At 39.2% G+C, this 263230-nt stretch overlaps 2 protein-coding genes across 3 annotated transcripts; both read right to left on the reverse strand.

Annotated features, from left to right (window-relative positions):
* Positions 1-6984: 6984 nt before the first annotated feature.
* Positions 6985-207351, reverse strand: LOC132143665 (radixin). 2 transcript variants are annotated; one of them, XM_059554090.1, is made up of 15 exons: positions 207230-207351; positions 183844-183931; positions 130549-130632; positions 108150-108245; positions 105971-106093; positions 79590-79741; positions 51779-51862; positions 51473-51619; positions 50013-50109; positions 47870-48033; positions 47050-47180; positions 39567-39727; positions 23545-23637; positions 7784-8005; positions 6985-7564 (listed from the first exon to the last, which is right to left on the reverse strand). In XM_059554090.1, the coding sequence occupies exons 2-15, from the start codon at positions 183853-183855 to the stop codon at positions 7400-7402; spliced, it is 1731 nt and encodes a 576-aa protein (XP_059410073.1). In that variant the 5' UTR covers positions 183856-183931; positions 207230-207351; the 3' UTR covers positions 6985-7399. The 2 variants fall into 2 exon arrangements, with proteins under 2 accessions (XP_059410073.1, XP_059410072.1); XM_059554089.1 differs by having other exon boundaries at positions 207076-207268.
* A 2734-nt stretch (positions 207352-210085) lies between these two features.
* hpxb (hemopexin b) lies at positions 210086-236942 on the reverse strand. Its single transcript, XM_059554088.1, has 10 exons — positions 236857-236942; positions 235885-235907; positions 234980-235105; positions 234695-234852; positions 234328-234481; positions 233942-234154; positions 233738-233830; positions 233513-233643; positions 233247-233394; positions 210086-210676 (listed from the first exon to the last, which is right to left on the reverse strand). The coding sequence occupies exons 1-10, from the start codon at positions 236925-236927 to the stop codon at positions 210450-210452; spliced, it is 1344 nt and encodes a 447-aa protein (XP_059410071.1). The 5' UTR covers positions 236928-236942; the 3' UTR covers positions 210086-210449.
* Between the last annotated feature and the right edge of the window lie 26288 nt (positions 236943-263230).

The following is a 263230-nucleotide window of genomic DNA, read 5'->3' on the forward strand; positions in this document are numbered from 1 at the left end:
ACGCATCTATCTCTGGCTCAGTGCCAGCAAGCGATCACAGATCTGAATTTAGCAGCTGATGATATGACTCGCTGAACGTACTCACGCCGGTGTGATTGTATTAAAATTAATCTTAATCGGCTATTTTTTCTCTTTTAGAAGCTGCATTCAACTTGACTCCCTTCTGTTATAAGTCACACGTACAACAAACTAATGTCACAGTGGTATCGTGTATTGTAATCGAATGTAGCCCAAGTTATTACCTGTTAAACAGTAGACAGCACACGCGGTGTTCATCTAATAAGGATCTCCATCGCAAGCAAATAATAGCCTTTGCAGATTTTCTTTCAATTCAGTGCAGTTGCATTGCCACGTTTTCAACGCTGCTGATATTCTTAAACGTTACAACTCTGAGTGAACCGCTTCAGAGACACTCAGCGCGTGCGGCAGGCAACTGAACGAATCATTCAAACTGATTCATGAACCAATTCACTCGTTTGCCAATTGGTTTGATCAAGCCTTTAAATAGAATTGACTCAAAAGAATGAATCATTCGCGAATGGGCATCGCTCATTGTCCAGAGAAAAGTAGACGGCGCGTTTGGAATAAACTGAAGCATTTATAACATATTGCATTAAGATAAAGTAACGAGAGGAGCGTCGCCCACAGTAACGAAGTAAAAGTACAGATTTTTCCCAAACAATTTACTCAAGTAAGAGTAAAAGTACCCATCTTTAAATATACTCCAAAAAGTATTAGTTACCCCAACAAATTACTCAAGTAAATGTAACGAAGTAAATGTAACCGGTTACTACCCATCTCTGCAAATAAAGTGACAAACCTCACATTTCAGTCTTTAAAATATTTTTAAGAAATAAAGAAAAGGGTGAATCCGAAGTATAAAGATTTTTTTTTTCTAAGTGGCTTTGATGACAGAGGATGAATTTGCATTTCCAATTAGCTCATCTGCTGTTTTTGTTCAAAGCAAAACTATAATGTGCCATCAAACTAAAAAAAATTTAACAGTAAGAGTTTTGTTTGCTTTAAATTAAAACAATTATTTGGACTGCATGAATGTAGCTGTTTCCCCAGTAACCAGAGTTGCCAAGTCCGGCATATTATATGTGACTTTGGGCTTCATTTTCTGGAAATGTTGTGTGAAAAAATCCCGGGTTGTGTTTTTTTTAGCTTATTTTAACAAATATGGTTGCTTGTTGGGTTAGACATGAGCAAATACTATGTCCCATATACAGTAGGCTGCCTACACTGGCCCAGGGTAGTACCCACACAGGCAACCTCTATATGGGCTCAAAATGGGGAAACACATATGGGGCCCTCTAGGGTCAAACCATATTGGTAAAACATGGGCAAACACAATCATTCCCATATAGGCTGCCAACACTGGCCCAAAGCAGTACCCACGCAGGCAGCCTCTATAAGAGTTCTGAATGGGGAAACTCAAATGAGGGCCTGTTAGCCAAACACAATCAAAGTCAAAGTCAAAGTCACCTTTATTTATATAGCGCTTTAAACAAAATACATTGCGTCAAAGCAACTGAACAACATTCATTAGGAAAACAGTGTGTCAATAACGCAAAATGATAGTTAAAGGCAGTTCATCATTGAATTCAGTGATGTCATCTCTGTTCAGTTAAATAGTGTCTGTGCATTTATTTGCAATCAAGTCAATGATATAGCTGTAGATGAAGTGACCCCAACTAAGCAAGCCAGAGGCGACAGCGGCAAGGAACCGAAACTCCATCGGTGACAGAATGGAGAAAAAAACCTTGGGAGAAACCAGGCTCAGTTGGGGGGCCAGTTCTCCTCTGACCAGACGAAACCAGTAGTTCAATTCCAGGCTGCAGCAAAGTCAGATTGTGCAGAAGAATCATCTGTTTCCTGTGGTCTTGTCCTGGTGCTCCTCTGAGACAGGTCTTTACAGGGGATCTGTATCTGGGGCTCTAGTTGTCCTGGTCTCCGCTTTCTTTCAGGGATGTAGAGGTCCTTTCTAGGTGCTGATCCACCATCTGGTCTGGATACGTACTGGATCCGGGTGACTGCAGTGACCCTCTGATCTGGACACAGACTGGATCTGGTGGCCACGGTGACCTCGGAACAAGAGAGAAACAGACAAATATTAGCGTAGATGCCATTCTTCTAATGATGTAGCAAGTACATAGGGTGTTATGGGAAGTGTTTCCGGTTCCGGTTTACCTAATTAATGCAGCCTAAAAATCCTTTAACGGATTTGGATATTAAAAGCATATTAGTATGTTATGTGTATGCCAGGTTAAAGAGATGGGTCTTTAATCTAGATTTAAACTGCAAGAGTGTGTCTGCCTCCCGAACAATGTTAGGTAGGTTATTCCAGAGTTTAGGCGCCAAATAGGAAAAGGATCTGCCGCCCGCAGTTGATTTTGATTTTCTAGGTATTATCAAATTGCCTGAGTTTTGAGAACGTAGCGGACGTAGAGGATTATAATGTAAAAGGAGCTCATTCAAATACTGAGGTGCTAAACCATTCAGGGCTTTATAAGTATTAAGCAATATTTTAAAATCTATACGATGCTTGATAGGGAGCCAGTGCAGTGTTGACAGGACCGGGCTAATATGGTCATACTTCCTGGTTCTAGTAAGAACTCTTGCTGCTGCATTTTGGACTAGCTGTAGCTTGTTTACTAAGCGTGCAGAACAACCACCCAATAAAGCATTACAATAATCTAACCTTGAGGTCATAAATGCATGGATTAACATTTCTGCATTTGACATTGAGAGCATAGGCTGTAATTTAGATATATTTTTGAGATGGAAAAATGCAGTTTTACAAATGCTAGAAACGTGGCTTTCTAAGGAAAGATTGCGATCAAATAGCACACCTAGGTTCCTAACTGATGACGAAGAATTGACAGAGCAACCATCAAGTCTTAGACAGTGTTCTAGGTTATTACAAGCGGAGTTTTTAGGTCCTATAATTAACACCTCTGTTTTTTCGGAATTTAGCAGTAAGAAATTACTCATCATCCAGTTTTTTATATCGACTATGCAATCCATTAGTTTTTCAAATTGGTGTGTTTCACCGGGCTGCGAAGAAATATAGAGCTGAGTATCAGCAGCATAACAGTGAAAGCTAACACCATGTTTCCTGATGATATCTCCCAAGGGTAACATATAAAGCGTGAAGAGTAGCGGCCCTAGTACTGAGCCCTGAGGTACTCCATACTGCACTTGTGATCGATAGGATACATCTTCATTCACTGCTACAAACTGATGGCGGTCATATAAGTACGATTTAAACCATGCTAATGCATTTCCACTGATGCCAACAAAGTGTTCAAGTCTATATAAAAGAATGTTGTGGTCAATTGTGTCAAACGCAGCACTAAGATCCAATAAAACTAATAGAGAGATACACCCACGATCAGATGATAAGAGCAGATCATTTGTAACTCTGAGTAGAGCAGTCTCAGTACTATGATACGGTCTAAATCCTGACTGGAAATCCTCACATATACCATTTTTCTCTAAGAAGGAATATAATTGTGAGGATACCACCTTTTCTAGTATCTTGGACAGAAAAGGGAGATTCGAGATTGGTCTATAATTAACTAGTTCTTTGGGGTCAAGTTGTGGTTTTTTGATGAGAGGCTTAATAATAGCCAGTTTGAAGGTTTTGGGGACATATCCTAATGACAATGAGGAATTAATAATAGTCAGAAGAGGATCTATGACTTCTGGAAGCACCTCTTTTAGGAGCTTAGATGGTATAAGGTCTAACATACATGTTGTTGGTTTAGATGATTTAACAAGTTTATACAATTCTTCCTCTCCTATGGTAGAGAATGAGTGGAACTGTTCCTCAGGGGGTCTATAGTGCACTGTCTGATGTGATACTGTAGCTGACGGCTTAATGGTTGCAATTTTATCTCTAATAGTATCGATTTTAGAAGTAAAGTAGTTCATAAAGTCATTACTGCTGTGGTGTTGGGAAATGTCAACACTTGTTGAGGCCTTATTTTTCGTTAATTTAGCCACTGTATTGAATAAATACCTGGGGTTATGTTTGTTTTCTTCTAAAAGAGAAGAAAAGTAATCGGATCTAGCAGTTTTTAATGCTTTTCTGTAGGATATGTTACTTTCCCGCCAAGCAATACGAAGTACCTCTAGTTTTGTTTTCCTCCAGCTGCGCTCCATTTTTCGGGCTGCTCTCTTTAGGGTGCGAGTATGCTCATTATACCATGGTGTCAAACTGTTTTCCTTAACCTTCCTTAAGCGTAAAGGAGCAACTTTATTTAAAGTGCTAGAAAAGAGAGAGTCCATAGTTTCCGTTACATCATCAAGTTGTTCTGAGGTTTTGGATCAGTCTTTATACGTTGGTGAGATGAAACGAAAATGCCATTGAAACTTCTCTGTCGGCTCACTTCAGAGATGCATTAATATAAAAACACCCAAGCTGGATTTTGACTTTGAAATTTTTATTTTTTTATTTCACTTTAATCGCTTACCTTTTACATGACTTGAAAGTACAGACTCTCCCATGAAAATAGCTGACTTTACAGGAGACTTTATTCCATTCATTATTTTAACCATACTTTTTGTATTGGTCATTTTCATGCCAACGCTGACTGAAGCGGCAACCTCACAATATGTTTTTATGTCCCGATCTGTTCATCATAGGGCGCACATCAATAAAGACCAGCGGATCACACTAGTCACAAGCACAGACTCGAGTGGTGCATTTTAGTTTTATGCCAAAGGCATTTTGTCTAAAAAGTGAACTAACGTCATTAAGTACTAAAACAAATTACTACACAAGCAATGCAACTGCAATTTCAAGCACTTTATCCAAAATGTAAGCACTTTTCAAACCTCGAAAACACTACATTAAAATTTAAGCATGTTCAAGGTTTTCCAGCACCCGTACGAACCCTGACTATTTGTACTAAGGGAAAGAAAAAAAAATGGCATGAAAATAAGCAGAAAATAAATATTCAATCTTTATTTTCAACCAAATATTTGTCACAGGCAACATTGTTATTTCTATGAAACAGAAAGCTATATGAACAAAAAGGGGGGAAAAACAACATACAACAAAAACAAACATTAAAATTGAAAAGCAAACAAATACACATTGTGACCTTGAGTGTTTTTCTCTCCCTTTTAGTAGATGCAAATGCTGGTGGTTTTGTTTCAGAAATCTTTAGAAGAAAGAAATGGAAAATGGAAGCACAACACTTATCTTGCTATGGCAAATACATCCGCTCATGGACAAAAAAAGCAGGAAAAAGCAGGACAAAACAAGTGCTTTTGAACTTTCCTGAACATTATGTTATAAATGTAGGGTTCAGACATTTCCCCAGGTGTCTTGTTAGCATAGAAAACACTAAATAAACAGTGACATCTTTGCACATTAGTGCAAAATAAAACTTCAGGTATTTAAAAAAAAACAAAAAAAAAAACACTATTTTATTGGCCTACATATCTGTAAATGCTAAAGATATTTTACCATGCAAACTCTGAAATAAAACATACAGCCCATGAATACTGAGGATTCCACACAAACCAGCAGAGAAAATATTGCATGATGAAAAGGCCTGGAGAAGTCCATAGGTCCAAGACCTGTTAACAATTTTGAAGAGGTTCTGGGTAGGTAAAATCTTGGGAGGCTCATCAAGAACAAGAATGGGGAAAAACGCAGGACATTCTTAAAAGGCTTCATTATGGAACAATCAACACACTGTAGTAGACAAGATACCACACAATTTGTCATAACTGTTGTCATAACTCATGCTGAATAAGAATAAAATACTGACAAGATAGTTTTGATATTAAATTGCAGTATTTCTTGAGGATAAATTATAAGCCACTTACCTATCTTAGTGCTGCTAAATAAAACAATTATGACCCTAACTAGCCAAAGCATCATTGAAAAAGTACATCTACCTACAGTAAACCTCTCAAGAGATGCTCAAAAACAAGAAGCACACTCGGCTATATTATGATCTGGGTGACACAAACTTAAAAAGAAGAAAATGACAACATTTGCCTCTCTCTGCCGTACACCAAGTGTTTGACTAACCAGTCACCATGTTTGACAGTAATGAGGTAGCAATTCGTCCTGAGAACAGGACTGATGTTTTCATATGCTCCCCAGCCAGAAAGGCCACAGGTACTTCAAAACAACCACATGTGCATGACAGGTATACTAATATTCTCACACAAAAATTAAGGGGAAAAAAACAGAGATGAACAGAGAGAGACAAAGCGCACACATGCACATAACTTACCATCGATTCAGCAAATTCATTTCCTCAAGTAGTTTCCCCAAAATACTGCAATTAAATAAAAACTAATTAAATTAAAAACAAGCAGTTTGTTTGTCTCTCCATCTGTCAGCCATGGCCTTTGTGAGCCGGCAGGCAGGGAAAACCATCGATAATGGAGACTGGACAAGAAACACTGGGTGTTTGGGAGAATTCTACTGTCAAGATCAACAGACCCAACACAAGCGCTCCATTACAGGGCCTCACATTCTGTCAGTTCAGAGCTACATCTTTTGAACCTGAATCAAACAAAGTCTTGCACTGAAGAAATAAAACTAGTAACGAGTCCAGTCTAAATCCATATTAATTACAGATGTATGCAGGGTTTGCAAGTGACTACCAAGAGTGAAAGACTCCCTTTGGTTAGCTATAGTTTTGGTTATGGTTCACATTCATTCAAAAGATAGGTGCTTCTGTTTCTACATTCTTCACTTGACTTTGGTGGCTCTGAATTTGATTTGATGTCAGGGTTTTGGTGTGGAGAGGTGCTATTTGTGCTCTTCAGGGTATGTGAATGTGCCACTGTGACTCTTTAAGTTGCACACAACTTTCACATGACCCTGAAAAAGACTCTTCTTCCAAAACTTGACTTGTTAACCCACTTAACTACAACAGAGTAAATAAAATGGATGAAAAAAGAAAAATGCTGTTTTCCACATTGTAAGCATATAGCTGTAGCCAAAAAAAAAAAAAAAAAAAAAAATCCAAACAAATGGCCGTTTCATAAAAACAAATTTTGCTTAAACTCATCTTAGCCTCTTCTAAAATACACATTTCCAAGCATTTAGTAAATCAAAATCATCATTCAAGAGTTCAGTGCGATGTACCACTTGCTCCTAACAGGGCGATGCTGGAGTAGGGCTATAAGGAGCTTAATATGTGGAAACAGCCTGATGGGCTGTTCACAGGTGGAGAGAGCTTTGGCAAAGCTCGAGGGAAGGGCAGCCATGTCCCCCAAGCTCTCTGAAGGGGGTCAAAGGTCAAGGATCATTGGTCTAGAGGAGAAGTATGGGCAGGTAAAAGCTGTGCTTGTAAGTCAGCCATGAAGGCATCAGGGCTACAGGGTGGAAAGTGGGGCTATCAAAGAAGATGTACAGCCATCACATGGATTCAAATTCATCAATACGCTGCTTGGTGTTGCCCTGGCGGATCTGGCGTAGGGTCTTGTATTTATCCCTGCCGGCCTTCACATTCTCTGCATGCAAAACATCATTTTGGGTCTTCTTGGAATCGTCACGGGCCTGGGCCAGTTCTGAGCTCAAGGCCTGTAATGAAGACAATGTGTAAGCTATGCAGGTATATACTATTTTTACTGATATTTATTCACATAACATGTCTGTTAGCACAGGGTTCTCCAACCTTTTTACACCACAGACCGTTTATGGTTATGTTCTCTCTTTTTATATATATATATATATATATATATATATATATATATATATATATATATATATATATATATATATATAAATGGATGGTCTAACCTGTAGCTGTTTTTTGACACGTTCATTTTTCTGGGTCTCTGTGAGCCGTTCTTCCTCACTTCGCTGGTGAGCAACTCCATCATTAGAGAGCTCAGCACTGGCTTCTGCACTGCTCTCGTCATGCTCGTCATGTTCGTTCTCTGATGCACCACCTGCTGTAGCTGACATCACAGACTTCAGCTCCTCTTTAGTTTTTTCCAAATCTTCCTGAGCAGACAATGCCTACAACAAGGATAAGTGATGAAAAATGCATCAATAAGCAAACATATAGATTCAACTTGCCAGACATGATGGTAAGCAAGTGGTAAACTTTACAGAGAATCAGAGAATGAGAAAAGGAGGCAGCCTACATTACAGCTTTTTGACATGTTAGGAATACCGGCTCTTTACCCAAGAGGCAGACAGAGACTTGATGACAGTTTTTAACAGACAAAATACAACACTAAAAGAAAAGTTTAAGATTAGTTTTTTTTTTTTTTGTCATTGGAAAAGATTTGGAGAAGCATTACATAGCATCAGCATTACATAATTTTCTAACTAATGGATCTTCTGCAGTGAATGGGTGCCATTAGAATTTCTGTCTTACAGACACTTATCTTTTCACTTAACAAGACATTAACTGACAGACTAGAGGCATGTGGATTACTTGTAGATTTTTGTTATGTTTTTATCAGCTGTTTGGACCCATTCACTGCAGAGAATCCTTTGGTGAGAAAGTGAAGTAGGGCTTAATAAAGTTGTCAGGCAGCAGTTACTTCTTGGTTAATTACATTGTTTTTTTTTTAAAAATATTTTTAAGCTATTAAACTGGCAGGATGTTTTAATTGTACAAAGACCTCTCACATGTTTAGATTAAAGAAAAGATTAAAAAGAAATCTTAGTAAGACTTTATTTTTTAAGTTGTCCTTTTTACATGTTACATTTATTAATAAAATAAAAATAAATGATGCATAATTACATGCAAGTAACGTTAAGCCAAGTTCAAATCCTAATTCTAACCCTAACCATACAGATAGAAAGTAGGGTTGCCACCCGTCCCTTAAAATATGGAATCGTCCCGTATTTAAAGGTAAAATAATGCGTCCCATATCAAATCAATATGGGACGCGATTTGTCCCATAATTTACAAAGGCCAACACAAATTTAAATAAACAAATAAGTATTTTGCACTGTTTATAATACTAATAGCAATTATAATTAAATCAATTTCATAAGGAGTATTAGAGAAGCTAATTTGCGCGTGATAGCATTTTGGCATCTTTGTTTCCATAGTAACGGAGTCTCCAGAGGCCAGTAGCATAAACATAACCACTATGTTAACGGTGCAGTGTGTAAATTTTAGCAGCATCTAGCGGTAAGGTTTCAAACTGCAACCACAGTGCCCCGCTCACCCCCCCCTTTAGAGAAGCTAAAGTGGCCGACGCAGGTAAAGATGTTATCGGTAAAGACGCAGTAAAGATAGTTTGCGATTTGATATTCAGATTTCTTTTGGCTATGAATACGCATTGCGCGGTCATAGACATGCAAATAATACCAAATATCATTCTCCATGATTTGTGAATTCCGATAACGATTTCCCTGAGTCAGTAACATCAATATTCTCATCTGTGAAAACTTTCACAGTTCAGTATGGGTCAGCCGACCCTTCCCAGGGTAACTTACATTGCTATTCTGATCTGTGAAAAATTTCACGGTTAAGTATGGGTCAGTTGAACCTTCCCTGGGTCACTAACATCACTATTCTGATCTGTGAATAGTTTCAAAATTAAGTACGGGTCAGCTGACCCTTCCCTGGGTCACTAAAATCACTAACAGTGTGGTTATGGTCCGATAACGATTTCCCTGAGTCAGTAACATCAATATTCTCATCTGTGAAAACTTTCACAGTTCAGTATGGGTCAGCCGACCCTTCCCAGGGAAACTTACATTGCTATTCTGATCTGTGAAAAATTTCACGGTTAAGTATGGGTCAGTTGAACCTTCCCTGGGTCACTAACATCACTTTTCTGATCTGTTAAAACTTTCACAGTTTAGTACGGGTCAGCTGACCATTTGCTAGGTTAATAACATCAATATTCTGATCTGTGAAAACTTTCAAAATTAAGTACGGGTCAGCTGACCCTTCCCTGGGTCACTAACATCACTTTTCTGATCTGTGAAAACTTTCAGTTAAGTACGAGTCAGCTGACTATTTGCTAGGTTAATAACATCACTATTCTGATCTGTGAAAACTTTCACAGTTCAGTACATGTCAGCTGACCCTTCCCTGTTAACTTTCACAGTTAAGTATGGGTCAGCTGACCCTTCCCTGAGTCACTAACATCACAAACTGCTTGAGAAAGCTGTAAACAAATTCCACGTTGCACAAGGTGCAAACAACCTTACGCCTGTTTCACACATAATCCGTCTGCAGTGCGTATGCGTTGCATATTTTTTTTAAGCACCCATGTTACCGGATTTCACAAATCATGGAGAATGATATTCAGTATTATTTGCATGTCAATGACAGCGCACTGCGTATTTATAGCCAAAAGAAATCTGAATATCAAACCACAAACTATCTTTACTGTGGTGCAATACCAGCCCTTACACGCGAGCGCAGCATGCGCTCAACCTACGCAGTTTAAAACACAAGAACCTCACATCTGCCTTTTGAACACAAGGCTCTCCAGATGTGGGCAGGCACGTGCACACATAGACATCAAAGGGGGCTTGAGCACCTGCCTTTTTTCTTCCTCAAGAGAAAGTGCCCTTTTAAATGAATATGTATATATGTGTGTGTATGTTTCGGTTTGCGCACAGCTTTCCCAGTAAAACAAATAAAAAACCTAAATATGAGGTCGGGTTTATTAACTCGGGTTTATTGACAAGTTCCGATGACTTTCTCCGCATCTCTGCAGCACAGCAGAATAGCACACATTGACAGGCACATCAGAGGCTGCATTTACACTTGGCATTAACATGCGACCTGTATCCAGATGTTGTCCAGATACGCATTGTGCTCAGTTCTCAGTGTAATGTAAATGCAATCCAGCTATCGTGTCTGCATTCGCAGGTCGTCATCACGCAAAACCCCTCTCTCTAGTAAACTGCCAGAAAAAAAAAAAAATAGAACAGCCGTGTGAAGCGCTAATGAGACTCCAACACTTATCTTTGATTTATAAAATTCCGGCGACTGAAAATGCTTTTCAAAAGAAAACCCACCACTTCAGGATGATTTTGCACCAGGCCATTCTCAGTATACTTATTTAAATATTGCGCGGGAAAGACAGATCTGATCAGTTGTCCAAATAGAAAAGTCAGTTGATGTTGCCAAGTGTAAACGCACCGTGTTCTGATTGACTGATGATCTGATCTGCTAGGTTAATGCCAAGTGTAAATGCAGCCAGACAGATGCAGAAGTGAAGCCCTCTTTCCCTCCCTAATATAAGACAATGTGGTTGTCTTATATTCATGGTCTATACTTTGTCATATCAGTAATACAACCACAACAATAGGTGGCACCAAATACACGTAAAACGAGTGTGCCATGAAATATGTAATTTAATGTGTCTTTTAAAGATCGCTAGTGAAAACAAAAGAAAAACAAAAGCTCACAGCAGCATGGGTTGTGACTGTCATGTTATCGTGATTGGAACAAACTTAGTCGAAAAAAAGTGATTTTAAAACGAAAGACAATACCCAGATTTGAAGACAACAATAAGAATTCACTTCTACTGTTAAATTGTTTTAGGTAGGCTACCAAGAGATGGATAGACTAAATGTTATAGGCCTATAATTCAGATGGGCTACCTGTTGTTTTTATAGTACATCTAAAAGTGTAAAAACTTTTTGAATGTGATTGTTGGTACATTTTACCAGTATTTACCATACTTTCGAAACAATAATGTAATTATGAAAAATATGCAATATGAAAATAATTTCAGAAGAAAAAAAAATTCTAAGTAAAACACAAGATTTGGTTTTCAAAAAGGCATTTTCCAAAAGGTACATCTAGAAAAAGGGGGGTCATCTAATAACAAGGGTCATCTTATATTTAGGTCAATATGGTACATTGTTGACACAATATTCACTGTTCTTGCTATGTTTCGCCAAACAAATAAAATTCCAATTTGTGTTTGCAACATGATGCTGGCTGTTTTGTTCCTGAATGAATCAACCATTTAAATGATTTGGTTTAATCCCAATGACTTACTTATTAACAGTGACTTGCTGTCACCTATTGGAGGTTTTAATTTCACATTTAAACTAATTACTGGTTTCCATTAGGGCTGTAAATCTTTGGGAAGGCAGCGATTCGATTCGATTCACGATTCATAGGTTTTCGATTCGATTCAAGAACGATTTTTGCAAATTTAGAACGATTCAATTCGATTCAATTCGATTATAACGATTCGATTCTGCATTCTTTAAGTGCTTTCATAGGAATATGTAAATGTTTCTCCTAAATTCTTTAAATGCTTAGTCAGGGGCAAATTACAGTAGCCTTTATGGTTAGAGAACCATAGGTTAGAAAAAAATAATGCTATAGCATGACATGGCATACATAAAAATGTATGTAAGCCAAGATTTAAAAAAAGAGCTTTAAGAGTATTATGTATAAGCTAACATTTTGTCACACCAGGGGTGTAGCCATCATTTCAGGAGTGACAGAAATGTCAAATACAATCATTTTATGTATGTAGCCTATGTATTATCATAATTATTATTATTATTATTTTTTACAAGGAATTCTCTTCTTCTTTTATTACTTTTAATTAGCTGTAAGAAATCAAATACACTACTGGACAATAATCAATCATTTGTAATCTATATTTTTTTCCTAATGGTAATTTTATGATTGTTTTATATACTAGGTTACATTTAATTAGCAATTATTTTAATTTTCTGCACATATATATAAGGTAGAAAATATACTTTATAGTTTCTGTACTGTAATAATTTATGTCAATTAGCACTGCATCATTCATAAATGTTATTTATTGTTTTGTTTTTTTTACTTTTCATCAGTTCATTCTGCTTTTATTCAGTTTATTCACGTCTATGAGAGCGAGATCACTTCTCTTTCAGTGTGAAATAAAATGCTATAGTAGGCTAGCTATTTAACTTTTCCTCTCCATCAGCGAATTATGTTTCTGAGAGAAAACATACCTATTGTCTGTTTCTATAACAACAAATGCTACTTTCATGCATCTGATTATCAGGTAAACTTTGTGCTCTTAATTCAAGGTCGTCATTATTGCTGTGGTTATTTTAACAATTTCCTTCATACATTCGGTTTATCCGCATTGTTTAAACACATTTATCATTCAATGGAATTGTGCATATGATTTAGTCACTTACATTTCTGCTCCGTCCATGCAATAAATATGCAGCTTTTGACTGCTCAGATAACACTGTCGGTAAGATGCAGAGAGCCATTGACAAGCTACTTCACTTAAGTATTATTGGGCACGAGTTCTATAGATAGAATGAAGCGCGAGCGCAGCCCTGTGTCAGTCTCAGGTGGTAATATACTGGAGCACATGAAGGACAGATTAGAGGCACGATTCACAAACACTCAGAGAGAGAGAGAGAGAGAGAGAGATCAGGATTCAGTTAGACTTGTATGGCTTATTCAGTACTCAAATGCTATACCCATCTATGCAGTACAGTGGAATAAAAATGTTGCAAAATGCAATAAAATGAAATAAGTTTAGTTTATCACCTTACCCTATTAGTCAATATTTTTTATATTTGATGCAGCAGAGGGATATAAGGTGGAGGACTATCCTCCCCTCTTGTCGCACTCTGCAGGAACTCAGTGTTACTGTATGACTGTCTGACCTTCTTTGCAAAGAATAAAAGCTTTCTTTTTAATTATAACCTGAGAGTGAGTCTGTCCCTTATGCTGATGAGAGTTGATTTAATTTTGCCACAACACCTTAAAGGGGTCGTCAAACTTTATGACCCAACTCGGAGAACAGGAAAGCCAGCTCACTGGAATTCTTGTAAGAAAGAGAAAAGTACCTTTTCTCAATGTATTCTAAATGTATTGAGTATTGCCTTTTTGTGCATTAGATGTTTTGCCATAACAAATTGGAGTATCTGCAATTTTATCGTGTGTTAATCAAACTTTAAATGTGTGTAATTCTGCATATGAATGAAACTTTGTTTCCTCTACCTTTACATGTAATTTTTGGTATCTGTGTAATCGTCAAGTTGTGACTGAACTATCCACCTCTAGGAAAGGTTTGTAAAATGTATTAATCTGGAATTACCAACTTGCTAGAGTATAACTGCTGAATTCTGATAAGCTATAACTCACACGAGTGGGTGTTTCCTCAGAGACAAAGGAACATTTTCCCGCTTCAGATCGTGGACGTTCATTGGTTGTTTGCGCAAACAGAGGCGTGTTCCAGTCAATCCATAAAGAGGACTGACCCAGGAAGTTCCTGGTCTCCTCCTCTCCAACAGCCTGTTCTCATGGCTCCTTAAGGGAGCGTTCATCTCCGTTTTTCTTTTGTTTTCTGTACTAAGTTTATTCTAATATTCGCCTCTCCCCACGAGGGAGATGAACTCTGAATCATTACGTTCGCTGGACCTTTCAAACATCGCGCGAGTCGGCTCGCCCCGGAAGACACGAGAGAACATGCTCCGCTCCAACAGAACGACACACGCACACTCGTCTTGCGAGTCACAAAGAGACCACATGCAAGTATTATTTTCTAGAGAGATTTAAATGCTGCTTAAAAGTTGTCGATCTGATTCCTTGTTGTCTTTCAAAAGGTTACGGTCTGTGATTTTGCCTTACTGTGAGATTATTCTGTGATCTCGCCTATTTCTCTCTCATTCTCTCTCACTCATTCTCTCTCACTCATTCTCTCTCTCTCTCTCTCTCCCTCATTTGGATTCCGTTACGTCTTGTATTTGTTTACTGTCTGTATTGTCATATGCATATTTACTCTGTGTGATTTGTAGTTTGATGTATTATTAGTTCAATTATTAAAATTCAATATATATTCATGATTGCTTCTGTCTAAAATGCTCACAACACGATTCAATGAAATGTTTGATCTTAAGCTACAAAGCTCGTTACTTTTCAGTAACCGAAATTTCATAAGGATACCACTGTCATGCTGTCCGACTGGACTAGGACGTGGCGCCCCTTCAGGATGGCCTGAAAGGATTGAAGGGCTCGTTCTACTGCCAGCATCTCGAAGCAGTTGATATAAAGATGGCTCTCCTCGTGCAACCATGAGCCAAAGGCTGGTCTGCCCTCGCATAGAGCGCCCCAACCCAGATTGGACGCATCTGTTGAGAGCAACGTTTTTCTGGAAACCACCTGTAGGAGTACCACACGGCTGAACCAAACAGGGTTCATCCAAGGCTCCAGGACTGTTAAACAGACCTGGTTGACCCTGATGCGAAAGCGGCCGTGCCGCCAAGCATGAGGTGGAACCCGGAGTTTCACCCAGTATTGCAGGGGCCGCATTCGTAGGAGGCCGAGCTGTAAAACTGGGGAGGCGGAGGCCATCAGCCCTACCATCCTCTGGAAGAATTTCAGAGGGAAACAGGATTTGTTCCTGACAGAGGCCGTGAGCTGCTGAAGTACCAGAACACGCTCTGGTGATATGACCGCCCTCATATGGACTGAGTCGAAAACCGCTCCCAGGAACATAATACATTGGCTGGGGAGCAGTGAGCTCTTGGCAAAATTGACCCTGCGTCCTAGGCACACTAAGTGGCTCAGGTGCACGGATCTGTGGTGGTAAAGCTCGGTTCGCGACTGGGCTAGAATGAGCCAGTCGTTGAGATCTGAGTTCAGAACACGGATTCCCGTCTGTCTCAGAGGGGAAAGCGCCTCGTTCATGCACTTCGTGAAAGTGCGGAGAGCTAGGGACAGCCCAAAGGGAAGGACTGTATATTGGTAAGCCACACCCTCGAATACAAATCTCAAGAATCGTCTGTGATGGGGGGCTATCTAGATGTGAAAGTAAGCGTTTTTTAGGTCCAGCGAGAAGAACCAGTCCTCAGGGCAAATCTGCGTGAGGATCTGCTTCAATGTCAACATCCTGAACTTCTGTTTCACGAGGAAGAGGTTCAGGAGTCTGAGGTCTAAGATGGGTTTGAGACTGCCATCTTTCTTGGGGACAAGGAAATAACGGCTGTAGAACCCCAATCCGCTTTCTGAGGGAGGAACTATGTCTATGGCTTCCTTCCTTAGCAGCGTCATCACTTTGGTGCGGAGGACCTGAGTGTCGTCCGGCTCTACCAAAGTGGGAATCACCCCGCGGAAGCGCGGGGTTCTTCAGGCGAACTATAGTGAGTAGCCGTGTTTTATTATCCCCAACACCCACTTGGACACTCCTGGGATGGCCTGCGTGACAAGAGGTTGGATAAAGTTGGATGGCAGGCTGCTGACTAGGGGCCTGAACACTGATGAGTGTGGAAGAGGAAAACTGCGCTCTCTTTGAAAATGTTTAATATATTTATTGCGTTCGGCGGTTTGCGTGGATGCAACAATGGTGGGCCCAGGTCGCATAGCAGGCAGTCGAGAGAGCTTCTGGGGTGGTCCGGCCGTGGTGGGAGTTTGCCCCTTCCTCATTCTCCCCCAACGTTCAGGAGGATTTAGAGGGCGTCGGGTCCAGCACAATCCTTTGCCGGGGGCCATGATGTCTAGGTGGTTTAGCACGCTTAGCGGGGCGAGCTGGGTGCTGTTCCTTAGGGGCTCTGCATGTGCCACAGCTGTGGTGCAGCATGGCCGCCGCCGTTAACACGGCGTTAGAAATCTTTTAGAGCGGTGAAACCCGCTGGAAATTGCTCTTCTGTGATCGCCGGATGGCGGCAGGAGATCACTGAGAAGCGGCTGGAAGCGAGAAGCGGGCGGCCCGAGATTGGCGCTGAAGAGCGGCTGTCTTCGAGAGCGCCGGTGCTTGCAGGCGGTCGGCGATCTCAGCTGATCCGCTGCGGTGCCTCTTCAACGGCGAGATCTCGTTCCTGTGAAGGCGTTCAGGCGGGATCTAGCGATGTGAAGTAGTTGCTGAAGGAGTGAGATCTGATTTCCTATGGCGATTTGCCTGCTTATATAGCCTTTCGCCCCGCCCATTTTGGCGGGCTTTGGCACGCTGCATCACCACAGGCTCGCGCAGCTACGCAGCGCTGTCATTTGTTTAAAAAAGTTTACAGATTAAACCAATGGCAGTGCAGTTGCACTGCATTATTGAAAAAAGGCTTAAGTATCACGGAAAAAAAGGAGCTTTTCCCCATATGCAGTATGAGTGAACTATCGAAAGGGAAGCAACTTTTTTTCCTCTCACAAAAAAAAAAAAAAAAAAAAAAAACATGCAGCAAATGAAAATAGGTGATTAATCAGTTAAAATGTGTTACTGTGGGTTAAAAAAATTACATTATATACTTAGGAACAGAGTATGGGCCTAATCTAGGCTATGTTGTTAACTATTTACAAGTTTTGTGTATTTTTTTTTTCCCATTGCACCTGAAAATGACTTTGCATCACATTCACTCCGCACACTCTGGAGCAGAAGATACAAGTTCATTTAGGCTAACGTGCACGGTGCCATTTTACTGTTTCAACTTATAAATTCCTTGAGATTTTAAAGTCAGTTTAATAGTATTAAAAGTTCAATCTAGTATAAAAAAGGTTTTAAATGCTTAAATTATTTCTATGAATTAAGAATATGTTAGCATGACTTTTTCATCATCATTTTTTACGAGCTGTATTCATTTTCCGAAACCAAGCACCCACTTTTTTTCTTTTTTTAAATATATTAATCGCTCGCATATCTCTTACAACTGGGATTTTTTGTTGTTTTTTGTTTTTTTTTAAGCAAGGTGCCGCTAACAGGGAGTCAAAAGATAATTACATCATCATCATTAGAGTTGCCAGTTAACGTCAGAAATGGAAAATAAGGGCTAATTGAGATTCTTTCTTTTATTCTTTATTTATAATGTTTATTCTTGTATAAAATATGTTTATTCTTTAAGAAAATAAGGTACAGAATAAGGGACGATCCAAATACTTCTAATGATAATATATTTTTAATAATATAGGCCTATATCTACCTGCAGTTATGAGTAAATTTTACCATTATAGAACTGGGGTAGTAATTTAGGAGGTAAAAATACTGTGAAATTACAAATGACATGGGATTTTAAAGCATAACAACTGAAGGTTAGGATTTGCACTTCAATATAATGAGGTCCAAGTTTAAGAATAGCCTACACTAGTTTTTTTTTTTTACTCTCTATTTAACAGCATTAACTTACAATGAAATACCTCCTTCTTCAGATAAGACTGAAAGTTTTCCTGCCTTGCTAAATGTTGGGCTCATGATCAATGAGTTGTATTCACTCAAACTGATTTTGTAAAATCAAAACTTGCTGATGGTGAAGCGGGAGCAGCTGACGGAGGATTCCGCTTGGTCTTAAAGCCTTCCTCAAACACGTACATTCACAAATAACAATGATCTTTGCAAAAATTATTAATTATCAATTGATAATTTGTTATTATTATGGTCTTGTGAAAATAATAATATGGGCAGCGAGAAAATAATGAATAAAAAGAGTAAGGCTGCTGTGAGTACAGGCATATTTCAACCCAGTAACATAAAACACCGCACCTCACAGCCAAAAAAACAGACCGAATTCAGTTCAGATGGAGGGGGTTGTTTTTTTTTTGGGGTAGTTCTGTATAGTTTGTGGGGGTCGAGATAAAGGTGTGAATTTCTTGCTCTTTCATATGGACAGTGTCTTATGAGGGTTTCAAACTTTAGATAGGACAAATGCCTGTCGCTTTGGTTTTAGAATAACGTTAAAGAAAGGTTTGATCCACTTCAAATGTTGACAACTGCATAGCGCAATTTAGTTTATTAGTTATTATAACTTAATTTCAGAGGAAGTTGCCTTAACTCAAAAAAAAGAAAAAAAAAGAAAATGCAAACTGTTGCATTAATTTTATTTGTTGCGTCCATACCATATTTTTTAGACTGTGAAATATAAATTCTCTCAGAATGTAGCCTATTCATTACCAATATATTGAATTATCTCTTTATGTCTCTCTCTCTCTCTCTCTCTCTCTCTATATATATATATATATATATATATATATGTTTTTTTTGTATTTACAATGCACAACCAGAAGCAACAATATCTGCAGAGAAAGGTTGGCCATTCTCAAAACATAAAATATAAATTTTATAAAAATTTTCGTTTTTGTGTTTCAGATAAAAAAATCAGTGTTAAGGCATCTCTCCATTATGGACCGTTTTGAAAGCAGAATTTATGCAAACGCATATAACATGCTTTAAAAATGTTAACAGAGATGTCTAGAGGTTATTTAATAAGTCTGCCCCCATGTAAGACTTTTCTAGTTACTAGCCGTTTATTTGTCATTATTCAACTAATCGCAGGTTTATATTAAATTTACATCTATAATCCATAATGAGCCTTAAAATATTACGCGCTCAAGCACATGCATTAAGTTTGCCACAAAGCACAGGCAGAAGTAGCCTAATAATTTTGAAAAAGGAGACATTTTAATTATTTATTAATAAACAAATGTTTCGTACAAAATTTGTAATGAAGGTAAAATATGTAGTCAAATAAGAATAAATGCTGCGCAAATCATGCACTCTGATATTTTACACACCTGCATTTAAATGCGGCTGTCAATAAATGCAAGTTGTCAATTAATGAAGCTTTTATTTACATTGTGTGTATTTTGTTGATTATAATGAGAGAACTTGAGTTTAACGTGAGGACGATTTATTAATCAGTCCATTCTTTAGAGTTTCAATGATAGCTAAATCGTGCAGGTTTAATTTATTTGTTTCTTGTTTTAATTAGGCCTACATAATGGGAGCGGAATATTAAATATTTTAACTAGTGTTTTTCTTTCATTTTCCCTGACTGCAGCTGTCAAATGTAACATTAGTGAGGCAAAGCTGACGTCTATTTGCGAAAATGTGCTTTGATGCGCTTGTTTGATAACCTGTGGTTAAAGCACCACTCAGTGGTCAAAAGCTGCAAATGCACTTTACAGACGTGGCAGCAGCGACATGAGTAGCAGTAGAACCATCATTTTGGTTGGCCACCTACTGTATGGTCTGTCTGTGACTGACATTGACATCTGTGACACCCCACTTCTGATCACAGACCAGTGCTCTTTTCCACACTTTTGCCTGCTCCACCAATAACCTTACCAAGTCAAGCACGGTGGTCTCACTCATTGACTTCTCACTCCAATCACGTCTTCTCCGAACTGTTATTTATTGATCTTGCTTCATCATATCCAGATGTTGATGAGCAGATTAAGTGTTTTAATAGCAAATGTTCAGAAGTTTTGGATCTTACTGCACCTTGAAAGCTTGTTCATTGTCGAAACAAGTCACAGCCCTGGGTCAGTGATGATATCCGATCACTAAGACAGCATTGTCGACAGCTTGAACGTAGATGGAAGACAGACAGGCTTCACATATCATTTGAAAAGTTGAATGTTTCCTTACAGAATTTTCAAAGGGCTGTCAGGACAGCTAAGCATAAATTCTTATCTTAATTCATTGTAAAAAACTCCCATAACTCTAGAATGTTAATCTTATCCGTTGACTCTGTTCTTAATCTCGCCTTTGCTTGCTCTTCTTCTGAGTGTGAAAGATTTCTCAATTTCTTTTCCAACAAAATCAATACTACTCGAGTGCAAATGTTTACTTCGATACAACCTGTATACAACCTGTATAGATTTCTCTTTTTCCCGCTCACAGTTTAGTGAATTTATGCAGATTTCTCTTCAGACATGTAAAGAAATCGCATTAAAATTTAAACCCAATTTTTCTCCCCATGACATCCTTCCACCAGTCGGTCCAGACATTATGTATTATTAATAATTCTCTGTCAACAGGGACAGTCCCAGTTTGCCACTGTGACCCCAATTCTAAAAAACAAACAAACAAAAAAACTCACTTGATGCAGCCAATTATGCAAACTATAGACCCATCTCTAATTTGCCGTTCCTATCCAAAATTCTTGAAAAAGCTGTTTTCATTCAGTTGCAAAGCAATTTTATCTCTGACATTTTTCAATCTGGTTTTAAAACACTGCACAGCACTGAGTCTGCACTCTTGGAAATTTTTAATGATGTTTTATTGACCACCGATGCTGGCGATACCATGGCTTTAGTGTGTTTAGACTTGAGTTCAGCCTTTGACTTTGTGGACCACAGGATTCTTTTATCACGACTTGAATGTTCAATCGGCTTATCTGGCACAGTTTTGAAATGGTTTCAATCCTTCCTGTCAAATAGAAGTTTTCTGTTACCCAAGGTGCTTTTTCATCCTTGATGGCTCAACTTACTTGTGTACACAACAAAGCCACCGTTGAAATAAGTAGAATGCAGCAGCAGTTTACTGTCGTGGAATTTGTCACGACGTGCCACATTCAGTGTAGACAGCAAATAGGTTCTACTGTATTTGATGAACCATACCTTTAAAGTGACAACATCACATCCGTGATTCTAAAGGTATAGGCCTATTGTTTTATTAAAATTTTGATAGTTTGTTAATATAATATTCCATACATTATCAGAGCTTGGTAGACATAATTAGTTTTAGATTAAACAGATAATTTAATAGACTATAATTAATGCTAGACACTATTTATTAATTTATTATTAATCAAAAATATACATAAATAATCATATGTCATATATAATTTGGCATTTTAAAAAATTATTTTGACCTCAAAATAAGCTGTTACTCTTAACTGTGCAAAAACCTGGTGACGCCTGTGTCCACGCGCAGTATTCAAAACAAGCAACAGAAAAAGGCAAGCGTTTCTAAACCTGTTGTCAATATAAAGCAAGATTTTACTCCACATCATCAAACAAATAATAAAGTTTAAAATAAATTCCTTCCTGATCTTATGTGGCAGCTTATCACGGAATGATGCAGAAATATATTCTATATTTGAATAAAGAATATGTCGATTAGCAGTCGATTATAAATATACTTATTAAAATACTTGAGATGTTTTTAAGAGCGTCAATAAACATTGTCGCAATAGAGTTTTTATTGTCTTAATGTTTCTTTTGAATGTCACCATTCAAAGTGTTTCTGTCTTTCATTCAGTTGCACTATCCTGGAGTGTGTGACTATTTCTTCTGTAATACATATGTGAATTTTCAGTGCAAGGGCGCCCTCAGGCATCCAGTATGAATGAAACAGGCATTAGATGTGTTTAAAAGCACAAAATAATGGCCAATCCTTAAAAATAATACTCCTCTGATAATAAATTTGAAGTAGACATATGATAAACCATGTTTTTCTACAGTGTTTTTTTTTTTAAATAGCATTTAAAAATGGCAAAAAAGAACTAAACTGAAAACTGTTTAAAACTGTTTAAAAAAAACTAAGGTATTTATTTAACCGTGAGGTTATTGTATTGTTGCATCACTACTGTTTACACTAAAATACTGTATTACAGGAATATCACAAACTGAGTGCAGACCCTGAGTAGTACACTTCGAAGAATATTTAATATTAAAGGGGTCATATGATGCTGCTAAAAAGAACCTTATTTTGTGTATTTGGTGTAATGTCAAAGATTATTTGTTTTTAACTTTGGTTGAATGTATTTGCAATCAACTGTAGGCAGCTGTACTTTGTTCACAATAGTGTGAAACAACCGGCCCATATAATCAGCCTTTTAGGTCAACATCAGGTCAATGAATGGGTTCTACATGGGAGAGATCCTTTCAAGTCATCAAAAGGATACACTATCATTTGTTCTCCATGGGGTCTTATTGCACTGTTTGTAGCAGATTTGTAAACAGGTATAAAGGTCTATTCTCACAGACAGTACTTTGGGTTAAGATTCTTTGAAGGATGACATGCTAACATCACTGCTGAAAAACTGCTACACTGCTACCTTCAATAAATTCTTCTCCCCACAAGAACTTTGGTCAAGCTTACTTATTTTATGTATTAGAGAAATCTAGTACATTGGTGAGCCACCTAAACTACTGCTCAGCCAAATACGGCAAAATCACTCTGAAAAGTGAGGTGTGCTGTAATTGGCCAGCTATCCAGTGCGTTGTGATTGGCCGAATGCCTCAAGTATGAGACGGAAATGTTACGCCTCTTAACATAACGTGATGCCTTGTCCGGCCGAAGCAATGAGACAAAAACATAAAACACATTATAAATGTATATAAACAATTTATTTTCGTGTGTTCTTTTGGAAGGCAAAAACAAAGTCGTTTCGCTTTCTCAATGAAACAACGTCACACACCAGAGTTTTTTACCCTGAACTCTATTTAGTTCCTGGTTCCTGCGGTGGAAACACACCGAGTACCAGGCCAAAGTCTCTAGTTCCTGGGTAAAGTTCCAGCGGTGGAAACGGGGCAGTAGATATATGGGGGCGTATTAGAACAAGCCGTTTTAGGGGGGTGTGGACGAGTGTAAACTTTTATAAAAAATATGTCTTTGAATTTGAGACTTTAGTCTTTGCAACTTCACAGATCTTTTTTATTCACCAAGAACTTGTAACACTCCAAAGAGAAAGGAAAATCTGAAATTGCATCATATGACCCCTTTAAACCGTACACCCCCAAGAATCAATTTGGTTGTCAGATCTGGATTGTAAATCCCCTTAATTGGTGACCTTCGCAATAGTTTGCAGGAGCACTCCATGATAAATTATTTCACCACGTGGACAATTTGCATCAACTATATGAAGTATGTATAAAAAGAGTACATGTATCTTACTTTATGTTGCCATTCTGTTGCCTCCTCTTCCTTTTTCCTCTTGGCATCCTCCAGCAGGGCAATTTTGGCAGTAAATTCTCCCAACTCAGCAGCCTGCAAAAACCAAGCAGAGCACCGTTACAGCACCCCCAACTGCTGACCATTTCAGTACAAGTCCAATGTACGGTAGGTGGAAAACCAGAATGGGTAATACAGCCGCGTGTACCACCACCGCAGGGACGCGGCCTTAACTGCAAGTCAGTCGTGTGTGGACAATATATATATATATATTTTTTAATACATAAATTAAATTCTTGGTTAAAAAAATTAATAAAAAATCTCCAGGTTCTATATGCAGAGCGAAATGAGAATGGTCCAGCATTTAGAAATAATTCTTATTAACTCGGTTATTATTCTTGATTTTTCAAACTGCTAACAGTTTGACTTTTAGAATTATGCCTTTACTGTGTGACCAAAAATTTAGTATTTTCTGTTTCAGCTGTTTGATCATGTTGTGCCTCACACGAACATATTCAATGGAAACAGCACAGCCGTTCACCGTGACATCTGGCACAAGCAGCGGGCCACTTTTGCATATTTTTACTAATTATGATTTTATTCCGTCAATACTGAAACACGCGTGAACTACAAAGAATTTTACATCATCAATAATAGTTAAGCTTCAAATGGGCAACATCACGAATATGGAAACGTTTGGATTTCTCCCGAATGAGAGAGCCCATCTTACATTATGTTTCGCTTTAAATTATTATTAATTTATTTTTGTTTGTTTATAGCTAAGCCTATATTATTATATACTGCAATTATATTTATCCATTAGATTAATATATTTTTAATTCTTGTTCTGTTCTGATAAATTTGTTAAATTTAAAGCAATAATATTATTTTTGAATTTAATGAAATGCAACTTATACATATTTTTTTCCCTTTCACAAACTTAATTTATTTTTTAGCATAAAAAAAACATGCAGCAAATGAAAATAGGCGATTAATAGGTAAAATGTGTTACTGTGGGTAAAAAAAAACTTACAATATATACTTAGGAACATAGTCTGGGTCTAATCTAGGCTACATTGTTAACTATTTACAAGTTTTGTGTATGTTTTTATCCAGGTTTTTTTTTCTTCAATATATATTTTTTTTAATTGCATCTGAAAATGACTTGGTTAATCACATTCACTTTGTGCGCTCTGTGCAGAACCTGCCTCCATGTTTTTTTTGGTTTGTTTTGAGGAAGGTGTCACTGTCAGGGGAGTCAAAAGATAATTACATCATCATTAGAGTTGCCAATTAACTTCAGAAATAGAAAATAAGGGCTAATTGAGATTCTTTCTTTTATTCTTTTATAATGTTTATTCTTGTAGAAAATAGGTGTTTATTCTTTAAGAAAAATAAGGTACAGAATAAGGAACGATCCAAATATTTGTAATGATAATATATTTGTAATAATATAGGCCTATATCTGCCTGCAGTTAAAAAGTTATCATATTTGTTTTGCTTCACCCATTTATGTAGGCTACTATTCTTCAAAAAAATAAAATAAATAAATAAATACAAATAAAAAACATTTATGTAGGCTACAATTATTCTAAAAAAATAAATAAAATAAAAATACATAATGGTAAATTTTACCATTATAGAATATTGCGGTAGTAATTTGAGGTGAAAATACTGTGAAATTACAAATGGCATGGAATTTTAAAGCATAACAACTGAAGGTCTATGAAACGTTAGTCAAAGTATTTTGTAAAACAATGGCACTTATAGTTTTGAACGAAAATATTATTTCAACCATATAGCCTGTGAATAAATAAAATGCATACTTTTCAATGAAAGAACACTTACAGAGTGTAGGTTTTTTTCTTCTTTATTTAACAGCATTAATTTACAATGAAATACATCTTACTTCAGGTAGTCTAAATGTTTTCCTGCCTTGCTAAATGTTGGGCTCATGATCAATAAGTTGGATTCACCTCAAACTGATTTTGTAAAATCAAACCACTGACAGTGAAGCTGGGTTAGTTAGCGCGAGTCGCTCGCTGTGAAGCGGGAGCAGCTGACGGAGGAATCCAATTGGTCTTAAAGCCTTCCTCAAACGCCTACGTTCACATTTAACAATGATTAATTATCAACTGATAATTTTTTATTATTATGGTCTGGTGAAAATAATAATATGGGCTGCGAGAAAATAATGATTAAAAATAGTAGGGCTGCTGTGAGTGCAGGAATGTTTCAACCCAGTAACTTGACAAAACACTGTTCCTCACTGCCATAAAACAGACTGAATTCAGTTCAGCTGGTTATAGTTCTGTATAAATTATGGGGGTTGAAATAAATGTGTGAATCTCTTGGTCTTTCATATGGACAGTGTCTTATGAGGGTTTCAAACTTCCAGAGCAGGTTTTATGCAAAGTAGGGCAACTGCATAGTCATATTGGTTTTAGGACAACTTTGAAGAAAAGTTTTGATCCACTTCAAATGTCAACTACTGTATAGCGCAATATAGTTTATTAGTTATTATAACTTAATTTCAGAGTAAGTTGCCTTATTTAAAGATGCAAACTGTTGCGTAAATTTTTTGTTGTTGTGTCCATTCAATATTTTTCTCTCAGAATGTAGCCTATTCATTACCAATATATTGAACCATCTCTTTATGTTTTTCTAAATCCCAAACAGAGTCCAGACATCAGTAAAGTATCCGTCTATGAACATATTTTATAGGCTATTTTAGATTTGGGAAATACACATGCGTTACAAACGTGACAAAAAACACCAGTTTATGGAGACATTATATTTTGATTGTTTTTTTTTTTGTATTTACAATGCAAAAACCAAAAGCAACAATATCTGCAGAGAAGGGTTGGCCATTCTCAAAACATAAAATATCAATTTTATTAAAATTTTATTTATATGTTTTTGTGTTTCAGAGGAAAAATCATTAAGGCATCTCTCCATTACACAAAGCACAGGCAGAAATAGCCTAATAATTGTGAAAAAGGAGACATTTTAATTATTTATTAAGGGGGGGGGTACAATGGTGTTTCGTGTATTCAGAGTTGTTCACAGTGTTAAAGAGATTGATTCTGATGCTAAACATGGCCAAAGTTTTAAAAAATAATTTATAAGAATGACTGAGAATTTCTGTGCCAAAAATCTTACTTCCGGCTTGGTAAAAGTTTTAGCTGGTTTTTTTCAATCATGGATCTAATGACGTAGACGAGAACGGAAGTCCTTATATGAGCATTTCTCCCAGAAAAGTCGAAATCGTCGGCAGCGCTGCATAGGATTTGTTCGAGAATGCCTTCAAATAAGTGCATTTTAAGATGTGAGGGAAAGTTTACCATGTTCAGCTTCCCCAAGAACCCAGCGTTACATGAACAGTGGATGCAGTTTGTTTTTCCGGGGCAGCAACGGAGTGTATCAAGTGCATTTGTGTGTTCTGTTCATTTGAGTGACGAATGTTTTATAAACAAGGCACAAGTCGACGCTGGATTTGCACATCGTTTGCTATTAAAACATGGAGCCGTCCCTGTGATAAAAGACCCCATTCATGTAAGTACAATTGCATCAGATTTCTGTATTTTGTTGGAAATCAGCACATAAGTGAATATATTTTAATGTAAACAACACGAAACATCAGTATAATAGCTCCGCTCACGGCACGCCTCCAGGAGCTTGGCTTTTTCCGGAAAGAATCGGAAAGCTTTATTTTTCTTTTATAAATATGATAAAACTAAAGACTTTTTGGATAAATAAAGGATGCAGTACTACTCTAATCGGAAAGCTTTATTTTTCTTTTATAAATAGGATAAAACTAAAGACTTTTTGGATAAATAAAGGATGCAGTACTACTCTATAGGTACTCAAGATTAACATGAGATTAGGTGAAACTGTGTATGTTATGTACCCTTTAATAAACAATGTTTACTTGTCGGCTGCAAGATGAAATTCACAGTGCTGACTCTTTCCACATTGACGCGCCTTTAAAGAGAAATGCAACCTTCACAGATTACATTATGCTTTTGTTTTGAATTGATTTGTTTAAAATACATTTCAAGCTTTCTGTAGATATATTTCTCATGTATGTGACACACTCCAATTTTAAGTTATTTCATTATCAGGAAAAAATTCAAGTGATCGAGAGTGTGTCTCCCTGTCATGCATGCACATTAATAATTTTCGCACAAACACTTGAATATGAATAATAATTCACATTTTGCATCTGCATTACAAAGTAAATCATTTTTTTTACATGCAATTATCCAAAATAAAACCAAACAAGATTTGTAATGAAGATAAAATATGTAGACAAATTATAAGAATAAATGCTGCGCATGCACTCAGCATCACGCACACTGAAGTTGTCGATTAATGAAGCTCTTTTTTTACATCGTGTGCATTTTGTTGATTTTGAACTTGAGTTTAAACATGAGATCGTTTTATTAATCAGTCCATTCTTTAGAGTTTCAGTGATTTACCTAAATCGTGCAGGTTTATTTAGTTTTAATTAAGCCTATCGGGAGCGAAATTATACAGTGCCTCACGTTTTACTAAAATAAAGGAAATAATTTATAAAACGCGCAACAATTTCTTAATCAGTGTACGGACATATCTTTTTCCCAAGAAGTTATCTGTCAAAATAGAGGACAGGTAATGAATAACAAAGTAGTGTGTGACAAAAATGAATTCTGTTTTATTAAAGGAATATTAAAATATAAATTAAAATATAGGCCTTATATGTGAGAATATTGATATTTTGCATATTAATCCATGTAGCCTAGCTCACTAAAACAGGCTACCACTTTTAATGCTCCGATGCAAAGTAAACCACAATTTCTTTAGTATAATATAACACAATTCATATTATATAAATAATACTGCACACCTGTTAAATGTGTTAAATCTAAAATATGGTGTAATACTGTGTAGCTTAGAGCAAATATAAGCACAAACTCTAAATGTATACTGAAACTGAAGTGAGATAGCAGCTTGGTGGCTCTGTAAAGCTTAAAAATACCACAACAAAGGCTAATAAAGGTGGAATAAAAGCAAAAGGATAATGATAAAAGAATAATGCGGATAATGTGTCATACCTGGCGGAGGTGTGAAAGACTCGTTTGGTGAGAACAATAGAACCATGAATCGGGGAGTTTTCAGAAACAAAAACACAGACAAAGCACACAGGAGTGTTTACATGTGAGATAAATCAATCAGATTAGCCTTCTCTAAAAACACACATGACATGGCCTTAGAAAATATTTCATGAAATTCACAGTTTTAAAGATTAGATTATGAAATTTTCATATGAATCTTAAGTAGACTTGTGGCTTTAGCTACACTGTGTTTTAAACTCATATCCTACATCAACAATTTTTTAAATACATTTAATAAATATGTTTTTAATATTTTTATTTTTGTTTTTATGTTTGAGCTTATATATCTCTATTATCATAACAGTCTGGGTGATTCTGATTCCTGAACAGCACACTTTGAAGTGTCAGCTTTGTGAACAAATATTGATTATGTATCTAGTCAGAAAGAATCATGAGCAGAAACATTTTTATTTTGGGTATGTCATTTCTGTCTCCATGCCAAAAAATGGGAGGTGAGTGGTAAGGGGTTAACCCTTTAGAACCTAAAGCTAAAATTGGCCGTTTTCACTCATTTTGTTTTTTTGAGTATACAATTATAACATAATATGGTATCTTCAAGTGCAAGGTGTCATTTTTTTCAGAAAATTATAGGCTTTCAGGGAATTACAGTTATTGTACATTGTTTTGTGTAATGAGTTAGTAAATAGAATTTAAATAGACAAAAAAAAAAATTTAAAAACGGGGAAAAAATGTACTGGTTTTTATTTAGAAAAAATCTGAAGACTCATGATCGTAAGAATCTAATGCCTCAATCTTGAAAAAGGAACTATAATACATATACACAAGTCTTTTTGAGACACTGGATTGCAAAGTTTTCACTCAGGAGCCATTTGTTGTACTACAGTTCTCCAGGCGTTTTTGGATCCTTCAATCCAGTCATTTAAATATGGTGCTCTCTGAAGCAGTTCCTGTCTAACTGCAAGCATAGTCCCACATCACATTCCTGGCACTTCCATGGGGTGCTCCTTTTGCATCGTATGCAACTCTGTGAAAGGTCTTGAGTATCACTCAGAGGAACAGGCAGATGATCGCATCTCTCTCTCGGCCTGCCATCCAGGGGAACACCTGTGAGCGGAGCAGCTAGCAGCTCCTGAAAGTTTTGCAGTGTCATGAGCTTATCATGGTGGATGGCACACAGCCCTTTGTGTAAAATGAAGCTGTTGGTCACTGCAATGTCCAGGAAGTGCTGGAAAATGGTCACATACGACTTGTTTTATGGGGCACCGACTTTGTTCTGAGCATCTTGTTGGAGGTGTCAAGTCCACCCATGTACTTATTGTACAGCTACAGCTGTGACCAAGGCCCCGGCCCCTCTGAGATGGTGTTGTGTTCGATGTAGATAGCCCATTTGCTTCTTCGTAGATAACTAGAGAAGCCACACTAAAAAAAAAAAAGCAGCATGTGTTACAAACTCACTATAGATGTACATAAAAATACTTTTCATTATGAAGCAATTTATTAGTAAGAGAAAATTTGTAAAAAAAATATATATATAAATATATAATAATAAAAAAATAACTATAATAATAATACAATAAAATAATAAAAATAAAGCCTGCAGTTACTTACACACATTTGCATACACACAATCACACACACATACATGCACCTACACACACACAAATATACAGATATAGACATAAATGCATGCATGCATGCACAAAGTCACGCATGCACATACACACACACATTTGCATACACATCATAGACTGTATAAGATACACACATGCAAACATACACAAACAGATACACATGCACACAGACACACACAAACAGATATACACATGCACACATTAGCAGTAGCACACACATAAATGTATGCACACATGCATGCACTTACACAAACATACATATACACATACACGCACGCACACATTCGCATACACACACACGCACCTTTACTTTTAAACACACACACAGAGAGAGAGAGAGAGAGAGAGAGAGAGAGAGAGATGTCCATGCACTTACATAGACACAGAAAATTATGTATGCATGCACACGCACCCATACAGATAACGCTAACATTACATGAGCAAATATGAACGCATGCATGCACATACGCGCTTGCACATATAAGTGTGTGAAACAGTGTTTTTTTTTCGAAAAGAAACACTGAGTCTGACTATTTTACTAATTTCTCATCGATTCATCAGAAAGAAACAAATAAGTTTCACTTACCAATCCACGACTGGATCAAAACCAGCAGCATACACCTCCTCAACGTCTGAATACTGACTCTGGGTCCGATGAATCATGTTCAGCCTCTTCCCAGGTGTCATCAGAGATCAAAACAATCGCCTCGTCTCGTGTAAAACCTTTTTTCACCATGTTTTTATTCGTTTTTTGTTTATATTTCACACTCTCAAACTTTCAAACCTGCTGCGCTCCGTATCTCCTGCTTCAAATCCGCCCTTCCCCATCTCCCCGAAAGCTGCTGTGATTTGCTGCTGGAAAGCATGCAGTTACCGTATTAAGCTGTATATTGTCTTAAAGCACAAGCTGTCTTCTATCAGACGCAATTTGATTGTTTTTCATAGTGCAAACGGTTGCTGAGTTATGAAAACATTAATACCGCATGGTAAATTGTGTCGGCGCCGACACGTTCGGTTTTAAAGGGTTAAACACAATCTACTACATATAACTTCATATAACTACTACATAATACTACATAAACTTAATTTTAATGCAAAATAAATGTAAAATATGTAATCATAATCTATAACAAAAATACTAGGTAAACTAGGTTAGTGGATAATCCAGCAGCAAAAGACACACTAGATTCTAGAAAAATCACGGGTGCACAACCTGCACAACACACATGCTGCTCTGCTCGTGCTCATCTCCAGTTCTCTCTTCACAGCAGTTCAGTCAGTGTACTGTTTCAGTAAATTAATTACTCCGGGATATTGGTTAATTTAGACTCAGAGAGAGTGTCAGCCACATTATAAAAAGTGAATAATTCAAGTAATCTGTGGATTAATGATTACTGGAGATTACTGGAGACACAAACCGGTTCAAAGGATTCAGTCCAATTTGGTGAACTGGTTCAACCGCTTCACTAAGAAGAACCGGTTAAATAGAAAGATTATTAGTAGTGTATTAAATTTGTGTGTTAGTTTATTAAGCCTTTTCTTTGAACAGTTTTAATCCTTATTTACTGTGCTCTCCTGAAGAGAGTTTGATCATTTTGACTGTAGTAACTGAATGCAACAAACGGTTTGATTGCTGAATGGAGGATGACAGACAGCCGCAGTGGAAAGAAGAGTTTGTGTGAACTGAATTTAATGAATTCAATATTAATCTATACCTTACATTGAACTATGGAAACATTTGGTGCTTTATAATGTTTTTTTGCCTTTTGTGGGGCTCAACAATGACACAATAGTTTTATATCAGTTTGGATCGGTCTCGTCTGACAATACCCGATCCACAGAAAATACCAGTATCGGAGCCAATACCGATCCTGAGTATCGGATCGATGCATCCCTACTTACTAACACCTCTTTTAGCAGCAACCTAGTTTTCCTAGGAGGTCTCCCATTCAGGTACTGACCAGGCTTAGTCCTGCTTAGCTTTAGTGATCAACCAGTCTAGGGCTGCAGGGTGATATGACTGCTGGTTGATGGGAGAAGCAACTAGTATGGTTTGGGGGAAGAAAAAACATGCCTGTGTGTCTCAATGTTCATACTATCTAGTGCTGGGCGGTATACTGGTTCATACCGAAAACTGGTGTATATTTTCGTTTATGATATAAATTTTTAGTATACCGTCATTTTTAATTACTCAACGTTCGGAACAAACGATATGCTGCGCCGTGGCCGTGCGACACTGTTTCAGAGTTGTTTATATTTATGTTTATATTTATTGAGTTTAAACTAATGTCTATAACTATGAAATATTGTTACTGTTCTGTGATAAAAGACTCACAATGCTGAAAAAAAAAAAAAATTATATATATATAATTTTTTTTTTATTATTTACATGACATGAAATCAAAACAATGAACAAATTATGTGTTTGTGGACTAAACCGCCGCGAATCAGTATTGGACTGCAAACGTGTCCTGTGTGAAAGCACAATGAGTCCGTGCTGCGGACTGAATATGCACTGCAGACGGAGTATGTGTGAAACAGGCGTTACAGCCAAAAGAGGAACCGGGTCTGTTGTTTGGAGGTTTTTTGGTTTCCAAAAATCCAACAACAAGCAAACATCCATTTTATCCAAGTGCTGTCGGGCAAAAATTGTCTCCAAAGGCGGCAACAAGAGCAATTTATTCCAGCACCTTAGGCGCAAGCACGTCTTGGAATATCAACCAGCAGAAAATGCATTGTACACCTGATTATGCACAGAGACAGTTTATAAGAGACATGTCACTTCCTCAATCCTCAATACATATACATATACATATATATATATATATATATATATATATATATAAGGAAAACCCGTAACGGCAAAGATGGCGGTTGTGTGCACATGTCCCGACCCTCCCGCTGGCGGGATCATCTGCTTTTAACAGTCAAGCCGGGAAACATTTAAGCGTATCGTCTGGTTCCACTGACGTATGCGCACAGTTGAGGAACCCTTGCGCATGCGTAGTAAAGGTATAACCTGTGGGGAAAAAGGCGTTTTAAACCTTATTTTGGGGCAAAGTCATCAAATTTTTTCAGCGATTTTTATCATATTTCACTGCTGTTTCTATACATGCTGTTTTTATGTCCCGGTGACCTGTGAAAGTGCAGTTCTGACTCTCTGCCCATTCATTTAGATAGGAGCTGGTCTTGTTATTCTGAAATAGCTGCCCGGAGGCGCTGCCAAGATGGTGGCCGAGTGGCACGACTTGCCTGAAAGGACTTTGTTATGCATGAAAAAAAAAAGTCATAAACCAGAAAATCGGCATAATTTTGAAAAAAACTGTGATATAAATCTTTTGGCCAAACCGCCCAGCACTAATACAATCCATCCTAAATAGTATGTGAGATTAGTGTAAGTGTGTCCCAAAGCATAGTATGTTGAAAAGAGTATGCCAAAAGTCCCCGGATGGTCTACTATTTCAGGTCGATTTTTGAACTGTTGATCCATGCACACTCTGCTGTCTAAAACTGGCCGCAATCCATTGCACTTTGGTGAAGGATTCCATCCAGAACTACGAAAACAAATTTAAAAAGCATAAGAAAAACTACAAACGTGATGTGCATGATAGATGGTTAGGTAGAGAGGTTTACAAAAAGGGGTTTGAGTTATTAATAATCAACATTTAACCTGGTAAAATTTATTTATTTATTGTTATCCGTGTTATATTTTATCTGCTACAGCTATGTGAACTTTTATAAACATACATTTGGTCGTTAACTTTTAAATGCATCATTATGCAGAAAATATGAGCAGAGCTCTCCGCATGAAAGTCCCGCGACTAGCAGATCAACAAGCTACTTCTTTTCTCTCTAGTACAGTAGGAAGTAGGGATGTTTGAAAATATCGATACACGTGAGTATTGCGATATTTTGTTTGGGGATACTGTATCGATTCTCAAAAATGGGAGGCCTATCCCAAAAATCTCTGTTAACAAAGCAGATTTCATTTCTTCTATTGCTACTCATTCCGGTCTCAACCTCATGGCACTAACTGAGACTTGGATCAAACCTGAAGACACTGCCACTCCCGCAGCCCTCTCCACTAATTTCACTTGTTCCCACAGCCCTTGTACGACCGGCAGGACTCTGGTACTGCTTGGTGACTTCAACATCTCCCTAGATAAACCCCAGGCTGCTGACTTCAACACTCTGCTCTCCTCATTTGATCTCAAGCGAGCGTCTACTACAGTGACTTGCAAATCAGGCAACCTCATTTACACACACTGTTCTTCCATGGACAACACTTTGGTTGCTCCACTGCACACCTCAGACCACTTCCTCATAACTGCTAACCTCTCACTTACTCCTGGAGCGGCACACACTCCACCACAGGTCACCTTTTGACAGAACCTACGCTCACTCTCTTCATCTAGCCTATACTCTATGGTTTCATCCTCACTTCCTTCACTCTCTCAGTTTTCAGCTCAGGACATGAACAGTGCTACTGACACTCTTTGCTCCACTTTAACCTCTTGCCCACTGTCTTCCAGCACGCACCAACCCCATCTGCCCCCTGCCTGTCCGATGTTCTCCGTGAACATTGCTCTAAACTCAGGGCTGCAAAGAGGAAATGAAATAAATCAAGAAACTCTACAGAACTCAAGTGTATCAGTCTCTCCTCTATTCATTCTCTGCAAATGTCTTCACTGCTAAAACATCATACTACCACATCAAAATTAACAACTGTTCTAACTCTCGCACACTTTTCAAAACTGTCTCTTCTCTTCTTAGTCCACCTCCTCATTCATTGACCCTTACAGCCGACGACTTTGCAGTTTTCTTCACAAATAAGACAAGAACCATCAGTGACCAATTATCCACACCGCAGACTGATGATAACTTCATAACGACTAATACACACTCTCTCTCCTTCTTCTCTCCACTCTCAGAGACAGACGTTTCCAAACTTATCCTGTCCAATCATCCTACTACTTGTCCACTTGATCCTATCCCCAGTCACCTCCTTCAAGAGATTTCTTCTTCAGTCATACCTTTACTTACTCACATTACCAACACCTCTATTCACTCTGGTACATTTCCCTCAGTGTTTAAGCAGGCTCGGGTAAGCCCACTGCTTAAGAAACCATCTCTAAATCCAGCACTTCTAGAAAACTACATATCCCTTCTTCCATTCATTGCAAAGACACTTGAGCGCGTTGTGTTCAACCAACTCAATATGTTTCTTTTACAGAACAACCTCCTGGACAGCAACCAATCTGGCTTCAAAAGCACTAACTCAACTGAGACTGCCCTGCTCTCAGTTACTGAAGCCCTGCGACTGGCAAGAGCAGCTTCCAAATCCTCAGTACTCCTCTTGCTGGATCTGTCTGCTGCTTTTGACATAGTTAATCACCAGATTCTACTGTCCACCCTCAGAAAGATGGGCATCTCTGGAACCACACTCCTGTGTATAAGTCGTACCTCTCAGAAAGATCCTACAGGGTGTCTTCGAGGGGTGAAGTTTCTAAGTCACAACTTCTTGCTACTGGGGTTCCTTAAGGCTCAGTACTTGGACCACTTCTCTCCTCCATCTACATGACATCATTAGGATCTGTCATTCAGAAGCATGGATTTTCCTATCACTGCTATGCAGATGACACTTAACTCTACTTCTCATTTCAACCAGATGATCCGACGGTATCTGCTCGCATTGCAGCCTGTCTGAGTGACATGGATGAATGACCATTCCCTTCAGTTCAACCTTACTAAGACAGAACTGCTGGTGGTTCCAGCTAACCCATCGTTTCATCACAACTACTCTATACGGCTGGATTCGTCAACCATAACTCCTTCCAGGACAGCCAGAAACCTAGTAGTTGTGATGGATCATCAGTTAAGCTTCACAGACCATATCGCTACAACGGCCCGGTCCTGCAGATTTGCCTTATACAACATTAGGAAGATTAGACCCTTCCTGTCAGAGCAAGCCACCAAATTTCTTGTCCAAGCTCTTATTCTCTCCAGACTGGACTATTGTAATGCTCTCCTGGCAGGCCTTCCTGCGAGTACTATCAAGCCTCTACAAATGATCCAGAATGCAGCATCGAGTGTTGTCTTCAATGAGCCAAAAAAAGCTCACGTTACTCCTCTCCTCATCAGGTTACACTGGCTACCAGTAGCCGCTTGCATCAAATTCAAGGTACTGATACTTGCCTACAAGTAGACCACTGGCACGGCACCAATATACCTAAACTCACTAGTTCAAACTTATGCGCCCTCCAGAAGCTTGCGTTCTGCAAGGGAACGACGCCTTGTGGTGCCATCCCAAAGAGGTTCAAAATCACTCTCACGGACCTTTTCCTGGACTGTGGCCAGCTGGTGGAATGACCTCCCAATCTCAATTCGAATTCAATGAGTCTTTATTCATTTTCAAAAAACATCTAAAGACTCATCTTTTTCGCCAGCACTTGACCAACTAATACAAGCACCTACCTTTCCTGTTCTATCTTATAATAAAAAAAAAAAAAAAAAACCTTGCTACGGGTTCTAACTGACTAACTGAGACTTGTCATGGCACATGTATACTGTTGTTGTTCTCTTGTTGGTCTGATTGCTTCTATTGTCATCATTTGTAAGTCGCTTTGGAAAATTCATACAAGATTCATGTCAGTTGTTTCATTTTGAGTTTACATCCCGACTGCTAGATGGCAGACTTCATTTCTGAATGACAGTGAGAGTGAAAGGAAATACTAGCATTAGGGCATGCCACAAATGTTAGCATTAATATCGCTGCTAGTAATGGAGGATGAAAGGATTGTCCCTGTTCCTGGATCAGTGTACAAAGTTGAAGTGTGCCGTGCCGGATTCACACAAAGATTATTCTTGAAAGATGGAGCAGTTCCCTCTTTGTCTGGAGAAGGCGTTGTTTATGGACCACAACCGGTAAGTGTATTTTATTATTTAAGTTGGTGCGTTTAACAGTTTCTGTAACTTATTACACAAAGGGCAACGCTGTTTAGCTTTGTTAACTAGATGTTAGGGCTGTGCAAAAAAATCAAATGCGATTTTCATGCGCATCTTGTCAGTAAAAACGTTCCTGTAATTATAAGTATAAATATAAATAAATATAAATTTTGACACTGTTAACCACCAGATCCTCCTATCAACCCTACTGGCAAAAGGCATCTCAGGAACCACACTTCAATGGTTTGAGTCTTACCTATCAGATAGGTCCTTCAAAGTATCTTCTAGAGGTGAGGTGTCCAAGTCACAACATCTAACTACTGGGGTGCCTCAGGGCTCAGTTCTTGGACCACTTCTCTTCTCTGTCTACATGGCATCATTAGGTTCTGTCATTCAGAAACATGGCTTTTCATACCACTGCTATGCTGATAACACTCAACTCTACCTCTCATTCCATCCTGGTGATCCGACGGTTGCTATTCGCATCTCAGCTTGTCTAACAGACATTTCTTCCTGGATGATGGACCACCACCTTCAACTCAACCTTGCCAAGACAGAACTGCTTGTGATTCCAGCAAACCCATCGTTTCATCACAATTTCACCATCAAGTTAGGCACATCAACCATAACTCCTTCAAAAACAGCTAGAAGCCTTGGAGTTATGATTGATGATCAGCTGACTTTTTTCAGACCACATTGCTAAAACTGTCCGATCCTGCAGATTTGTTTTATTCAACATCAAGAAGATCAAGCCCTTTCTTTCGGAACATGCTGCACAACTCCTTGTTCAAGCTCTTGTTCTGTCCAGGCTGGACTATTGCAATGCCCTCTTGGCAGGTCTTCCAGCCAATTCTATCAAACCTTTACAATTAATTCAGAACGCGGCAGCAATATTAATTTTTAATGAGCCAAAAAGAATACACGTCACACCTCTGTTTATCAATTTGCACTGGCTTCCAATAGCTGCTCGCATAAAATTCAAGGCATTAATGTTTGCCTACATAACTACCACTGGCTCTGCACCCATTTACCTAAATTTGTTACTTCAGACTTATGTGCCCTCTAGAAGCTTGCGTTCTGCAAGTGAATGTCGCTTGATTGTGCCATCCCAAAGAAGCACAGTCACTTTTACGGACTTTTAAATTAAATGTTCCCTCCTGGTGGAATGACCTCCCCAACTCAATCCGAGCAGCTGAGTCCTTAGCCATCTTCAAGAATCGGCTTAAAACACATCTCTTCCATCTTTATTTGACCCTCTAACTTTAACACTCACTATTCTAATTCTATTCTTTAAAAAAATCTAACTACCTTTCTAATCTTTTTGTATTCTATTTTCTTTTCATTTATTATGCAATTGTATGTGTGTGTGTGTGTGTGTGTGTGTAAAGATCTCTAACACTAGCTTGCTCTATTCTTTTTTTATTCTATCTGTTTTCTGTGAATTGTGTGAAAAATACAGTTTTTTTACACGCGAAACATGAACATGTTATATTGCAGACTGTAAACACAATCAAAGCTTAAAAAAAGCGTGAGAATGGGACCTTTAATCCACAAATGACTAAAGCTGTTAACTTTTTTAATGTGGCTGACACTCCCTCTGAGTTAAAACAAACCAATATCCCAGAGTAATTCATGTACTCAAACAGTACACTGACTGAACTGCTGTGAAGAGAGAACTGAAGATGAACACCGAGCCGAGCCAGATAATGAACAAAAGACTGACTCGTTCTCTAGTCGAGAAAATATCTTAAACTGTGTTCCGAAGATAAACGGAGGTCTCACGTGTTTGGAACGACATTAGGGTAAGTTATTAATGACACAATTTTGATTATTGGGTGAACTAACCCTTTAAATGTTTGCCACAATAAATGCTTTTCATTCATTTTCACTTTTCACTTTAATCCTTTAACTGAGCAGGGCAATTTTTGTTTACCTTTTATATGACTCAAAAGCGCAGACCCTTCCATGGAAAAAAAAATACAGACTTAGACTTTAGTTCTCGCTTTATCCATAATTTGTCATTTTCAAGCCATCGATTACTGAAGCAGCAACTTCATGTCAAGTTTTTATCTCCCGCTCTGCTCCATCAGAGGGTGCGCGTTACTAAAGATCACACTACAGCCACATGTGCAGACTTGAGCGTAGCTGCTTATTTTATGTAAAAGAAATTCATAAAAATTAACTATTCAGTAGGAAAGCAAATTATTATGAAAGGAACTGCATTTTCAAGCACTTTATCCAAAATACAAGTATTTTTCAAACCTTGAAAACACTGCATTAAAATTCAAACATTTTCAAGGATTTCAAGCACCGGTAAGAATTCTGCACTTACCAATTGCTCCTGGTTCTTCATCTGGTCAGCTGCTTGTTTGGCCAGTGCCGCCTTAGCCTCCTCGGCTGCCTGTTTCTCTTTTTCCAGTCTCTCTGCCTCCTCCTTTGCTCTTTTTCGCTCTTGTTCAAGCTCTAGAGCTTTGCGTGTTTGGTCCTCCAGCTCTACACAAACACAGACACAAATGGAGTATAACACATATTGGTTATATTAATTGGAATGTATTGGAAAGTAGGGGTGGGCGATATGAGCTAATATTCATATCACAATATTTTACACTGTCCATAGGGCTGTGCGATATGGGGAAAATATCTAATTGCGATTTTATTGATCTAATTGCGAGTCTAAGTTACTGAATTTCACTGAAAAAAAATATTTTTAATATAAATAAAGAATTGTATTTCTTAAGTCAATTATTAAAGTATTACATGTTATACTGTATTTGGGATTTTAAGAACAAGTGGAAAATGTGCTGAATGTTTCATTTCATCCAAGTGCTAAAATTAAGCAGTTAGACTGAATTTACATTTGTTTTAAACACGGAGCCAGGCGCGAGTCGATGCAGGTTGCGCATGTGCGTCAAGCCTCATCCATACTGGCAGATGCGCTCGTGGAGAGATGCAGGGCTGCGCGAGAATAAAACCGAGCTTTACGAAACAGGCTGCGTGAGTGCGTCAAGTGTGAACAGCTCGTCTGTGATGCGGGATTCGCTCTGCGTGGGGAAGAGGAGCGAGTATGAGAAGCATTCAGACACAGGCTGTGTGTGTGGTCTTCTGAATTGGGAATAGTGAACATGCAATAAGAGATGCTCTTGATATGCATTGTGACGCAGCTCTTGTAAATTATCTTTTTTGTTCGTTGCCTGTCTTTTCAAAGCTTAAGTTACATAACGGTTGTCTTCAGTTTTAATTTCCCTAACTATTAATCTGACCCCGTAGACGCCATAATCCCACTCTGTGTCTCTCCTTTTTTTTTTTTAATGGTGGCCGTTTACACAGTTGGCTAGAACAGAGCTGAATGGGGAGAAAGGAGGTGCCCTCACTCTATTGGTTAGTAAGACTGTCATGCATATGCTCTGGAATGGAGTAATATCGCATCCACATCGCAGGCTTTTGCGATTAGCAAAATCGCAACTTCTCAAATCGCGATTTCTTATCAGGCGATATCGAAATTATATTGCCATATAGAAAAAAACAATTACAGGCAAAATATTTTAACTTTATATAACTAGAAAGAGTGAAGGATTGAATATAGACCTAAAAAGTATTATTTTTATTTATTGAGCCATTGTTTTTCTCAATGCATTGGGATCAGCATTTATAGACATTCTGAACTCTATTGGGGTTAGACAACACGTTTCAGGACCTACTCATTGTCGAAATCATACTCTAGATTTAATACTGTCACATGGAATTGATGTTGATGGTGTTGAAATTATTCAGCCAAGTGATGATATCTCAGATCATTATTTAGTTCTTTGCAAAATTCATATAGCCAAAATTCTAAATTCTACTTCTTGTTACAAGTATGGAAGAACCATCACTTCTAACACAAAAGACTGCTTTTTAAGTTATCTTCCTGATGTATCCAAATTCCTTAGCATATCCAAAACCTCAAAACAACTTGATGATGTAACAGAAACTATGGACTCTCTCTTTTCTAGCACTTTAAATAAAGTTGCTCCTTTACGCTTAAGGAAGGTTAAGGAAAACAGTTTGACACCATGGTATAATGAGCATACTCGCACCCTAAAGAGAGCAGCCTCAAGGTTAGATTATTGTAATGCTTTATTAGGTGGTTGTTCTGCATGCTTAGTAAACAAACTACAGCTAGTGCAAAATGCAGCAGCAAGAGTTCTTACTAGAACCAGGAAGTATGACCATATTAGCCCGGTCCTGTCAACACTGCACTGGCTCCCTATCAAGCATCGCATAGATTTTAAAATATTGCTTATTACTTATAAAGCCCTGAATGGTTTAGCACCTCAGTATTTGAATGAGCTCCTTTTACATTATAATCCTCTACGTCAGCTACGTTCTCAAAACTCAGGCAATTTGATAATACCTAGAATATCAAAATCAACTGCAGGCGGCAGATCCTTTTCCTATTTGGCGCCCAAACTCTGGAATAACCTACCTAACATTGTTCGGGAGGCAGACACACTCTTGCAGTTTAAATCTAGATTAAAGACCCATCTCTTTAACCTGGCATACACATAACATACTAATATGCTTTTATTATCCGAATCCGTTAAAGGATTTTTAGGCTGCATTAATTAGGTAAACCGGAACCGGAAACACTTCCCATAACAACCTATGTACTTGCTACATCATTAGAAGAATGGCATCTACGCTAATATTTGTCTGTTTCTCTCTTGTTCCGAGGTCACCGTGGCCACCAGATCCAGTCTGTGTCCAGATCAGAGGGTCACTGCAGTCACCCGGATCCAGTACGTATCCAGACCAGATGGTGGATCAGCACCTAGAAAGGACCTCTACATCCCTGAAAGACAGCGGAGACCAGGACAACTAGAGCCCCAGATACAGATCCCCTGTAAAGACCTTGTCTCAGAGGAGCACCAGGACAAGACCACAGGAAACAGATGATTCTTCTGCACAATCTGACTTTGCTGCAGCCTGGAATTGAAATACTGGTTTCGTCTGGTCAGAGGAGAACTGGCCCCCCAACTGAGCCTGGTTTCTCCCAAGGTTTTTTTCTCCATTCTGTCACCGATGGAGTTTCGGTTCCTTGCCGCTGTCGCCTCTGGCTTGCTTAGTTGGGGACACTTCATCTACAGCGATATCGTTGACTTGATTGCAAATAAATGCACAGACACTATTTAACTGAACAGAGATGACATAACTGAATCCAATGATGAACTGCCTTTAACTATCATTTTTGCATTATTGACACTGTTTTCCTAATGAATGTTGTTCAGTTGCTTTGACGCAATGTATTTGTTTAAAGCGCTATATAAATAAAGGTGACATTGACATTGACCATGGTATAATGAGCATACTCGCACCCTAAAGAGAGCAGCCAAAAAATGGAGCGCAGCTGGAGGAAAACAAAACTAGAGGTATTTCGTATTGCTTGGCGGGAAAGTAACCTATCCTACAGAAAAGCATTAAAAACTGCTATATCCGATTACTTTTCTTCTCTTTTAGAAGAAAAAAAACATAACCCCAGGTATTTATTAAATACAGTGATACGATACTATTACTATATATACTATAATCGATACTATTAGAGATAAAATTGCAACCATTCAGCCGTCAGCTACAGTATCGCATCAGACAGTGCACTATAGACCCCCTGAAGAACAGTTCCACTCATTCTCTACTATAGGAGAGGAAGAATTGTATAAACTTGTTAAATCATCTAAACCAACAACATGTATGTTAGACCCTATACCATCTAAGCTCCTAAAAGAGGTGCTTTCAGAAGTCATAGATCCTCTTCTGACTATTATTAATTCCTCATTGTCATTAGGATATGTCCCCAAAACCTTCAAACTGGCTGTTATTAAGCCTCTCATCAAAAAACCACAACTTGACCCCAAAGAACTAGTTAATTATAGACCAAACTCAAATCTCCCTTTTCTGTCCAAGATACTAGAAAAGGTGGTATCCTCACAATTATATTCCTTCTTAGAGGAAAATGGTATATGTGAGGATTTCCAGTCAGGATTTAGACCGTATCATAGTAATGAGACTGCTCTCCTTAGAGTTACAAATGATCTGCTCTTATCATCTGATCGTGGGTGTATCTCTCTATTAGTTTTATTTGATCTTAGTGCTGCGTTTGACACAATTGACCACAACATTCTTTTGCATAGACTTGAACACTTTGTTGGCATTAATGGAAGTGCATTAGCATGGTTTAAATCGTACTTATATGACCGCAATCAGTTCGTAGCAGTGAATGAAGATGTATCATATCGATCACAAGTGCAGTATGGAGTACCTCAAGGCTCAGTACTAGGGCGGCTACTCCTCACGCTTTATATGTTACCCTTGGGAGATATCATCAGGAAACATGGTGTTAGCTTTCACTGTTATGCTGATGATACTCAGCTCTATATTTCTTCGCGGCCCGGTGAAACACACCAATTTGAAAAACTAATGGAATGCATAGTCGATATAAAAAACTGGATGACGAGTAATTTCTTACTGCTAAATTCTGAAAAAACAGAGGTGTTAATTATAGGACGTAAAAACTCTGCTTGTAATAACCTAGAACACTGTCTAAGACTTGATGGTTGCTCTGTCAATTCTTCGTCATCAGTTAGGAACCTAGGTGTGCTATTTGATCGCAATCTTTCCTTAGAAAGCCACGTTTCTAGCTTTTGTAAAACTGCATTTTTCCATCTCAAAAATATATCGAAATTACGGCCTATGCTCTCAATGTCAAATGCAGAAATGTTAATCCATGCATTTATGACCTCAAGGTTAGATTATTGTAATGCTTTATTGGGTGGTTGTTCTGCACGCTTAGTAAACAAACTACAGCTAGTCCAAAATGCAGCAGCAAGAGATCTTACTAAAACCAGGAAGTATGACCATATTAGCTCGGTCCTGTCAACACTGCACTGGCTCCCTATCAAACATCGTATAGATTTTAAAATATTGCTTATTACTTATAAAGCCCTGAATGGTTTAGCACCTCAGTATTTGAATGAGCTCCTTTTACATTTTAATCCTCTAAAGCCCCTACGTCCTCAAAACTCAGGCAATTTGATAATACCTAGAATATCAAAATCAACTGCGAGCGGCAGATCCTTTTCCTATTTGGCGCCTAAACTCTGGAATAACCTACCTAACACTGTTCGGGAGGCAGACACACTCTTGCAGTTTAAATCTAGATTAAAGACCCATCTCTTTAACGTGGCTTACACATAACATACTAATATGCTTTTAATATCCAAATCCGTTAAAGGATTTTTAGGCTGCATTAATTAGGTAAACCGGAACCGGGAACACTTCCCATAACACCCTATGTACTTGCTACATCATTAGAAGAATGGCATCTACGCTAATATTTGTCTGTTTCTCTCTTATTCCGAGGTCACCGTAGCCACCAGATCCAGTCTGTATCCAGATCAGAGGGTCACTGCAGTCACCCGGATCCAGTACGTATCCAGACCAGATGGTGGATCAGCACCTAGAAAGGACCTCTACTGCCCTGAAAGACAGCGGAGACCAGGACAACTAGAGCCCCAGATACAGATCCCCTGTAAAGACCTTGTCTCAGAGTACCACCAGGACAAGACCACAGGAAACAGATGATTCTTCTGCACAATCTGACTTTGCTGCAGCCTGGAATTGAACTACTGGTTTCGTCTGGTCAGGGGAGAACTGGCCCCCAAACTGAGCCTGGTTTCTCCCAAGGTTTTTTTCTCCATTCTGTCACCGATGGAGTTTCGGTTCCTTGCCGCTGTCGCCTCTGGCCTGCTTAGTTGGGGTCACTTCATCTACAGCGATATCGTTGACTTGATTGCAAATAAATGCACAGACACTATTTAACTGAACAGAGATGACATCACTGAATTCAATGATGAACTGCCTTTAACTATCATTTTGCATTATTGACACACTGTTTTCCTAATGAATGTTGTTCAGTTGCTTTGACGCAATGTATTTTGTTTAAAGCGCTATATAAATAAATGTGACTTGACTTGACTGAAAAAGTACAAATGTGCAACATTATATATTTGAATATTTGAAATTGTTCTTTGTGTCAGAGCGCCAGAGATTGTCAGAAATAGAATGGGAAATCAGTTTATGGTCAAGGATTTGTTGCGTCGTGCAGCATCCAGAGCAGAGAACATCACTGGGTTCTATTTGCTTTTGTCAAATCGCACCGCTCGTGTCTCGTGCAGATGCTTTTAGAGCAGAACCATACATCGTTCATCTATATTTCTACATGACTCCTGCAATACAACTCTTATTCTTCAATCGCACCATCTAGTTGTCTGTTACTGATACAACCACAACTGATAACAAAGCGTTTAGGTTTAGTTAGTATGACAACTCCACTAATGAGGAGAAAGCAATTTAGCCTCTGACATCACTTAAGACACAAATAATAACTAACAACCAACAATACAACAAAATAATGGGAAAATATATTGGAAAATAAATAGGATAAAAAAAAATTAAAATAAAAATTACATCAAGGTTGTCAAAAATGTCATATTTTGGGAAAAACATAATTAGATTTTTTATTACCCCTGTCCAGAAATCTCACTAAAACATAGGAACAGGATGCTGGAGACTGTGTGGCGCCAACGATGCTAATCATTATCATATATTCTGGGCCTGCCCAAAATCTGTAACCCTTTAACATGCTTAGAGAATATTTTCCAAACTAATATCCCTTTTAATTTCTTACACATGTACCTAGGTCTGGGAACCCCAAATCTGACTTCAACTACAGATAAGTACCTGTTTAGGATTCTGTTACTGTCAGCCAGAAAGGCACTGACAAGGAAATGGCTTCAACCAGATCTACCAGGTACTGATGAATGGTACAACACTATAAACCAAATATATATATATATATATATATATATATATATATAAAATGGAGAGACTCACTATGACCTTAAGATTAGAAAAAGAGAAATTTTGTGAACTATGGTCGAAGTGGATTGCGTATATAAGAGCAATAAGAATGGATCTTGTCTGAGGTATGAGCAGCGAGTCCAGGCGACATAGGGTTGGGAAGGGGGTGGACAACAGGAGAGAGAGGATTGAAATAAACTGTAGCTTGTTTGGCAGTTTGTTTGTAGCTTTGTGTAAATGAAGCACAATATAAGACTTTTTCCACTTGTACCTTGTGTATATAGTTTTTTATTTATTTATTTTTTTTTTACCTTGTTTACATGCAATCACAAAAAGGTCAATATGTATGTGAGGCAATTATAATCTTCTTTTGTTTTTAGACCAAATGTCGCATTTGGAAAGGTGCATAATTAATAAGCATAATTCACCCTTTTTTGCATCATTATGTGAGTGTGTCTTTCGAAGAGAATGTCAGAGAATTTTGCCTCTAATGTAAACTGTGAAATGTGCAAGATCTTTATAATAAGAAAAAGAGTAAAAAAAATAAAATAAATAATAATAATACTTTGGTACAAATTCAACTTGGCAATATGGCTAGTATAACATGTTTGTTCCTTTTGGCTAGTATAACATGTTTGCACTTTTTAGGCTTGCAAATTAATTTTTTTTCAAATCACCTTGTAAAATGCTCAATATGCATTTATAAAAGTTTCCTGTAATTTTTTTTTATTTTCTCATTTAGTCAAGTCCATGCAGTGTAAAAAAAAAAACATGTGGCTCATTATTGTGCAATAACATTTTTGGTATTGTGTAAAAGTCCTGAAGTAAAACCATTTGAGAACTATTGATGTAAAGTGTTCTACTTCCTGGCATTAGAGGGAGGGATCAACTTGCACAGTGAAGTCCAGATATGTTTGTACCTTTCTGTGCTTTTATCGTCTGTTCCTCAATCTGTCTAAGTCTCTCCATTAACTCATCCTTTTCTCGCTCTATTCTCTCCTTCTCCTTTTCTGCATGTTCTCGTTTCTTCTTCTCATTCTCAAGCTGAGCTCTGGAGACAGGAGAATACAGCAAATATGATTTGTGCAGCAAAACTTAAATTACTTTGTCTGATGACTAGAGTCATCACTTTCAAGAAGAAAAAAAGACTGCAGATCACTAAGGCTGCAGTAATAGTAATATTAGGAAATATTTTTACAATATATAATTAATGTTTTCTATGTGAATATCTGTTATACCATAGTCTTTTAGGTGAATTATCCCTTTAATAACAAAACACATAGGCATAGGAACCAGTGCAACTTTCAGAAATGTAAGTTCATCCAACTTTTTGTGCAATAATTAATTTAAGGACATCTTCATCTGTCATCAAGTTAAACATCTGAAACATTTTAATCAGCAAGCTCCAGTAGGTACAAATTAATAGTCCATAACTTGTATAAACCGTGATTAATCATAATTAAAAAATTACGGTAATCATATTTACTAATAGTAACAATTTAGTAATAATTGTATTTTTTAAAACAGTAAAAATACAATACTGATATTCATGACCGTCTCAAAACCATTTTTTGGGCAGAAAATCACAGGGAGACCTTAAAGTTTCCATTTGGTAACAACTATCATACACATTTTTAATAATTACTTATACGAAGTAAACAATTTATAAATTAAAACAAAAGATAAAAATGCAAAGAAAAAGTTGATGTAAATTATGTCATGTAAAGTGTTCATTGTCACCTCTCTATCTGTTTCTGGTGTTTTTCTTCTCTGGCCTGAGCCTTCATCTGCTGCACCTCAATGGTGTCAGGCTTCCTCCTCCTCATGTACAGCTCATGGTTGCCCATACATAGAGCCAGAATGCGCTTGTTGATTCGCAGTCGTGGTGCATAGAACACAAAGTCCTGCCATCAAAATGAAAAAGATTCAGTGAATATGACCTCTGCATGCTATTATTGATATGACTGATCACACTGATTGACTTATAATTGTTCTCCAAATGTATAAAAGTTTTGAAAAGTTCATGCCCACAAATTACATGTTAGTCATAATGGGCAACTCCAACACATTTTTCATATTGTATGTTAAATTAATGGATTAAAAAAAAAAAATTCATATATATATATATATATATATATATATATATATATATATATATATATAGTTAAAGTTATATTGGTACAACCTGGAAGGCTGTAATAAAAAAATAAAAATAAAATTGGAACAGGATTGATGTCATAGTCACAGGACTGACCAGAGAAACAGGAATTACAGGGCACACACATTCCTCAGCACACTCCACATATTTGTTTACATAATACTGCAAAGTTGCATTATCTTGTTTTGCACTTACTTGGCATAGATGCATGACAATAGAAAACAGTCACTTTTCCAGTTAAAGTCAGTTCTTTTTATTGATTTAGCACATTACATTTCTAGGAGATGTAATGTTTTAAGGGTATTGTAATTATATAATGCAGTCCGCCTGTTTGTCTGTGTCCCCTAACAGAACAGTCACTGTCACTTCACAGAAATTAAAATATACCAATCTGGTTCAATTACTAAGCACGGCTGATCAGATCTTGGTCTTTCTTGGTCTTTCTGTGATCAACCGAAACCAGAACAAGATGCTGAAACCAAGACCTTGATGCTAAAAAATTTGGTTTCACTTTCTTGAACACTGCAAGACTGGGGTGAGGGTTTGCAGTCACCTTGCTGCTCTTGTTTGTAACTGAATTTACATGGATGCATTATTGACGGGGAAAAAAAGGTTTACTGAGGTTTACAGGTTTTTAATGATCCTGATCATTAACAACAACAGTAATAGTAACAATACCAACAATTCTAACTAAAAATGTAACTGATGCTCATATGCCACTGAATGATATAGGCATCATCTCAATAATATACCGAAGGTGGCCTTTAAAATGTTTGAATTGTTGACATTATTGACACTGCATGATGTCCCCTCCTCAGTCAAGCTTCATAAATCATCAAAAATAGAACATTATAGAGGAGTGAGTGAAACATGCTTGTGTTTTAAGTGTTGGAATCCTGGTTGAGAGATGATGTTACCTCCTAGAAGCAATGTCACTTGAATGTACATTATTTTACAAGGTTTTTTTATGAGAGTAACAGGACTGACATGAAATCAGAGGACACCAATATAATTATTTATATTTTATAGAATAAGTTCATGCTTATGCCAAAAACATTGCTTAACAATAAGACTATATTTAGAACAATATGCAAATGCTATTTTTATATAATTTTGCCTTTATTTTGCTATTTAAAAGTCCTGCTGAAAAAGAAAAATCATGATGAGGGACAGGCCGAAAACCATACCCTTATCAGCATACATGCCATTTAAATTATTTTAATTAATTGACTATGTTGATGAAGAAATACATAGTATTATTAAGTTTTTAAATTGCCAATCTATTTGCTGTTATATTAAATCTGTATTTGATTATTTCTTAAGGACACATAGGGCAACGATTTCGAGGACTGACCCCTACACAAAATTCTTTACTCGTTTTCACACAATTTACGAATGTGTCAATAATCATAATAGTTTGCCATTTAGATTTGACATTCTTAGTGACTGAGTTTTGATTGGCTGCTCAGTCATATTAGAAGATTTGTCAGGACATCCAGCAAAGATGACTCATACCAATTTCCAACTTTTTGGTGAAAGTTGTCATTATTGACAATATAGAAGGCATTATTGTAGCTTTTTGTTTACAAACATTACATAAATAAGGCTTAACCAGAATATGGACCTTACTACAAAATGATGTGCATGTAAACACTGTCCAAATTGTGCTTAACTTCTGTAGTTCAAACTGACAGAATAATCATAAATAATAATCAAAATATTTACGGGTGCTTTTTTATCAATGGGCTTGATGACAAACTTCTTATCGTTGAAAGAAATGTTTCGGATCTCACTCCATGGGAACCCAATCTTTGGTGTGAGCCTTAAAGAAAAACAAGAAGAGATATGAACAAGTTTTAAAATGTATGAACATTTCTTTAATATTATTTCAAAAATCATGTCAAAAACAGCCAGCAGTGGGCAGCAGAGGAAAACACTTAGTCCATTTGCATTAAAGACAATCAAATTAGCTGACCTAAGTAATTTTTGTGGAGTTAACTGACATGCACTGACCTGGGCAGGGGCACTATGACCCCACAACTACATAATCCAATTATGAAATGTCCCACACTGTAAACAGGAATCAAGGCTATATTTCTCTTTACCCAGGGGCAAAAGGCCAAAAAAAACACGTTGTGACTCACTCTGTTCTAATGTTTGCCCTATAAGGCAGGGAATGGATCGGTGCTGAAGCAGGAGGGAAAGGTTAACTCTAATAATACAAATAATACTCACAAGCTAATGTATTTACCATATGTCAAGCAATGTGTGTCAATTATTGCTTGGATGTAAATAAAAGCCTAAATTTATAACCCTTTTAGATCTTTCAAGCTTTTGTTTGTCTGAACTTTCAGTGAAGGGAGAAACCTATCAGGATTCATTAATCTATTATTTCGTATCTTATAGGTTTGTAACAAAATGAGGGTGAGTAAATAATGACAATGTCACATTTTAAATGAATTACCCCTTTAATAAATACTTCCAAACAATGTACTGGAATTAGCAATCAAACGTTTCTGAAACTCCATTTACTATGCTAACATCCTAAACCATAACATGGCCATAGAAATGATGATTTAAACTATAGTTCAAACAAACAAGCAAGCAAACAAACAAACAATAAATGAAGCTCAGGTTTCATTTATTAAACCATTAAAAAAAGTAATAATAATAATAAAAAAAAATGTAGAAATAAAACTTATCAAAAGTGACAGTATATACTTCTTATATTGTAACATAAAAGTATACTACTATTAAATGCTATTCTTTTAAATCATTAAAGAAACCCTGAATAAAATGAATCATTAATCATGATTTCCATAGAGATATGAAGCAGCATCTGTTTTTAACATTGATAACTATAAGAAATGTTTAATGAGCAGGAAATCAGCTGAAAATTCAGTTTTGCCTCACAATAATAAATCACACATTTTAAACTATATTCATAAAAAAAAATATATATATATATAAAAAAAAAAAAAAAAAAACTTATTTTGGAATTGGAAAAATACTTGACAGTATTACCGTTTTTATCTTGTTCTTCGCTTTGATGATAAGAAAAAAAACATTATTTCAAGAACATTTAAAAAAAAAAAATCTTACAGACCCCAAACCTTAGTACAGTTAAAGTAGTTTATATATAATGTTTATACATGAAATGTGAGACATTTCAGTATAAGACTTACTTGTCTTCATGTTCATAAATGTTGAGACCAAGAGCATCCACTCCCAGCCAGAGCTCCGTTCCCTTCTTATTTTTGATCTCAAAGTAATTCACTCCATACATCTCCAGATCCTGAGCAATCTTCAGATACTCCATCATAGAATCCTCTCTGTAAACATACAATCATGCTAGGAATAGAAATACTTGTTTTAAGTATTGTGAAGTTCACAGTGTAGTTGGAGACTGAAGACACCATTGCCCCAAGTCTGCTCTTGAATTATAATCTATGTGTGTGTGCATGTGCATGTGTTTGTGTGTCAAGGCTTACCTTAGCATACCCCTGTGTTCCTCATGCCATGACTGTATTCTGTCCTCCCACTGTTCTTTAGTCAGTTTATGTTGCTCTAAAACTCTACATAATAATATTCACAACACACAACACATGATGAATCAGTCTGGTGTCACTGTAGGGGGTCAGAACATGTTCTAAATAATCATAATTTTTGTGCAAAATTAAATTACACAAACTCCGGAGACCTAAAGATTTTGACCTGAAATTCCTGAAGGAAGGAGAAGTCTTAAAAAAGTGCTGTTTGCATTGGTTTCATTGTATGGGGTTAGATTTGTGTCATACTTCCAGATAAGTGGATTCCGATCCACGAATTAATATAAAAGAGCTTTACAAAAATTAAACATTGCGAGTGGATTGTGCACATTGAAACCTTGCAATACTGAACAATGTGTATTTGCATCTAAACTGGATGTATTTATTTATGTTAAGCACCTTGCCTCATCGTTTCCAACTCTGTACTACACTCACACTTACAGTGGATATAAAAAATTTCTAGAAGTAGTATTGGAGCCAAAACTGAGATACAGTAGGTGGACAACCAAAATGCTGCTGCGTTAACTGCAAGTCAGTCCGTGTTAAAAGTTTTTTTTTTATTCGCGAAACTACCGCCACGTGGCGTAAAGGAACGGGTTTCACACCGACTGTTACTGTAACATTTTGGTGTGAACCAACCAGGACACAACGCTTGAATGCGGATGACAAAAATGACATAATGTGGACGGTACGCGGACAGCCGAAGTATGTATACTTGACTTTTATCAGTGTCGCACAAGATGTGATGACGATGTAAGTGTCATAGCATTATAAGGTTTATGTTAGCCTATTCCAGGCCCGGTTTCAGAATCAAATCACTGAGGATGCTTCTGAAAATTGTGAGGGTGCTCACAAATAATATTAATCCTAATTTTAAACTGTATGAAAATAGTATCACCAAATAGGGATTAATTTCAACGATGTGCAATCTAAAGATATTCCCCTCCCCTGTATGATTTTTTTTATTTTTATATACCATATAGTTTAGCAATATCACACGAAGAGTGCTGGTTTTCCCCCAAATATCAGCATGACTGCAAATGTACCGTATTTTCAGCACTATAAGGCGCACCTTCAATGAATGACCTTTTTTAGAACTGTTTTCATATATAGGGCACACCGGATTATAAGGCGCATAGAATAGAAGATACTGCAGTCAAACGTTTGACTGGGTTTGCGTTATGCATCCACTAGATGGAGCTGTGCTAAAGGGAATGTCAACATTTTGACAGAGCGCCTTGATGCATATATAGGGCACTCCGGATTATAAGGCGCACTGTGGTTTTTTGAGAAAATTAAAGGCTATTAAGTGCGCCTTATAGTGTGGAAAATACAGTAATGATGATTTTATACCGCATTTAAATAAGCAAGAAGTTATAAGTAACTTACAGACACAATAGGCTACTGCCTTTTTTTGTTCTATTTCCCAACGTAAATAGTTCCAAACAAAGTCACAGCAGAACTGCTTTGCCTCTCTAAGCAAAATTGGCACTAAATTGGACAAAATGTTCCTGCATAAATTAAATCTATTACATCTGTTGCTAACAAAGTGTAAATGAATAGAAAGTGTTAATTTTAGGCTCTTGTGTCCATTGCAAGATTGAGCTGGCATACCACAACTAGGGGCCCTATGATTTCCGCGATGTAGAAAAGGCGGAGGGAATCGCGGAATCAAGTCATAAAAACAGAATTTACAGTTTAACGCGGAATGGCACGGAATTTGCCGAATTTTGAATGAATTAATCAACATAGGTAATTGCACTTACATCAAATCACGATATTAATTAATATCTGAAAATATTAAGCCGGAACAGTCTGTTTAAATATGAATCCTGCATGTTCTGCGTGTCTCTGTTAATGAATGGTGCAGAAGCGCTTCTTCATTCATAAACATGCGGAAGCGCGCGTGACACTCGCGGTGATTTCACCGTCTTTCCTCTCACTAAATAAAGACGTGTACACATGAACAACATCTCAAGAACTGCTCTGACAGCCACTTCATGAGCATTTGACCGTTTGATTTGAGTAAAACTAGGGTCACATCACATACACAGAACTTTAAAGGTACGTCAACCCGTCAAAATAAAAGTCCGGTTAAAGACTATTGTTCAGCAGAATGTACATAGCCTGGGCTACTACTACAAAAAAAAAAAAAAAAACATTATTTTTCTTTAAGGTTTAATCACACATTTCTTCCATGTTTTATTTTTAATAGTAAATCCCCTTCGTTTACCAAAAAGTTAGGTTTGCTTAATTTTCAATAATTAAAAGATAAATTAAATTAATGTTTTATGTGTTTAATGTTTATTGTGCATCTCAGAAAATGCTTTATTTAATACCCCAACTGAATGGCACTAAAATGCACTTAATTCATCTGTCAACTTTATTGTCATTGTTCACAGTACAAGTACAGACAGAGAAACAATGGGTAGTGATAATTAAATGTTTATTTTTGATGTATGCATTGCATTCTATGCATTTAAAAAGTAAAAATATTTTTTCTAAAAAAAGAAACTTAGTTGTTCGTTTTAAGAGACCCAGGAGTCTTATTTTCTCTTGCATAATTAATATTGCACTTTAATTAAGCAAAAACACATTTTATCGATTAATCGATGGAAGTTTTGGTAGAATACTCAATTACTAAAATATTCGATAGCTACAGCCCTACAGTGGTTCTCAACCCGCGGCCCGTCACGAATTCAAATGCGGCCCGCACCACATGCTGAAAAAAAAAAAAAAAAAAAACACTTTATCAGTTTGTAAAATTTTGTTTTTTTACATCAATTAAAAAGAATTATGCTACTAATGAAATATAAGCTATATCCTAATGTTTTTATGTGAATTTTTTTTCTTCATATACTATTTTCAGATGAGCAGACCTACTGGCATAAGTATTTAACGAACACATACAAGCGCGCACTTTTGCAGAATTCAATTCAAATAGTCATCAACAGCCATTAGGTAAATTTCCTTTAAGGTAATATTGCGCATCAGAATGGACAAATTAGTTTTTTAAGGGAGAAAAAAAAGAAATTCAAAAAATGCCAGCGAATGAACATGTACAAACTGTGAATAGTCGCAGTATCAGTATTGAAGGAGAAGTGCTGGATTTTCGTTTTTTTTGCCCCGCAACTCACTTGAAGAAGTTCAGGCAAATAGAAACACCATACACTATGTAGCAATCCTTAATTGAAGAAATGTGGCAAAACAAAAACATCTCTGGAGAGAACCTCATATTATTAAATTCAAAAGTGCTTTCCATATTTGGATCAAATTAGGCTACATTTGTGAACGCACATTTTCTAAAATGTTTTGCGTCAGGTCATGCAAGCCTGCATCTTAAAGCCTCTTTCAAACTTTCTGCGTCCGCGAGTCCGCTATGGACCGCTAGGTAGGCGTGACGTAAAAATCGTCATTGGAGAGTGTGTGCCGAGGCTCTGAGCAGACGACCGTGCGGACAGGTGAGCATGGTCTGTAGGCTTCAAAAGCAAAATTGCACATGTGCAGGGAGAGTGAAGAAGCTCATTGCTACTCGAACCTGTGCAATCCGTCAATAAAAGAATATAAAGACAGTCAGATGTGCAATAATTCTGGGCAATTGCAGAGCGGACCATCAGCCTGCGCATTCAGAAGTATAAATTGAAGAAGTCTGCGTCCGCGCTGGCCGTGTCTGCGTCCGGATTGCTCATGCGGAAAGTATAACACAGGCGTTACAATCGCGACTTCTTTGTGTTACTCCTTTCAAGCTGAATCTCACAAAATTGGTCAGCTCCCGACAGCATCAGGTGTTTTATTTATGGGGAGTAGAAATGTTTGGTGAGATAAAATGTGCAGGATAACATTAAACAAATCTCTTCGCCATCGTCACTCTTTATTATTAAGCAGGAGTTTACGTACAGTTAATGCGTGTGCGTGCTCCGCGCTCGTTGTGGTGTGTGTGTGTGTGTGACTGACAGACAGCCTCCGCGGTGCGCATGAGAGATCTCGCAGATCTCACAGACAAACGTCTTAATATAATCGCACATTAGATATGTTTGGTGAGATAAGATGTGCATGATAACATTATTAAGCAAAACTACATAGTACATTATTTTTTTTCTCTTGTTCCAGTACCGAAAGCAGAACCGATAGCGTCAGATCTTACTGATACGGTCTTTCATAATTTAGCCCCGGGGCCAGTTTAATACCGGGTTTCGGTACACATCCCTACTTATACCTGACTTATATTTTTCCTCTCACAAACTCCGATTTATTTTTTAGTGTGTTAAAAAAAAAAAAAAAAAAAAACATGCAGCAAACAGAGAATAGGTGATGAATCCGTTAAAATGCAACTATAGACGACTTATATATTTTTTCCTCTGACAATTTATTTTTTAGCGTGTTTAAAAAATAAAACAGACATGCAGCAAATGAAAATAGGCGATTAATCCGTTAAAATTTTATACTTCAGAGCAGAGCCTGGGCCTAATATAGGCTATCCAGGGTTTTTTTTTTTTTTCATTGCATCTGAAAATGACTTGATCAGCCTCCTGCGATGCTCAGCTGTGGACGATTTAAAAATGTTTGATATAAAGGTTGCTGTCCCATTTTATACAGGAATTGTTCATTTAAAAAAATCTAATTATATTGTTAGTTCTAATTATATTGTTAACACAAGTTCATTTAGGGCTCACCACCTACAGGAGGGACCGTAAGGGGCCGGTGCTTAGACAATCGGGTGGCAGTCGAAGGCGGGGGCCTCGACAGCCCGATCCCTGGACACGGAAACTAGCTCTAGGGACGTGGAACGTCACCTCACTGGCGGGGGTTTCCCGAGATTGTGCGTGAGGTAGAGAGGTTCCGACTAGCGATAGTCGGACTCACCTCTATGCACAGCTTGGGCTCTGGAACCACACTCCTCGAGAGAGGATGGACTCTTCACCACTCTGGAGTTGCCCATGGTGAGAGGCGGCGGGCTGGTGTAGGTTTGCTTATAGCCCCCCAGCTCAGCTGCCATGTGTTGGAGTTTACCCCGGTGAACGAGAGGGTCGCTTCCCTGCGCCTTCGGGTCGGGGATAGGTCTCTCACTGTCGTTTGTGCCTACGGGCCGAACGGCAGTGCAGAGTACCCAGCCTTCTTGGAGTCTCTGGGAGGGGTGCTGGAAAGTGCTCCGACTGGGGACTCCGTCGTTTTACTGGGGGACTTCAACGCCCACGTGGGCAACGACAGTGACACCTGGAGGGGCGTGATTGGGAGGAACAGCCCCCCTGATCTGAACCCGAGCGGTGTTCAGTTATTGGACTTCTGTGCTAGTTACAGCTTGTCCATAACGAACACCATGTTCAAACATAAGGGTGTCCATCAGTACACGTGGCACCAGGACACCCTAGGCCGTAGGTCGATGATCGACTTTGTGGTCGTTTCATCCGACCTCCGGCCGTATGTCTTGGACACTCGGGTGAAGAGAGGGGCGGAGCTGTCAACCGATCACTACCTGGTGGTGAGTTGGATCCGATGGCGGGGGAGGAAGCTGGACAGACTCGGCAGACCCAAACGTACTGTGAGGGTCTGCTGGGAACGTTTGGCCGAGTCTCCTATCAGAGAGATCTTCAACTCCCACCTCCGGCAGAGCTTCGACCGGATCCCGAGGGAGGCTGGAGATATTAAGTCCGAGTGGACCATGTTCTCCACCTCCATTGTCGAAGCGGCCGCTCGGAGCTGTGGCCTTAAGGTTTCCGGTGCCTGTCGAGGCGGCAATCCCCGAACCCGGTGGTGGACACCGGAATTAAGGGATGCCGTCAAGCTGAAGAAGGAGTCCTATCGGGCCTGGTTGGCTTGTGGGACTCCAGAGGCACCTGACAGGTACCGGCAGGCCAAGCGGACTACAGCCCGGGTGGTTGTGGAGGCAAAAACTCGGGCCTGGGAGGAGTTCGGTGAGGCCATGGAGAAGGACTATCGGTCAGCCTCGAAGAGATTCTGGCAAATCGTCCGGCGCCTCAGGAGAGGGAAGCAGTGCCCTACCAACGCTGTTTACAGTAGAGGTGGGGAGCTGTTGACCTCAACTGGGGATGTCGTTGGACGGTGGAAGGAATACTTCGAGGATCTACTCAATCCCGCTGTCACGTCTTCCATTGAGGAAGCAGAGGCTGAGGGCTCAGATGTGGACTCGTGCATCACCCAAGCTGAAGTCACCGAGGTAGTCAAGAAACTCCTCGGTGGCAAGGCACCGGGGGTGGATGAGATCCGCCCTGAGTACCTCAAGTCTCTGGATGTTGTGGGGCTGTCTTGGCTGACACGCCTCTGCAGCATCGCGTGGCAGTCGGGGACGGTGCCTCTGGGATGGCAGACCGGGGTGGTGGTCCCTCTTTTTAAGAAGGGGGACCGGAGGGTGTGTTCCAACTACAGGGGGATCACACTTCTCAGCGTCCCTGGGAAAGTCTATGCCAGGGTACTGGAGAGGAGAATCCGGCCGATAGTAGAACCTCGGATTCATGAGGAACAGTGTGGTTTTCGTCCAGGCCGTGGAACACTGGAGCAGCTCTATACCCTCTACAGGGTGCTGGAGGGTTCATGGGAGTTTGCCCAACCAGTCCACATGTGCTTTGTGGATTTGGAGAAGGCATTCGACTGTGTCTCTCGCGGCGGCCTGTGGAGGGTGCTCCGGGAGTATGGGGTACGGGGCCCTTTGCTAAGGGCTATCCGGTCCCTGTACGACCGGAGCAGGAGCTTGGTTCGTATTGCCAGCCGTAAGTCAGACTTGTTCCCGGTGCGTGTTGGACTCCGGCAGGGCTGCCCTTTGTTGCCGGTTCTGTTCATGATTTTTATGGACAGAATTTCTAGGCGCAGCCAGGGGCCGGAGGGGGTCAGGTTTGGTGACAACACGATTTCTTCTCTGCTCTTTGCGGATGATGTTGTCGTGTTGGCCTCATCAAGCCAGGACCTTCAGCATGCACTGGGACGGTTTGCAGCCGAGTGTGAAGCGGCTGGGATGAGAATCAGCACCTCCAAATCCGAGGCCATGGTCCTCAGTCGGAAAAGGCTGGCTTGCCCACTTCAGGTTGGTGGAGAGTTCCTGCCTCAAGTGGAGGAGTTTAAGTATCTTGGGGTCTTGTTCACGAGTGAGGGAAGGATGGAACGGGAGATTGACAGACGGATCGGTGCAGCTTCTGCAGTAATGCGGTCGATGTACCGGTCTGTCGTGGTGAAGAAAGAGCTGAGCCGCAAGGCAAAGCTCTCGATTTACCGGTCAATCTACGTTCCTACTCTCACCTATGGTCATGAGCTTTGGGTCATGACCGAAAGGACAAGATCCCGGATACAGGTGGCCGAAATGTGCTTTCTCCGCAGGGTGGCTGGGCGATCCCTTAGAGATAGGGTGAGAAGCTCAGTCACCCGGGAGGAGCTCAGAGTAGAGCCGCTGCTCCTCCACATCGAGAGGGGTCAGCTGAGGTGGCTCGGGCATCTGTTCCGGATGCCTCCTGGACGCCTTCCCGGGAAGGTGTTCCGGGCGCGTCCCACTGGGAGGAGACCCCGGGGGAGACCTAGGACACGCTGGAGAGACTATGTCTCCCGGCTGGCCTGGGAACGCCTCGGTGTCCCCCCAGAAGAGCTGGAGGAAGTGTCTAGGGAGAGGGAAGTCTGGGGTTCTCTGCTTAGACTGCTCCCCCCGCGACCCGGCCCCGGATCGAAGATGGATGGATGGAAGTTCATTTAGACTATTTAACATGCACTGTGACATTTTATCCTTTTTTACTTATAAACTCCTTGAGAATTTAAAGTTAGTTTAATAGTATTTAAATTCAAGTTTAAAAATAGGTTTTAACTGCTAAATACCAACAACCATACTGCATGTGAATAAATAAAATGCATACTTTTCATAACATTTCATTATTCATAAAATGCATAACGTTTCTGGTGTTTATTTGTACTTCAATATAATGAGCTCTAAGTTTAATAGACTGGTTCTCTCTCTCTCTCTCTCTCTCTCTCTCTCTCTCTCTATTAAACAGCATTAGCTCAATGAAATACGTCTTCCTTCAGGTAGAATGAATGTTTTCCTGCTTGCTAAATGTTGGTCTCATGATCAATAAGTTGTATTCGCCTCAATCTGAATTAGTAAAATCAAACTGCAGACAGTGAAAATTGAGTATTTTCTGTTTCAGCTGTTTGTTCGCGCTGGTGTCTCGTGCACACAGGGCCGGCACGTGCCTATAGGCGAACTAGGCAGCCGCCTAGGGCGGCAGCTCAGCCAGAGCGGCAAGAAAGAGAGAATGCGAGAGAGAGAGAGAGAGAGAGAGAGAGAGAAAAAATAATTAATTTATTTGTTTGTTTTACATTAGGTTACAGTTATCGCATTTATATCAAAAGCATTTTTTTTACCCACTCCATTAGTATAAATTTAAATTCACTTTAAATTTAGAATAAAAATTCCCGCCCGGCCGCGCTCTATTAGTATATGCGTGCAAAATACTTTAATGTATATTCAAAAATGTCAAAATGAATAAAATTAGGCTATCTGGTCATGAGTAAAAAAGACGACCGCTTTTAAATGAGAAACAATGAGGCTCCTTTTTGAAATTCATCGCCTCCGTTCTGTGAAAGAGCGCTTTTCGCTGCTTCGAGACCATGGGCGCGTATTTGGATTTTAAAATGACATCGCATCTCTCAAAGAAAAGGAGAATACAATAGTTCTTCAGGATTTCTTAAGACTCTTCAGGATTGCTTAAGACTGGAAAAGGCCCTGACTCATGGAGACTCGCGGGACGTTGATGGGCATGAATTGTTCGAAGAGCTGACTGCTTTGGGTAGACGCCTGGTTGCTGGAGCCTGGTTGCTAAACCACTGGATGCGCTTAAATTCATCTGTGAAAAAGGGATGGAATAAATTTTTCCAAAAGTTTTTGTAGCATTGAGAGTGCTTCTCACGGTCACTGTGATCTCTGGAGAATGCAGTTTCTCAAAGCTTAAACTGATTAAAAATAATCTCAAACGTACAAGTTAAACTAGAGGACGCAATCAAAGCGTTTGTCGCTGTGAAAGCCCGACCTGGCTTGTTGTGTGAATGTGTGTTTGTGTGTATCAGTCAAGAAAAAATCGAAACCTCCAGTACTTATGAGCTAAAAAGTTGTGTGCATATGTTTAGTTTTATTCTATAATAATATGAGCTGCAAGAATATAATGAATACAAAGAGTAGTGCTGCTGAGTGCAGGCATGTTTCAGCCCAGTAACACACCGTTCCTCAGAGCCAAAACACAGACCGAATTCTGTTCAGCTGGAAGGGGTTGGGTTTTTGGGGTTAGTTATGTGTGGCTTGTGGGGGTCGATATAAAGGTGTGAATTGCTCTTTCATATGGACAGTGTCTTATGAGGCTTTCAAAGTTGCTGAACCGGTTTATATAGGACTGTTGTTTTGGTTAGACAAAAAAATGGTCTGTCCCTACGTAAGATTTTTCTAGTTCTAGTCGTTCATTTGTTATATTCAACTAATCAGAGGTTTATATAAAATTTACATAATCAAATCTTAATATATTCCGCGCTCAAGCACATCCATTAAGTTTGCCACAAAGTACATGAAGTAGCCTAATAATTGTGAAAAATGAGACATTTTAATTATTTGTTAATAAACAAATGTTTTCTTGTCTGCTGCAAGATGAAATTCACAGTGCTGGCTCTCTCCGACAGAGAAATGCAACATTCGAAGATTGTTAAATGTTGAATATTAATGCGCCCTGTCATTAATGCAAATAAATAATTTTTGCACAAATACTTGCATATGAATATTAATATGAATATGAATAATAATTAATTATTTTTACATGCAATTATCCAAAATGAAACCAAACAAGATTTGTAATGAAGATAAAATAAATAAGAATAAAAGCTGCACATCTACCATCACACCTGCAGTGCAAATCTTGCACATATTTTACACACCTGCATTTAAATGCAGCTGCATTTTTTTTTTCATTAAATAATATGAAAGCAAGTAGGGCTGGGTGATAAATCGATTTTATCAATTAACTCGAATTTGTATTTTACATCGGTTTGTTTGAATGAAAATCGGTTTTCTTTTTAACATCCACCGACGCACCACTCAGGCTCCTGTAGTTCAGAGTGGCTCAACCCTCCCCCGCGCGTCTGAGACAGAGACACGCCGCCGAGCAGAGGATGAGCTGAGCGGTGTGATTCTGACTGGAGCCCGTGATATAACTGCATATTCAGCAAGAATTCATGTTAAACATATTTAGCTATGGCTTGATCAGGTTTTAATGACTGCAATAGTCGAGCGGGATGTTAAAGGCTATATGAGTTTGTCTGTTTCTTTTACTGATTATTTTCGGGTTAAAGCATGATTTAAACAGATAAAGCACATTCACACACAATCGCTTTAGCAATAATGCATTCAAACAAATGTCATCTTACAGTGCTACTACATTATCAGTAGGCTATTTGATTTTGAAATCTTGAAGAAATTAATCGATCTGTTTAGATAAAATAACTGACAAAAATGTACTGTTATTTTCCTCACAAACAAAATTTGCACAGCTGATGGGCTAGTATTAACAAAAAATAAATAATAATAAAAAAATAATATATAATAAATAATAATAATAAATAAAATAAAGGTCTTTCCAGCATTAAGGTAATAACATCACAGTTGTTTTATCATCTTGTCTCAGTTATAAGTTTATAACTATATTAAAACTTGTTTTGAAAAATTTCTTTGTCATTTGAATATTGATTTTAAAATCGATTTAAATCATAAATCAGATTTTTTTTAGGCCATATGCTATTGCCCAGCACTAAAAGCAAGTAAAGAAGGCTCCCTTTAAAATCACTTATGTTGTCAGTTAATGAAGCTCTTTTTTACATCGTGTGTATTTTGTTGATTATAATGAGAGAACTTGAGTTTAATCGTGAGGACAGTTTATTAATCCTTCCATTTATTAGAGTTTCAAAGATTTAATCGTGCAGGTTTAATTTTATTCGTTTCTTGTTTTAGGCTAATTAGGCCTAAATAATGGGAACGAAATTATACAGTGCTTCATGTTTAAACATGCAACAATTTCTTAATCAGTTTACAGACAAATGTTTTTTCCCCAATAAGTTAAAGGACAGGTAACAAATAACAAAAATGCATGTTGTTTTATTAAAGGAAAAAATATATTTATATTGAAAATATAAATTAAAATATAGCCATAGGCTAAAATAGGCTACCACTTTTAATGCTCCGATGCAAAGTAAACCACAATTTCTTTTGAATAATATAACGCATAATTAATATAATATAAATAATACTGCACACCTTTTAAATGTGTCAAATCTAAAATATGGTTAAATACCATGTAGATTAGAGAAAATATAATCACAGGTTCAGGCACAGGCTTGACATTTATCCTGCTTGAATTCATTCTAAGAAATGCACATAACTTCATAATTATCAAACTTTCGTCTGTGGATATTAAATATTTTAACTACAGTGTTTTTCTTTCATTTTCCCTGACTGAAGCCATCAAATGTAACACATCAGTGAGGCAAAACTGACGTCTATTAGCGAAAATGTGCTTTGATGCGCTTTTGTTAGCGGTATGTGCGGCGGTAGAAAGGGCCTTTTGGATGTCTACTTAGTGTATATATATATAGGCAGGGACGTGCACAGACATTTTGAGGGGCAGGGGCTCAAGTGAAATAAAGGGCACTTCTCATAATTAGGTTTTTTTTTTTTTTTTTTAAACAAAAAAGTATATATATATATATATATATATATATATATATATATGTATATATATATATATATATATATATATATATATATATATATATATATATATATATATATATATATATATATATATATTCACGCAACTCTGACTTCCTTTTAAAAAAATAATTTAAAAAGTTAATTAATTTTATCTTCCTCAAACTCACGCAATTGTTTCATTTTCAAAAGATGTCTACAAAATAATCAGTTCACAGAAACCTTGGTCTCCTTAGTATTCACTAGGTTTATAGAGCAGCAAAGGAAACCATTCCACAATGTGCATGTTTTGAAAACATTTTCTATGCTACTAGTTTCAAGTCTATATGAAGAGTTCAGATCCTCTAAGTGCCATCTGAAATTTCCTTATGAGCTTTTTTTTTCAAGCTCGTATTTAAGTTCAGTAATTTAACTTAAATGACAATTATTAGGTAATTTTCATTGCCAGTAATGTGAAATAAGTGAACATAAACATACAAGCTTGATAAAAATGATCATTATTGAAGGAAATTTCAGATGGCACTTAGAGGATTTTTCATCTGAACTCTTCATATTTAGAATAACCTAAATAACTGCATCAAACAGAGGGGCGTGTTTTACTAATAATTTGTTTATTTTTGCACAAGGCACTACATCGTTTTAATTATTTTGGTGTTATCAGAATACATAACACTTTAAAATTAAATTTACCAAAATAATTGAGTAAAAATTCATTAAAAGCCAATGTCATGTATGTATTTGTGGTAGTATGGAATACTATTTTATAAAGGTTTCGAGGAAATAAAAAAGTTAAATTACTTAAATAGTTAATTTATAAATATTGTTATTTTTAAAGTTTAATGTTAACTTATTTCTACTCAGTTTTATTTATTAATGTACCAGATGCAGTTACTCAGATTTACTACATTTTTTAGAGTGTATCCTCCATCTGTTTGCATCTGTAGATTTATTCTAAATTCACCAATTTAGATTTCTAAATTTCAGGGGGAAAGACTCTTGATGTAAGTCAATAACTGGGGACGTTCTGTATGCAAATTAGGCATCAACTAGTTAAAATGCGCACATTTGCATCTAATTGACAGGGAAATGCAGGTAAATAGGATAAACAAAATAACTAAAGCATATCACCTGGTGGTGATATATGCTTATTTTATTAACTTATTTTATTACATGGCTTGGTTGAATTCCAATGTAGAATGCGGTCTGTTATAACCAACAGACCACTGTGCGGAGTATAACAGACCGTTGCCATGAAAAACAGAGCGTTGCTATGGACTCACAGGACTCTAACCGTAGAGACGGAGCGGACTATTTTCTTTAGCGGAAGCAATACAATCGGGTTTAACAATCGGGGGAGAGGGAGCGCTTCAGATCTCCTGACCTGATATTTAGATACTATATTTCAATAAATATATTTGTTTGACAGGGAAGCTGTGTGCAAACAGAAATATATATTATTTTTCAAAAATAAAAAAAAGCATCCCAGAAAAAAGGGCACTTTCTCTCCAGGAATATAAAGGGCAGGTGCTCAAGCCCCCTTTCATGTCTATGTGTGCACGTGCCTGTATATAGGAACACACACACGGCTTAGAACATTTAATATTTTTATTCTGGTTTGTTTATATACCTAGTAATGACTGTTTAATGACAATAGCATGCAGTAAGACTTTGTGTATCTTTGTGTAAGGTCTTTCTTTTAAATTTTTACTTTAGCCTAAGACTATCCCACGTTTTTAAATTAACTCTTACTTTAAATTTTATAATGGTTTTTAAGGATGTTAAAATGTTATAATATAATGCTATTGATGTTTTACTTGTCCTTTCATCTTCGTTTACAAACCATCATTTTATTATTACAGTCAGTTCAAAATTCGTCCCTTTGCGCCACCTGGCGGTAGTTAAGCATATTATTTTAACACGCGACTGAATTCAATTAATGCCGCGGCACCGCCACGTCCTCCTACTTAGCTTGTCCTCCTACTGTAGCATGTGAATTAATAAAAATGCATAATTTTCAATGAAAGAACACTTAGAGAGTGTAGGTTGCTTCTGGTGTTTGGCTTTGTACTTTTTGTACTAATATAATGAGGTCCAAGTTTAAGAATAGCTTTTTTTTTCTCTCAATGTATTCTCTCTCTCTCTCTCTGTCTCTCTATTTAATAGAATTAATTCAACGGAGGTCTTACGGGTTTGGAACGATATAAAGGTGAGTCATTAATGACATGAGTCATTAATTAATTTCATTTTTGGGTGAACTAACCCTTTAATATAAATGTGTGTATTCTGCAGTACGCTGGTTTGTTACACCATTTTTTTTTCTTTTAGATAGAGGGTGTCCATTTTACACTAAGCAACCAGTAGCGACTGAATTCAGTCCAGTTGGAGGAGGTTGGGGTTTTGGGGGTAGTTCTGTATAGCTTGAAAAATAAAGGTGTGAATCCCTTGCTTCATATGGACAGTGTCTGATGAGGGTTTCAAACAGAGCAGGTTTAGGTTTAAGTTTTGGCTTTTGCAATTTTTGCAACTGCATAGGCCTATAGAGTAGGGCTGCACGGTATTGGGAAAAAAGACATTGTGATATTTTTTTTTTCTGCAATATATATTGCGATATGAAATGTAATTAATTTTTTCTTACAAACAAAAATGGGGTGAGCACACTTACATTCTCATTTTAAATGAGAACATGAGAGTATTATTTAAATTAGAGTAAATTATTTGTTTGTAACCTTACGATATGGTTTGAATTGTTAATATATTAACTAACATGAAATTACCACGAGCAATACTTTTGTTACTATATTTATTGATCTTTGTTTATCTTAGTTTATAAAAACACAGCTGTTCACAGCTGCTCACAGTGCATTAACTATGTTAACAAATACTGTACAAATTTTGATCTCAACAATGAAGGCTATAGCCTAAATGTTGAAATTAACAATGTTGTAGAAGTGCATTTTAGTAATAGTACATTTTAAATAATGTAGTTAAATAGTTTAATAAATAGAAAATTATTGTAAAGTGTTACAGATTTTTTTTTATACACCAATTCAGACGTCTCGTGAGTTCAGTGTTGGACAGGTCAGTTGTTTAAACCATTCATTAAACTGAATCGGTTCAAAGAAATCATTAGATCGCGAATCAGAAGTGTAGCCTACAGCACGCGTTGTGTAATTATCTCTGCAGTTTAGGATATCGCAGAAGATTTGACAACACAGAAAACCTATTCATCACTGGAAAGTTTTTTTGTTTTTTTTCCGACACCATCATGTCAATTGATTTTGATTAATATGCGCGAGGGAGAGAGAGCAAGACAGCGCTCGTGTTGTTTGAAGACGATGAAGGTGAGCGCGCGCACGGCCGGGGCTCTCTCTCTCGCTCTCGCTCTCTCTCTCTCTATCGTTGCTCGTTCTTATATGCGCCCTGTTAAACTGACAGGACCTGAAAAACCCGTGCAAATGATAAACTTTCACTCTATGATGGTTAAGCTGTGCAATTAATCTGCGAATCACATTCGACAAGGGCCGGGGAGCAGCTGGCCCGTACAGTTAATGAATAACGGATCAACTACGACAGCCTACATTGCACACCCTGTGACGTGACTATCGTGAATTCGTACGTCGCGATATTGATGCTTAAACGGCAAATCATGCAGCCCTACTATAGAGTATTACATACAATATAATATGGTTTGTTTTTTCTCAGGAGAGATGAGGCAGTTCTGAGAGAGAGACAAAGAAACTGGTGAAAGAGATGTGCATCTGCCAAAGAGACAAAAACTTTTGTTCTTAATGTATAGCATATGCAGCTTTATACTATTTAGTACGCGGCAACGCTGCAATACAAATGTAAAAATATATTACAGTAATAAGAAAATGTCTAATTATTTTAACAGACCGGTCTGAAAGCATAATTTGCACGTATAAAATGCTTTTAAAACTTTAACAGAGTCGTCTAGAGGGTATTTAATTGGTCTGCCCCCCACATAAGATTTTTCTAGTTACTAGTAGTCATTCATTTGTCATTATTCAACTAATTGCACATTTATATTAAATTAACAGTCTAATCCACAATGAGCAATGAGAATAAATTACGTGCTCAAGCACATGCATTAAGTTTGTCACAAAGCACAGACAGAAGTAGCCTAATAATTGTGAAAAAGGAGACATTTTAATTATTTATTAATAAACTAATGTTTTCTTGACGGCTGCAAGATGAAATTCATGATACTGACTCTCATCTCCACAGGATGTGCATAATCAGGGAGTAGCCTGTCTTTCGTTTTGAATTGGTTAGTTTAAAACTAGACATTTCAAGCTTTCTTTCTAGATTCATTCTATATATTTTCTTTCTAGATATATTTTCTCATTTATGTAAGGCAACCCAATTTTAAGTGAAATCAGTTTAAAAAATTAAAATAAAAATGATCGCGAGGGCGCCTCCCTGACATGCATGCTCATTAATAATTTTCCACACAAACACTCGAATATGAATAGTAATAGAACACATTTATTTTAGGGTACAGTATGGGATACGGATTTATTATGGGATATTATGGGATTTTTTTATGGGATATGGGTATGGGATTTATTACAAATAAATCTACACAAGTCTACAACAGAGACCTATGCAGTTATAACCTGTAAATTAAAGGCTATTTGACATTTTAAAATGATCTAATGGCTGATGCTGCTCCAATTCGTTGATTTTGATTGTCTTAATAAATCTGTTTTAAATTAACTAATAAAGATAAAAAGCAGGTTAAAGGGATAGTTCACCCAAAAATGAAAATCATGTCATTAATAACTCACCCTCATGTCGTTCCAAACCAGTAAGACCTCCATTTATCTTCGGAACACAGTTTAAGATATTTTAGATTTAGTCTGAGAGCTCTCAGTCCCTCCATTGAAACTGTGTGTACGGTATACTGTCCATGTTCAGAAAGGTAAGAAAAACATCATCAAAGTAGTCCATGTGACATCAGAGGGTCAGTTAGAATTTTTTGAAGCATCGAAAATACATTTTGGTCCAAAAATAGCAAAAACTATGACTTTATTCAGCATTGTCTTCTCTTCCGTGTCTGTTGTAAGACATACAAAGCAGTTTGTTATATCCGGTTCGTGAATGAATCATTTGATGTAACCGGATGTTTTTGAAACAGTTCACCAAATCGAACTGAATCGTTTTAAACGGTTCGCGTCTCCAATACGCATTAATCCACAAATGACTTAACCTGTTAACTTGTTTAATGTGGCTGACACTCCCTCTGAGATAAAACAAACCAATATCCCAGAGTAATTCATGTACTCAAACAGTACACTGATTGAACTGCTGTGAAGAGAGAGATGAACACCGAGCCGAGCCAGATAATGACTCGTTCACGAGTCAAGATCCGTTTGCATTGGTTTTCGGATCACCAGTAGTTCTTTCTGACAGTGCGATTCAATAAACCAGTTGAAGAAAACGGTTCACCGGTTCTTTTGCGCTCGACATAATGGCGTCATTGGCGATGATTGCAAGCCTTCGGTTTACTTGGGCTCATAACATTAGCACAGAATCAGTTCAGAATCAATCACCAAAAGAATCAGTTCAGTTCAGACGTTCTGTGTGTCGGTTTGCCTCACGCTGAATCACACATGCGCAGTATCATCAGCTCCTCGGTTCTCGAATCGGACACGTCTGACAGAAACGGTTCTTGACTCGTGAACAACAATGTCACTAGACATTAAGAAATCATGTTCATTTCAAATACTTATATCACTGACAACAGTAGTCCGGCCAGGATATTGTCATTTAAAAAGTGGACTTGCAGCCCTCAACTGATGTTGATGTTGTCATTTTGTGTTTTGGCCTGACGCGCCTCCCTCCACCTATCTACCAATCACGAAGTCAGTAGTGTTTCGGGATCCGTGTTGCCAGCTTTGCTGTAACCTACCCTAACTCCAGTCGGATAAAAATGTCTAATGTTACTAAATCAAAAAGACCTCGTTATAATTCAGAAATTCATTGTGACAAAGTCTGAAATAAAACCAGAATTTGAATTGGAGATGCTTTTGAATGATGGAGACGGCTGAAAACGGAGAAGAATTTGAACACAGACGCCAACGTAGCTAATTTTCTCCTGGACAGGTAAGATTCTTCTATGCTTGGCTAACTTGTGCTTGATGTCAATGGACATTTCATATATTCATGACAGTCGAACAAAGTTATGAATGTTTGTGCAAAGTAACATAACGTTAGCTCACATGGACGTATGCTAACATTAGCAATGCATTATAGGAGCCCGTTTCTCTGTCATTATGCTGAGACTAGTGTTGCACGGTGCACCGATACTTCAAAAGTATCGCGATTCTCGGAAATTAAAAACGTCACGATTCCTAAATTTATTAGTATCGATACTTCAAAGAATGACTGCGTTCCAGATTTGTAAGAGACGTATTTCATGTTGGTGTGTGCAACGCACGCTTTTTCAGTGCCTCCCTATGGACGTCTGTTTTTTCTCCTCATGCAAGCAGCAAAAAAGCACTACAGCGATTTGTTTGGTCAGACAGTTCATATATAATATTCACATTAATCGGGGATTAAACGTGGAGTTATGTTCTGTATGCTAAATATGAGTGTATCTGTACAGCACCTATAACTGCGCTTTTATCTGCTGATTGCTGATCGAGATTTACATGCTTGGCTCACTGACCCTGTATACTCATTCATTTCATTCACGAAAGAGATGTATCAGTTCATTCAACTCATTCTCGAATGAGAAGATCTCTCGATCTAGTTCAGTGAAGGGCTTATGGGTTTATTACATTCAACAAATCACATGCTCCGTCACATCTTGAGTAACTCTTTGACAGGATGAAACAGTTCACAGAGCTGTTCACGAGCTGCGCATGCGCTGCTAATAGCGCCGAGCTCGCGCGCTGCTGTGGAGGGAGGAACTTCAGTGAACAAGAAATATGAGTCTAGTAGCAACGTATCTTCGGTGATGTCCCCGATGCGCGGGTCGGGGTGGGTAAAGAAATTTTACTTTATTTGCGGGCTGGGGCGGGCCAAATAATTTCATAAAAGTGGGACCTGTGGGTTGGAAAAAAAACCCGACCCGCGCATTACTAGGCTGCATGTGCGAGCACAAGTGATACTGTGGCCGCCGGTCCACAAAAAAAGATGACGCTCACTAAAGATGACGCTCAAAACCTGTTAACCTGCACCAGAACGCCCTCGTCCTCAAAGCCTCTCCACTCGCACGTGTCAGTGATTATGAATAGATTAAATGAAACAGGAAAAATTTAATCTTGACAAACTATGTATCATTATAAAGATCTAAGCCTCAAGCATCGACGACAGATCGCTGTTTTTCAATGGAAAGCTTATAAAGACTGTATTTGCTACATTTGTGTAACCAGTACACATAAAAAAAAATAAGCAATGAAAACGCTGTACATACCAGATCCGTCTTAATAACGAGTCATAAACACATCCACAGCTGTAAATCCCGGTTTAGTTAGGAAGGTAAGGGTCCACTGAACGACATCTCATGAAGCACGTTTAGTCCAACGAAGCAATAACGTTGTAATTTGGATCATAATTCCTTAGTTTATATTTCATTTCTTCAGCGACAGAATTGTTTGCGTCCGTTATGGAATAACTCACGGTCGGAAACTGCGTCTTGGTTGTAAAAACACGGCATGGTTTTGCAGCGTACAGTGTCACAAACAGAATGAGGCAATCCACTGGAAAAAAGAATGAATGAAAAATAGGCAGAAGATAGTTTATTTGAATTTGGCGCTCTCTCCTGAGAGCTGTTGACGCGCTCTGACGCACCTGTCAGCTGATGGAGGCGGAACTTACAGCGATCGCATTTTCCTTTCTTTCTTTTAATTTTAGACAGTTTTTATATATGTGAGAGTGTGTTTTATGTTGAATGTGAATGTATCTGCATGATTACCATCTGTTTGAGTGCAAATCAGCCCAAATCAGCTCGCTATTACTGAATGATCACGGCTATCAAAGTGAACGCGTCTATATGAATAGAGAGAGTGGATTATTTACTTTGGCACATTTGTGTTATTACCATCTGTATAAGTGGCCATCAGCACATCAGCACTTATTTGCATCGTAATTCATTGTAACATATGCATCTCTAGCAATCACAGGATGTTCTATATTGGCAAACAAAGTTAAATCTTTTTTTTATTTTTCTTATTATTCTTATTTTTTTACTCAAATTATTCTTATTGTATTTTTCTAGTGCTCAAATAAATCATTTATATGATGTCTAAGTTTCTGTCTAGTGTTTTATAATTGAAAAAAACTATGCAGTGGTATGTTTACTGACTAAATAGTTTGTAGAAGCCTTCAATACTATTGGGAAATATATTTTCTTATATTTGGGGGGTGGGGGGTGTAGACAGTCTCATAAAAATATTTGCAGGAGTCTCATTTTTCATGATATTTTATTCAGATTTGAAATAGAAACTCATGAGACATGTGGCTTTCAACCCATTACTTTTCTAGATTGCTCCAGGACTCATTTCATGTATTTTTATATCAAATAAAAAAATATTTAAGAGTGGTAAACAAAATTCAAGGCACTTCAGTGTCTATAACTTTTAAGATTTTTGAGCATTATCAAATCTGGTTAATAAAAAGTGAAGCCCAAAGGGTCTTCTTTCTAAAGACACCACACTTATGTTTGTAACACACTGAAGTAGGAAACTATTACAATTATAAGTTAGTTAGAGCACTTTCAGCTGTGAGTCCCATAATGGGGGGTGCTGGCTAACAGGTTAAAGCTCACTGGCTGAGTTTTCTCCTCTGAAAGAAAAGGTTGCACAACTGACAGAATAAGTTACAATATCTGAGATATTGCTGCTAATTTTTATTATTATTATTATTTGAATGCCATTGCTTAAATTGATATTATTTATCTTTTGACATTTAATCTTCTGACTTCATTGTTTAATATAATAGCTGTTCATATTTTTATTCAAAGTTCAGAATCAAGATAAATTACTCTTATGTTTCTTATGATATTTTTGATATGATATATGATAATTTTAGACAGTTTTTATATATGTGAGAGTGTGTTTTATGTTGAATGTGAATGTATCTGCATGATTACCATCTGTTTGAGTGCAAATCAGCCCAAATCAGCTCGCTATTACTGAATGATCACGGCTATCAAAGTGAACGCGTCTATATGAATAGAGAGAGTGGATTATTTACTTTGGCACATTTGTGTTATTACCATCTGTATAAGTGGCCATCAGCACATCAGCACTTATTTGCATCGTAATTCATTGTAACATATGCATCTCTAGCAATCACAGGATGTTCTATATTGGCAAACAAAGTTAAATCTTTTTTTTTATTTTTCTTATTATTCTTATTTTTTTACTCAAATTATTCTTATTGTATTTTTCTAGTGCTCAAATAAATCATTTATATGATGTCTAAGTTTCTGTCTAGTGTTTTATAATTGAAAAAAACTATGCAGTGGTATGTTTACTGACTAAATAGTTTGTAGAAGCCTTCAATACTATTGGGAAATATATTTTCTTATATTTGGGGGGTGGGGGGTGTAGACAGTCTCATAAAAATATTTGCAGGAGTCTCATTTTTCATGATATTTTATTCAGATTTGAAATAGAAACTCATGAGACATGTGGCTTTCAACCCATTACTTTTCTAGATTGCTCCAGGACTCATTTCATGTATTTTTATATCAAATAAAAAAATATTTAAGAGTGGTAAACAAAATTCAAGGCACTTCAGTGTCTATAACTTTTAAGATTTTTGAGCATTATCAAATCTGGTTAATAAAAAGTGAAGCCCAAAGGGTCTTCTTTCTAAAGACACCACACTTATGTTTGTAACACACTGAAGTAGGAAACTATTACAATTATAAGTTAGTTAGAGCACTTTCAGCTGTGAGTCCCATAATGGGGGGTGCTGGCTAACAGGTTAAAGCTCACTGGCTGAGTTTTCTCCTCTGAAAGAAAAGGTTGCACAACTGACAGAATAAGTTACAATATCTGAGATATTGCTGCTAATTTTTATTATTATTATTATTTGAATGCCATTGCTTAAATTGATATTATTTATCTTTTGACATTTAATCTTCTGACTTCATTGTTTAATATAATAGCTGTTCATATTTTTATTCAAAGTTCAGAATCAAGATAAATTTATTACTCTTATGTTTCTTATGATAACTGAGATAATGCTGCTAAATTTATTCTTTCTTTACCTTGAATGTCATTGCTCTATTTTATTTTTTATATTTTGATATTTCATATTTTGTTCAAATGTTTAATATATCTGCTGTTCATATGTTCATTTATTAGTGAGTTATATGATTAGAATGTTGTCCCGGTTTTCAAATAAAGCACAGCAATGATATTTGCGTGTATTTTCCCTTTTCAGGAAAAGTATCGAAAAAGTATCGAAATCGCAATTCTTGGCTAGGTATTAGTATCGAAACAATAATTTTGGTATTGTGACAACACTAGCTGAGACGCTGAGGAAAACAACATTAGCACGCCCATTATGGCAATTTGAAACGTAATTGAGACAGTGCTAGTGACAGCCTAATGTTACCTCAGTAAAAATGATTCGTCATTTGTTCTTCACGTATATCGTGGACTAAGTTACACATGCTGCAAGTTGACCAGTATGACCATTGCTAATGTAATTTAGTTACTCTAACAATATTTTCTGATGGAACTGATGACAGATACATAACGTTACAAGTTAGACTAACAGCTACTGTTCTGTCCGTCACGTACGAGCATACATCTTTACGATTATACTGTCACATACGAGCATAAATCTTTACGATTATACTGTCACATACGAGCATACATCTTTACGATTATACTGTCACATACGAGCATACATCTTTACGATTATACTTTTACATACGAGCATACATCTTTACGATTATACTGTCACATACGAGCATACATCTTTACGATTATACTGTCACATACGAGCATAAATCTTTACTATTATAGTTAACTAATGACAATTAGTACATTTTTTAAATACATATCAAAATATCTCTCATGAAGCATATACATAATTAACAGAAAAAAAAATTACTGTGTACGTCTGTTCGTCACTTGCCATTGGAAGCTCATTGAAGCAGCCTACGTTTCTGCTGAATCCTGCAGCTTATCTGGCAACCTCGAGTCAGGGGGTAGGGGGAGGGGATACACCGCTCTACAGTATTTTTATAGTGATTGCAGTACCAGTTTTGGCCACAATCCTACATACGGCTCCTTTAAGTTCAATATTATTGTACAAATAATTATAAAATGCTACAGACTACAAATAAGATTGTAGTTTCACATTTTGCATATGCATTACAGAGTTAATTATTTTTACATGCAATGATATAAAATAAAACCAAAAAAGATTTGTAATGAATAAAAAATATGTAGACAAATAAGAATAAATGTTGTGCGTCGCACTCATCATCATCAATCTTGCACTCTAATATTTTAAGGAATAGAATACACTCCTGCATTTAAATGCAGCTGCAATTTTTATTGTATGAAAGCAAGTAAAGAAGGCTCCCTTTAAAATCACAGAGGTTGTATATTAATGAAACTCTTTTTTTACATATTGTGCACTTTGTTGATTATAATGAGAGAACTTGAGTTTAAATGTGAGGATGTTTTGTTAAACGATTCTTTTCAGTTTCAACGATTTAGCTAAATCGTGTCCAGGTTTAATTTATTCATTGCTTGTTTTAGTTTGGCTTAAATAATGGGAGCAAAATTATTCAGTGCCTCACGTTTTACTAAAATAATGAAAATAATGGATAAAACATGCAACAATTTCAAAACGGTCAAAAGCTGCAAATGCACTTTGCTGCCGCGGCAGAGGCAATGGTAGAAAGCACACTCTGGTTGGCCACCTAATGTACTGAGTATACAATCAGTGTATCCCTTAATGCCTGATCCAATATTGTGCATGCTACTCTGTGTTATAGTTAAGCCCCACAAAAGGCACAAAACAATATAAAGCACCATACAGTTTTCGTGCAGATATTTAAGCAGTTAAATTAAAGTTCACACAAACTCTTCTTTTCGCTACAGCTGTCAGTAATTCTCCATTCAGCATTCAAATCTCGGTCACATTCAGTTACGACAGTCAGCATGGTAAAACATTCTCCAAGATCATTCAGTGTTCCTACTGTTATACTTGATTTGTAGATTAAGATCTATGGTTTTGCATAAAGGGACTTTATCTTGCTGAAGTTTATCGCTGTTTTTCAACCATGTTACTTGCTACTGGATGTCTGTTCACAACACAGGAGTACAAAAGTCTATGAATTGTTCTTCACACGCAGAGTAACTGAAATTTAAAACTGTTATCTAGTTATCTAGGCTCAATAAAATTGCATAGATTTAATACACTACGCATCAATATCGCTTCCATTTATGCTATGAACCTTTCACTGTGAAGAGCTAAACACTGTGACTCAATGTTGCTTTAAATCATTCACATTGCGTGCATCATTCTGTGCACGGGATGTGCATTAGCTATTTGCGTTGCTCTGTATTAGAGCCTTTAATATTATAATTAGGGCTGTCAATCGATTAAAATATTTAATCGCGATTAATCGCATGATTGTCATGAGTTAACTCGCGATTAATCGCACATTTGTATCAGTTCTAAATGTACCTTAAATTAATACTTTTCAAGTTTTGAATACATTAATCAACATGGGAGTGGACAAATAGACGCTTTATGCAAATGCATGTTTATTATTAGTGAAACCATACTTAACATAGGATGAAGACTGGACATCTATCAAAGGGACCATAGTATCAAAAGTCATATGTTTATCAAAGAACTTGTTCATGTCTATTATACACATGAAAAAACAACAACATAGAAATAAACGGTTCCCATTACTTCTCTTTCTTTACTCAATTTACTTACACAAACCTATTTACATTTTTGCACGATAGGGCAGCTCACTTCTTGTAAACATGCTAACCTAAATGTACATTTATTATTACTGAAATCACCCTAAACAGAGCATAAAGAACATTGACATGTTTTACAAAGAACGTGTTCATGTCTATCAAACAGGTGGGAAAAAGAATATAAAAAACCCACAGGTTCCTCACAGATTATTTCTCTTTCTTTGCACTGAGCCAGTTGCTCAAACAGACGAGCCTGTTTACATTTTCAGATGACAGGGCAGCTCGCTTTTTCTGAACAACATGTCCTGAGAGTGAAAACAATCTTTCACAAGGTACGGATGTGGCAGGTGTTGATAAGTATATGCGTGCAAGGTAGGCCATCTCACTGTGTGCCCCTTCATGATTGGACCACCACTGCAGGGGACAGTCCTCTATGCCAATAGAGGGCTCTGCCTTGTAGCGCTCCACACATTTCTCAATACAGTCCTCTTCATCATCATCAGATGAAGATTCTGGCACAGACATGAGACATGTTATCTTCTTAGGTGGTTCAGTTGTCACTGGTTTATCTGGCTGTGCAAGCCCCTCCCTCTGGAGCAAGGCACAGACTGAACTCCACACCTCAGCTCTGTCAGCCCTGCTCAGACATTTGAGGTCCTTAAACCTAGGGTCCAGTGCTGATGCAACCCTCAGCCATGTGGTGTTGGTTTTTTCCTTCCGTTTGTCCATGTCAGTTGTGAAAGTTTCCTTAAACTTAATCATGTAGGCTGGGTCATCTTCTGAGACCTCCATCACACGTGATAGATGACACAACGCGGGCAGCACAACTGAGCAAGAAACAAATTTCTCTCCTCCTAAAAGTTCACTCACATACCTGGAATAATAGAGAAAAGCACTTTAGTTAGACATAATGAATCTCTCACTCACTTTCAATCTCTCACTCTTAACACACGCGCACGCGCACGCGCACGCGCACACACACACACACACACACACACACACACACACACACACACACACACAAACCTAACCATCACAGAAAACTTTCTGCATTTTTACATTTTCAATACAACTCATTCTGTATGATTTATAAGCTGTTTAACTGGACCAACAAATGTCCCCACAAAAACAAGGATTTCAGACATTTCTATTATATTTTGTCCCCATACTGTATACACACACACACACACACACACATCAGAACATAAATCCACTCTATTATAAATGACACACACACACACACACACACACACACAGTCAAGACACATCAGAACAACATAAATCCACTCTATATATAACATAAATCCACTCTATCTACATTATAAAAATGTTACACACACACACACACACACAGACGTCCCCACTTTTGACACAACCTTACTTTGACTGAGAGACAAATATAATAATAATAAGAGTATCAATAAATTACCTGCAGTGTTCCAGCACAGTCTCCAACCTCTTCAGTTTATCAAATTCAGCTGCAGTTGGCATGTTGATGTTGCCTGCATGTAGGGCCAGTGCATCTCTCAATGGTTCTTGATTTCTCTGAACACGCTTTATCATTTCTAGGGTGCTGTTCCACCTAGTAGACACCTCCTGTACGAGTGACTCTTTCTTTTGAAGATGTTTGACTTGCTGCTGTTCAAGCTCGGCTGCGTTAGCAGGGCTATGCTTGAAATGACCCACTAACTTCCTGCATTTTGCCAAGGCGCCATCAAACGGGCTGTTTTGGAGAGAAACTGTGATGGCTCGGTGGAGGCTGTGTGCAATGCAAGGCATATGCTCGAACGGGAGCTGCCTGGCCGCTGCAATCATGTTGCGTGCACTATCAGTGGTCACTATTTTAATTTTGAGTTCAATGTTCCACTGTCTGGCTACTTGAAGAAAGTGCTCAGCGCAAACGTCAGCATAGTGTCTATCTTCTGTCTTCATAACGGTCAAAGCGTGAGACTGAAGTTTCCAGTGCGCGTCAAAATAATGTGCTGTGACGCCTAGGTAGCTATGGTTACTGAGGGAAGTCCAATAATCTCCGGTGAGCGCAACCGTGTTTGTCTGTCTCAATGCCTCCTGAACTTTAGCTTTCTCCTCTTCATATAAGTTGTGAATCTTGGTTGTAATGGTGGCTCTTGAAGGTAGTTCGTATGTAGAATCGTTAGATGCGATGCGAATAATTTCAAGTAGACCCTCGTCCTCGACCACATTAACTGGTCTACATGCTGTAGCCACCCATTTAGCTATAGTTGAGGTGAGTCTATTAGTTGTGGACTTATCCATCGATCTCCGCTGCAAACTTTGATCCATTGTGGTCTGCCTTTGACGAGGGGGAGGGGGGCTCTCCGTGTCAGTTGTATGCTTCGCCATCAAGTGATATTTTAAACTCGACGTGCTGCGGTGATAACTTAATTCACATCGACAATAAATGCAGATAACTTTTGTCTTGTCGACAGAACCATCAGACCTCGTTTTGTATATAAATTTTCCGTTCAGAAGACCCCTTTCTTTTTCCATTTCTGTTTGCTGCTGCATCTCTATCTCTCCAACTACGGGCTAGGCCACGGGTCAAACAGGTGATGCGCGCTGCGTTAATCGTGCGTTAAAAAAATTAGCGCCGTTAAAATGAATTTGAGTTAATGCGTTATTAACGCGCTAATTTTGACAGCACTAATTATAATACTTGATTGATATTGTCTGAATTTTCGCTGCTTGTTCAGCTGCTAAAAAAAGCTTTGGTTGACACATGGCCTAAGAGCATGCAAAGCATCTCTGAGAAGCCTCTTTATAAGCATTCTTGATTTTTTTCTGAATATTAGAAAAAGAATCTGCAGAAACTAGTCAACCTCAATAATGAATAAGTCAAGTATCTTGACCAACCCTTATCATATTCCACTGTTTCAACTGTCTGTAAAACACAGTGCATTGCAAGGTGATTCAACAAGAGGTTATTAAAGGCTTGCCAAGGCACAGGCACATTTAATTATAGCATGCAATGACGCACTGGTTCCCTGAGTACTGAAGCATGGGGGGTGGGGGATGGGTGGAACCCAACTTGTGTATTACTGTGTTAAGAAGACAGGCTTACCTCTGTGGTAGCAGCCTGTCATTGGTGAGGTAACCAGGCTTGTGGATGTCTCTGTTGTAGTCAGCGTACTTGGCCTGAACAGAGTAAGATGCCAGTAGGACGGCTGTCTCCGGAGGGCAGTAAATCTCATCATTCAAAATGGCTTCCTTCACCTAGACAGTACAAACAGTTTAATTATGCCATATTTAATCTGGGCCCGTTTCCTCTTTTGAGATTTAATCATCTAGAACTGACATATCAACACGATCCTGGATTGTTGCATTCCTCGAAACTCGTAATTGTTGTCATAGCATCAGTTCAATAACCTCAAACCTACTCTGGAGTAGGGCTGCACGATATTGGGAAAAAATTACATTGCAATATTTTATTTTTCTGCGATATATATTGCGATATGAAATCCAATCTAATTTTTTCTTACAAACAAAAATGGGGTGAGCACACTTACATTCTCATTTTAAATGATTTAAACATCGACACCATCGTGTCAATTGATTAATATGCGCGAGGGAGAGACAGCCAGACAGCGCTCATGTTGTTTGAAAACGGTGAGCGTGCGGCCAGGGCTCGCTCGCTCTCTCTCTCTCTCGCTCTCTCTCTCTTGCGCACGTGCTCTCTCTCTCTCTCCCTCCCTCCCTCCCTCCCTCTCTCTCTTTCTCGCACTCTCTCTCTCTCTCGTTGGAATATCTGAGGAGGAGGTACTTGTACTTGTGTGCTATAAATATAATAAAGCACCCGTTTCAAATGGACTTCGATCGTCATTTAAATTGATGATCAATTAATCGATTAATCATTTAAGATATTTTACTTTGTTGAGTGTTTTCTATCCCACACGGAGACTCTTTAATGGTTTCATGGTGCTTTCAATGTTTTCAAAGGACAGTATGGCATTTAAAATAAAATTATCCCAAAAAATAACTGTGGCGTGCATGTGGCTGTGCTGCGCAGACAGAGAACTGCTTCCATCAGTGAGGCTGCAAAACACACTGTTGCTCACTTGATATTAATGACCAGTACCTTAATTTGATCCTGCTGGATTCTATTCTGGAAAATGTCAGATTTAGAATTTACGAGGACGAGTGAGCGCGGCTTTGGCTACATTTATTTTGAGGTTATTGCTCATGTCTCATTCGGCACAAATCCAAATGTTTCCATATTCGCAATGTATTTTAATGTTAAACTATTATTTATAATGTATACTAGTCTTGTACTTCACACGCATTTGCATATAGACGGAAAATATCATCCTCTTCACAGTTCAAAAACGTCAGTACCGGTATAGTACGATCTATTTAAACTGACTAGTGTAACCTTTTAAATGTTACGTTGAATATTTTATTTTGATAATGAACAGACTGCGATGTAAGTTTTAATTGCTGGAATACGTGTACACCAGGCTCTGGCGTGATCGAAAAAAAAAAAAAACTTTTCTGCAAAAGTGTTTGGTTTCATTGGTGCACACTCACAATAAAAAAATGAAGATTTGTGCTTTTGTAAAATAAAGCAAACAAACAGAATGTGCGTTGTCATCCTTTGAAATCCATCCATTCTTTTCATGAAGTTATGGAGCTCTGTCACACTTCTGTTTTAAATCCATTATCTTAATTATTTAAGTCAGATATATTTTGCATATTTAAAAAAACAAAATTATAAAAAAAAAATGATGATGAAAAAGAACAGTTATTTTTATGTTAGGCCTATTACTTAAATAAGCTATGCATTTTCCCTAAACCATCACATTTTGTCCCAGGGCTTGAGAACCTGTGCCCTAGTTAGGTCCATGCAGAAACTTGTGAACGATGCGCGAGGTCACCGTTCAGTGACATCACTGAATGCTCCGGGAAAACGTATTGTCAGTGTCAGTCAAAGCACCTATTAATTGCTGTTTTGAATCCAGCAATTATTTATTTACAAATTATAAGCTCTGATTATGATAAGTGTGGTAAAACAGCTTTGTTTATTAGAGGAATAACAGGTTAACTGGACAATGTTAGATCGCAAACATGCCTCTGGAGTCTATAGCCTACATTTATGTGGCTTTGTTCTGGTTTGCCGGTTGGTCACAAATTCCCACAAATTAAGTAACATTTAGGCATTGTTTCTTTTCCTAAACCTTCAAAGTCTATTCCTCTAATTTCGCAGGTTTATTTTATTTTCTTTCACTTTTAATCACTTTTTGCATCTCTTACTGTGGTAAACATGGGAAGGGAAATTAAAGATTTCATGAATTAAGAATTTGTTCGATTGTTCCCTTATTTCAGTTAAATCATGGTTTATTTAGGGAACAAAATTAACTAGATATAAAAGTTTGTGGTCAAACTTTAAGTTGGCTTGAAAAAGCCTGGCCAGAAAGTTTGAAAAATTTAGAAAGTTTGAAAAGCTTAAAAATATTTAGAAGTTTTAAAAAGAAAGTGATTAACATATTGCTAGCATTAAAATCAAATGACTACCATGTCATCAGCATGATTAGCAAAGTTGCTAGCATGATTAGCAAGGTATTTAGCATGTCACTAGCATGACAAGCAAGTGACTAGCATGTCGCTAGCATTATTAGCAAGTTACTAGCATGTTTGTAGCATGACTAGCAAGTTACTATCATGTTACTAGCATGTTTGTAGCATGATTAGCATTCCTTTAACATGTTTCTAGCATGATTAGCATGTCGCTAGCATTTTTCTAGCATGATTAGCATGTTGCTAGCATGTCGCTAGCATGTTTCTAGCATGATTGGCAAGTGACTAGCATGTCTGTAACATGTTTGTAGCATGATTAGCAATTGACTAGCATGTCGCTAGCATGTTCTTAGCATGATTAGCATGTTGCTACCATGTTTCTAGCATGATAGGCATGTTGCTAGCATGTTGTTAACAATGATTAGCTTGTTGCTAGCATGTTTCTAGCATGATTAGCATGTTGCTAACATGTCGCTAGCATGTTTCTAGCATGATTAGCATGTTGCTAGCATGTCACTAGCATGTTTCTAGCATGCGGTTAGCATGATTAACATGTTGCTAGCATGTTTCTAACATGTCACTAGCATGTTTCTAACATGATTAGCACTCGGCTAGCATGTCTCTAGCATGATTAGCATGTTGCTAGCATGTCACTAGCATGTTGCTAGCATGATTAGCATGTTGCTTGCATGGTTCTAGCATGATTAGCATGTTGCTAGCATGTTTTTAGCATGATTAGCATGCGGCTAGCATGTCTCTAGTATGATTAACATGGTGCTAACATGTTTTTAGCATGATTAGCAAGTGACTAGCATGTCGCTAGCATGTTTCCAGCATGTTTCTAACATGTCACTAGCATGTTTCTAGCATGATTAGCATGTTCCTAGCATTTCACTAGCATGTTTCTAGCATGATTAGCATGTTGCTAGCATGTTTCTAGCATGATTAGCATTTTGCTATCATGTCGCAAGCATGTTGCTAGCATGATTAGCATGTTGCTAGCATGTTTCTAGCATTATTAGCATGTTGCTAGTATGTCGCTAACATGTTGCTAGCATGATTAGCATGCGGCTAGCATGTCTTTAACATGATTAACATGTTGCTAGCATGTTTTTAGCATGATCAGCAAGTGACTAGCATGTCGCTAGCATGTTTCTAGCATATCACTAGCATGTTGCTAGCATGATTAGCATGTTGATAGCATGATTAGCATGTTGCTAGCATGTTTCTAGCATGATTAGCATGTTTCTAGCATGATTAGCAAGTGACTAGCATGTCACTACCATGTTTGTAGCATGATTAACAAGTGACTAGCATGTCGTTAGCATGTTCTTAGCATGTTTCTAGCCTGATTAGCATTTTGCTAGCATGTCGCAATCATGTTGCTAGCATGTTTCTAGCATTATTAGCATGTTGCTAGTATGTCGCTAGCATGTTGTTAGCATGATTCGCATGTTGCTAGCATGTTCCTAGCATGTCGCTAGCATGTTGCTAGCATGATTACCATGTTACTAGCATGTTTCTAGCATGATTAACAAGTGACTAGCATGTCGTTAGCATGTTCTTAGCATGTTTCTAGCATGATTAGCATTTTGCTAGCATGTTGCTAGTATGATTAACATGTTGCTAGCATGTTTCTAGTATGATTAGCATGTCGTTGGCATGTTCCTAGCATGATTAGCATGTTGTTAGCATGTTTCTGGCATGATTAGCATTTTGCTACCATGTCGCAAGCATGTTGCTAGCATGATTATCATGTTGCTAGCATGTTTCTAGCATTATTAGCATGTTGCTAGTATGTCGCTAGCATGTTGCTAGCATGATTTTCATGTTGCTAGCATGTTTCTATTATGATTAGCATGTTGCTAGTATTTCGTTAACGTGTCTAGCATGATTAGCATGTTTCTAGCATGATTAGCATGTTGATAGTATATCGGTAGCATGTTTTTAGCATGATTAGTATGCAACTTACATGTTGCTAGCATGATAAGCATACAACTAGCATGTCGTTAACATGATAAGCAAAGTTACTAGCATGTTGCTAGCATGACTAGCATGTATCTAGCATTTTGCTAGCATCACTAACAAGTGACTAGCATGTTTCTATGCTAATCCAGGTAAAACCAGTTGATGCAATTAGAAACCAGCTAAGACCAGTGTGACAGTGGCCAAAACAACTTTAAAACCATGTTAAAAGCATGTTTCCATCTTGATTATCAAGTTACTAAATTGTTGTTAACATGTTTCTATGATAATCTAGCTAAAACCAGTTGATTCAGTAAAGAAAACCAGCTAAAACCAGCTAAGACCACATAAGACCAGCGTGACAGTGGCCAAAACCACTTTAAACCATGTTAAAAGCATGTTTCTAGTCTGATTAGTGAGCAACTAGCATTTTGTTTTCATTTTTCTATACTAAACCAGCTAAAACCAGTTGATTCAGTAAAGAAAACCAGCTAAAACCAGCTAAGACCACATAAGGCCAGCGTGACATTGACCAAAACCACTTTAAAGGCATGTTTCTAGCCTGATTAGTGAGTAACTAGCATGTTGTTAGCATGTTTCTTTGCTAATCCGGCCAAAACCAGCTAAAACCAGTGGATTCAGTAAAAACCAGCTAAAACCCAGCTAAGACCAGCGTGACAGTGGCCAAAACCACTTAAAAACCAGCTTGGGAGACTAGCCAAAACAACCGATCAGCTTAGGCTGGTTTTAGCTGTATTCTCAGTAGAGAGTTTTTAAGGTTTGCTATGGTAGTAGACAGCTTAAATACATTATAAGTCTTATTTTGTAAAAGTTTGTACCCCTTCAACTAGAATTAAAAGTTAGTGAACTAACTTTGATGTTGGCTTGGCCATCTTGGCCATGGGGTAAAAGAGCCACAGTACTTGTGTGCCCAACATTCTTGAGTTGCCCCCCTGCAAAAAAAAAATATAATAATAATACCATAAAAAAATACACCTGCAACAGTCGTTTTCCATGGTCCCTTGCTGTTTTTCTTTTTAATAAAAAGCCTAGGCTATGATAACAACTAGGACAGGGTTGTCTGGCTGAATGCGAAATAAGTCATGCAAAAACTATAATCTCCTAAATACCATTCAATTTGATCTTATTTTAATAGTACTGACAACATATTTTAAGTTATCACACAGTACTGAAAAATTAAAGAATGGACACTATATATAGTATACTTCGGCGAGTCAAGAGCTAAACAAAAAGTCCTGTTTCATTACAAAATACTGTACCTTTTATAAACTTTATACTATCACCACAAAATTTTAATTTATATTTATTAAAAAATAAATATTTCATAATACTGAAACTTAAATATATTATTTCTATAGGCTATACAAAAAAATAAAAGAAAAAAGACTAAATAATAAGGCTGAATAAGCTGATCTATAGCATGTTAAATGGTGGTTGCCTGTCTATGAATGGTACACCCCTCTACGCTCACATATGTGGTTTGACCCAAGTCCTCAGCAGCCAATGACATTGACCCGTTCAAACTGATTTTTAACCGTACTTCACGTGTATTTCACGTGTATTTAACATGTGAAATACACTTAAATACGCGCTGATTTTTCACGTGTAAACAACACGAGTTAAATACGTGTTGTCTACGCGTGAAATACACGTTTTTAACGTGTTGTTGACGCGTTAAAATTGACGTGTATTTGACCCTCTTGGCCTTCCATACACATTAGATATAATGAAGGGAGACGTGAAAAAAGGACATCGCGTTGTTTTGATATGGATTACTTTATCACAGAATATTTGTTCGGCAGCACTTGTTTAGTTTAAAAGTAGACATGTCAAGCTTTCTATAGATATATCTCTCATGTCTCTTCGTTGAGTATTCATGGAGTTACAGTTCATTTTAATGACGTGTTTGTAAATGAAGATCAGCGCAGACAAAGGCTGCAGACAGCACACCTTGTTTGTTATCTTTATTTTATAAGTGCACAAAGTTTTGTCATTATGTTTGTATCCAAAAAAAGTAGACCCTTTACAGATTCGATTGATGTATTGCTCTTATCTGTACGATTAAAACTGAAGGTGTAATTTAAGTAATTTTCGGGTATATCAGGAGAAAATGACTCAAAACGCGTGTATGCGTTAATCGACTCCAGAGGGTTTTAAAAGGCTGTCGTGACTTTTTATCCTTCCAGTATTCATAAGCTGTATCACGCTGTCAAATTATATTTCATTTGGCACACATAAACAGCTCAAAAACACCTGAAATCTGCTCTTGTTGTGTTCTAATGGGTGGATTAGTGCATTCGCTGTGATATTATTTTTGGAAGCTCTTAAAAAATATAAAAATGCTTTTATTCTGAGCTCGTAGTGATAACTGGGCTGGCTGATGAAGCGCTCATTTCTCTCTCGTCTTTCTCTCTGTTCTTTGGCCAGAGACATAATTTATTAGAGCACTTGTTGTGTTCTAATGGGTGGATTGTGTGCATTCGGAGTAATATTGTATTTTAAGAAGCTCTTAAAAAAATATATAAATGACTTTACCATGTTGTGCAGCGCCGATCAATCTATGTGACTTTCAGTCTGACAGAGAAAATGTCACAAGCACATATAAACACTCATTTTCATGTGTATAATATATTCTTCTAATTGTTTTGTGCCATTTCGCTGCAGTGTTTTAATGTGAAAGGCTGTAAATTCTCTATGTGGACTTCAAGTGTGGCCTACGTCGCGAGCTCACGGCCAGTTCTGAAGCTGGAAAGATGGATGTTATTTTCACCTAAGACAAAAAGATCACACAAGCACTCATTTTGATCTCTATAATATATTCTTCTAATTGTTTTGTGTTGATTCGCTGCACTGTTTTAATTTAAAAGGCTGTTGTGACTTTTTTCCTTCCAGTATTCATAAGCTGTATCGCTGTCAAATGGGCTGCTGATGAAGCGCTCATTACTCTCTCGTCTTTCTCTCAGTTCTTTGGCCAGAGACATAATTTATTAATTAGATCTGACCCGGTAATAATAACATATGTTGGTTTAGCTTGTCGGTGTGCATGAAATGTGTATTTATTTGTCCGATCTCACCCAGAAAAGCGGCTGTCATGTGACTTTTTTTCCTTTGCGATGTCAAATATTGCATTTTGCACACATACACGGCTCAAACACGCCTGGATTTTGCTTTTGTTGTGTTCTAATGGGTGGATTGTGTGCATTCGGAGTAATATTGTATTTTAAGAAGCTCTTAAAAAATATATATTAATGACTTAACCATGTTATGCAGCGCCGAGCAATCGATGACATTCAGCTCAGTCTGACAGAGAAAATCTCACAAGCACATATAAACACTCATTTTCATGTGTATAGTATATTCTTCTAATTGTTTTGTGCCATTTCGCTGCAGTGTTTTAATGTGAAAGGCTGTAAATTCTCTATGTGGACTTCAAGTGTTCAGAGAATACATCGCGAGCTCGCGGCCAGTTGGCTGCCGCGAATATCATGTTATTACTTTAAACAGTTCTGAAAACATCTGAATTTAGCTGTGTTCTAACGTGTGGATTGCGTGCAATCGCCGTTTTAAAAGGTCTTAAATAAGAATAAATTCGCTCGTTGTGAGCTCCGTGGAGACTGAGCTGACCAGCCGTGATTCTTCTCTCGTCTTTCTGACTGCTCTCTGCCCAGTTATCAATTATTAATGAGCACTGGCCCCTGTAATAATCAGATATGTTGGTTTAGCTTGTCAGTTTGAGGGAAATTGTATTATTTACTTGTATTTTTAACCGGTTTAAAAGTGAAACGAAACCCGACTCCTCCCCTTAATCTCTCTCGGCTATTGCAACTGTAGGGGCGCATTTTTTCTCAGACAATGTAAGTCTATGGGTAATGAATTAAACATTTAAAAATTAATAAAAAAAAAACTTTAAGTCTGATCACTCTGAAAAGATATAGCAACAAGCACCGCTCTATCCCACAGGTGTCTGCCGAGTTTGGGGCTTGTGGCTTTAAAGCCCTAGGAGGAGTAGCGTTTAGAATTTTTAGTCTCAGAAAAATAATAAGAAGGAGAAGTTTAAATAGCATAACAGTATGTTGGCTTTGCCAAGCCAACATAATGAAAGCCTATGGGATTTAAGGTGGTTTTGGTAGTCTGGTTTACGAAAACCATAAGCCGGATCAGTTAGAAAAGATATAGCAACCCGAGTCAGACCAGTCTGAAGGTCTGACCCGAGTTTGGTGGTTCTAGCTTGAAAGCTCTAGGAGGAGATAGTGTTTAAAATTTGTATTATTTGTGAAATTGTATTATTTACTTGTATTTTTAACCGGTTTAAAAGTGAAACGAACCCCGATTCCTCCCTTAATCTGGGGATCCGGGTATTGCAACTGTAGGGGCGCAATTTTTCTCAGACAATGTAAGTCTATGGGTAATGTATTTTTACATTAAAAAATTAATAAAAAAAAAAACTTTAAGTCTGATCAGTCTGAAAAGATATAGCAACAAGCACACTCCGCAGGTGTCTGCCGAGTTTGGGGCTTGTGGCTTTAAAGCCCTAGGAGGAGATACGTTTGGAATTTAGTCTCAGAAAAATAATAATAAGAAGAAGAAGGAGAAGTTTAAATAGCATAACAGTATGTTGGCTTGTTGCCAAGCCAACATAATAATAATAAGATTAAATAGTAGATCAGTAAGTTGGCTTTTTCAAGCCAACTTAATGAAACATGGACAGTTGCCACAAATTAATAAATCGTTGGAATTAATTAACAAGTTGTAGGAATTAATAGCCTATCTGTCCTGTGTCCCACAACCCTGCAAAGCGCACGATATAAAACAATTATCTGATGAAATTACTTAAGTTACTACATTTCTATTGCTTTCCATGCTGAAGAATTTGTGTTGTTTCTATTTTAATGTACTTTTAAAGTTTAAATCACATTAAAATCCTAATTTGTACATTGTGAATGAATGATGATGCGTTTATATACCGTCACCTTCACTCAGCCGCTCGCACATGTTGAGTGTGCATGAGCCGCACGCAGCCCAACTTTAAATTGGTTGACTGACCATCGACAGCTTTAATCGATTGCATCTCTTATCGACAAATAATCGATCATCGATTAATCGTTGACATCCCTACTTTAAAGTATTCTCTAAAAAGCTACTAAGAAGCCTTTAACCAACATTATCAGAAAGACACTAGACAGTCAAGCATTACTGTATTAACTGGAGGTTGCAGCAAATACACTGCTACTTAAACCAGGAAAACATCAACAAAAATGTGGCTCCTATAGGCCTTTCAGTTCACTGAATTCTGACTATAGGTTAGGCTATTTCATACAACCAATAAAAATTATTATGCTATGTCTAACATTCTTTTACGTTACTGAGCATAGCAAATAAATTGGTATCCACAATATCCACTCATGTTTCACTTTAAGTCTGCTTGTAATGACCAAAAAAAAAAAAACCTTAATAGTCACATTACTATATGCAATAGCCTATATGAGACAGCCCATGATCAATTGATTTTATACAGTTGTTACTATAACGATTTTGTAAATGGTGAACATCAACCAAATATTGATGATGTGGAAGTTACTGTTTTTTGCCTTGGTGTGACTTCTCACGTTTTGCAGACAATGCAAAGGCAGAGTACATTAACTTCAAAATAGAGGTAAAAAAATCTAATCTGATCTAATCTACCATATTTTCCGGACTATAAATCGCACTTTTTTCCTAGTTTGGCTGGTCCTGCAACTTATAGTTAGATGCGACTTATTTATCAAAATTAATTTTCACATGAACCAAGAGAAAACATTACCATTAACATTACCGCCAGAGGGCGCTCTATGCTTCTCAGTGCTCCTGTAGTCTAGCACTCAGCAGCATAGAGCGCCGTTTTACGGCTGTAGACGGGAATGTTTTTTCTTGGTTCTAAATAAATGCGACTTATAGTCCAGTGCGACTTATATATGTTTTTTTTTCCTCATCATGATGTATTTTTGGACCGATGCGACTTATACTCAGGTGCGACTTATAGTCTGAAAAATATGAAAATTATGGTAATCTAATCTGAAGTTTGAACTCACCATTTTTTTTATGTAGATAATTTTCATCTAATTGTTACATTTCCAGTGTCCTACCTATAATTAATTTGGCTGGACAAGTGAAGAACTTTAAAGTCGTTTTTCTCAGTTTCACACTCTAGCGAGTTAAGGTCTTTTGCCTTTGTACGGCAGTATAGAACCATTACAGACATTCACTCTGACCCATCAATTACTGGTATATACTGGTTGTGCAGTATCTGGTTATATAAGTTAAATTACTTTAAAAACTAGGCCTTTACAATTAGTAGACCAGATAATGATATTGGAAATATCTCTGGATCTCTAAAATGGCGTCCCAGTGGTTTTAAGTTTCCGGGTATCAATATTAGTGGCTCCTTTGATAAAGTGGATCATAAAAATTGTGTAGAATTTCTGAACCAAACTAAAACTGATCTTTAACAGTGGATGAATTTGCCCCTGTCATTAATTGGTAAAATCAATACAATAAAAATGAATATACTGCCCAATATTATTTACTTATTTCATTGTATACATTTTAACCCCTTAACTGTCACCCCGTCCCGTATACGAGACGCCTACGTTTACTTCACTATATCTTTATCTAATCATGACAAACTATATATCGTTGGAAAGGTCTAAGACTCCTAAATAGATATTTTACCAGTCTTTTTTGTTAAAAATTATGTAGGAAAAGTAATAGATTAATTTATGGCAAGAGTGCACCCCAAAAACCTACATCATAACAGGAGTTCTGACCTATGTCAAAAAAAGTCTTCTTTGTTGCCTTTTTCTCTATCACACTTTAGAAATCATCAGAAATTATATATCACTTGAAAACATAAAATCTCAAAATTCATCCTTTGAAACCCATTTTAACCCTTGTGCATTGTTCAAATTCACTACCCTTTCATTATGTTTGGGATGAAAACATCCACTCAATTAAACTGCTGTAAAAATGTATCGGATCGTTTTTTTCCCCAATTTTTTTTCTTGCATAAATCTATTAATCAACCTCAGTCCTGATCAAAACTTCCAAATGTTTTTAAAAAAAATCTAAGATTCTAACTCTTTAATTGCCAAGTTCATAAATGTCACTAATTTGGTGAAAAAAAAAAAAAGACTTATTTTCAATATAAAAGTAATTGTGGCTGGATTTTTTTTTCTAACTTTTAATAACAGTCTTGGGCATGTCAAAGATTAGTAGCAACATTGGCTTTGATGCATTTTTAGTTTTTGAGCAGCATTAAATTAAAAGATTTTCTCCCTCATTTATTGTTGGTGGCTGTTTTGCCCCATTGACTTCCATTATAATGACATTTTTTGATTGCAAAGCCATGACACCATATAATCATGCATTATTGATTATTTGTGGTTTTCCCTGTTAGGAAGAGGTAAAATTTGTTATTTTTACAGTTTACATCACTAGGTGGGACCATTAACCCTTTAGATAGGCCTGTGCAAAAAAAGGGTTCGTTTCTGGATTGTATATGAAGTTATATGGAGTATAACAGCAAATTATAGTGTTTGTGTGTGAGATTCTTGATTGTTGGTAGTTTTCCCTGTTGGGAAGAGGTAACATTTGTTATTTTTACAGTTGATCACTAGGTGGGACAATTAACCCTTTACATAGGCCTGTGCAAAAAAGCTTAGTTTTTTACTTGTATATGAAGCTATATGGAGTATAACAGCATATTATATTGTGTGTGTGTTGGTAGTTTTCCCTGTTGGGAAGAGGTAACATTTTTTATTTTTACAGTTGATCACTAGGTGGGACCATTAACCCTTTAGATAGGCCTGTGCAAAAAAAGCTTAGTTTCTGACTTGTATATGAAGCTATATGGAGTATAACAGCATATTATATTGTGTCTGTGTGTGTGTGTGTGTGTGTGTGTGAGAGAGAGAGAGAGAGAGAGAGAGAGAGAGAGTGTGAGAGAGACCTTTGCGCACTTACCTTGATATATTTGAGAAAATCAAAATGTACACCTCAGCTCTCAGAACTACATGGAGTAAACAAAAGTGCATTTATGCACCTGCTGCCTTTTAATGGTGGTGATAAGTATAGACTAAACAAAAGCAAAGTACGTGGATTTAAACACTTGCATGCCATCCTGCTGGTCATTTGATGGTGAGAAGAGCAGCAAGCAACACGAGAAAGGCCTTGACTTGTACCAAAGTTTTAGAAATGATTATGCAGCTTGACCCCTCCAGCGAGCTGCAGCTAATTTGAAGTTGGTATTACATTTTGGTTCATAATACATTATGTTCATAAATCTGATGCAAAGTAGATTTTTTTTATAGATATTTGCTGTTATACTCCATATAACTCCATATACAAGCCAGAAACTAAGCCTTTTTTTGCACAGGCCTATCTAAAGGGTTAATGGTCCCACCTATGCCGCGTTTCCACCGCAGGAACTTTACCCAGGAACTAGGGACTTTGGCCTGGTACTCGGTGTGTTTCCACCGCAGGAACCAGGAACTAAATAAAGTTCCGGGTAAAAAAATGCCCCTCAGAAAGTCCCTGCCGGCGAGGTAGTACTTTTTCAAAGTTCCGGAACTTTCGGGGAGCATTCTCACTTCGGCTAGATCTTCTGATACGTGCCGCTGGCTTTGATGTCTCTTTAGTAGTTAAACATAAAATATCATTTGTTTTGGGTAAATCTAACAGGTTATCTTTGGTCTGAATTCAATTTATCTATATGTTAAAATGAAAATAAAAAAGGCAAATTTATATAATATTTCGTTTCATTGTAATGGCTGTATATATACACATGTCCCTGAACTAAGTACATTTCTGCAGCTGTTTGTTTAATCTGTTAATCATCTGTTATGTTTAAATGAAAACGAAAGGAGGCAGTGGTATTAGATATACTATTTCATTTTATTGTAAATATACAGAGAGGAAAAATGCAGTAGCCATGGTCAGCTGACTGATGTTATCAAGTACGCTGCTGTTTGCAGATTTACCGGATTTGCGTTGTCGCGGACATCACACTCCCGAGGCGAATGCACAAAGTCTGAACTACAGAGGATGCAAGTCCAAAATCAGTGTACTTTGTATTGAGAAATGCGCGCAGACCGACGTCACCAGACTATTTGCCTAATCTTCCCGGTACTTTACAATGCGGTGGAAACGAAGAAAGCAACAGGTCTGGGGGGAAAAAAGTTCCTGGTACAAATGTTCCGGGTAATTTCGGTGGAAACGCGGCACTAGTGATCAACTGTATATAACAAATAACAAATGTTACCTCTTCCCAACAGGGAAAACCACCAACAATCAAGAATCAAACACACACACACACACAAACACTATTATTTGCTGTTATACCCCATATAATCCATATACAAGTCAGAAACTAAGCCTTTTTTTGCACAGGCCTATCTAAAGGGTTAATGGTCCCACCTAGTGATCAACTGTAAAAATAACAAATTTTAACTCTTCCCAAAAGGGAAAACCACAAACAATCAAGAATGCATGATTATTTGGTGTCATGGCTTTGCAATCAAAAAATGTCCAGGGGTCAGCGAACCCTAAACATCAGTCTCACATCACACCTGTCTCTCTCCCTAGGTCCCGTCCATCCCGTCCGGAGCAGTGGGCAGCCATTTATGCTGCGGCGCCCGGGGAGCAGTTGGGGGTTCGATGCCTTGCTCAAGGGCACCTAAGTCGTGGTATTGAAGGTGGAGAGAGAACTGTACATGCACTCCCCCCACCCACAATTCCTGCCGGCCTGGGACTCGAACTCACAACCTTTCGATTGGGAGTCCGACTCTCTAACCATTAGGCCACGACTTCCCACAAGGGCCCCGCTGGGGCGGTGGGGAGGTCTGGGCTGGCCTGTTGGCGTTGCGGGGACCCAGAGCATTTCGTGGACAGGTGTCCAGTGATGGAGGTGGGGATGATGATCCGGGTCCTGGATGTCCCATAGGCCACCCTCGGTCAGGCTAGGAACTAGATTATGCAAATTTGCACCGGGAGAGAAAGTACTTGTATTACTCCCAACGTCTAGCTCTAAGTTAATGGCTAAATGGCAGGGACCCTTTGAGGTCGCACGACAAGTTGGTGATCTCAATTATGAGGTAATACCGTCCGATAAGAATGGGGCACGTCAGATCTAGCACCTCAACCTCCTAAAAAAATGTAATGAGGCAGAATCAGTGATGTTGGCAACGGTGATTGGCGGAGAGGATGATCTCCGACCAGAGGCGAATGTCAAACCACAATCCCTCGCCCTGGCCCCAGGGGGAGATCACCTATCGCCGTCCCAACTCACTGATCTAATGAAATTACAGGCAGTATTTGCAGACGTCTTTTCGCCACTACAAACCTGATTCAGCACCATATCGAGACGGAGCCAGGAGTGGTAATTCACAGCCGGCCGTATCGCTTACCTGAGCACAAGAAAAAGGTAATTCAGGCTGAATTAGGCGCAATGCTCGACATGGAGGTAATAGAAGAATCCAATAGTAACTGGGCGAGACTGATAGTTTTAGTTCCGAAAATGGACGGCTCAGTCCGGTTCTGTGTGGATTACCGCAAGGTGAATGCTGTGACGAAATTCGACGCGTATCCAATGCCGCGGGTTGACGAGTTGCTTGATCGGCTAGGCTCGGCTCGTTTTTATTTGACACTGGACTTAACGAAGGGTTATTAGCAGATCCCCTTGTCTACATTACCCAAAGAAAAGACCGCTTCCACGACGCCGTTTGGATTACACCAGTTTGTTACCCTTCCATTTGGGTTGTTCGGAGCACCGGCTACCTTTCAGTGCCTCATGGATAAGATTCTGCAGCCCCATGCTGCATATGCGGCTGCCTACCTAGATGATATCATTATATTTAGTAATGATTGGCAGCGGCATATGCAGCATCTGAGGGCTGTCCTGAGATCGCTGAGGGGGGCAGGACTCACGGCCAACCCAAAGAAGTGTGCGATTGGGCATGTGGGGAGCTGCAGGCCGGATGGCTCCCCGGCCTGAGTCAGGCAGTGGGGGTATGTGGCATGGGGGGCGTGGTTTAGCGAAGTCTGCAGCGGGAGAGAGAATCAGGAGACGAATTGTAAGTGAGCGGTTTGGGCAGAAACGATCAACACCTGTTTCTTGTTTCAGTAATTGGGGTGGAGAGAGTATAAAACGCCAGGGAAGACAGAAGCAGTCGAGAGAGAGACGGACTGCTGACTGGAACTGGAAGGAGTTACCTGGAAGCGTTTGGCGATAGTGTGTGCTAGTGTGAGAATAAAAGTCACCATTGGTGTTTGTAAATATTACTTTTCATTTATTAAAACTTGTCAGCAGTCCATCCGACCCCTTGTCCTCTTCCTTTCCTACTACGAACTTACTACAACTACCAATGCATCAAAGCCAATCTTGTTTCTAATCTATGACATGCCCAAGACTTTGATAAAAGGTAAAGAAAATATCCAGTCCACAATCACTTTTTATATTGAAAATATCTCATTTTGTGTGTGTTTTCTTTTTTCCAAATCAGTGACATCATTTATGAGCTTGGTTATTAAATAGTTAAACTCTTGGATTTTTTTTAAACATTTGGTAGTTTTGATCAGGACTGAGGTTGATTAATAGATTTATACAAAAAAATTAGAAAAAAATATTTATCTGATACATTTTTACAGCAGTTTAATTTAGTGGATGTTTTCATCCACAAACATAACGAAAGGGTAGTGAATTTGCCCACAGTGTATTGTTAAGTTTTTTAAAACGTTTATGCTAAAAGGTAATAAGGATGTTTGTTTTGGTCAGAAGTACTTAAGGGAAAACTACAAGAAGATGGGCACACTCCTATAGCCCAAATGAGCCCGCAGTGTGGAATGTGTCGATACATTCCATACTATGTACTTTTCTGAGGTCAGGTATGAATCTTTTACTATTAGATCTATCTTTAACAGGGCTCCAGACTGCGACCATTTTTTTTCTGCCTGTGCGACAAAATTTTGTGTGCGGTCGCACTGCCGAGACAACTGCGTTGTTCAACTCACAAGTGCTGCCATTTCTGTTGCATGAGAGAATCATCAAGTAGCAAATAAAACTGAAAGCAAAACGAAACAGCGCTACTCGTATTAACTGTGCAGCACATGTAGAGCCTGGTTTAAACTAGCTGTGTCAGCACGAGCGTGAAGGTGCGCGCAGGAAACGATAGATGGTTTTCAAGCTAAAGTAAAGTAAAAGACCATTTCTTAAAGCAGAGAGGGTGAACATGTTGATATTCATGTGGGGAAAAACATGCAAACACCACCACCGACAGCAAGTTTATTTTTTATTTTTTAAAGCTTGTTATCTTTGCTGTTTACCTTACGTTAAGCTATGGAGGCTCTCTTTTTTATTTTATTCCTCATTGTTTCCTAAACATTTTGTAATTTATTAGTCGGTATATATTACAGCATTGAATGGCAAGCCGAATTTACTTTTTTCATTATCAGGATATGAACTCTTGATATCAACAATTCAATTTTCACTAGTTAAAATGTTTATTCTTGATATCAGGAATTAACATTTCAACTAGTGACAATGAATTCTTGATATCAAAAATTATATTTATACTAGTAAGAAATACAAAGCTGATATATGCATTTAGAATTGTAACTAGTGTGAAATGCATTTTGATATCTGTAATCGTTTTGGCACCCTTTTAACATTTAAACATATGACTTGTTGATATCAAGAATTAAATGGTTGATATCAACCATTTAATTTTTGATATCGACAATTTAATTCATGATATCAGGAATTACATTTCCACTAGTACCAACACAAATTCTTGCAGAAATAGGTTTATCATATCAAAAATGAAATTACAACTAGTTATACACATACTTCTTGATATAATTTAGTTTAAACTCAATATGTTATTTTTGTAGCCTATACTGTTTTAGAATGTAGCCTCTACAATAATGAGGTGCAGATATTGGCTACTATTTGCACTAAGTAGTACGAACAGCATCAAACTAATGTTACTGTAAGAAAATACTCATTAAATAAATAGTGTAAATAGAATCTATTGCTAATATGCTATTTTCACTCAGTGTAAATATAATTCATTGTATTCAAATAGCCCCTGCCAAAATCAAATTCTAAACGATCAGCCATTTCAACTGGAAGATATAGGCTGTGGTATAATTATATAACCACATTATAAGGATTCTTCTAAGCCTTTTTCAGTTTTATTCAAAATAAATGCAATAAATGTGCATAAATGTAATGTAGCGACAGTAGTTTAATATTATTAGTGTGCATAGAAATATGTGAAATGCTTGTAAATCATTTACCCCATAAAAACAAACTTGATTAAATATACAGTATCTCACAGAAGTGAATACACCCCTCACACTTTTGTAAATATTTTATTATATCTTTTCACGTGACAACACTGAAGAAATGACACATTGCTAATATGTAAAGTAGTGAGTGTACAGCTTGTATAACAGTGTAAATTTGCTGTCCCCTCAGAATAACTCAACACATAGCCATTAATGTCTAAAGCTCTGGCCACAAAAGTGAGCACATCCCTAAGTGAAAATGTCCAAATTGTGCCCAATTAGCCATTTTCTCTCCCCGGTGTCATGTGACTCATTAGTTATACAAGGTCTCAGGTTTGAATGGGGAGCAGGTGTGTTAAATTTGGTGTTATCACTTTCACTCTCTCATACTGGTCATTGGAAGTTCAACCCCATGGCAAAGAATTGTTGCTCTACATAAAGATGGCTTAGGCTATAAGAAGATTGTCAAGACCCCAAAACTGAGCTGCAGCACAGTGGCAAAGACCATACTGCAGTTTAACTGGACAGGGTCCACTCAGAACAGGCCTCGCCATGGTTGACCAAAGAAGTTGAGTGCACATGCTCAGCGTCATATTCAGAGGTTGTGTTTGGGAAATAGACGTATGAGTGCTTTGCTGCAGAGGTTGAAGGGTGGGGGGTGGGGGGTCAGGCCTGTCAGTGCTCAGACTGCATCAAATGCTGTCATCCCAGAAGGAAGCCTCTTCAAAAGATGATGCACAAGAAAGCCCGCAAACAGTTTGCTGAAGACAAGAAGACTAAGGAAATGGATTACGGGAATCATGTCCTATGGTCTGATGAGACCAAGATCAGGCGCGCAGATGGCACTAGGGACGGGGGGGGGACATGACCCCCCCAGATTCATAGTAACCAGATCCGTCCCCCTCAGTGTCTCAATGAAAGGCTCTATTGGTAAACAGAGGATTAATCTGAGTTTCTGGTATGTACATTAGTCTAAGTAGAAGCGACCCGGCCCGCCTCTCCTTAAATGTGTACTAAACGATTTTTGAAAACACACTTTTGACCCTAGTGTCTGACCGAGTCCCAAAACACACTTGTAGCCAATCAGCGGTAAGGGGGCGTGTCTTGTCCTGATAGCGAGAAGAGAGCACTCAATTTGAGTGCGCAGGAAGCATATTACATTACATTTACATTTAGCAGACGCTTTTATTCAAAATTAGCATATTAGCTGATCGACTACAGATTGCGGGAGATGGCAGATAAAAAAGAGGGTTTACAATCAGACAAGAGGCAGGACCCGAGTAAATATCGGGGCAGCTTGCCAGTGGTGGAGAGAAACTCAAGGATTGGGAAGGGCTCGAACTGGACGCTGAGGTTTCTTTGTTTTTCTTTTTGATAGGTGAGTAACGTTGATTTTGTGTTGTTTCACACAACTTATCCATGTTGGCTTTTGTTTGAATATGCTTGTGTGTCATCTTCGCTTGTTTCAGCTATCGTCGTTGCCATGGTTGCGCACGTACCTGTGGAGTGAAGATTTCAAAATAGGGGTGAAGCATGGTGGCCGAGAGAGCTCAACGCGTTGCAACTTCACAAAATGTGTTCAAATAGAAAAAGCACCAGCAAATTAAGAAAACATCTTCATCAGTTTGACAGCACACGTGCTGCAAATACTCACAACACAAACAAATAGAGAAACGCTCTGCAAATACTCAACACAAACAAAATTACACCAACAAAAAGAAAATTTTAACAAGGTTTTTTATTTTTGAGTATTGATTACCATTTGTATAACCATAGTTGTACAAATACCATGGCTAAACTATGGTTAGAGTAGTAAATCCATGGTTAATTTGTTAATGATTATAGTAAGTTTTTTTTTTTTTGCTTTATTTAATAAATGTACTTATTAATTAATTAATTTCAAAAGTAAAACCATAGGCTATGTTTAGTTTTTGTAAGGTAAGTTGTAAAAGTAAGTTAGCCAGCTTACATAACCTTTCACAGTTACAGTAATTGTGTATCAAGTCAGCTTATTTAGGCTAATAATATCCATTAAAAAAAAAAGGCTAAGGAATCTATGACCAGGATTGTTAAAATAAACAAAGATCTTTTCAGAGCAAACATTGATAAATAATGTCCCAGCCATGTTTGTCACTTTACAGTTTCCTTAAATATAAAATTTCTTTCTTTGTTTGTATTGTGAGTATTTGCAGCACGTGTTGTCAAACTAATGAAGATGTTTTCATAATTTCCAGGGATTTTTGTCATTTGCAGCAAGTTTATCTCTCTCGGCCACCATAGCAGGTCCTGTTGGGGTATGGGTGTGTTTGTTTTGGTGCTAAAGTATCGGGTCAGGGCTAGGGCTGTCGCGGTTAATAAATTTCCCCTGCGGTTATTATGGGTGGCTCAATAGCGCGATATGCGGTATTACGCCGTTTTTGTTTTTACATACCTAATTTATCCTGATTTTGCTGCATACAAAGCTCTATCGTTGAGTTATGTAGCATATATTGTTGCTATTTTAACTGACAGTGAGACACGTTTTAAAACATTTTTGTTAAATGCCAAACAGCAACAAGAACATGCGTTTTCCAATATTTTTTTTTTTTAAGAATTCAAAGAGTTCTAACATGTATTACACATGTATTTGCGCACGACTTTGGACAGCAGCGGAAATCTAGACTGATTATCGTGCCACCACTGCTCCACCAGGACAGTGGATTCGCGTTGAAGTCGATGCACTCCTCATGCAGAAAGCGTGTGAGCTCGTTACCTGCTCACGCTTTCTGGGCACTGACGCGGAGGTTGTCCTTGACTTCAGCAGGTGTTTTTTTATTCACTATATGTCCAGCTGTTGAGAAGACATGCTCCGACCACACTGATGTCCAAGGGACCACTGTACTCAGGTACAGCTGCGCAAGGTGGGGATATTACTGCCAATTTTCCACCACAAAAGCCGGTTGCTGTCAGCTTGCAATTGTCCTTTTCATAACTCAGAATCTCCTGTAACTAGATGCACGAATGAGGCGAATTCGCTTCTACCGCACCGCAAGACCTCCAGACACGAGTAAACGCGTCTTTACATTGATTTATAATTTAAATTAGTCGCGCCAGACGCTCTATTCGCGTTTGGTGTGAACGCAGCATAAGAGGATGCTTTCGACGTCACTGGGTCTTATAGGCATGTAAAATTGCTGTTATTTTCTGTCTAGCTTTCTCAACGCATACTGCACTTTCGGAATTCTTTATTTTCTTTTTCTACTTGGTTGTGAGTTTTTTACATCTATATTTTTTAATTGTTTAATTATTTTACAAATTGGGTTAAAATCGATTCCCTATTTTCATTTTCAAAACTTTTTTTGGTTGGTCCGATCGATTGTGCAATCGATTTTCGAACTAAAAGTGACAGCCCTACTAACAGCTCAACTGCATTAACTCTGGGGGGCTAGACAAAATACTACTGCAATACTAGTAAGCATGGTTCGGGCATACTTCATAGTATTAGCCATAACCTCTGATTACGGTATCAAATTGATTCAAGTTGTATGTAGTTATATAACTATCTGAGGCAAGACAAATAGTACTAGCATAACCTCTGATTATTGTTTGAACTTTAACCCTCTGGGGTCTGAGATTTTGGGGCTCTGGAGAAGTTTTGACATGCCCTGACATTTGTGATTTTTCAGTATCTTAAAAACATATTAATGGCTAAAGTCTGATTACACTGCGTTCAGCACAAACTGGGCTATAATAATATGTAATAAGCATGAATGTACATGTGTTTTTGAGAAAACAATGTTTATGCGTCTTTAGTAAAAAATAAATAAATAAATAAACTCAAATTGTTAAGTCTCTGAAACAAGGCCATAAGACACGTTACTGAAGATGTTTTCAAAAGACTTTTGAGAATTAGATGTGGTAGACTAGAATATTATTATATGCTGGACTATGAATATTTAGTGATTCACACCTAAGAGACAAATCCTCCCCTTATAGGCCATCAGTGTAAATGTGACTGAGGCAGGTAAGAAAGAAAGTGAGAAGATTACAATCATGGACGTTTTAATAATTTGTGTTATATTACACAGTATAATCAAAATCTTCATAATGAAGGTCAAAGAAACATTATTGATCATACTAATCTAAATACTGAGTCTAGAACAGTAACATACCTTTGTGACATTCTTAGACTCTAACATTCATAGTTTTACATTGTAAACACTCATTACATTTATATGGTAAGGATGCGACTATCGGTCAGAGAGGGCAGATCCAAATCCGAGATTTGTAAAAAAACATTTTTGATTGTGCGAATTATTCTGTGTTAATTCTAAAGCCATACAATAGCTTAATGCAGCGGTTCTCAATTCCAGTCCTCATGCTCCCCTGCTCTGCACATTTTGTACATTTCTCTTATCGCTTCAGACTTTTGTTCTATTCAAACGTAAGTGTCCTGTGTAGTGGACATCACAGGCTATTCCGCCATGATTCCGAAGTGAACGTATCTACACATATGTTCCAATCAAAGTTAATTGAAGTGTGCGAGACGTGAATTTAACCCTCTGAAGTCGATTAACGCGCATACGCGTTATGAAGCATTTTGTCCTGATAACCCGAAAAGAACTAAAATTACACTTTCAGTTTTGATCGTACAGATAAGAGCAATACATCAATCGAATCTGTAAAGGGTATACTTTTTTTGTATACAGACATAAAACTTTGTGCACTTATAAAATAAAGATAACAAACAAGGTGTGCTGTCTGCAGCCTTGGTCTGCGGTGATTTTCATTTACACACGTGTCATAAAAATGAACTGTAACTCAGTGAATACTCAACGCAGAGAAATGAGAGATATATCTATAGAAAGCTTGACATGTCTACTTTTAAACTAAACAAGTGCTGCCGAAAAACAAATATTCTGTGATAAAGTAATCCATATGAAAACGCGATGTCCATTTTTCACGTCTCCCTTCATTATCTTCTAATGCGACCACGCCCCCGCACTGAATGTGCTATTCAGATTATAATGTTTCACTGAAGAGTGTGGCTTGAATACGCCCAGACAACAGAAGACAACACAGAGAGACTGTTCTTCAAGTTTTTTTATTTTACTGTTTGATTCGCGATGAGAGGAATAAGACATAATTCACCTCAAAAAGATGTGATGTGATTGAGGATTTGGATTTCCTCAGAAAAAAAAAGAATTAAGCACTTTATTCAGCAGAGACCATAAACATGAATAAGTCTCTTTTTATTTATATACTTGTACTAGTTTTCACATAACGTGTAAACATTTTAGTAGTTAGACTTTTTCCAAAGACTTTTTCCAAACTATAATTCCTGTCTAAATATATAATCAAGTGAAACATTATGAAGTTTCAGTAACAATATACAATACTATACCATTTAAAAGCTTGATGTAAATAATATAAATGTAACAAATGTAACTGTAACAAATGTAACAAACAATGCTGTTCTTTCAATTTATCCCCCGTAAAAAACCTGAAAAAATATTCTCCGCTCTTTTCAACATTAATAATAATAATGATGATAATAACAATAAATGTTTTTTTGTAGAAAATAAGATTGTTAAAAGGATTTCTAAAGAATTGTGTGACTGGAGTAATGATGCCAAAAATTCAGTTTGAAAGTCAGCTTTGCTTGTTCCTGATAAACTGTTTAAACTGCACTCCCAAGTGGAGATTAAATTATGTTGTGGGATAATTAAATATATTCTAAATAAACTACAAACATAAAATTATATACATTTATTTTGTCCTCACATTCTTTCTTGTAACTCTTCCCTCTCAGACACACAGCTTACTGAAAGGCTCATTATTCAGCTCATTATGCGGGCCTTTGTCTTCTCAGGTGTAAATCACAATGATATTCATGATAGTTGACGCCTACTCGCATATGACTTTATACAAACAAAAAGTGTCTTAGAAAATTTAAATCAATATATTGTTTTCTTTAAGTGAGTAAGCAAGATGATTTTCACATAATTTAGAAAGAAAAATTCCAAGCTACAAGCTCCAGTTCTCAAAAGTCCCGGGAACCACTGTTCTGTATGTGTTTTATTGCCTTATTCAAGTGATTTAACATTTTTAGTTTTTCACTAACCATGCATAACTTTTTTTTCTCAAAAACACAATAATGTACATACATGCTGCTCACATATTATTATAGCCCAGTATGTGCTGATCACAGTGAGATTAGACTTTAGCCATTTAGATATTTATAATAAACTGAAAAAAGCACAAATGTCAGGGCATGACAAAACTTCTCCAGGCCCCAAAAATACCCTACTCCAGAGGGTTAAGTTGTATTTATTTACAGAGGTTAATGATGTCACACTTGTCCATGTTTGAAGACATTGTGCAGCACAAATGCGTGAATGAATGTTCCGAAGTGAGGTAAACTTCAACAGATTTCCCCCCAGGGAGTAGGGAGCAATGAACACTGTCTAGGGAGCATGTCAATGGAAACACAGTTCATGCACGGAGCTCACTTCTAACGAGCTGGTTATCTGAATTAGGTTTGTTAACAAAAGACCAAAATATGCAGAACTAAATGTTATGCTACTAATTTTTGCTGTGGTTTCGAAATAGTACTTAACATGTTCTTTAAAGGGGCCCTATTATGCTCTTTCACAAAGTCTTGATTTTGTTTTTGGGGTGTACTAGAACAGGCTCTCATACTAGGTTCTCCAAAAAACACATTATTTTTCACATATTTTATATTATTACAACACTTCTCTCCCAAGTCTGGCATGAACTTCTCGAATAGTTCCTGTATCAAATGAACGCCCGCCTTCGAAAATACGAAATGTGCTGTGATTGGTCAGCTGGGCCAGCGTGTGTTGTGATTGGCACCATTCAGCACCTGGTCGGAAAATGTTGGGCCCCTTACCATAGCCACCTACAAGCTTCAGTGTAAACATTGTGTCAAAATCAAATCAATTTGAGTGCAATTTAAACCCGGCTGATTGTAACCACTTTAAGTTCGTCTGCCTTGGGAAAGCTAGCGTGTCTCCGACAGTGATAATACTCATTGCCTTCTTTAGTGTAGCTCAACCAGGTCTCGTCCCATTTGTTGATATTTGTAATATCACAAGTCCCGGAAAATATGCGTTGTAGTCCAAATGAGTTGTTCGATGTAGTTTTATAAAATATATCCTTTTGAACTGGACTTTGAGCTTTGTAACTTTGCAGATCTTTTTTATGTTCAAACAGCAACATTACTGTACAGACTAACTAAAGTTGAAAAAGTGAAAAAGCATAATAGGACCCCTTTAATGGATCTTTTTTTTTTTGCTCATCCAAAAAAAAAACGACCCAATCTGTGACTCAAAATCTGTAATATGATCCGAACCATGAATTGTCTTAATTTGTTATTTGAAGGAAAAAATGCTAACAACTTTTGATCATCGGATTTTTCACAGTGTTCGGATTTTGAAATTCTGTGAGCCTTGAACAAATTTATAAAATTTAGCTCATGTCTTAGCTTCATCCTGGATCTACAACACAAGGACGAATACATGAATGAAAAATAATAAGAATAATCCTAATTCCTAGATTAATCCCTAGGGGCTAGTGCCCTATGTATTGTCTATGCAAATACTCGCTGAGTCCCAAATCGCATACTATCCGTCCTAAATAGTATGCGAAACTAGAATTAGTACGTCCCAAATCATAGTATGTTGAAAAGAGTATTCCAAAGATACCCGGATGGTCTACTATTTCCGGTTAGAATTCGAAGTGCAGATCAATGCACACTCTAATTGCTAATATTGCCCACAACCCATTGCGTGCGGGAGGGAGGAGCTTTGCGATGGCCTTGCGGTGATGTAAACATGGCAGTCGGATGCAGCAGCGGAGATGCGCCCTCAGCTTTTATATTTGAACTTTAAAATAAGTAGCTTTCGTTACACACATTGCACATGAACGTCAGAACCAGCCGCCTCACAAACGACCTGCGTTTGGTTCTACGACGACGCCGCCCTGCTTCTTCACTCCTCAACTTGGTAGAAGAACACATTGTAAAATGTATTGTGAAAAAAAAAGATGAGAAAAATAGATGGGAATAGTAAATAAAATTTTATTGGACATACAAGAATGAATGAAACGTTAACAGTTGTGGTGTGCGTAACTAGGCAACCACGTTGTCGTTCACGTTGCATGACGTCATCAAAGTATGTCCCAGAACGTGCATACTCTTTTGCTACACACTCAAAAGTATGTACTTTTTCCTCACAAAAAAAGTACATACTTTTAGGTCGTAGTATAAGTAGGCGAATTGGGACTCAGCCACTGTCAGTGAACTGCATTTTTAGCCTTTTTTTTTTTTTTACACATTATTTTACTTCCAAATATACGTGTCACTGAAATTTTGGTAATAATAATTATTTGGCTCGGTTCTGTAAGAAAAAAGATTTACTCTCAATGTACAGATGGCCCTTACTTAAAATCAAGTATGCTAAATGGTAGAATTCTGGTGTTTCAAGACTTAAAAATTGCAATTACATTGTTTTGGGTTCAGCATCACTGAAGGTGGTCCATTCTAACACAATATATTATAGTCATTTTCAAAATTAAATAAATACAATTTGATGGCAAGTGTTTGGAGACTAGGTTCCCCAATACCTGTAAGAAGAAGAGACGCTGTGTTATCTCTTGAATCAGCTCTTCAGAAACATCTTCTGGAAAAAACTTTGCCCGGAACTTGAACTGCAGAGGGTTTTCCTTTCTAACATCCTGCTGAGTCACCTGCCAAGTTTTCACAGAAACACATAAAATAATATTCGCCCTGTTGATTTAGGAAATTTGGCAAACACTTTTATCCAAAACGCTGACAATGCATGCAAGGTATACATCTCAGTCCATGCTTTTTCAGAGAAATGAGAGTTGAACCCATGTCCTTGGCATTGCTAGCACCACCATCTACTGTTTGAGCTAATGGAATGCCATATAAGAACTAAATCAAGTATCCAAGCTACTACTTCAACTACTTCCGTAATGCCTCTCTGGGTCTTGAACTTGGTAGTTGCACTGCTGTCTATGGAAGGTCAGAAAGCTTTTTTTAATTTGTGATTTCTGTTCCAATGATGAATGAAGGTCTAACAGGTTTAGGATGACACAAAGGTAATTAATACAATTTTCATTTTTTGGTGAACTAAACCTTTAAGACTGTTTTTGCAAGTTTCCATAGAACTGTTTCTAGAAAAGTTCAGGCTTTTACACACACTTTTACAGCAGAACATCTTTAACCATCTTTTCTTTTTCTTTTTTTGCTGCTGTTGAATAGGAAGCCAGTTAAAACTGCATATCTGAGTTGTAGTGGAATTGTGACTTAATAAGAACGGCAGTACTAGCAAGTAGGGGTGTGTGATATATATAGTCTATGATAATATCATAATAATTGTGTCATAAATATTATGTAAAAACCATTCAAACCACACCTACAGAGTGCATGCATTCATTACGTGAAATCTAGACTAGTGAGCGCGTTTAAAGTGAGTTCTTTCACTGTACATTCACTACATTTAGAATGGGCACAAAATTGAAGACATGGGGGCAGAAAATGTATATAGGCCATTTATACCACTTCAACGTTTTACGTCTCTGAGCAACATGACGGTGATTCGTTCCTAAATGAATCAGCTGTTAAAATGATTTGGTTCAATCGCAATGACTCACTTATTAACAGTGACTTGCTGCAACCTGGTGGTTTTAACTTCACATTTCAAGTATCTTTTATTATTTAAATAATTTCAAATATCGGTATTTAATGTTTTATGTTTAAAATATCAAAATATGATTTATGCATTTGTTATTGCAGGTTAAAGGCATTAGGGATGGGACGGTATGAAAATTTAATATCACGATTATAGTGACTAAAATTATCACGATTATCAATATTATCACGGTTTTGTTGAAACGAGATGAAAGTGTTCAAAAATAGTTGATGCTCACACTGAAAACATTTCAGCAAGTTTTATATTTAATAATCAACAAACAACTAATAAAACAAGCAACTCTATGCACTTAATTTAAAGAAAGATTAAATTCTGTGGCATTTCCTTCCTTACAATGAAAAGTGTAGAAGCATAGAAAAGCATAGAAAAGTCACTGACTTTCGCCATTCCTTCTCGAAAAAAAAACAAAAAAAACATTGTGCGCTGCGCTTGCGTCAGACTGTTGCTGGCTGGACATGATTTAATAGTGAGTTATTAAAACCGCGATAATCAAACACGGTTTTAATGATAATTCATTTTTAAACGATATTACTAACCTTCAGCACATTTTATCACGGTTATCAATAAAACCGGTTATCGTCCCATCCCTAAAAGGCATTCATGTCTTGCATTAAACAGTGTGTATATGCATCTAAATGCCACTTTAGATGTGGCTTCTGTTTTCTCTGCATTGCAAAGATGAATTTTGTTGATGCTGATTTTATTTGATTGGTAACGGCCCAAAAGTATTAATATTCTAATTCACTGATTAAATGTTAGAATTTGACTCAAAAGATAATGGACACTTTTAGAAAAAAATGGCTTTATAAAGGTAAAAATCCCCATAAAATGTAAAAAACAGTTTAAATTTATTGGAAAATACTAATTTCTGTGAACTGACCACCACACAGAATATGAAGAATATCATAAACTTTACGACAGTCCTTAAGGTTCCAGAACAATAACATGCTGCAAAATAAAGTCTAATTATTGTTATTGATAAAACCCCAGAAAACATTTAGATATTTTGTCAATATCGCAGACCCTTACTAGAAAGAGACATGGAAAAGTGGGAGGGAAAGCCTTACCTTTTTATTCAGCTTCAGCCATGTTGTGTAGCCTTTACTGTCCACGTACTGCAGACCGAAAAACCAGACCTCTCGCAGACCTACCGTCTTCACCACCTGCAGGATGACCATGAACCAATTAATCTTTCAAAAATGAACATAAATGTGGAAGAGCTGAAATATATGTATTTTTTAAAAACATCGAAGGTACCATTTCTGAATGAAACTATACAATATTAAAGACATGCTAAATTATATACGAGTTCTTCAAAATGAAGATAAATAAGAATAAAAGAATGAACACATGAGAACCATATGCTGTTCTAGTCAAGTCAAGTCACCTTTATTTATATAGCGCTTTAAACAAAATACATTGCGTCAAAGCAACTGAACAACATTCATTATGAAAATAGTGTGTCAATAATGCAAAATGACAGTTAAAGGCAGTTCATCATTGAATTCAGTGATGTCTTCTCTGTTCAGTCTAAATAGTGTCTGTGCATTTATTTGCAATCAAGTCAATGATATCGCTGTAGATGAAGTGACCCCCAACTAATCAAGCCAGAGGCGACGGCAGCAAAGAAACGAAACTCCATCGGTGACAGAATGGAGAAAAAACCTTGGGAGAAACCAGGCTCAGTTGGGGGGCAAGTTCTCCTCTGACCAGACCAGGCCCGGCGTCAAGGGGGGGCTTAGCCAGCCAGGTGCATGGATCGGCTGTGTTCTCAGGTCCTGTGATTTGGTGTCTTGCATGTGGTTACATCATGCTCATTGGAATCAGCTGCTAATCAGTCCCCGCACCAGGTGTCTCACATTACCGTCAGCTACATATACTCACCTCATTCTCTCCTTCCTTGTCTGATAGTTGTTCCGGATGTTGGACTGTCTTGTTGGGTTGTCTTGGTCTTGTTCGTGTTGGATGGTTTATTTCGCCGTTGATCGTCACTGGATTGTATTCATCACGGGAGATTCACGCCACGTCATCACCAGCCATCAAGCCACTGCGCCACCCAGCCGAGAGATAACATCATCACCCACGGAGTTCATCATTGTCTTCACGGAGTTTGTGTTCACCGTATTTGTCGTCAATAAATATATGTTCACACTGCTTTTGCTTCCTATCACATTCATTACCATCACAGTATGCTCATTATACCATGGTGTCATACTGGTTTCCTTGACCTTCCTTAAGCGTAAAGGAGCAACTTTATTTAAAATGCTAGAAAAGAGAGAGTCCATAGTTTCTGTTACATCATCAAGCTGTTCTGAGGATTTGGATATGCTAAGGAATTCGGATACATCAGGAAGATAACTTAAAAAGCAGTCTTTTGTGGTAGAAGTGATGGTTCTTCCATACTTGTAACAAGAAGTAGAATTTACAATTTTGGCTATATGAAGTTTGCACAAAACTAAATAATGATCTGAGATATCATCACTTGGCTGCATAATTTCAACACTATCAACATCAATTCCATGTGACAGTATTAAATCTAGAGTATGATTATGACAATGAGTAGGTCCTGAAACGTGTGGTCTAACCACAATAGAGTTCAGAATGTCTATAAATGCTGATCCCAATGCATCTTTTTCATTATCAACATGGATATTAAAATCATCAACTATTAAAACTTTATCTGCAGCCAGAACTAACTTGGATGTAAAATCACCAAACTCTTTAATAAAGTCTGTATGGTGCCCTGGTGGCCTGTATACAGTAGCCTATACAAACATAACAGGGGATTTATCATTAACATTTGTTTCTCTGGATAATGTTATATGAAGCACCATTACTTCAAACGAGTTATACTTGAAGCCTGCCCTCTGAGAAATCCTGAAAACGCTGTTATAAATTGAAGCAACACCTCCACCTTTGCCTTTTAGACGCGGCTCATGTTTCTAACAGTAATCTTGGGGGGTGGACTCATTTAAAATAATGTAATCATCAGGTTTTAGCCAGGTTTCTGTCAAACAGAGCACATCTAGATTATGATCAGTGATCATATTTACAAAAAGTGTTTTCGTAGAAAGGGATCTGATATTCAATAAGCCAAGCTTTAACATTTGTTTATCTGTATTGCATCTGTTTTTTATTTGTTGAACCTCAATTAAATTGTTAATCTTAGCCAACCTTATCCAGCCATTGAGTGATGACAATCTGCTATGCATCTCTTCACCACGGTAAGCAGGGAGGGGCCCAGAGCATATTACAGTGTCTGACATCATGCTTGCAAGTTCACACACCTCTTTAATGTTATTTTTAGTGATCTCAGATTGGCAAAGTCGAACATCATTAGCGCCGGCATGAATAACAAACTTACTGTATTTACGTTTAGCATTAGCCAGCACTTTTAAATTTGCCAAAATTTAATTTTAAATTTGCCCCCCCCCCCCCAAACCTGGCACATGAGAACATACAAATGTAATTAGGCCTAAATAAGTACAATGAGATATAAAATGTGATGTGTAATTTCAATTAAAAGTTTAAAAACAAAACATTACTTCTTTTAAATTGAATCAAGTCACGGGAGTGGTTGGAATACTCCGTGGAAGCAGATGCTGAATTTTGTTTTCCATGCAGTAAATACTTAATATCTCCATCAGACAACGCTTTCACTGTAAAGGGCTTCAGTGATTGGAAACATGCTGTAGAGGCGGGAAATTTTTATTTATTTAGCTATATTATAGAATGCATAATTTGTTTATTGTTAAAATAAGGTTACTTTCCCGCCAAGCAATACGAAATGCCTCTAGTTTTGTTTTCCTCCAGCTGCGCTCCATTTTTCGGGCTGCTCTCTTTAGGGTGAGTATGCTCATTATACCATGGTGTCATACTGGTTTCCTTGACCTTCCTTAAGCGTAAAGGAGCAACTTTATTTAAAATGCTAGAAAAGAGAGAGTCCATAGTTTCTGTTACATCATCAAGCTGTTCTGAGGATTTGGATATGCTAAGGAATTTGGATACATCAGGAAGATGACTTAAAAAGCAGTCTTTTGTGGTAGAAGTGATGGTTCTTCCATACTTGTAACAAGAAGTAGAATTTACAATTTTGGCTATATGAAGTTTGCACAAAACTAAATAATGATCTGAGATATCATCACTTGGCTGCATAATTTCAACACTATCAACATCAATTCCATGTGACAGTATTAAATCTAGAGTATGATTATGACAATGAGTAGGTCCTGAAACGTGTGGTCTAACCCCAATAGAGTTCAGAATGTCTATAAATGCTGATCCCAATGCATCTTTTTCATTATCAACATGGATATTAAAATCATCAACTATTAAAACTTTATCTGCAGCCAGAACTAACTTGGATGTAAAATCACCAAACTCTTTAATAAAGTCTGTATGGTGCCCTGGTGGCCTGTATACAGTAGCCTATACAAACATAACAGGGGATTTATCATTAACATTTGTTTCTCTGGATAATGTTATATGAAGCACCATTACTTCAAACGAGTTATACTTGAAGCCTGCCCTCTGAGAAATCCTGAAAACGCTGTTATAAATTGAAGCAACACCTCCACCTTTGCCTTTTAGACGCGGCTCATGTTTCTAACAGTAATCTTGGGGGGTGGACTCATTTAAAATAATGTAATCATCAGGTTTTAGCCAGGTTTCTGTCAAACAGAGCACATCTAGATTATGATCAGGGATCATATTTACAAAAAGTGTTTTCGTAGAAAGGGATCTGATATTCAATAAGCCAAGCTTTAACATTTGTTTATCTGTATTGCATCTGTTTTTTATTTGTTGAACCTCAATTAAATTGTTAATCTTAGCCAACCTTATCCAGCCATTGAGTGATGACAATCTGCTATGCATCTCATCACCACGGTAAGCAGGGAGGGGCCCAGAGCATATTACAGTGTCTGACATCATGCTTGCAAGTTCACACACCTCTTTAATGTTATTTTTAGTGATCTCAGATTGGCAAAGTCAAACATCATTAGCGCCGGCATGAATAACAAACTTACTGTATTTACGTTTAGCATTAGCCAGCACTTTTAAATTTGCCAAAATGTCAGGCGCTCTGGCTCCCGGTAAAAATTTGACTATGGTGGCTGGTGTCTCTATATTCATGTTCCGTACAATAGAATTGCCAATAACTAGAGCACTTGCATCAGGTTTCTCAGTGGGTGCATCACTGAGTGGGGAGAACCTGTTTAATGTTTTGATCGGAACAGAAGAGCGGTGTTTTGACCCACGACTACGCTGCCTCACTGTCACCCAGTTGCCCTGTTGCAGGGGCTCTGTTGCCGGAACCGAACAATGTACAGGAATCCCTGAGCTAGACACATCCAAATCCGTATCTAAAGCCATAACTTTCTTACGGTCCTCAATTAAAATTTGGATGCGTGTCTCTAATTCTGAAATCTTCTCTGTCAGACTAACTATTTCCCTGCATTTATCACATGTGAATCCCTCATCAGCGACAGAGATAGATAAACTGTACATGTGGCAAGAGGTGCAAATAACAATAGCAGGAGAAGCCATTACTCACCGTGCTTGATGAAATATTCTTACCACAGTTGTTTGATGAAAAACTGGAGCAAGAGAGAGGAGAGGAGAAAAGAAACCAGCGATAGGTTCGAATGAAAACGCTAATGACAAGCTAACGAGTGCTAATGCAATGCAGGTGTACTGCACTTACGGATATAAAAGTGAACATTCAAAATTAATCTGATAAGATTGATCGATATTATCAGAAATATGGTGTGAATTAAGTTATATTTTATCACTATCAAAAAAACAGAGAGTGAAAAAAAAAAAAAACGCTACACGGAGCTACGATCAACTACAGCAAGGCCAACAGGAAGCAAAGAAAACACTGTCCAACAGCGACACCCGCCTCTAAACAGGCAACAATCATTCAACACAATTATAGTGGGAAAGGTCTATTCAGAAAGCCCTGTTCACATCAGTCAATAAGGTCAGAAAGTTTTTGAGGTAAGGTCTCTTTTTCCCCCTCATTATTATAAATGATATATCTAAACAAAATAATTATTATTTTGGTGAAGCTGTGCGCTTGAATTTGTCATGGCATCATCCTATGCAATGTGGTGAATTATTAATTGCTCATAGGGTATTTTAGTAATTTAAATAGGTTATCTTAATATATTGATTAATGACATTGTATTATAATCGCATATTACACCACCACCCACATATATACTTCCTTTTAATTCTCGTTGTCAGTGCAGGCTTGTTTAGCTTAATACTGACCGTTATGAAAAGTGAATGGTGTAGCCTGCATAAAAAATCCTTGAACATAAAACAACAGGACAAAAATGTAGTTGATGACTAGACATAATAATTTCATGACTCTAGAAACTAGAAGGACAATCGTGTTATTCAGCTGCAGACAGTTCAGTGTTGGTTCAGTTCACCTCATTAACCTGTTAGCCAGCACCCCGACGCCCTCGTCCTGAAAGCCCATAAACTAGCACGTGTCTGTTTACGAATAGATTAAATGAAACGGGACAAATTTAATCTTGACAAACTATGTATCATTATAAAGATCTAAGCCTCAAGCATCGACGATAGATCGCTGTTTTTCAATGGAAAGCTTATAAAGACTTTATTTGCTACATTTGTGTAAGCAGTACACATAAAAACATGAGCAATGGAAACGCTGTACATACCAGATTCGTCGTAATGACGAGTCATAAACACATCCACAGCTGAGTCTGTTATGGAATAACTCACGGTCGGAAATTGCGTCTTGGTAGTAAAAAAAAACGGCATAGTTTTGCAGCATACAGTGTCACAAACAGAATGAGACAATCCACCGGAAAAAAAGAATAAATGAAAGATAGGCGAAAGATAGTATATTTGAGTTATTACCATCTGTGTAAGTGGCCATCAGCACATCAGCACTTATTTGCATTGTAATTCATAGTTAATGCTGCATTTCTAGCAATCTCAGGATTTTCTGTAACTGGCAAACAAAGTTAAATATTTTTTGTTTTGTTGTTGTTGTTCTTATTTTTCTTACTCAAATATTCTTATTGTATTTTTCTAGTGCTCAAATAAATCACTTATATGTCGTCTAAGTTACTTTCTAGTGTTTTATAATGGAAAAAAATCTATGCAGTGGTATGTTTAATGACTAAATAGTTTGTAGAAGCCTTCAATACTGTTGGTAAATATGTTTTTATATATATTTATTTTTTATATATATCTCATAAAAATATTTGCAGGAGTCTCATTTTTCATGATATCTTATTCAGATTTGAAATAGAAACTCATGAGACGTGACTTTGAACCCATTACTTTTCTAGATTGCTCCAGGTATCTTTTCATGTATTTTCATATCAAATAAAAAATATTTAAGTGTGGTAAAAAAAAATTCAAGGCACTTCATTGTCTATAACTTTTAATATTTTTGAGCATTATCAAATCTGGTTGATAAAAAGTGAAGCCCAAAGGGTTTTCTTTCCAAAGACACCAAAATTATGTTTGTAACACACAATAGGAAAGTAGGAAACTGTTACAATTATAAGTTTGATAGAGCACTTTCAGCTGTGAGTCCCATAATGGGGGGTGCTGGCTAACAGGTTAAGTGTTGTGAAGCTCTGAAATTTAAGGGGAATAAATATTTTTGTATTTCAAATAGTGCTGTTAAAATTAGTGCATTAACACAGGTGACTACTATTTACATTTTAACTCATTAAAAATATTTAATGCAATTAAGGCAGGGGAAGAGCTAGAGTTGCCCACCCCACTCACAACTGCTGTTTACAAGTGCATTTAATTGGACACAGAATGCATTACGACCACACCAAATGGGAGACATTTCAGACGTGCTCTCCACTTCACTTCAGCGCCAGACGTGAGTCAAACGAGTGTGGAAACCATATTGTGCTCTTCAATTGCACACACAAAGGTGCCGGCGCACATTGTAGCATGTATAAAATCAAATCAAATCGCGAATGAAACTACAAGCATGCAATGTCGTGGTCAGTTAAGTCATGAAGCTACCAAAAAGGCGATTAAAACTGCCAAATAAATGTGCATGCATGTAATAGATTTTTAATGAGTCACATTTAAGAACATGTCTCTGAAATGGTTTTCAAAACTGTCCTGGAGCAGCCCAGCACTGTCTCACTCATCTAACACAACCGATTTAACTCATAAGGTTGGGTGATATGAGCAAAATTTTTTATTTTTTGGCTGAATCACTATATACGGTATATACTGCATCTCAGTATCTTGTACATTTTGGTGTGTGTGTGTGTTTGTGTGTATATATATATATATATATATATATATACACAATCTACAATATCATACAAATACACTTGTTGGTTTAAAAATTTATACATTTCACATTTATTGTCCAACTGCAAATATTTCAGCAAAATTTTATTTATAATTATAGCACTCCTACTATTATTGTGCTCAGTCTGTTTGGCGCATATATGCGCCAAAATGCTCATTCTAAAATAAGCCTGTGAAGCTTAGCAAAAATTCAAAAAGTAGAGGGCTTATACATTTCTGACAGCAAAATTTTAATATTTTTATGACATTCTAACATTTTCAGATGGAGAGTATACCAGTGAAATGTAAATAATGCAATTAAACACATTAATAATCTCAAACACATTAAACAGGGCGAGCAGCGTCTCTGAGCGGCACACACAGCCTTTCGTTTAGAGCATCTGATGGGGTGCGCTGTTTTAACTATACATAACATAACTATGAACTATACTGTATCTTACAAGTTTTTAAAACCCTTAATATAAATCTAGTCACATGTTTAGAATAGGCCTGTTGCGATAGTCGATAAATCAATTAATCCCACGATAAAAAAAATGAGCTTGATAATTTTTTTGGCCGCGATAATTTATTTTTTCAATTTTTATTGAAAAAATTTAACATGTCATGATGTGGGGTTGGTTTGGAGCACAGCCTGTGGACAGCCCATGGCAGAAAACATCTCTCCGATGGCACAGATGTCCCGGGAATAAAGAGATAATGTCTCGCTAGAGTGGCCAGCTTTGTGAAGCGGCTTTCAGTTGCTTGTGGATGTTTGCGTATCAAGTGATACATCATTGTACTTGCACTACTGCTTTATTTTAATACCGCATAGCATATTAAGCAAGTAACTTCATTGCCCTTTCTCCTTTCTCTCGCTTCATTTGGCTTGCTCAGCTAAATATGTCTTTAAGCGTGTGGTTGCGTGTGTCAATGCGCCCAGAGAGACTGAGACACACACACACGCACGTGTGCTTGGGCGTTGCTAAGCATCCATCAGCTACAATCTCGGTTACAACAAGGAGATTTCAGTAATGGATTTCCACCACCGAAAAACCCTTGCTATAACTCTGCTACAATATTTATTTATGAAGAAAGTTAAAAACTCTGCAGTATTTGGGTGCACCCCATTTTTATAAAACTGGGAATTTCACCCCAAAGAAAGCTGATTGAGTTGGTTCTTTTCACATGACCTGGTACGCCTGCGTCATTCTGAAAAGCTGGGATGTTTTTAACTAGATGCGGTGTGGACAGGCCTGGAAAAAACGAGCGTGTGCGCTTCCATTATGAGCGTGCATACCGCATTTTAAAATAACGAACCTGAGCAGTTGTGAACGGCCCTTTCATCAATCAAAATGTTTACTTTCGGTTAACAGTAAAACGATCAATATGAGCATCCCTAACTAGCATATAAACATAATATAACATACTAAATTAATTAATTTTAAGCCACACAAAGTCAACATGTTGGTATTTCTTGCTCTGAATCTGCCATAAAATAAAATAAAAGTTTACTGATCTTTGAAAAGGTGTACCTGCGTTGTTACGCCATTATCATTATATTAGTTGAAACTTAGTCTTAGAATGACAATATTATTGTTTATCGCGATAATTTCTTGGACAATTTCGTCCAGCAAAATTTGTTATCGTGACAGCCCTAGTTTAGAACCAACTGGATGATGCACTTTCTCTGCAGCAGCTCAGTTTGTGTCCTCCAATATATTTTATAGTCTTCATATCAAACTATTGTATATCGATATAAACGGTATTGCCTCATACAGTATCGCTTAAAAAAAAAAAAAAAAAAAAAAAAAAAATACATATATATATACATACCACCCAGCTCAAACTCGTCAGCTCATTAATAGAGACTTTAACCCTCTGAGGTCTAAGGGTATTTTTGGGGCCTTGAAAAGTTTTGTCATGCCCTGACATTTGTGCTTTTTTCAGTTTCTTATAAACATCTAAATGGCTAAAGTCTAATCTCACTGTAATCCACACAAATTGGGCTATAATAATATGTGAGCAGCATGTATGTACATGATTGTGTTTTTGAGAAAAAAATGTTATGCATGGTTAGTGAAAAACTAAAAATGTTAAATCACTTGAATAAGGCCAAAAAACACATACAGAACATTGGTTACCGGGACTTTTGAGAACTGGAGCTTTTCTTTCTAAACTATGTGAAAATCATATTGTTTACTCACTTACAGAAAACAATATATTGATTAAAATTTTCTAAGACACGCTTTGTTTGGTAAAAGTCATATGCGAGTAGGCATCAACTATCATGAATATCAAAGACCCGCATAATGAGAGTGGAAGAGTTACAAGAAAGAATGTGAGGACAAAATAAATGTATATAATTTTATGTTTGTAGTAAATTTTAAATATATTTAATTATTCTACAACATAATTTAATATTCACTTGCGAGTGCAGTTAAACAGTTTATTAGTAACAATCAAAGCTGACTTTCAAAGCTGAATTTTTCGCATCATTACTCCAGTCACACAATCCTTCAGAAATCCTTTTAACAATCAGATTTTCTACACACACACACACACACACACACACACACACACACACACACAAAAACATTTATTGTTACTAGTATCATTATTATTATTATTATTATTATTAACCTGTTAGCCAGCACCCCCCATTATGGGACTCACAGCTGAAAGTGCTCTAACTAACTTATAATTGTAACAGTTTCCTACTTCAGTGTGTTACAAACATAATTTTGGTGTCTTTGGAAAGAAGACACTATGGGCTTTACTTTTTATCAACCAGATTTGATAATGCTCAAAAATATTAAAAGTTATAGAAACTGAAGTATTTTTTTATTTGATATAAAAATACATGAAATGAGTCCTGGAGCAATCTAGAAAAGTAATGGGTTGAAAGCCACATGTCTCATGAGTTTCTATTTCAAATCTGAATAAAATATCATGAAAAATGAGACTCCTGCAAATATTTTTCTGAGACTATGTCTACACCCCCCACCCCCCAAATATAGGAAAATATATTTCCCAATAGTATTGAAGGCTACAAACTATTTAGTCAGTAAACATACCACTGCATAGTTTTTTTTTTTCAATTATAAAACACTAAATAGAAACTTAGACATCATATAAGTGATTTATTTTAGCACTAGAAAAATACAATAAGAATAATTTAAGAAAAATAAAAAAAGATCTAACTTTGTTTGCCAATTACAGAAAATCCTGAGATTGTAATAAAATGCAGCATTTACAGTGTATTACAATGCAAATAAGTGCTGATGTGCTGATGGCCACTTATACAGATGGCAATAACACAAATGTGCCATAAAGTAAATAATCGACTCTCTCGATTCACTTTGATAGCCGTGATCATGCAGTAATAGCGAGCTGATTGGGGCTGATTTGCACTTAAACAGATGGTAATCATGCAGATACATTCACATTCAACATAAAACACACTCTCACATATATAAAAACTGTTGAAAAATAAAACAAACAAAGAAAAAGGCGATCGCTATAAGTTCCGCCTCTATCAGCTGACAGGTGCGTCAAAGCGGGTCACGAGGGAGCGCCAAAATTCAAATAAACTATCTTTCGCCTGTCTTTCATTCATTCTTTATTCCGGTGGATTGTCTCATTCTGTTTGTGACACTGTATGCTGCAAAACTATGGCTGTTTTTTTTACTACCAAGACGCAGTTTCCGACCGTGAGTTATTCCATAACGGACGCAAACAGTTCTGTCGCTGAAGAACTGAAATGTAAACAAAGGAATTATGATCCATATTACAACGTTATTGCTTCGTTGGATTAAACATGCTTCATGAGATGTTGTTCAGTGGACCCTTACCTTTCTAACTAAACCAGGATTTAGAGCTGTGGACGTCTTTATGACTCGTTATTACGACGGATCTGGTTTGTACGGCGTATCTAATGTTAATTTTTTTATGTGTACTGCTTACACAAATGTAGCAAATACAGTCTTTATAAGCTTTCCATTGAAAAACAGCGATCTGTCATCGATGCTTGAGGCTTAGGTCTTTATAATGATACATAGTTTGTCAAGATTAAATTTGTCCCGTTTCTTTAATCTATTCATAAACACTGACGCGTGCAAGTTGAGTGGCTTTGAGGACGAGGGCATCGGGGTGCAGGCTAAGAGGTTAATTTTGAAAAGAGCTGAGAATATTTTTTTTGGTATTTTTGGGGGGGTTTTTGGGGGGTTGAAAGAACAGCATTGTTTCATTTACATTTATTTGTTACATTTATATTATTTACATAATATAAACTACTTGGTATAGTAGTGTATATTGTTATTGAAACTTCATAATGTTTCACTTGATTATACATTTAGTCAGGAATCATAGTTATTATAGAAAAAGTCTAACTAGTAAAATGTTTACACGTTATGTGAAAACTAGTACAAGTGTATATATATATATATATATATATATATTAGTAATCGAGTATTCTAACAAAAATCCCATCGATTAATCGAGTAATTGGATAAAATGTGTTTTTGCTTAATTAAAGTGCAATATTAATTATGCAAGAGAAAATAAGACTCCTGGGTCTCTTAAAATTAAAAACTAAGTTTACTTTTTTAGAAAAAAAATATTTTTAATTTTTTAAATCCATAGAATGCAATGCATACATCAAAAATAAACATTTAATTATTACCCATTGTTACTCTGTCTGTAACGGTACTGTGAACAATGACAATAAAGTTGACAGATGAATTAAGTGCATTTAAGTGCCATTCAGTTGGGGTTTTAAATAAAGCATTTTCTGAGATGCACATTAAACATTAAACACACAAAACATTAATTTAATTTATCTTTTAATTATTGAAAATTAACTGAACTTTTTGGTAAACAAAGGGGATTTACTATTAAAAATAAAACATGGAAGAAAAGTTGTGTGATTAAACCTTAAAAAAAAAATATGTTTTTTTTTTTGTTTTGTTTTTTTTAGTAGTAGTAGGCTATGTACATTCTGCGGAACAATAGTCTTTAATTGGCCTTTAATTTTGACGGGTTGACGTACCTTTACAGTTCTGTGTATGTGATGTGACGCTAGTTTTACTCAAATCAAACGGTCAAATGCTCATGAAGTGACTGTCAGAGCAGTTCTGGAGATGTTGTTCATGTGTTCACGTCCTTATTTAGTGAGACAGCAGACGCTGAAATCACCGCGAGCGTCACACACGCTTCAGTGTGTGTGATAACGGAAGACGCGCTTCTGCTCCATTCATTAACAGAGACACACAGAACATGCAGGATTCATATTTAAATAGACTGTTCCGGCTTAATATTTACAGATATTAGTCCATATCGTGATTTGATGTAAGAGCAATTACTTATTTTTGATTAATTCATTCAAAATTTGGCAAATTCCGTGCCATTCCACGTTAAACTGTAAATTCCATTTTTATGACTAGATTCCGCGATTCCCTCCGCGTTTTCTGCATCGTGGAAATCATAGGGCCCTAGTTGTGGTATGCCAGCTCTATCTTGCAATGGACACACACCACGACATTCTCTTTACGTTTGCCCGCGCCCTCAAATAAAAACACTGCTGACTCCTTGCAGTATGTGATTTCGGACTCAGCGCTTGTGTCTCCTTCCACTTTGTGAGTGACGTAAACACGTTGTGTCACATTAAAATAAATCATTGCGAAAGAACCTGACGTGAGATTTAAAATAAAATAAAAGAGGCTTCGAGGCAGAGGAATTTGTCTCTATCATTTTTTGTAATCGAGTTAATCAAGGAATCGTTTCAGCCCTAGCTGTCACGATAACAAATTTTGCTGGACGATAAATTGTCCAAGAAATTATCGCGATAAACAATAATATTGTCATTCTAAGACCAGTTTCAACTAATATAATGATAATGGCATAATGCAGGTACACCTTTTCAAAGATCAATTAACTTTTATTTTATTTTATGGCAGAATCGGAGCAAGATATGTTGACTTTGTGTGGCTAAAAATTCATTAATTTTGTATGTTATATTATATTTATATGCCAGTAAGGGATGCTTATATTGACCGTTTAACCGTTAACCGAGAGTAAACATTTTGACCGATGAAGGGGCCGTTCACATATCACGTCTTTTTTTGTGCTCAAGTTCGTTATTTCAAATGCGGTATGCGCGCTCATAATGGAAGCGACGCGGAGCGAGGCGCTCATTTTTTCCAGGTGCGTCCCCACCACATCGAGTTAAAAACAACAGCTTTTCAGAATGACGCAAGCGCACCAGGTCATGTGAAAATAATTAACTCAATAGGCTTCCTTCGGAGTGAAACACTGCAGATTTTTTTACTTTTCTTCGAAAATTAATCTTGTAGCAGAGTTACAGCAAGGGTTTTTTGGTGGTGGAAATCCATTACTGAAATGTCCTTGTAACTGAGATCGCAGCTGATGGATGCTTAGCAACGACAGGCGCCTCACAGAAGGTAATAAGAGTTTACAGTGAATTTTACATGAATGTGTTTCTGAGGGGAACAGAACAGACTGTTTTCAGAAATTGCATTTTCTGTATCATACTGTATCCTAAGCACCGCCTGCTGTCAAGAGTTAATCTGTGTCTCATTCAGCCCACCTGCTGTTTCATACAGATGTTTTATGTAGCATAACTTCACGGAGCTAAAGTCAGGTTATTCTGTTTTTCAGATTTTTATATTATACAGTAGATCTGGGAGATAAAACGATATCGATATTTACTGACGGTACACCTTCTTTGATATAGATATAAAAAATGTTCAATATAGCGGATGATATAGGCACGTGCTGTGAGTGACGCAGACAGCACACACAAACATGAACACATGCTAAAATTGGAGATTTGGAGTTTGTGTTCAAAGAATAAATATTAGTCAAATTTAAAATTGCATTTGAATGTTAGGTGTGCATAAGGGAGCGTCATCATTGGTGCGCGAGATGCGGTGATAGTGTAAGTGACAATGTTTTGTTAGTCTACTCTAGCTCATGAGACGTGCCGCAGCTGCATAATTCATTCAAAATATTAGAGAAATATTGAAGCTCAAAGCGGAGAAGATCTTGATAAAGATTAAAACTGAAATCAATCCATTCACACAGATGCATATAAGCACATTTTTTAGACGGACAAATATGACTGCTGCACTCTCACACAAGAGATGTAAAGAAAGCCATGCAAAGTTAAAACAGTTTAAACTTTAAGAAAAACACGTAACGAATTTGTGGAGGTTTATTTCTTTTCACTGCTGTGTGAATAGCGCTTCAGCTCTTTGGATGCTTATACATTAATACATGATGCTGTTTTGTTCATAATTGTTTATGCAATTAACAAAATTATATTAGATTTTTATGAGTTAATTTAGACAATGCATGTATGTATAGAGTTACTTCCTTGACATTTTAAATGCGCTGCATTATTTGGCTTATTGCACCCTCCTGTGGCCTTGGGTTTTCGCGTGATAGAGCCCATTTATGCTAAGTGAAAATAGCATATTTTCTTAACAATAGATGCTATTTACATTAAGTGCAAATAGCTAGATTCTATTTATACTATGTTAAAATAGCAGGATATTCTGCTAATTACTTATTGCAAATGGTGGGAATTATCTGCACCTCTGCATTGTAATACATTATAAAACAGTATGCAATAATAACTTTTTGATTTATTTCAAATAAATATATTGATTTAATTAAAATTATTAAATGGTTGCCAGCTTATTGGGACAAAAGCCTTACTTGATTAAAAAAAAATATATATTATTTTGTTAATTTTTTATTAAAAAAAATGCTTTTCTGATGTGATTGGAAATTTGAAAAGGGAGAAAATTTTAGCAATAAGGCAGATTTGGACCTGGGGTAGACTGTTAAAACTAATCTAACATGCTTTACTATCTATGCCACTGAATCTGACAACTGATGACCATCTTTTGTAATGTTGATTAGCCCAATCTCGCCTTGGTGGGTGAAGCTGTTGTCTCTGCCAACAAGGCAAACTATTTGCACTTAGTATAAACAGACACTCCGATTTTTTTCTATTATTCCCAACAGTTGCCCAACTAATTTCCTGCGCCTATGCTCTATGCGTGGTCAAATGCTTCCGCAGATTTGTAATATTACTATTGCATTTCACCTGAGCATTGCAAATCACACATATTGCTTTGTTCTTGGTTCTTGTCAACAGTATCTCCACCATAATAAGCACTGAATGAAGGGTTTCTGACAAGGCTTCTGTTGTAACATCGAGCGAGGTAAAAAAGAGGGTTACATCTAGTGGAGAAGACTAATGAAAAGATTCATATTAATCAGCTCTTGTTTTACATGTTTGCTGAAATAAATACCGGAAAAGATAGATTTGCGGCTTTTGAGAAAAGACATCAAATCAACATTATTAAAAAAATATATAACTCGAAAATATTTTTTTTGCTTAGCCCTAATTCAGTCTAACATAAATCAAACATTGCACTTTTTTTCAATTAATGATTAAAATGCAGTGGTTGCCTCTACTTTCAAATGTCTATGAAAATTCAAGGTTTAACACAGCGTGAAGAATATGCAAATATTGCTTTATATGTGTTTTTTCAATTTCTGTACCAGAAAGTCTACAAATATAAAAACTAGGGGTGTAACGATACGCGTATTCGTATTGAACCGTTCGGTACGAGGCTTTCGGATCGGTACGCGGTACGCATTATGGACCGAACGGTTCGTTGGACTAATTAATTATATTTGGAAAATAAAAAAAATAGTGAAATATAATGATATGCGTTCAACAAGGTAGCCCAATAACCCAAACGACGTAGCAGGCAACGCCCCTGACACCCCCGAAGAAGAAAAAAACACCAACTTATATGTTTATGTTAGGCTACTCAGTCAGGCGCTCGCTCACTCAGTAATACACGCTGAAGGCTTGTTGCAAAATGGCCAATGCGTTTAACAGACCAGAAATAGAAGATCCTCCAATAACCAACAGGTCTGGTGTTTGGGTGCACTTTGGATTCCCTGTAAGCTATAATGGTGATGGCAAGAGAGTGGTGGATAAAAAAAATGATATGTCGCGTCTAGGGTACACCAGCGGGAATACAAAAAAAAAAAAAAAAAACACCAGCGGGATTACTTGAAACATGTCAACTCATTTACGCCGACATCACCTTAGTGTGTCAGTATCTGGGAAAAGACGGAAAAAAGGAGAAAACATACACACAACAAACTATCCCCGCAGCATTTAGACAGACATTTCCAACGGATTCAAACAGGGCAAAAGACATCACCACGGCGATTGGTACATTTACGTTATAGCCGCGGATATGAGACCTTACTATTTACCATTCATTCTATCATCACCATTATAGCTTACAGGGAATCCAAAGTGCACCCAAACACCAGACCTGTTGGTTATTGGAGGATCTTCTATTTCTGGTCTGTTAAACGCATTCGCCATTTTGCAACGAGCCTTCAGCACGTACTGAGTGAGCGAGCGCCTTACTCTGTAGTGGAAAACGTAGGTTTTAAGAACATGCTTAATGTAATTGAGCCCCGTTACAATATTCCTTCACGAGCCCATTTCAGACAGACCGTAATTCCTGCTTTGTTCCAAAAAACATAAGCCCTATAGAGAACCAATTGAGTAAAAACACACTCAATATAAAGAGTTATAGAGTTCCATATAAAAAGTTACATCTTTGTATTTGTTCATAACTAATATAACATTTTCATTTTTTTTTTTATAAGGAGCTGTTTTTTTTATACAGTAGTATGCTGCTAAGAAAACACCATAGAAGATGGGTAAAGAAAAGCTCCATCATTGTTCAATGTAAAAAAAAAAAACATACTTTGTTAGTTTTAATAAATAAAACATTTTTTAAAAATCAAGGAAATTTATCTGCCAATTTTTTCTTTTTGCTGTATCTAAAACGTACCGAACCGAACCGTGACACCAGTGTATTATATCGAACCGAACCGTGAATTTTGTGAACCATTACACCACTAATAAAAACCTAAAGCTAGGGCTGTGACGGTTGCCATGATCGTGGTCAGCGGTGGTCAGTTGCTACCGCGGTTGTCTACTGCCACCGGCGGTAGTGCACGTGACATCACAAACTCTATAGCAAGCATAATACAAAGTTTTGTATATAAGTGTAATAACTGTAATAGTTGCAAATTCTAAGTCTATGGTAATTAACAAATTACCTCAAACACAGCGTTTCCTTTAGATTGTAAGATTTGAGCGCAGGAAAATAAAGTTTATGCATTCAACAAACTAATTTAGTGTTGGGCGATGGATCTTGTTGGGAAAGCAAATACCACATCACCGATCTGGAGTCATCTGCATTTATGTCACCCATCAGCTTTTGCACAAGTTCTCGTGATCGCAAATGCTGGCTGGTCAGGTTTGGTGAGGCTTTCTCCAAACTGGCCAAATACAAACGAGACAGCAATAAATAAAAGATGGTAACAAGAAATATGGTAATGATTCCTATTTCAAAGAGAGCGCGTGCAGATGAGGAGTTAGCTACTCAGCTTGCTTGGTGGCAGAAAAGTAAACCGGACGCAACACAACCGCGTTGCGACAGGTTTAGTCTGTCTAATGTCTACGTATACAGGACATTTGAACTCTGTGTCAGTAGCCTACCTCACAGACCGGACGGGGGATTTATCATGTCGTGTTGTGCTGCATCCAGTGTAGCATCACTGATTATAATGAGTATTTTGTCGCGCTGCGTCGCTCGCATCCGTTAGACAGGGTGTATTTAACTTTCTTATTTAGGCTACTTTCTTGTTTAACTGCATTATTTCTTTGATATTTATTTCAGTGTTTTGCAGGCGGCGTTCACTGACAGAAATGCTCAAATAAACACGAACTGACGAGTTAAATAGGATGTGTTAGATGAGTGAGAGAGTGCTGGGCTGATTTCTAGACGTGCATACATATAAATATATCTTGTATATAATATATATAAAATATATTATATGCATGCACAGTTTAAGTCAGCTTTAATCACCTTTTTTGGTAATTTCCATGAATTAACTGACCACGACACTGCTTGCACATAGTTTATTTCGCAGTTTGATATGAAAGGATACGCACAAAGGAAGCGCGCACCGCCTTTAGCACAGGACCGTCCGCGCTAGCTTATCTTGCGCCTGATAATAAAGTGAAGTGGAGCGCGTGTCTGAAACATTTCCTGTTCAGTCATTCTGCGACTGAAAAAATTCACTTCTTGTCATGAGAAAAAGTGACAGAAGCAGCAGTTGTGAGTGGGTGGCCATCCCCGCCCCTACGTAAAATAATTTGATTACGTTAAACTGGAAAAAAATTATCGCCTTCGTTAACGAGCAAATTTTGACACTGATATATTTATACATTTATATATATATATATATATATACACATTTATATATATATACAACCCGAATTCCGGAAAAGTTGGGACGTTTTTTAAATTTTAATAAAATGAAAACTAAAGGAATTTCAAATCACATGAGCCAATATTTTATTCACAATAGAACATAGATAACGTAGCAAATGTTTAAACTGAGAAATTTTACACTTTTATCCACTTATTTAGCTCATTTAAAATTTAATGCCTGCTACAGGTCTCAAAAAAGTTGGCACGGGGGCAACAAATGGCTAAAAAAGCAAGCAGTTTTGAAAAGATTCAGCCGGGAGAACATCTAGTGATTAATTAAGTTAATTGATATCAGGTCTGTAACATGATTAGCTATAAAAGCTTTGTCTTAGAGAAGCAAAGTCTCTCAGAAGTAAAGATGGGCAGAGGCTCTCCAATCTGTGAAAGACTGCGTAAAAAAATTGTGGAAAACTTTAAAAACAATGTTCCTCAACGTCAAATTGCAAAGGCTTTGCAAATCTCATTATCTACTGTGCATAACATCATCAAAAGATTCAGAGAAACTGGAGAAATCTCTGTGCGTAAGGGACAAGGCCGGAGACCTTTATTGGATGCCCGTGGTCTTCGGGCTCTCAGACGACACTGCATCACTCATCGGCATGATTGTGTCAATGACATTACTAAATGGGCCCAGGAATACTTTCAGAAACCACTGTCGGTAAGGCTCATTTAAAATGGACTATTTCAAAGTGGAATAGTGTTTTATGGTCAGACGAGTCCAAATTTGACATTCTTGTTGGAAATCACGGACGCCGTGTCCTCCTGGCTAAAGAGGAGGCAGACCTTCCAGCATGTTATCAGCGTTCAGTTCAAAAGCCAGCATCTCTGATGGTATGGGGGTGCATAAGTGCATACGGTATGGGCAGCTTGCATGTTTTGGAAGGCTCTGTGAATGCTGAAAGGAATATAAAGGTTTTAGAGCAACATATGCTTCCCTCCAAACAACGTCTATTTCAGGGAAGGCCTTGTTTATTTCAGCAGGACAATGCAAAACCACATACTGCAGCTATAACAACAGCATGGCTTCGTCGTAGAAGAGTCCGGGTGCTAACCTGGCCTGCCTGCAGTCCAGATCTTTCACCTATAGAGAACATTTGGCGCATCATTAAACGAAAAATATGTCAAAGACGACCACGAACTCTTCAGCAGCTGGAAATCTATATAAGGCAAGAATGGGACCAAATTCCAACAGCAAAACTCCAGCAACTCATAGCCTCAATGCCCAGACGTCTTCAAACTGTTTTGAAAAGAAAAGGAGATGCTACACCATGGTAAACATGCCCCATCCCAACTATTTTGAGACCTGTAGCAGAAATCAAAATTGAAATGAGCTCATTTTGTGCATAAAATTGTAAACTTTCTCAGTTTAAACATTTGCTATGTTATCTATGTTCTATTGTGAATAAAATATTGGCTCATGTGATTTGAAAGTCTTTTAGTTTTCATTTTATTAAAATTAAAAAAACGTCCCAACTTTTCCGGAATTCGGGTTGTATATATATATATATATATTATATATATATATATATATATATATATATATATATATACACACAGTACAGACCAAAAGTTTGGACACACTTTTCTTTATTTTCATGACTATGAAAATTGTAGAGTCACACCGAAGGCATCAAGGGCTATTTAACCAAGAATTATACTTATATAAGAATTATATAATAATTACAAGCACTTCATACGTTTCAAAGTCTTTTATTGACAATTACATGAAATTTATGCAAAGAGTCAGTATTTGCAGTGTTGGCCCTTCTTTTTCAGGACCTCTGCAATTCGACTGGGCATGCTCTCAATCAACTTCTGGGCCAAATCCTGACTGATAGCAACCCATTCTTTCATAATCACTTCTTGGAGTTTGTCAGAATTAGTGGGTTTTTGTTTGTCCACCCGCTTCTTGAGGATTGACCAATGGGTTTAAGATCTGGGGAGTTTCCATGCCATGGACCCAAAATTTCAACATTCTGGTCCCCGAGCCACTTAGTTATCACTTTTGCCTTATGGCACGGTGCTCCATTTTGCTGGAAAATGCATTGTTCTTCACCAAACTGTTGTTGGATTGTTGGAAGAAGTTGCTTTTGTAGGGTGTTTTGGTACCATTCTTTATTCATGGCTGTGTTTTTGGGCAGAATTGTGAGTGAGCCCACTCCCTTGGATGAGAAGCAACCCCACACATGAATGGTGTCAGGATGCTTTACTGTTGGCATGACACAGGACTGATGGTAGCGCTCACCTTTTCTTCTCCGGACAAGCCTTTTTCCAGATGCCCCAAACAATCAGAAAGGGGCTTCATCAGAGAATATGACTTTGCCCCAGTCCTCAGCAGTCCATTCACTATACATTCTGCAGAATATCAATCTGTCCCTGATGTTTTTTTTGGAGAGAAGTGGCTTCTTTGCTGCCCTTCTTGACACCAGGCCATCTTCCAAAAGTCTTCGCCTCACTGTGCGTGCAGATGCGCTCACACCTGCCTGCTGCCATTCCTGAGCAAGCTCTGCACTGGTGGCACTCCGATCACGCAGCTGAATCCTCTTTAGGAGACGATCCTGGTGCTTGCTGGACTTTCTTGGACGCCCTGAAGCCTTCTTTACAAGAATTGAACCTCTTTCCTTGAAGTTCTTGATGATCCTATAAATTGTTGATTTAGGTGCAATCTTAGTAGCCACAATATCCTTGCCTGTGAAGCCATTTTTATGCAACGCAATGATGGCTGCACGCGTTTCTTTGCAGGTCACCATGGTTAACAATGGAAGAACAATGATTTCAAGCATCACCCCCTTTTAACATGTCAAGTCTGCCATTCTAACCCAATCAGCCTAACATAATGATCTCCAGCCTTGTGCTCGTCAACATTCTCACCTGAGTTAACAAGACGATTACTGAAATGATCTCAGCAGGTCCTTTAATGACAGCAATGAAATGCAGTGGAAAGGTTTTTTTGGGATTAAGTTAATTTTCATGGCAAAGAAGGACTATGCAATTCATCTGATCACTCTTCATAACATTCTGGAGTATATGCAAACTGCTATTATAAAAACTTAAGCAGCAACTTTTCCAATTTCCAATATTTATGTAAATCTCAAAACTTTTGGCCACGACTGTATATTTCCATATATAATTCCACATTTGTTAATTCATAGTTTTGATGCCTTCAGTGTGAATCTACAATTTTCATAGTCATGAAAATAAAGAAAACTCTTTGAATGAGGAGGTGTGTCCAAACTTTTGGTCTGTACTTTATATATATATAATTTATTTTTTTTCAAACACCGTCCCACCGGCAGTTGTTGGTCCATGATTACCGCGGTGGTAAAAATCAGCCACCGTCACAGCCCTACCTAAAGCATCATTTAATTTCTATTTTTGTTCTATAGGCCTACATTTAATTGTGCTATTACTTGTAATTTGGTCATTTGTTCTTATTTACTGGCTGTCACTTGTCTTTAATAATGTTTACACTTTATATTTATGTTTATATTTGGCTAGTGATTCTTGCTGTGGTATTGAAGCTGAAATGGGGAATTGTAAAATTTAATTGGTATCTAAAATATTGGTGTCATATAAGCTTATTTATTAGAATACAAGATAACAGATCAAAAACAATGATAACAGCAACTATTTTTTTTATCCTTAGCGTTGGTTCCTGTATTAAACAAATATTAACAAATATACTGTCCTGGCTTGTAAATTAGTATTAATCTCAAAACAGTGGAATTTAAATGTAGACACTAACCTGATCAAAGAGCTGTTTGCCAGTGGTGTTGGGTTGGATGGCAAATTCCAGCTCTGCATCCATAGTAGTCACACGCACATTAATCTGTAAACAAGAAAAAAAAAAAAGATATTTATAAACACACACACACACACACATTATAAATCATCCTGATTGTTCATTTTAATTTTACACTGATTACTGACCAATTAAGACTGATTAGTATACTGCCACTCGTAAAATATCACACTCTTGGAAGACTCTCTTAGCCATTAAGATTCCATTATCTTAAAATAATTAAACACACACACACACACACACACACATTTACTATTACCGCAATAAGCCACGTCACTAGTATGCTTTTATTTTACTTAACAGTCCTAATTCATACTTATCATTGTTTGTAATATTGTAGCAACAGTATTTTTTTTTTATATAAATTTTTTTTCCTGATTAATTGTGATGACAATAAATGTTAGTATCTATCATTCTCTTCACCTCATACACACACACACACAAAAGAGAAAGGTGATCCAATGAGCCATCCTGCTGGGATTGAGTTACAGCAGAGTTTTCAGAGGCTCTGCCTGCCATATACCGCAGCTTGGCCTTCTTTTCTCCCCTCTCATCTCCACTGTCATTAATTTCTAATGAAAGCTCTAGGACGCATCACATACTATACCATGAATACAGACATCATTCCTTAGCTACCTTGCTATGCATTTCATGCACCAAAAAAAACCTGGCTTTTTTTATTTATTTAATACGTCATGCCTACATGCCAACTGCCAGTTATGCCAGAAAGAAAATGCTTGAATCTCTTTCCTTCTTTACAACAGGCACTGATACACATAGTATGAAACAAAATAACATTGGCATACGGATCTTTATTTAACAATGTGTGCCTGCTAGAGACCATGGGATTCCCAAGCTGAGTCAAGAACATACTGTATGATGCTCTTATGGACAGATTAATCCAAAGCCAATGCTATGTTTCATAAGAAGAACTTCACACCAACTGCCAAGTACCATAATGTTTGTGTGACAATTGTCTGCCTAACTCCTAAAAAATAAAACCTAAAAAATAAATAAAAGTTGCATATCTTAAATCTTTATAGTATTAAAACTTTAAACTCGTGATTTTAAATTATACTGCGCATTATGCACTTGCCCACTGTCATATTCATGTCATTTTCACACTGTGGTGTATGTAAATTGAGTGTTGCCCTGGCTGTATTTGGAAAAATATGATTCCCAATGCACACAAATTTCCCTGAATACTAAGTGCCCTGTTGGTTAAAGTGTTTACTTCCTTTTAAATTGTATTTTTTATGAAATATTTATTTATTTGTGAAAAATACTTTGTCATCTAAAGTACACTAATCTATATTTAAAAAAATATATTTTTTATTCCATTGTCAAATGATTTCAAATGTCTTAAATATTAATTATACATATAAAGGTTTTAATTATATCGGCTTTATATCGGCCCCCCTGCTTTCTAAGATATCAGCATCGGCTGTCAAAAAAAACAATATTGGTCGACCACGAGTTTTGAGACTTTAGTCTTTGCAACTTCAGTGATCTTATCTCTGCACAATCAGCGTGTAACATTCAACAGAAAGGAAAACTTGAAAAGCGCATCAAACTTGTTAATACAAGTTTCAGCACAAAATAAACATGACTAAATATCCAAAGATAAATTAAAAGAAGATGTACAACTTTACAATCAATATTATGTCTCATGTAATCGCTCAATCAGTGTTTCAGCCATGCAAAGACATCAATATAATGGCTTGTAAACAATATGTCATGTAACGTCACATTTACCTCAGAAAAAACATATGCGGTGACCATAAACTCATTAGTCAGCTAGAAAAATAAACTGTAGAGAGGGGCATTTTGCTTAATATATGCACCATATAAATTATTCATTATAATTTTTACTGTTCTCCAATATTTTATTTATGTTTGAATGAATAAATAAAACTTATTATAGCCACAATTTGAATGTGTATATTTAAAAATATTATAATAATAAATGAAGTAGAAATATTATTATATAATTGTAAATTTATTATTTAAAAAACTTCATTAAGTGTAATTTTAGCAGTTATATAGCTTTCATATCAGTCAATTTTAACCTTCAATATTATAGTAATATAGTACCAAATGACTTATGTATATTTTACAGCATTAGTTGAGAGAATGTTTTTTGTTTTTTTCTTATGAAAATTTGGACATTTGAACATAACTGTTCCTGATATGTATCCAAAATAATCAACATTTAAACGAATCAAATCGATAATCGAACTGAATAGAATCACGAGCTTGTGAATGAGAATTGAATCAAATCGTGAAAATAAATCACAAATCAAGTATGAATCACAAAAGGCAAATACTGTATGTAAATTATATAAGCATTTAAACTGCAGCTTTTAAATCTCCTTAAATTAAAAGAAAATCAAAATGGAGTTACAATAGCAGGCTCACACTGGCCTGAGCATACAGATGCATTTAGCAGGCTGTGAGAGTTTAGGAGGTGAACTGCATGTTCAGCTGAATGGAGCTGAATAATTCACAGCAGGAACAAGAGCTGATCTCCCACTCGCGCTATTTACAACAGCTATTTCACTCTCTTGATGGTGGTCATGTAACAGCAAAAGTCAAATAAACAGGACAAGATGGGTGGAAAACAGGACCACTATTATAGACTATATGAATTACTTGTATCTGATGCTGCAGAGGCTGTTGTATTCAGATTTTCAGTTATACAAGTAATACCAAAGTCCTTTTTAGATAAGTCATGTCACTCGGTGGCCATCTTTGAAACGCCTCTCGGGCATGCAAGTGCAACTCCTATTCTCTTATGTTTAAATTAGGGCTGCAACTAACGATTATTTTGATAATCGATTAATCTGTCGATTATTTTTACGATTAATCGATTAATCTATGTACTTATATTTAAGTTTTGCCCATTTTTTCCAATTAAATTATTAACAAAGGGTCTTTATCATTCAACATAGACTTTTAGAGATTTTAACCATTTTGCATTGTCATATCCTCATCAAAAATATACCTGGAGTTGTTTTATTATGTGTTAGTAATCCTTTGTCAAACTCTTCTGCAATCAAAACACTGACCCATACTCTAGCACATTTCACAAGGAGATTTCAAATAATATTTTCACCATGTCAGTCCTTAGGGCTCCTAAAGTAGTTTAACATCCCGAACAAAGCTTATTAAGGAATCATTCAGAAAATATTTTCACGAAGAATAAGAATAAAGAATAACAGAATAAATTTGAAGTACATTGCATTTTATTATTTTTTTCCTGTAAACACACAACTTATACCCGGGAAACAGCTTTATAGCTTATGCTGTGAAATTGTAAACAATCCTTCGAATAAAGTGCCAGTGGCATGAAACCTGAATGGAACTCACATTTTAAAGTAAAATCCATCAGAAGGTTGTCCAGAAAAAAAAAAAAAATTGACACACAAAAAACCTGATGTGTGAAAAAGAGCAGTGAATACTTAGAAAAAAAGTATACACTTAAACATTTACCTCTCTCATTCAGTCATAATTAGGCTGCAAGACTGAATTATGAACCTGGTAAACAACAAACTGATCACAGAAAATGTTTGTAAATCTTTAAATGTTAACTGTTAAAAAGCAATGTTATTAGCTTTTACGACTAAACATTTGCAAACAACATTGTACTGGAGAATCTGCACAAATAAAAGTCTTAAACAGTTCAGTAGTACAGGTTACTCTTCTTTTTTGAAGGCTCAAAGTAAAAGGCCCAAAGTTCTTCCACACTTTGGATGACTTCGTTCGATTAGTTTTATCTTCCGCTTTTTTCTTTTTCTTTCTTTTTCTTTCTAAAGCTTACTCCACTGCCGTCTGTCTCCACCACGCAGTTCGGGAAGCACGTGACATAAAATGAGGCCAGCTATTGGCTGTTCGCTACTTCTCCTGCTGTACTGGCTGAGTACAACCTCCGGTGGCTCATTACTGCCACACTTTGGTCATCGCAGATTTAAAATATGCACAAAATGAGCCGCTTACGGCAAAAAAAAATTGTTTAGCAACTAATCGATGACTAAATTAGTTGACAACTATTTTAATAATCGATTTTAATCGATTAAATCGATTAGTTGTTTCAGCTCTAGTTTAACTTTCATATTTAAAATCTCCAAATAAATCTGACAACAACTGTGTCATAAACATTGTATATATTGATCAATTAATGTTATAAAAAGCTTATTTCTCAGGCTAGATCAGTCATTGCACCTCCCCAGGGGAGGATTATTTTGATAATCGATTAGTTGGCAGATTATTTTTCGATTAATCGGATTAAAACCCCCATTTTCTTTATTTTAATTTTAATGACAAAAACACACTATTCCACATTCTGCCCAATGTCCTTAAATGTGCCAACTGAATGCTATTAAAACATACAGTGTTTAAAAATGTATTAGACCACCTGTCAGCATAGAAAAAACACATATTTTAGGAATCTGTCAAAAAATGTTTTGGACAAATAACAAACTGAAACAACTAAATATTTATTCACATAATTAAAAAAAAATGGCCTCCTTTGCCTTTGATAACAGCTTGCATGCTTGCTGGCATTGTTTATGTACTTTTTGACTAATTGGGTATCTGAAAAAAAACCACCATAAAACACTGGACACTTTTTTTCTGCCTTTCTTTTACAGAAAATAGCAATAATTATATTATAGCTTTAAAAATAGCTTACTACTGCTTCTACTCTCCTCTCTGTGTTCTATCTGTTTAACGCATGCACCTGCCATGCCGGTGCTCTTTCAGTAAATATTTTAACTTAACACAGACTATCAAGGCAGGCCTTTATGCAAAAATGGAAAGGCTTGCATGAATTTGCTTGCATAAGCTTGAAGCTTAAAATAAAGATTTATCTTTTTGGGCAGCTTGGATCACATACTTTTTCTGCAGGAGCTCATTCCGTTTCCTCCAATATTTGTAAATGCATTATTCAGTGCTGTAATTTGATGCGACCGGCTGCAGTTGTACACGCACTGTGGGCAGACCTGACTAATCGATAAAGAGAATTGTTGTCAATGATTTTCATTATTGATAATCGATTTTATCGATTAGTTGTTGCAGCCCTACAAGTTTCCGTAATGTTATGCAAAATGGTTCAAGCGCAACTTTTGGAGTTCCTTAAAAAGAATACAAAAGAAAAGTTATGATTTTTCCTTGATTGTAATTTAAAGACATCCCCGACATTATGTCATTGTGCTGTATGCAGGGGTTAAAGCAAAAAACAATCCTGAGCCTGAACTTTTTTTTCAGGGGGGGGGCAGCGCATGCACTGCATACAATGACTATGACAACTTTAACATTCGTCAAAGTTAATGCTTTCTTTATTCAAACAGGTTTTCTTTTTTTTCTTCTTTTTTTTCATGTATATATGGTTGACCTGAAGAATGAAAGCTGTATCATACACTTGGAAAATTACGGTGAAGTAAACATCAGAGATGCTTTGCCACAAGCTGCAACCGTAGGAATTATACTAACTATGGTAATGTAGATCTTCTGAGATGTTAATCCTTGGAGCATCCACGTTGTTGGAACTGTTGCGCATCATCAGCAGGGATCTCAGGGGTCTTCCTCTCCACCCCAGATCTTTATGTTTTTTGGTGTTGGCAATAGATCAGTAACAGAGCGCAGGAGAAAGCTCAGCCTTCCTTGGTCGATCTGCCATAGATCCTTCCAGGACAGTGGTCGCTCCGTTGCCTTGTCCCACTGTGTCCATCGACTCTGAGAGGCAAGTCAAATTGTTTTCACTTGGCGCTCCTCCTCTGATGCCTCACGAACACTTTGCATCACGAGACCTCTTCTGGTTTTGGCATCAGCCCTGTACCACCTCTTCCCGCTGTAATGTCCAAGGCCCAGGCGTCCCTGGCATACCACACCCACGATTTCCTGGTGTTTCCAGTGAGATTTTGCTTCCATCACGGCTTGCTGGGGCTTCCACTTTCTGCCGCATTTGATGGTCTTGCTTGCGTGTCTTACTTTCCCATCTTCAGACGATAGGAGTGTACTGACTGCCCTTGCCTTGGCAGCTTTAAACTCCTTGACCACCGATGAAACTGGCAGGGGAAGCTTGGAGGTCTTGCTGTACAGATTGATTGCACTAAATGATGGGGGAACTCCCAGCCATTTCCGCAAGAACTTACTGCACAGTCTTTCCATTCCTTCCACCTGAGACACGGGAAAGTCATACAGCAAGAAGGGCCATTGTAGCCGTGGTATAATACCATATTGAAAGCACCAAACTTTAAACCTCCCGAGTAGTTGGCTGTGCTTGATTGCCTTGAGCCAGGTATTCAGCTGGGCCTTGATATCAGTGAGATTGCCGCTGTCTTTTAATGAGCTGTCATACTGCTTTCCAAGGCATCGGATTCTTTGATCTTGGATTGTTGGGATTTTAGAGCCTTGGATGTTGAAGATGTTTCCTATTAACTTCCCTTTCAAGATACTGAGGCTCCTTGACTTTTCCGGTTTATACTGCAGGCGTGACCATGTTGCCATCTTCTCCAGTTTGCTCAAGATCCACTGTGTCCCCTGAATAGATGGAGTCATTACCGTGACATCATCCATGAAAGCTCGACAAACAGGATGTCTCGTGTCGTCGACTGCTTTCGGGCCTCTGCACCACATTCCCCCAGCTTTTAGTAACAGATTCATAGCCGCTATGTATTTCATACACTTGGAAAATTAAGAGCTATATCACTGCTTATCGACACTAGGGGTGTGAAAATACACTTAGCTCACGAGATGAGACAAAATACAGATACTTGGTTCACTAGAACGTGACAATATTTTGATAAAAAAAATTATATTTTCAAACAGACTTAAGTGAAAACCAGGCTTTATTATGACTATTTATATATAAACTAACGATGATGTAATATTAATTTGCTCAAATAAATATCAAGACCAAGAAATTACATGACTGTATTGAAAAACACTTAAAAATTGAATGAGGCTTTCTCATATTAATAATTGTCTGACAAGTTGGTCGAATGCACATGCTATAGTTCTAAAACCATTGTAATTATTAAACAAACAAGCAATTAAAATTTTTGATTAAAAAAAAAAAAGTTTTCACCATTGTCATATCTTAAATACATATAACCTGCTTAGCTGGGAAAACATCACATTTGATCACATCAAGTTTAGAAATGAAAAGTTTAGCTCCTCCTCCTCTAGTTGATTTTATTACATTTAAATTTATTGAAAACTACCGTATTTTCCGGACTATAAGTCACACTTTTTTTCATAGTTTGGCTGGTCTTGCGACTTATAGTCAGGTGCGACTTATTTATCAAAATTAATTTGACATGAACCGAGAGAAATGAACCAAGAGAAAACATTACCGTCTACAGCCGCAAGAGGGCGCTCTATACTGCCAGAGATGCTGCTCAGTGCTCCTGTAGAGTGCCCTCTCGTGGCTGTAGACGGTAATGTTTTCTCTTGGTTCTAAATGAATGCGACTTATAGTCCAGTGCGACTTATATATGTTTTTTTCCTCATCATGACGTATTTTTAGACTGATGCGACTTATACTCAGGTGCGACTTATAGTCCGAAAAATGCGGTAGGTGCAGCTAAAGCTGACTGCATAATTCCACATAGAAAAACCTTGTTTGGTCAAGCAGTTTTTTTCATTCAGAGTATCACATCAGGGGAATTCAATACCACAATTGATTAGAGAATGCACATCATTTTACTAATTTAAGCATAATTTTAAGAAATGGCTTCTTAAAGTACTGGTAAATGACCGGTACGTTACCATTAATAGATGTTTGAATAGGAAAATTTCAAAAATCTGGATACTATTATGTGTGTCTCATGTTTATAAAATTGGCTAGTAATATTAGTTTGGTTGAGAGAGTACTTTAAAGTAGGGCTGACAGTCGATAAATTATTTTTTATCTAAATATTTACAGAATGCTGCAATTAATCTAATTAATCTCAAACTAAATTTGGCTGTGAAAATACCCCCAAAATAATTTAAAGCTATTATTGTGTGGAATGTTTAAGCTTTAATGGCCTAACATACACTATGGAACATAAAAAAAGAATTTAAGAAACATTTCAGTACTTACACATTTTGTTGTCTTCAAAATACCTTCTTTTATGTTGTGCAAAAGAAAGCAAGTCATTCAGATTCTAAACAAATGAGGATGAATATATGATGAAAATGTATTTACTCCTTTATTTATAGTTGGTGAGCTAACCATTTAATGTTTTTTATTTATATATTATTTTTTTAATTTTTATAAATTGTTACTCTAGAGAAGAAACTAAAATTACCAGCAGGTGATGGTTAATGTCTTTATTCATTCGATTCGATTCATTCAAATGGTTGATTCATTCAGGAATTAAGTAAAAATCTCTATTTAAATCACCGTCATACCGATGTATTTAATTACTCAATGTTCGGAACGAACTTTATGCTGCGCTGCGGCCGCGCGGATGTGTACTTTGGGATGACTGTCCTGCAAGTCCATTGATCATCAGCTTCAGTCTTTACACCAAAGGTATCACAAATTCTTGTCAAAATGGCCTGAGACTTCAAAGAATCCATGATGTCCTTCATGCGGTAATGATTTCCAGTTAAGAAACCCCATAACAGGACTGATCCACCTCCAAGTTTGATGATAGAGATGGTGTTCTTCTGCTTATGAGCTTTGCCTGTTTTACAGCAGACATACCGCTGAACCATGGGTCCAAAAAGTTCCAGTTTGGTCACATCACTCCATAAAACATTCCTCCAGAGCTACACAGGTCTACACAAATGAAATTTATTAAGTTCAAATCTGCCTTTTGTTCTACTTGATCAAGAGTGGTATTCATCAAGATGTCTCAACATGTAGGCCATACTTGTCTAATGTTCTTCTTACACACTGCATTGAAATGGTTTTCCTCCTTTCATCAGGTCATCTTGCAAGTCTCAACATGGCTTAGCATTGCAGATTTTCTTCAGTTGATCTGATTAAACATTTTATTGTGTTTTTTCTTCGACACCCTCAAAGGTTTTCTGGAACAACACACTTTAAAGGGTTAGTTCACCCAATTATTAAAATGTCATTGATAACTCACCCTCATGTCGTTCCAAACCCATGAGACCTACGTTTATCGTCGGAACACAGTTTAAGATATTTTAGATTTAGTCCGAGAGCCTTCTGTGCCTCCATTGATGCCTCCAAGAAATACATCATCAAAGTAGTCCATGTGACATCTGAGGATCAGTTAGAATTTTTTGAAGCATCGAAAATACATTTTGGTCCAAAAATAGCAAAAACTATGACTTTATTCATCATTGTCTTCTCTTCCGTGTCTGTTGTGAGAGAGTTTGCGAACGAATCATTCAATGTAACCGGATCTTCTTGAACCAGTTCACCAAATTGAACTGAATCGCTTAAAACGGTTCACGTCTCCAATAAGCATTAATAATTTTGATTACTGGGTAAACTAACCCTTTAAGCTAAGAAATAAGGCTGAGAACTGTGTATAGGAACTTTTAATGTCTTAGAAATCTTCATATAGCCTTAGCCTTTCTAAAGTAATACAATATGTATTCTCTTTAGCTTTTGTGAGATCTCTGTTGACATTTTTGCCACTCAACTTCAGCACATGCATGGGCTAAATGTATGTGTGTGTAATTCTGGTTTTAATAGAGTTTCTAAAGGCTTAATTGTGTTAAGCCTTAAGGGGTTGAATAAATAAGACATCATTATCATTAAAAAAATCTTATAACTCAAAAACATTACATTATATATTGACAATATCACTTTTAATATGCCAGTGAACTGTTATAGATGCAATTATATCCTGGATCTTCAGAAAAGCTTGTATTTGTAAAGTACTGCAGTCTCTGAGGGGTTATATACACATATACACGCACACAAACACTTTCTATGAAGCCTGTATTTATAATACATTATAAGGGTATTCTTAAAGCATTATAATGAATGGATAATGTATTATAATAAAACTTACATGTTGTATCATCTAATGAATATTCAGTTTTAATATATTATAATATTTACTTATTTGTGGGTATAGCTTTTAAGAGTATGATTATTTATAACAAAATGAACACGTTGCATCCAATTTTACAATGGATTATATTTCTCAATTATAAGTTCCCTTTCAATACTTATGACGCTATGGGAAATTCGCGTCTCGGCATTGCAGCTCGTGCAGAGCCCCTCTGCACACTGATGACAGGCACAGCGAGTGTATCACTTGCTTGGGGAAACCCCACGGTGACGCAGCACTCTGCGCTCACGAATCGCTTTCTTTTCAGAGAGTGATCTCGCTCCTCGCGCCCTCCCGTTTTCTTCCTCCCGCGAGCCGGCAAGGAAGAAAAGGTGGGGCAGAGAATTAAAGCAACAGGATGAAAGTAAGCTCACGCTGGCTCAGCCCCCGCATGCCTCGTTTTCTCCACCCAGAGGGGATTCCCCAGTCCTCTTTATTCAGCCAGACCAATGTCCCTCTGCTGCCGAGAGTGATCTGGTCTTGTTTGGAGGGACTGAGGAGGAACTGCTAGATCACAGCATGTCTCTAGCTGCTTCAGATGCTGAGGAGCTGTTGGGCTCACGTTATCTGAACCGGGCGTGCTTATTCATCGCCAGGGCAAGCAACTGCGGCGCTCCACTCCATGGCAGTGCTACAAGTCTTCCAGGCCAAACTTCTCGCCGCCACCGATGAGTTTGGCCTGGATGTCGCACCGCTCAGGGAGCTGAGAAGTGCAAAGGACTTGGCGCTGCGTGCTACCAAGAGCACTGCCCAGGCAATAGGGCACTCGATGGCTAACCTGGTCGTCCTGGAGCGCCACTTGTGGCTTAACCTCACGGGATCAGGGATGCTAACAGTGCCCAGAGCGCCTATCTCCCCCAGCCTCTTCGGTCCAGCGATTGAAGGCTTCACGGAGGCACAGAAGTCATCCCAGGCGATGCGACAAGCAGGTGCCGACTCGTCAGCCTCCCAATAAAGCGCCCGCTGCTGCCGCCGCTGCCCAGTCTGTGAAATCCAAGCCTCAACACCATTCTTGCTCGGCCACCAGACAGTTTCAGTTCCCTAAACGTGTGGGACCCCGGCCCAAGGTAGTGCTGGACCCCGCGCCACCGCCGTCAACCTGATCCACGGGCAAGAAAGAGGAGGGTGCTAAGTCTCGATGCGGCCGGACCTTCCCCCAAACTGCCCCATGTGTTTTGCCGTCCATCTCCAGGTGTCAACGATGTTGTTGCTGTTTTGCTGGTGAAGGGAGCTATAGAAGTTGTTCCCCAAGCACACTGCGACTCAGGATTTTACAGCCGTTACTTTCTAGTTCCCAAGAAGGATTGCGGGCTGCGCCCCAACCTCGATCGAAGACATCTGAACCGTGTCCTCATGAGAAGGCACTTCAGAATGATCACATTGAAACAAATCTTCTCACAAATACGCACAGGGGATTGGTTCTTTTCGCTGGATCTGAAAGACGTTTACTTTCACATTCTCAATTACCTTGACGACTGGCTAGTTCTAGCTCAGTCAGAGGGGGAGGCATCGAGTAACATAACCTTGCTCCTCAGCCATCTGGAATGCCTGGGGCTCAGGGTGAATTTGGCCAAGAGTTCGCTGTCTCCCAGCCAACAGATATCGTTTCTGGGAACAGTGTTAGACTCAGTGACGATGAGGGCAACAATGGTGAAGGAGCGCACCGCAGCTCTACAGCGACTCATGGCCCCTTTCAAAATAGGTGCTTCTCGCCCCCTAAAAACATTCCAGAAGTTGCTGGGCCTTATGGCAGCAGCATCGGCAGTGCTGGAGCTTGGGCTGCTATGTATATGCCCCCTCCAATATTGGCTGAAACCAAGTGTTCTATCTCATGTGTGGTGTCATGGATGCCTGAATATCAAGGTGAGTCAGGACTGCATTTATGCTAATGATGTCTCTATTTGTTTCTATGTTTTGCCACGGGATAGGATTTACACAAGCTCCAGTCTGGATCCAGAACACCTGAGATGATGCTGACCCTCAGAGGACCTCAGATGATGCTTGAATTTCGGCCCTGACCACTTGGAGGAACATGCAATGGATGGAACGGGGTGCCCCGCTTGGCATGGTTTGTAGAAGGAAAGTTATCGCCACAGACGCGTCCAATAGAGGTTGGGGCACGCTGTGCGAAGGGAAACCCGATTTCGGCCAATGGTCAAAAGAGGAGAGCAGGCTTCACATCAACCACCTCGAGATGATTACAGTTCAACGAGCCTGTCAGAGCTTCCTGTCAGACCTAAAGAGCCACCACGTGCTGGTCAGATAAGACAGCATGACAGTGGTGTCTTACATAAATCACCAAGGCGGGCTGTCATCGACGCGTCTCTTCAGACTAAAGTCGCGACTGCTGGAATGGACCCAGAGCAACTTGCGGTCCCTGAGTGCAGTGCATCTACCAGAAATAGACCTCTTCGCCTCAAGAGACAACTCTCATTGCCCAACATATTTTTCCAAGATCGAGGATGATTCTATATGCTTTTCCTCCGGTTCCACTGATTCCTCAAGTAATCAGGCGGGTCAGGGATCAGAGATGCAGGGTTCTTCTTGTAGCCCCACTCTGGAAAAATCAGCACTGGATAGCCGACCTGTCACAGATGCTGACTGCTGGCCTCTGTTGGATGCTGACTGGATTCATAGACAATTGGACGAGATTTTGGGGCAGACCGTACTCGGTTACTAAACGTAACCTCGGTTCTCTCTAGAAGAGCGAACAAGTACTGCGTCTTAGCTAAGACGCTACGGGAAAAGTCTCTTTTCACGAAATACTGAAGTAAAAAAATTATCCTTAATTTTGTATTTTTGTGAAGCGCATTTGCAGCAGTACACAGCCATAGGCGAGACGGCTCGTTTGCTCATTGGCTTGTTCTGCGGCAACTGCACAGCCTATCGAGCGCAGGCTGATGCAACATCAGACCAATGAGGGCGCTTCGCGCCCTTCTTGCCACTTCCCGCCGAAACGGGTGTGGCCCAACCTATAAAAGGAGCTCGAAAAGGCTGACTCACCTGATTTATTTCATCGCCGAAGCGAACCAGAGTGAATCGTACGCACGGCAGAGAACGCAGTACTCGTTGGCTCTTCTAGAGAGAACCGAGGTTACGTTTAGTAACCGAGTACGTTCTCTTACGAGAGCTCTCTCGTACTGCGTCTTAGCTAAGACGCTATGGGAACCCAATGTAAAACGCCGTGCATGCAGGGATCACACACCCATAAACCTGAAGCAATGCCCAAGATTTACAGTGCACAGTCACCTGAGAAACTCACAGAGAGTCAAGGACAGAAAGGGGGGAAGCCCTCCGTCCCATATCTAGCAGCATCCGTAGATGCGGCAATATGACATCACACAGCCGAGGCAAGGCCTGACCAATGTGGCAATGCGGGTCTTACGCAATACTGCCCATATAACAGTCGGCAGCGCATAGCGCTCATAAACTCAGAATTCCCCTCAGGGCCCTGATTCGACTATACCGACAGCAGCCTTGCTTGCAAGGCGGGAACCTCCAGGTTATAGAACTTGATAAATGTAGACGGCGAGGCCCAACCTGCCGCCATACATATATCCTGCAAGGAGATCCCAGTAGACCACGCCCAAGACGAGGCGACGCCTCTTGTGGAGTGTGCTCTGACGCCCAATGGGCACTGAAGGCCCCTGGAAGCTAAAGCTAACGCTATGGCGTCAACTATCCATCTGGATAGAGTCTGTCTCAAAACAGCCATTCCCTTGGAACGTCCACCGAACGAGACAAACAGCTGCTCCGTCTGCCGAAAGGCAGCAGAGCGAGACACATAAGCTCTTAAAACCCTGACAGGGCAAAGAAGACTCGAGTCTCTATCCTCTCCTGACACCGGCAGGGCAGACAGGGCAATAACCTGAGCCCGAAACGGCGTGTTGAGGGACTTCGGCACATAACCGTGCCTAGGTTTGAGTATGACCCTTGAGTCATTAGGCCCAAACTCCAAGAACGACTGGCTCACCGAGAGTGCGTGCAGATCACCCACATGCTTCACTGAAACGAGAGCCAACAAGAATACTGTCTTGAACGACAGATGCTGAAGGCTAACTGATTGGATAGGCTCAAAAGGGGGGCCCTTCATGGCCTCCAAAACCGCCGCGTGGTCCCACATAGGGACTGACAGAGGTCAGGGAGGATTCAGCCTCCTAGCTCCTCTGAGGAACCGGATGACCAAATCATTCCTTCCTATTGACTGACCGAGCGCTGTTTCAGAAAACGCTGCGATGGCCGCCACATAAACTTTGAGCGTGGATGGGGCTCTGCCCTTATCCAACAGCTCCTGTAGGAAGGAGAGAACCTCCGTCACCTCACAACTAAGGGGTGAATATCCTCGAGCTGTGCACCAGCTGGAGAACACCGACCACTTCGAGGCATACAGACGTCGTGTCGACGGAGCTCTAGCCTGAGTGATGGTATTTAGCACTCCCACTGCGAGATCAGCGGGTAACCGTTGAGCGCCCACACATGGAGGGACCACAACTCCGGTTGAGGGTGCCAAATCGAGCCCCTGCGAGAGGAGGTCCCTCCTCAACGGTACTGGCCACAGGGCGACATCTGCTAACTGCATCAAATCTGGGAACCATGGTTGGTTCTTCCAAAGAGGTGCTACAAGCAGTATTGAACATCTCGTTTCTCTCACCCGTTCTATCACCTGCGGAAGGAGGGAGACGGGAGGGAAAGCATAAAGCGGGCAGCACGGCCATTCCCGTGACAGCGCGCTTTCGTTCTTGGAAAAGAACACGGGGCAGTGAGCGTTTTCGTGGGACGCGAAGAGGTCCACCTCCGCCCTGCCAAATCTCTCCCACAACAGCCGGACTGTTCGCACGTTCCACTGAGGCCAAACCAGGAGGCGTTCCGCCAGCCTGTACAGGTTTCGGGACCCGAGACCGCCCTGGCGATTTATGTAGGACACCACAGACATGTTGTCCGAACGGACTAAGACGTGGTGGTCCTTGATTTGGGGACAAAAGCGCATCAGCGCGTTCTCCACTGCCAGCATTTCCAGACAGTTGATATGATGGAGCTTTTCCCGTTCTGACCATAGGCCAAAGGACGGTCTGCCCTCGAGCAGCGCTCCCCATCCCAAAGTGGAGGCATCCGTCGACACCATCTTCACATTCGGGGAAGTCCCCAGGCTTATACCTGATCGGTACCAGCCGTTCGCTGTCCAGGGTGCCAGAGCTGTGACACAGCTCTGATTGACCTTGAGATGCAGCCGGCCAGACGCCCACGCTTTGCGTGGCACCCGCGCCTTCAGCCAGAACTGCAGGGGGCGCATGCGGAGCAGGCCCAGCTGCAGAGCCGGAGATGCTGAGGCCATGAGGCCCAGCATCTTCTGACAGTGTTTGAGCGACACGGTCGCGCCGCAGCGGAAAGAACTCGCTGCGCGCTGAATGCCCAACACGCGCTGTGGTGACAGCCGCGCCGTCATGGAACACGAGTTCAGAACTATACCCAAAAACAGAATCGTCTGACTGGGGTTCAGCGAACTCTTCACCCCAATTGACACTGAGGCCGAGCTTCTCGAGGTGATCGAGTAAAACAGCCCTGTGCTCCACGAGCTCCACTCGTGATCGGGCCAGAACCAGCCAGTCGTCCAAATACAACACGAATTCCGGAAAAGTTGGGACGTTTTTTAAATTTTAATAAAATGAAAACTAAAGGAATTTCAAATCACATGAGCCAATATTTTATTCACAATAGAACATAGATAACGTAGCAAATGTTTAAACTGAGAAATTTTACACTTTTATCCACTTAATTAGCTCATTTAAAATTTAATGCCTGCTACAGGTCTCAAAAAAGTTGGCACGGGGGCAACAAATGGCTAAAAAAGCAAGAAGTTTTGAAAAGATTCAGCTGGGAGAACATCTAGTAATTAATTAATACTTTCAGAAACCACTGTCGGTAAACACAATCCGCCGTGCCATCAGCAGATGCCAACTAAAGCTCTATCATGCAAAAAGGAAGCCATATGTGAACATGGTCCAGAAGCGCCGTAGTGTCCTGTGGGCCAAGGCTCATTTAAAATGGACTATTTCAAAGTGGAATAGTGTTTTATGGTCAGACGAGTCCAAATTTGACATTCTTGTTGGAAATCACGGACGCCGTGTCCTCCGGGCTAAAGAGGAGGGAGACCTTCCAGCATGTTATCAGCGTTCAGTTCAAAAGCCAGCATCTCTGATGGTATGGGGGTGCATAAGTGCATACGGTATGGGCAGCTTGCATGTTTTGGAAGGCTCTGTGAATGCTGAAAGGTATATAAAGGTTTTAGAGCAACATATGCTTCCCTCCAAACAACGTCTATTTCAGGGAAGGCCTTGTTTATTTCAGCAGGACAATGCAAAACCACATACTGCAGCTATAACAACAGCATGGCTTCGTCGTAGAAGAGTCCGGGTGCTAACCTGGCCTGCCTGCAGTCCAGATCTTTCACCTATAGAGAACATTTGCCGCATCATTAAACGAAAAATACGTCAAAGACGACCACGAAATCTTCAGCAGCTGGAAATCTATATAAGGCAAGAATGGGACCAAATTCCAACAGCAAAACTCCAGCAACTCATAGCCTCAATGCCCAGACGTCTTCAAACTGTTTTGAAAAGAAAAGGAGATGCTACACCATGGTAAACATGCCCCGTCCCAACTATTTTGAGACCTGTAGCAGAAATCAAAATTTAAATGAGCTCATTTTGTGCATAAATTTGTAAACTTTCTCAGTTTAAACATTTGCTATGTTATCTATGTTCTATTGTGAATAAAATATTGGCTCATGCGATTTGAAAGTCTTTTAGTTTTCATTTAATTCAAATTTAAAAAACGTCCCAACTTTTCCGGAATTCGGGTTGTAATTCAGCACTTGCATGCCTCTCAGTCTGAGAGGAGCGAGCGCAGCATCCATGCACCTCGTTAACGTACGAGGAGCCACGGACAAGCCGAACGACAGGACTGTAAACTGGTATGCCTGGCCCTCGAAGGCGAATCTCAAATATGGCCTGTGGTTTGACGCTATCTGTATTTGAAAATATGCGTCCTTCAGATCTATTGACATGAACCAGTCCCCTCTGCGAATCTGCGCGAGGAGCTTCCTGGTCGTAAGCATTTTGAAACTGCGTTTCATCAATGCCTTGTTCAGCTGTCTTAGATCCAGTATGGGCCTTAGACCCCCGTCTCTCTTGGGTACCAGAAAGTATCTGCTTTACAGCCCTCCCTCGCTTTGAGCTTGAGACACAGGCTCTACAGCCCCTTTGCTCAACAGTTTTGATATTTCGGCCCGAAGTATGTGTGCTACTTCTGTTTTGACCGTAGTTTCGACGCGCGCTGAAAAGCGCGGAGGGCGTCGAAAAAACTGTAGCGAGTAGCCTCTCTTTATAATGCCTAGCACCCAATCCGAAACCCCTGGAAGCGCTGACCATGCATCTGCATGAATGGGTAAGGGCTGGATGCGAAGCGCACTCTGTTGACTGGGCAACGGCGGCGCTCGGGTGTGCTGCGCATTTGAGGCGGGGAGCGCGCTGATCACAGCGGGCAGATCGCTCCTCCTCAACCCCGTCCCGGCGCTTAACCGAATGGGGGAAGGCTGAGCAGGTCCCGTGGGACTCGATATGTCTGCGAGTAACTGTGGGCTGAATATGTGCACATTTACCACTTTCAACTCGCTGTCTGCCTGTGCAGAGCGTACGTGCACGGGCCTCGTTTTTACCGATCTGTGTCGATCTTATGTGCGCGAGCCCTGTGTGCAGGGCTGTGCTTACATGTGGAGATGGGCACTGAGGAGTGGGCATCGTCACTGCATTTATAGAACCATCGGCCGTGGCCGGACGAGCGTGCATGGGTTTCGTTTTTACAGAAACCACATGACGCGTGTGACATAGTAATTGTGGGCACTGAGGGGTGGGCACGCTTACTATGCAGTGTGCGCGATCGACTTGAGTTGCTTTTATGGGCGCAGGCCCTGTGTGCAGGGCTTTGCTTACATGTGGAGATGGGCACTGAGGAGTGGACATCGTCACTACATTTATAGCACCATCGGCCGTGGCCGGAAACACCAGAAAAAACACTCTTTTCGTGAAAAATCTGGGTAGCCGTGATAACGGCTTTTGTGTGCAGGCAAGCGGGCACTCGTGCAGGCTTGCGCATTGCAGAAGACACTGAGGCAGTCACAACTCTTGGAACTGCAACAGCGGCGCGCTTGGGTGAGAGCTCGGCCGCAGCGGAACTCGTACACCGGCGCTTTCCCAACAGTGCTAGGATGTTTTCGGGGCTTCTGGCTTCACCGCAATCCTCTGCCGCGGCTCCCGCGGAGCGGGACGACGGCTTGAAGAGCGAGAACGGGGTCCCGAGCTGCGTTGCTGACGCTGTCGCGATGACGCAGTTGGAGGCAGTGGGCGTGACTGAGAGCTCTGTGGGGCCGGTCTAGTGCGGCTAGCTGCAGAACCGGAGCGCTTCGGCAAGAAGTGCTTGAACGCCTGCGAAGTTTTCTGGTCCTTGGCGAATCTCTCCACAAACTCGTTGACAGATGATCCGAAGAGGCCAGCAGGAGTCAGCGGCGCGTCGAGGAACGCAGCGCGCTCAGACTCCTTGATGTCAGAAAGCGTCAGCCACAAAGCCACATCTCATCCAGCTTGCGGAGGAGATCGCCCTGGAAAATCTGCAGCGTGGCCATGGTGTGTAGCGCAGACGCAGCCTGCCCAGCAGCAGAGAAGATCCGTGCGAGCAGCGATGACGTCATGCGGCAGGCTTTGGATGGCAACGCCACCTTAGTCCGCCGTCCAGCAGAGGGCGGGCAAAGGTGCGCTGCTATAGCCTGTTCCACCGGCGGAAGTGACAGGTAGCCTCTGTTTTTAGCACCTTCCAGTGTGGAGAATGCTGGCGAAACAGATGAACGGATTCTCGCCGAAAGTGGAGCGTTCCAAGCTTTCGCCACTTCTTCGTGAAGCTCAGGAAGAAAGGGGGCGTGCTTTGAGCTTGAAGAAGAACGCTCATCCGGGAGATAGCTACCATCCAGCCGGGAACTTGAAGGGGGCGCTGGTGCAGACCACTCGAGGCCGAGGTTCGCCGCGGCCAGCGTGAGCACTCGCATCAGTTCCTTATCGATATCCCCCCGTCTGCTGGGCCTCTGAGCAGAGGGCGCGAGATCCACGGAGCTCGCCCAACCCTCACTGCCCGAAGCAAGCAGAGAGCATGTGTCCTCTTCCTCCGACACGGGCCTGAGATCCACTTCCTCAGATGACGCGTCGGCAGACAGCAGACGCTGAATATCGGGAAGCGATGCAGGGGAGGCCGGCAAAGCGAAGGGAACCGGCAAGTTCGGCCGAGCTGGAGGCGGTTCCGGTAGACGCTGCGAGCGGCGCTTCGGCGCAGCGGATGATGCAGGCTTCGAGAAGAACGCCCGGCGAGTCCTCAGAGTCACCATTTGCAGTAGCTCGCAATGAGGGCAGCCGCCGTCAGCGAGCGCGAGCGCTGCATGGTCCTCACCCAGACAGGAGACGCAGATGACGTGACGATCTCCTTCGCTGAGCGGGGCTCTGCACGAGAGAAACATCTGGGTAGCCGTGATAACGGCTTTTGTGTGCAGGCAAGCGGGCACTCGTGCAGGCTTGCGCATTGCAGAAGACACTGAGGCAGTCACAACTCTTGGAACTGCAACAGCGGTGCGCTTGGGTGAGAGCTCGGCCGCAGCGGAACTCGTACACCGGCGCTTTCCCAGCAGTGCTAGGATGTTTTCGGGGCTTCTGGCTTCACCGCAATCCTCTGCTGCGGCTCCCGCGGCGCGGGGCGACGGCTTGAAGAGCGAGAACGGGGTCCCGAGCTGCGTTGCTGACGCTGTCGCGATGACGCAGTTGGAGGCGGTGGGAGCCGCACGAGGGCATCTTTAAAAAGAAGCAGCTCTTTTTGTGAGTGTGCGTCGCAGGGCGAACACACACAGGATATATAAAGGATACAAAGGATATAGGCGCCTGACAGCGCAGCAGGAACGGCAGTGGAAGGCGGCGAGGCCAGCAGCTTCAGAATGGCTCGCCCCGCTGATATGCTTCTCAGACGGCGCTTGCTTCCTTCTGGCTAAACCGACCGTCTGCTAGCTGCCTCACGTCACAGAGGTCAGTTAATTCTCAGCACATAGAGACTCTTTCACCTAGATATCACACTATAGAGACTGTGTCTGTTCCCCGAACTAGAAAATACAAAAAATGTCCAAACCAAGTTAAGATTAACAATTTAATTGAGGTTCAACAAATAAAAACAGATGCATTATGGATAAACAAATGATAAAGCTTGGCTTATTGAATATCAGATCCCTTTCTACGAAAACACTTTTTGTAAATAATATTATCACTGATCATAATCTAGATGTGCTCTGTTTGACAGAAACCTGGCTAAAACCTGATGATTACATTATTTTAAATGAGTCCACCCCCCCAAGATTACTGTTATAAACAAGAGCCACGTCTAAAAGGCAAATGGGGAAGTGTTGCTTCAATTTATAACAACGTTTTCAGGATTTCTCAGAGGGCAGGCTTCAAGTATAACTTGTTTGAAGTAATGGTGCTTCATATAACATTATCCAAATGTTAATGATAAATCCCCTGTTATGTTTGTACTGGCTACTGTATACAGGCCACCAGGGCACCATACAGACTTTATTAAAGAGTTTGGTGATTTTAAATCCGAGTTAGTTCTGGCTGAAACACGTTTCAGGACCTACTCATTGTCGAAATCATACTCTAGTTTTAATACTGTGACATGGAATTGATGTTGATAGTGTTGAAATTAATTAAGTAAAGTGATGATATCTTAGATCATTATTTAGTTTTGTGCAAACTTCATATAGCCAAAATTTTAAATTTTACTTCTTGTTAGAAGTATGGAAGAACCATCACTTCTACCACAAAATACTGCTTTTTAAGTTATCTTCCTGATTTATCCTAATTCCTTAGCATATCCAAAACCTTAGAACAACTTGAAGATGTAACAGAAACTATGGGCTCTCTCTTTTCTAGCATTTTAAATTTGAAAAAAAAGTTGCTCCTTTACGGTTAAGGAAGGTTAAGGAAACCAGTATGACACCATGGTATAATGAGCATACTTGCATCCTAAAGAGAGCAGCCCGAAAAATGGAGCGCAGCTGGAGGAAAACAAAACTAGAGGTATTTCATATTGCTTGGCGGGAAAGTAACCTATCCTACAGAAAAGCATTAAAAACTGCTAGATCCGATTACTTTTCTTCTCTTATAGAAAACAAACATAACCCCAGGTATTTATTCAATACAGTGGCTAAATTAATGAAAAATAAAGCCTCAACAAGTGTTGACATTTCCCAACATCACAGCAGTAATGACTTTATGAACTACTTTACTTCTAAAATCGATACTACTAGAGATAAAATTGTAACCATTCAGCCGTCAGCTACAGTATCGCATCAGACAGTGCACTATAGACCCCCTGAGGAACAGTTCCACTCATTCTCTACTATAGGAGAGGAAGAATTGTATAAACTTGTTAAATCATCTAAACCAACCACATGTATGTTAGACCCTATACCATCTAAGCTCCTAAAAGAGGTGCTTCCAGAAGTCATAGATCCTCTTCTGACTATTATTAATTCCTCATTGTCATTAGGATATGTCCCCAAAACCTTCAAACTGGCTGTTATTAAGCCTCTCATAAAAAAAACACAACGTGACCCCAAAGAACTAGCTAATTATAGACCAATCTCGAATCTCCCTTTTATGTCCAAGATACTAGAAAAGGTGGTATCCTCACAATTATATTCCTTCTTAGAGAAAAATGGTATATGTGTGGATTTCCAGTCAGGATTTAGACTAGGGCTGTGCGATATGGACAAAAAAAAACGATCACGATTTTTTTGATCAATTTTGCGATTTCGATTTTAATCACGATTTTGACACACACAGGCATGCTTTACAGTCATAAATGCATTCAGTATAAATTTGAAACATATTTCCAAAAGAAAACCAATGAGAGCTTTATCAAAAAGTTGTCACATGTCTCTAGAACAGACTTAAGTCAAAATAATCATTAAGTAAAGATGTCAAACAAAATCTAGACATATGGCAAAAAATCATAATAAAAAAATAAAACCTGTGTTCAGGGATGTTTTTATTTTTATTTTTGCCATGCATTGGTCATAAAGCTCACTGTAGCGGTGCCTCAGGTGTTATATGTTTTGCCCAATATTTTTATTGCCCAAGGTTCACACGTACTCCGTCTGCAGTGCGTATACAGTAAGTTACGTGTACGCGGTTCAGAAGCAGCAACAAGAGCGCAAACTGCCCCATCTCGCACGCAGATTTCCTTTGCTCTGTTAACAAAACCAGATGCGCATGCTCAGATCATAGACTGTATAAGGCTCAGATGCTTACAACATGTCTCCCCTCGCTCAACCTGTGTCCTGTGCACTCACAACTCTCTGTGTTCATGCGGAAAATATTAAATCTTTTCACACCTTTCTATTTATAACCTTTCCTGTTCTCATCTTTTTACCGCGTGCACTGTGAACGTTCTGATCCGTTAACATGGGCTCAAAAAAAAGGCTACGCATCACAGACAGAGAGTTTGTGAACCTGAAGTTAGGCATATGCCCAGTCTGCTCTGTTCTCATTACATTACATTTACATTTATTCATTTAGCTGATGCTTTTATCCAAAGCAACTTACAATTGCTACATATGTCAGAGGTCGCACGCCTCTGGAGCAACTAGGGGTTAAGTGTCTTGCTCAGGTGGACACATTGGTGTCTCACAGTGGATTCGAACACGGGTCTCTCACACCAAAATGCATGTGTCTTATCCACTGCGCCAACACCACCCCGCGCTCGCGCTCCACTTAGGTGCACTGCATCCTGATTGGTTCAGATAACATACTGCGGGAGGTCGGGGCTGCGGAAAATCGTGCTATAAAGCGAATTAGAAATCACGCACACTCAAATCGCGATTTTATTTTGATTTCGATTAATCGCACAGCCCTAATTTAGACCGTATCATAGTACTGAGACTGCTCTCCTCAGAGTAAAAAATGACCTGCTCTTATCATCTGATCATTGTTGTGTCTCTTTATTAGTTCTATTGGATCTTAGTTCTGCGTTCGTCACTATTAACCACAACATTCTTTTGCATAGACTTGAACACTTTGTTGACATTAATGGAAGTGCATTAGCATGGTTTAAATTGTACTTATATGACAGCCATCAGTTCGTAGCAGTGAATGAAGAGGTATCATATCGATCACAAGTGCAGTATGGCGTACCTCAAGGCTCAGTACTAGGGCCGCTACTCTTCACACTTTATATGTTACCCTTGGGAGATATCATCAGGAAACATGGTGTTAGCTTTCACTGTTATGCTGATGATACTCAGCTCTATATCTCTTCGCCGGCCGGTGAAACACACCAATTTGAAAAACTAACGAGTAACTTCTTATTGCTAAATTCTGAAAAAAAATTATAGGTGTTAATTATAGGACCTAAAAACTCTGCATGTAATAACTTAGAACACTGTCTAAGACTTGATGGCTGCTCTGTCAATTCTTCGTCATCAGTTACGAACCTAGGTGTGCTATTTGATCGCAATCTTTCCTTAGAAAGACACGTTTCTAGCATTTGTAAAACTGCATTTTTCCATCTCAAAAATAGATCTAAATTACGGCCTATGCTCTCAATGTCAAATGCAGAAATGTTAATCCATGCATTTATGACCTCAAGTTTAGATTATTGTAATGCTTTATTGGGTGGTTGTTCTGCATGCTTAGTAAACAAACTACAGCTAGTCCAAAATGCAGCAGCTAGAGTTCTTACTAGAACCAGGAAGTATAACCATATCACCGGTCCTGTCAACACTGCACTGGCTCCCTATCAAACATCGTATAGATTTTAAAATATTGCTTATTACTTATAAAGCCCTGAATGGTTTAGCACCTCAGTATTTGAATGAGCTCCTTTTACATTATAATCCTCTACGTCCGCTACGTTCTCAAAACTTAGGCAACTTGATAATACCTACAATATCAAAATCAACTGTGGCGGCAGATCCTTTTCCTATTTGGCGTCTAAACTCTGGAATAACCTACCTAACATTGTTCGGGAGGCAGACACACTCTTGCAGTTTAAATCTAGATTAAAGACCCATCTCTTTAACCTGGCTTACACATAACATACTAATATGCTTTTAATATCCAAATCTGTTAAAAGATTTTTAGGCTGCATTAATTAGGTAAACCGGAACCGGGAACACTTCCCATAACACCCGATGTACTTGCTACATCATTAGAAGAATGGCATCTACGCTAATATTAGTCTGTTTCTCTCTTATTCCGAGGTCACCGTAGCCACCAGATCCCGTCTGTATCCAGATCAGAGGGTCGCTGCAGTCACCCGGAACCAGTACGTATTCAGACCAGATGGTGGATCAGCACCTAGAAAGGACCTCTACATCCCTGAAAGACAATGGAGACCAGGACAACTAGGTCCCCAGATACAGATCCCCTGTAAAGACCTTGTCTCAGAGGACCACCAGGACAAGACCACAAAAAAAAACCGGTTGATTCTTCTGCACAATCTGACTTTGCTGCAGCCTGGAATTGAACTGCTGGTTTTGTCTGGTCAGAGGAGAACTGGCCCCCCAACTGAGCCTGGTTTCTCCCAAGGTTTATTTCTCCATTCTGTCACCGATGGGGTTTTGGTTCCTTGCCGCCACTTCTGGCTTGCTTAGTTGGGGTCACTTCATCTACATCGATATCATTGACTTGATTGGAAATAAATGCACAGACACTATTTAAAATGAACAGAGATGACATCACTGAATTCAATGATGAACTGCCTTTAACTGTCATTTTGCATTATTGACACACTGTTTTCCTAATGAATGTTGTTCAGTTGCTTTGACGCAATGTATTTTGTTTAAAGCGCTATATAAATAAAGGTGACTTGACTTGACTTGACTGTGGCCCCATGGGCCGTTCCTCTGAGACGGGACCTCCTTCCTCAGGCGGACGGAAAGATTTGGCATCCGCACCCAAAGATGTGGTCTCTGCACCTTTGGCCGCTCGACAGGAACCCACTGGACTCCCTGAGCGTGTGCTAAATACAATTTCACAGGCTAGAGCTCTGTCTACACGACGCCTCTATGCCTCCAAATGGTCCGTGTTCTTCACATGGTGCTCAGACCATGGCGAGAACCCGACCACCTGTGATGTATCAATGATACTGTCATTTTTACAAGAGCTCTTGGACAAGGGACAATCCCCCTCCATGATCAAGATCTACGTAGCAACTATAGCGGCGTCACACGCCCCTACAGCAGGCCAGTCGGTGGGCAGAAATTACTTAGTCGTTCGATTTATGAGAGGTGCCAGAATGCTTAAACTGCCTTGCCCATCCCACTGTCCCTTCATGGGACCTGCCCACGGTACTGAGAGCCCTAAAGAGGGCCCCCTTTGAACCGCTAAAGTCCACAGGCCTTAAGGCTCTGTCGCTAAAGACCGCTCTGCTGTTGGCACTAGCATCTGTTAAGCGTGTGGGCAATTTGCAAGCACTCTCGATAAGCCCTAATTGCCTAGAATTTGGCTCTAACGACTCAAAGGTCGTCCTGAAACCAAGGCATGGATATGTACCAAAGGTGCTCTCCACACCATTCAGAGCACAAGTGGTCACTCTCTCTGCGTTATAAAACACAGAGGATGATCGAGAGCTGAATCCGCTTTGCTCAGTGAGGGCTCTAAAAGTCTACATAGAGCGTTCTGCGCCGATAAGGCGATCAGAGCAGCTCTTTATATGCTTTGGAAACCGCACCAGAGGGCTACCGGTCTCAAAGCAAAGGCTTTCTAAATGGATTGTGGACGCAATCCAGCTAGCCTACTCTTCTTTGGGCCTGCAAAACCCAATAGGAGTAAGAGCCCATTCGACGAGAGCAGTGTCTTCGTCCTGGGCATGGTCTAGTGGTGTGACTATCACAGAAATTTGTGCGGCAGCTGGTTGGAACTCGCTGTCCACATTTGCTAGATTTTATAATCTATACATCCCGGCACTTCATGCTAGGGTACTTTCAGTGTAAAAGTCACCTTTTTGTTCCTCATTCGCACGCTCTTGGCCATTCTTTGCCCAAGACTCAAACTCGATATGAACACGGGATGATTAAGCTAGGCCAGACGTAACCTCATTGAGCTTATTCTGCTCCTAGCTGCTATTGTCATATCTTGGAATCACAGATCAAGTATGATTGCGTTGGTCGTCCCCCTTTCATAGCATGGCGTGATTGAACTGGGTTCCCATAGCGTCTTCGACACAGTACGAGTGAAGTATTGAAAGGGAATGTACTTGGTTACTAACGTAACCTCGGTTCCCTGAAATACGGGAAGGAGTACTGCATTCCTTGCCATGCTAAAAGGCTGCACGACTCAGTCGTCGCTTCAGTCGAAGTAACCTTAATTCCTGGGCGAAGCGGCCAATAAATAGCCAGATCCCCCGCCCATTTTGGCGGGTTTCGCTGCCATAGGTTAGTGCAGCACCACTGCCAAGCCATTGGTTTGTTTTAATAACACTGCACGAACCAATGGCCATGCAGTTTCACTGCGTGATTGAATAAGGCTTTAGTTCAGGAGAAAAAAATAGTTTTTCCCATAGCACCTTCGACACAATACTCATTCCCGTATTCCAGGAACCGAGGTTACGTTAGTAACAGAGTACGTTATAAGTATTATAAGTCTCATATCTTGCCATTTTTCTTATGCTACATTACTTAAAGCATAGAACTTATAAGTACTAGTAGTAGTAATAATAATAAAAATTCTCTCAATACAGCCATAAGATAAGATTACTGATCAGATGAATGTGTAATATGATAAATTTGCTTTGAACTAGTTTTATTGCAATATCGGTTTGATTATTTTTATGGTACCCTTTAGACAGCTGTTGATAAGTAAATCTGCAACTATATCAACTAGTGGTCACTGGATGATTTGTATGTCTGCTACTGTAAATATATGCTAACACTTTATTTTGATGGTCAAATCAACAGATAAACTGACATACTGTAAGTGTCTTTGCAAGTTCGTAAGCTTATTCTCCCATACTAGATTCAGACATTCTTGAGCATACTAATACTCTAATGAGAGATAGTTGGCATGTAGTGGCAAAGCCGCTTATAATCAACTGAGTAAAGGGACCATCAAAATAAAATGTAACCACATAAAACATTGCTTTTTTTCAGTTGGAGTATTAAGCTCACATCAATTAATTAAAATTAGTTCCAAAGGAAACACTCAAATAACACTCAACATTTAACCACTCACAAGCTGTAGTAAGATACTGTGCAGATCTATGTCAAGATATGATAGTCCATTATACTGTAAATGAAGTAGATTTAATATGGTGTTCATTGTGTTAGAAATAATCATACTCTTAAACGTATAACCACATATACGCAAGTATTATAATGTAATATTAGTATAAGTTATATAAGTATAATTGTTATGATTATTCATGAGTTGATATAACAAGTTGTTTTATAATGCATTATGCATTCATTATAATGCCTTAAGAATACCCTTATAAGGTTTTATAAATACAGGCTTCATAGAAAGTGTTACCCAATTTTCTAATGTACGCACAAACTGCATGTATTCTGACAGCGCTGCACAAGCTCATAAGACAGGCACATTGAAGGAGTCACGTGACCTCGACCAGCGATGTGGCTGTAAGTTTTTAGGCTCATCCTCAAATCCCCATAAAGTTAACATATTGAAGAATTTTGTGCTAAGAATCGTACTCATCTGATAACTAATGTCGTCTAGCAAATCTACAACAAAAAGGGAATGTACAAATTCCCCGATTAAGAAAAGACCGAAAGAAATCCTAGGCCTATCAACCGAAGAACTCGACGACGCCATTTTAAGGGCTGTTAAACAGGCCTTGACGGAACAACAACAGCACTTCGATAAGGCAGTTCAGGCAGCGGTCAAAGGAGCTGTAGATAATTTGGTGATACCACAACTAACAGATTTGAAATGCCAAGTCAAGCAGGCGAATTAATCTGTCAACAGTCTCGCACGCGAAGACAGGAACCGCCGCTCGAATTTGAGGCTAGTGGGCTTACCAGAATCTGAAGAGGGATCGAATCCGATTGGGTTTCTCAAGAAGTTTTTACCGTTGTGGATACCCTCCCTGGCTGGCCGTGAGATTAAAATTGAGAGAGCACATCGCCTTTACAACAGGAGGGAAACTGAAGCCTCGCGCTCTCGCACTTTGATCTTCAAACTTTTGGATTACGGTGATCGGCAGGCAATTCTGAAAGGTGCGAGGGAGGCTTACCCTGTGAAACACAAGGAACGAATCCTATCCTTCTATCCCGACTTCAGTAACGAGATGGCGAGAAAGTGGATGGAATTCAACCAAGTTCGAAAGAAGATGATTGCCCTTGGTCTCAGGCCATTCCTCGTTTACCCAGCTGAACTCAAATTGACACATCAGGGCCAACCTCTGATCTTCAAAACACCACAAGAAGCAGAGAAATTCCTTGACTCCAAGGAGGTTCCGGGAACTCCATTAAAGAAACCTTCAGCAACAGCTTTGATGACGGGACATCAATGCAAACTCTGGGAAGATGATGTGCAGGAGATGACTGCCTAGGCTGGAAGTTATGGTACGTTCCACTGAAAGACATTATGGTTCTAGACGCTACGAGAATTAGGTCTGGTTAATGGTGTTTATGTAAATGTATCTGTAACGCACGGGATGTCAAGTGAAGAAATCGGGGAATGAGGAAATTAAGTTAATTGCATCGCCGTCTAAAAAGAGTCACGGCTCGAGATTTTCTTTTTCTTCTCCAAGCATCGGGTCACTATATATGACCTGGCGGCTGGTGTACATAGTTATAACTGTCAGCACAATTGTTCGTTCACTTAAGATGTTAGATATCATAATTTTGGTCGCATGGAGATGCGCTTTCAAAATCCCATTATGTATAATGTACGTTATTCTCTCGGTCTGAATGGCGGGGCTCTATATTATTAGTTGGAATGTACGCGGGCTGAATTCTTCTATTAAGCGCACAAGATGCTTGGAATTTTTACACCGTAAATCTGTATCCATAGCATTAATTCAAGAGTCGCATTTAAAATCTGTAGGTGTCCATCGTTTTCAAAATAAACAATTCAAGTTGGTAGCGCACTCATGTGCTGAGACAAAAACAACGGGAGTTCTAATTTTAGTACGTAGAAAATTACAGATATCAACAGACTATACAGAGAATCTGATGAATGGAAGTTGTGTGTGCGCTCTTGTTGAGATTAATAATACTAAGATGCTTTTAGCTTCCGTCTATGCCCCTAACATATTTAATCCATCATTTTTTATTTCACTTGAAAAAAGTTTAAGCAAATTTTCTGATATACCCCTTATTATAGGAGGTGACTTCAATTCTTATCTAGATCCAGTGATGGATCGATCATCTGGAGGACAATCCTCTCCCTCAATTTCATCGCTTGCATTTAAAACATTTATATTTAATTTAAACTTAGTTGATTTATGGCGCTTTAGAAATAACAATTTGAAAGATTTCTCTTTTTATTCTGCTCGCCATCACACATATTCTAGGATCGATTATATATGTGTTTCGCCATCTCTGATTAACAGTATTCCGCATATAACAATGTTACCCATTCTCATTTCTGATCACTCCCCAATACTTTGCAATATTAATCCTTCTACCTTCACTCCCAAGTTTTATAGGTGGCGATTTAATGAAAGTTTGTTGACAAATTCAGAGTTTATGGCACAAATTAATCAACAGATTAAGGAGTTCTTGGAGATTAATAGATCGCATTGTAAAAATCCACAGATATTATGGGAGACTTGTAAGTGTTTTATAAGAGGGTTTTGTATAGCTTTTTCTTCAAAATTGAAAGTATTTAGAACGAGGAGAATGTCGGAGATTGAACAAGAGGTGCAGACTTTGGAGGGACAACAAAAAGTACAATTCACGGAGCAAAGAAGTAATACTATATCTGTCACGGCTTATGCTGCTGGAAGGAACACGGAGCCGAGGGATAAACAAAACAAGGATTTATTAAATAAAACATAAACAAGGTGAGTCGTAAATAACAGGTGGCAAGAGGCAAGTGGCAAGTAACAGGTGACAAGTAGACAAGTTGACATTTAGACGAGTAGACCCGACAAAACAGAACTGAAAGGACAAGGCTATTATAGAAGGGATAATTGGGGAAACACAGGTGGATGGCATGACTAAATTAACAGGGACATGGAACACATGGGGAAATGAAGAGACACACCTGGAAACAAATCAAACCAGACACGGAAGACAGAAACTGGGTCACAGGGGAAAAAACACACAAAATAAGTCCAGGTGTGTGACAGTACTCCCCCCTCCCGGTAGGTGCGTCCTCGCACCGTAGAAACAACAAAGGGAGGCGTGGGTGGGAACTTGGGAGGAGGTTCCGGTGGAGGACAGCCTCCCAGGAGGGGGCCAGCAGACAGGGACTACAGAGGAAGGAGCCAGGGAGGAGATGACGGAGGGAGGAGCCAGGGAGGAGACAGGAAGGATGTGAAGCAGGAGGTACCCAGCAGGACCCAGGCCACAGCCATAACGGCCCAAGGTGGGGCCGACGGTGGAAGGAGCCATGGAGGAGGAATGGTCACTGACTCCAGGGACTCGACCCACGGCAACGGAGCAAGTGGAGGAGGAGCCCGAGGCGGAGACGGAGAGCCGAAGAGCCAGGGTGACGGGGAGGAGCCGGAGGTCCTAGGCGGAACAGATGGCTCTGGTGACTGACGCGGCGATGTGGATCCGGAAGGCCGCGGTGAGGCCAGAGTGACCGAGGACTGAGGTGTAGCCGAGGGGATGAAGGAGCCTGACGGAGCCGGAGGGACGGAGGGATGAGGCGAAGCCGGAGGAGTGGAGTCCCGAGGCATAGGATGGACGACGCCAGACCAAGGCGGAGCCGGAGGGACGAGGGAGCCAGGCAGAGCCTGCGGACTGCCGGGCCACGGCGGAGAGGAAGGAGCTAGGAGCCATGGTGGAGCCGACGGGTCAACGGGCCGAGGCGGAGTCCAGGCCTCAGAGGCTGGAGGCGGAGGTGAGGGAGACGCCGACCAAGGCATCGCTGGAGGATGGCGGTCCCGCTGAGCTCGCACCACAATGATGGTAGGCTGAGGGCGAGCAGAGGGGCAGCCAGACGACAGCGGAGGAGGAGGCAGGAGTGGGTGGGAGGGTGGGAATTTTGGAGGAGCAGGCATTGGAGTAAGCTCTGGGGCTGGAGCCCTTCCTGGGCTTAACGGAGGATCAGGAGCCCGTCCTGGGCTTAACGGAGGATCAGGAGCCCGTCCTGGGCTTAACGGGGGTTCAGGAGCCCGTCCTGGGCTTAACGGGGGTTCAGGAGCTCGTCCTCGGCTTAACGGGGGATCAGGAGCCCGTCCTGGGCTTAACGGAAGATCAGGAGCCCTTCCTGGGCTTAACGGAAGATCAGGAGCCCGTCCTGGGCTTAACGGAGGATCAGGAGCCCGTCCTGGGCTTAAAGGAGGATCAGGAGCCCGTCCTGGGCTTAAAGGAGGATCAGGAGCCCGTCCTGGGCTTAAAGGAGGATCAGGAGCCCGTCCTGGGCTTAAAGGAGGATCAGGAGCCCGTCCTGGGCTTAACGGGGGAACAGGAGCCCGTCCTGGGCTTAACAGAGGATCAGGAGCCCATCCTGGGCTTAACGGGGGAACAGGAGCCCGTCCTGGGCTTAACGGGGGAACAGGAGCCCTTCCTGGGTTTAACGGGGAATCAGGAGCCCTTCCTGGGCTTAACAGAGGATCAGGAGCCTGTCCTGGGCTTACAAGAGGATCAGGAGCCCGTCCTGGGCTTAACGGAAGATCAGGAGCCCTTCCTGGGCTTAACAGAGGATCTGGCATAGGTGAATTGGAACCCCCCTCATTTTGACCCATTTGGCGCTCCATATTTTGCTCCCTCGTGGTGGGCAGTGTCGCCGGCTCTCGCACCTGGTCTGACGGGATGCTCTCTGGCTCTCCGTCATCGGTGGGCTCGGGCTTATGCCTCGTACCGTGGGGAGATTGTAGGCTGGGCTCTGGGTCCAGAGTGGACCTGGCGAGATCCTCCATTGGGCCGACCGTGAGAGGTGACCCATTTCTCACCAGATTCCACTCTATGAAAGCGGCGAAATCCTCCCGAGGACCATCTTCGGGCGACAACGCTCTGCACCTGGAGTTCAGGCTGGCATGATAAAAGGTGCAGAGTGCGTGGTCCGGGTAGCTGGTGGCATTAGCTATCCAGAGAAACCGTCTGGTATGGTCCTCGAGAGACAGTCCCTCCTGCTCCAGCAAGAGGAGGAGGTATTCGGGGCGATAGAGGGGATCCATGACACACTACGGAAACAAAAAGACTGTGAAAAAAAACGGAAAACAAAACGGAGGGAAAACACACAGTTTTTAACTTTTTCAGGTCGGGTCTTCTGTCACGGCTTATGCTGCTGGAAGGAACACGGAGCCGAGGGATAAACAAAACAAGGATTTATTAAATAAAACATAAACAAGGTGAGTCGTAAATAACAGGTGGCAAAAGGCAAGTGGCAAGTAACAGGTGACAAGTAGACAAGTTGACATTTAGACGAGTAGACCCGACAAAACAGAACTGAAAGGACAAGGCTATTATAGAAGGGATAATTGGGGAAACACAGGTGGATGGCATGACTAAATTAACAGGGACATGGAACACATGGGGAAATGAAGAGACACACCTGGAAACAAATCAAACCAGACACGGAAGACAGAAACTGGGTCACAGGGGAAAAAACACACAAAATAAGTCCAGGTGTGTGACAATATCCACTTTAAGGGGGGAATATAATTCTTTGTCTTTGCACAAAGATGAGTTCATTGTGCATAGAACCAGACCAAAATATTATTTTCAGGGAGACAGACCCTCTCAGTTGTTGGCGTGGAAGCTGAAACAAAATGAGGCAAAATGCTCAATAAATTCCATAAGAAATAATAAGGGTGATATTGTAACAGAGCCCAAACAAATTAATGAAAGTGAAAGTGAAAGTGACGTGACATTCAGCCAAGTATGGTGACCCATACTCAGAATTTGTGCTCTGCATTTAACCCATCCGAAATGCACACACACAGAGCAGTGAACACACACACACACTGTGAGCACACACCCGGAGCAGTGGGCAGCCATTTATGCTGCGGCGCCCGGGGAGCAGTTGGGGGTTCGATGCCTTGCTCAAGGGCACCTAAGTCGTGGTATTGAAGGTGGAGAGAGAACTGTACATGCACTCCCCCCACCCACAATTCCTGCCAGCCCGGGACTCAAACTCACAACCTTTCGATTGGGAGTCCGACTCTCTAACCATTAGGCCACGACTTCCCTAAATCAGGTATTTTATGATTTTTATAAGAGGTTATACACCTCTGATAATCCTGTAGATTTGCATAAATGCAAAACCTTTCTTAATAGCATTACTTTACCGAAATTGCAATTGGCAGATATAGATTTTTTGGAGGACTCCTTAACACTGGATGAGTTAAAGATGGCAGTAAAATCTCTTCAAAAAGGGGAAATCCCCGGGCTCACATGGAATTCCCCCTGAGCTCTATCTGGCCTTGTGGGACACAGTAGGAGTATTAATATTAGATTCTATAAACTATGCTATAGAACATAAAACATTTCATAGGGATCAAAAGACTGCTCCTATATCATTACTGTTAAAAGATGGAAAAGATCCCATGGAATGTTCCAGCTACAGCCCCATATCACTGATATGTGGAGATATGCTCTTGCGCTAAGATTGGATAAGGTAATGGATAAATTAATTCATTTTGATCAAACAGGCTTTATTAGGGGTCGTTTGGCAGCGGACAACGTCCTTAGATTGTTTCGCATTTTGGAAAGGGCAGAATTGTTTACTGAAGACTGGGCTGTGCTCTCTTTGGATGCAGAAAAGGCCTTTCACAGGCTGGAGTGGCCATACCTGTGGGCAGTAATGAAACATTTGGGGTTCGGTCCAAGATTGTTATCTATGGTACAAATTCTATACGAAACTCCCCTGGCCTCTGTTATCACAGGCACATGTCAGTCCTCATCTTTTCCATTGCAGAGGGGAACACAACAAGGATGCCCTCTCTCACCATTATTATTTGCATTATCATTAGAACCCCTTGCTCAAGCCATAAGAGAGCACAAATCCATATATCCCATTGTTGTTCATGGCTCTAAACATTCTATATCACTTTATGCAGACGACATTCTTTTGTTCCTCTCCAACGTCAAAATATCAATCTCGCACGTGTTAGTCCTGTTTAATGAATTTAAGAATTTAGCAGGTTATAAAATAAATTGGCATAAATCCACACTACTCCTTCTAAATTCATCTGCCACTAATGTTCAATATCCTCCCTCTATTCCTGTAAGCAATGTTATCTCCTATTTAGGAATTAAAATATATGCAAAGTTATCAGAGATCACTCAAAAAAATTATAGAGAAATCTCTCAAAAGGTGACAGAAGATTTACAGCAATGGAATACTCTCCCACTTTCTTTACAAGGAAGAATTTCTATCGTTAAGATGAACATTCTTCCGCGTCTCCAAAAAAAATTTTGTATGATTCCAATTTCTCCTCCACCTAAGTTTCTTGAGCAAATCCAATCTTTGATTTCCAAATTTATATGGAACAATAAACAAGCTAGAATTACATCTACTTTGCAGCGTCCTAAATTGATGGGAGGATTGTCTCTCCCTAACTTAAAATTTTATTACTGGGCATTTCAACTAAGAGCTTTAAAGGTCTGGATGGACGATAATTGCAAGGTGCCTTGGAAATCCATAGAGACCGCACAGGCACAGCCTAATAGGCTTCAAGACCTTCCATACACCGATTTAAAAGGCAAAAAATTTAAAATTAAATTTGGCACTAAAAAATTGCTAATTGTTTGACAGTGTGGAAAAAAGCAGAGAAACTGTTTGAAACAGTACCTAAATTTCAAAAAGTCTCCCCTCTATGGAATAACACTAATATATTGACAGGAAAGAAACCTTTAACATGCCCACTTTGGGCCGCTAAGGGAATTCGTACGCTCGGAGACATCTATAGGAAAGAGGGTTTATATTCATTTAATAATCTACAGACTTTGTTTGACATACCTGGTTCTTCTTTTTTTCTTTATTTGAGACTGAGTTCCATGGAACACATTACTACCTTCGCATCCACTGGCAGGATTGTTTGATCCTGGAAAAGAGTCTAGAGGCCTGGTTTCACAAATTTATGACTCCCTTTTAAAAACACAGTGTAAACGTTTGCCAATTGAGGTAGTGTGGGGAAAGGACTTAGAGCAGGCTGGACTCCGGCCTGATTGGCTCACGGTATGGTCAAATATGAGTGAAACATCTCGAAATTGGAGTCACCAACTTATTCATTTTAAAACTATCCATAGAGCCTATGCAACGCCATACAGACGATACAGAATGGGATTAATATCTGATCCTAACTGCACTATATGTCAAACATCTGTAACTGGTACAATGTATCACATGTTTTGGGAATGTTCAGTAATTAATAATTTTTGGATTAAAGTTTGTCGGGACTTAGAAGAACCGATTGACTGTAAGATCACTCCAGATCCTTGCCTGTGCTTGCTGAATGATGTCTCTTCTCTGAACCTTGGCACAGTGGACAAAAGGATTCTTTTTTCGGGTTTCACTGCTGCAAAGAAATCAATAATCGCACTTTGGTGGGACACTAAGGCAGACATCTCAAGACTGAGGTTATTAAATATGCAACAAATAGTTACGATGGAATGCTCCTTAGCTAGATTTAATAAAGCTAAACCAAGAATGGTACAGGCCTGGCAAAGAGCTGTAAAATCTATCGGTGACCTGTTTGTTAGGTAGTGAGATGTAGATGTATCTCCTTAGAATTGTAAAGAATCCATATCTAGGGTATTACTATGTCATTTAAATTACTCATCTTCTATGTAAGTAGTGCTGACAGAATTGGTTTCTTATCTGTTTTGTTTAGTTTAGATTTTTATTATTATTATTTTTTGCTTGGGTGTTTGTTTTGTTTGTATGTGTATGTTCTTTTGAAAATTTAATTAAAAAAAAAATATATAAAAAAAATAAGACAGGCACATTAATAACTTTCCCATTGCGCCCTACATCGGGAGAGTCTTGTGTTCAGAGGGCAGATGAGCTCCTAAATATTTTAAACCATGCAGGTTTGTTTACCGCATGCTGCACTCATATGAAAGGGTTTTAATGGCGCGCGTCCTGGAGACTTCATTGCTATGGAAACAAACACGTCAAAATCACATGCAAATGAGCTTCTCTAATAGCCTACTTCTTATGAAATTTATTTCATTATAATTGCTAATATTGTTATAAACAGTGCAAACTACTCGTTTATTCAAATGTGTTGGCCTTTTTGTATTATTTTGATATGGGACGCATCCTTTTATCTTTAAATACGGGATGATTCCGTATTTTAAGGGATGAGTGGCAACCGTAATAACTGTGTTAACATTAATTTTGTTTCATAAAACCATTTTGAGACGCAAGTGCATTAAACCACTTATACGGAGTTGTGCACAGCCGCATGTCCAAGCAGTCTTCACAAATCACGCGTCAGCATTTTTAATTTAATGCAGCCTTCTGTTAGTGAGGTTCATATTTTAAATATACCACTGCATTCCAAACCGCATAAATTATTCATAGAGTATTTGTAAGGAAAATACTGATAGGCGAGACCACACACTTCAAGTGCATCCTGAGCAATGAAGTCCGCAAATGTCCTTGTAATTTGCTTCAACCTTTCCGAACTTTATATATATATATAAAAACGGATCGAGAGGGTCGAGTGGTGTGCGTGTGTGAGGAATTGGAACCAAGCAGTGTACAGGTGTTTCTAAAGCAAACTCCGCAACATTGCGTATCTGGTTAAAAACTAAGCTTAGAATCGATTCTGAAATTCTCAGAATTTATCCAGAATCAATGAAGAATATAGTTTTACATATTACATAATGTAAAAAGGGGTATAATGTCACCTTTAAAACTTCACTTTCACTCAACATTAAACGTTTCAGAGTAATGAGGTTTTGAATATGTAGGTTTCATACATTTATACCATTTTGAGCAGTCTTGTTCAAAGAAATTTCGAATTTCTCAAATATTGATAAAAATATCTATTTTTGCATCAAACTGGTTTTTGCTGTAATTTTTGTAAAAGGTTTTACTTTGAAATAATTTCTCAATTTTTAAATGAATAAAAAAATGGTTAAACAGGGCTGTGCTGCCTTATGGCAGTCTATAATTTTATAAATAAGTTAAATGGGTTAATATGTTTAAAAAAGCATTTCTAAAAGTTGCTTATAGTATTTCATGTTTATTTGTAAGTTTTATTTAAAAATATTAGCGGACAATTTCATTTCCGCTTTTGCCGCGCTAACTTCCGGTTTCGGTTTCATGGTAAACAAAGCAGGCGGAATCCAGCATGAAACGGTCAGCGATCTGTCGCCATTCTCACTAAAGCTCTGACAAGGCAATGCCGTAAGTTTATATATGTGTTTATAAGGATCTTAAGTAATATATTTTTGTATTGTCTGATTGGGAAATGCACTTTAAAGCGCTGATGTATGACTTTAGTTTCGTCTGTATAGAGCTCAATTTTTCTAAGAGCATGTTGTGTATGCTTTCAGTTTTCACCATCTGGAGAAGAAATTAAAATGCAAAAACGTTCCTTGTGGTCCTGGTCTTCTTCAGTGGTTTATCTACGTGTTCATTTGGCAACATAATAGTGAAAAGGCAGCATTAAGAGCTTCATCGTGGTCAAAATGGCAGCTAGCAACAGATCTGCTACAAATGCTTCAAATCTTTCATCCTCATCTGCAAGCAGTGCCGCTCGTGAGGCGCAGAGCCTTTACCTGTTAACACTAGGCCCAGGCGCCACAATCAAAAGACATCTGTGACTAACCAAACCACATCTTCCTCTCCTAAAGGTGAGAATAAACCAAAAAGTAATCAAACAAAGAACGCACTCAACCCATTCTCCAGCCCTTTCGTGCCTCTTTACAACTCACCTGGTAGCACAACACACCAAGCAGAGCCACTTGCACAATATATGGCACGCCGTGACCTCATCACTTCAGGTCTATACCAGTATGATGACAAACCAGAGAACTTTAGAGCGTGGCTCTCCTCATTTACAGGGGCTACAGCAGACGTTCACCTCACGCCAACACAAGAGCTCGATTTGATGACAAAATGGTTAGGAAAGGAGTCAAGCAGTCAAATTAAACGCATTCGCTCTGTGTATGTCAATAACCCTGCAGTAGCTTTACAGAAAGCATGGGACGGACTTTAAGAGTGTTATGCGGCTCCTGAAATCATCGAAAAATCGCTCTTCCAGAGATTGGACAGTTTTCCTAAAATGACAGCTAAGGATAATGTGAAACTGAGGGAACTTGGGGATCTGTTACAGGAGATTCAAGGAGCAAAAGAGGATGGGTATCTGCCCGGTCTTCTCTATCTTGACACGTCACGCAGAATCAGGCCAATTGTGGATAAACTCCCATATGGAATTCAGGAGAAGTGGATGTCTCTGGGTTCACAATATAAAGAGGATCATCATGACTGCTTTCCACCTTTCAGTTACTTTTGCAAGTTCATATGCAAAGAAGCTAAGAGACGTAACGATCCAAGCTTTAACCAACAGAACAGCCAAACACTAATGAAATTAGAAAGACCCAACCTGAGAAACTTTAGCTCCGCCGAACCCATCTCCGTAAATAAAACTAATATTACAGCCCCCAACAAGGACTTTAAAAGCAACTACCCGCTGCACAATAAGCCCCACCCACTCAATAAATGCAGGACATTCAGGTACAAACTGCTCGATGAAAGAAAGACCTTCCTTAAAGAGAAAGGAATCTGTTTCAAGTGCTGTGCCTCGGACACTCACCTCGCTAAGGACTGCAAATCCACAGTAAAGTGCTCCGAATGTGAAAGTACGAGCCACGAAACAGTAATGCATCCTGGCCCTCCACCACAAACCTTCAAGGCTCCTGCTCCTGCACAAGAGGATGGCGGGGAGGGAAAAGATATCTCAGATAGCATCGCAGTAACCACAACATGCACCAAAGTGTGCGGTCCAGGTCAGTGGGGTCGTTCTTGTTCAAAAATATGTCTAACAAGGGTGTATCCAGAGGGTCACAAGGACAGTGCGGTTAAGGCTTACGTCATACTTGATGATCAGAGCAATCGTTCCTTAGCCAGGCCAGAGTTCTTTAATATATATAAAATCAAATATAAGCTAGTCAGTTATGATCTAAGAACATGTTCAGGCCTCGTTGAAACATGGGGAAAAAGGGCTGAAGGCTTTCACATTGAGTCTTTAGATGGGTCTGTGGTAATCCCACTCCCTCCTCTCATTGAATGTCAGGACATTCCTAATGAAAGAAGCGAGATCCCTACACCAAACACTGCACGGCACCAGCCACACCTTCGGTCCATAGCAAAGTACATTCCAGAGCTAGACCATGAGGCAGAAATACTTCTACTGCTTGGGCGTGATGTTCTACGTGCACACAAAGTAAGGAAACAAGTTAATGGCCCTCATCATGCGCCATTCGCCCAGCGCCTAGATTTAGGGTGGGTCGTAGTCGGGGAGGTGTGTGTAGGTAAGGTCCACAAGCCCACAGTCAACTCATTCAAGACAATTATTCTTGAAAATGGCCGCCCCACAGTTTTTGGACAGTGTGATAACTTCCGTCAGCTCAGGGAAACGCCATTCATTAACAGGCACTCTAAGGCTCCAGAGCAAAGTCTGGGACAGTCAGTTTTCAGCCGCAGCAAAAACGACAATGAGCCAGCTCCCTCCATAGATGACACACTCTTTTTAGAGATTATGGGCAAAAGCATGTACAGAGACGATGACAACAGCTGGGTCGCCCCACTTCCTTTCAAAGAGCCTCGCTGGAAAATGCCTAACAATAGAGAGCTAGCAGTCAGACGTTTTTGTCTCTCAAACGGAGCATGCAAAAGAAACCCCACATGCAGCAGCAATACGTGGAGTTTATGGGAGGGATTTTCTCCAACGGTCACGCTGAGATAGCGCCCGCTCTGAAGCAAGGAGAAGAATGCTGGTATCTCCCCACGTTTGGGGTCTACCACCCACAAAAACCCAACAAGATCAGGTTCGTTTTTTACTCCAGTGCCCAAGAGGACGGTGTCTCACTCAATAGTGTACTCCTCACTGGCCCCGACTTAAACAATAGTCTCATTGGGGTACTCCTCCGCTTCCGTAAAGAAAGCATTGCTGTCATGGCCGACATACAGCAAATGTTTCACTGTTTCATGGTGCGTGATGATCACCGGAACTATCTTCGCTTTCTATGGCACATGGACAATGATGTTGAAAAGGAGGTCATTGACTATAGGATGAAGGTCCATGTGTTTGGAAACTCTCCATCTCCCGCTGTGGCTGTTTACGGATTGCGCAAGGCCATTGAAGCTGGAGCGAAAGACTATGGAGCTGACACAGTCAAGTTTGTGGAGAGACACTTCTACGTCGATGATGGACTGATTTCTGTGCCTTCTCCAGCCGAAGCGATCGACTTGCTCCAAAGAACGCAAGCTTCACTTGCTGAGTCCAATCTGCGCCTGCATAAGTTTGCTTCTAACTCACCATCAGTCATGCAAGCCTTCTCTCCTGAAGATTGCGCAGCAGTCATGAAAGATCTGGATCTGAGTGGTGAGGAAACTCAATCACAGCGCAGTCTAGGCCTAATTTGGGAAACCATGACAGACAAATTTACGTTTTCAGTGGCTACAACAAACAAGCCATTTACTCGTCGAGGTGTCTTGTCAACTGTTAATAGTGTATTCGATCCACTAGGCTTATTAGCACCAGTCACCATTCAAGGAAGAGCTTTACTCAGAGAACTCACCTCAGAAAACTCTGATTGGGACACACCACTTCCAAGAGATAAGCAGAGCAAATGGGAAGCTTGGAGGGATTCGCTGCAGGACTTAAGGGAACTCCATGTCCCGAGAACGTACACATCTACCTCTCTCAGTCAGGCAAAGCGCAAAGAACTCTATGTCTTTTCAGACGCATCAACCAAAGCAATAGGTGCAGTAGTCTACTTGAGAGCTCTGTATACAAATGACAAAATTGAGGTAGGGTTTGTCATGGGTAAAGCAAAACTAACTCCTCAGTCAGAGCCCACAATACCAAGACTGGAACTGTGCGCCGCTGTCTTGGCTGTAGAGATAGCTGATCTTGTCAAGAATGAGCTGGACATAGAGTTTGACACAGTTCACTTTCACACGGACAGCAAGGTGGTCTTGGGCTACATCTGCAACGAATCTAAAAGATTCTACACATATGTTCACAACAGAGTGCAACGTATTCGCCAGTCTTCAAAGCCGGAGCAGTGGCACTATGTGCGCACCGAGGAGAACCCAGCGGATCACGCATCACGCTCGCTCACAGCATCTCAACTAGCAAAAACAACTTGGTTCACGGGACCATCCTTCATCAGTCGTTCACCCCCAGAGGCAAAAAATGAAAACGACCAGTTTGAGTTAGTTGAGCCTGACAATGACTGTGAAATCAGGCCACAAGTGAGAACTTGTGCTACCCACCTTCAAGTAGTCTCCTGTAAGCACTTTGAGCGCTTCTCCACCTTCAAGTCTTTGGTCCGTGCAGTCGCCTTCCTCATTCACATGGCAAAATCTTTTAACGGCTCCAATTCAAACCATGTATGTAAAGGGTGGCACATATGTCAGCTTCCTCATACACCAGATGAAATGGATCAAGCTAAACGTGTCATCCTCAAACAAGTGCAACAGGCCACCTTCGCAAAGGAGCTGTCTGCCCTCAAGGTTGGCAAATCCATCGCCAAGCAAAGCCCTTTGGAAAAGCTCAGCCCAGTCCTGGACAACGGCATCATTTCAGTTGGAGGTCGACTCAAACACTCAGAGCTCAAGAACTCTGAAAAATACCCGATAATTCTCCCAAAAGACAGTTATGTCTCTATCCTGCTCATTCGCCACTACCATGAACAGGTCAAGCACCAGGGTCGTCACCTTACAGAAGGTGCGATAAGGGCTGGAGGTCTGTGGATAATCGGTGGAAAGAGACTATTTAATTCAGTTATCCTCAAGTGTGTTGTCTGTCGCAAACTGCGGGGAAAGCAGGAAGAGCAACTCATTGCAGATCTTCCCCCGGAACGGTTGAAAACATGTCCTTCTTTTAGCTACGTCGGCCTTGATGTTTTTGGGCCTTGGTCAGTAACCACCAGACGTACCAGAGGTGGACATGCACAAAGTAAGCGTTGGGCTATCCTGTTTACCTACATGAGCTCTAGAGCCGTGCACATTGAGGTGATTGAGTCCTTAGACACGAGCAGTTGTGTAAATGCCCTGAGACGTTTCTTTGCCCTGAGAGGCCCTGCCAAAAAACTTATATCGGATCGTGGCACTAATTTCATTGGGCCTTTCAAGGAGTTAGGAATGGACAAGGCTCTGCAACTGTACCTGAATGATCAAGGTTGTAGTTGGGAATTCAACCCGCCTCATGCGTCCCACATGGGAGGCGCCTGGGAGCGCATGATCGGCATTGCACGGAGAATACTGGATTCAATACTGCTTCAAAGTAAGGTGCAACTCACTCACGACGTATTGTGCACACTTATGGCTGAAGTGTCTGCCAACCTAAATGCGAGGCCACTCCTTCCAGTTTCGTCCGATCCAGACAATCCTTTCATTCTCTCTCCCTCTATGCTGCTAACCCAGAAATCATGCCTTATACCTCCTGCTGGAGATTTCTTGGACAAGGACCTTTACACCAAACAATGGAGACAAGTTCAGGTTCTTGCTAACCAGTTTTGGACACGCTGGAGGCGAGAGTATCTGCCTTTATTGCAGCAGAGACAGAAATGGACTGTACCTTGTCGAAACCTGCAAGTTGGTGACCTTGTTTTGCTCAAGGACAAGCAGGTTCCACAGAACTGTTGGCTCATGAGTAGAGTCACGGCAACTTTCCCCGGGAAGGACAATCAAGTAAGGAAGGTTAAGGTCATAGTAAATGACCAAGGCACTAGAAAGACTTTTTTGCGACCAGTTACTGAAGTCATTCTTCTTTTGCCAAAGGACTGATTCCCTCTAAGTTTTTGTTCTTGATAGTGACCTCCCTGAGGTCAGGCGGGGAATGTGCTGCCTTATGGCAGTCTATAATTTTATAAATAAGTTAAATGGGTTAATATGTTTAAAAAAGCATTTCTAAAAGTTGCTTATAGTATTTCATGTTTATTTGTAAGTTTTATTTAAAAATATTAGCGGACAATTTCATTTCCGCTTTTGCCTCGCTAACTTCCGGTTTCGGTTTCATGGTAAACAAAGCAGGCGGAATCCAGCATGAAACGGTCAGCGATCTGTCGCCATTCTCACTAAAGCTCTGACAAGGCAATGCCGTAAGTTTATATATGTGTTTATAAGGATCTTAAGTAATATATTTTTGTATTGTCTGATTGGGAAATGCACTTTAAAGCGCCGATGTATGACTTTAGTTTCGTCTGTATAGAGCTCAATTTTTCTAAGAGCATGTTGTGTATGCTTTCAGTTTTCACCATCTGGAGAAGAAATTAAAATGCAAAAACGTTCCTTGTGGTCCTGGTCTTCTTCAGTGGTTTATCTACGTGTTCATTTGGCAACATAATAAGGGCTCTATGCTTACTTTTCTTTTAAGGATCACCTGATCAAAGGAAGAGTCAAGTACAGAAAAGTACGAAAGACATCATCAGAATAGTCCATCTCCCAAACATAACATTATGAAGCGACAAGAATACTTTTTGTAAGCAAAGAAAACTAGCATATGCTCTTCTGTGTCAGTCGCACTTTCATTCAAATCAAAGACACATAGAAATAATTTATATTTTATTCACATATTTCATATTTACTTTAATATTTCCGTTTAATTTATAGTTTACTGTCTTTGTTTAACAGCTCTGTCTAATGGCGAGGGAGAATGTGAGCATGTGTGCATTTGTCCTGAAGCACTGGGATTAATTTTTTTTTTTTTTTTACTGACATCGATATATGCCAGTTTTTGTAAAATAAGTTATCCACTTATGTAAAATTGCAAATTTTAATTTCGATCCTTATATTTAATCATTTTGTTAAATTCCTATAAATTTCCTGTAATTACCTATTTAGTTTGCCTTTTTTCTCATCTGTAGTATACAGTTAGGGCATTAATGCAGGCTACTTTTCATTTACAGTTATGGAGGAAAGCAGCAGTAGTAGACAGTGGGAAAGACACATTCACAACAGTTTAAACAGGTGCATACATCTCCACAGAGACCACACTAAAAGAGTATGTGGGTTTATCCTCTTTCTAAAATGCTCCATCTTAATTGAATGTGCAGATGTTGGACAGTAAGCCGATTATAGAGGCTTTGCTGAAGGAAGCTTCAACTGGCGACATACTCCCTCCCCTCCCCCTTTCTGAACTCCAAATCCCCCCGCTGCACCTGAAGGCAACAATATCCACATTTCCACTGTCAGGCCAGTGCGAGCCATGGTTTAAAATGGGCCGGGTGGGGCTAATAGCCTCGCACCAGTAGCACCAAGGCCAGAGTAGCGCATCGTTTTCACTGTCGGTCCTGAAGCACCGCTGTGCTTCACTAAAACCCGCCCTTTACCCGCCCTTTACACGCCTCTCAGAAACAACGTCATGCATTCAACAACAAAGAGAAGTTATCAGAAAACTAAGAAATAAGTCACTGGAACTAGCGCAATCACAAAACGAACACGATAAAAGTGGCCATTTTGTTTGCATGCTTTGTTAAATGTGCAAATTCAAAAGCATTAAAGTTTTACTATAGAATAAGTGATACATTGATCATAATGAATTAATTTATCAGGACTCAAAATTAATCGCACAGAAATACATTTATTTCTATTTTATCTAGGGCAGACAGAGCCAGTCATATAACAGGGGAACTAAGCTACGAGAATTTGCACCGGGAGATAAAGTGCTTGTTTTACTGTCCACCTCTAGCTCAACAACTCTCGCCCTCGCAGCTCACTGACATCGGGCGGTTGCAGTCCGAATTTGCCTATGTGTTTTCGCCTCTACTGGGTCATACTAATCTGATTCAGCATGATTGGCCACCATGGCGTGGTAGTTCGCAGCCAGCCGTATAGATTACCTGAACACAAAAAAAGGTAGTTGAGGCTGAATTAGAAGCTATGCTGGGGATGGGAGTAATCGAGGAGTCCCACAGTGATTGGGCGAGCCCGATAGTTTTGGTGGCTAAAACGGACGGCTCGGTGCGCTTTTGTGTGGACTACCGCAGGGTGAACACAGTGTCAAAGTTTGATGCTTATCCAATGCCGCGGATTGACGAGTTGCTAGATCGGTTAGGCACGATTTGTTTTTACTCGACATTGGACTTAACAAAGGGATATTGGCAGATCCCCTTATCTCCAATGTCCAAAGAAAAAAATGCCTTCACCACGCCGTTTGGATTGCACCAATTTGTGACGCTTCCGTTCGGTTTATTCGGGGTCCGGGCTATGTTTCAGCGTCTCATGGATCGGGTGCTAAGACCCCATGCTGCATATGCCGCGGCCTATCTAGATTATATCATCATCTATAGTGGAGACTGGCAGTGGCATGTGGAGCATGTGAGGGCCGTCCTTGGGGCGCTGAGACGGGCGGGGCTAACGGCCAACCCGAAGAAGTGCGCAGTTGGGCGGGTGGAGGTAAGGTATCTGGGCTTCCACTTGGGTCACAGGCAGGTGTGTCCCCAAATTGACAAGACGGTAGCGATTGCAGCCTGCCCCAGGCTCAAGACCAAAAAGGAGGTGAGGCAGTTCCTGGGGCTGGCGGGATATTACAGGAGGTTTATCCCTGACTATTCGGACCTTACCAGCCCGCTGACTGACCTCACTAAAAAGGGGGTACCAGATACGGTCCAGTGGACGGAGCAGTGCCAACAGGCCTTCACCCGGGTTAAGGCTGCCCTGTGTGGTGGACCGCTCCTGCACTCTCCTAACTTTTCTCTCCCCTTTTTGTTGCAGACTGACGCGTCGGACAGGGGGCTGGGCGCGTTCCTGTTCCAGGAGGTGGAGGGGGTGGACCAGCCGGTGCTGTACATTAGTCGAAAGCTCTCAAAGAGGGAGACTAAGTACACCACCAAGAGTGTTTGGCCATCAGGTGGGCAGTTCTCACCCTTCACTATTACCTCCTGGGGCAGGAGTTCAACCTCTGCTCGGACCATGCTCCAGTGGCTCCACCGCATGAAGGATACCACTCGAATCACTCGTTGGTATCTGGCTCTGCAGCCGTTTAAGTTCAAGGTGATTCACAGGCCGGGGGCGCAGATGGCTGTGAACGACTTCCTCTCCAGGAATGGGGGGGGCGGCTGCAGGCCGGATGGCTCCCCAGCCTGAGTCGGGCGGTGGGGGTATGTGGCGGGGGAGGCGTGGTTCAGCGAGGTCTGCGACGGGAGAGAGAGTGAAGAGACGAGCGGAGGTAAGTGGTTCAAGTGAGAAACAAGTAACACCTGGATCTCGTTGCAGTGGCGTGGGGAAGCGGTATTTAAGTTGCCCGAGAACCGGCAGAGAACGAGAGAGCTGAGGACTCGTGGGAGGAAGCAGCAGACGTGCTGGAGAGATCGTACACCAGAGAGCAGTGAATCGTATTGAATGACATTTGAATATATGCGCATGTGGCGCGACTTTTTTTTTTTTTGAAGTAATAAAAATTTTCCACAAGCCTCAGAACGCCGACTCCGTTCTCCTTCCTTCTCAGCCGACTTTGAGTCTGAAATTATCACAGTGTGAATACTGCCTTTAAGTTGTCTACACTGCACATTAAATACCTTATTTACATCACACTTACACAATGGTAGTTATAATAAAATGCTTCACAAACATGTAGAACAGTCAGTAAAGTGCATTGAATGAAAACTCTAGCCTTTTGAGTGGATGCGCTACATGTACTTACTGTCTTCAATAGGGATACCTCAATCCAGTGCTCAGATTCTGTATTGGCTCCCTCCGATACGGTTATTTTCTGGCAGATCTGGTATCGGTCAGACGAGACCAATCCAAATCCAATATTGTGCGTAAAATATTCGGTGTTATTGTTAATTCCCACAAGAGGCACAAAAACCTTATAAAGCACCATACATTTTTAGTGCACTATATTTCAAGTGTTCTGAAGCTGTTCCATAGTTTAATGTGATGTACAGATAAATGTTTGAGCCATTAAATTCAAGTTCATTTTAGGAGTGTGCCAGTACTAGTATCGGTATCAAATGGTTCCCGGGCAAATTCCAAATGGAAGTGATCATCCTTATCAGAATCAGAATCAGAAAGAGCTTTATTGCCAAGTATGCTTGCGCATACAAGGAATTTGTTTTAGGTGACATAAGCTTCCAATACACAGAGACAAAACCACACAGACAAAAAAAATGTAGGCAAATAAATAAGTGTATAAACAATTGTGCTATAAATGATAATGGTTTGAGTAAGATGCAGGGATGTACTAGGATGGAGGGGTAACAAATACAACCCGAATTCCGGAAAAGTTGGGACGTTTTTAAAATTTTAATAAAATGAAAACTAAAGGAATTTCAAATCACATGAGCCAATATTTTATTCACAATAGAACATAGATAGCGTAGCAAATGTTTAAACTGAGAAATTTTACACTTTTATCCACCTAATTAGCTCATTTAAAATTTAATGCCTGCTACAGGTCTCAAAAAAGTTGGCACGGGGGCAACAAATGGCTAAAAAAGCAAGCAGTTTTGACAAGATTCAGCTGGGAGAACATCTAGTGATTAATTAAGTTAATTGATATCAGGTCTGTAACATGATTAGCTATAAAAGCTTTGTCTTAGAGAAGCAGAGTCTCTCAGAAGTAAAGATGGGCAGAGGCTCTCCAATCTGTGAAAGACTGCGTAAAAAAATTGTGGAAAAATTTAAAAACAATGTTCCTCAACGTCAAATTGCAAAGGCTTGGCAAATCTCATCATCTACAGTGCATAACATCATCAAAAGATTCAGAGAAACTGGAGAAATCTCTGTGCGTAAGGGACAAGGCCGGAGACCTTTATTGGATGCCCGTGGTCTTCGGGCTCTCAGACGACACTGCATCACTCATCGGCATGATTGTGTCAATGACATTACTAAATGGGCCCAGGAATACTTTCAGAAACCACTGTCGGTAAACACAATCCGCCGTGCCATCAGCAGATGCCAACTAAAGCTCTATCATGCAAAAAGGAAGCCATATGTGAACATAGTCCAGAAGCGCCGTCGTGTCCTGTGGGCCAAGGCTCATTTAAAATGGACTATTTCAAAGTGGAATAGTGTTTTATGGTCAGACGAGTCCAAATTTGACATTCTTGTTGCAAATCACTGACGCCGTGTCCTCCGGGCTAAAGAGGAGGGAAACCTTCCAGCATGTTATCAGCATTCAGTTCAAAAGCCAGCATCTCTGATGGTATGGGGGTGCATAAGTGCATACGGTATGGGCAGCTTGCATGTTTTGGAAGGCTCTGTGAATGCTGAAAGGTATATAAAGGTTTTAGAGCAACATATGCTTCCCTCCAAACAACGTCTATTTCAGGGAAGGCCTTGTTTATTTCAGCAGGACAATGCAAAACCACATACTGCAGCTATAACAACAGCATGGCTTCGTCATAGAAGAGTCCGGGTGCTAACCTGGCCTGCCTGCAGTCCAGATCTTTCACCTATAGAGAACATTTGGCGCATCATTAAACGAAAAATACGTCAAAGACGACCACGAACTCTTCAGCAGCTGGAAATCTATATAAGGCAAGAATGGGACCAAATTCCAACAGCAAAACTCCAGCAACTCATAGCCTCAATGCCCAGACGTCTTCAAACTGTTTTGAAAAGAAAAGGAGATGCTACACCATGGTAAACATGCCCCGTCCCAACTATCTACCTGTAGCAGAAATCAAAATTGAAATGAGCTCATTTTGTGCATAAAATTGTAAACTTTCTCAGTTTAAACATTTGCTATGTTATCTATGTTCTATTGTGAATAAAATATTGGCTCATGTGATTTGAAAGTCTTTTAGTTTTCATTTTATTAAAATTTAAAAAACGTCCCAACTTTTCCGGAATTCGGGTTGTAAATATAAGGATATTACACATGTTTATTGCATAAGCATAAGTGGGGAACATTTAACTGTTCATGAGGTAGATTGTCTGGGGGAAGAAACTGTTCTTGTGCCTGACTGTTCTGGTATTTGAGGCTCTGAGGCGCCGGCCAGATGGCAAAAGTTTAAAGATGGGGTGACTTGGATGCGAGGGATCCAGAGTGATTTTCTGAGCCCTTTTCCTCACTCTGGATGTATACAGTTCTTGAAGGGTGGGCAGGGAAGCAACAATAATCCTTTCAGCAGTCCAAACAGTTCTGTGTAGTCTTCTGATGTTTGATTTTGTAGCTGAACCAAACCAGACAGTTATTGAAGTACACAGGACAGACTCAATGACGGCTGAGTAGAATGGTTTCAGCAGCTCCTGTTGCAGGTTAAACTTCCTCAGTTGGCGAAGCAAGTACAACCTTTGTTGGGCCTTTTTGCACAGTTTGGAGTCAATGTGATTGTTCCACTTCAGGTCCTGAGAGATGGTGGTTCCCAGGAATCTGAATGACTCCACTGCAGCCACAGTGCTGTTCATGATGGTGAGTGGGGGAGTGCAGGGGTGTTTCTCCTAAAGTCCACGATCATCTCCATTTTTTTGAGCGTGTTCAGCTCCAGGTTGTTAAGACTGCACCAGACAGCCAGCTGCTCAACCTCTTGTCTGTAAGCAGACTCGTCACCTTCCTGGATGAGGCAGATGACTTTAGTGTCGTCTGCAAACTTCAAGGAGCTTGACAGAAGGGTCTTTAGAGGTGCAGTCATTGGTGTACAGGGAGAAAAGAAGTGGGGAGAGAACACATCCCTGAGGAGCGGCTGTTTGACATGAATTTCCCCAGTCTCACTATCTGTCAGTGGAAATTCATGTCAAACAGCCGCTCCACCAACCCTGGTGCCCCTCAGGGATGTGTTCACTCCCCACTTTTCTTCTAGGAACTAGAAACAGAAAGCTGGGTCCGTTTGGTCTGGAGGGCTGTTGGGATGATGATGTTGAAAGACGAACTACAAACAGGATCCTCAAGCCCCTGTTTTGTCCAAACGTTGCAGGATGAAGTGCAATCCCATGTTAATTGCATCATCTATGGACCTGTTTGCTTGGTAAGCAAACTGCAGGGGGTCCAGTAAGGGTCCAGTGATGTCCTTCAGATAAGCCAGAACCAGTTTTTTAAAACGACTTCATGATGACCGACGTTAGAGCCACAGGTCTGTAGTCGTTAAGTCCTGTTAACTTGGGTTTCTTTGGAATGGGGATTATGGTGGAGCGTTTGAAGCAGGAAGGCACTTCACACAACTCCAGAGATCTGTTGAAGATCTGTGAAAAGATGGGGCCAGCTGGTCAGCACAGATTTTCAGCCAGGCTGGTGTAACGCCAACTGGGCCTGGTCCTTTTCTTCTTTTGTTCTTCTTGAAGACCTGGCGCACATCATCTTCACAGATTTGAAGAGCAGGAGGTGTGGAGAGGTGTGTCTCCACTAACGAATGTGTAGGGAGATGGTCAGAATGGGTGTTGGGGGTTTCAAATCTACAATAAAACTCATTCAGGTCATTAGCAAGTCGTTGATTAGCCTCAGTGCAGGGGGATGGTGTCTTGCAGTTTGTGATGGCTCTCAGTCCTCTCCACACTGAAGTTGAGTCGTTGGAAGTAAACTGGTCTTCCAACTTTTTAGCGTAGGTCTTATTAGCCGCTCTAATCTCTTTGTTCAGTGAGTTCCTGGCCTGATTGTACAAGACTCTGCCCCCATTTCTGTAGGCATCCTCTTTGGCCTGACTAAGATGTCTGAGTTTTGCTGTAAACCATAGCTTATCATTGTTGAATGTTAAATAAGTCCTGTTAGGAATGCATATATCCTCACAAAAACTAATATAGGATGTTACAGTTTCTGTGAGTTCGTCCAGATCGATGGTAGCAGCTTCAAAAACACTCCAATCAGTGGGTTCAAAACAAGATTGTAAATCCTGCTCCTGTTTTGCTGGTCCATCTCTTCACAGTCTTAGCAGATTTAAGTTTCTGCTTGTAGATCGGTATAAGATGAAACAGACAGTGATCAGACAGTCCCAAAGCTGAGTGATATACATCCTTTATTGTGGTGTAACAGTGATCCATTATATTACTGTCTCTTGTGGGACATCATGCTGTCTGTATTTTGGCATTTCACGGGAGAGATTGGCTTTATTAAAGTCCCCAAGATTGATTAAAACAGAGTCCAAGTGTTGTTGTTCTGTCTCTGTAATCTGATCAGTGAGTTTCTTTAAAGCTGAGCTCACGTGCGCTTGCGGAGGAATATTAACGCTCAACAGAATGAATGAGTGAAACTCCCGCGGCGAACAGAACGGCTTGCAGTTGACAAACTGCATTTGTAGATCAGGGCAGCACATCTTCTTTAACACAGTTACATCTGTACACCACCGTTCATTGATGTAAAAGCATGTCCCGCCGCCACGCGATTTCCCTGTTAATTCTGCATCGCGATCTGCTCTAAACAGCTGAAAGCCCGGCAGATGGAGCGAGCTGTCCGGTATGGCGTCATTCAGCCAGGATTCCATGAAACACAGAGCAGCAGATTGTGAGAAATCTTTATTTGTCCGAGAGCAGAAGGAGTTTGTCCGTTTCGTTGGGTAGAGAGCAGAGATATGCCAGATGGATGCTAGGCAACGGCGTTTGAAATACGCACTTCCTGAGTCTGACGAGCACTCCCGCTCGCTTCCCCTGTCTGCGCGTCCTGTAGCGTTTGATCAGTGCTGCTGCTCCTCCCATAGCAACGTTCAGTAAAATGTCTGAATAATTGAAATCCGGTAAAAGATCTAGTTTACCGCATCCGTTTACATGGCCGACGGGCCAGGATGTCGGGCCGTCCATCCCCTGCAAGCGCCGCGGCCAACGAGCAGGAAGCAGCCGCTAGAAGAAGCTGCCGCCCTTCGCGCCCCGGACCGAAGAGGGGAGCGCGTGCGGCCACCGGACTCCGCCCCTTACCTGGACCCTTCCTCCATGAACACTGCCCGACCTACACTAACCTCACAGCACAACGAGGACACCAGATCCCCTGTTTATTTTGGACACTCTCCCCCTTTTGCCACTTTTATTCCCTCCCTTTTGTTTTATTTTGTTAATAAACGCCCCTCCGAGGCCTGACGCCACGTCCACTGTGTCTGTCGTTGGCTCCTCCCATTACAATCCTTACTTTACAGCATATTTACACAACCTAAAACTTCTCACATTACTGTAGCTTTGGAGGCAGGTTTCTTAAAATGTCTTGAAGATGCTGCTACAGTTCTTCTGGATTTAGTTTGTCTCAGTTTCATCTGTTTCTTCATGTAATCACAGACAGATTCGATGATGGTGAGATCAGATCTCCATGTGGAGCACCGGCTGTTGTCAGACTGCTTGTATATTCAAAATTCTCACTAGATTATTATTAAAATTAATGGCAAAATGAATTTTTGGAAATGTAATCTCTTATTTCCTACTGACATACTTCAGCAAAAGATATAAATAACTGTCTTAAAACCCTTTTTTGGGGTGAAAATACTAATGTACTTAAGACTTTTGCATAGTACTGTACTTTACAAACGACATTGTTGCTATTTTATAAAGAATGACCCAACAGTCATTCACATAAACTTTAATCAACTGATTAACTGACAAATTAAATATCACAGTGATTGACAGAGATACAGTAGAAACATTATGTGTGGTTTTCTATTAAACAATGACCCAGATCATGAAATACATTTATTAGCCATAGAGTAAGGGAAGCTTGGGAAATGAGAGCATCCAAGGAGCGTGTGAAAGCTATGAATTTATTTTAAATATTTTGTAATGTTCTTTAATGTTATCCATAGTTGTTTTGTGGCTCTTTTTTTTTAAGTATCGGTTCAGGCACCGGTACCATTTTAAAAGTATCGGAATGGCACCTGTATCATTAAGAACTCAATCGACACAAAACCCTAGTGGGCACCCACAAGCAGAAAAAAAAAAAAGTTTATACTTACTGGTTTCGGCATCTTGTCTCCTCTCCTCCCTTCCCACGTAATCAAGAAAATAAGAAACTCTTTTCCTCTATCACAGGATTCTAGGCCCCTAAAAAAAAGAGGGGATAAACCAAATAAGAACACTCCTACATTCTCCTCTATTTCCATAAGACAAAAGGTGACATCTTGATTAAGCTTCATTCACAACAGTTCTCCATGAGAACAAGTATCATAAAATTTTGACAGATATTTGTCTCAGCAGAGAGCAGCAGTATTCATGTAAATATAGTACAATGTTAATGAAACTTTAGATAAAGAAACATGCATGAATGAGAAAATAAAGAGTAGGACATGACATGTGTGATGAGTTAAGCACAATATGCATTCAAAAAATGACTCGGTGTTGTGCTTGTGCTGACTAACAAACATAATCTGCTTGCAGTGTGTATGCAGTCTGTGAGTGCTATGTATGTAGTGCAGCAGAACAAGCTCATTGTGCATTCATGTTTGCAGCTATGTACAACAAACACAACATTTATTATTTTGATATATTTAACTTTTTTTTTCTACCTCCATTACGTCTTTTCAAATTAAATTCAAATTCAAATTCAAATTTGTCAAAATGTGCTTTTCATTGCTTTACCCATAGCCAAGAAGTCATGTATTGACTTTGAATCACAGTAGACTTCAATTGTATGAATTTAATGTGAAATTACTACATTTTCGTGTCAATCCAAGTAAATTTTTACTAGGCATGCATTGATCCGATATTCATGATCGGTATCAGCTCTGATACTGGCATTTTCTGCATATCAGGTATCATGATACAAATCCAATATTGTGCTTATACAGGTGCATCTCAACAAATTAGAATGTTGTGGAAAAGTTTATTTCAGTAATTCAACTCAAATTGTGAAATTTGTGTATTAAATAAATTCAATGCACACAGACTGAAGTAGTTTAAGTCTTTAGTTGTTTTAATTGTGATGATTTTGGCTCACATTCAACAAAAACCCACCAATTTACTCAATAAATATGGTGACATGCCAATCAGCTAATCAACTCAAAACACCTGCAAAGGTTTCCTGAGCCTTCAAAATGGTCTCTCAGCTCTGTTCACTAGGCTACACAATCATGGGGAAGACTGCTGATCTGACAGTTGTCCAGGAGACAATCATTGACATCCTTCACAAGGAGGGTAAGCCACAAACATTCATTGCCAAAGAAACTGGCTGTTCACAGAGTGCTGTATCCAAGCATGTTAACAGAAAGTTGAGTAGAAGGACACACTGCCAAAACCACCAAAAGTAGGTTAAATGACCATGGTGTGGGTGTGCTTGACTGGCCAGCCATCTTACCAGACCTAAACCCCATGGAGAATCATACCACAATCATACCACAATAATGTGGTATTATCAAGAGGAAAATGACAAACAAGAGACCAAAAATGCAGATGAGCTGAAGGCCACAGTCAAAGAAACCTGGGTCTCCATACCACCTCAGCAGCGTCACAAACTGATCACCTCCATGCCACGTCAAATTGAGGAAGTAATTTAAGCAAAAGGAGCCCCTGAACATACTTTCCAGAAGGCCTACAATTAACAAAAAATCTTTTTTTTATTGGTCTTATAAAGTTTTCTAATTTGTTGAGATAGTGACTTAAACTACTTCAGTATGTGTGCACTGAATTTAATACACAAGTTTCCCAATTTGAGTTGAATTACTGAAATAAGTGAACTTTTCCACAACATTCTAATTTATTGAGATGCACCTGTACTATTCTGTGTTATTGTTGAGCCCAACAAAAGGCACAAAAACATAAAATTGTGCACTATATTTCAAGTGTTTTGAAGCTGTTCCATAGTTCAATGTCATGTACAGATTAATATTTAAATCATTAAATTCAAGTTCACAAACTCTTCTTTCTGCTGCAGCTGTCTGTCGTCCTCCATTTAGCAATCAAACTGTGTGTTGCGTTCGGTTACTACAGTCAAAACGATGAAACTGTCTTCAAAAGTGCAGAGTAACTGAGGTTTAAAACTGTTAAAAGAAAAGGCTATAAACTAACAAATATATTTAATACACTACTAAATATCTCTTCCCTTTGATGTCTGGTTCGCAAATGAATCATTTGATTTTAACTGGTTCTTCTTTGTGAACCGGTTGAACCAGTTCACTAAATGGGACTGAATCGTTTGAAACAGTTAATGTCTTCAGTAAGCATTAATCCACAAATTACTTAAGTTATTCACTTTTTTAAAGTGGCTGACATTCCCTCGGAGTCTAAATAAACCATTATCCCAGAGTAATACATTTACTCAAACAATAGACTGACTGAACTGCTGTGAAGAGAGAACTGAAGATGAACATGAGCCGAGCAGCATGTGTGTTGTACTAACTTTTCTATGCTGACTTTGGATGGCAGTGCAGCCTGCACACTGTGACTCACTGTTGTTTCAAGTACATCATTCTTCACACGTGATGCGCATACGAGCTCTGTGCCACTCTGTATTGGCGCCTTTAGTATTATAATACTTATATAAGACTAGGGCTGTGGCGGTTGCCGTGACAACCGCGTCACCGCGGTGGTCGGTGGCTACCGCGGTTGTCTACTGCCACCGGCGGTAGTGCACGTGACATCACAAACTCTATAGCAAGCATAATAAAAAGTTTTGTATATAAGTGTAATAACTGTAATAGTTGCAAATTCTAAGTCTATGGTAATTAACAAATTACCTCAAACACAGCGTTTCCTTTAGATATGCAGATTTGAGCGCAGGAAAATACAGTTTATGCATTCAGCAAACTAATTTAGTGTTGGGCGATGGATCTTGTTGGGAAAGCAAATACCGCATCACCGATCTGGAGTCATCTGCATTCATGTCACCCATCGGCGTTTGCACAAGTTCTCGTGATCGCAAACGCTGGCTGGTCAGGTTTGGTGAGGCTTTCTCCAAACTGGCCAAATACGAACGAGACAGCGATGAATAAACGATGGTAACAAGAAATATGCCAACGGATTCCTATTTTAAAAGAGAGCGCGTGCAGATGAGGAGTTAGCTACTGAGCTTGCTTGGTGGCGGAAAAGTAAACGGACGCAACACAACCGCATTGCGACAGGTTTAGTCTGTCTAGTGTCTATACAGGACATATGAACTCTGTGTCAGTAGCCTACATCACAGACCGGATGGGGATTTATCATGTCGTGTTGTGCTGCATCCAGTGTAGCATCACTGATTATAATCAGTATTTTGTCGCGCTGCGTCGCTCGTGTCCGTTAGATAGGGTGTATTTAACTTTCTTATTTAGGCTACTTTCTTGTTTAACTGAATTATTTCTTTGATATTTATTTTAGTGTTTTGCAGGCGGCGTTCACTCACAGAAGTGCTCAAATAAACACTAACTGACGAGTTAAATAGGATGTGTTAGATGAGTGAGACAGTGCTGGGCTGATTTCTAGACGTGCATACATATAAATTTATCCTGTATATAATATATATAAAATATATTGCATGCACAGTTTAAGTCAGCTTTAATCACGTTTTTTGGTAATTCCATGAATTAACTGACCACGACACTGCTTGCACATAGTTTATTTCGCAGTTTGATATGAAAGGATACGCACAAAGGAAGCGCGCGCCTTCTTTGAGCACAGGACCGTCCGCGCTCGCTTATATATATATATATATATATATATATATATATATATATATATATATATATTTATTTATATTTATTATTATTATTATTTTATTTATTTATTAATTTTTTCAAACACCGCGCCACCGGCGGTTGTTGGTCCATGACTACCGCGGTGGTAAAAATCAGCCACCGTCACAGCCCTATATAAGACAGCAAGAGTTTTATCCTGCACTCTTTGTAAGAAAAGTGTTTTTGGCCATTAGCTTTGTAGATGCGTGTGTCACACATTACATGCACGTTCTTGCCATTGACTACAATGAATTTAAAGTAGTGCTTATATCTCCACCTTGACAATGCCAACTTTTCATCGGATTGCTCCTGACTCGCCATTTCTCCTGCTGCTGCGAATCTCTGTGTAGCTGTTGCGTGTGTGTGACTATGTGTGTCTGGCGCCGCTGGCGCGTGTGTGTAAAAACACTGGCTCTGATTGGTTACCATGAAACACATGACTCTGCCTTAGCCAATCATAATCGCTTATCTCGTTATTAACCCACCTGCTCACTCGCTGTGTGAGCCAGGGGTGCGTTCGGATTGCATATTAAATCAATGCATAGTAACGCACCGCATTTAACGTTCAGTAACGTTAACGGCGTTGTAACAACGGGAAAAGTAATTAGTTAGATTACCCCGTTACTGAAAAAATAACGTCGTTACCTAAAGCCGTTCTTTTAAACGCCGTTATTCCAAACACTGTTAATAACCCTCATGTCGTTCCAAACCCGTAAGACCTCCGTTCATCTTCAGGACACAGTTTAAGATATTTTAGATTTAGTCCGAGAGCTTTCTGTCCCTCCATTGAAAATGTATGTATGGTATACTGTCCATGTCCAGAAAGGAAATAAAAACAACTTCAAAGTAGCCCATGTGACATCAAATGGTCAGTTAGAATTTTTTGAAGCATCGAAAATACATTTTGGTCCAAAAATAGCAAAAACTACGACTTTATTCAGAATTAGCCTTTCGCCGAGCCCCGCCCCCCTTAGTTACTGTTGCTACTTCCGACAAACAAATGGTCAAACACGACCAGCGCGACAGATTGCCATGACGGGAAGAGGTATACCCATGCATGTCAGTGACCTTTTTTGGAGTAATACCTCCGCGATATCCTCCAGATCGAGGCAAAAGGGGTTACAGTATGCCGTGGAGGGAAAAAAAGCGAAATCTGAGAAACACAATGATCTGTACCTCAAATGCAACCAGCACAGCCTTGTGTACCAGTCATGCTCTTGCACTGCCGGGAAAGTTCTCTTTCATATGTTATGGTCTATTATTGTCTATTGCGAGTAGCTATTTTTATTATTATCTTGGTGAGTAAAGGTTTTAAAAATGATAACTAAATACTAATTGAGTCTTAAATGCATAATGTAGACATAGGCTAGCCTATATAGGCTAATGTTGGCATTATTCTTTTATTAAATTTCAGCTGCTATGGCGAAGCCAATAAGGCTTTATCTTAATTTCGTTATTGCCAAATACCCATCTTAATTTATAATTTATCTTAATTAAAATTTTTAACAAAGACTCGTTTTTATTGGTGCGTTGGCCTATTTATAGGCTAAATGAGTCTATACCTAGGGCTATTTAGAGTTCTGAGATGTCAATGTCACAGAGGACTTATTTTATTTCTTTGTTCAAACTTCCAAGTGGCCTATTACGTTAGTCATGTATAAATTATGTTAAAACATGTATAAATGACTCATTCTTGACAAAAGGCAAAAGAGCTGTGTGTTACTCACATAGTAACGGTTGCTATGATGTGTGATTGGACAATGGCCGTTTTGGGGGAGGGGCCGACGAAAGGCTAATTGTCTTCTCTTACGTATTTGTTGTGAGCGATTTCAAAACACAGCTGTTTAGTGATATCCTGTTCGCGAACGAATCACTCGATGTAACCGGATCTTCTTGAACCAGTTCACCAAATCGAATTGAATCGTTTGAAACGGTTCTCGTTTCCAATAAGCACTAATCCACAAATTACTTAAGCTGTTAACTTTTTTTAAATGTAGCTGACACTCCCTCTGAGTAAAACAAACCAATATCCTGAAGTAATTCATGTACTCAAACAGTACACTGACTGAACTGCTGTGAAGAAAGAACTGAAGATGAACACCGAGCCGAGCCAGATAAACAAAAGACTGACTCGTTCACGAGTCAAGAACCGGTTGCATCGATTTTCGGATCACCAGTAGTGATGGGTGTAATGTTTGCTCACTGGCTAAACTATATTGTGGATGTAATAACAGGAACCGACACGGAGCTTTCTTCACTACGTGCTTTTATTACCCTTGCTCTCTCTAATCTCGCGGGATGCGAGACTTGCCCGAGGGCTACGGTGTCACTTTTAGGACATACAGTAACAGTGAGGATGTTACATCTCCCTTCTCAAGAAAAAAAATGGCATTACCCAAGCACACACAACATTAATTCTGCGAACATAACAATTGTGCTGAATGCACATATAAACGGTCTGACAAATACAGTCTGTAGTCGTTAGCGTCATTGCTGTGATGTAAACCGGTACCAGGAAGCAGTTAAATGACATACGACATGTGCACCAATAAGTCATTAGTTTTTAAGTCAGAAATAATGTTTTCATTTCCCATGTGATTCAAGTAACTTAAAGGTGAACTAGTTGTGTAAGAAAAACAGACCAGGCAGTTAAACTGATTTCACAGTGTTTCAGAGGTAGAAGGTAAGTAACAGGTATTAAAACTTGAAAACACCTTTCTCTTGTTTCCCTCTTTTTTTTTTTTTACAAGAGACAACAACAACAGCTTAAGTACAACTTTACAGATATCAGATTTTTTTTTTTTTTTTTTTTTTAGGGCAGCGATTCGCCTACACCCTTTACATTATAGGTCAAGGATTTGTCTTGGCCTGGAGATGCGGCCAAACCTTGTGTAATTGGGCTTTTGTTGGTTTGTTGGTTGCAGATGGTCCGCAGGTTCGGGGTGTTGTGGCTGTGTGTTATTGGTGTGTGTGTGTCTGCATGCTGTGTGTCTTTGGTGTCTTGAGCATCTCTGCTGTCACGGAGGTGCCAACGGTTGCGCCGTAGAGTCTGTCCATCTTCTGTCTGGATGTGGTAACTCCTGTGTGTGTGTGCATGTTGTGTTACCGTTGCAGGTCTCCAGGAGCCATCTTCCTGATGGAAACGAATGGGTGTGCCGGCAGGTAGGTGAGGCAGTGGCTTGGTGCCTCTGTTGAAGTATGCTTGTTGGCGGTGTTGACATGCCTTTCGTCTGTTTTGGACAGCTCTTTGAGGTGCTACCTGTGGCTGCAGATGCCTACTGGTCGCTGGGAGTATGGAACGCAGTCATCGGCTCATCAGAAGCTGGGCCGGTGACTGAAGGTTGTCAACTGGAGTGTTCCTGTACTCCAGCAGAGTAGTGTTGTCAAAAGACCCGGTACTTCGGTACCAAGTCGGTACTAAAAAAATGTAAATGTGACGGTACCAGGTTTCTTTCAAACCAGGTTCTTGACGCATACAGCGCTATGATTTCTGCGAAGCAGAAAACGAGGACGGAATCTCTAAATCCAGTCATGAAAATTAAACTATGAAAATATGGACAGTCACGGAATTTGTCAAAGTTAGCATAAATCAAATCATATCTCCATATGGACCAATATCGGTAAATGTTAAGCCGCAAAAGTTGTTTGAAATATGAATCCTGCATGTTCTGTGTGTCTCTGTGTGAATGATTGAATGGCAGAGACGTGCGGGTTTGTGTACTACATAGACTGACGCGCGTGACGCTTGCATTAATTTCAGCATCTGAGCTTCAGAGTTCTCTCTCCATCAAGCGATCTGTACTTTTCTATTCATGTCAATGTACGCACAGCGCACCTGTATTTGACACTCTGTAAACTCTGTGTGAAGGCGCACGACTCACCATCGCTTTACTGATAGCGCTGTTTCTCACACATGCAAAGAGAGAGAGAGCGAGAGTCTTACCACGCTGAATCGACACGCTACATGTAAACTATATTCTTTGTTGTCTTCTCCTGTCAAAATAATGGAGTTCATTTAGAATTATTCATATTTTTCGAACAAGAAGAAGATATGCCGGTTTTTCCAGTAGTGGGCGGAGCTAATGCGCAAATGGCAATTTCATTGGCTGGCGTTCATCTATTTCCTAATTTGTTTTGATTTCAGCAAATCAGTTTGACCGAACGCATACAACGTGATTAATATTCATGAACCCAGCAGCTCATCAATCCATAGTGCATTGTATATTGTTAGTATGGTAGTAGAATTAGTAGCAGTATTATCTTTTAATAATAATTAATATGATCTATTACTTTTTTTTTTTTTTTACAGAAACCCTCAATGACCAAAAATATCTTAAGCATCACCACCAGTCTTAAGTTCAGTTAAAATGACAAATATGCATTCATTAAAAGTTCATTTTTACATAAAGGCATTGTGCTACTAAATATTACAATTATTTAGTAAAATGTATGTGATACTGCTACTACTGTTGAAAAAATTAATAAAACTTTATTTTTTAAAGAAATAAATCACAAAATATTTCTTCCATGTTTTTTTTATTTAATAGCAAATCCCCTTTATTTACCAAAAATAAAATGTGTTTAAATTTCATGAATAAAAAGACAAATTAAATTTGGGTGAAACTTGTTTACTGTTTTTCATAATTGTATAACTTGTTGAAAAACTTTAAACACAATTGTAAATAAGTATAAAGAATGGAATTGGTTTTAATTTTAGTGATAAAAGGTTTTTTAATTTTAATTAAAAAAATTTAATTAGCATATTTTTGTGTTTTGCTTTGGTACCGAAATTGGTACTGAGAACCGTGGATTTTCACTGGTATCGGTACCTAATACTGAAATTTTGGTACCGTGACAACACTACAGCAGAGCGAGGTAGGGGTCTGTGTTTCCAGCTTTTGCTTTGTCCAGGATGCGCTTTGCTGTCTGGATGGTCTTTTCAGCAAGGCCGTTGCTCTGTGGGTAACGCGGACTTGTGGTGGTGTGGGTGAAGTCACATGCGTTTGCGAAGCGGCAGAACTCCTCAGAGCTGTAGCATGGTCCGTTGTCACTGATGCCTGTCTCTGCGATGCCGTGACGAGCGAACACGGACTTGAGATTGGCGATTACTGCAAGTGAGGTGGTATTTGTGAGCTGCTCCATTTCAAAGAATCTACTGTAGTAGTCTACAATGACAATGAAGTTTTGAGTGTTCCATGTGAAGAGGTCTGTGCCTACCACTTGCCATGGTCTCTCGGGTATGTCATGGGACCACAGTGGTTCTTTGGGGTTAGCATCACATCGTTCCTAACATATACTGCACTGTTCTAACATTGCTTCTATTTGTTTGCCCATCCCGGGCCAGAACAGTAGGTCTGGTGCTCTGTGTTTGCTTTTCTCCATGCCCTTGTGTCCTGCGTGTACGCGCTGGATCATGTCTCCTCTGAGGCTCAGGGGAACTATGATTTTCTCACCTTTGAAAAGTATTCCTTCCATCTCGGAGATCTCATCTCGGTGGTTCCAATATTCTTGGATGCTGGGTGGGCATTTCCTCCTTTCGTCTGGCCATCCGTTCTGTGTGGCTCTTCTGAGTGCAATAAGCTGTGCATCCTGTGCTGTTGCGTCCTTGATCTCCAGTAGCTTCCTGTCGCTCACTGGAACAGTGCTTATGAGTGTGTGTACCTGTGCTTCCATGCTCTCCATTAGGCTGCTGTCTTGGTGCTCAATGGATTTTCGGGACAATGTATCGGCCACTGGGATGTCCTTTCCAGGCCGGTGGATGATGTGTATGTTATATTTCTGGAGCTGTAGTATCATCCTCTGTAGCCGCGGTGGTGCTGCAGCCAGCGGTTTTCGGAGGATAGCTTCCAGAGGTTTGTGGTCGGATTCTACAATCACTCTCCGGCCGTACATGTATTCGTGAAAACGCTTACAGCCGAATAAAACTGCTTAAAGTTCCTTCTCTATCTGAGCATAATTCACTTCGGTGCTGTTGAGTGACTTGGAAGCGTAGGCAATGGGTTTTTCGTCCTGGAGCATGACAGCGCCGAGGCCACATTTTGAGGCGCCTACTTGGGAGTCTCAGTTCTTTTTGTGGGTCGAAGTATGCGAGTACAGGGTGGTCTGTTATTAACTTTTTTCGTCTGCGTGAATGCTTTGTCATGGTTTTTGTCCCATAAAAACTCACTGTCCTGCTTCAGCAGTTGTCGTAGTGGTGCGTTTATCTCGGAGAGGCGTGAATCTTGCCAGATAGTTAACCATCCCGAGAATGGTTTCTAACTCTCCTCTACTTGTGGGTGGTTGCATGTCTTGTATCGCTTTCACCTTCGCTGGGTCTGGCTTGACACCTTCTCGCGAGAGCGTGTGGCCAAAGTAGCTGACCTCTGATACACATATTTGGCATTTATCAGGATTTAGCCTTACCCCTCTTTCTCTTGTGCTTTTCAGCATGGCCCTGAAGTTGTTGTCGTGTTCAAGCTTTGTCTTGCCGAAAACGAGTATGTCGTCGATGATGCCAGCTACACCTGTGAGGCCCTCATATGTCTCGTCGACGCGCCTTTGGAATTCGTCTTAGGCTGAATTGATTCCGAATGGCAGCCTCAGGAACCTGTATCTGCCGAATGGGGTGTTAAATGTTGTTAGCAGGGATGACGTTGTACTCCGCTTTATGGCCCAATAACCTGATCTGGCGTCGAGGACGCTGAAGTACTTCGCTCTGGCGAGCTTTGTGGTGACATCCTCTAAAGTCGGTAAGGGGTAGTGTGGCCTTTTTATCGCCTTGTTGAGGTCTCTGGGGTCCAGGCAGACCCTCAGCTTGCCAGTCTGGGGTTTTTCTACAACAACAAGGGCATTAACCCATTCTGTGGGCTCTGTCACTTTGCAAATTATGTTGCTCTCTTCCATCTTGTCAAGCTCTTTTTTCAGTCTGTCTCGCAGAGTGATCGGTTTTCTTCGTGGTGGGTACACTACTGGTGTGGCGTGTGGGTCGACATGGAGGTTGCACTCCCCTGGAAACTCTCCTATGCCCTGGAATACGTCTGTGTATTCTTTAAGGAGGCTGTCTGTATCTGTGCATGGTTTCGCTTCTTCCTCGGCCACAGTTAGTAACAGCTTGATTAACTTAAGGTCTAGGCTAGCTCTCATCCCTAGGATGGGGGGTGCTTTGGTGTCCACTATGTAGAATTCGAGCACAATGGAGGTGTTTTTATACTTGCACTTTACATGACAGGTGCCTTTCACTTTCAGGAACTCACCGCCATATCCTGAGATTTTTTGAGTGGTTGGTGTTATGGCAGTGTCTCTGAACAGTCTTTCAAATATCTGTACTGGAATTGCATTGGTCTGTGCGCCAGTGTCGATTTTAAATGTAACTTTCTGAGTCCCGATTTCAATTTCAGTGTAAGCTTGTTCGTTACATTTTCCTGTGTTTTCACTTGTGAGTCCGTCAATAAAAAGTTCTACCTGCTCATCTTCAGTGTCTTCATCCATCGTGTGAATCACGTTTCTCGTGTGGGTGTTTGTGTGTAGTTTTGACTTACAGGCCTTTGCAAAGTGATTGAATTTTTTGCATTTCGTGCATTGCTTGCCTTCAGCTGGACAGGCGCCGTCTTTAGTCATGTGCAGGCCGCCGCATCTATCACATTCTCTCTTCAGAGTTCTCTCTCCATCAAGCGATCTGTACTTTTCTATTCATGTCAATGTACGCACAGCGCACCTGTATTTGACACTCTGTAAACTCTGTGTGAAGGCGCACGACTCACCATCGCTTTACTGATAGCGCTGTTTCTCACACATGCAAAGAGAGAGAGAGCGAGAGTCTTACCACGCTGAATCGACACGCTACATGTAAACTATATTCTTTGTTGTCTTCTCCTGTCAAAATAATGGAGTTCATTTAGAATTATTCATATTTTTCGAACAAGAAGAAGATATGCCGGTTTTTCCAGTAGTGGGCGGAGCTAATGCGCAAATGGCAATTTCATTGGCTGGCGTTCATCTATTTCCTAATTTGTTTTGATTTCAGCAAATCAGTTTGACCGAACGCATACAACGTGATTAATATTCATGAACCCAGCAGCTCATCAATCCATAGTGCATTGTATATTGTTAGTATGGTAGTAGAATTAGTAGCAGTATTATCTTTTAATAATAATTAATATGATCTATTACTTTTTTTTTTTTTTTACAGAAACCCTCAATGACCAAAAATATCTTAAGCATCACCACCAGTCTTAAGTTCAGTTAAAATGACAAATATGCATTCATTAAAAGTTCATTTTTACATAAAGGCATTGTGCTACTAAATATTACAATTATTTAGTAAAATGTATGTGATACTGCTACTACTGTTGAAAAAATTAATAAAACTTTATTTTTTAAAGAAATAAATCAAAAATATTTCTTCCATGTTTTTTTTATTTAATAGCAAATCCCCTTTATTTACCAAAAATAAAATGTGTTTAAATTTCATGAATAAAAAGACAAATTAAATTTGGGTGAAACTTGTTTACTGTTTTTCATAATTGTATAACTTGTTGAAAAACTTTAAACACAATTGTAAATAAGTATAAAGAATGGAATTGGTTTTAATTTTAGTGATAAAAGGTTTTTTAATTTTAATTAAAAAAATTTAATTAGCATATTTTTGTGTTTTGCTTTGGTACCGAAATTGGTACTGAGAACCGTGGATTTTCACTGGTATCGGTACCTAATACTGAAATTTTGGTACCGTGACAACACTACAGCAGAGCGAGGTAGGGGTCTGTGTTTCCAGCTTTTGCTTTGTCCAGGATGCGCTTTGCTGTCTGGATGGTCTTTTCAGCAAGGCCGTTGCTCTGTGGGTAACGCGGACTTGTGGTGGTGTGGGTGAAGTCACATGCGTTTGCGAAGCGGCAGAACTCCTCAGAGCTGTAGCATGGTCCGTTGTCACTGATGACTGTCTCTGCGATGCCGTGACGAGCGAACACGGACTTGAGATTGGCGATTACTGCAAGTGAGGTGGTATTTGTGAGCTGCTCCATTTCAAAGAATCTACTGTAGTAGTCTACAATGACAATGAAGTTTTGAGTGTTCCATGTGAAGAGGTCTGTGCCTACCACTTGCCATGGTCTCTCGGGTATGTCATGGGACCACAGTGGTTCTTTGGGGTTAGCATCACATCGTTCCTAACATATACTGCACTGTTCTAACATTGCTTCTATTTGTTTGCCCATCCCGGGCCAGAACAGTAGGTCTGGTGCTCTGTGTTTGCTTTTCTCCATGCCCTTGTGTCCTGCGTGTACGCGCTGGATCATGTCTCCTCTGAGGCTCAGGGGAACTATGATTTTCTCACCTTTGAAAAGTATTCCTTCCATCTCGGAGATCTCATCTCGGTGGTTCCAATATTCTTGGATGCTGGGTGGGCATTTCCTCCTTTCGTCTGGCCATCCGTTCTGTGTGGCTCTTCTGAGTGCAATAAGCTGTGCATCCTGTGCTGTTGCGTCCTTGATCTCCAGTAGCTTCCTGTCGCTCACTGGAACAGTGCTTATGAGTGTGTGTACCTGTGCTTCCATGCTCTCCATTAGGCTGCTGTCTTGGTGCTCAATGGATTTTCGGGACAATGTATCGGCCACTGGGATGTCCTTTCCAGGCCGGTGGATGATGTGTATGTTATATTTCTGGAGCTGTAGTATCATCCTCTGTAGCCGCGGTGGTGCTGCAGCCAGCGGTTTTCGGAGGATAGCTTCCAGAGGTTTGTGGTCGGATTCTACAATCACTCTCCGGCCGTACATGTATTCGTGAAAACGCTTACAGCCGAATAAAACTGCTTAAAGTTCCTTCTCTATCTGAGCATAATTCACTTCGGTGCTGTTGAGTGACTTGGAAGCGTAGGCAATGGGTTTTTCGTCCTGGAGCATGACAGCGCCGAGGCCACATTTTGAGGCGCCTACTTGGGAGTCTCAGTTCTTTTTGTGGGTCGAAGTATGCGAGTACAGGGTGGTCTGTTATTAACTTTTTTCGTCTGCGTGAATGCTTTGTCATGGTTTTTGTCCCATAAAAACTCACTGTCCTGCTTCAGCAGTTGTCGTAGTGGTGCGTTTATCTCGGAGAGGCGTGAATCTTGCCAGATAGTTAACCATCCCGAGAATGGTTTCTAACTCTCCTCTACTTGTGGGTGGTTGCATGTCTTGTATCGCTTTCACCTTCGCTGGGTCTGGCTTGACACCTTCTCGCGAGAGCGTGTGGCCAAAGTAGCTGACCTCTGATACACATATTTGGCATTTATCAGGATTTAGCCTTACCCCTCTTTCTCTTGTGCTTTTCAGCATGGCCCTGAAGTTGTTGTCGTGTTCAAGCTTTGTCTTGCCGAAAACGAGTATGTCGTCGATGATGCCAGCTACACCTGTGAGGCCCTCATATGTCTCGTCGACGCGCCTTTGGAATTCGTCTTAGGCTGAATTGATTCCGAATGGCAGCCTCAGGAACCTGTATCTGCCGAATGGGGTGTTAAATGTTGTTAGCAGGGATGACGTTGTACTCCGCTTTATGGCCCAATAACCTGATCTGGCGTCGAGGACGCTGAAGTACTTCGCTCTGGCGAGCTTTGTGGTGACATCCTCTAAAGTCGGTAAGGGGTAGTGTGGCCTTTTTATCGCCTTGTTGAGGTCTCTGGGGTCCAGGCAGACCCTCAGCTTGCCAGTCTGGGGTTTTTCTACAACAACAAGGGCATTAACCCATTCTGTGGGCTCTGTCACTTTGCAAATTATGTTGCTCTCTTCCATCTTGTCAAGCTCTTTTTTCAGTCTGTCTCGCAGAGTGATCGGTTTTCTTCGTGGTGGGTACACTACTGGTGTGGCGTGTGGGTCGACATGGAGGTTGCACTCCCCTGGAAACTCTCCTATGCCCTGGAATACGTCTGTGTATTCTTTAAGGAGGCTGTCTGTATCTGTGCATGGTTTCGCTTCTTCCTCGGCCACAGTTAGTAACAGCTTGATTAACTTAAGGTCTAGGCTAGCTCTCATCCCTAGGATGGGGGGTGCTTTGGTGTCCACTATGTAGAATTCGAGCACAATGGAGGTGTTTTTATACTTGCACTTTACATGACAGGTGCCTTTCACTTTCAGGAACTCACCGCCATATCCTGAGATTTTTTGAGTGGTTGGTGTTATGGCAGTGTCTCTGAACAGTCTTTCAAATATCTGTACTGGAATTGCATTGGTCTGTGCGCCAGTGTCGATTTTAAATGTAACTTTCTGAGTCCCGATTTCAATTTCAGTGTAAGCTTGTTCGTTACATTTTCCTGTGTTTTCACTTGTGAGTCCGTCAATAAAAAGTTCTACCTGCTCATCTTCAGTGTCTTCATCCATCGTGTGAATCACGTTTCTCGTGTGGGTGTTTGTGTGTAGTTTTGACTTACAGGCCTTTGCAAAGTGATTGAATTTTTTGCATTTCGTGCATTGCTTGCCTTCAGCTGGACAGGCGCCGTCTTTAGTCATGTGCAGGCCGCCGCATCTATCACATTCTCTCTGTGCTGTGGCAGAAGAAGATCCGGTTACATCGAGTGATTCGTTCGCGAACCGGATATCACTACACTTGAAATCGCTCACAACAGACCCGGAAGAGAAGACAATGCTGAATAAAGTCGTAGTTTTTGCTATTTTTGGACCAAAATGTATTTTCGATGCTTCAAAAAATTCTAACTGGCCCTCTGATGTCACATGGACTACTTTGAAGATGTTTTTATTACCTTTCTGGACATGGACAGTATACCATACATACGTTTTCAATGGAGGGACAGAAAGCTCTCGGGACTAAATCTAAAATATCTTAAACTGAGTTCCGAAGATGAACGGAGGTCTTACGTGTTTGGAACGACATAAGCGTGAGTTATTAATGACATAATTTAAATTTTTCGGTGAACTAACCCTTAAACCCTATTCGCACGGGATTAGTATTACCTGGTGACCTCCAGTCATTTGTAATAATTATGGAGGTAGTCTGTGATCTTAATCCCGTGCGAATAGGCCATTTCTGTAATTTATAAAGTAAAAATTACCCCGCAAAAGACCTACCATATTTCACAGAACACCGAAGTCCTGTGATAATATTAGTCCCATGTGAATCGACATTTCTGTGATTTGGCGGGTTGTTTATAATTCTTACAGTTTTTGTTTCCTGTGCACCTTTTAATCCATCTTTCATGAAGAATGGAGCTGCGTTGGAGTGTTTGATAATATTTTGGATGCTGTCATCATATCACATAATACAATTTGCAGAAAGAGAAAGCTGAAAAGGTTTTAAGGTTAATGTGTTACAAATAAATCAACATGAAGCTTGAGATATTATTTTAACCTGGTGAAATGTAAATGACACAGTGCAAGAAAATATATTAATTATTTTTTTTTAATCCATCTGGAACATAGAACGGGACTCTCAAAGCCATGACATCTGAGTATCCGGTAAATAAATCAGTAAATTCTAGTTAAATCAAAGGCTTCGCTTATCCCTTACGAATGCACCACACGAAATTCAGATGTGGGGGGGTAATTTCAAAATCACGGTCCCTAGATAATACTAATCCTGTGCGATTAGAGCTTTATTCACTTTTGTTTGTAAATAAAATATTTCACTAGATTTTATAAAATCATTGTGCACCCATGATTTTTCTAGAGTATGTTTTGCTGTTGAATGATCCACTAATCTAGTTTATAATATTGTATTTTTGTCATAGATTATGATTATATATTTTTTCATTTGTTATTTTTCATTAAAATTAAGCTGTGTATATTTAGTAGATTGTGATTAACACACAAAAGAGTGACAATCAGCTCAACACAGAGAAGTATAGAAATTCTAAATTGATTTAAAAAAAGAAAACGGTTTGATATGCATCGCAGACACTCAGACCTTTTGGGATTGGATTGATCCTGAAAAAATGGTATTGTTGCATCCCTAGTTTTTACTGTGATGTACTGTCACTTTAATTAAAAGCATACAGCACAGAAAAATAGATGGGGCAAAGCGAAACGTAGCCCTGCCCTTACTCTGATTGGCTCGTACTAGGCCTGTCGCGATAGTCGATAAATAAATCAATCGTACGATTAAAAAAAATGAGCTCAATAATTTTTTCATCTGCGACAATTTATTTGTTCACTTTTTATTAGTTGTTCCGATTCAGATACTAGTATCGGAAATATCACCGATACGACAACAAATTCTGGCATCGGAGAGTATATGAACCCATATACCGATCTAATACCATTTTCTTAAACAAGACCTAGTTATGACTGCTAGCTTTGCCTAACCGCTGCACAGTTCTTCTTCGCTGCTCAGAATGCATTGCAAACACAGGAAGTTTTGCTGTGTTGCCACAAGCAACCCCTGTTTAGAGCAGCGAAGAAGAAATGAAAACGCGTTAGCAGAACTGATCTATATATGACTGGATCGCTCATTGCGTTCTAAACTGCCAACAGACAGTGAAGCCGCTTCTATATTATAGATCAGTGGTTAGCAGTATGTCCGCTGTTTAGCAGTATTTCAGACTGGACCAACCAGACATTAAAATGGTGACTAGGGATGCCACAAGTACTGGCACTTCACTACCAAGTCGGTGCTGAAAATGTAAAAATGTGACCAGCGTCTCTATAGTACCGGTAGTAAGCTACTGACTCCCGAGTATATTCGGTACCCACAGCTGCGTTCAGCCGCTTCCGTGTTAGTCTAAGCGCAGGGCTCCAGACTGTAGCCGAATATATACTAGTGTCTGTAAATATTAAACTGCAAAATACTATTTAAATATTACTCCTGCAAATTCTACATCTCTGTGGGTGACGGGCGCAGATGCGCGGGAGCTCGCTGTTTTGTAGTCTCTGACGTGTGTCACTATATGAGGACACGAACACATAAACCGTCACTTCATGAGAATTTACCATTTCATTTGAGAAAACTGTCATATCATAAACACAGACACTCAAAGATCTTCATGGCAACTAGGGATGGGACGATAACCGGTTTTATCGATAACCGTGATAAAATGTGCTGAAGGTTAGTAATATCATTTAAAAATGAATTATCATTAAAACCGTGTTTGATTATCGCGGTTTTAATAACTCGCTATTAAATCATGTCCAGCAAGCAACAGTGTGACGCAAGCGCAGCGCACAATGTTTTTTTGGTTTTTTTCGAGAAGGAATGGCGAAAGTCAGTGACTTTTCTATGCTTTTCTATGCTTCTACACTTTTCATTGTAAGGAAGGAAATGCCACAGAATTTAATCTTTCTTTAAATTAAGTGCATAGAGTTGCTTGTTTTATTAGTTGTTTGTTGATTATTAAATATAAAACTTGCTGAAATGTTTTCAGTGTGAGCATCAACTATTTTTGAACACTTTCATCTCGTTTCAACAAAACCGTGATAATATTGATAATCGTGATAATTTTAGTCACTATAATCGTGATATTAAATTTTCATACCATCCCATCCCTAATGGCAACCCATCAAAATAAATGTTCGGTTTAACGTTAGTAAATTGACAATATATTAAGCTTGTAGCCTACAGTAGATTTAGCTATGTCTCTATGTAGTAATAATAATAAATCTCTATTAATAATAATAATTATGCCTAAACGGTTGCTTGTTTTTTACTTGTTTTGTTGTAAAGAAATTATCTGATTAATATATAATTTTTTATATTCCTAGATTTATTTGTTGCAGTTTTTTATACAGTTATATTGTAAAACTGTTTAGAGTGTTAGATTTTTGGCTGCATTTGAAGTTCTTTTTTGCTGTATCGGAATTGGTATCAGGAAGAGAAAAAGGGTATCGGAACGTCTCTAATTCTTATTTAAATAATGTAACATGTTATGATGTGGGGTTAGTCTGGAGCGCAGTCTGTGGACAGTGGTAGAAAACACATTCTCTGATGGCACAGATGTCCCGGGAATAAAGAGAGAACGTCTCGCTAGAGTGAAGGAAGCTGATTGAGTTGGTTCTTTTCACATGACCTGGTGCGCTTACGTCGTTCTGAAAATCTGTTGTTTTTAACTCGTTGCAGTGTGGACGCGCCTGGAAAAACGAGCGCGTTGCGAGCACTACTCTTCCATTATGAGCGTGCATACCGCATTTGAAATAATGAACTTGAGCACTTTACTTTCGGTTAAAGGTTAAACGGTCAATATGAGCATCCCTCACTGGCATATAAACATAATATACATACAAAATTAACTAATTTTACACACAAAGTCAACATGTTTGTATTTCTTGCTCTGACTCTTTGAAAAGTTGTACCTGTGTTATTATGCCATTATCATTATATCAGTTGAAACTGGTCTTAGAACGACAATATTATAATTTATCGCAATAATTTCTTGGACAATTTAATTTGTTATCGTGACAGCCCTAGCTCGAACATCTTTTACAGGCATACAATAGAGCTGAACGATTAATCTTTAAAAGATCGAGATCTCGATTCAGACACCCTCTCGATCTCATTTCTAAATGACAACGATTCCCCGAGTCTATTAAACCTTTGACAAAGTCTTACTGGATCATTCAAATCTGTGTTTGCACTGCCACTGACACAGAGAGAGCAATTTGGTTAAGAAACATCTTCACAAACTGTCTTTTCAACTACACATTATTATTTTTGTCTTACAGTCATTTATATTATCACAGAAATACTGGGATAAAGTTTATAGTTCAGATAGAAACACTGATGTATATATGGCGGCAGCGATCAAAATAGAGCAAATCCCATTTTGAAAGTACTGCTCTTCAAATAACGTCTGTGTCAATTGCATTGTTTCACCACTAGGTGGCGACAAGTGTCTCAAAAATGTATTTGTCAATTAATTAATTTTTCATTCAAGAGAATCGTTCAAAAACGCTGATTCATCCAGTAATGAAACAAGAAGTAGGTTTATGAGTGAGTTGTTGAATCAGTGATTTAAACAACTTTTTTATCATTCTAATATAAAAAATGGGGGTTTTAACCTGTTAACTGTCACTCACGTTTTTGAAGATACATTTAAATGTGCATGATACAAACCTAAATTTTTATAATTCATGACTGAAAACATTTTGTAACATGATTTTGATGTACCATTGACATGGTAATGCAATTTCTGATTTTAAAATGGGTTTTAAAGGATGAATTTTGAGATTTTATGTTTTCAAGTGATATATAACTTCTGATGATTTCTAAAATGTGATAGAGAAAAAGGCAACGAGGAAGTCTTTTTTTTTAAACAAAGGTCAAAACTCCTTTTGTAATGTAGATTTCTGAGGGTGCACTCTTGTCCTAAATTAATATATTACTTTTCCTACATACTTTTTAACAAAAAATATTGGTAAAATACATATTTGGGAGTCTTAGACCTTTCCAACGATATATAGTTTGTCAAGATTAGATTAGATTTGATTGTAATATAGTATAGTCAACGTCCCAGTTAACAGGTTAAATATTATATATATATACACACTACCAGTCAAAGGTTTTTGAACCTTAAGATGTGTAATATTTTTTAAAGTCTCTTCTGCTCACCAAACCTGCATTTATTTGATCCAATGTACAGCTGCTTTCTACTTGAATGTATTTTAAAATGTAATTTATTCCTGTGATGCAATGTTGAATTGTCAGCATCATTACTCCAGTCTTCAGTGTCACATGATCTTCAGAAATCATCCTAATATTCTGATCTGCTATTAAAAAAAACATTATTATTATGTTGAAAACAGATAAGTAGATTTTTTTTCAGGTTTCTTTGATAGAGAGTTCAGAAGAACAAAAGTTATGTCAAATAGAAATATTTTATTATAAATGTATTTGTCACACTTGATCAATTTAAAGAATCCTTACAAAATAAAAATATTAATTTATATACTTGTGATAATGAATAATAATAATAATAATATTTAAAAAAATGTTTCTTGAGCAGTAAGTCATCATATTAGAATGATTTCTGAAGATCATGTGACACTGAAGACTGGAGTAATGATGCTGAAAATACAGCTTTGACCACAGAAATAAATGACATTTTAAAATATATTGAGTGACGTGACGTGAAGTGACGTGACATTCAGCCAAGTATGACCCATACTCAGAATTCGTGTTCTGCATTTAACCCATTCAAAGTGCACACACACACAGCAGTGAACGCACACACACACACACTGTGAACACACACCCGGAGCAGTGGGCAGCCATCTATGCTGCGTCGCCCGGGGAGCAGTTGGGGGTTTGGTGCCTTGCTCAAGGGAACCTAAGTCGCTTAGGGCACCTAAGCTTTCTATATTCCAATAGAAAGCAAAGCAGTTTTTTAAATGTATCACAACATTATTACTTTTGCTGTATTTTGGATAAAATAAATGTATGCTCTGTGAGCAGGAGAGAATTATAAAAATAAAAAAATCTTACCCTTCAAAGACTTTTGGACTGGTAGTGTATATTAAAATGTTTAATAATTCATTCAGATTAATTAGACACTTTTAATTAGACTGCAGCAATAACATTTTGTCACAGATTATTTTATTTAGTTCAGAATTGTAGGAGAATCGTGATCTCTATATGAGACCAAAAAAATTGTGATTCTCAATTTATCCAGAATCGTGCAGCCCTAGCATACATGATAAGAAATGTGTTTGGAGCTGTCTTCAATATAATTAACAGCAAATGCAACATTAGCCTACATCCTGCAACAGTAATAGAAATTATGAAATGTTTATTTGTGGTGGTAAAGAAACGGGAGTAAACATTACTCCAATAAAAAATATGTTTCTAATGGGACAAATAGTTTAGCGCTTTTAGAGAGCATTTTTATGAACAATTAGGAACACACCTGATTGAAGAATATCATATTCCCAGATCTTGGCTAATTTGTGCCAGTCAAAACAAATTTAGGTGTCCACTGTTCACTTGACTCATTCATTAACTGCAGCAAGAGCAGCGTTGTGAAAACCCCTACTGAGTGGCGCTTTTGGAACAGTAGATTTACAGCTGTTTTCCATAACTTCTGTGTACAAAGCAGCATTACTTAGGTATTAGGTATTACATGGAGTGATGATAAAAACAAAATGCCATCAAATCTTTTCTGAAACCAACCAGAACCTTCAATGGTACATTCATATAATTATTTCAATTATTATAATAAAGGCTTTGTAAAACTGCACATCTTTTTTTCAGTTCACACAGATTTGAAGAACATATACTCTGTTCTACACTACGCTGTCCATATGAACACATTTGCTACCATGTACGCTCAGGGATGGATTATGACACAGCATTGCCCTGGACACAGACCAATTAAAGGCCACCTTGTTTGAAATTGCTTTCTTTTTTTATTAAAAATTTTCCCAAACGTTATAACTATATCATGAAATATCACTATTATCAAATTTATGTAAATACATTTTGCTCCTTTATAGATCATGTTAGTTGATCTATGATAGGCTATGGGAAAAGTAGCCTAATATTAGTGTAATCTATTAACTAGCCCATCTTTTAACTTGTACCAGATATGGGTATCATGTCATAATTTTTTTAATATGACTAAAATGTTTTTGTATTTAATGTAGTAAAAACATTGTAGGTTACTAATTATAACAGTTTCATTTTACATAAAAAAGCTTATCAAGCTTAAAAATTCAGCACTGCCCAATGCAGCACGCACTCTTCTTCTCACTCTGTTGGATGAACTAGGGTAACGTTACGTCTTTGGTCGTCTGAATTCTGATGCATGAACACATTTACGCAATTTCACAGACCCCACGCTTTCGTTAGCTCCATACGATGAGGAAATTGCGTAGCGACGACGTCTGATACATAAATGCTCTACCTTGCTAAATATAAACCAATTGCAGTCCCTGCTGCCAACGAAAGGTTTTAATAAGGCGTTTTAGAATGTCTCATAAATAGTGGGCTATCCTGTGTCCCTATTAGAATTAAGGCATCGTGAGTCAAGTAAAACAAGTCAAAAGCATTGTCTCAGCCCTTTTACTTAACCTTAATTATTGACATTTCCACAGGCAAACTAGTAAGTTAACTCGATTACGAGATTAGGCTCTATGTAAATTAGCTGGTAACGTTAGTATTTAGCCTTCGACCGAATGCCAGCGCTTAACGTTCCGAGGCCTCTAAAATAGCACATAAAAAAGCATCTAGTGAGCGTGAGATGAGAGACACGGCTGTGAGGGATAAACTTCAGTTGAGACGAGCAGCCTGATACCCAACAAACTGCCTTTACAGTGGCCCGTTATACTTAAGGCGGCCTGCCTGTTGCCAATAATGTTTTTAATAATAATACATTAAAATTATGTTGCGACAATATGTGTCCATGACACTTAATTCAATCAAATTTAAAGAGGTCCCCGACAATTTCAATTAATAACTGATTTTCCTTCCACTCCAAACTTGTCAAGCGCAGATTACGCCATTCATATTAAAAGCTTGATTTACATTATACTTTGAAATGTTATTGGTATCTTGAACTTCAGCACACAAGCTGTGCTTTTTTTAAATGGTTTAATGGACACCGCAAAATAATTCGTACGCAGAACGTACACTCAAAAGGAACCCCCCCAAAAAACTCACCTCAGGAATGCCCTGCGTTTTCTAAAATAATTAAAATTGGTAAGATGTAGTCACACTCCAGATAAATGCGAACTGCTATTTCCAAGTCGCGATCACCGTATATCCAATGGCACGCTGTTATAACGGTGATGATTACAGAAGCTGTACAACCTACCGCAAGGAGATTAGCCAAAAAAAAGTCAATATGGCCGGCGTTAGAAGGCAGCATGAGGCGTGGTTCGCTGAAAGAGGAGAAGGGGAGACGTGCGCCCCTCCATGTTATGTTAGTGTAGTTTGAATTTGGAGGGGTCACAAGCTAAACACCACCAGCGTTTACAAAACATGTAACGCTCTGTGATTAATATTTGATTTTCCCCTCCAAATATCCACTCTAAGTTCCTAGTCAAATTTACGCATTAAAACCATTTGTTTTATTTTTTTAATTACTTTGTCGACGTATCAGCCTATCGGAGTAAATGCTCGAAGAGTTGATTGCTGTAAATGTTCATCTTCGGTTTGAGTGCTTAGGAAACAACACTCTAAATGTCCAAGTAACAGCTCCATGGGTGCTTCATATCTTTTATATATTTTTCTGGGTTTTGTTGGTTTGTTTGGGGGCGCTGAAGCTCCCATGGACTTGCTGACAAGGATAAATAATTAAAACGATTTATTATTATTAATAATAATAATAATAATAATACAATTGACATTAATGGCAGTGGTTAATAGCTCTGTATATAAAAATTAAAAAACAGACTAGTGACTGTTGATATATCTTATGTTTGAAAAGGAAGTAAAAATGTGATCTTACTTAAACGTAAGTCTATAACAAAAGTTTATATGTGGTGCCATCTAGTGAAAGATTATTGTATTGTAATTATTGTGCACTAAAGACGTCAGCTGAGGGTCGTTTCTGTTCTGTTATTTACTCAAGTTAACAATTTTTACTGAATGAAGTATGATGCCCCTTAACTGGAATGCTATCCTTAAGTATGCACATACATATCACTAAAATGTACATCGAATCTAATTTTATAAACCGATAATTAGGCTACTCATGATCAGATTAATTTAGGAAACTTAAAATTTTTGTATTATCTTGTAGTCATGTAGTATTGTTTATATAAGCCTATTTATGTATATTTGTTTGTATCATCTGTTGAATGTTCCACATCCTTCTTTGTCTTTTGTCTATTTAGTGTCAATTTGTCCTAAAGTATCACGGTGATGCTGAAACTGCTGTTTACACTAAGGTTTTCTGAGATACTGAGAAAAAATATCCAGTAGGTTGATTATGACAACAGGGACATTGAATAGCCTGATATGGAGGGATCAATCTTAGTCTATTCTTTCAATAGGTTAGCTATGTGTAGGTTTCTGTCTATATGTTTATATTTTTTATGTTTCAGATATGTCTCTGTTTATATATGTTTAAATGTGCAGCACTGTCATCCTGTAAAGCATGACGTTTTGTTCCTTTGTAAATCTACAGCGGAATGACAATAAAGCTCACAAAGCTCACTTGAACTTAAATTTGAACAGTAAATGTGTGCAGTACTGCATACTGTTTTTTCAGTATGTAAGTAATGTTGTTCCACTACAAGCCATGAATTTTCAAAAGAAGACAGACATTCTTAATCAAAGTTTTCCCTTTTCCGTTTGCCATATAATGTTGTCTCTGACTGGCCTGAGATGCCTCAGATGAGTTAAACGTTTTTAGTAGATCTGTGAAAAACCTCTGGGGAAAGTTTTATTTACACTTTGCACCTCAGTGAGGTTTACCAGATTCTTAAAAATGAAAGAGGCCTCCTAAAAATATTTGTCAGTTTGTTGTAGGCCAGATTTAACTTCTGCAAAGCCACCAAACCACTGACGGCCCATTCTACACTTGTGTATTATATACAATTTAAAGGTTGGACAGCTGAGAGAAATCTTCATTGTTTATCTTCTGTATAACACACACAAAAAAAAATAGATAAAAAATAAATCAGAATATGTAGCATTGTCGGTTATTTTCACTGGTTCCAATTTGAGGAAGCCTTTATTGTAGAAAAACTTTGTTTTGTGCACATTTCAAAGAAAATTTAACAATTCTTAACTGAGTATCTATTCACAAGATCTATGAATACACAACAGTAAAGCAGGAATGACACAAAATCACAGACTTAATTAAATATGCACCATGCTTAGCCATTTTGATATTAACCCTGTTATATCTTTGTTAAAATGCCCAATTGGAATTGTCTTTTTTATTTTTATTACTTTTATTCAGTTACTTTTCCTACACCAGAAGTCTACACCAGTCTAAGTGCAGTATTAAAGGTGTTATACTGATTTGCTGCAAATGTAATATTGATGCATTGTGAAAAAAGCATATCTAAAATTCTCAAAAATGTCAAGCACTTTTAATGTTGGTATAGGTTTTGTTCATGTTTTTGTCTTTTATTTTGTATTCTTGTTCACAGTATAGTTCCTGGTTTGTCTTGTGATTCTCCAACAATTCAAGTGATTATCCAGTCTCTGTGTATATAAGCCCTCAAGTTTGTCATGGTTCCTTGTTGTGTATTTTGTTTCTGCACCACTGTTGGTGCATCTTTATGTTTGTTCATGTTTGTTTATTTTCCTATCAAGTCAAAATGTTGTTTAAATTGTATATTCCTCTAATAAATTGGGTTCTTCACTTCAGCACTAGGTTAAAGGTTATTTTGTTAGTACGTATCCATAAAAAAAATTCGTTTGTTTATTTATTAGTTTTATTGCTCTTTATTTGCTCTAAATTCATTTATTTTAGTTGTCACTAAGATCTTATTTACTCTATGTTTGATCATGTAACATCTGACATCTGATTGACCTGCAAATGACCTGATTTTAATTAAACCTACAAAGTTTGGTTCAACATTCTAAAATGAATTTTACATTTAAATTAATAAATTCTACCATATAAGATTTGCTAGTCAAGAAGTGCAAGAATAACTTTTTATATAACTCAGACTGAATTAGTCTGAAAGAAGTAAGTCATATACACCTAGGATGCTTTGAGGGTGACACAGGCTAATTTTCATTTTTGGGTGAACTAACCCTTTAACTGCCCAGGATGCAGATCACAAAGGAGGAAGGCAACCTCTGTCCCATAAATGGTGCAGCTTTTAAAACCCCAACCATCTCGGATCCCCATTTTTACTACACAGTAACTTTCCTCATAATTTTATTTTCAAATGGTTGTATAAACATACATTTATTTATTTATTTATTTATTTATTTATTTATTTATTTATTTATTTATTTATGTTACTCCATGTGCCCTTATGAACTGCCCCTAAGGGATAAATTAAGTGTTGAATTGAACTGAATTGGACTGAACTGAACTGAATTGAAGCTCTTTCCTTGCCTTGCTTTTATTCTTCACAGCCAAATTTTTCTTTTGAGATCTTTTGAGGTGTAGGTTTGATCTTGCCCATAACTAGAATCATTGGGTTTTGATATGAATAGTATTCTGGACCAATAAACACCTTTACACCTTCAGCATCACAGAAGCCAGCATCAATTTTGGGAATGGGAATAGGTCTCTCCATTTTAACAGCTCGAGGGGTGGCCGCAAGATCAATGTCATACATCTTTTGACCTGAGAAGGAGAATGAGACAATTGTCATGTCAGGAACTGAGAGACACAGGAGAGCAGCAATTTTTATATTTAAAGAGTTAATTTGCAAAAACATATAACTAAATTTTTAACAATTTTCAAGAACCACGTTTTTTAATTGTGCATTCCAATTATTTCAATCACACTGCAGTGAGGTTATTTTGATTAGGTAAAAAAAAAAAAAAAAAACTAACTAACACAATAAAACCCAATAAAAACATTATATATATATATATATCAGTGATGCGCGGGTTGATCCAAAATGAGCGGGTGCCTGCGGTCGCCCGTGGTTGCCCGCGGTTATGAGTCATTCAAAAATATTTTTAATGATATTCGGGTCGCGGTCGGTCAGGTCTTAGTGTCCTAGTATTAGACACATTTTTGAAATACATAGGCCTACACTTTATTGGCTGAATAACTGGCATGAAGATGATGCACGAGCTCAGTCTGTACGTAGAGATGGAGGCGGCAAAGAAGACTGCATGGGGAGCAACGTCGCTGTTTTTGGTAAAACATTATTTTGACGACTTCATTAAATTTTGTTTTATAGAAAACTCTTTTTAAAAGATTTTCGTTTTGTATAAATTGTATCTTAATTTTTATCAATGTTTTATCAATCAGTTGCCCGTATTTAATAAATAAGAAGCAAATATATAGCCTAGCAGACAATGTAGGCGCCGGCAGGATCACTTGCATTGCATGTGAACTAAACTCAGCGTGTGCCTCACAGATTTGAGAAATATAGGATATATATTACAGACAGCTTGAAATGTCTTCTTTTAAACGAAAAAATTCAAACCAAAATAAATGGGCTACTCTCTGATGATGTAATCCATATGAAATGTGCATTTCTCTCTGGTGTTCATGGCGAGTCTGCATCGTCAACTTCATCTTTGCAGCAACACAGAAAACACCAGTTTATTACTAAACAATAAAATGACTCCTTGCATACTTTCGAACCAGCAGGCCGTTCTGGGTTGAGCGAGACCCCACAGAATGAGCGAGCGGAGCGGGATATTCAGAACTGTGCTCTCCGCTCACGAGCTCTGATCGGAACAAACCCGAGCCATATGTCTGCTGACCTTGCAGAAACATACAAATAGACATAGCCAGACTAGACTATTTTAGTACAAATTATGAGCTTACTGACAATTTTTTATAATTCCTGACAAAATTATAATATATTAAGGTTTGTTGGAATTTTTTGTTTTTTGTTTTGCCTAGTTAGTTTTGCCTACGTTCCTATGGCCCAATGATGCTACGATGAGCATTTACTGCTTTTTAAAAATGCGGGTCAGGAAGTGGGTCAGGTACAATATTTTCGTTTATTCTTTTTGCGGTCCGAGTTGCAGGCGGTTGAAAACGTCGGTCGGGTGCGGGTTATCAATACATGGACCCGTGCATCACTGATATATATATATATATATATATATACATACATGATTTTTGAAAAATTTACAAAACGGAGTTATCTGTTTTTGCAAATAAATTCTTCATTTGTTAATTACAAAAATACAAGGTGCAGGTAAACAGGGTAGACAGAACTGAGCTCACAAAAATGACAAGACAAACAGACGACCTGACTTGCAAGATGGGAAACACAAGGGCTGTGTTCGAAATAGCATGTAACAACATATTGAGTGTAAAAAAAAAAATGCAAAAATTATAAAAAAAATTTTTTTAGATGAATGCCACTTTACTGGGACAAAATCGTTAGGTTAATCACATGGCCGTAGTCAGGCTTAGGGGTGCTGGGTCCACAAAAGGCTTATAATAGCTGCATTTGGCAACTGACTCAACATTTTTGCAAACTGTCTAAACTGAATTAAATGTCATGCAGACAATCATATGGAGGAGTCAAACAGTAAATTAGGCATTTAGAGAGCAAATTTTATGAAAGATTTACAGAGGTCCGGACCCAAGTTCTCTGATAACTTCAGCAAGGTATCTAGGGCTGTGTATTGCCAAGAATCTGGCGATACGATACATTTCACGACACAGGGGTTCCAATACGATATATTGTGATACATTCCAATACTGTCAGCAAGGTGATATATAGGGATATTTCTTATTTTAGCAATAGGATATTTTTAGGAAAGCTGTCATTAAAAACACAATTCAATTCAAGTTTATTTGTATAGTGCTTTTTACAATACAAATCGTTGCAAAGCAACTTTACAGAAAATTATGTTTCCGTGGTTACGGTCAGTTTATGTACATATGGCAGAAATCTACAGAAAAATCAATTTAACAGACAATGAACATTGTCAAACTCAAAAAGTAAAAATACTTCGTTACAGTACTTAAGTATTTTTTAGGGAGTATCTGTACTTAACTTGAGTGTTTATATTTCGGCCAACTTTTACATTTACTCCACTACATTTCCTAATTAAAATGTATACTTTTTAAATGTATACTTTTTCCCCTAAGTATATTCGTTACAGGAAAGCAGGTTTGACGAATCAGTGGTCTGGCGTTTGCAAGTTAGACTCCTAAAAAAACACCTTTGCTCATGTGTAAACAAGTGCACGCCATGCACAACTGCTAATGTTTTAAGTTGGTGGCAAACCAGTTTCCCTTTCGGGATTAATAAAGTTTTCTCTCTCTCTCTTTTCTCTCTAATTATTTCATTTTCCACTCAAGTCAAGGCTGGGGTGTGCGATGTACAGCATCGTCTGCGATTATATGGTAAGTGTTATTGAAATGATGTGCAATCTGATGTTATCAAGTAGGCTTTCACCAAATCACACACAGAGTGCATGCACATTGATTTATTAGTCTATTAAAACTCAATATTCTAGGCATTCTAAATGGTAGACAGCAAAAATGCTTATGTATGCATTTTATTTTTATATAATTTAAAAGTGCTCTAACACCTTTAATGTAGGTCTAGTTAACTTAATCTATATCACAAAGATAACTGTTTTTCTGCAGATATCAGCATTAACACATTTAATAATCATTTTATAAAAGTTCAGTAAATCAGTAAGTGACTTACATTTTAGACATAATATTGCTTTTTTTTTTCAATTCTGCCCATGAAAATTGTTCCAAACAAAGATCACAGCACTGCTTTGTGTCTCTAAGAAATGGACAGTGTTTACTTATTGAATGAATCAGCTTTTTGAATGAATCAGCTGAATAAATGATTCAGTGATTCACTCATTAACACAAGGTGCGTTCGACTTCACGCAGCATTGCACAATCCGATCGCTATCTGACTTGTAGCAGTGCATGCCGGTTAGAAATTTTGTCCTAGTTCAGAAGGCGCCGACACCACAAGACTGTCACGTGTGGCATCAAGGTACCGCACTGTTGTACTGAGTCCCGTTTATCACACAACACTGATAAGAGCATATATGGCCCACTGTATTAGTATTTAAATAGTATATGTCTATGTTGAACTTTATACTTGAAAATATGGCGCTACTTATATCGAAAATATAAGCAGAATGTAAAAACAGTTTCTGTTGCTCATGAACAAGTTTCTAAAACATCTGTGTATTTTACAACTACTGCATTTAATTCACTTAATCTATGACAAAGTATGCAAACACCAAGTGAGTGTCACTAACGGGAGCAGAAAGTGTCCGGCTTGACGGATCCGTTTTCAACTCCGCCCCCGACTGCAAGCGGCTACTCTCGCCGATCGCCGTCTGTAGCCGAGCTTCAAGTCGAACGCACCCACAGTCAAATGTTTTGTTTCTGAACGAATCAGCCATTTGAATGAATCGATTGAATCTCAATGACTTATTAACATTCACTTGCTGTCATACATTGTGAACATTTTTACATATATATTTATTTGCTTCTTTTCCATTTTGCACATTTAAGATTTAATAATAATAATAATATAGTTTATTTTATATAGTGCCTTTAAAAGTATCATCTAAAAGCAACTTACATAAATAATATGAAATTAAAAGATACACATAACAGTGCAGGCAGTAAAAAACTAACCAAACAATGAAATAAAAAGATTGACCAATATAATAACAAAGGAAGTAATCACATGAATCACATAAAAGCTACCTTAAAAAAGTATGTTTTAAGGGATGATTTAAAAACACTAAGGGATTCTCCATTCCTAATCTCAGAGGGCAGGGAATTCCACAATTTAGAAGCCAAAGAAGAAAAAGCCCAAATCACCCTTAGCTTTTAGCCGTGTTGTTCGGACAGTTAAAAGACCAGCTTCAGAAGAGCGTTGAGCACGTGTAGGAGTGTAGGGGGTTAAAAGCTCACACAAATATTTAGGGGCCAAATTATTCAAGGCCTTATAAGTGAGCATGAAAATTTTTAAATCAATACGAAAACTAACAGGAAGCCAGTGCAATTTTTACATTAAAGATGTGATGTGCTCGCTTGCACTGGTCCTAGGCAGAAGTCTAGCAGCTGAATTTTGTACCAACTGTAATTTACATAGCGTAGCTTTGGAAACTCTAGCCAGCAAAGCATTACAATAATCAATATGTGAAAAAAAACAAAAGTGTTGATTAACTTTTCAGCCACAGAGAAAGTCAACATGGGACGTAATTTGGCAATGTTTCTGAGATGAAAAAAAAACATGCTTTGACTGTGTTACGAACATGGTGACCAAATATTAAATTGGTGTTAAATATCACCCCCAGATTTTGTAAAGCAGATCCATCCTGTCTCCTTGGTGATGCGGAAAGGCCCAATGAATCTGGGTGCCAGCTTACGAGAAGGCGCCGGAGAGGCAGATCCTTGGTAGAGAGCCAAACCCGTTGACCACACACATAGGTAGGGGGAGAGGACCGGCGACGATCAGCTGCAGCCTTGGTTCTGTCAGAGGTTTGGACCAAAATCCTCCTGACTCTCTCCCAGGTGCGACGGCAGCGCTGGACGAAAGCCAGGGCGGATGGAACTGCTGCGTCGGGTTCCTGTGATGGGAACAGAGGTGGATTATAACCAACAGCGCACTCAAAAGGAGACATACCTGAGGCGGCCGCAGGAAGGGTGTTATGGGCGTATTCTGCCCAGGAGAGCTGCTGACACCAGGAACTCGGATTGTTGGATGCTAGACAGCGGATCATTCTTCCTAGATCCTGGTTGGCCCGCTCACACTGCCCATTGGTCTGAGGATGAAAACCAGATGACAGACTAGCAGAGGCCCCAATCTGTCTACAAAATTCCCTCCAGAACCGGGAGACGAACTGGGGACCCCTATCAGAAACCACATCCACCGGTAACCCGTGGAGACGGAAGACGTGATCCACCACCAGTTGGGCGGTCTCCCGGGTGGAGGGTAGCTTGGGCAGGGGAATAAAATGAACCGCTTTGGAAAAGCGATCCACCACCGTGAGAACTACAGTGTTTCCTTTCAACGGAGGAAGCCCAGAGACGAAATCAAGGGCAATGTGTGACCAAGGACAGGAAGGGATAGGGAGAGGATGCAGTAGACCATCAGGAGGGCGATTGACAGGCTTACTTTGGGCACATGTGGGGCAGGCCAACACAAACTGTCTAACATCTGCGGCCATAGTAGGCCACCAAAAACGCTGTTGGATGGCAGACAATGTTCTCCGAATACCTGGATGGCAGACTAACCTGGATGAGTGACCCCACTCAAGGACCTCAGAGCGCAGCGCAGCCGGCACCGGCAACCTGCCCGCCGGGCACTCTCCCGGCAACTGCACCCCTCGACCGGCCTCCTCAACTCGCTGCTCGATACCCCACGAAAGAGCCCCGACCACCACCCCCTCAGGAAGGATGGCCTCGGCCGCAAACTCCCCCCCCGGAGCACCGAACAGGCGAGAGAGGGCATCAGGCTTGGTGTTCTTAGATCCCGGCCGGTACGAGAGGGTGAAGTTGAATCTGGCAAAGAAGAGTGCCCAGCGGGCCTGACGCGAGCTCAGCCTCTTGGCCGAACGGATGTATTCAAGGTTCTTGTGATCCGTCCAGACCAAGAAGGGCTGCGCTGACCCCTCCAACCAATGATGCCACTCACCCAAGGCCAATCGTACTGCCAGCAGCCCTCTGTTGCCGATGTCATAGTTACGTTCTGCAGGGCTGAGACGACGAGAGAAGAATGCACAAGGATGAACCTTCCCATCATGGAGGGAACGCTGAGATAGAACTGCGCCAACCCCAACGTCCGAAGCATCAACCTCGACAATGAACTGGGCCTCCGGATCTGGAACCATCAGAACAGGTGCAGAGACAAAACGGGACTTTAAAATGTCAAAGGCTACCTGCGCTTCCCGGTTCCACCTGGAGGACACCTTAGTGGAGGTTAAGGCTGTCAGCGGTGTAGCGATCTGACCAAAATTCCGGATGTAACGCCGATAGAAGTTGGCAAAACCCAGGAAACGCTGCAGAGCCTTCCGGGAGTCAGGGACAGGCCACTGGGCAACAGCTTCAATCTTAGCGGGATCAGGATTGATCCCCTCCGTAGAAATAATATGGCCAAGGAACGTAACTGACTCAGCGTGGAATTCGCACTTCTCCGCCTTGACAAACAACTGGTTCTCTAGTAACCGCTGGAGAACCCGTCTGACATGCTGGGTGTGTAATTGGAGAGAAGAGGAAAAAATCAAAATATCATCCAAATACACAAAGACAAATTGATTAATCATGTCACCCAACACGCTGTTGACGAGTCCCTGGAAAACGGCTGGAGCATTGGTCAGACCAAATGGAAGAACCAAGTACTCGTAGTGACCCGAAGGGGTGTTAAATGCCGTCTTCCACTCATCCCCCTCCCGAATGCGCACCAAGTGGTAGGCGTTGCGCAGGTCTAACTTGGTGAAGACCCGAGCTCCCTGTAATAATTCAAAAGCAGAAGACATTAAATGTAGGGGGTACCTGTTCTTGATAGTAATGTCATTCAAACCTCTGTAATCAATACAGGGGCGCAGGGAGCCGTCCTTCTTCTGAACAAAAAAAAACCCTGCACCAGGGGGAGAGGAGGAATGGCGGATGAGCCCAGCCTGAAGTGACTCACGTATGTACTTGTCCATGGCCTCTCTCTCAGGACCTGAAAGGGAATATAAACGACCCTTAGGCGGAGAAGAGCCCGGGAAGAGATCAATGGCACAGTCGTAAGGGCGATGCGGAGGTAGCGAGGTGGCCCGGGCCTTACTGAAGACCGCCCGAAGATCATGGTACTCCGCCGGAACACCAGTCAGGTCAGAGGAATCCTCCTGAGGAACACAAGACACAGAGACAGGACAACAAGCAGCACCCAAACACAGACTGACTCCAGGCTAAAACAGAATTACTGACCCAATCAATGTGGGGATTGTGCTTGTGCAACCATGGGTGTCCCAGAATTAAAGGAGCCTTAGGGGAATCAATAATAAACAGTTCAATCCGCTCATGATGACTGCCAGCAATATGGAGATCTATCTTGGGAGTGACGTGGGTGATGGTGGTAAGGGGACGGCCAGCTAATGACCATGCTGAAACGGGACTAGTCAAAGGAACAAGCGGGATTCTCCAACGTTGAGCAGAGGCAGCACCCAGGAAGTTCCCCTCAGCCCCTGAGTCCACAAGGGCAGTGTGTCCAGTGTGTAAACGACTCTGGAAGGAGAGTTGGAATGGCAGCTGAGTGCGTGCTGCAGGAGAGCTTGAGCTGAGAACCGTGCCCACCAGGACTCTCCGCCTCACTGGTGGGCCCTGGCTTTTAACGGGCACTGAAGGGCGAAGTGGCCTCCCTTGCCGCAGTATAGACACGCACCCGACGACAGACGCTCCTGCTTCTGCCATGGTGTAAGCCGTAGACGACCCAACTGCAACTCCTCCTCTAGGTGGCGCCACGGGGCGGGTGTTTGCCGTTGTTTGAGGCGCTGGCTGAGACGACCCTCAATGCGGAGCGCGAGACTAATGAGCCTATCCAATTCCCGCGGGAGCTCTATGGCTGCGAGTTCATCCGAAATGGCGAAATCCAACCCCTCAAGAAAATGAGCGCGCAGCGCGCTCTCATTCCAGCCGCATGCCGCAGCTAAAGTCTGGAACTGGATGGCATAGTCAGTGACGGAGCTCCTCCCCTGTGACAGTCGTGATAACTGGGCCGCCGCCTCGTCACCCTGAGCAGAGCGATCAAACAATTTGGCCATCTCTAGACTGAAATCCGCGAAGGTGGCACAACAGGGAGCCCGCGATCTCCATACGGCGATTCCCCATTCGCGGGCACGGCCCGAGAGGAGTGTAAGTACATAAGCCACCTTGGTCTCTTCATTTGCGTAACACCGGGGCTGCAGAGAAAACACCAGCGAGCATTGGGAGAGAAACGCTTGACAGGCGTTAGGATAGCCATCGTAGACCGGTGGATTGTTGGCATGGGGTTCGGACTCGTGTGACATACCGGTGTGAGGACCGGGCCCCCGGCTCGTTGCCTCTCGCTGAAGATCGTCCACCCGTGTGAGGAGTTCGGAGACTCGGGCACTGAGAACGTCCACATCCTGCGTGGTGGTGTTGAGCTGGGTGGCATGCTGCCCTAACAACACTCCCTGTTGAACGAGAGCCGAGCGAAGCGGATCAGATCCCGCTGAATCCATAATCTGGTCAGACTGTTCTGTCAGGAGAAAGCAGGCTGGATTCAGATGCGGGTAAACTCAAGGCTTTATTCAAAACAGAGGAGAAGAGTCACAGTTCACAGGTTACACTCGCAGTGACAGGATGAGTAGCAGATGAGTCACGTTTCACAGGTTTCACTCGCAGTGACCGGATGAGTAGCAGATGAGTCACGTTTCACAGGTTTCACTCGCAGTGACAGGATGAGTAGCAGATGAGTCACGTTTCACAGAAGTACGTATAACCGCCGGATCCGAGGGATGAACAGCTGGAAGCTACTAGGAGCTCAAGGCTTGTAAGAACAAGGGCAGAAGAATCAACTAAACACACTGGAGCCTGAGGACAAGACACGACAAGGTGAGTTCAAAGAGCTGCTAGATGATCAGAGCTATTGGTATGAATACAACAGTCTGACAATAGACAGAGAAACACAGGGAATAATAAAGGGGAAAAAATTAGAAGGACATAGAGAACAGGTGGCGAGCAATTAAGGTAAACAACGGGGAAACAAGGGAGGCAGGGAAAACACAAACAGGCAGACGCGGTGAGCTGTCAAACCATCCCAACACACACACACCCACCAAAAAGACAGGTGATTAGCCCCGAGACCCGACACATCCACACTTAAGGTTATGGACTCTGCTTTACGTAACAGATGAGGTGAACCAATAAGCATCACTTTAGTCTTGTCACTGTTTAGACAGAGAACATTTTCAGACATCCATTTTTTAATCTCAGTAAAACATTGAGAAAGAAGAGACACAGGCATAATGACATCAGGTTTGGTATGTATATAGATCTTAGTGTCATCGCCATTAAAGTGAAAGTTAAGAGCAAGTGTTCTGAAAAGTTGCCCAAATGGATAAATGTAAATACTAAAAAGTAAAGGGCCCAAAACTTATCCCTGGGGAACACCAGAGTGCACCACAATGACCTCAATCACCCATCACAAGAAACTGCTTATGATCAGAGGGCTAGGACTTAAACCACTTTAATGCAGAATCAGAAACTCAGTTAGTCTCTAAATCGGTGATTAAAATAGAGTGATATATAGCAGTGTTAATTTTGACAGGTATTATTGATTTAGTCTTAGTCTTTATCATGAGATGAAAATGCTTAATAGTCTTAGTCGCATTTTAGTCATATGAGTCTTAAATAGTTTTAGTCGACGAAAAGTCATTGTATTTTTGTCAACTTTTAGTCATTACTTTTAGTCAAACTGCAGTTACCAAATTTTTTTTTGTAGTTATTTTCCATGTACTCTACGATAAATTTGAATCAAGGATTGAATTTGGAAAAACTTGAATAAATGATGACAATTTTCATTTTTGGGTGAACTATCCCTTCAATAGTAGTGAAAAGGGAGCAACTTATAAAAAATTATAGTTCATGTATATTTAATCATTTATAATTTTATGAAAAAGAAGCAGAACAAGATAAGACAAATACGAAAGAGATACAAACTAAACTCACATAAACAGATACATTAGGTTTACTTAAAATATTTATTTAATAATTGTTGATTAACATTAATGACACGGATAGGTAGGCCTACTTAATTAGGAATGCTGTTCCTTTAAGATGGCATGCATGTAATACTGACACGTGTTCAGTTTTCACCCACCTGTTCACCTTCACTTAATCCATAGCTGTATTTATGTGAGATATTCTACACAAAAGACATTTGGACTTTGTTCTGTAAATGAGAACTGAAGAAGTGGACCGTGCACGAGAGAGAGCACCCCTATCAGCGCGATTCCGCCTATCCCGCCTTCACTAACTTTAAGTTAATCGACAACGAATTGTGACTCCTGGGGAAAACTGGAGTCAGGTCTGGTGACCTCATCCGTACCCTTTCGGGTGCTAAGGCCATTGTTTCAGATCGCTACTTCCCGTTTAGTTAGTCTATCCATTCACTGCGGCTGCCATACTGAGAATAGATATGCAAATGTCTCTTACCTCATTTCAATCCAATGACAGGGACGCACATTTTTAAGAACAAGAAAGTAGCCTATTGGATGTATTTTGAATGTACAGGTAGTCCTCAAATAACATTATAGTCCCATATCGTCTTGTTAACGAAGACGCGGCATATATTTTGTCATAGTTTTTATCATCAGATATTAGTTTTAGCTCGTCAACGTCTTGTCTTCGTAACAGAAAAAATGTTTGTTAACAAATATTTTTTGTCTTCGTCAACGAAATTAACACTGATCTATAGTGTCAAAAGCGGCACTAAGATCAAGAAGAATCAATATAGATAGATGGCCATAATAGGGCTTGGGGCCGCATTGCATTCTGGAACGTGGCGGCCATGTTGATGGCCTTGCGAATGTAAACATTCAGCAAGTCAAACGAGAAGAAACAGAGTTGGGAGAAAGAAAAAAGATGTTAAACTCGCGAAAAGGTTGTGTGATATATTTACAGGGATACATCAAATAGGGGTCCCAGGACAAATGTGGTATGTGGTCTGTGGACAAAATCGGCACTATTAACAGTTTGGATCCATATAAAAAATTCCAAACAAAGAGTTGAGCACCGACGACGACTTGCTGGCGCACTTTTGCATTACAGATATCTTCGGCTACCTTGTTTGTTTTCTGAGCGCCTACACTTCAGAACAGGTCCGAAGCTACAAGTCATTGGAGTCTCATGTGCAGTTCACAAATGGATGGGTTAAGGAGCTGCAGATCATAAAGCCGACAAACAGTATACAGTAATCCGGACAACGGTAAGCTGCGCTCCACCTAGCTGCTAGTTAAGTAAGTGCTAACAACCACCCACAAATGTACTTTTAACTATGCGTTTCAAAAGTGTAGTTAGTAACTGTAAACCCTCCCGTTTTTTCCGGGTTCTCACGTATTTGAGCTCTTTTCCCACTGTCTTCCCATTTTAGTATTTTTCAGTAAAATATTCCTGTAACGCATTAAAACTTCACAATCATCGGGAAGAAGGAGGCGGGAACCAATCCAACGACAATCCAAATGAAAGCTTTAATAATAAAAAACACAAAATAGCGCAGCAGCCCCTCACGGCCGACTGCCGCACACAAACAAAACCATAACACAAACTAAAATCCAGGCCTCCTAATCCTCTCTCGTCCTTCACTTTCGTCGCTCCTGTTTTATATCCTTCCATCTCCTCCGTGGGACTCGAGACCGGTGGGTCGAGCAGGTGTCGCTCATTTCTCAATCACACCACCGGCCTCGCCCCGTTCCCACGGGTCTCGGCCCCGCCCCACTCGCCACGTACCCCCATCGCCCCTCGCAGACCGGGGGGTACTCCCGAGACTGCACTCTACACCCCCTCCCCCTCCCCCTCCCCCTCCCTCCGGGGGGACCGCTCACAGTGACCTGCGGGAACCTGGGGGTTGGACAGACGAGGCAAGAGAAAAGGAGATGGAAGGATGAGGAGTGACAGAGACGAGAGAGGGGAGAGGAGAAAAAAAAAGATTCCGGTTGCCAGACGCACTTCTGGCCCTCCACCAGGTGGGTGATCTCCTCCGCGGTACCTGGCGGTGGCACTGGACGGCACGACACTCCTCAGCCACCCGGTGAACGGCGATGGTTTTGTTCGGAACGGTTCCTCTGGTTTTGGGCAGCCGGCAGGTGTCCCCCGTTCCCTGCTCCTCCCCATTCCATCAGGGATGGAAGCAGCCTCCGGCCCCCTGGCGAACGGCGCCGACTCCTCCGCTCCCTCATGGACGGCAAGCCGTCCCTCCACATCATGGGTGGCCGGCAGTGAGCTCGCCCGTCCCCGGCAACTCACTCCAGCCCACCGCCTCGAACGCCCATGGCGGCACACTTCCTCGCTTGCTCGATGGCACCGCGGGTTCACCCCAGCGGCGAGGGATCTTCAGCAGCGCGTCCCTCCTTCTCCCGGGTTTCGGCAACCAATGTAACGCATTAAAACTTCACAATCATCAGGAAGAAGGAGGCGGGAACTGGCAGACAATCAAAATGAAAGCTTTAATAATAAAATAAACACAAAACAGAACCAAAACACAAACTAAAATCCAGGCCTGGTCCTCTCTCGTCCTTCACTGTCGTCGCTCCTGTTTTATATCCTTCCATCTCCTCCGTGGGTTTCGAGACATGTGGGTCGAGCAGGTGTCGCTCATTTCTCAATCACTCCACCGGCCTCGCCCCGTTCCCATGGCTCTCCGCCCCGCCCCACTCGTCACAATCCCGTTAGCCCTTCTATCGGACCTGTCAATCTCTGTACTATTGTCCTGTTGTCACAACCTTGCCCTTCCAGCGAAACGGATGTTTTCAAAGCATCGTTTTGCTTACTTGAAAGCGAGATGTTGGCTTTTTTAAGATAAAAGTGGTTGTTACGAGAGCATGAATTCATGCCAATCTGTAAGCAAATTCACGTTAGACCTAGCTTCACAACTCGCTTAGTTAATGCAGCAGTTTTGTAGTACGAAGTTTTGCTGTCAGCAGAGAGATAGCAACAGAAAGATGAATGTTGAAATTTTTCCCGTATTTTGGATGATTAACCCGGGAAATTTCCCTTATTTCCAATGTTCAATGTTGAGAGGGAGTACGTCTAAACACTGCGCAGTAGTCCGAGTAGCAGTAAAGGAGGTCATCAACATGCTGCCACGCACAAAGAAATGACGTCACGACTCCCAAGCCCTATCAGAAGCCATTATCAAGTCATTTGTGACCTTAACTAATGCTGTTTCAGTGCTGTGGAGTTTATGGAATCCAGACTGAAGTGGCTCAAAAAGATAATTAGAGGAAAGATGATAAAGCAATTGATAAGCAACTTTGTTCTAAACTTTTGGCGAGGAATGGAAGATTAGAGATGGGACGAAATTTATTCCGATTATCCGAAGTCCATGTTGTTAGTTTTTGGCATGTGGTGACAGCAGTGATTTTAAGTGCTGCTGGCACAACACTGGTGCACAGAGAGTCATTGATAATTCTCAAAACAACAGGAGAGAGGGAATCAAAACATGATTTAAACAGATAAGATGGTATTGGATCAACTCTGGAAGTTGTGGCCTTTAGTTTGGAAACCATATTACATAGAGACTGAGAGTCATGAATATCTAATGTAGAGAGAGCGATACCAGAAAATACAGAAATATTTAAGGAGGAGGCAACAGAAGTATGAGTGGTAACAATGTGGTTACGTATATTATCAATTTTGGTGCTAAAAAAAATATATTACTGTCACAGACACGCCAGGCTCCAACACCACCCAATCACAGCGGACTCCTTCACCTGAATACTGATCACACACACCTGCCTCTCGTCAGCACTCCAATCTACTGGCACATAAAAGACACTCACACAGCCACTGTACGGTCTCGTTCGCATCTAGGACTCACCTAACTGCTTACTTTAAGGACTACCAGTGTGATACTTACCTGTCTCCAGAGTTTCCAAGTTCCATCCTTTGACCATCGTGAGTGACCATCGTGAGTGAGTCTCCCTCGTCCTACGTCTCAAACTCCTCCACTGCCACTCGGATCTCTACTCTGCTCACACCAAGGACCGTATCTTTACTCAGTCACTCTTCAGTCACAAATACCTCAGCTATTTACCTCACTTGTGTTCTCATAACCCCTCTGCTTGGCAATAAACCACCTTACCTGTAATCTCCCGTCTCAGACCCATCTGTTGAAGCAGGAAATTAGAGAGTCTGTGATTTAAGCAGCTTGTTGATTGAGTGAAACAATTGTTTAGGGTTTCTCTGATTGCTGACAATTATCTGAGAAAAATAAACAGATCTAGCTTACACAATTTCAGCCTTCTATTCAAGTAAGCTGTCTTTCCAGGCTTGGTGATGAACAATTAAACCTGATATGCGCCATCTACGCTGCATTTTGCGAGACAAAGTCTTCATAGCATGCAGATCATCATTGTACCAAGAAGCAGAGCTTGCAAAAGAAATAGATCATGATTTCTAGGGATCCAGCATGTCCAGGCTAGACAAGAGAACATAATTCATCACAGAAACGTTATCATCCAGATAATCAGAAAAAAAAGTTTTTAAAATAGTCAATAAAATCTGAAATATCAGTGGGCTCAATAGATCTCCATTTGTGATAATTAATGATGCGAGAAATGGTAGTGTTCATGTCAGGTGATTCCATGTTAAAAAAGACAGCCCGGTGATCAGACAGACCTAAATCGGAGGTTGACAACTGAGACACAAATGAACCGTTGGAAATCGCAAGGTCAAAAGTGTGGCCCTTGTCATGTGTAGGACAGTTCACGAGTTGGTTTAATTCAAAGCACTCAAATATGGACAAAAAGTATTTTGTTATTGTGGAGTCTTATATCCATATGGATGTTGAAATCCCCCAGGAGAAGAATTCTTTCAAATCTGAGGCAGAGAAAAGACTTTTCATACTTGAGTACAATAAAAATCACATACTTCAAGACTTTTACTCAATTAAAATTCTAAATGACTTCAACTTCTACCAAAGTAATTTTGGTAAGATATCTGTACTTATACTTAAGTATGACTTTCAGGTACTTTATACACCACTGCTTATACCCTACAATCCAAGATGGCGCCGTTCAATGGCGACTCGGTACTACTCTCTGTTTGGGTGTTTGTTTGATGTTGTCCTGCACGTTCCTAGAACCCAGCCTTGGTATTGTTCAGTATGACAGATCTGCATTACTTTATATTCGGGACAGCATGCCCGTTTTCCTGCCCGATCTACCGCCGGATTGCCAACTACATAAGGAACGGCTTAAACAACGATGGAAGACTCGGAAGCGGGGTGTGAGGGGTGGCGCTCTTGTCCGGCTTAGGCGTCGCATCTACCGCCCAGTTCTACCTAGTCTGATTCTTTCCAACGTCCGCTCCCTGGCAAACAAAATGGATGAACTTTCTATGCTCATTCGTACACAGAGAGATTTCAGGGACGCCGTCGCTATCTGCCTGTGTGAGACCTGGTTGGTTGAAAGTTTACCGGACTCCATATTACAACTGGTAGGTTTTTCTTTACACCGCGCAGACCGCACTGCGTGTTCACAAAAATTACGTGGAGGTGGGGTTGGCTGCTACATCAATAGTAACTGGTGTTCGGATTGCAAAAACTTGTCACAAACCTGCTCTCCAGAGTTGGAGTCTCTCACTGTGATATGTAAGCCCTTCTACTTGCCTCGAGAGTTTTCTTCTGTTGTCCTGATGGTTATTTATATTCCCCCGGACGCCTCTGCTCCGGCTGCTTTGCAGCAACTTGCAGATAATATCACGGAGGTTGAAAACAACAATCCCGACGCTGCCATGTTTGTGCTGGGTGATTTTAACCATGTCTCCTTGAGGAAAGCACTCCCCAGATACAAACCCCAAATCCAGATCGCTACCAGGAAGGATAAAACACTGGATCAATGCTATTCTCCTATTTCTGAGGCATATCATGCTGTAGCCAGGGCCCCCTTGGGTGAGTCCGACCACAACACTATTTTTCTTATACCAAAATATCGCCAGAAACTTAAAGTGGCGAAACCAACTGTTAAACTTTTTAGGAAATGGTCCCCACAAGCCATAGACACATTACAGGACTGCTTAGACTCCACGGTATGGAGTAATTTTTGGTCTGATGGTCAGGATATTAACACCTTTACTGATACTGTCACATCCTATATTCAATTTTGTGAGAGTGTTTGTATTCCTACAAGAGCTGTTCATGTCTTTAATAACAGTATGCCCTGGTTTAATAATGTAGTGAGAATGCTATGTAAGAAAAAACAGGCTGCTTTTAAGAGTGGTGATATGGTACAATACAAATTACTGAAATATGAATTCCAGCGAGCTGTGTTAAAATCCAAGGCTTCCTATAAAGCTAAGCTTGAAAATAAACTATATGCAAATGACATCAAAGGTGTCTGGCGTGGGCTGCAGGACATTACTGACTATAAGATCAAACACCATACTCCAGTCAGTGACCCCTCTCTTCCTGGGAGGCTTAATGACTTCTACTGTCGTTTTGATAGTGGAAATCACCTGCACCCCCCCCCCCCCCACCCCCCGCTACAGAGAGCAGGGTGACCCTCCACCCACTATCTCTGAGCATGATGTAAGAATCTTGCTCCGTCAGCAGAACATCAGGAAGGCGGCGGGGCCTGACGGTGTAATGACTGCCACTTTAAAGGCGCAATATGTAATTTTTCTGCTTTAAAAATAGCAGATATCACTATATCTATGTTATATATATTTTTTTGTTGTGTACTTACATTATCCCGACAGTTTCCACAAACTTTCAAATCCGGAGAAAATTATAGTTTAATTAGAAGACACGGCACGTTTCTTTATTTCCGTTTTGTCGCCCATCTATGGCGTCATATAAACTTTGACCCCTCTAGTTCATCTAACTGCCTGCGGAACTGCCAAATACAAAGGTGAACAGAAGCAAAGACGAGACGAAGAAGAAAAAGTAGTAGCTAGCCTTGATCGAGACTATTATATTTTATATTTATATTGTTTATATTCGTATTTATACCTCAATCAATAACTTAGTTATGGATCATGATTATGCTTTGCCTGCACGTTCTGTGAAGCGCAAATGTACGGGTGAAATAAATGACCTGAGAAGGTTTTGGGACGAAGAAGAAACGAGACACGGGTAAATATTGGAGTTGCATTTCCAAGATATAGAGAGCTTCGTGACAAGCTGAAACTACAGAGAGATGCTTGCATTCTAATAAACAGGTGTGCATCCATTCAGCTAACTATATGTATATCTATCCGTATATTTTGTGAAACGCTGATGTCTTGTGTAAAACGCAGAAGGACTAGCTCTCATGTAGAGTATAATGTAAATCTACATGTGTTCTATATCTAGCTGGATAAAGTAGCTTCAAATGCAGTTCACTATCTTGTTCGATATCATAGTATAAACGTAGCCCAATTATAATTATTAACGAAAGGCAACCGTGTTTTTTTAACATATATTACTACTAGCTAGATGGAATATTGATTTGATAGGGGTCTGATAATTCATATATCTCTCCGTTTGAAAATACGTGATTGTCAAAATACTAAGGCCGGTGGCACACTGGCTGCGTGGCGTCTGCTGCGTGCCAGAAGCGTGGCGCGCTGCTGCTGCTGTAGGTGACATAGAGGGAGACCGCCGACAGACCAGGCTCTTGTCTTCATGACAACAATATCTATACTTCATGTTGAACATAAATATAAAGCCTACTGATAAAGGACACCGTCAACAGTATTGACGGCAAAATAGACTATGTTTGACAGGTGCAATATTTGAAAATCGATAATTATTTATTTTTTAAATTAAAATTTTTTAATTTTGTATCTGAATTTATGTCAACCTATAGACTTTCAAACATCAAAATGTCTTGAATTAATATGTTTTTGTGTACAAAATTACATATAAACATATTTTCCTATTATATTTTGCCTGGAAACGCTTCCAACACGCGTGCGTGTCGCGTGAAAAATAGGCGTCGGTTCTATTTCTAGCATGCACACGTTTTCTGCGCGGCTCGAGCCAGGCCTGAGACACGCGTCTCACGCAGGCAGTCTGCAAGCTCTAACCTATTAACACGGGAGCTGAATTAAAAACTGACACGCCACGCAGCTGAGACGCTTGCACCACGCATCCAGTTAAAGTGAGTGAGGAATGTGGGGAGCGACAGAGCGCGTGTTCCAATGAACAACAACTCCCATGAGCCTACGCTCTTTCCCGACGTCATCAAAGTACGTCTCATGTTATTATTTTGATTGAGTGACCCCTGGTGGCCAAAAATTCCATACTGCACGTTTAAGACACTGTGCTGATCAATTAACATCTGTCCTCACTTTCATCTTTAACTGGTCTCTTCAACTTGGTATTGTGCCTGCTTGTTTTAAATCTGCTGTGATCATTCCAGTTCCAAAAAAAAATAGAATCTCATATCTTAATGATTATAGGCCTGTGGCCTTAACTTCTGTCATTATGAAAGTGTTTGAGCGTTTGATATGTAAACACCTGTTCAGTATTCCACTTGACCCCCACCAATTTGCTTATAGAGCAAATAGGAGTGTTGATGATGCAGTTTCACTCTGTTTGCATTCTATTCTTCAACACCTGGAGTCAAAATCTACATATGTACGTGTCCTCTTTGTGGACTTTAGCTCTGCGTTCAACACCATCGTTCCTGTGAAGCTAATTAACACTTTACAGGAGCTAGGTGTTAGAACATCACTTTGCAAATGGATTTTTAACTTTCTTTGCGATAGGAAGCAGGTGGTTAAAATGGGTGATTACGTCTCACAGTCAAAGTTTTTGAACACTGGCACTCCTCAGGGCTGCGTCCTTTCTCCACTTCTGTACTCTTTATACACACAATTCTGTCAATCACACACCAGTTCAGTTTTGTTGTTTAAGTTTGCTGACGATACCTCTGTAGTTGGTCTTATTACTAATGGTGATGAGTCTGACTACCGCAGAGAAGTGGAGAGGCTGGTGAAATGGTGCGAAAGCTATAACTTGATACTTAACATCTCAAAAACCAAGGAACTGGTTGTGGATTTTAGAAGGACTCCTAGTCCCCTCTCTACGCTCTCCATTAATGGGGTGGAGGTGGAGATGGTCACTTCCTTCCAGTTCCTGGGGACCACAATCCAGGAATCCTTATCATGGGAGCTCAACACAAATTTTAAGATCAGTAAAGCTCACCAGCGACTCCACATTTTGCGGCAGCTCAAAAAGTTTAGAGTCAGCCGAGTTGCCATGACCCACTTTTATAGGTCAACTATTGAAAGCGTGCTCACTTTTTCCATGCTTGTCTGGTTCGGTCACACAACCGCTCAGGACAAAACTAGGATGGAAAGAGTAGTACGCAGAGCATCAAAAATTATAGGCTGTAGTCTCCCTTCACTTTCTTCAGTTTTCTCCACCAGAATAATCAGGAAAGCTAAAAACATCATAGCGGACCACTCTCACCCTGCTCATCATCTCTTTAATCTCCTTCCATCAGGAAGAAGATATAGGAGTATTAAGACTTCTACATCACGTTTCAGAGACAGCACTTACCCTCTGGCTATCAGACATCTGAATCTGCACTGACTGCTAGCAGCATTTTATTAACTGTATGCACTGTGCACTTTCTCTGCCGATGGGTATTGTCTTGTCTTTTTTCTGCGGGGTGTTGGTCTAATATCTTACTGGTTGCTGGGTATTGTTGGTGTACATTGTCTGTTTTCTGTACTCATGATGTTTGTCTTTTGGGTTATTGACGTCTGAGAGTTGTACCAAGACAAATTCCTATCAACTTGTTGACATGGCAATAAATTTATTGAATTGAATTGAACAGGAAAAAAGAACAGTGCAGGTAGCATTCAGGATTGGCCAGTGTGGCCTGTGCATGTCTAACTCCAAGACAAGCGATGCACAGGGGGCTAGAGTCTTTGGACGAAACCATCGACCCACAAGCGCATAGACGAGAGGGATCTCTACTATTGAATGGGCTCGCAGTCGCCATAACAGAGAGGCTAACACTAGATATTGATTCGTCACACCGCTTGATGTGGGGAGAAGGAAAAATTAGCTGTAACGGCTCAAATAGACAAAAGATGGGAACCCACTCAATGTGCTAATTCCCACCAGAAAGTAAAACAGACAGCAGAAAGAAAATATTCCCTCATAAGAAAGGAAAAGCCATGTTTAAAAAAGCGACCAATGAGACAAAGAACCTAAAGTACATAAAGAAAATGGCTTGTCAATTAACTGTTAAGCGGCCACTCCCTACGAGGAACTGCTGTGGATAGCTTTCTTGAGAATCTTCATTGGGAAAAGAATGAGAATGAAGTGGGGACTGCCGGCAGCGATATATATAGGTGAGGCAGGATTCCTCGCATCACTGGCATAATTGGTGCTTCCAGGGTTGGTCACGTCTGAGGTGTTACAGAGATACCGAGTGAATGTTTGAAAGGGAACCTACAGTACCTACAGCTAAGCATTAATAACACTGTATTACTAATGAGGCATTTTATTTCCACTTTTCAAATATTTATATTGAAAATAAATGCCTTAAATGCCTGATGGGAAAAGAAGAAGCACAAGTTTGACAAAAACCAGAATCAAACACGGGTCGATCGCGTCAAAGGCAAATTTATATATTATATTGCTGCAATATTATTTTTATATCTTTGAAACAATCTGTACTGTATAAAGCGCTATAGAGACAGGGAGCATTTAGGCCACACCCATACTGGGATGGGAAGTGAACAATCTAATGCTCTCCATTGACTTTGTATTGCGGGAAGCTGCCTCCTTGTAATTTATGACATAACATAAAACAGAACAATGCCTAAAAGCTGTTATGTGACAAGGTGCATAGCAAACAAGTTAAAACTACATTTTATTAAGATGTCGTCCCCAAAAAAACGGATGTTTAGGAACTCAAAAAGAACATTTTAAAAGCCTACTGAAAACATACAATATCTTATTTTTTTTCTTAGATGCATATATTTGGCATCATGCTTGAGAAAACTAAGTGAAAATATCAGAGAGCTTTTATTGTTCCAGTTGTTTTACCCATATTTGCCAAATTTTGCATGTGTAACAAATATATTTGTCAGAATATTTATTAAAAAAAAAAAAACTAAAATAGGTTTAAATGGACCCGCTGTTCAGAGAAAGTATTAACAGCAGTATAAAATGATGGCAATATCTGTGTACTTTTAAGGTAATCAGCTAACTTAGCTATTAATTTTTTATTGTTGGCATTTTATTCCATTTTAATTCCACCGTGTTGGTGAGAAGAAAAAAAAACATTTAGATATCAATATACATATGTGATGGACATCAGTTATGCTCCTCATTGGTATCCCCTTTGAAGGCATGTTGCAACAGGTTGGCCAACTGTTACGCTTTTCATCCTAACCTCTAAAGCAGAGAAATTCAATCCTGCTCCTGGGGACCCACTCTCCTGCAAAGTTTATTTCCAACCTGCTTCAGCACATCTGCCTTTGTATTTTCAAGCAATCTTGAGGAGCTTGATTAGGTGCTTCAGATGTGTTTAATAAGGGTTGATAAGGTATTTGATAAGGGAGACACACAAAAGGTGCAGGACAGTGGGTCCCCAGGAACAGGGATGAAGACCTATGCTCTAGAGCAGGGGTTCTCAAACCTGTCCAGGAGGACCCCTAGCCCTGCCCATTTTGTATGTCTCCCTTATCAGACACCCAATTCAACTGCAGTCTAATAGTCTCTACTAATGAGCTTATGAGATTAATCAGGTGTGTTAGATAAGGGAGACATACAATATTTGCAAGGCTAGGGGTCCTCAAGGACAGGTTTGAGAACCACTACTCTAGAGCAGTGGTTCCCAACCCTGGTCCTGGAGACACCCCAACACTGCACATTTTGCATGTCTTCTTTCTATGACACACCAATTTCAGGTCTTGAAGTCTCTACTAATGAGCTGAATCAGGATATGATGACCTGAGTCAGGTGTATTTGATTAAGCAAAACGTGCAGTGTTGGGGTGCCTCCAGGACCAGGGTTGGGAACCACTGCTCACACCAAATACCCAACATAATGTTCTTTTTAATCAACTCATTTGACCCCTTTAAGGTCAAGTGTACTGACCTGTCAAAAGAAGAGTGACTGTTGTTGGGTACATGATAAAAAATGATGCATGCCACATGATTTTTCTTTTGAGAACTTTTTGTTTCTTTGATTTGTTTACTTTTATTTAAGGTACGTTCCAAATGACAGGGTCACTACACAGTGTTCACTCCTCCCTAAGCATGGGATATCTGTTGAAGTGGACTGTGTATGTATGTGTATGCGTATATATATGATGCAGGGGTGGTGTTGGCGCAGTGGATAAGACACATGCCTTTGGTGTGAGAGACCCGGGTTCGAATCCACTGTGAGACACCAATGTGTCCCTGAGCTAGACACTTAACCCCTAGTTGCTCCAGAGGCGTGCGACCTCTGACATATTTAGCAATTGTAAGTTGCTTTGGCTAAAAAGCGTCAGCTAAATGAATAAATGTAAATGTAATGATGAAAATCACATATTGTTCCTACCTTGAATAACGTTTACTATGTGCTGATTTGGACACAAAAATGCTGCATCCACAGGACCATCGATGCCCAGCTCCTCCTTCAGAGGTTTAGGGTATCCTTCTATGAGTGTAAAATGTGCTGCTGATTTGTATATGTAGACTTGATCACCCTATTCATGCAAAAAATAAATAAATAAATAAATACATAATTAAATACAAATACGAAAACAAAGAGATGTAGAAATTACATAATTATTAATTATCGATCGATTGATTCATTGATTTTACCTGGATAATGTACATATTATCCCCATAATCAAAAACAGCATCCACCACTCCAGAAATGTTCTTCCATAACCTTGAAATAGGGAAATGGTGGCTGCCATCACGGTGTGTGTCCAAACGCATGTACATTGCATCTGTAAGTTTAGTAATATTGAAGTTGTATAATAATGTACGTTTTGTCAGTTAAGTTTTGCATACTAATAACAATTTATTAATAAGTTATATTACCCTGGAATGCATATGATCTCCCTTTATCATCTGTGGTGATAGCATTCAGCTTGACCTCACTGCAGCGTTGTCTTTTTGCACCATCTCCATGACCTAAGGAATCATTTCAACTAGACATTAGGTAAAGAATAAATTCAATATAAAAATTTTTAAAAGCAGAAGATATAATAGAGGTGTACTTTGAGTAACATTTAAGTGACTCACCAAATCCTTCACACCTCATAAAGTATTTTCGAGCATCTTTTGGGTATGCTCCCATCACATCACCAGAAACAGGATGGAATCTAGTGAAGTTGTAACCATGGAAACAGTAATAATGCTCTAGCCAGCGGAAGGCAGATTTGCAGTTTGGCAAGTGTGCCCACACCTTCTTCTTAACCGATTTTGTCTTGATGTCAAAGCTATAAATTTCATTATCTAAAAAAACAAGGTATATTGTGATATATTAATATGCAAATCATACATACTAAACAAGCAAAGTAACAAATTCTGAGCACACAATGCCAAGGAATACCCATGATAGGTGTATAATAGCAGTATAAAGCCATCCAATCTTTAAAGATTTTAATTGAAATTGGTGAGTAAATGACCTTTGAAGAACAACACTGAATCAGTGATGCATTCTCCTTTGGGACACTCAACAGCAGCATCTAGATGGCTGGGGATGCCTGGAAACTCCTGCTGGATTTCCACAGGGTAGCCTTGCTCAAGGGTGTAATTATAATAGCTAAAGACTTTGTCATCCTTAATAAAAAAAAAAAAAAAAAAATATCATCAGCACTGATTTGCATGTCTTTGGTTGTAATAGTATAGATTGTAGGCTTGGGTTTTAACAATATAAACAAATATTTGATAGGTTCTTTATTTTTATGCAAAGAAAAATTGTTGATTTGTCGATTTGAAAAAAAGGCGATTTGTATAGAAGCAGACTAGATAAAAAGACTTGTAAAAAAGCACCAGAAAAAAGTATATGTGGTCATGAACACTGAGATCATCTTGATGGTGCATGCGGAAGGCTGCATCAACATGACCCAGGTGATGATAGTCATCCAGTTCTTTGAATGTGTTGTTTGAGAGCTCAGCTGGTCCAGAGAAACCTTTCCATAAATGGTCACCTAAAAAAAAAAAAATAAAAAGAATGCAGAAATCTTAACTTTGAAACGCCACTTGACCTGGTATTGCCATGTAAAATATACTGAGAGAGAGAGAAAAAAATCAAAATAAATAATTATTATAGTAGACCTTTGAAAAAGAAAGTGTTTCCTTTTTCATCTGGAGTTATGGCATCAAACTCAATGCCTTTACACCGATCAGGTTTTTCATAATGGTGGTCCTCTCCTTCAGGATGGGAATGGTCCTCTGCGGCATCTATAATGATGATATTATTGCCACACGGTCTCACTTAAACTCGTCACATATTGATGCTTGGTCAGGACACTTTGGAGTCACTCACTCCACGTTAACGGAGCAGGATAATTTTAAGTGAATAAAACCTTAGGTTTTACTCTCTTCTTCGCAGAAAGGTATCATATGGCTTCAGAAGACTTGGAATGCAACACGACATGTTTGTAATGCTTTTATTCTGCTTGTTTATGGTAGGTTTTTGCATTAAATACCTGTGACTGTACTTTTATTTGCCTGTTAAGTTACATGTTTTTTTTATCATTCAGAAGAGGGTAGGTTTAAGGTAGGCGTGGGGTTATGTGCTCCAGTGAAAGTATAAATTTATATAAAATTATTTAAAATTAATACAAATGCATGAAAACCATTAAATTAAGACAAACAACCGAAAACAATGGAGGACCCTTGTCGATAAAGGGGTACCTTGAGTGTCAAAAAGCAACGCCAAGGTGTCCTGACCAAGCACCAATACATGACGAGCTGGTGAGACCGTGTTGATCATTACATGAATTTATAATTTGTGAAATCTAGAGCATGCAGTAGTTCAAGAGTGAATATAGTGCCACTTAACATCCAGTTGATAGTCAAACATAACAAATGTAACCCTTAAAATACAAATCCATATAACAATATGGTATTAGTAAAAGCCTTTAGAATTGTGACAAGAAGAATTTGGCAGTTTTTTTTAACACACCAAGAATGTCATAATCTCTCTAAAAAAAGCAGTGATAGATTTTTAAACCTACCTTTTATCATGATATCATGGTGACTGAAATAAAGAAAAACATTTAAATAAAAGTGCAAAATTCAATGATTTTGGTCCAAACTTGGTCCAAGAGGGCAAGTGTCCTGCAGAGTTTAGCTCCAACTTGCCTCAACACACTTGCCTGGAAGTTTCAAGTATACCTAGTAAGACCGTAGTCTTGTCCAAATACCCACACTTGCGGTCTTTGCACTTGACTACTTGACTACTTCTATGACATATGTCCTGTATTTGGCCCAAGTGTTCAAGTGAGGATGAAGAACACAAGTGTAGCCTTGTCCAAATACCCTCAGGATCGGTATATAGTGGGGATTTAGTGTGCATTAAGGGCACTGCGCTTTGGCGTTTTTAAGATCTGGACAGTCTTGCACACTTACTTCTTGTCGCGCACGCGCTCTTAAATGGCCAAGACCACAAGTGTGGGTATTTGGACAAGGCACTTGATTAGCTAGTTCAGTTGTGTTTGATTACCATTGAAGCTTAATTCTGCAGGACACTTGCCCTCCAGGACCAAGTCTGGTGACCCCTTTTGAGAGAAAGTTTTGGTTAAATGACTGCAAATAATAATAATAATAATAATAAACATGTAGCATAATCATATGCTTTAGCAAATTGCTATCTACTGGACAAACATTATTTAAATTATTGTGCATAGGCTGTGAAATTAAGGCAGGAACATGAATAAAAATATATATATAATGATGTGGACTTTAACCAGTCAGTATCGATGTTATTGATTGATCTCTGTAGTGTTCTGCAACATCACAAACAATGATGAATCATGCATAAAAATATAAACGCCTAAGGCTACAGAACAAGAGTGCTGTGATTAAACTACTGTTTGCTATATTTGCATCATTGCTTTTAAGGATCTTAAAAAAGCTATGAGGAAAAGCTTTTTAGAACACTTTAAAGTCCTTTTTAGATGGAAAGTGATATTGTATCAGATACTCACACTGGAGCCGCATTGCTCAGAGCTAGAGCTAGAGCCAAGCATGCATACGGGGAAAGTAACACTGCAGTCATAATGAGCTGTTCACTTGATCCAGGTTAGCTGAACCAAGCCAAATACACAGAAGCAGGGACCACAGCTGCCCTTTATACTTGTGCTTTCCGTGGGTGTATGCAATGAATGTTTGAGTTTGTGCAGTAATCTTTTGGTAAACATTACACTATTTACTGATGGAGTTGTCCAGAAAAGGGAGAAGATTCCATTATTACAAAATCCTCACATTAGATAATTAATCATTAACCATATGAAGTAAAAAAAAAATCCAAACATGCATGCGACCCAGTAACTAGAGTCTTTTCCAAGTAATTTCCTGTTTTTGTTTGATGCAACCTTCACTACAGCCATACAACTAAATCTTTTGTCCTTGCACTAGAAGCCCAAATTCTTATGTAAAATAAATCTAAAATAAATAAAGCTTTTGAATAAGAAACTTGACTCCTTGTCTGCCAATAAAACCCTAAGAATGTTTCTGTCGCTAATGGTCCCATAAAAATTTAATTTTTCATGTCTTTGGTTTTTGTAATTCTTTTACAACTCTCTCTCACACACGTACAATTGCAATCGAAATTGCTCATTCCCCAGGAGACTAAAGTAATTTACAAATGTACGCTTTTCTGTAAGATTCAGAAGGGTTTTTAATTGCATCTACAACAGTCAAAATTATAATGTCAATGTATAATGTTTAATATAGCTGTCAATCATACAACTTCTATTCAACATTGTTTTGAAGTCATTTCATTGTTAGAACAGATATATGCCTTTGGAAACTCTTTAAGAAAACTGAATTAGCTTGAGCTCTTACACATACATTTGGAGGTTATAAAGATTCCCCTCAAAATTGGACTTTTGGGTGTTAAATAATTTTGTTCATGAGTGTTTAGAGACAAATTGTTTTTTCAACAACTCCATGTTCTCAGAAACACTTGGACTTGTAAACTTTCTATTATAGTTTACTGATGTTGTTGAACTGGTGACCCCTTCTGAGAGAAATTTTTGGTTAAATGACTGTAAATAATAATAATAATAATAATAAAAAAACATAGCTTACATGTATATTAATACATGCTTTAGCAAATTGCTGCCTACTGATCAAACAGTATTTAAATTATTTTGCATAGGCTGTGAACTGAAGGCAGCAACATGAATTGAAAAAAAATTCTGATGTGGACTTTAACCAGTCAGTATCAATGTTATTGATTGTTCTCTGTAGTGTTCTGCAACATCGCAAACAATGATATACCAAATTTAAACATACAAGCAAACAGAGGATTATGCAAAAACACTGTTCGAATATGAATTTCAGTATTCAGTATTCAGTATTTCATAGAAAGCAAAGCATATGCAAATGTTGTACTACATGTAATAACATGGATAAAATGCACATGTAAATCATGCATAAAAATATAAACCCCTAAAGCTACAGAATAAGAGTGCTGTGATTAAACTACTGCTTGCTATACACTGCATTTAAGGATCTTGAAAAAGCTATGAAGGAAAGCTGTTTTGGAACACTTTGCTGTCCTTTCTAGATGGAAAGTGATATTGTATCAGATACTCACACTGGAGCCGCATCAGAGCTAGAGCCAAGCATGCATACAGGGAAAGTAACACCGCAGTCATAATTAGCTGTTCACTTGATGCAGGTTATTACAGCTATATTATATTGTTTGTATACAATTATTCTCTTGTCAGTAAAATGTCAAGGGGGTTGAATAATTTTTATTGCAACAGTTTGGAATCAAATCTATTATCCTCCATTCCACTATCACATCACTATCAACTACTAAAGATAAGGATTGAGAAACAATGTATTGTTGTGCAGTTTGTTGTTTGTTGTTCTGCATGAGGAAGAGGCTTGACTCAGTGTCTTACATAATATGAAGACAATGTTTTTGAACATGGTGTTTAGTTTATTTTTAGTTTAAAAGCTAAAAGATTTTTACTGCTAAGCACAAACAAATCAAGATGAAGACAAAAACAAAATCTTCAAACACATGACTAAATAGAGAACTTAAAGGTAATGTACAACCTTCTGAATAACAACTGGTGATTATTTTTAAAGGTCCCGTTCTTCGTGATCCCATGATTTAAACTTTAGTTAGTGTGTAATGTTGTTGTTAGAGTATAAATAATATCTGTAAAATTCTAAATCTCAAAGTTCAATGCCAAGCGTGATATTTTATTTGACAGAATTCGCCTACAAAAAACCACCCGTTTGGACTACATCCCTGAAGTAATGACGTCACTAAAACACATAAATACACAAAAAGGGGGCGTGGCCTTCCGATGGAGAAGAGGAAGAGCTGCGTTTGTGTTTGTCGCCATGTCGACGAAACGCTGTTATTTTCATCTCGGAGTACAATCATCTTTGTTTGGGCTTCCCAGGGACGCTGTACTTGGAGATTAATGGTTACAATTTATGTTTAACTCGGTTCCCGAAAATTCTAATCCACATGTAAAACTATGTGCAGCACATTTTGCTGAGGACAGCTTGCTGAGGACAGCTTCATCAATCTCAATCAGTTTAATGCCGGATTCGCACAAAGATTATTCTTGAAAGATGGAGCAGTTCCCTCTTTGTCTGGAGAAGGCGTTGTTTATGGACCACAACCGGTAAGTGTATTTTATTATTTAAGTTGGTGCGTTTAACAGTTTGTGTAACTTATTACAAAAAGGGCAACGCTGTTTAGCTTTGTTAACTAACGTTAGATGTTAGGGCTGTGCAAAAAAATCGAATGTGATTTTAATGCGCATCTTATCAGTAAAAACACTCCTGTGTTTATAAGTACATCTCCAGCACGTGCGTTCTTTTACTGTCTATGGTTCAGATCAGGATTGCCAGGTTTTCAATACAAATCCTGCCCACTTGCTTCTCAAAACTAGCCCAATCGCATTTCCAGGAGGGTAACCTGCGCTAAGCTGCTGTCGAATCACAACACAGGAACCGCTGGCACAATGTACTTGCTACATCATTAGAAAAATGGCATCTACGCTAATATTTGTCTGTTTCTCTCTTATTCCAAGGTCACCGTAGCCACCAGATCCAGTCTGTATCCAGATCAGAGGGTCACTGCAGTCACCCGGATCCAGTACATATCCAGACCAGATGGTGGATCAGCACCTAGAAAGGACCTCTACTGCCCTGAAAGACAGCGGAGACCAGGACAACTAGAGCCCCAGATACAGATCCCCTGAAAAGACCTTGTCTCAGAGGACCACCAGGACAAGACCACAGGAAACAGATGATTCTTCTGCACAATCTGACTTTGCTGCAGCCTGGAATTGAACTACTGGTTTCGTCTGGTCAGAGGAGAACTGGCCCCCCAACTGAGCCGGGTTTCTCCCAAGGTTTTTTTCTCCATTCTGTCACCGATTGAGTTTCGGTTCCTTGCCGCCGTCGCCTCTGGCTTGCTTAGTTGGGGACACTTCATCTACAGCGATATCGTTGACTTGATTGCAAATAAATGCACAGACACTATTTAACTGAACAGAGATGACATCACTGAATTCAATTATGAACTGCATTTAACTGTCATTTTGCATTATTGACACACTGTTTTCCTAATGAATGTTTAAAGCGCTATATAAATAAAGGTGACTTGACTTGACAATCAGAACTCTTCCTATCTCTTCATAGGGACTTCATAGAACAAGGAAGACATCAGCCAGTTTTTATGACAGTGAAAACAGCGGTATACAGATAGTGATACAGATTGTGTGGAAAAATACTGTGTTTTTTTACACGCGAAACATGAACACATGTTATATTGCACACTGTAAACACAATCAAAGCTTCAAAAAAGCACGAAAAACGGGACCTTTAAACATCCAAATTGTGTCCCAAATGACGCTCTACCCTGTGCACTTCTTGTTGTTATTTTACAATTCAACATTAGAGTCTGATATCTGATATGTAGTTATCCCATAAACAGCACATTCATTTATTGTACACTTTTTGTCATAACATCTTTAAAATGATCAAACATATAGTGTTTTTATATATATAAAATGCGCTTTTAGCACATCTAAAAGTCAAACAGACAGATCTAGAAATCTAGAAAGCCATGGCTTTTTCCAAACTAAATTATATATTATAATATATTATTTTGACATCTCCGCAATGAATGAGTAAATTTATAACTAAGATTTAACATTGTTTAATACTACTAATTAGGACAAAAAAGATATTTAATAGAATAAATTAATCAAGTAGAGGTCAAGCAAACCCAATCCACCCATTTGTGTAAAGAACTGATATTTGAAGGTTACTGACAGCATGTATACTTCACTTGTAGCGATAAATCTTAACGCAGTGGTTCATGCTGTCTGATACTACAAGGTGGCCATTAGGCAGCACAGCAAGGCCTCTAGGGCTGCTTAGACCTTGACTCACAATAGACCGACCAACACCTACTGAAGGATAAAGCACAATACAGTGCTGCTTTCCCCAGTCTGCAACCAGCACATCTCCATCTGCATCAATTGAAATGCCCCAAGGATTTGAAAGGACAGGACCCATGCCAGAACAGATTCCCAAGATACGAATGGTGTTCCAACCAGGTTCTAGCACCTTTATACAAGGTGCCTGTCCAGTTTCATTGCCCCTCTCAGAGACAGCTATCAAACCAGATTTCAAGCAAGTTGCCACCAGGTAAGGCCTACGGAAGCCTGTAACAACTGTGCGCTCCATCTTAGCTCCTGTCTTAGGATCCAAATTCAAGGCTGTTAAGGTTCCACGCCGTATATCTGCCACCAAGAACTCATCTTGCTGTGTCACAGTGACTCCTCTTGGAGCTTCCAGATCTTGCTGAGCACCTGCTGACCCTGATCCTCCAAAGGTCTGTAGAAGGCGGCCATGGCGGCTAAACACCAAGAGTACACGTTCGGCAGCACAAGTAAGGGCTATTAAGCCCTTACTATTACTAGCAACATCAAAGAAGTTACGACAATGTCTGGAAGTGCCCTCACATGTTGGAGGAGAGATTTGTTGTACAACATTTCTTTGTAGATCAGTTATCTGCACACGGACATTTCCACAGTCCACCACAAACAGCTGCCCTTGAGGAGTGGCATGAACTCCACTGGGTAAGGTGAAATCAGTGCGTCCTGATCCTTGCTTGCCAATTTTTTTGACCAGATGTCCAACTTCTCTTCTACTACTCTTCTCCTCCTCAACCATAAATAGCCCCATATTTGATCTCTCCCCACTTCTTTTATCTTTCTTCTGCTGACATCTGGTTTGCTGCATAGCTTTTCCCTCTATAGCAGACAAAGACAAAGATCTGCAAATTCTACTGGAAACCTCAGAGAAGCCTGCTGTTGAATGGTCTTTTGATTCCTGGTATTCAGAAACTTTAGGGCCTTGTTCCGAATTAGTACAGGGAGGACTCTCTGACAGGCAGCGGTTCATCTTTCTCTTTACGTTCTCTCCTTTTCTGTTAATCAAAGGACGGCCCCTGGTAGAAAGGTCGGCTGTAGAGATAGACCGTTTTTTCCCTCCTTTTATAGACTCACTATGACTGCTTCCTGACCTGACAATGAATGTGTAGTTTGAATCAATGCTATCTGCTGGAGAGGAAGGTCGCCTCAGTTCACCAGAGCACTGACTTAACTTTGCTGCTTCCTTAGAAGAAAGATCTAAATAGCTGTGATAGCTTGATTTAGCACCCCTGTAATCGGAATTGGTTGGTGGCATATTATCATTAACATAATGTAACATTCCTCCTCTGAATCCTTGACGTCCTTTATAGTGTTTGAGTCCATTATCCTCAGGGGGACAGGAAGGTTCTTTGCTAGAGACTGGGAGTAGGGTCCTTTGATTTCTGTAGTCTTTGGAGTGTTTTCTGACTCCATTTTGTTCAGTTACTGGCCACTTGTCTTCTGACTCTGCTTGGCTTGACACTGGATGGATAGCCAAAAACAGGTCATCTCCACGGATGTCAGAACCAGGTGATTCCAGCTCTTCATCCTGGGATGACTCAGAATTGTCCCATTTGCAACCAAAAAAATGTTGTGGTTTGGGGCTTGGGAGTTTTGCATCTTCTCCCAATTCATTCTCTTCAGTTGTTGATATACGAATCTTCCTGACAACACGTGTGGTTCCAGTATTTGTCCTGGATGATTCTTTGTCCATTCCACCTACAACTCCCAGCTTACATGGAGTATGCAGTTGTTCAGATACAGCCACATAGTTCTCATGTGGCAAATTTCCAGAATGGATAGCACACTTGTTGCCCTGTGGTCCACAGACACCAACTGGAAAACTCAGGTTGTTCTCTTGCACAATAACCTCCCCAAAAGGTATGGTACTTGGCTGTTGGCAAAGCTGGAAATGTAAGTTTTTTAGAGAGAGAGAGATTTCCCACGGTTGTATCAGCTCCCGAACACCTCTCAGTAACTGACTTTTATTGGGCCCACTTGGAAATCTACCCCACATGTGGATCTGTTCTCTCAGTTGGCCCACCTTTCTCAGCTGCCTGTCTACCAGAGACTGTCCTACCCGAACTGCAGCTGCATTCTCTCTTTTTATTTGTTGTATCTGTTGCTGGGTATCCCTATGTATTTGTTCGACTCTCTCCAGTAGGTAGCGTTCCTCTTTCTGAGCTCCAAGAATAGCAGAATCCAAACCCTGGTTTACTTTGTCCACTTCTGCAGTTTGCCATTCCCTTAGCTGCTGGAGTTCCTGCTCACTCTGTGATAAGTCACATAGTGCTTGTGTTATCCAGGTAGGAAAGGAGCTGAGAGACTGGGAGGAGACCTCATGTTTCTCAAAGACTGAACTGGAAAGCCGTACAGGGGTGCTGGAAACTGGTTGAGATACAGTTGCTGGAAAGGGCCTCCTGTGGAAGTGTGACCCAAGCCGCATCATTCTAAAGCAGGGGGCTTTCTGAACTTCAGTTTCACTGATGATACCTGTTGGAAAAAATTTTAAATTCTTGTTACAAAATACCACACACATATTGTGTACAGTTAATACAACCAGGATTTATTGGAAATACGTGACTCTGCCTATGTGTCTGCAAAACCTGAATTATGTTCTGGGTAAATTTCACTGAACTTTTTATGGTATGTCCACAAGAGGCACTATAAGCTACAAAATGCATATCTGCAAAATGTTAATTATTTTACCAAAATAAGAGGTGTCATACAAAATTCATGTTGTTGTTTTATTTAGTACTGACCTAAATATATTTCACATAAAAAGAAGTTTACATATAGTCCACAAGAGAGAAAAAAAAAATGAATTTATGAAAATGACCCATTCAAAAGTTTGTTAATATTGTGTTGTTACCTGGATGATTTCTGTTTTTGCTTTTGTTTTGTGATAGTTGTTCATGAGTCCGGGTAAATTCAACTTATTATTCAACTTATATATATGGAAATGTGTGATATATATATTAGCCAAAATAAGAATAATGTACACATCTTCATTCTGTTTGAAAGTTTACACCCTGGCTCTTAATGCATCGATTTTCCTTAAAGAGCTTCAGTGACCATTTGATCCTTTTGTAATAGTTGCTTATGAGTCCCTCTGTTGCCCTGAAAAAAATGTATCTCAAAGGGTTCAAATAGGCAAAAGATGCTGGAAAAACAAAATAATTTTTGGGACCTCAAGTATTTTTTTCTGAATAACAGAGGGTAGTTTAACTGTTCAGAACAAACAAGGGACTCATGAACAACTATCACAAGAAAAAAAAAACAGTTGTGGATGATCCAGGTAACAACACACTATTAAGAATTGAGCATATTGAAACTTTTGAACAAGGTTATTTTAAAAATTATTTTCTCTTGTGGACTATTACAAAATGTATTTTATGTGAAATATGTTATTCAGGTCAGTACTAAATAAAACAATAACATGCATTTTGTATGATCCCCCTTATTTTGGTGAAGTAATTAACATTTAGCAGATTCTAGAAAGTGTAAGTAAAATTTTGACCACAACTGTATATAAGTTATTCTCCTTCGCAGATGTGGGTTTATTATACAGCACAGCAATATAAAGAAAAATGATACTGCATTGCTTGTAATGTTTCACGTGCAAATTTACTACATCAGAAAAGCAATACATAAGGAATTTGTAATGTGATGCAGAAATCAAAATGTGCTTACAAATCATGCGCTATGGTAAAAAGTGTTTTGAGCTCATAACATAGTACTTTGCTAACTGTACAAAAATATGTCTTTGTTTTTGATAATGTGCCCCATTGTCACAATTTGTGGAAACAGAATTAAAGGTAATTTTTTTTTTTTTTACTGCCACTAGTGTTTATTTCAACTGGAAACTGTAGTGAAATGTTTCTATAGGCACATTTTGCAATTTTGTAATCCTCTCATAGCGATACAAAGTAATTGAATGCCTTGGTTGCTTCGTTCTTTGCTGAAGAGGTCATCACTTTGTAATACAGTCCGTTGTAGTGTCTTTTTTAGCAGAACACTAGTCTTCTGTTGAATCACACACATTTTACTGATAACCACTGGGGGCAACTGAGAACTAGGACAGTCTCACAAAAGCCTTTAGCCTCCTGAGTTTGACAACTGATACTATGGGCATTGACTGACATGGTAACATTTTGTGCTTTTATTGTCTCTGCAATCTCTGTGAAATTTAAATGCAGGACTAGATATCATTTATGTTAATTGTGATGGAGTCTCACACATTATTAACCTGGCACATTGACCCTGTCAGGCAAAAACAAGAGTAAAACAGCAATGAAAGGGGGAAAGTATCAAATTTACAGTGGTATTTTAGTAAAAAAAAACAAAAACAAAAAAACAATTCTTCTTAGAAATTTCTGACCCCAGTAACTGCATGAAAGACGACTATCCCCCATTTCATAAACTGAACTAAATATTATTTTATGTTTTATGTATGTGTAATCTAAAACAGATTAGATGTATTACCCAAACAAGTGAAACAATCAAAGTGACATACTCTGCAACAGATCACAACAATGAACAACAACAAAAACACATAGGAACAAAATTGCTTTGTTATTGACCAGTCCAACAGAGGACAAAAGAGATCTAAAAATCTAAATCCTTTGTGTGTGTGTGTGGTCACTTGGGTCCTATCATGTTCATTCACATTAAAGATGAATGAGGGCTCAGGTTGCTAACCTACTAAAGGTGTTGCATAGCATTAGTGACCAGAAATATGAAATAAACATTTATTTGTATAATAAAAAGAAAAGAAAAAGAAAATCTGATTTTGAAAAGACACTGTTGGATTTAAAAGGAATAAATGTTTAGAGAAAACATAAAATATAGGTTATGTTTGCAATATGCAAACTGCTGTGTATTATAAAAAAATAAGTTATTAATAATATTGAAAAAGGCTTTACATCATTGTATATATACGCCATGTATGTTTAAACATTCTTAATCCAAAAAGAGAAATACATTATTTTTCAATACATAAATTCATTAATAAATTGGCAATAATGTAACAATATATACAATGTTTTTTTTTTAATCAAAAGTATCTTCATGTTTTTTTTGTTTTTTTGAAAGATGCAGTAAGAAAGAGAGATCCACATCCTACCTGAGTGCAGGTGTCTCATGTTCTGTGTTTACACAGAAACCCCTCCTTAATTTTTTCCAATCTGCCTTTTTCCACTGGCTCATGTACTCTCCTCCCACATTCCTGTGAAGACTTCTCTGCATGTAGCCTGAAGCAGGCAAAGGAGGCAGTGCCTCCTTAAAAAATAACAACAAAAATAATACACATATTATGAACATAGACAATGACAATGTCCAACAGCGACACCTGAGTAACTCTTGCTGCTCCAAACCCATTGAGTTTTAACACAGACCCCTAAACTGTACGGTGAGTTTGGTGGAGGGTAATTGAGATTGAACAGGGTAAAGTCAAATGAAAGAAGGCAGTCATGTGTTCCAGAAACATTTTCTGTTCTGTTATTTACTTCTTAATGCAAGCCCTGTATACAAAAGAACAAAGTACAAAGTTTATTTTGATAAATATGACAATATAATATTGAGGTTACATGAAATTATTTGTTGCTGTTGTAAAAGCACAGTTTTGTGAGTAAACATGAGTATGGAAGGCAGACAGGGCCAAAAGTTATTAAACACAATGAATGAAATTTGACCATGTCTACACACGCTGTTCATCCATGTTTACATGACAACACACACAGCAGCCAATGAAATTGCTATATTTGAGACTATATTTGCATATCAGACTTCATGTTTATTTATAAATGATGTTATAATTTTATTTATAGGCCTATGAGTTTAGGCTACATGGCACTGTTATTTTCAGGAGCTGTTTTTAAAATAAAATGTAAATAAAGTAAAATAAAAATAAAATCTCCAGTACCAACATGTCCCTTCATAGTAACAAACACTAACCAAATAAAATGTTAGAAAAAAAAGTTTAAAAGCAGGATCCTGGTGCAGAGTTTTTGTTTGACCATATAATACATACATTTTAGATTACTGTGCATAGCTGAGTTATACTGACACATTAGCACACAGTTGAAAACAGTACATTTTAATTTTCAAATCAACCACTTCCTGCTCTTATGGAACCATTAAAGTAAGTAATATGACACTCTTCAACTTAAATTGCCTATTCAGTAATGGTACTCTGCTGTGCACATATTAAAGGTTTAGTTCAGCAAAAATAAAAATAATGTAATTAATGACTCACCCTCATGTCGTTCCAAACCTGTAAGACCTCCGATCATCTTCCGAACACATTTTAAGATATTTTAGATTTACTCCTAGAGCTTTCTGTCCATCCATTGAAAGTGTATGTACGGTATACTGTCCATGTCCAGAAAGGTAATAAAAACATCATCAAAGTAGTCCATGTGACATCAGCGGGTCAGTTAAAATTTCTTGAAGCATTAAAAATAAATTTTGGTCCAAAAATAACAAAAACTACGACTTTATTCATCATTGTCTTCTCTTCAGGGTCTGTTGTGAGCGCGTTTACTGCAGTGTAGTGATATCCGGTTCAGGAACGAATCATTCAACCTAACCGGTTCTTCTTAGTAAACCGGTTGAACCAGTTCACCAAATCGAACTGAATCATTTAAAATGGTTCTCGTCTCCAATAAGTATTAATCCAGAAATTGCTTAAGTTGTTAACTTTTTTAACTTGGCTGACACTCCCTCTGAGTCAAAATAAACCAATATCTCGGAGTAATTCATTTACTCAAACAGTACACTGACTGAACTGCTGTGAAGAGAGAACTGAAGATGAACACCGAGCCAAGCTAGATAACGAACGAACGACTCGTCCGATTCGAGAACCGAGGAGCTGATGATACTGCTCATGCATGATTCAGTGTGAAGCACACTGACACACAGCGCGTCTGAACCAAACTGGTTCTTTTGGTGATTGATTCTGAACTGATTCTGTGCTAATGTTATGAGCGTGGGTAAACCGAAGGCTTGAATGAAGGCAATCATCACCAATTACGCCATTATGCCGAGCGCAAAAGAACTGGTGAACCATTTTTTTTTCCAACTGGTTTATTGAATCGAACTGTCCGAAAGAATCGGTTCACTGAAAAGAACCAAACTTCCCATCACTAACTATGATCCGAAAACCAATGCAACCGGTTCATGACTCGAGAACGAGTCAATCTTTCGTTCTTTTTTCTGGCTCGGCTCAGTGTTCATCTTCAGTTCTCTCTTCACAGCAGTTCAGTCAGTGTACTGTTTGAGTACATTAATTACTCTGGGATATTGGTTTATTTAGACTCCGAGGGACGTGTCAGCCACGTTAAAAAAGTTAACAGCTTAAGTCATTTGTGGATTAATGCTTATTGGAGATGCGAACCTTTTCAAACGATTCAGTTCGATTTGGTGAACTGGTTCAACCGGTTCACTAAGAAGAACCGGTTAAATCGAATGATTCGTTCGTGAACCGGATATCACTACACTGCAGTGAATGCACTCACAACAGACCCGGAATAGAAGACAATACTGAATAAAGTCGTAGTTTTTGTTATTTTTGGACCAAAATGTATTTTCGATGCTTCAAGAAATTCTAACTGACCCTCTGATGTCACATGGACTACTTTGGTGATGTTTTTTATTACCTTTCTGGACATGGACAGTATACTGTACATACACTTTAAATGGAGGGACAGAAAACTCTAGGACTAAATCTAAAATATCTTAAACTGTGTTCCGAAGATAAACGGAGGTCTTACGGGTTTGGAACGACATGAGGGTGAGTCATTAATGACATAAATTTCATTTTTGGGTGAACTATCCCTTAAAAGGTGAAACACATGCTTGTCGGCCAATCATGAAACAGATCATGCAGCTGCTCTGGAAAAGCTGCGCAGAATGAGCCAGCCAGCTGCTCTCAAATCTCTCACCTTACTTTGATTGCATAATTACAATGACGTGGAATCGGCCACGTCTCAAGTCAGACCAAATCCCAAAGCGTTCCATTCCGCTTTTAGACACACTTACAAACTTCCGTAAGCACTGTCTCCCAGCTCCATATACCACAATGCAACATGATTGTGATATCACCACATATTTCACTTATTTAATGCTCCTCCCAAAAAAACTCAATTATATATGAATAATTTTATATATAATGGAATAAATTAGATAGATTAGATAGATAGATTCATGACATCCGACCTGTGAACTTGGGGCAGATCGATTAACCCCAACTTTAGCAAGACATGCCATTTGATGTCACTGCTCCCAAAAAGGATAGTGTGGAGCTAAGTTATGTCAAACATAAAACATTAGATATTAAGTGTATAAAATTGTAAGTGAATTTTTGCTTTTTCAAATGGTGGCTTTAAAAAAAAAAATTCATTATTGATACAAAAAAGAAAAACCTTTTAAAAAAATCCTCACGATGTATCATGGTGTGTGATCTATATGTTACCATGATGTGACTGACTGGAACAAATTGCGGTTGGAAGTGGAACATTTCAGTCTGGAACGTGGCATTAATAAATAAGTAATAATGTTAATGTGACGACTACTTAAAAAGTAAGTAATTCACCCACTTCGATAGCCTACTTTGCTCTATGTGATGTGAAAATCAAATGATTTGAAACATAATCTGTAAGAGTTTTTTTTTTGTTTGTTTTTTGTTTTACATTTATACAGAAAATAAATAAAAAATGGTGACATTTAAGGTATACTGTAGCTTATACACTTGTGTCTGTGTCAATCACGTAAATATCAATATGCCTAAGACATAGAATTATAAGACATAGAATATTTTTACCTTTCAGATAATTCTATTTTGTCTGTAATTCGTTTTTCTATAGTAACACATTGGCTGATGCATCGTTGTCAGTGGCGGATTGGGACAGTAAATCAGGCCGGGAATTTGACTCCACCCAAGGCCACCTCTGTTGCTGCAGTCACCACCACCCAATTCATGTGTCCACCAGACTGCTAAACTCTTTGGCTCTTTCAGTTGTTTGAATTGGGTTATACTTCAAAAATAAATCAAAATCCTTAGACTGTGAACGGTCAAAATAATCAAATGAAGTATCAAGAAGTATCAAGGCATTCACTGTCTCTATCATCTTTCCTTAACTCCCTCTCTCTCACTATGCACATTGAGTTTCTCTGCAATATGAAATAAGCACTTTCAATAATCTATATTAATTATGCAGCCATCAATTGTATGTCCCAATGATCACAGTCCTACTACTGATGACCTTATAAATCATAAAAGCACATATTTTTAAGAGTATAGCCAGCATGTTTAGTTTTGCTAATAGCTTAAACTTTACCTGAAGGTTCCTGCTCTGACTCAAAAGCTGAACTGTCCACCCTCTCTTGTTCAACAGCAGGAGCACTAGCAGCACTAGTGCTACCGTTGCTTCCTTCGTCACCTTCAAAATAAATAAGCATTGTACACTAGGCTACATATTGTAGGCTAGAAATGGAAAATCAATTTCTGGTCAATTTTGGCAAAAACTATATCCCCATATGTAAAACAGTGTGCTAGTTTGTCATTAAGATGCTCTTTTAAAACATCTATCATTATATAAATTTGTAATATATATATATATATATATATATATATATATATTTTTTTTTTTTTATTTTTTTTTTTTTTTTTTTTATAGATTTTATCTATTGTAAGTCGCTTTGAATGAAAGCGTCCATCTGCCAAATGATTATGTAAATATTAGGGTGGAACAGTTCAACTTTTTCACAGTTCGGTGTGTTTCACGGTTTTAGAGTCACGGTTTCAGTACCGTTGTATGTGCTATGTTTATGGAAAAACTATACTTTCAAAAAATATATATATTATCATATTATTAAGAATATTCTAACTACAAGCAACAGCACAAATAAATACAATAGAGTAAAGATACAAATAAAATAAACTGACTTTCAGGGTTTTTTTTAGGTAGGTCTTGCATTAGTTTTTAGGTACAGAAATTAAATAAAGTAATCAAATGTAAAACAGCATTGCATTTTGGACTATAAATTAAAGATTATAATTTTTTTAAGTTAAAAAAGCTTTATAATCAAGAGCAGTGAGTTGTTGTTGCTGTTCGATTAATATAAAGACTGTCACTTTAAAAGAATGCACTGATACAGTGTTCGTATTAGTATTGAACAAAAGTGAACGATTTGTCCAGGTGGTTTTTTTTTATTTATTTTTTTTTATCGCTGTTGTAATGTCTGGGAATCCAGAATGCGCTTCCATCATCAGAAATATTACTTGAAACCTGTTTGTTTTACGTGTTATTTATAGTAAACCATATTACCGATGCTTTCTCAGATTTAAGTTGAACAGCGGTCTCAGCACGTGACGAACCGTGTGTGGTGAACTGAACAGTTCGTTTTTTTCAGTAAACCATCCCATCCATAGTAAATATAAATGTAATTCTGACCGACCTGCTCCCTTACTGGCGAACATGGCTAGCATTTTGCAGTAATTTGCTGCGTCTGTGGCCAGGGCTTTTCTCCTTTTTATACGTTCCCTCTCTGCTCCTTTGTTTACGGCTATATTTTTGCGCAATTTTCTAAGATAAGCCTGTCTCTGGATGTTTGGTCATGTGGTGGTGTCATTTTCACTCCGCAAACTCCTACATGTAAATATTTTACAACTGAAAAGTAAATCTACATTGTTCTTAAGGGGACATCTTCCTGCGGAATCCTGCAGCGGATGGTAAATATACGTTTGCGATTTTAAATATTCACCACTAGATGTCATCAAACGACAAACCATAATATAACTTCGTCAACTAACCCACACTATCATCCAAGAACATTTCCGAGAATGAGTAATCCTGTAATTGTTGGGATAGGAGACTGAACTTTTAAACACATCCACATGCCAGTATTCAAACATGTCTGTTCTACATTCTGAAAAGTAGGCCTATACAATATGTTTAATAAGTTCAAGAAAAAAAGGCTTTAATTGATTTTACTCTTTGCTAAATGGATTAATGACTGATCGTGAAAAAAATACTGCTCTCTGTCCCGCTAGTATAAAAAATTATTTTCAATGTTGAAACAAAGATTAGTGGAGTAGCCTACATTTACAACAATATATGATACTACAGTGTGTTACAGTGTGTTTCTTTGTAATTGTGAGTGAATTGAGGCTAAATGAGTGAAAATCTGATAATTTATAATTATCAGTTTTATAATTTTAAGCGTCAATGCTTATTGCGGATCCTCAAGTATGCGCATGTGACAAGTTGCTTTATAAGAAACCAGCTTTACGTTCGTTCTTTTCTTTCTTTCTTTCTTTAAAATATAATCTTTTACTCTTTAATAAATACAGAGTCTATGTGATGTATCGATATTAAGATCGAGACAATTTTCGATACATTATTTACGTAATTTAAACAATTTCAACAGGACATTAAATTAGCCTACTTTTTCTTTTTTTATTTGTATTTATTTATTTATTTATTTAATTGAGCGTATATTTTATTTTATTTATAGGCCTATGAGTTTAAGCTACGTGGCACTGTTATTTTCAGGAGCTGTTTTTAAAATAAAAAATAAAATAAAATAAATCTCCAGTACCAACATGGCCCTTCATAGTAACAAATACTAACCAAATAATCCTGGTGCAGAGTTTTTGTTTAACCATATAATACATACATTTTTGATTATTGTACGTAGCTGAGTTATACTGATACATTAGCACACAGTTGAAAAGAGTACATTTTAATTTTCAAATCAAATCAACCGCTTCCTGCTCTTATGGAACCATTTAAAGTAAATAATATGACACTCTTCAACTTTAATTGCCTATTCATTTTCAGTATCATCCTTGCCTTTTGTTATCGTCTTGTAGGGAAGCAGCGTTTTCAGCGAACCTGTGTCATCTCTGCTGTTAGTGGCTGTCACAGCCTGTCATTTAAATAAGAACACTGCATCATAGAAGTAACCAATACTTCAAACAAACAATATTTAAATTTATGTTACCTGGTTTATATTCATATCAGTAATAAAAATTCAATTTAAACTTTATTACTTAGTTTTGCATTTAAAATTACAAGTATCGTATGACACTGTAGTCAAAAAAGGGGGAGCTCTCATTTTCCATGAAACTGGAAAACCTTCACTGATAGTGAATAATCTAATTTCAAAGGAAATATTTTTTATATTGAATATTTGAATGTCGTTATCCAGATTCTGCACGAGATGTCAGGTTTATGAAGCTAAAAAGTGGCTTCTCGGGGACAGAATAAGCCGTGTCCTGCAATAAATGACATTCTTGATAGTGATTCGAAATTGAAAAAAGCTGTCTCCTTGTGTAGATGCACTGTGATAAAACCTCTGCCTCAAACAGGGCTATATAAGATGAACAGACCTGACAGTCAATTCACTCTGCATAAAACTACACTGAGGCCGCTATATATCCAGCCAACCTATCAGAGCAGACACTTACCCTTTTTTGTGGTCCTCAGCCCCTACCCTCTCATCCTCTACATCTGTCCATTATGCTTCTCCCTCCTTCCATCTTCTCCTCTCTGCTCAGCCGTTCTGTCTATGGGACATCAGGGGCTGTTTTCAAAATGAGCTTGTTCATTTTCTGCTGAAATATGAACACAGTTGTAACAGAAGTTATACCTTAGTGCTATTAGTGGATATTACCTGTTATTTCTTTCACATGAGTAATTGTTGTTATTATTTGTGTGCCATGGCTAATTTCAAGTATTGTTTTCTATAGTGCTGTCCTGTTGCTATAATCTGTCCTGTGTCAAATAATCTATTCCAAGCACCTGCACTGCAAACAATTTAATAACCATGTTTTATTGCCCTGTGTCTGTTTGACAATGAACAATGAGGTGAGAGGGAGAACAAATATTGCAAAAAATGCCACGAGGTTTATACAGAATGAATTGTCATGAAATATAGTACAAATGCTGATCGAAGGATGTTTCTAAAAAAATATTCAATACTTTACTAACAACCAAAATCTGCAGGTTTGTTAGTCTTTTAACTTACTGTCTTTTCTTCATCTCCACACCAACAGAAAAGTTGTAATATCCAGATTACACGAATCACCTTCATGTAAAATTTTACATACTCACTAATTCTTTCATTCAGCATGCATAATATTATAGGAACAATCGTGGAAACAAAACGAGCTGGAGCTACCAAGATGGGAACAGATGGCCCATAATTGCCTCGTAGAGGAAGCCAGGGAGTCAATTTTTACAGGTCTCGAGGGAGTGGCAGATGCAAAAAGTGCAGGTGCATTTGTTTTGATCAGAGATGGCCTAAAGGAGCGATCTGAAAAAATGCCTCAAACACATTAGTGAAGAATTGAACAAAGCACGATTGCTTCATCTCGGCAAGACCGTGATAAAGCAGAGCGTTTTCATTAGGGGCCAACGAGGTAAACACGGGAACGCTCGCTCATGACAGGCGTGTGAAACTGCAACAGATGTGGCACAAATTAAAGCCGCATCATCGTGCAGAGATAAATCAGGAGCACATCAATAGTGTAAAAAAGCATGGAACATTTTCTTTGGTGTCGCTGCAATTTCACATTTGAATAGTAATGTCCAACAATAAAAAAATTTTACTTTAATGTATTAAAAATCACAGTAGAGACACGAATTGATAATAAAGGCCTGCAACATTTCTTTTATTTTTTGAAAATTGTGAAAGCAAAAAATATAATTAAAAATCACACATGCATAAATACACAAAATAGATGATCCAGTATAAAGATATCTGTTAATAAACTATTATGCACCAATGAGTATTTTGTTTTTCCTCAAAAATTACCAGATTCAACAAACTGATCTCTGATCCCTTAGAACTACGCTATATGATGCATCAGATATAGCCCAGGATTTTATTTTGGTCTCTTTCGATTGTACAGTATATCACATCTGAACATCATAAGTGCTCCTAAAATACAACCCGCATCCTGAATATGCTTTGTTCCAACCACTACCCCTTTATAATCTGAAACTTGAGCTGCCTGGCAATATCAAACTAATAAATTACATCCTGCCTCCTCTATAACTCGCTAATAAATAAAAAAAGAAGCTCCACTTTCCTTGTACAGCTGTGACCCAGGGTTACCTAGCAACAGGTCATGCCCAGATAAAAAGCACAAGGTAGTGATTCACCTATGAGGAGATGGAGAGACGGGGGCATCTTCACTCTCTGACCCTTGACAGATGGAAAACGCACTCAGAGGAAACAGTTCTTTGATTGACAGGACAGTTCTGAGTATGCCTGCATCACTCCTTCTCTCCTTCAAAATTGTATTAACACAGTAAGCAAAGTATGCTTGTGAGATATGCCTCATTCCTTGCTGTTCCTCACTAGCATTAAAATAAATAAGAAAATTGCAAAATGCTCATCAAATTCTTTGCTCTTTTCCCACCAAATGCAACAATAGCCCTAATATTGACAACATAGGACATTGAGACGTCATGTGTACATCATCCCTCTAGAAGCTTTAATGACATATTGAAGAAATGAATCATTCAGACAGCATATTTAAAGGAGTCTGACCTTTCATAAATATCTATCCTCCTTTTCAATCCAAATAAATAAAACATATTAAACAAAGATGCAAAGATTTCAAAATTTAAATGGATAGTTGAGCCAAAATTGAATATTATGTCATCATTTAATCTCCCTCATGTTGTTCCAAATGACTTTCGTTCTTCTGTGGATATTCTAAATAAAACAACTGTGAACCCAAAGGAGTTATTTTGTCATAAAAACAGGACATAAAAAAAATGTCATACAGGTTTGACATTTAGTGGTTTGAGAATTATTACTTATTTTTTTTCCCTTTTTTTATAAAATAGGGTGTATATATAAATCTAAATTAACACTGCTCTATATGCCACTGTTGTAATTGCCACCAAGGACTACAGTTGAAATGTACTTTAAGATAATATTTATATATTGTGAATTGTCCCTGTTGTCGCCGGAATTCTGATTTAATAAAGCAATAAAATAATTGTGAAGACTGAGAATGAAAAACCAAACAGAGTTTTGTCTTTTTGTATTGCTTTAATTTTCTGCATAAATTTACACACAGCTACTGTCTGTGATCAAAGACATCAAAGAGGCTCACAGCAGCTTATAAAGACAACAGTCACATTTCAAGGTGACCGAAATCCCTTGGGTCCTTAGCCTTCGACCAACCAGGAGGCTCCTTGGAGGGTCACCTCCATCACGCCATGTCATATCTGATACATATTGCTAACGTTCATGAAAACATGTAAAGACTGACACACACATGGCAAATTCACACTAGCTGAGCGACCCCTTAAGAGTTACACAAGAAAACCCATTTACTCTCTAGACTACACAATACACTGTTCATTGAATGCTTATTGATTACTGATTAATGATTACATTCAAAAGATATAAAATGTTAAAAAGATATATGTAAGATAAATGTATATGAGTGGGATCAACCAATGCAATCAATGCAATTTTTTACAATTTCCATAAAACTGTACAAACAAAAAAAAAAGCAAATAAATACATAGATTAGGGAGTCTCAATACTTCAGGATGTATTCTCTTATTTATCTATACCTAATGATAGTTTACATCTTGTTTATTTTTTGTATCTAACCACACATCAAGCCATCTGATTTCAACAGCTTTGCACTCAGTCAGTGCCTCTGTTGGCTATTCTCTGTCCCTCAGGGGAGCCACACAGCTGTGTGAGTTTAGCTCACGGTTGAGGTGAGGCCACACACTGTTGAAAAAAAAAACATACACTCATTTTTATGCTTAAACACACTATGAAAGCTTTAACATGCAGCTAGACCAACATTTCAGCTACATTATTAACAACATAATACAGTGTCAAGCTGGCTTCTAATAAGATTTGTATTGTGTATTTTTTATTATTAAATTTTTTTTATTTAACATGGACATCACAGTTACATTGGACAAACCATATGCACTTGTTTAAGTGTTTTAGCAAGCATGCTAATTTTCAACACCAGTCCACAGGAGATTTTTCTGAGAAAACAAAAAAACAAAACAATGCTAATAATAATAAATAACAATAACAATGTTACAATAAAACTAATAATAATGATACTAATTAAGAGAAAAGAAAAAAAACATTTATACAGAGGCTACAAAGCAAAGGCAACATAATCAGACAATATCGCAATAGTAATATGATGTAAAGACCTATTCATGTGAGCACTGTTGTTTGTTTTTAACCATTGTTTAAGTCCTCTGTTAAAAGCATTACCATTGGTCTCTAGTTTTAAATTAGTTGGTAAGGCATTCGAATGTTTTGGCCCCTTTCCAGAGAAAGCAGATTGGCCAAAGGAGGTCTTATACTTTGGAACAAGACAGTCACCACTAATATTGGCTCGTGTGTTTGCCCTATGAGAGTTCTGATGCCTACTGACCAATTCAGAAAACAGTGGTGAAACATGATTCATTAGACATTTAAAAACCAATTTGAGATAATTAAAATCAATGAAACTATCAAAACTAAGAAGGTTATGCTTTCTTAGAACATTACAATGATGCCATATCGTGGGTCTCTGGCCCATAACTTTTATTGCCTGTTTATATATTGAAATAATAGGCTTTAATTTATTTGGAGAGACTTGGGACCATGATGTGACACAATATGATAAATGGGAAAAAATCATTGCATGCATGTCAAGTTTTGCAGTTTGACATGACAAATCTCTTCTAATAACACGAAAACAATTAAGATTTGGTTTGACCTTCTTACGGATGTACTCAATGTGACTGTCAAATTTTAAATTCTTATCTAGAATAATCCCTAGATACTTGACTTTTGTCACTGTTTTAATTACTTCATTTTTAATCTGCACCTCAAATACATCCCTTGTAGGCCTATTTCTTATGGAGAAGCACATGTAAAACAAAAACAGTTTTTTTAGCATTAAGAGTTAAATGAGACAACTCAAGCCATTTAGAGATTTTATGTAATGCCTGAGTCAGGTGCTCACCTGCAAGGCTGGGTGTTGTAGTGGACACATTGATGACAGTGTCATCAGCATACATCTGGCAGCCAACGCCTGGACAGCAATTTGTTAAGTCATTAATGTACATTGTAAACAGCAGAGGGCCAAGTACAGAACCTTGCGGTACTCCTGTGTTGTTTATCTGCAAAGGAGACTTAGCCCCGTTAACCCTGACACACTGCTGTCTTCCACCCAAATAAGACCTAAACCACTGAATGGCTTCGGATGACATTTTAAATTGATTTAATTTATTTATTAAATTACTGTGATTAACAGTGTCAAAGGCCTTTTTTATGTCCAAAAACACTGCCTCAACAACATTCCCTTTATCCAATGAGGCTTTTATTTTTTCAACCAAATAGCAGTTAGCAGTTTCAGTGGAATATTTTTTTCTAAATCCAAATTGCTGTCGATAAAGCAACTGGTTAGACTCTAAATGTTCCATTAATTGCTCGGCGACAATCTTCTCCAAAACTTTTGAGACTACAGGAAGGATAGCAATAGCCCTATAGTTGCTTGTTATATCATTATCTCCCGTTTTATAGACCGGCGTAATTATTGCTGTTTTCCAGCTCTCTGGGAATATTTTAGTTTGTATCGATAATTAACTAAATTTCTCATCAAAGTGAGATGGGACTGAAGGTACAGTATGAAAAATAAGTATCAGCAGTGCAAGGCTAAGATAACAGCAGGCCCTTCAGGGGCTAATGGACAGCTTTATGGCAATGAAAGTGAATTCAGTGTACATTCGAGAGTTTGATGCTTACTGCTGGCAACATGTAAGTCTGAAGTTTGGTTCTTCGCTTCTGTGTCTATGAGCAAAACACAAACGTCTCACCTACCCGAGGGGAGTAAAGAATTGATGACCTGTACTTTGACTTCTTACTACTTATTTTCTGCTTGTATGTGTGTGTTTAGATAAAGGATAAATCAGAAAGCCAGAATCTTAAAACGACTGTGGCAAGTATTTCCATGAGCACTTGTGACACAGAAAGAACCATGTCTATTTTACTATTACATTTTGATGAACATTTTTTTATATATATACTCTACACACAAGGAGACTCTCATAATAGTTGACGAGCCAACAGTAATAACAGATAAAGGCTTATGGAGCAGAGAAAATGGGTATTGTCTTGTGCCCTGGGGTTTGTCTGTTAAACCATATACAGGACCACAATAGTCATATGACAAATAATGCTACCCCGAAAAATTTCATCTATAACTTATTCCTTTAAAACTGATTAGGAAGAGAAAGAAAAACCTTATCTCCTGAACAAGAAAAGGGGATCTAGTAGGTTAACTAGAAGAAAAAACTAAGCATGCTGGTAAAACCTTAAAGGAAATGTTGGTAAAAATGAAAATATCATCACCCTTAGGTCATCAAAGTTTTAGATAAGTTTGTTTCTTCATCAAATTTTTCAGAAGAGAAATTAAACATATCACATCGTCTGCAGTGAATGGGTGCTGTCAGAATGAGAGTCCAAACAGCTGATAAAAACATCACAATAATCCACAAATAATCCACATGACTCCAGTCCATCAATTAATATCTTGTGAAAAAAAGCTGCATGTTTATTAAAAATAATAATAATAATAATTCCTTACATTTATATAGCACTTTTCTAGGCACTTTACATTGTCAGGAGGTATCTCCTTATCCACAATAAATAAATAAAAAAATCCATCAAGATGTTCTTAACTTTAAACTGTAGCTTCTGACCAAATAGTCCATAATCTATAATGATGCTTCCTCCACTGAAAAAGTACATCCCCAGTTTCCCTCTCACATCAGTTTTAGTTTATAGTGCTTGATCTGTGCATATTTCTCACCTGATTCAGACTAGATTATTTTTTGCTGACTTTTTCAACTTTAATTAAGCATTATGGATTCAGGATTTAAGGCTTTAAAACTTGTTAATGTGTAATCTGAATATGTTCAATTTGTATGAATGAATCGGGAACTACATCCATACACTTTCCTCTGTAGCATGGCTCTTAGTTATAGGCTGAGTCAGAACAAAGCATTTCAGTTTGGCACTCGATTGTCAAAGACAATGTTTTTCTTTACACCCCACAAGCAAGGATGCAGAACCAACAGGTGAGGGTCTATAATGTTACCTGTGTATCATGTGTTCGGTCAAACACAGGAACATCTGTATAAAGTGTTTTGGCAACCATGATAACAGAACCCCCCTTCTCTCCACGGCCAGTTTTAGTCAATGGGCATCCATCACTGATGCTAACAGCTCTGATTAAAAATACATCAACTGCAACTGGCCTCCTGATGGCAGCGCTTCATAGCGAGCATAATTAGGGGATGGGGAGCTGTGATGATGAAGGGCAATGCACACCTGCTCTCCGTTAAATCACGCTTCTGTTGGTGAAGCTTGCATATTTCACCCCCGCAAATTAATTAATACCAAATTATGGATGGGACACCTTATTTATTTATGGTCGGTGTTGTCTAAAGTCACAAACATACCCCTCATTTCCTTTCTCCAAACTTTCCTGGTTGTTCTCATATCAACTTGTGAAGTGGTGGTTGCACTTTAATAAAAACAAATTTTAAATCTAATAGATTGAACTTAAAATTACCAGAAATAATGTTAATATATCAAATTACTAAAGTTACTATTTAATTAATTGTTTTTACCCTTTATATACTGACAACCAAGACAAAGAGAAAGCCACATGTGTGAAGTAGGCCTACATCACAGGTAGCTTTTCCACAAACTGAGGTAAATGCTGTAGCCTATATATATATATATATATATATATATATATATATATACACACACACCACACACACACACATTATTAAAAACAGTATATACATCACTGATTGATCTGTGCAGTGTTACTTCAAGCCGAACCATTTTTATGAAAATGACCGCATGTCTTGAGCTGCTTCAGGATTATCACAAAACACATGCGCACGTGTTTCTCCCTGGTGTGTATGACAACTTGCTGATGTAGAAAATTCACTGAACTAACACTCACGGTGTTGCGTCCAGCCTCACCCAATTTGCACCTTTGCCTCTCCTGTCAGCGCCAATGCGTTCCCTTTGGCGACAGCACCATGTCAACTGCCAACTCACCACGAAGCAACCGAGACGAAGCAGTGTACAAAATGTCACAAACAACAGTGCACGCGCACACACACACAGCTGTGATCTTTAGATCTTAAATTCCAAAAAAATCTAATTTCGTAAACATATCAAAAGCCAATAAAACATGGATAATATCAACTAGTCGATTAAAAGTCCCAATCGTTGAAGTCTGTTTGTTTACATATCTTAAAAAGATTAGAAGGAAATTAAGTATTTGGTACTCGCAATTAATTGAAGCGGATGGTTTTTTTTATTAAAGCATGCAGCGATTACAGCTGACAAACAGGTCTGTTGGCTTCTTAGGGGCATGGTGCTTAATAGTATCAGAACTCATTGCATACAGTAACATTTGTTTTCCTATTCACGCTTACCTAAGTCGTTAGGCTTTTTTCCACTTTAGTTTTAATTATGTTTCATTGACTGAATTACATGGGGAATAAGGGACAGTCTGTCAGATGAGCTGGGATAGAGATTCATTTTAACAAACTGTCTTGACATCATTGGGCACATAAAGTGTAATGTCTCAAAATATTAGACACACTCCACAGGGTTTGAAAAATGTCTATAGATTCATATACACTGTAAAAACTGGCAACCTTCAATTGTTTATTTATACTTGTATTATTTATACCTGATATGACACCTAAAAAATAATTTTGTCAGTATAAATTAATGTATAAGCCTATATAGTGATTCAGTGAAAACAAATAAATACAAATTTGGACTTGAATTAAACCAGTTTATTAAGATTTTACCATTCTTAGGTTAGCATTTTTTTTCAGTGTACAAAGCTGTTTGAACTTGGCATGGCCTCTTTCTCTAGAATTTTTTTTTATATATATCAAAAGTATTTACAGTGAGTGTACATATCAGTGTCAAAGATTAACCAGGGCTCTGGATCAAAATGCTAAATCATCCATGTATTTAAAATATGGGGGGGAAAAAAGTGAAATAATTACATTGCATAAGTATCCATACCATTCTCTAGGACATTTGATATTTAGCCCAGGAGCATTCCAGTTTCAGTGGATCATATTTTGAGATGTTTCTGCACTTTGACAGGAGTTAACCTGTAGCAAATTCAATTGATTGAACATAATATGGGAAGTCACACACCTGGCATATAAGGCCTAACAGCTGAAAATGCATATCTGAGCAAAAACCATGCCATGAGGTAAAAAAATGGGCCTACAGAGCTGAGAGGCAGAATTATGTTGAGAAACAGATCAGGGGGAGACTACAAAAATGTCTGTGGCATTGAAGGTTTACAGGATCATGTGGCCTTCATAATCCTTAATGGAAGAAGTTTGGAACAATTTCTTACTAGAGCTTGCTTCCTGGACAAACTGAGCAGTTGGAGGAAAAGCCTTGGTTAAAGTGGTGATCTAGAACCTGATGGTTACTCTGGTTGAGCTCCATGACCATGGGAGCTCCATGACCATCAGATGGGAGAAAATTACAGAAGGACAAACATCACTGCAACACTCCACCAATCTAGGCTTTATGGGAGATTAGCCAGCCTCTGTTCAGAGTGCTCAGAACCTCAAACTAGGCTTACCTTCCAACAGCTGACGGTTAAGAGAATGCAAGAGTGGCTTATAAACAACTCTGTAAATGCCCTTGGGTGGCCCAAGCAAGAGCTCGGCCCCAATCAATCTTTTCCGGAGAAACCTGAAAATTAACTTGAGGGGATCTGCAGAGGAAAATGCAGATTTGCAAAGTATCATACCCAAAAAGACTTGAGCCTGTA

This window comes from Carassius carassius, chromosome 7, assembly GCF_963082965.1.
Source record: "Carassius carassius chromosome 7, fCarCar2.1, whole genome shotgun sequence".
Lineage (NCBI taxonomy): Eukaryota > Metazoa > Chordata > Actinopteri > Cypriniformes > Cyprinidae > Carassius > Carassius carassius.

Bases quoted from the DNA above. Each gene is read 5' to 3' on its own strand.
- LOC132143665 (XM_059554090.1), bottom strand. The intron at 108,246-130,548 runs GTTAGTGTCTAC...GTCATCCTGCAG, and splicing joins GCAAACAGCTCTTTGATCAG to GTGGTGAAGACGGTAGGTCT. The intron at 79,742-105,970 runs GTATTGGGGAAC...TGTACTGTCTAG, and splicing joins AGCGTCTCTTCTTCTTACAG to GTGAAGGAAGCCATTTTGAA.
- hpxb (XM_059554088.1), bottom strand. From the start codon at position 236,927: ATGACTGCAGTGTTACTTTCCCCGTATGCATGCTTGGCTCTAGCTCTA. The intron at 235,106-235,884 runs GTAGGTTTAAAA...TCATCATTATAG, and splicing joins CCATGATATCATGATAAAAG to ATGCCGCAGAGGACCATTCC. The intron at 234,482-234,694 runs GTGCTTTTTTAC...TTTTTTATTAAG, and splicing joins ACCACATATACTTTTTTCTG to GATGACAAAGTCTTTAGCTA.